Genomic DNA, 226,914 nt, shown 5'->3' with positions numbered 1-226,914 from the left:
GAATTTCCTAAAAGAAGAACTTAGTTTCTCAGCAGCAACTGTGTAATAAAAGCACATTTTATTGTGCTATTTATTGTAATTGTAATCTATCCTAATAAGGTTTTTGTATAGATTTATAAACAGCATTAATCAAAGGATAGATGTGACAATAATATGTATTTTTTCTATCGAGAAATCTTACAAATGCACAAAAATCATAAGTCTCTCCATACTTTCTGGCTCGTCTCTGAGCTCCTTTCCTTATACGGAAGACAAAAGCTTTAAAAAATGACTTGCACATATAGTCTCATTTCTAAATGAGGCTAACAACTTCCAAACAGGAACTAACAGCTGGGCAGTCCACTTTTTAACAAGCAATTTTAAAGTGGGAATAAAAATGTTGCTGATTATTTTCTGGGATACATTTTATGTGCTGGTGAGATTTTCAGGCAGCAAGACGCCGTGTGTGGGTTTGAATCAAAATAAACTACAGCGCCGACATTCATGGTAATGAAGGAACATGTCACCCTGTGCAGAAGTGTGGCTTCGTGGTGTATTTTAATGGCTTGTGTACTGAGAAGGAGGTCTGTTGGCACAGAGGGACAAGCTACATCAGGCTTTACCTACCCAGATAACACTTGTTAGTTTGATCGACTTCATTTTTATCTTTTTGTGAGATGTGCTGATTTATTTTTTTTTTATTTATTTTTTTGTTAATGCTCAAAGTACAAATTTTTCCTAATAGGCATTTGAGATTCACTGCAGTCAGAAAGCTATATGCACATTTTGTCCATTTTTCTTCAGCGTAGGCAGGAAGGTCCATTAGACCCAAAGAGTTCTGGTTACAGCATTTAAATATTTAGAGTATGCATCGAGTGCCATAAGCAATGGTCTGTACTGATCACACAACTGTGCAACATTTAGTTTTTATAGCTCAGTATTTGCTGTTGCATTCCTAAATGTTCCTTCCAACTGTTTTGTAACTTTTACACCCTCAGCCCCACACCAGCAGAAGTGTTTGCTTCAAAAACTAATACAGACAGCAGTCTTTTTCTTTCTGCTACACTGTGTCAGTGTCTACAGGCACAGAAATCAGACTGCTAGTGCTATGACAAGTCAGCGCAATACCACACCAACCGCATTACACAGAGCCCGGGAACAACTTCACATCCTGTCAAACAGTGTTAGCTCAACTCAAAAGCAAGATTAAGGCAGAGACTGGTGTGTTTGCTTGATGGCCACAAAATCTTCCTTTCTCTGTGAGGTCACTGCAAGGCCATTGTATGTTATGTATCACCATCTTTCTTTGTGGATTCATGAACACTTATTATTCTGCAAGACCTCTTTCATCAAACAAAATCTTCTCATTCTCATGTATAATAACTAAATAGCAGCAGTGTCTTCAGATGCTTGTTAAGAAAGAAGGTGTAAATGTTTGTCTGCCACGAGATGGAGTGGGTGGAGGAGGACTCGACATTGAACAAGTCTAATCTTTTATTTAGGAAAGAACAAAGCCCCAAAATGCCAGACAGACTAAAATCGCACAAACACAACAAAATGTAGACAGTAACACATGGGGAAGATACTTACTTCAGGGAGGGCAGACAAGCAATCTGACAAGACCAATGAAAGAGAGGAGGGGGATGAAAAGGTTTAGACAAGTGAAAACAATCAGGACAGTCACAAGGTGGCAAGTCAGACATAATGCATGAAGGAAAACCAGACTTCAAAGTAGGAAATTATCAAAAGGGTAATGCAATCAAAAAACACACTTAACAAGAAGGCCAAAGGCATGCTGACAACAAATGCTTAACCACAGGACAATGAGAGGGGGGAACACTGAAGGAGCTAAACACAAATAACAAACTCAGGTAGGAAGTGATAAAAATACATTAAGCAATGTAAAAAAAAGTACCCCAAACTACATACAAACTAAGTAAGAACCAGAACTGAGGTACTATGATTAAACTACGGGTCATCATGCTGCTGTAAGGCTGGAACCCATCCCAGTTACCACTAAATGTTAAACAGTTACTCAAGTACAACAAGAAGTGATGCTAAAGATTATTGGGTGTAATTAAAACTTAAAGGTATATATACTCATATAGCAACAACCCACTGCAGTACACTACCAAACACAGTCATGTGCTTATCCAAGTAAATGAGACTCTAAAGACAGCACTATGGAAACTAAATGTATATTTATGCTGATTATTTTTGCATTAAGTATTTTTTACAAGTTAACCCTGTAATACCATGTGTATCATATTTGATACACAGGTTTTTGAGACCTGTACATGATCAGTGTAATCCTTTTTTTCTGGAAAAACCTGATGTTTAGAGTTAGACACATGCAGTGCTACCCTGAGCAGTGAATTACACAAAAATGCCAGATATAGTGAAAATGATACAAATTTAAACTGATTTATGAAAATTTAATTTCTGTTTTTTTAATTTAAGATCCAATAAAATGTCAAGTTTCAGCTTCAAAAATATATAAAACTTTTTGGCTTTTATTTCATGGTTCAGGCTTTACAGAGGTAACAGTATGACTTATTCTGATGGTCATGATACTCTGTATAATTATTTTTATTGTTTTATGCACATCTATTTTCTTTTAATTTAGTTTACTTCCATCATTTTAATAACACCATGTGACAGAAAGTTGAGTTATTTTGTTTTCCTGCAAAATATCTAAAAATTTTTGTGATGTGGCTGTTAAAAGAAATTATTTTTTAGAAGTACAACAGCTGACACAGAAATTATTGGCCAGTAATGAAAGTTGTTTATGTCAAAAATAAAACTCTAAATATCCAAGTCTACCTTAAAAGAGATTCCTGTTGATCGCGTCTTGATAATAAAAAAAAAACTCTGATATTTCAGGCCCTTCCCATGACACTGAATAAGAGTACCTAAGGGGTCATAATCTTCTGAAGCTGCACACAGTTGTTGCCAGAATCATCCTCGGTGTTTAATATTAATCATATTCAACAGTCAACATAACAAACCTGGCCTTGATTTTGCATTTAGAAGTGAAAGAAGAAGCTGCCAGGTGGTTAGGTTGAAGTTTTTCCACATATGAAGCTTCTCCATACGCTCGATAGGATCTGATTCAGAAACTTACTATAGAAACAGTTAACTTCAGGTCATTTGTTTCAAAAGGAAGAATAACAACAAAAACAGAAACAAAGAAAATGTAACTATAAGAGAAACATTTAACAGAATGAGTTGTATGTGTTGTACCAGTATTGTTATATTTAGGGACTAATTTTTGAACTACCAGTTTTCGATCCATTCATAGAAATCTGTAGCTCCTCTGATTCAGGCTGCAGGGTTATGGTAGATAAAACAAACTGAGAACCATTGAATCACTATCAGATTTTCAGCTGTTGAAGCTGTAAGGCAGGTTGGGTATTTTTCGGATAGCGTGGCGCATACCCCACATAACATTTCCCTTTGTGTTGTTAATATGCTCCGGATGAGCTCTGAGAAATCACTGCAGATGCAGGTAAATTTTAGGCCAAAGTACAATAGCTGTGATCCCTGATGACAGACTGAAACTGCAGACAAGACTTTAGTATTTCCCAGAGCAGATTTGAGTAGCAGGACACAGAGATAAAGAGACAAACAGGCAGCAGCTCAGCTCTGCCGCACGAGTGCCGAGCAGACGATCTCGGGCCTGGTCACGTTACCTCAGCCTGTCTCTCAGTCGCTCAGCCGAGTCCTCACCCTGTCACTCCGCTCTGCTGAGATCTATCTCTGTCTGATTCTATGCGGGAAGACATCTGTCAACATGTGTAATGCACTCCAAGAACAAAACTAAAGCCTGTTCCACGTGGGAGTTAGCTATCAGTGCCAATACATGTCAGCCTGCATGAAGAAAGCGGGTGGGTAGTGGGAATAATCTAGTCATTTAGAGTTCATTCAGAGAAAAGAGATCATAAACATAAGTGATCTGAAAAGGAAAAGTAAACCACCATCAGCAGTGTTGTTAACCACAACATGCACTGTGTGGATCATGAATATTCAGCAATTTGATGAAAGGGTCATCCAACAAAAGAAGGTAAGTGATTGAGGGATGGTCTGATCTCCTCAGCTGCCTGATATCTCAGCGCTTTTTTTAGCAGTTCTATATTTAGTCCCAGGAAAGCAAAATAAATGCCAATACAGCTAATCAATATTTATATGACAAAACATGCAATGCATTCATCTGTTGTGCACTGCCTTCCTACTATGCAAACAAAGAGGGGAAAGAGAAAACCTTGGCTGATAAACAGAAAACTGTCTTCTTTCAGGCAGGAGGAGCAGAAAAAAGGCCATTTTGAATCACAAAGAGTACAAAAAAGTCTCATGTTCTTATTTACTTGTTAGGGGAGGTTCAACTCGTGAGTCCCCTCAGGGCAGTTCCTTGCTGTCTAAGTAAAACCTTCAGTTTTTTAATTTATGAATTTATTTAGTGGAGTCAATGGACGGGTTCAAGGATGCAAGTGTGAAAATGGTACTGCTAACAAGGCTGTTTTTTTTCCTTTCTTTTCATTAAGCACTCTGAATTTTCTTTCTTCAAGAGTACGTAACCTTTGCTGGACGACATTGCTTGATGTATTTTTAAATCTATTCATCCTTATTACTATGTCCTTTTTTCATGCTCTGAATACCTGTCATATTATTTTCCTCAGCTATTAACAACAGCTGCTCTTCTTTAATTTGGCTTTCTATGGCTTTCTCTGCCCCCCCCCCCCCCCCCCCCCCCCCCCCCCACACACACACACACACACACAAAAATGAATTTGGAAAGCTATGCATGCCACAGTTAGTCGTCTCTTAAGTATATTTTTCAAAAACACTGAACGGTAGCTTTGCTTTATATGAGATTTTGTCCTGCACACTAACTCAAAAGTAGTAGTCCACATTAAATTTGCGAGAAACAGGTCATATCACTAAAATATATAGCAGACTCTTAACTCCATATGTCTCCATATGCCCTGAACCTCTCAATGAAAGCAGCAGAAAGCTTTCACTGATAGCTAATAAACATCTATTGCTCGCCCTTTTTTGGCCTCAGACTCAGGCATTGAGTTTTAGTGCTCGCTGCCACACTGTGATTTTGATAAATGACTTTATTACTTGTTTGGCTGTTGAAGGAAGACATTTCTCTGCTGCCCAGTACATTAGTTCTTTGCCCTTACAGAACGGCTTCACCCAAGGCAGACAGTATATTATACTGAGTGGTTTCACGCTGGAGAAGAAACACCTTCTCTATTTTTCTAAGCCCAACTTGTCCCACAGTGATGCCTCACTTCTTTATATAGTGCATTGTCACCTGGATTACTGAGGTATACTATTTTGGGAATGAGTACCCAGCCACCTTCTGGCTGCAAGATGGCTTGATGGGTAAGGACACTGTCCAGACAAGGTCACAGGTAGTGTGTTTATGACAGCTGGTATCCATCCTACTCAATATATGCAAGATCTCTCACACGGACAATCTGGGGAATTCGTTATTCTGTGCATGAAGCTTCTCTGTATCAGAGGTTAGCGATTTGATAGACAAGGGGTTTGATGTGCTGTCTGTACTCTCATTGAGTCTGGCTAGGAATCATTTCTCATCTCTCCCCTTTCTGTCTGCTTTAAACTGCATATTAGAAAGCCAAAATTACCTCCCAGATTAACACAACAAAACTCATGTTCTGTTTACACCCTCAATATAAAGTCCCTGAAGGATGATTTTCTTTCTCTTTTTTTTTCCAAAATTGTTTTGTGTTGCCTTACATGAACTTTTGGGTCCCCTTGCAATACTTTGTTCAGTCACTGATCCATAGAAACAATTCTTTCATTAATCCAGTCCATCCTTCCTACAGGAAGGACACATTATGAGACACATTACACATTTACCGCTCATTCCTCCTCTCAAAAGGCAAATTTTCCAACACAGCTGCAGCTGCTCTGCCTGGCTGTGCTGGCTGACGTTGTGGCTGTGGACAGGGTTATTGCTTGGAATTGAACTGATGGTTGAACTGATGCCGCTATGGATGTCTGTGGCACATGTACCGCGACAGCCCTTACTGCTCCTACTATCACTTAACAAGAGAGCTTTGTTAAGCTACACTGGATTTAGACCCTGTGGTGCTTCTGTTATCTCAGACATGACAGATGTGTTATACCACTACACCACAGGAATCCACATAGCTTCACTTATATGCTGAGCCAGCTCAATTATCACTGCACGGTCACAGCCTCCACATGTAGTTGATGCTACAGCCATTTAAAATTAACATGACACAGCCACACTTATGACAACCAGTGTAAGTTATAATTGCAGGCTGTCTCAATCAAGCTAGATAAACTAACTCAGTTAACTTTGCTAGTTGACATAGGATAATGTGATAAGAAATACTTGTGGTGTGATCAACTAAACTAGTACTGCAACATGTGTTAAGAAGATAAGGCTTTTAGCCGTATCTCAGGAAAATTAAATCTTTTTTTTTTTATCAAACAACTGTGTCCACATCTTTCAAAATGTATTCACTTTTAAATTTAATTCCTCCGAGAGGCAGCGTGTTCCTGTAGCTCCTAATGCGCCAGTTTATGAATAGTTAAAGTTGTCACATTGTTTTTATGATATTTTTTAACTATTTTTATCATGGTCCTTGAGCTACATGATGCCCGATTTTCCCTGAGGGAATGATTGAAGCATGTATCTATTCATCTATTTACATGGTTTATATATATATATATATATATATATATTGTTTGTTTGTTTGTTTGGTTTGATCCCACAATTTGATGAGATTATGGCTAAATTTCCCACCCTAAAGACGATCTATGGTCCTTACAGTCTCCATGGACCTCTTATTAGAGAGCTTTGTTTTGTACATAACCATGTATTTGAGTCTTTTCACTAGGCTGTTGTTTTACTTGAAGGGACTAACTCTTTTTTTTTTTTCTTTTTTTTTAAAGGCAAAAACTGACAGCATAAAAAAACAAATATAATGCAAGGGTGCATTGATTTCTATGATCCTGTATTTCTATAATAGGCTGGTGTTTTGAGATAAATGCTAATTTCATCAAGGCAAAATAGAGACAATGGCAATACTAACATGCTGAATGCAGGCTAATGAGGAGCTGATCAGTGGCAGGGAAGAAAAAAAAACTAAGGCTATGTTTTTCTGGGTTTCTTAGAACTGTTTGTGATGTATTAACAGAGACATGGGGGAAAGCTCTGTTAAAAATTGTGGCAAAGACAGAAGGGTGATAACTGGATTAAAAACTATAGAATTAAAAAGACCACCCAACTGGTCAGAGCAGATAGCTGTCCCTCCCCTAGCCTATGTCTGCCAGAGGTTTCTTCCTTTTAAAAAGAAGTTTTTCCTTCCCACTTTCGCAAAGTGCTTCCTCATAGGGTGACGTTTGATTGTTGAGGCTTTCTCCAGAATACTGTAGGGTGTTTACCGTACACTATAATATACCTTAAGGGGACTGTTGTTGTGATTTGGCGGAATATGAATAAACCTGAATTTCATTTCATTTATTTTAATTGTCACCTTTATGGTTAAGACATCCTCCAACAGAGGTTTTTCATTTCAGCTAGGTCAGTAGACTCCATGCTTCAGGGAGAGAGGCTGGTTTCTTGTGTCTCTTCTGTGTATTTTCATAAATATGTACAAAAAATTAATCAAAACAGGCGCATGAAAAATTCAAAGTGTATGAAACAAAAATCATCTCACACAGTAGAAGTACTTCATGTGCTCAGAACAATTAAATGTGGCTTTGAAGAAAATGGTCACTCTACAGTTAATTTGTCATTACTTTTGCAGTTATTTGGACATAAACTAAATTAGTAGGGAACTAATTCCTTCAGTAATAAGAATATTGAAGCAGAAATGCTCCGGTAGCCTACTGAAATAGGCCTGTTTCTATTTGGACCCCTGGAGGACCAACCCGCCGACCATGCCTTCCTCCACAATCATGCTACTACTCATAGATGTTTTCACTATATAAAACTGCTCTTGCGGCTCAAAAATTAGATATTGAATATTTTTTCCCTCTCCACTTTTGGCTCATTACAGAGAAAACACTTTAACTTGCCTCTTGGGAGCATATTCTCCTCCTGATAATACCTTCAGAGCCCCAGGTAGAGCCCTGCCTGCACATAAGCAGAGCTGGAATCAGAGACAGGGCCTGTCAGTGATGACTCAGACAGTCCCTCAAGCCCAACACAATTTGGCGCACAGGACAGCCACCACTGCTCTACCTCAGCATATTCATGCAATGTGTGCCCAGAATATTAAAGTCCTGTATGTTCAACTGCAGTTTTATCTCAGGCCACACACCATATCTGTCATGCACCCCACAAGTAAAATTAAAGAGACAATTAGATAATAAGAAAGCAAGGGAAATCTCTGGTAATATAAGAGAGACAAGTCCTGGAAAAATCACAACAGCAAGAGGCGGCGGCGCAAGCTGGGGAAGTGCTACAAGTTTATGACACCACCTATGTGCCGCTGTATGGGTGCAGGGTTTAAAAGGTTGATCTGTATGAATAATTCAACTAAACTATGGTTGTTCCTAATGTGAGTCATGTTCTGTATGCTGAGACTTCAGTCAATTTAATTTGCATTCCAAAGAGGATTATTTTTCCCCTGCTGTCTCGATTCCTTAATGGACGGTTTCTAAACTTGTTGACCCATCTGCCACTGCAGGTATAAAGCTCGCACTCCTGAAGTGTTTGTGTGTCCTTGGAATGGCTTATGACCAAAAGTGCACTTTATCCAAGATTCAGAAGGAAGAATGTGTTAAACACGAAAGGCATGGAAATGTGAATAAATGCAAATTTACATCTTAAAGCAGCTGGACACATTCACAGACATGTCAGCATATATAGGGGTGTGTTTTTTTCTGTCTCTCAGTTAATATCTGAGCATTATAAACCATAACCATTATAAATCATAATGTGTATAATGCATCACCATGGCACATTAAAAAAAACGACTAATATCTCTTGTTTTGCTGCAAATATTATTAAAATCTTTGCAATTACTGAACTTCAAGTTTAAAAAAATCATAGCATATAGATCTGTGTAGTACATACATGCTGCAGCCCCATATCAGTAGACTTCTCGGCATCAGATTATTGCTAATCTGAGGGTTCCTATGAGTAACACTTAAATATTTATAATGTTTTTGTTCATTCAAAATGTATGTAGTACTTTACTATAGGAAACTTTTTGGGATATTTCTGATGACATCGAATCTAAGTATGAACATGCATTTACATTAAAAATACACGAGGAATCAGTCTTCATTTCAACTTGTCAAGGGTTTGAATGTACGACCTTCTACAAGTACCATAAGATGATTTTGATTTGGGGGTTTGCAATAATTTCTCTGTTTGCATTCTGCAGTATTATTGCATTGAAAATGAATCATAGAAATAATAAATAAATATTTTTAAATTTTTTATAAACAAAATAAACAATTTAATTCTCACAGGAATTTTAAGTCAGTCAGTTTGCACTCAGTGCAATGAGCACAACTGATGCTTTCTGTTTGAACAATAGAAAGATCTCTAGAAACCTCTGTTGCGCCATCTACTGGCTTCATAATGTATCGAGCATTAAGTCTAAATCAGCTGCAAGTTTTCATGAGTCATTTATTCAGATCTTGCAGTCCTTCATAAATAGCTTGTTATTTTCTCACCTTAGGTGGGGAAAATGGAGACACACTGTCATGCATTTTTCTGAGGGACAGCTTCAATTATTTTTAATAAGTCTCTCCCTGTGGTTTCAAGTCCCCTGTGATGGTTAAAATGAAATTCATAATGTCCCTCTTATAATAATGTTTGAGCTTTGAATGAAAACAGTTTCTCTCGTTATAAACCACGTGAGCAATTTCTTTTAATTCGCTGTTGAATGTCAGGCCATGTTTTGGCATTAGAGAATATTCTATAATATAGAGCGTTTTCCTATTCATGCCCAATGTCATTTTCGTATGGAGGGCCAGGAGTGAAAAAATGTATTAATTAAATACGCCATTAAATAATGTATTAAATGCCTCATTAATTAATTAAAATGGAATTAATTAATTTAATAAATATTTCAGTAATTAATTAAATGCCCATTCATTTCATTTACAACATTTAATACATTTTTTTTTTTTTTTTTTTTTACAATTTTATTTAATTAATTATATAATTAATGTGTTAATGACACACAGTGGATCACGACCTGCTGATCTCTCGATTACAGCATTGTGTGGGCATTTCTGGCTTGGCACTCCTGTGGATAAAATCATATCTCTCAAACAGGAGCTTCTGTGTTAAGTTGGGCTCGTCATCATCCTCTCTGGCCCCTCTGTCATGGGGTGTACCACAGGGATCTATTCTTGGGCCATTACTGTTTTCATTGTATCTCGTGCCACTGGGTGCGATCTTTCGTAAACACAAAGTTTCATTTCATCTATATGCTGATGATTGCCAGCTTTATTTTCCTTTCAGTCATTCTGATAGCTCCCCAATTAGACTGCTGCTTGATTGCCTTCGTGATGTTAAGTCATGGATGGCTCAAAACTTTTTAAATTTTAATGAATGTAAAACGGAAGCAATTCTGTTTGGCCCGAATCGTTCCTCTGATATCCCTGATGTTGACCTTGCTGCTCTGACCCCTCACCTGAAGAGTTCGATTACCAATCTTGGGTTAAAAATTGACTCTGCACTTACCTTTGATGGCCACGTGAATGGGGTGGTGAAATCGTCATTCTATCAACTCAGGCGTCTGTCGAAGGTTAAACCTTTTCTTTCAAGGCGTGACTTGGAGACTGTTATCCACGCTTTTATAACCTCACGCTTGGATTATTGCGACTCCCTTTTAATAGGAGTTGGACTGGCCACTCTGAAACGCCTGCAACTAGTACAGAATGCTGCAGTACGGTTTTTATCTGGTAAAAGGAAATTTGAGCACATTACTCCGGTCCTGGCCTCCCTGCACTGGCTTCCAGTTGAATTTAGGATTCATTTTAAAGTTCTTTTATTGGTTTTTAAATCTTTAAATGGTCTGGCACCTGCATATATGTCTGATTTGCTGAAGCCCTATGTCCCCACTCGTTCGCTCCGGTCAGCTGAGCAGCTGTTGCTCTCAGTCCCCAAATCAAGGCTGAAACTGAGAGGAGACCGAGCGTTCTCTATTGTGGCTCCTAAGCTTTGGAATAATCTTCCTCTTCACATTAGGCAATCGACATCAGTGCTGGTTTTTAAATCCAGATTGAAAACGCATTTTTATTCACTGGCTTTTGACTCAGTGGTTGACTGACTTGTATTTACTTATATTTTATTGTTTTCGCTATGTTTATTATTTTATCGTATTTATTATTCTTATGGTTATCTATTATGTTTCTATTGTTCAGCACTTTGGTCAGCCTTGTGTGTTTTTAAAGTGCTATGTAAATAAACGATGATGATGATGATGACGATGATTTAATTAACTATTTAATGACATATTTATTTTATTCATTTTGACAACTCTGATCCTGTGGCTGTATCCTTGAATTAATTTTACCAGTTACTGTCCAAAGTAAGTCAAGGTAAGCCGATCCTAGATAATCAATTGGTCTGTTGTGTGGACTTGGAGCAGTCAGGTATCCCAGAATGCATTTCGCAGTTTTCAGCGATGTCGCTGGCTTTGCTATCAGTCAGCTGTACCGAGCTCACAGCTTCGGTGTTCCAGGTTAACTGGTTTTTACATTAACCGGTTAGATTTGTTAACATTTTCCACTCCGTGTTCCAGATGTTGAATCTGCAGATTCTATTTTTCTGTCAGTGTGTCATCATGCAGTTTAACAAGATTAAAGACCTCCGCAAGAAAAGGTCTCCATCCTCTCCAGCTCCTACAAATGCATACACGCATCAATATTATCTTCATTTAACAATGAAATTATTTTAATTGGCCCGGTCTCGTGTCTCTGTGTTTCTGTAATATAAATAACGTACGGGAACATACGGGATTTAAAAGGAGAGCGATGGACACTTAGAAAACTACAGAGCACTTTATAGGCAAACCCACTATATCAGCATCTGGTCAACGGCACACAGCTTTAAAACCTAGAACAGAGCAAATCAGTTTGGCTCAGATTAAAGTTAAGTTTCATAACTGCATAGTTTTACAGAAGTTTAATGTCTCACTGGAGCACATCTTAGAGTGAACCATTTGTTCGTATGTGTTGAATTATTTTTTTCAACTGTGAATTTTGAATTAAAACTAATATCATAAATCTTTATACAAGGAGTAAAGCGGTGGGGGGGGTGTTGTTTTTTTCGGTCATGTTGATGTTTCGGTCATGTTCCGTTTACCTGTCAACTGCTTGTTAGGAAAAACTATGAAACACAAGTCTTTATCTGTCTCTCACATCATTGTAGAGGAATTTTGGCCCACTCTGCCTCACATTCCTTAAGTTCCTGAGGTTTGCAGGCATTTGTTTCCCTTAAAGATCCTCTTAAGATCCAATCACAGCATTTCAATCGAGTTGAAAGTGCAGCACTTTGATTCTTCTCTTTATCAGCCATTAGGTTTTAGATTTGCTTGTGTTTGGGAACTGCTGCATGATCCAGTTTCAGCCAAGCTTTAGTTTTATCACATTTAATTTGGTATACAGAGGAGTTGATGGTCAACTAATTGACAGGTGCCTAGATCCAGAGGCTGCAAACAACCCCAAATCATCCCCGCTCCACCACCGTGCTTGTGCAGATATGTTGTGTTTGGTTTTCAGCAAAGATTGCACTTTGTATTATAATCAAAAGTCTTCACATTGGTCTCATCTGTTCAAAGGACATTGTTCCAGCAGTCTTGCAGTTTGTTTAGTTGCAGCTTTGCAAATTTCATCTGTGCTGCCAGGTTTAGAGAGCAGAGACTTTCTCCAGGCAACCGTTACAAACAAACCATTCTTGTTCAGTCTTTTTCTAATAGTGATAATAATAGTTTCTAATAGACTCTGAGATGTAGCTCTTGGGTTTTCTCGTTTTTCTGAACATTGCACCGTGACCTTGGGGTGCATTTGTTACAACGTTCCCTCCTGAGAAGATAGTGGTATTGTGTTAACACAAATCTGAACACTCTAGAATAGCAAACTGCTAAAACTTCTGCTTAAATAGAGGTGGTAACACTTGCTAATCAGTTAATCAAGGTTATTTAATTATCAGCACCCGGCTGCTATTTACCCCCTTGATTCCTATGGAAGCAGCAAGAGTCTACTTAGTTTTCCACAGAACTAGATTGCTGTTCTGGCTCGAGTTATTTTTGACCTGACAGTAGATCTATGAGCATGAGTCAGTTCAATGTACTTTGGGGCAGAGTTTGGGACGTATTGACACAATAAGGACACATCTGTTTTTGTTCATGTACAGCATAATTAAAACTGCCGCTCATTCGAGTTAAAAAGAGGTTTCACTCAAAGGAACTTTGAAGCATGTACAGTCACTTTGAGGTGTCACTCCAGAGGAGTTGATTGATGTTCAAGGTTGAATTTTTTTCATTAATGTGTGAAAAGAAAATATGAATTTGAAATTATTTGATCAAATTAGATTTCAAATGATAAATGAGCACTGTTGCCGCACAGCAACAAGGTTCTGAGTTCAATTCCACCATCAGGCCAGTGTCTTTCTGTGTGGAGTTTGCATGTTCTCCCTGTTTGCGTGGGTTCTCCCCGGGTACTCCGGCTTCCTCCCACAGTCCAAAGACATGCAGTCAGTGGGGATTAGGTTAATTGATCAATCTAAATTGCCCATAGGTGTGAATGTTAGTGCGAATAGTTGTCTGTCTCTGCGTGTTAGCCCTGCGACAGACTGGCGACCTGTCCAGGGTGTATCCCGCCTCTCGCCCTATGACAGCTGGGATAGGCTCCAGCACCCCCTCCCCTCCTCCAGCACTGACCCTGAAAAGGAATAGCAGAAGTGAATGGATGGATGGATGGATGGATGGATGGATGGATGGATGGGATGGATGGATGGATGGAAAATATATTATATATTATCAAAATTATTTGAAATTAGTTTTAGTAAAAAATTGAAGTTTACTGAAATTTGGAGTAATAAGCAATATCATCTCCCTCCCTGATCCACTCAGCAGCTGTTCTGGAGTTCTCCTAACAGAAAAGTAAAGCCATCCACTATGTAATTCAAAATTATTCATTTTTTTGTCAACACCAACATTTTCAGTAATAAGTAATAATACCTCACCTTATAATTTGAAAAAAAAAATGGCTCTGTTAATAGTGAGTTTCCTGCCATCCTAAAGGCATGACACAGTTTAGGAATAAGTAGTCCTGCAATTACCCCTCAGTCTCAGAAATGCACACTGCCCCTATGTCGTTATAAATCGGTTAAATGTAGGGGGTAAGCTTCATCAACTTTTATGTCTGTTTTTGTGTTAATAACTTTTTTATATATTTCCTCGTTCCTAATTAGGAATAATCATACTGAATACTTATAACATAAATTAATGTGCCCGATAAAGTTTGTATTATACATATTTCTATTAAGATGAACCAACCAAAGTCCAAACAACACCAAGAGATCAGTGAAAGACACCTTAAAGAGAAACAAACTGGTGCAGCGATGAATAACTTCACGCCAGCTCAGACTGGAACAGGACCATTTTTTCTGGACTGCAAAGCCAGCCTTTTCTCACTTTATTGGCACACTGGGCTTAATTAACTTTGGACTGGAGTGTTTACTGTGAGACAACTGGTTTCATTTTGCTTTTGATGAATGATTGATGCCCCTCGGGGGTGAAGAAGCACATGATTACAGGCACAGAAAGAACTTTAAAGCTTCCTTGACTATTATAACAAATGATAAAATAAACATGGTGAAACACACATCTTCGCAAGCGATGGGATTTGGTATAATCAGTGTGTGTCACTACGAATGCCTGCAACAACAGATCTGCTAAATGTCACTTGGTGATTACATTTACATACAGTACAGTTGAATAAACAATCCATTTGCAAACTGGCTGCTAAATAATCCCAAGTTAAGATCAACTTTCTTTCAGCTGCATCTATATCAATATATATATTCAACATTATTATTTCCTACTTTTTATTTTGCTATTTGTAATGTGAGAAACTATGTATCTTCTCATGTTTTTAAATAGTCAAAGAAAGGAAACATCATTCATTACACAAACTGCTCATAAACATGTTAAACCTTGCAATCTAATCACCAGGGTTTCTTCCTCCCTGTGACCATTTTTTAAACTTCAAGCCAAATATGTATTAAAAAAAACACAACAGCAATTCAAAATTTTCCTGACAGTCTGGATGTGCAAGTCTAATCGCAAGTCAGCAAAAAAGAACTGGTTTCCACTTTCAGCTGGTTAAACATAGATCTAAACTTTCTTTAGATTAAAGGTCCTTAAAGGAAAACCTGTGAGTTCTGGGAAAACACTTATTTTTCATTATATTTTTTTCTTATCAGAACTGATTTTGTCATCATACCAGGAAAGATTAGAACTGCCCTTATCTTGTACAATGGGAAGCACATATTAATCTGAGCACAAAGGGGCGTTAGCTGTACAGTCTTGCTCTGCAGTCATTTACTGGTACATGGAGGAAGTGACTCATCTGGCTAAGCAAGTGAGACAATATCAAACACACAGTCCACAGTCTTCTAACGTCACACTCCAGACCTTCGCGTCCATTAGCTAATAAACTGGTCAAGAAATACTCAGCAGACAGAGTGAGAGTTTCTTTGTTAATACACTGCCAGAAAAAAAGGTTTTTATGTAAAAATGCTGTTATGAAGAGATGAACAGAGAGAGAAGAAGTTTTTATTTTGTGCCAGTATGCTTCAGGGGAAGTCTAGTGACTGCTGAAACAATAGGATTCTTCTTTTAGAATAGCCACTTTAAATTTTAGGGATACATTTGATGAGTGTTTTAACTTTGGCATGCTCAGCAAACTGAAAATCACTGAAATTCACTGGAAATCCTCTCAAAACTATTCATATCTTTGGCAACTTCATACAAATACTTTATATCCAGTAACTGCGGCGATATTAGGCTACTTTCAGCTGCTCTCTTGCCACAGCAGGTACCTTTGTTATGTTTGATTTTGGCAGAGTTTTAGGCTGGATCTCCTTTGTGACACAAAGGCAAGAATTCTGGCTGGAATTGAACCAGTAATCTTTCACCTGCTAAGTAAATATGTTAACCACTACATCACTGCAGTCACAAACTGTTGAAATATTACTTGTTATAAATCCCACAACAGAGCACCACAAGGAGCATGTGTCAAATCACTAAATATAAATGTTTTAATCGTAACAGATTTAAACTTCTCTGGCTAGTTGCACTTGGGTATCAATATGGCTGATTGGAAAGTGTCAGAACACACATCTGTGAATGTCTTTGCTCTGTCTTTTTCCCATCACCCCCAACCAGTCGCAGCAGATGGCTGCCTCTCCCTGAGCCTGGTTCTGCCAGAGGTTTCTTGCTGTTAAAAGGGAGTTTTTCCTTCCGACTGCTCATAGGGGGTCATCTGATTGTTGGGGTTTTCTCTGTTTTCTCTGTATTACTGTAGAGTCTTTACCTTACAATATAAAATGCCTTGAGGCAACTGTTGTTTTGATTTGGCACTATATATAAAATTTTATTAATCTTTTTCCTGCGACATTTTGAGTAAAAAGACTGAAAACTAAGCAACTTCTGAATCAATGCCCTTTGGCTGACTGTGTGCTTGGAAAGGAGAGCCCTAGATTTAAGTTTCACTAAGAGAGTAAGTGTAGTTCCATGAGTAAAGTGACAATACATCTAGTCTTCATGTACATCTCTTTCCTTATACATGCCAATCTCCACCTACTCAGAATAACAAAAAAACATATCGAGTGAATACAAGGCAAACATCATCTTGTAAATATGGCTGGAAAATGTGAGATGTTCACTGAAAACGTGTAATTAAGCAGTCAAAAGAGTGAAGTGAAAAATCTAACATGTCAAATGTATGACCCAGTACAATATCAAAAAAGGTTAGTTTTGATAATATAATATTAATATTTGTATCCACTTTAAACCACTGAATGAATTAAAATATAAAATCAAAAGGCAAAATAAAAATACAAATCAATCTCATATTTAGGTCCGTTAACCCAATTTTATTGCAGTCTGAAATGTCAGCACATTATTTCATAATTTTAAACGAAGATTGAAAAGATTGGGAAAAGGCAGATGAAATAATATGTAAATACAAAACTAGCAGATAAAGCAGAGCCAAATGTATTTGATAGCAAAGGTTTATTTACTTACTGTACCTCATGATGATTACTTAATGAGACAAAAAGTTCGACCGCTTGCGTAATTCTTTTAGTTTGTGCTCGTTTTGAAGAGTTTCTACTCTGTGACAGAAAGTAGTCCCTAACACGAAAAAAGTGAGTGGTGTGGCCTGACACGATTGTTAAAGAGTGGTCAGATTTTGTCCCTGTATGTCTCCCCACGTTGAAAAGAAAGACCAAAAACAAACCTGTTTAGTGGGTGAAACAGAATTGCGAAACGCAACATGTGACCGTCGGCAGGGCGTGGGTGATGACGTCAGAGCCATCCTATTCAAATAGCAGCGTTCACATGACGTACCTATACAGCCATCGCTCTTTCCTTTGCCGTAGCAAGTAGTTAACAGAGCCAAGCCGTCGTGTTCTTGGGGGCGACATTATATAACCCTTATAGTTTAAAAACTATTTTTGAGCTCTCGTTTCTTTCTTGACTTTATTTTTTTATCTCTTGGTTGACAAGAAAACAATTAAGCTGACGTTCCTTTTGTAAAGGTAAGATCTTGCGGTTGGTTTTTTTTTTTTGGCCTGGCTAAGGTTAGCCGGTCTCCTAGAAAGTTCGTTTTAGTTGGTGATGGTGGATAAGAATTTGGGGCGGCGGCAAAATATCAAGTTAGATGTGTCTTGTTTGGCGTTAATTCGCCATCGAATAAGTTGTGAGGTATGGGGGTTTGGGCCAGACTGAAGGCTTTGAGTTGTTTACAGCTTGTTAGCTCATAGCTTACCGGCGGCCTACAGAACAAAACCAAAATGTCGGTGCGTGGACATCCGGTTTCTAAACAAAGGCCCCATCAATCCCACTATTAGGATTTTCCATCTTGACTACGGTGAAGAATTTTCTAATTATTTGAAAAATGTATAAGTTCGTGACAGTTTGGTTGACATATTAAACATGAGTTTTGGTTAAACAAAAGACTTTTTACCAGCGTGCTGGGTTTTTTGGTAGCGGTGGCATCTTAAACATTCGTGGGAAATGCTAGGAAACGGATAACTAAACGTGTACTGACAAATGATATACATAAATTTTTTTTGTCCGCTGTCGGTTGAGTTAAAATGATTGAATCGGGTCACAAATACAGATTTGTCCTACTTTCACACAGCGTTTCCTGTGACGGTGCCAATTGTTATTAGGATTAAGTTTATTCTAGCTGATTTATAAATGTCCATGCAATATTCTAGTTTCAAAAGGTAATTTGAATAAACATAGATAATGGGAAACCGGGCGTCGACTTCTCAGTAGGTTGTTGTGCTAGCAAGTCTTCCAATTACGCAACGCTAGCATGCTCTGCTTCCACATTACTGGTAAGGGGACACGTGTTAGCGTTGATGTGCCTTCGCAAGTTCCCTGAAACTTACTAAACGGAAACTAAAAGCGAAAGAGTACGTTGGGTATTGTCTTGTGTTTGCAAGGTGTCTTCATAACAGTCAGATGTGCTACTGTGGCCTTGTTTGTTTGACACACGTTAGGTCTTGGCTAATATGCTGCTGTGTCTTGACTTCCAGGTAGCTCTTTGCCCCCCCCACTCCCAGGACTCAATTCTTTTCAGATATTCTTTGTCAAGCCGCCAAAGTGGAGAGTGTCGTCGCACCAGGAGGTCCTTCTCGTTTCAGGTATTCAACATTACTCCACCATGTCTGGCTCCATTTACACCCAAGCACCTCTCACATAGTTCCCATAATGTTAAGTTAAAAAACATTTTTCTTCTTTTTGTATCACAGTGTAGGGGGAGGAGGTGGGGGTGCACCTCAGCACTATCCCAAAACTGTCGGCAACAGGTGATTGTTTTTTTTAACTCTATTATATATGTAACACATTAGTCATCACATCATCCACATACAGATGTTTACAAGAATCACAATTAGTGTCTCACCTGTTATACTCAAAACTGAAGTTTAATAAATGAACGTGTGTTGAATCATCAGTCTGGCATCTTGCCCTTGACAAATGCTCCCAATTTCTATATTTTTGTTATTTTATTTTTTTCAAAAGTGAACTGAAACGGGGAAAAAAACACACACACAAAGTTGACAATTTCTAAACAAATGCTCATTTGGAATGTGCACTGATAGTGAAAATGAACTGATAACGCAAATTATCAAACTGCCAACTGCTGTAACCTACTAGTGATCAACTTCAAAAACACATAAACCTGAGTAAAGTAGGACTGTCTGGTTAGACTTCATGTTTTGGGTCTTTTATTGTGTAACGACATAAGTAAAATGTAAGTAGTATATTTGGCAGAATTAAGCCCTTGTAATCTAACTACAAAACTGGGTGCTCCAGGGTGGTTGTTCCGCTGTGGTTTATTGGTACTGTGCTGAACTTTGCAGTCCTTTGTCTGCACTTTGTAGCTGTCCTATCACATGGTGAAATTGTCAAAAATCTGAGATAACTGGATGTCTAGGTTTTCTTTTGCTTTTTTGTAGATAAGACAATCTGAATAAACACGATTTGTTTGCAAGAAACAATCATAGCAGCTGGTGGTGGTGACTGTGGCTCAGTTGAACCCAGCCTGATTCAGTGTGTTGTTTGCCTCTTGGAGTGTGGGGGGTGGGGAGCAGAACTGGCAGGGAGAAGACCAGTTGAGGCTGGTTTAAACTACTTGTAGAAATAGATCATTGTTTACAAGAAACTCCAGTAGCTTCCCTCTAACGTTACTAAAACAGTTGAACAGTGTAGTTTTCACTGCCGTATTCATGTTTAAACAAATTGCAGTCTGTTTAGTGAAGCTGAAAAGAAAATGGCTAAAAATGTAAGGATATGAATCAGTACTTTGGTAGGACAGTAGCTTCCTTTTGTTTAGATTAGACATTATTGAAAGTCTTTATCTTGAATTTTCAAAGCCTTCTGTCACAGCAGTTTTACGAGTTGGTTTAGTGTTGCCAGTGTGAACGTTATGACACTGGCAACACTGAACCAGCAGCATGTGAACTGAAGTGGTCCGACTTGTACCATAACTTGTTCTATAATAAGTCACGCAAAAGTAGGAGCACAATATTTGTCATTCCTGGCTAAAAGTGAGACTCTTAACCATGTTGTCCATGTAACCAAAGAGTTATGATTAACCAAAAAAAATCTACATTTCATTGTAACATTTAAAACTTGAGACTAAAAACAGCAGCTTGTGTGGTGTCGTATGCTGAAAATGTGACTACGGCCTCTGAAACAACTTTTCAAGCATGCTGCATTAAGGCCTTTGTAACTCAGTCATCTGTGAATCCGGGCTAAATATCAACAAGACGAGACCCTTTCCCTGATAACCTTGGCTGTCTGTGTTGATTATAGCGAGTTCCTGGGGAAAACCCCAGGTTCTAGCGTTCAGAGATGGGTACCTTCTCGAAGCACTAGACGAGATGCCAGCTCCTCCAACGAGAAAGGGCAAAATGATGCAATCTTCAGAAAAGTGAGAGGGTATGTTTCCCTTTAAACTGATTTGTACTTATTTTACATAAACTGTGACTTGTATTGTTTAAATGTCATTTTAATATGGATGCTGAAGGCTGCTGTTTGCTGTATTATCACTTAAGAAGTTTAATACAACTGTTTCTTTCCTCTTCAGCATACTTAATAAGCTGACTCCTGAGAAGTTTGACAAACTATGCCTGGAGCTCCTCAATGTGGGTGTAGATTCAAAACTTGTCTTAAAAGGAATCATCTTGTTGGTGAGTATTCTCCTAACTGCTATTCTCCTATTCATAGAATATTTTAAAATGGGATCTTAATGCGTTTTTGTTTCTCAAGATTGTTGACAAAGCCCTCGAAGAGCCCAAGTATAGCCAGTTGTACGCTCAACTATGTCTACGCTTGGCAGAGGATGCACCAAACTTTGAAGCCCCAACAGGAGAAAGTCAGGCAACACAAAAGCAGAATAGTGTAAGTTTTAAGCATTGAAATTTACCCTGTACTCCTGTGAGTGTCTTCTGTCTGGATTTTGAACGACTTCTGTCTTACAGACCTTCCGAAGGCTTCTGATTTCTAAGCTTCAAGATGAGTTTGAGAATCGTGCCAGGAATGTTGACCGTGAGTAACTTGCATTTGTACCTGTGGACTGTTACAAAACGGGAATTTGGTCTTGGGTTTTTTGAGAGCTGTTATTTAAACTTTTTTTTTTTTTTTTTCTTCTTCTTCTTCAATCCACTGTAGACTTCGACAAACATGACAGCCCACTCACCTCTGAGGAGGAGGAACAGCGTGCAATTGCAAAGATCAAGATGCTGGGCAACATCAAATTCATCGGTGAACTGGGCAAACTCAACCTTATCCATGAATCTATTCTCCACAAGTGCATTAAAACAGTAAGTTCTAATAAAGCGCAAGTACATGGGGTGGTTTTTATCAAAAATCCTGTATTCATTCCTGTGGTGTAAGAAATTAACAGTTGTGTTGAATTATTTTGTTCATTAAGCTGTTGGAGAAGAAGAAGAGAGTCCCACTTAAGGATATGGGTGAGGATTTGGAATGCCTCTGTCAGATAATGAAAACAGTTGGTCCTAAACTTGATCATGAAAAGGCAAAGGTGAGTGTGTGGAAATTAAACTGAAAAAGATGAGTCTTGTCTTGAAGTCCTTGCTTGTTCGATAACAAAAAAATTTTTTTTTTTTTTTCTCGCTTAGTCTTTGATGGACCAGTACTTTGCTCGCATGCAGTCCTTAACCAACAACAAGGAACTGCCTGCACGGATTCGCTTCCTGCTACAGAACACAGTGGAGCTGCGAAACAACAACTGGGTGCCTCGGAAAGCTTATGTTGACAATGGACCAAAGACTATTACCCAAGTTCGTCAGGACGCAGCAAAGGTTAGTTTACCATATCCTTTCAGTTTATCACAGGCTGATAAGGATTGATCCGATTTGCTAAATGACTAACGTAGCCCAGAATCTGTGGATCCTGACTTCTTCTGTGCTTTGTAGGATTTGGGCGTTTTCATTCCACCTTCAACTGATTCAATAAGGAATGACTTCTTCATGGACAGTTCCTCCTTCCTTCCAGGAAAGATCAAGTATGATAGGGAGACTCTTGGTGGGCTGGCCGACATGTTCGGACAAATGCCTGGTATGTGGAGTCACACTGAAATCTCTGCACGAGTTACACTTCAAAGAAAGCCGTCTCTAAAGGCTCTGTCTTATTTTGTGTAGGAAGTGGTATCGGTACAGGCCCAGGGGTAATTCAGGACCACTATTCCCCAACCATGGGTCGCCACCGCGGCAGCGCTCCAGGGGTAATTCAGGACCACTACTCTCCAACCATGGGTCGTCACCGTAGCAGCCCACTCTTTAATGGCCACAGTGGAAACAGCAATGGTTCACACCAGCCATTTGAAAATGAAAGCAAGCCGTTCATAAAACCGAACCAGGTACATTATAGTTCAGCTCTTTTTGTTTTAATCTGAGATGGTCATTGCAATACTCATTCTGTTTTTAAACTTTTCAAAGGGGAGGAATTCACCAGTTTTCAACCATAAACAGAATCACTCAGTCCAGATGCAGTCCAAGGATATGGCTCCAAGGTTCAGCAAGAAGGGGAAAGTCAATGCAGATGAGGTACAGCTGCTTACATTGATGGTTTGTTGGTGTCATTGTTGCAGCAGGATTATGTGACAATAAATTTTGGTCAACCTGATGTATTAATACTCTGTCATTCTAGATCAGTCTGAGGCCAGCACAGTCCTTCATTATGAATAAAAACCAAGTGCCAAAGCTGCCACCACAGACAATGATGCCTTCTCCAGTTGGACAGGTAACAGACAATAGACTTAAAACATGTGAGCAGAGCTGATGGGGCAGTTTTAGGAAATGCATGCTAAGTTTTCTTTTTATGGCCCCACAGCTTGGCCTTAAAGCCAATCCTCCTCCAATTCAGGAAAAACCTGCAAAGTCTAACAAAAAGGCTCCTCCCACAAAGGAAGAGTTGTGCAAAATGACGGTAAGTTTACACAAAGCTTTACCGATGACTTCCTAAGTAATGTGCTATATGCGGGGCCTTCAGAGCCTGATTTTTATTTATAAATTTTTTTTCCTCCCCTTCCCCCTCTCATCTTTAAAGGAGACACTACTCACAGACTACCTGAACAACAAAAATGTTAACGATGCAGTGAGTGCTGTGAAAGAGATGAAGGCCCCCAAACACTTGTTGTCAGAGATGCTGAACAAGATCATAGTTTACTCACTCGATCGTTCAGATGAAGATAAGGAACATGCAAGCACTCTGATTCACACCCTTTGCACAGAGGGCCTCGTCACTGGTGACAACATATTGCAGGCAAGTGTCATTAAAGGTCTTTAAATTGACGCTGTAATCAAATGAAGTGGCGCTACACCATATTAACCTTGTGCCTGCCACACATTTTCATACAGGCCTTCCTGCGTGTTCTGGACCAGTGTCCCAAGATTGAGGAAGAAATCCCACTGGTGAAGTCGTACCTGGCTCAGTTTGCTGCGCGAGCGATCATTGCTGATCTGGTCAGCATTGCAGACTTGGCCCATCAGCTGGAGAATGGCGCACATTTCCCACTCTTCCTGCTCTGTCTGCAGCAGCTGGTGAAACTGAAAGATCGTGAGTGGCTGACTGACCTGTTCCAGCAGAGCAAGGTCAACATGCAGAAGATGCTGCCAGGTAGGTCAAAGGACACTTTCCACACTGGTTTTAAACCCAGTGTCATTTGGTTGTCTTTCCTTTTTAGGAGGAAGAATTGGTGTAAGTTGTGTGGGTTGTTGTTGTTTTGTTCCCTTCCCCATTATTGACTAATAATTTTGCTCCCATAGAAATTGACCAGAACAAGGACCGGATGCTGGAGATTCTGGAGGGCAAAGGCCTCAGCTTTTTGTTCCCACTGATGAAGCTGGAGAAGGAGCTGCTGAAGCAGATCAAAGTGGATCCTTCACCACAGTCGATCTATAAGTGGATCAAAGACAACATCTCTCCAAAACTTCACACCGACAGAGGCTTTGTCAACATCCTCATGACCAGGTACAGCAGTGGACAGTGTTTATAGTGACTCAGTCTGCATTGATGAAGCAAGCACATGCCATCAGCCAATGGTTTTTGTGGTTTTCGGTCAAGTGTGTTGATGGTCTTCTGGTCTTCCAGTTTCTTGCAGTACATTGCTTACGAGATCAACCCTGACGATGATGAAGAGCAGCATGCAGCGCCCAGTAAGGACCAGCTGGAGGAAGAGAAGCAGCTCCTGCTCTCTTTCAAGCCAGTGTTGCAAAAGTTTCTTCACGATCACATTGAGCTGCAAGTCAGTGCGCTGTATGCCCTGCAGGTGCACTGCAATGCCAAGAGGTTCCCTAAAGGTGTGTGCACACTTCTGCAGTTACAGTAAAACTTAGCAACCAGCTTTATTTAAGAAGGTTAACTTATTTTCTTGTTTCCAATTAGGCATGCTGCTGCGCTACTTTGTGAACTTTTATGACATGGAAATAATTGAAGAGGAAGCCTTCCTTTCATGGAAAGAAGATCTCACTCAAGAGTATCCAGGGAAAGGAAAAGCATTATTTCAGGTAATGTGCAGCCATTGAATTATGGCTTTGTGTGGACTGGCTCACAATGTCACCATTGTCCCTACTTGTAAATGAAACACTTCAGTGGATGTATTGTTGTTCTGGTGCAGGTGAATCAGTGGCTGACCTGGCTGGAGACTGCAGAGGAGGAGGAGTCGGAGGATGAAGAGTACTGAGGAATAGGCAAAAGCCATGTGTTATCAGATGCAGACTTGTTTTGGGGTTTTTGGTTTGTTTTTTTTCCTCCTTATTTAGCCATCTTTTTTGTTTTGGGTTTTTTCCTCCTGTCTTTCACGCTCTTCTTGTAACCACTGTTACAGTTCATTTCACGATGAGATTGTTCTGCCAGCATCACAAATCTTATTTATGCTCTTATTTTCTATACTGTTCTCTTTGATGTCCTACAGCAGATGTTTTATACACTTCAATCAACTTGGGTTTAAGAGTAGACAGTATTTAGCAGGAAAATGCACCAGCACCCAGAACTTGACCCATTTTTGTCACCTTTTTACATCTGGTAGGAGTCACCAAGTGCTGTCACAATTATTTAAAAACTGTTTACAAGAGGGAGCTCGCATTGCAAAGAGGCTTTCTCCTTTTTTAATCTACATTTGCTAATCAGTTTTTAAATGCACTTTGCTTAAACATCATGAGTCGTTGCAATAGTAAAAATTTAACTTCCCTTGATTTGTTAAATGTGATCATGACTTGCAGTTGTCTGCCATGATTATAATGGGACTAGTGCTTAGAAATCGACCATTTCTTAACCTGGGTGAGGCCTGTTTTACTTGCACAGTGTGATTTCAGTTACCGCCTTGTAGTTTAATGAATCGAGAGGGGTTTTTTTTTTTTTTTTTTTTTTTTAAAATGTATGAAACAAGTTGTGCTGTCAGGAATGAATCTGTGGCCTTTTTGTTTTCTTTTTTAATTTATAAGGATATACCTCTGTTTCTCGGACTATACTTGAATGTCTCGGGTTTTGACATTGAGACAGCCAAAGCTTGGTTTCCTTTGCTACGGTTGTTTGTCACTTGTGGAAATTTTGTCCATCTGCCATATTTGTCAAGTTCTTAAACGGTCTTTTTATCTTCATGAAATTACCAAGAATGTACTGTTTGTGTACTCTTCTTCTGGAGTGTTGTAACATTGTGTGCTAGAAGTCGAGTGTACAACTACAGATCAACCTTGAATAAAGTTTAACAGTTGACGGCTTTGTCCTGCTGTGTCCTTTTTCCACCTCCCCCACCCAAAGTCATAAGACTTGAAAGATGGTACGTCCTCCTAAAAAGCTATGACTTCTCAGGTTTAGTCCACAAAGCACGTGGATCACAAGAACATAATTATGGAACTATGACACTATGAAATGATACACTACATAAAATTGCAATATAAAGTTGAAATTGAGGTGCCCCTCTTATGCTGCCGTTTTTCTCTGTAGAGGATGTGAGAGCCACAGCAGGTAATGATTCCCTGTGTTATTCAGTGGTGCATTTGGGTACTCTTACTGAACGTGTACCTTTGACTGACCAGCACATCGTGGAGTAGGTGGGAGGCAGTATCCTTAATTTAGAAACAGCCACCTTCAGTTTATTAAAATTATAGCATAGATTGATTAAGTTGCTGAAAACATTCCTCAGATTCTGATCCATGTTGACATGATAGCATCACACAGATGCTGCATATCTGATATGAATCTCCTGCCACATCTCAAACGTGGCCCATTGGTCTGAGATCTGGTGATTGTTGAGGCCGTTTGAATAAAGTGAATTCATTGTCATGCTTAAAATGATTTGAGGTTTGTGATATGACACATTATCCTGCTAGAAGCAGCTATCGGTATGTGGATACAATGTGGTCCTACAGGAATGGACATGGTCAGCTACCATACTCAGGCTGTGGTGTTTAAAGAGCGTTTAGTTGGTACTAAGGGGCCCAAAGTGTGCTAAGAAACTATCCCACACCCTCAGAAGCCTTAACCATTGATACAAGACGGGATGTATCCATGCTTTTATGTTTACACCAAATTCTGACCCCATCATGTAGCAATGTAGCTGAAATGGAGACTAATCACACCAGGTAATATTTTTCCAACCTTTTATTGTGTAATTTTGGTGAGCTTGTGGGAGTGGCATCCACTGTTGTCTTGTACTGCTGTAGCCATTAAGACATGACATGTTGTGCTTTCAGTAATGACTTTGTTTTCTTTGCTTGTAACAGGTACCTGGAATCACAGCTGCCTTCCTAGTGCCTCAAAGCAACCTGACCTCAGATATCAACAAAGCACAGAACCATCACTCATTGCATGTGTCCTCTTTTGAGGGGGGACATTCTCTTTAAACCCTCGAGATGGTTGAGTGAGAAAATCCCTGCAGTTTCTGAAATACTGACACCAACAACCATGCTACATTAAAAGTCACTTAAATCACTTTTGTTCTCCATTTTCATGCTCAATTTGAACTTCGGTGGGTTGTCTTGACTACATCTACGAGCCTAAATGCGCTGAGCTTCCTGCCACGTGATTGGCTGATTGGATAGTTGTGTTGAGTTGAACAGCTGTACCTAACAAAGCAGATGGTGCTTATTGTAGGTTGAATTGTTATGACTTTTATGTACTTGCTACATGTTTGTCTATATTTTTTGTGATTTGTCTTCATGTACACAAGTAAAAACAATGTTAAATCGAGAGTTTCTCTCAGCATTTTATCAACACCACCTTACCAAAAATGTAAAACATAAAGTATACCTGTACTAGCATGACAAATTATGACTGTGCAGGAAATAGAGATAAAAAGATGTGGTATGAACCCATTGTTAGTATGAATGAATAGTAGTCTTATTATTAACCAGGCATAGCAGTCAACAATTACAGTGATGTGTCGACCTGATTTAACTCAGCAGGTGTTTGATCACATCACGATGCCCCTGCTGTCGAGCATGAGTATAGTACGCTCCACTGTGGTTTACAGACCCTGCACACATTACCAGTACTTTTCAAAGGCAAATAAACATCTGTACAAAATAAGCAGGAAGTTTTTGGGCAGTTTTTTATTTCACTTTTTTTCTTTACACAGTTTAGCAAATTTTAACAAAACATCGAGAAAAGAAATTCCCAGTAAGACGTGACCAAAAACGCTATGCGCAAAAAGAGATGCTCTTCTAAACTAAATTAGAAATGATCATACGGACAGAAATTCTGCTTTTATTTCAAACACAAATGCAGATGTTTAAGAGTTTTCTCGGCGTTACATGAGTCTGGGTGATGTGAAGAGTTAATCACTGTCATCATCTTCGTTGTTGGAGGCCTCCTGCTCGGAGCCATTGTCGGAGCGGCGTGGGGAGCCCTCGTTGTCCGATCCCGCTTCCGATCCTCGGTCTGATGCCGCGGCGGGTGATCCGGCCCTCGATTCGTCGTCTGATCCCGACCGACTCCTCTTGCTCTCATTGTCCGACTGTTCAGAGTCGGACTGCCTCTGCACCCTTCTCTTCTTCACTGGACGGTCACTGCCAGATTCGTCGTCGTCAGAGCCGGCGGAGCGCCGAGGGCTGCCTGCCTCACTACCGGAGCGGTTACGGCCGCCGTCGGAGTCGCTGTCAGATGCAATGCGCTTCCTGTGGCCGACTTCATCGTCAGATCCCGAACCACTGTCTCTTTGATGTCTGGATGGGAGAAAGAGCGCCATGACGTTTGTGTCAAATAATGTTTTCAAGTCTTCTTAATACTGTAAAAACCTCACATTAAGCTTTTACCTGTCTTCTGCTATTTTCAGTCCATCCTCATCTGAGGAGGACTCAGAAGACGAGATGATAGCCTTAGATTTGATCTTTCCTTTAAGAGACGGTGGCAGACGCTCAGGCTGAGCCTGAAATGAGAAAGATGTTACAATTATAAGAGAAACTGGAGCTGAAAACTGATTTTGTAAATTCTGAAAACTAATTGAGACAGAGAAAAACAGCAAATAAAGACTAAAGTGGACCTTCTCAATCTTCTTGCGTCCTTCTTTGGGTTTGCGCTGCTTCTTGGATCGTGACGTTCCTTCCTCATCGCTGTCATCTTCTCCTCCTTTAGCAGGTCTGCAACACAAAATTGAATCCCAGAATCTGAATGTTGTGCTCTGCGATCAGACTAAACAACGTTTGGCATTCACTGCAGAACACTTACCTCCTCTTCTTCTTCTTCCTCTCTCCCTTCTCATCCTCCTCCTGTTCGCTGCTACTGGCCTTTCTCTTCTTCTTCTTCTTCAATGGCAGGTCCTCGTCAGACTCGTCATTAACAAAATCGTCCATGTCGCCTCCTTTCTTACGCTTGGAGAGAAAAACAAAAGAAACAGTATTATCCACAGTGCATTAAGTGCAGTTTAGAGCTCGCTGCTGAGTTTAGCAGTATTAACACTCACACGTCCTCCTCCACCACCGCTGCCCTTCTTCTTTTCTTTGGGCATTTCCTTTGATCCCTCTGCAAAGGTCAGCAGGTTCTTGGTCTTTTCCACATACAAAGCTCTCTGCTCCAAAAGCTTCTTCTGCTCCTCCACCTCTCTGTTCCTCCTTTCCTCCTAAAGAAAGTTAGTTATTGAGACACCCCAACAGATGACTGATTAGTTTATACAAAAAAATGAATCACAGTCAGACATTATGGGCAAAATAAAATGCATCATGGTGATTACTTAAAAAAAAATGGTACCTGTTCCTTTAACAGCTGTTGGCGCAGCAGGTCTCTCTCCTGCTCTTGTTTGGCTCGAAGCTCCTTCTCCTCCTCGTCCTGCTTTCTGGCTCTAGCTACATGGTACTGAGCCTGACTCAGCAAGTCAGAGCACTGCCTGCATTCCCAAAACACACCAATATTCCAAATTAGGTTACAAAAGACACCAAACACAGCACCAAAAGAAAAAAGCTCTTTAAATTAAGTTAAAGACTGATAGAAGTACTGCCAAATTATCACACTCCATTTCAAACTGGTCTTTCTACTCTTGGCTCTGTATGATGTCAGTGGGAACCAGATCCACACCACAACCCCACAAACCTGCTGTTTTATGAGGGGCAGCCAATCAGAAGACTGGAGGTCAGAAAGAAGCTAAAACAATCTGTGGATGAACTAAAAGGCTGCACAGACCCAGGATCAGTATAAACTAAATAAGGAATATTTTGAACTGTGAAACAACTCAGACTGACCTGGCCTCGGAAGCAGCGAGAGCGAGGTCAAACCTCATCTTGTCTCCAGCCTTGCTGAGGTAGCTGAAGTACCTGTGAGGGAGATGACACTGCAGGATTAGTAAAGGACAGCCAGAGGAAGAGGCAGGGAGGTGGGAACATAAATCAAATCATTACCTGTGAGCCAGTTCCAGCTCTTTGACAGCACTGAGCACAGCCTTCAAGTTGCTCTTCTCATCTTTAAGCACAAGGGTGGCCAGTCTCTGAAGCACCAGGGCCACATTAAACATCAGCACTGTGTCATTGGGTGCCACGTGACGGGCCTTGATGTAGGAACACCAGAAAGACAGAGTTACACTTCCCCCCACACTGCAGAATGAAGCATAAGCCTCTGATTTCATTTTACCTTCAGAAGCATCTGTTTGCACTCTTGCAGTTTGCCACATTTGAAGAGCGCACGTGCGAGGTAAAGCAGCACCTCTGTGTTCTGATATTTGTAAAACTTCTTCAGGCAGTTCTCGTACTGTCGGGCAGAGAAAAAAAAGACTTAACTGAAATGGAAAAGGTAAAGGAGAAAAATAACATAGGAAAGACAAAAACTGTAACAGTTTAACACAAGCGAGGAGTTTACCATCTGCACGGCGCTGATGTACTGCTTCTGCTCCACGTAGATGTGAGCCAGATTTAGCCACACGTCACTGATTTCGGCTGTGGCCTCCCTCACCTGCGCAAAAACATCTCGCGCCTCTCTGAAGTAGCCCTTGTGGGCAAGGACGGCACCTAGACATAAAAATATATGCATATACTTAATGTAAAACACACAGAGCAGAACAGATAAAAAAAGATAAGAGAGACTGAAGAGTTGCTGACCGATGCCATTGGCGGCGTAGAGGTTCTTGGCATCATTTCGCAGGACTTGCTTGTAGATTGCCAGGGCTCGATCTTGGTGTCTCTTTTCCTACCGAGACATTTATCACCAGCGAGCACACATTTTACTCAAGTCCCTGCACATAGCTGAAGTTTGTAACAACTATGCTAATCAGCTGCCTGTGTTTATTTAGCAATAGCATTCAGTGAACTGCTCTGCTGTTTTACAAGTGTTCTTTAAGCTCTCTCACACAGTTAAATATTCAATCGGTGTCCCGACAGCAGATTTACCTTTTCACGGTCTCTGGTGGGCTGGTGCAGCGTCTGTAACCACACGTTACCCAGAGCCAGCATGGAGTAGGTGTCGTTCTGCGTGGACGGCTGCTTGAGAATACGTTCAAACTTCTTTTGACCTGGACCCCACTCCTGTTTGGCCAAGTGAAGATTTCCTATCAGGGACCAGGCATCCGGGTGATCCTGCAGAACAGATATCACTTAATGGAAAAAAAAAAAAAAAAAAAAAAGAGAGTTTTTGCAGCAGACTTTGTCTATCGATGACATATAACACCAGGCTGTACCTGATTAATCTGAAGAGCTTCTTTGAACCAGTCGGAGGCTTCATAGAAGTTTCCTTTGTCCCGAGCCATCGCTCCAAGACGCAAATAACCTGCAGGCCAAAATAAACAATCACAGAGTGGAAACTTGTTTTTTTTTCTTTTTGTAGGCTCATGTTTTATCGACGCATGCTTACAATCCACATAGTTGGGATGTTCTCTGAGGATGTTTTTGTAGAGTTTCTCGGCTTCGTGGAATTCACACATAGCCTCGTACAGACGGGCCAGATTGTAGGAGGTGGTGACAGAAATGGCATTGTAGTAATGCTCGTCATGCTCTCCTTCGGCTTTGGCTCGCTCCAGAGAAGCTAGAAAATATTTCTGGTGGGAACAAGACATGACCCCGTCTCGAATTAGCGCTACTATTTATACAGAGTTAAGTACACTCGATGATCAGTAAATACCACAGACATCCAGAAATATTCTGCAGTTCCACATTAACTGAATAAATTCCCAACTAAATGAAGCTATACTTGGTTCAGGAGCTCTCAGGTTAAACTGCATTTACGGTATATTATTAGCTACCTTGGCTTCCCCTAGGTTGCCCAGTCTGAAGTGCAGAGCCCCCAGGTTGTTGAGAATCTCGGGGGGAACGTCAGCCTGCACCTTCTCCTGCAGGATGCGTGTAGCTGTGCCGTAAGCGGATAGCGCTCCTTGGATGTCTGTCTGCTCCAGAATCTGTGCCAGCTCAATCCACGCCTCCACATCATCTGGGTACTGCTCTGTTACTTTCTTCAAGTGCCCCTATGAAACAAAAACAGTGGAATATATCCAGGAACCATTAAACATATTTATCAAAATATGTCTGGCACAATTTTCCAAGCTATGGGGTAAGTGACATGAGAATACACACTTTTGCAATGTCTCTTTTTTCCTGATCGTCAGACGTTGCATAGAGAGACCCAAGGATTTTCATAGTCTCATAGTTGTTGGGGTAAGCCTTTAAAACCTTTTCAAAGCACTGCGCTGCATTTTCTTTGTCTCTTCGATACACATACATCTGCCCCAGGCCGAAGAACGGCAGCACAAAGGTGGACGAGGCAAACTGAGTGGCTTGGTAATAATACTGAAACGCTTGGTCGTAGTCCTCCTGTGGAAGAAGGAAGGACAGATATGAATGGCGACCTCAGTAAACAATAACAAACTTGCACATGGCTGGTTGGGATCGTACCTGCACGTGAAATGAGCGAGCTAACTGATAGCAGCTCTCAGCCTGCATGGCCTCAACTTCTGTGTTGTGGAAAGCGTGCAGAGCGAGATGCTGCACTTTACTGTAGTCCTGAGAGGAAGCAGAAAGCACATAGGCACGAAGAACAGTTAATAACAGCGAAATGCTAGAACTTATATTTTCACCGCATTTCAACAACACAGCCGTGATTACCTTTTTGAAGAAGAAGTGGTTGGCGAGGTGGTTGAGTACCATGGGGTTGCTGGGGTCGATGGTGTAGGCCCGCGAAAGAAGCTGCACTCCGTTCTTGATGGAGTCTGCCTCTTTGTTGTTGAGCTCTAAAACAGCCAAACCAACGAGCGCTCCCACACACTTTGAGTTAAGCTCCAGGGCTCGACCGAAAGCCAAACGAGCCTTCTCCAGTTTGTTGAGCTTGACGAAACAGTGGCCCATCCCCAGCCTCACCTCAGCTACACAAAAACAAGACAAAAAACAAGTTGGGAACATTGATTTTATAACCAATATGAGTGAAGGGCAAATATATTATCTGTGGTCCTGTGTTTTTAAAATCAAGGATCTTCTGTTCATAAATTGTATTTATGTTTAAGTTAACAATGAAGTGGCTCATCACCTACATATCTTTGCCACATAAAACATGAACATACTGTCTCTTGTTGCTGCTGCAACAATAATATTTTCATCATAATATTGATGATGATAATAACAACAATAATAAATGAAATACAGGCATGCGGGGAGTGTTTAAAGACATTACATGTTATTGGTTTACCTGGGCAGCCGGGGTTTGTACGCAGAGCCTTTTTGTAGTACGCCAGCGCTCCTCTGTAATCCTTTTTATTGAAGGAGATGCAAGCCTTACCTGTTTAACAACAACATTGTTATTACTTCAGTCAATCAATGTAGTCCATTTCAATCCTACACTGTTTCATGTTCACGTTACCAAGCAAAGCAGGGATGTTATTGGTGGACTGGTTGAGGACAAAGTGGAACTGAGCATCAGCCTGGTCCATCTTGTCTCCTTCCAGCAGGCAGAAACAGGCTCTTCCCAACAAATGGTTCTGATTGAGACAACAGCAGGTTCGATTTACTCAAAATGCAAGAAAAATAAGCTCATTTATCACCTGCTATGATAGACTTTTTTTCCTACCTGATCATACATGATGATCTTGTCTGCCATAGTATACAGGAGCGTAGCCTGTGTGATGAGCTCCTTCTTGGCATCTTTGTTTTTCTCTTTACGTGCTTGCTGGACATAGTAAGCTGCCAGTGTGTCCAGACAGGTCATCTGGTCTTTTTCGTGGTCTCTGTAGTCGAGGTTTCCATCAATACGTGCTGCCTCTAAAAGCTTTACAAAGTCCTCTGTTTTGCCCTGTTTGTAGTACTCCAACTTAAGAAGAAATAGAAAGAAAACTGTCACACTCGATTGGAATTTCACATTGTTTGTTTCATCAAATTAACATCTAGACACACATCAGTTAGTGCAGTACTTAATCTCAATCTAACAACTACCTGATCGACAAGAAATGTACTGTTTATTTTAAGGTCACTTATTGAAATTTTCTGGTTCTCAAATGTGCGATTTTGCTTCTCTGTCGCATCTACATTTCTATTTTGGGCTGAGAAAATAAAATACTGTGAGCTGTCACATTGATGTTTGGGATAAACTGAAAAGAGAGCCTAATTATTATTTGCAGAACAAAAACCACAAAGTCTAAGGCTGATGTATCGACTCACCGCCAGAGCAATCCAAATGTGCAGCTGCGTGTGCTCCTGCTTCAAGATACTGATGACCTCATCTCCTTCAGGAAGTTGGTCGAAGTCGAGCTCGATGACCTGGAAAACACAAATATGTATGTTATTACAGTAAGTACCTCAGCATGCATGGTGTTGCCAGTGGAAAGACATATCTATGCAGATTATATGTGCATTATATTATTTTATTGTAATAGTAGTGCAAATCCTGACACATGTATCACTTCAGAGTGTTATGAATTAGAAACTGGAAACTTTGTTACGTGCTGCAAGAAAACCATCTGCATGTTAATGTGGCAAAGACGGCATGAATAGGCCGAGAACTCCAGCGACCCCCATTTCCATCCATGGGGTCTGTGTGGAGACGATGGGGGAATACAAATACCTCGGTGTTTACACTGATTAAAAACACAGAAGTCCTCTACAAGGAGAATCAAATTTGTCTTTACTGTCTAATGAGCAATGTCTGAGGAACTTTAATACTTACGGGATGATGCTCCCGATCTTTTACGAGTCTGTGGTGGCCAGTGTCATCCTCTATGCACAGAACCCAGAGACTGATAACCATGCCTCCCTGTGGCCATCAGACTTTATAACTCTGTACTGTACATAGTGTTGCTTTAACTTTGGAATATTTGATTTTAATTTTACATTAAGTGTGTACTTATATTTTTACTTTAAAAAATGGTTTCCATCTTCTCTCTTGCATATTTTCTATTTTAATAAAATGTATTTAACAAAACAAACATTTTGCATTTAATTCTTCAGCGACAGTTTGTTAGGTAGATTTCACCTGACCTATACAGTTTAATAGAAAACTCAGCTGCTGCGAATGCTTACAAGGTTCAATAAATTTGTTGGTTATACTGATCAATGCTTGTTTCACCAATTTTAAAAACAATTCAATGTAAAAGTCTTCATAAGGGACTATTCCTGGCATATGTTTCTAATATTTTGTCCACTCCTAACGCAGCCTAAACACTAATGCAACCGACTGCCTGCAACTAAAACACATCTGTCACAAATTCGGTGATGTGTTGAAATACCACAACGCATATTAGGCTCTTAAATTAAGTAGAAAACACCTCAGTAGAATTTAATGTTTACTGCATCACTGAGAGCGGCGACGACAAAACATCGCGATAAGTAAGCTTTGCACAGGCGCCTGAACGCATATTTAAGGAGTTGAACAGCTGACAAGCATCAAAATTTCACTATGTTTAAACTCCAGATTGCAAACAAATACACCACGTTTTCGTTACAATGCCACTGTGTAAGCAGACACATAATATCAGCTCAGGCTAGCCGCAGTTAGCTTAAACGGCTAACAGCACAGCTAGATCCTCTTAGTGAAAACAGGTTCACGGAAGGATTTACCTCATCTGTGTCCCGTAAAGGGATCTCGATAGAGCCTCGAGACATCTTGAAAGAATAACCAAAACCACTCGAAGTTAGATTTATCTAAAAAAAAATTGTAAAAATAAAAATAAAAATACAATTTCTTCCACCCGTTGTCTGCTGGTAGCTACTTCATGCTTCCGAAACACACGGATGGCGCAACTGAAATTATGTCCGGGCAGAAACCATAAACACTATAACTCAATGACTGTAGAAAACAATACAGTTATTGCTATAACTCAAAGAGAAACTGCCACAAAAAAGACGGGACATCGTATCAGCTTGCTTACAAACTGAATTTAGTTAACAATGGGAGAGCCATCACTTACAATACAATAAAACAATAGCGTTTTATTGGGAATAATCTGCAACACACACACACTGACACTGGAAGGTAGTGGGATTTTACTTCCTACATTTGCTGAATTCAAACGGGAGACTGTGCATTTGATGTGTTAAACGTGTGACTTCCAATTTAAATTTACGGTGTGCATCATTGTCACAAACCTCTCCAGAGCTGCATTTTGGCAAGCAGTGGGAGGAGGGTGTGGATGAGGGTGAAGGGAGGGAGGCTGAGGGGATGTCAGCTGGTTTTGATGTGAGTACTGAAAACCAAAGAAGCACCTTGAAGACTTCACAGTATTTCAGTATTAAAGAGTAGAAGACAAACAATAAGGTGATGCTTCTTACTGAAAAATTTTCTTTGCAGAAAACCTGTCCGGACTGAAAAGTAAGATTTTTTTCTGACTTGTTTCTGTTTAAAAATAAATGTTTAAAGGCTATGTGAGATAAGACCAAAAACATATGTGTCTTCCAGTCTGACTGTAAACCATATGAATTGTCTTCCCTGCAGGAATCTTCAGAGGTGGAAATTTGGTTCATGTGAAAGTTCTTTAACACAACTGTACTGTCTGAAAACCTGCATTTTTTTTAACTCATTTTTATGAAGACTGGTTACATTTAGTTTCTAAAAATAATCTATGTTCCAATTTGCATCAAGGATAATACTTAATTCCAATTTATGTTCAATTTTATGATATTAGTCTGTTAGTTTTAGCCTCCAGACACAATGCACAGAGTTTAAAATGCATTTGTTTATTTAAATTTCAGGTCATGCAGGGACATGACTGTCCAGCATAGTTGCTCTCTGTGGCTTCAGGAGAAACAAATACAATGTCTGACGGCAATAATGGTGAGTGTTTCAATTTATCCAGTATTAGTATCAAACAAGTATACAGCATATTCATTTCGTTTTCTAACATTTGGCTCTTTACATGTAAAGTGTGGGAGACATCTGGCTGTGGGATGAACGATGTGTTTGAGGACAGCAAAGATACAAGCGGATTCTCTGAACATGAACTCCTTGACATCGTGTATGATACGTGTAATAGCAGCAAGTCAGGTATACAGATGGACCGAATTTCATTTAGACAAAAAAACGGTGCAGTAATGGTGTGACGTCTTTTTCATTTCCTCCTTTTCCCCTCTTGCCTTCAGGAGAAGTGTTAGCCTCCACCATTTTCGAGTACCTGCACACCATGACTGCTCAGAGCCCAGGGCAGGACAGACTGGCTGCCCTGCAACGGCTGCTCGACCCTGACTGTCAGGACCCACATGTGAGCAGAGAGACGTTTCACTCCACCATGAGGGCGTGGATCACCCAGTGCAGCGAGGACAGGTGAGACTGAAACTGTACACAAGGGACCTGCAACCTTTACATAACATCTATAAACTTCATATCTAATTAAATATTTTGTTACTATAGATTAAAGTTCCTAACAATATATTTTTATTTTGACTTTTTTTAAAGTTAGCTCCACTTTAAATAATTACTTTTGCATGTAGTCATTTAAAGCAAGAGGAAGAATAATTTAAATATGAAGGGATGAAGTGAAGATGGTCTGCTACAATGTCCATCACATTTTATCTTTTTTACAAACATAGCAGGGCATGTCCAGTTAAATGTATTGCCTACTTTTCTATCAATTAAACATTTTATTAATCAGCTGTGATATCACTCAGTTTTCCTGTGTTACAGTACTGATGAGGACAGCAGCCATGTACCTCGGCCAAACACATCTGAAGAGCCTGTAAATGCAAATGGTATGTTTCCAGGTTTTATTCTGTTTTGAGACTCAGTTTATTAAATATGAAACAATTCATTACTCCTCATTTCCTTTCAGGGCTGGGTTTGTCATTTTGTCAAAGCGAAGAGACGTCATCAGAAGGCCAGCGGTGTTTCTGGTTGGATATTTTTTTCTAGTTTAACCATTGTTTATGTTTACCTCCCTAACCAGTTTGATTTTACACATTAGTAACCATTTCTTTGGCTTCAGCGATGGAAAAGACCTGTCAGGTACAGTGGCTGAACTGAAGCATGCCAACCGCAAACTGAGTGAGCAGAACAGTAGTCTGCTGAGGACTGTTGCTCAATGTGAAGACACGAACCTGCAGCTCACTCTGGAGATCACTGAGCTGCGAGCAAAGCTCATCAGGTGAAGGATAAACTCATTTCTTCCACAGTTAACTGCAGTCCTAGCATGTAAGATTACACTACTGTAATAACTTCCAGCAAAAGCAGATTGTTTTATTATTCAAGTAAACTATATCATATCATGTATGTGCACTTCTAAAGTGACAAACTGTGATCGGTAACAATGTAATAAACGTCTAATGACTAAAAACGAGCAGAAATACCAATAGCAGTCATTATAGACTGCACATATTTGATATAGGTGCACTCTGGTTTGGACAACACATATATTTTATTCTCTGTACTGTTTTTCTTCAGGGTGAAATGATTGTACAGCATGCATCTTTAATTTCTTTAGACTTTCTCGAATCCATACAGGGGCAAAATAATATATACAGGCTCTAAATACATGTACATACACCGCCATTAATATTTGGTTAAGCGTCCCTTAGCAAGTTTCACCTCAAATGACTCTTTTAATAAGCATCAACAAGCTTCTGGCAGGATATTTGACTATTCTTCTTGGCAGAATGGGCAGAGTTAATTTAAATTGGTGGAAGGGATGAAGTGAAGGTGACTTGCCAGACTCTTTTGGTAGCCGTCAACAAGCTTCTGATAAAATTCTGGATGGAGATTTGACTTCTTCTTGGCAGAACTGCTGGAGTTAATTTAAAATGACTGATTTCATTTTGGAGTGTAGTCATAAATTTTCAATAGGTTTGAGGTCATCGCTTTCGGAAGACCAGAAGCTTAATGTTAGCCTGTTTTATCCATTCCAAAAGCAGTATTGATGTCTGTTTGGGATCACTGTCCTGTTTGAACACCGAACTCTGTCCAAGTTTCAACCTTGTAGCTGTTGATTTGAGGTGAAGTTGAAGAGTTTATAGGTAGTCCTCCTTCTTCATCATTTAATCCACTTTCCACTATCAGCACCACTGGCAGCAAAACAGCCCCAGAGCATGACGCTACCACCACCATGCAAGATAGTTGCTGCAGTGCTGTGAAGTTTGAAAGCCTCACCTTTCCTCCAAACATACCTTTTTTATTGTGACCAAATAGTGCAATATTTGTCTCATTTGACCATAAAACTTTTCCAAAGACATTTGGCTTGTCCATGTGAGCAGCTGCAAATTTTAGTTGTGCTTGAAGGTGTTGATTCTGAAGCAGGGCCTTGTTTCTTGGTCGACACCCTCTCAGTCCATGCTGATTAAAATTAGGTTTACTGTGGACAGTGATGCTTGTGTTCCCGCTATTTCCAGTTCACTGCAGGCTTGAGTCTTGATGGTCCCTGGGTTGTTCCTGAACATCCCAACCAATTTCCTCTCATCTGAGGGTGACAGTTTGGGTCTTCTTCCAGACCTCGGCAAAGTGGTTGAATTGTTAAGAAATAGCTCCAAGAAATTTTCACCAAGTTATTTGGATTTTAACCATTGTTCTGAGTATTGGTCAGCCCAATGAGTGCTGTAAAACAAACCCTTTTTATGCTGATAAAGAGAAACTACCAGTTGTAGTCAATCGTGATCACTAATGAGACGTCGTGTGGATTTGAGAAAATTCAAAATAAAATTTAAAAAAATTCAAAATCCAATTCTTTTTTCTTAAAAATTTAAAGCCATAAGAAATGTATGCTGCACAATCATTCCACCCACCACACATATATAACAAGCCCATTTCTTAAAAAATACAGAATAAACATCAGTTACTTACTCCAAATGGCACAAATAGGCCTTTCAAACTTTTACTTAAGGAATCGTCTCATAGACATACATTTATTAGTTTATTAATTATTTGGTCTGTTCTTGTCAGTATCTTTTTTCATGTAGTCGGTCATGTAATTACCTTGTAATTTGTTTGTCTTGGTTTGTTTGTCGTGTGCAGTGCTCAGAGGTCAGCAGTGAGAGTTAGATCTCTGACAGAAGAACTGGAGGAGACACGTCAAGCATTTAAAGAGGCCCGGGAGAAAGCCAGTCGGACCCAGAATAGCTGCTCCAAACTGGTATGTCAAACTCTCAGCAGTCCCACAGTGAAACTTTCTGCTGCGTTTGGCTTATTTTATATGGCAACTATTTACATTTAAGTCTTTTTTTTTTTTTTGGTCTTCAGAGCAATGAGGTTGAATGTCTTCAGAGTGATATTCAAAGGCTTGAAGACAAGGTAATGTACATCTTAAAAATATGCCCAATGTGTGCGCTTTCTGTTATAAAAATAAAACTGATGTTTACATAAACAAACATTTCTCATCTTCACACAGAATGAAAAACTAATCTTTGAGAAAACATGCTCTGAAGAAAGCCTCAACAAACTGAGGAAGGTCAACGCTGAATTGAGGGTAAGAAGAGATGAGTGTAATTGTCTCTACACTGTAATGAGTTTGTGTTGTTAGTAAAAGCCTGTATGTTCACAGGCTGGACTTGAGGAAACTCTGATTATGTTGACACTGAGAGACAGAGAAATATCAAAGGTAAGTACATTTTTTTTCCTAACGATGAAAGTTGAAATTGTCACATTTTAAAATTTTTATTTTAACTGTCTAGAAAGACATTCTTATGGAAAAGATGAAGAATACTCATGTGGAGAATCACAGAATGATAGAGGTATGTTTGATAGAGCTTAGAGTTGAAGGGAGAATATTCGATACTGTAAATGCCATGACATCATATTGAATGCTAATCAGATGTTACTAAAATCTTTTTCCTCTATTCCGGTGTTGTAGGGTCTGCAATCCGAGCTGATGAGATTACACGAACATTCAAACCAAGTTCTTCTGAGGTATTTTTAATTAATTGCTTATAAATGTAACATGGTGCTGACTGTTGATTTTTCTTCTCAAAAGGGCTCCTTTTGAGATTTCTATGATTCTGATAATTATAGGAGAATTAAGTTGAGCACAATACTATGCTATTCAACTGAGTGGCAAACTGTGTTATGATTTGCACTGTAGCTTTTAAAAGGGAGGATGAAAATCAGAGCAACAGCTCTGTTGCTCTCTAACGCGAGTAACATCCATGTCTGGAAATAAAAGATGGATATAGCCAGCATAGCTATCACTATGGTAGTTATCACTATGGCATCGCTATCACTATGAACCATCAATTTTGGCGTTACTGCATCCACAGACACAAGTAGCTTCTAACTGTGCAAACATGCTAATAAAAATATTAGAATTTCACTCCCTAAAACTGGGGAGCGAGTGCAGACCTCCTGGACAGGCTGTTAGTAAAATTAGCTGCACATGAAATCTATTTGTTAGATAACTGCATTAATAACGCTCCTAAAAGCACCAAACCCCACATCAGTTAGCCCACCGGTAAGTTGGTGTGCTAGCATAAATAATGCAGAACTTTAATCCTTAATAGAATCAACCAATTGAGTGAGTGACTTTATTTTGATGGGCACAAGATGCGACCAATCACATGCAAAGACAGACTGGGCTCATACCATTATGTGAAAGAAGGAAAGGGGGCAGACGTTCCGATGACAGGAAGTGTAATGGTACAGGCCAGGTACAGGGGGAGCCGGTGTTGTGCCAAAAACTGATCGTCTTCCAAAAAGTGATTTGCAATGTTTTTATGTGTGCTTTATATCTAATGTCTTTACTTATATTAGTAAATAGACTGTAGTGAACAGGATTTATTAAGAGGTTATATATAAAATAAAGAAACGACTTGTTTTTGAAGTATCTTTATGATGTAATCGTACCCATATTACCATTGGTTCTGGCCTTTTTGGTCACTTTAAGTAAGTTTATAGAACTGTGATGGGGGGGGTTTTTCTACAATTTCTGCTGCCCTCTTGGTTAGATCTCTCTTGGAAAAACAAATTTTTAACGTCAATGACACTTTTTACCCCAATAAATAAAGGATATATAAAAGTCACTTTGCCAAAAACTGATTGCAGCAGCTGCTTTGTGATAGGAATGTTCTTTCTGGCTCTAAATTACTAGATATTCTCCATAAGAGAAGCTTTGACTGATTTCTGACAGATTTTAGGTCAACAAGCCATAACAGCTTAAATTCCCGCAATCATTTTTTGGCAAAGACCGGAAATCACTTTTTGGCACAACACTGTATTTAACTGCTAGCCTGTCAGGAAAAAGTGAAGAAACAAGTGAAAACATAAAATGAGCAGCATCTGGCTAGATTTCAAGTATATTGGAAAGTGCAGAGCTGAGGGCAGAATTTATAAAATTAGGAACTGGCCTTAAGTGATACCAGTTTTTATTTTCAGACATTTTCCATTGTGGAGGACAAAAGGTTTCTAACTTGTCTGGGCCTTAAACCTCATGTGTGTTCTCCCTAGTAGTGGTAATTGCACAAAAATAAGGTTTTTGAAAATACTGAATAAAAAATTGCTACCACAAAGCCATGGCTCAGAGTGTCTAAATGAGTCTCACAGGCCTGAATGTGCGATTGAAGTCATTTCTAATTCTTAACTTGTTTGATCTGCTGCTCATCAAAAACAAGAACAAGCATAAATTAAGGACTTTTAACTTTACTTTTATTACTTTTACATCTTTATTGATAACCTACTTTCAATACTACACAAAGTAATTAATCAATAAACAATTAAATGACAATTTCATTGTTTGTTTGTTTTTTACTTTTTACTATAGAAATTTCTTTCTTTTTTTTTTTATAACTACAGTTTAACAGTCTGGGCAATGAGCTACCAGAATTTTTTATGTAATTCTATAAAGTCCAAAGAGTCGTGCTGACAGATTTCTTTCTTTGTCACAGCAGTTTTTTCTTTATCATGTAGAAACAGTTAAATATGGGACTTCTTTAAACTGACAGAAAGGGGAGATTTGATGCTTCGGCCCACTTAGGGCCAAAGTGGGCTGCATATGGCTCGCATGTAAAATGAGTTTGACACCCTTGCTCTAAGCACATGCCACTTTCTATGTGAGAGAGCCATATGTCTATGGAAACTGACTCACTTTTGCAGTTTTGTGCAACTGCAGTTTTTGGCATTTATGCATTGGCTTACTTTTTCGGTCAGTGTGAATGTGAATGGTTGTTTGTCTCTGTGGGATGGATGTCTCAATGGATGACTATTTTTATAGGTTTTCTGTTAAAGGATTCTCAGGTAGGGTCAAGTAAACAAACAAAGTGCATTTCTTGTGTAACTTAATGTAAATTTAATGTACCCATTTAACATTCATTAGGAAGCTAATGAATCGAAAAAATTATAATTTATAAAATATCTTAACAAAACACATGGTTTATTCTGACAGGTATGAAAGACATTGTATCAGCCCTCAGGGACTTTACAGTCGTGAGCCTCCAAACCATCGCTCTCTGCAGAGCGAGATGAAGGACATGCAGCAGGTCAGTAATGCTTGCTACCTGCAGATCTTTTAACAGAACATTTCATGTAGTTGATGCTTCCTTCATTTGCAGGAACATCACAGAGCTTTGGATGATATAAGTCTCCTATCACACACGCACAGCGATGATATTCAAAGCATTATCCAAAGGATCACGAATGCAGAAATAGCTCACCTTCTTCACAATAAATATCTCGAGAGGGTGAGGATGGTGTTCATTATAGCATGCAGTAATGTACATATTGAGAAATCTCACTGGTCTTCTCTCACAAACAGGACTGTGCTCCTGTGGAAATGCAGGAGAGGCCTTTTCCTCAACAGCAACAGGCAAGAATCAAGCAGCAGCTTCTCAATGTGTATGTGATTTTTTTTTAACCTCCCTTTCTCCTCTTATGGTAACAGATTGGTTTTGGTTGATGTTAGTCTTTGTTCTGAGAAGCTAAGCTAATAAAAAGAGTGTCTGGTTTTTACAGTGTATTTATGGGCATCTCCATTACATAACCATACCAGTTACCATCTTCCGTGTGCAAGACCGTATCAGGGATAAGTGCACTTTTAGTACCCCTTGGTAACTACAGACATTACAGCGATGTTTATAAAGCTGTGGTGGTGGTTTCAGGCTGCAGGAGCTCGAATTGTACAAGTATGTGTGGGAGGATAAAGGGGAGAAGGTGGAGGATCAGCAGAGAGCCTGGGATAGGGAACAAAAGGAAAGTCAGAGTGGGAGCCAGATTCCCATCAAGGAGGCCAAGAAGGTGGCTGTGGCAAAGTGGTGGAAAGCCCTCAGCGTAGAGGGGGCTAAGGTCCGAAGTAAAGACATTAAGTCAATTCAGGAGGTCTCTGAGATGCAAGCAAAGCTCAGGGAAGCAGAGCAGAAGATCACTGATATGAGGGAGCATGTCTGCCATCTGCAAGCATCACTAAGATCTGCACAGGAGCACACCGAGCAAAAAAACACCAATAGAGTTCTTCATACTGACAAAGGAAGCAATACAGAGAGAAAAGAAGAAGACAGAACTGCGGAGAAAGAGGCGAGAGATCAGAAGGATGCTTCAGTGGTCACAGATCCTGTTAGTATCACAGACGGAGCAGCTTCAGAGCAGGACACCACAGACAGGCTTCTGGCAACCCTGAGGAGGATGGAGGCGATGGTCAACAATGCCTTGGAGACTGCCCAGCTGGTGAGGAAGAGCGAGCAGAGGGTGAGCCAGGTGAGAGTGAGGATGGAAGGGATCACTCACAGGGTGGAGGAGGCTCTGGGGAGAGCTGCAAACACTGATGAGGAGCTAAACATGCTGGAGGCCAGGATCACAGAAAACGCTCCAACTCAGGTTTGTCTGTGTTAGAAACACGTCTCTGCTTTACATAAGATCAAAGTTAATTGTATCTTTATTTAAACCTTTCATACATGAATTATGACAACCTCAATCAGGATTTCTTTCTTAGGTATTTTTATTCATCTTTAGGTATTAAGAAACTTCATTTTTTAAAACATTTACTTTACAAAGAGTTTTTTACATGTCCACTTAATCAGTCCACTGGCCAACCAGTGGGTGGCAGAGTATGGAGTGACACATCAGTGTCCAATGTAGTGGTTTATGTGCAAGTATACCATCAACACTGACACAAACACAAAAAAACAGCTGAATAGCTGTCCACTGTAGTGACCACTATGCATGAAAGGGTTAAATAAAAATAAAACCACGTGGAAGAATTCCCACCAGCATGTTATAAAATATTTATTTCAATCTAATGTATTATTTCTATGGAAAAATCGACATTTTATTGGTCAGTAGAATTTTATTCTTGTTGCTATTTTTGCCTGCGCTGTGATTGACTGTTGGAAGCGAGTGATTCCAAACAACTTCCAAAAATGAGCAATGCTCATTTATTTGCATTTTGTGTGGTAATGCAGTAGCACAATCAGCAGGATCACATAAACATTCTCACAGGATTTAGCAAAGTGTTCCACAAATTTTTCATGTGTACAGCCTTAAAGTCCATCACCTATTTTACTTGTAATCCAGTGGAAACAGTAGCAATCCGTTGTTTTTGTCTGTATTTTCCTGAAGTCTCCAGATCTAAATTTGCCAAATGATCATGGAGCAGATGCCACACGGTTAACGGCTGAACCCGAGGAAGCATGCGGAACAGAGCGTTCTCCTCCTGCACCTCCATTAAACCCAGAAGTCAGTGAGCCTCCACAGAGGTCCATGAATGGTATGCATATCAGAGATCCATCTTCTGTGTTAATGTGGTTCTGTTAGATGCACATTAATTAAAGCAACTTCCTTTTATAATGGTAATCCCTGAGGATGTCTGGAAATAAACTGTGCACACAGCAGCTGGTACAGTGAGGGGGAAGCGGAGAGCTCTGGTGGGAGTGTATGATATCTATCAAAATGGGGCATGGGGAAAAGCAGGGGACGTAGACTAATGCTTTATGTAAACACACTGAAGTTCAAGTACTTTTTTATACAAACATATTTTTAGAGACTTAACGTCACTCTTACACGTTTCAGATAATCAAAAAATAATATAATATAATAATATAACCAAAGTAAATACAAAATGCAGTTTGTAAATGATGTTTTCATTTATTAAAGGAAAAGGAGCAATCCAAACTTATCTTGCCCTGTGTGAAAAAGTAACTGCCCCCAGTTTAAATCATGAATTAACTGCAATAAACTGCATTTTTTGGAAATCTGAGTTCAATGTCACCAACCCCACCAAAGGTTGATTACTTCCAGACCTCCTGAATCAAGAAATCACAATAGAAACCAAAGTAAAGCAGGTTAAAGGATCTCAAAAAGCAACACATCATTCAGTGATCTAAAGAAACAACTGAGAAACAAAGTCAATGACATCTATCAGTCTGGAAAGGGTTACAAAGTCATTTCTAAGGCTTTGAATCACAGTGAGAGCCATTATCCACAAATAGAGAAAACCTGGAACAGTGGAGAACAGTGGAGTGGCTGACCTACCAAAATTACTCCAAGAGCGCATCAGCGACTCATCCAGGAGGTCACAAAAGAACCAAGAGCAACATCTAAAGAACTGCAGTCCTCACTTGCAAAAGAAAGAGACTGGGCAAAAATGGCATCAATGGGAGAATTTTTAAAGTGAAAACTTTGGACTGATGAGAAAAAAAGAGGCCCGTCACATCTGGCTTACATCATAACAACAGGCAAACACGGTGGTGGTAGTGTGATGGTCTCGGGCTGCTTTGCTGCTTCAGCACCTGGACGAGTATCTCAGTCCATCAGCTCAAAGAGCAGGACAATGATCCCAAACACACCAGTAAGTCCATTTCTTAAAGGGTTTGTATTAGTCTCGTCAAACTCTGAACTTAAATCTGATTGAGATGATTTTGCACGACCTTAAAAAAACGTTCATACTCAAAAACCCTCAAATGTGACTGTATTAAAACTATTCTGCAAAGAAGAGAGGGCCAAAATTCACCCCCAGCATTTCTCATGATCACTTATCGAAGGGTGGCACATACAATTATTAGGTTTAGGAGTAAGTTTGGATCGCTTTTTCCCTTATGAAATAAAATCACAATTTGACAACTGCATTTTACATCATCTTAGGTTATCTTTGACTAATATTAAAATTTGTTTGATGAACTGAAACATTTAAGTGTGAGAAATATGCAAAAAAAAAAGAAGAAGAAATCAGTTACATACATCTGTTCACTAATGTGTACACTAATGACTTTCTTCATGTATTATTGCGGTAGGTACTTTGGCCAAAGCAAAGGTCACTTGTGTCCCATCTTGTCAAGAAAGGTCATGGCAAATATTTCCACTTTCTGCTTTCTCAAAAACAAGCCAGTCTTACATGTAACTGTTTATTTGTGATACATAGTTTGGAGCTTGTAGAAACTCCTGTGAACCAGTGGGTGGATTTATATTTTAATTCGATGTTAAACGAACTTACAGTATTTGCCTCAGTGTGCAATTGTTTATTTAACACCCCCCACCCCCATCTAAAGTTTATATTCCAGTGCACTTATGGTTGTTTTTGCTTAGCAAATGAAGCTGCATCCACATGGGCAAAGGCTGCTTCAGAATAAACAGCAAACACTTTATCTTACATGGTTATAAAGGTTATTCTGCAGAGTTTGACGTCTGTTGATTTGAATAGTGTGTAATAGTAGACTGTCACTATGAGGACGTCTCTTTTCTCTCCACATTCATACATACACACATATAAAACTTCAATACAACTACAGATAATATCCCATATAATCTCTCTCTCTATATATAACCTATATAATCCCTTTTACACCTTTTTGCTAGTTAAAACTGTTCTGTAATGTTGTCCTGAGGGATTATGGATGGTAGTTTTGACAAGCAAAACTTAACACAAACGTAGCTAAGAGAACAACTGAACACTCAGCTTCTTGCAGTGTGTTTTAAGCGAGACAAATGCTGCACAACTGAGAAGTAGATCTAACTGAGAAGCTGACAGGACTGCAGTCTGCACTCATTCATGTGTTTTAATGAGTTACAAAATGCAGGAGGCCAAAGCTTACACGAGAAACTGGGACTGTGGTGGAAGGTCGCTCCAATAAGCTGAACTCACTTCTGCTCAGTTTATCTCTTTATTGGCTTATTGGTGTGTTACCTTCGCGCAACATTAGTGTTTACTAATGTCATAAATTAAGTGAAAAATAGTTACATTTTTTGGCGGCTTCAGCAAGATCAGACTTTTGCAACCAAATTAGCCTTACTAGCCATTAGAAAGAATGCAAGTTTCAACTTTATACACAACAACTTCCCATTTAAGTCAACTGCTTCGATCTTTTTATACAGTCTGTGGAAAGCTATGCCATATTTATCGTCTTATTTCGGTCAACATGCAGGAATTATTTCAGTGTATAAAAACCATCTTATGTTAAACTAGACAATACACTTGTATGTGTAAGACTAAAATCAGTGAAATTCATCCTACTGAGGAATAATCATAGCACTCCATCAGCTAGGGGTTTTATTGTGGACTATATTGGTGAACCTGCTGAGCAACTCTCTATCATTCATATCCAAAGTACTCTGCTGCTAGCGTGACTGCTGATTATAAACTACCAAACAGCATGATTAAGAATAATAAATATTCAGGTTTTAAATGTCTGAGTGCTGCAGTGCCTGTGGTTGTGGCTGTAAAACAATTTTATACACTTTTCAGTCTTCCTAGAACTAATAAAGCATTGATCTGGGATACTAAATGAACACTAGGCATACCAGTGTAAGACTGTGGATGAAAACCTACTTTTAAGTTATATGTCTCTGTTTAAAACAAAGCACAGTCAGGTTACTTAAAGCTTAAAGATCCCCTGAAGCCTGAATGTAAATAATTTAGAAAAGCAGTGGGTCTCTGTGCTCTGCGTGGTATGTGGTGGCTGTAAACGGTGCGCTCCTTCGCGGGGCAATCTTTAAGTGAGAGAAAGGTGGCAATAACAGCTGGAAGCTGGAATGTGAATTCATTTGTGGGCAGGTTGAACTCTTCTTCCACTAATAGAAAGAATTTGATCTGGCAAGGAAAAAAAAAGTCCACTTTTTTTTTCTCCCTCATGGACTTGTGAAAGGATTTATAAGGTAAATACTAGCTGTGAATGACTGCATGCATTACGCAGAATGTTTCAGAGTCTGATTTGCACTTTTTCATAAGCTACAATTCAACAGCTGGAACATAAACCCAGTTGAGAGTGTTTCTAGTACTGTATCCCCCTTTGTGTTTTCTCATGCATGAATAATACTTGTTCTTGTGCAGCTCTTTCATTACCTCTAAAGTGACACTTTGATTTTGAGCTCTGAGGGTGCTTCTGTCTGAAAGTTGCTGATATTAAACCCTTTGCTTGGTATCAGGAGCCCCTAAAGCAGCAGACAAGAGCTTTCAACCAGCGGCTCAAACACCTCATGCACTTAAGACGGTTGCCAGGTTATTGTTGCCCCTAGTTATCGAGGTGGTTTGTGGGGAACATACTTCCTGAAACGGGAGTTACAGTAGTTCTGTCAGCCTGATGAATATCATGCTGCTGGCAGCAGCCTCACAGAGCAGAAAACTCAATTTATTTCTTCCCTATTTGTTTTCTGTTTCTGTTTCTGTCTCTTTCACTCTCTCTCTCTGCATGTTTCACTTAGTCTTTTCTTTTTTTAACTCTCTCCTGACATTTGCATTGCACATGCTTTCCTGTTAAATGCAAATCAATCTGTTTTCTCTGTCTGTGCTCTGGTTCTCACAGGTGGCACAGGAGGAAGCAGCTACAGCACGGTAAGTAAGCCTTCCCTCTGTTCCATTACTGTAAAATGCACTATTGTTTTATATTTGAGAGGCACAACTGAAGGTTAGGTGTGATTGTTATGTCTTTTATGGTTTTTGAAGTGACTTGTGAGAAATGTGTATTTATGTTAGGCTGCCAGTGTAAGATAAAGTGTGACTGCTTCGTTTGACTTTAGGCCACGATTAAAAGTATCTAAATGTGATTTGTGCTAATGTTTTAGTAGCAGTTTTAAGATTGTTGCACTTCATATGATTGTTTCATTGTATATTACTTCTAGCCCCTGCTTTAAGGGGGAAATAATAATATTTTTTTACCCTTTAACTAAACTCTAGTTGCCCTAAAAATAAGTAACAGCGTGCTTTTATCTCCTAATGGAACATGTGGAAGCAGGACACAAACATTTAATGAACTTGAAAAACCCTGTGCTATAAAGGTATGGTATCATGTTATGATGCATTGTGCATCTAATCTAATATCCCATTTAGGTCTAAGTTGAACCATTAAAACATACAAATATATTTTTATAAAATATTTGTGTCTGCCATCTAGATGTTTGCAGTCAGAGTAGCGAGAGCAGTGTTTAAGCAAAGATTTATCAAGTTTGGTCCACTCGTCTAGGAGGAGATAAGGAACATACAAACATGCAAAAATAGATACATATGCTAGGATTATGACTGCCTTTATTTTCTATTAAAGTGAACACTTATCTGCTTAAAGTTACATATGTATGTAATGAGTAGGGCAGCTCTGGCAGATGATAGGAAATTATACAAATGGGTGGCTTTAAATAGGCCCAAATGACTAGACGGCACATACAGATGTTGGAAAAATGTATTTTTCACAGGACTCTATGCAGACCTGCAAAAATTTAAGTGTTGCTTCCAGAGGGTTTAAGCAGGTAAGTCACAGCCAGGTGCTGATAATCAAATGACCTTGACTAATCGATCATCAGCAAGTGTGAGCATCTCTGGAAAAGTGGAGGCTTTGGCAGTTTGCTGGTCTTGAGCATTCAGGTGTGTGTTAACAAAATGCTGCGATCTTCCAGTTAGTGGAGGTTCCAGTAAATTTACCCCAAGAGAGTGGCTGAAAAAGAAAAGGTGTTGCAACCTGATGGAAATGCTGTGGCAAGGTCTCAGCAGAGCTGTGCATAATGCAAAATGCCCATAAACCTCAATGAACTGAAGCAACACTTCAAGATAAGTGAGCCATATTTCCTCCCCATACGATATGATACACTGTTAAAGTCGTACATACTTCAAGTCATTGCTGCTAGAGGTATTTCTACAAGCTACTGAATCCTGGGGTGTACTTATTTTTTCATACAACTCCATGGAGTCACATGAGTATGCATTAGTAAGTACTAAACTAATTACCACTCAGCAGAATTTATCAGGGTTGGTTTGAGCGGATAAAATTATAATCACAGAACTGCCTCCAAGTTATTTTGTGACCCTTTGAAACAGAGAATCTCTCCCCCACCCCAGGAGCAACCCTTATAGTAGTTAATTGTTTAGTCCCCCAATTACCTGCTAAAAGGGTAAAATAGGAATTAATTTGTCTGCAACAATAATCTGATAATTTATTTTAATTTATTTGTAGACTCTAGTATCATCATCATCATCATCATTGCCTGCTTAATAAAACAGCAGAATGTTATTGGCAAAATAGCATTAAGATAATCATCGCAGTAGTCGTATCAAATAAGGAAACAGCTGACTTTTTATCACAAGTTCCTCCTTTCAACAACAGTTTCCTTCACACATGATTACTTAAGACTTAAGCCCATGTTAAATAAAAATTTTATGCTGTAATTTGCTGTAAAAGTCAGCTGTACTCATACAAACAATCTGACTGCTGTCCTCCTTTTTTATCCCATCAAAACTCAAGATGATTTCAGGACTTTTAAGACAAAGTAGCATGAATAACAGAAGCTTTGGAAGGGCAGTTTACCAAACATTAATGGACCTCAAGAGCTTGGAAGTGGATGCATGGATTCCTCCTAGCCAGCAGAGTAAACAAAGCTCAGGCAGGCACAATCGATCCATCAGTTTCTCACATACACGCAAACGTACCACAGCATGCAAAAAAGTGTCCCACACATCTGACAAAGTAAAAAGTGAAAAAATAACACACATACACACAAACTCTGAAGCAACAATAACATCATTTTGTATCTTTCTTCAGGTTTAAGTTAAGTTGAGGGATGATAAGAGAACAGCGGTCTGACACACACACAAACACACACATAGAGACACACACTGCACAGCAGCTCACAGAGCCCTTCTCCTTAAATGGTCAAAGCTCCCAGGAGTGAAAGAGAGGCTGCTGCTGAAAAAAGACAGGGAACAGAGGGGACGGGAGAAGGAAGGAGAAGCCCTGAGGGTAGAGGAGTTTTCTGAAGGAAAGGCTGAGGGTGACGCTTTGACTGTGGGAAGTCGGTCTGACTTGGAGAGATCAGCCGCGGTGTGTGTGTGTGTTTCTCTCTACAGCACTACAGCACCCGACTCAGGTAAGGTGCATGCTCTCTGTGGACAGGTTTAGATGATCGGCTGCAAGGAGCTATGAGGTCACAGTGGATTATGCACAGTGGTGGACGCATGCAGTTTCAGTTTAGTTATGGTCTCTGCAGCTTTAACAAACATGTGCATGAATATTTGTGGGTAAATGATATTCTAGATAACTGTTGGTATGAGTTTGCATAAAGTGCTTTTTTTGTCTGCAAGTGAAACTCTGTCTCATGTTTCCTTCGCCTTCATATGTGACCATGCATCTTTTGAAGCCTGTGGATTTAGTCTGCTCCCTCATTTAAATGAATGTATCGCCGTCAATCCATTTTTTCTTTCTTACACTTCCTCTGACTTGTTATCTCAGATTGCGACTGCGTGGTAACCACTTCCTCTGTTGGCCCTGTGCTCTATGCTTCACACAACCAAATTTTAAACAAATCTGGCTAGAGGGAATGGGCTTATGTAAGAGGAGGAGGGGAGCAGGATGCCGGTCCTTATTTCTCCCTCCACAGAAAAAGTGACCACTAAAGTACGCTGCAATATGAAGCTTCCTCATCAAATCAACAAGTACTTTAAGTCTTTAAGGCGTTATCACCACTCAGGCCCATATGTTCTGACCCCCTTTTCAGGAAATAATCAGAGTGATTCAGTTACTATGCAATATTTATCTCAGTCTCACGGTCTGCTGAAGAAACACCACACCATTTAACCTCCTGCAGAGTAGGTTGACTTTGTTTGGGCTTCTTCTTAGAATTTATCTTGGTCCCTGGCTCTTGGACCCGGGGTTTTGAGTTTCTAGGGTGCTTGGGATTTTCTGGTTTTGAATTTCTGATAATCTTGTATTTTGGTTTTATATATTTTATATTTTAAAACATCTTTTGTAATCCCTTTCTGTTTCCCCAGCCAGTTATGTCTCCATGTTTGTTTATATCCTGTTCCTGTTTCAAGTTCACATGTCGTACTCCTGGTCTGAGTGCTTGCTATTTCCTGTTTTATTTTGATAGTCCCTTGTCCCCTGTGTGGTGTGTTTAGTTTTGCTTCCCCTTGTCTGATTAGTTGGATTCTGTTCGCCTGAGTCTTGTTTTCCTCAGCTTTCTTGCTCCCTAATTACCTGGTGTGTATTTATGTCCACAGTTTCCTTCTGCTCTTCGTCATGTTCTCCCTCGTGTGTTCTCAGTAAGATTCCTTGCCGTGTCTTATTTGTTCCTGAGCAACTATAGTTTGTATTTTTATTTCCATTTGGGTCCTACTTTGCCTGCCTCACAGCGAACCTTAAAAGAATTCTTTCATTGTGCAAAACATGATCATTGATTCCTTTATTGTTCAAATTCTTTGTCTAAATGTTTCTGTCCATAATTAGAAACAAATCAGGTTATGGCTGAATAAAAAATCTTTGCACAAAATTAAATAGTTTCATGAGTTTAGTAAGTTCAAGAGCAGTTAGTTAGAAATAACCAGTAGCTCATTTGTGAGTAACTCAGAAGGACCTTAAACTAGTTTCTTTTCTTCTAAATTTATAAATAGCACGTGAAGACTTAAAACAGTTAATTACAGAATTAGAAAAAAAAAGAGATAAAAACGTCCTGGCTCTCCTTAAGAACAAAGCAACCAGCATCTCTTTAACTCTTTTCTACCAACGTGAAATATCGTTTTAAAGTATAAAAACATCTGTTTTAAATGCTTCCGTCGCATATGACAGTGTCCCTGCATTCAGGAAATGTCCTTGCTGCTCGCAGGGAGGAGTTAAACAACCCATTTCCTCCCCAGTGACTCACAGCCTTTCTGTCCCCATATGTTCCCAAGAACTTGTCATCTTTGTGATGACACTGAGCAGCACTCAGCATATTTTGGCCTTGAATTCTCAGAGGATTCGTCCATCACACGGCCACTTGCCATACCTCTGAAATAACCATTCATTCATCACACCTTCCTCTTTCCTGCACGTATTATTCAAAGCTGCTGCACGTGATTTGAAAGCGTAGGCAGTAAGAGGGCTCACATCTGTGCTGATTGGACGTATGTAAATGTCTCTTTTTCTGGTGAAATCAAACAAATGCGTGCATTACATTAGCACACACAGAAGTTGTGTAGATCATGAGTATACCGTGCTCCTCTGCAGAGTGGTTTAAAAATACAGTACATGTGATTTGCATAAATTTGTTACTGAAAAGGGAAGCGCTGTGTGTTCAAACAATGGTTCAAACAAGCTGCACGCATTAAGTCAGGTTGGCTTGTAGCTTAGGGAGCCAGGTAACTGCTGCAGTGTCCACGGTAAACATCAGCTCAAACAAATAAATAATTATTTTTCCAGTGTGAACATCAACACAGCAGCACATGTGGTGATATTGTGGTTTTGTTACATTTTTGGTTCAACTCAATAAGACGGCACTTTGAACGCTGTAAAATTAATCCATGGTGGTTTTTAAAAATAATTTATTGAGAATTGATTAATAGTTTAATTGTTTTCACATGTACCACTATGATACATACAGAATCACACAGCCTTGTTTTCTTCTCTTTGGTTAATAAAATATTCTACATGTTACACATTTGCATGAGCAGCATCATAAGTTTTGATTACACAGCCTTTACAGCTTCAGCATTGATGATTATACTAATCTTTGCACTCATTTTAGTTCATGTTAGCTGATCGTTCCCTGCTTTGTCTTATCTTGGGGCCAAGATTATTTAGATTTTTATATAATTGGCAAATTTGAGGCATTTTTCTCATTTTCGTTCTCCTCAAAACTAAATCCTACTTCAGTTTGTTTGCAGTTGACTTTTTCCTCTTAATGCTGCCCATATGTTGTTATATCTCTGTATATTTGTCACACTTACATGTTTCAGATCTTCAAACAAATTTTAATATTAGACAAAGCTATCAGCACGGTGGTGAAATGGTTAGGTCTGCTGCCTGGGTTCTCTCTTGGTACTCTGGCTTTCTCCCACAGTCCAAAACCATGCATGAGCTTAGATTAATTGTTGATGACTGTAAATATGAAAGGTTGACTGTATCTATGTGTTGACCCTGCACCAGACTGGCTACCTGTGGCAGCTGTGATAGGCTCCAGCTGTCTGATCTAGATAAGCAGAAGAGATGCATCGACAAAGATAATCCGAGTAAATATGAAATGCAGTTTGTAAATGACGATTGAAGGGGAAAAAAATATTACCCAAAACTAACTGGCCCTGTGTGAAAAAAGTAAATGCCCCTAGTCAAATCCAAGCTTGGCAGCAAGAATTGCAATCAAGTGCTTGCAATAGCTGCCAGTGAGTCTTTTACATCGCTGTGGAGGGGGTTTGGCCCAACCTTTTTGCAGAATTGTTTTAATTCAGCCGCATCAGAGAGTTTTTTAGCCTTAATGGCCTCGACGTGACTAGGTCACTCCAAAACCAGAGGTGGACTACTAACAAGTTTAACTTTTGTCTCAACACTTTATGAATATTTTCCCAAAAGTCTTGGGAATCATCAAGATTTTTTTTTTACAAATGTCAGTTGAGCTTTTCTGTTCTTTTTGCTCAGCAGTGATTTTTTCCAAATCTCTTTCTTATTGTTGAACCATTAACTCTGACTTTAACTGAGGCAAGTGAGCCCTGCAGATCTTTAGATGTTCTTCTGGATTTTTTGTGACCTTCTGGATGAGTTGTCAATGTGCTCTTGGAGTAATTTGGGTTGGCCGGCCACTCCTTGAAGGGTTCACGACTATTCAGGTTTTCTCCATTTGTGAATAATGGCTCTCAGTGTGGTTCACTGGAGTCCCAAAGCCTTAAAAATGGCTTTGTCATACTTTTCAAATAGATAGACTTTGTTTCTCGGCTGATTTTTAGATCATGGTATGATGTGGTGTTTCTTGAGATCTTTTACCCTATTTTACTTTGTCAGATAGGTTCTAGTTAAGTGATTTCTTGGTCTGGCAGTAATTAGGCCTGGGTGGGGCTAGTGAAACTGAACTTGGCTTAGTCTTTTTTAAAAATTGCAACTGCAAGTAACATGGGTTACTTTTGTCTAATATTAATTTTTTTGATGATCTGAAACATGTAAATGTGACAAATATGCAAAATTTGGGAAGAGGAAGAAGGCAAATACTTTTTCACAGCACTGTACAATTTTAGTCAGGAAAGCTTTAATTAATTGACTTTGATTGCCTTCATGTGAATGACACACGAGTCTCTTCCTCTCAGTAATCTTCCATCCACCATCCACTAAATCATTTTTTCATAATTTATCTACAAGTCCTTCTGTTTGTTTTGCGCTGCCCCTCGGGAGCTCGTTGCCTCATTCAGCCTGTGAGAGCAAATTAAACTGACTGTAGCAGCGTTTTATAACAACAAAGCGCATCCCAGTCACTGTTTGTGGTCAAAACAGTAACCGCCTGCTGAAAGTCACAGTGTGGGAAGAAAAGCACATGAAACATTGCAGGCTCACTCGTGAGCAGTGCTTGTTTGTGATTTCAGTCACTTGTGCTGTAAAACAGAGATGCTGCGTTTAACTGCTGCATGTTGTTTCTTTTGAATTTAGACAGCGTATTATTAAGATCATGAATCAGACAAAGAAGGATTCCTTTTTTTTTTAAGTGGTTCATGGTGTAGTGGTTTACACATTTGTCGAACAAGCAAAAGCTCTCCTGTTCAATCCTGGAAGCAGACAGGAATGCCTTTGGTGTTGCTTTAAGACAAGCATCTGGTATAAAAATCTACCAAATCGAAAATGCAGAGCTACCCACTGTGGTGACTCTGTGTGAATAAGGAAGCATTCCTTGAAGTCTTGTTGCACTACAGACGACTCCTGTTAAAACTCCCAATATGAACTCCTGGCATGTTTCATGTTATTTCATTCTCTGATGCTTCCTGACGCTGTGACTGGAAATCATCCTGTTCACATGAAAGTTTAAAACTCATACATTCGACATGAGTCATGGTGATTTCATTTCTGATGCATATGTGCAGTATGCTGGGAAATCTCACTAATGTGTATGGAGCTATTTGGGGAGTTGTTTGTGCAGTGCAATGTTTTTCTTAGTTCTGGTTTATCCTTTTTTTAGCTGTGGTTAGGCAGAAAGAGCATTCTCCTGAAAAGTAGCTAAAGTACTAGTTTAATAACTGCTGCTGATCGGAAGGAGCTCTCCTCAGCATGCCTCTAATCATGCTTAAAATGCATGTATTTGGTTTTCTGTGTGTTTATAGCTCCAGGAAGAAGAGCGAGACTTGCTGCAGACATCTCCTCTCGAACAAAGTGACTGTAACTTCAAGGAGTCCGGTGACGCCTCGCCTGCTGCTGAGACCCCTTTTGTTTTCCCGCACACCCGCTCTCGCCCTTCTCTGTGCCCGGCCATGCCCACACTGCCTGAGGAAGAGGAGGACTCTCCAGAGGAGATGGACAGTTCCCCGAGCTCTCCCAGCACAGTAAGTGCAGCCGCTGTCCCTGTTTGATATTCTTTTTTTAGGTAAAACATCTGACTTCATACTTCATTTGGCCCTGAAAGGAATTTTTTATCAATGTTGAGTTTTCCCTCAGAAAGAAGTTCCTCTTTCACTTCACTGAAGAAGTCACTGATTCATTCCTTTTCAAGTGAGAGCAAAGTGTTATTTTCCTTAACTAAGCCTCTTCTGTCACAAATGTTCCCTCCTGTTGTCAGACCAAGGCAGCGCTTCGCAAAGAATGACAGAAGTTAACAAACTGAAATTTTGGCAATTGATTTGGTACATACTTTACTCTTTTTGCACTCATGTTTTAGTTATTTCCCACTAAATGTTTGGAAATGAATTTCATTCTGGTGACTGATGAATGCTTTACGATTCTTTGAAAGTCACTCCGGTTGTCATAATAACTTTCCCTGAGCCAAGGTAAAGTAAGGTGTTTGAAAAAGGGTAAAAGCTGCTTTTAAGTTTGCACAGCAGGATTTTTTTTTAACTCTCTGACAAATACCTTGACTCTATAAAATATCTGCTTTATGTCCTTTGTGACAAATTTGAGCCCTTTGGTTAGATAGGAAAAAGCAATTTACCAACTTTTAAAAGAAAATGTGTGGCAAAGTTTATAAATGCAGGTCTTTTGCTCCTTATCGTAAAAAAAAAAAAGTATTGTAAAAACTTGCATAGATGCATATGTCACTATTTTGTACAACTTAAATGACTGTAGTTTCCTTATAGTGGAAATGTAGCTGTCCAGAGATGCCTGTAGCCCGCTGTGAGGTCACATAGATTAAGACATCAGTCATTTTTATATCTAAAATTACTTATGAAGATAAATACAACAGGATAAAAAAACGTCCCTGCTTAAGAGCTTCTTCAGTGAGACAAGTCCATGCTTAACTCATGTTTACCGGAGTTGGACTGGGCTCTCAGGTTTGGAGCCATGGTTTGAGTTCCCGTTCAATGACCACATCCTCTGTCTGTTTAATGTCACATGTGACAGACAGATACAGAGAAGATTGACTCCCATACCCCACCCCCGGCAGCTAAACATCACTACTTTAAACGATATTGTGTTTAAAACACCAGAGTTTACACCAGCTTGCATTTTTCTGTGACGTCAGCAGCATTTCCTGTCAAGATCCCCATGATTGGTTACGTTTTGGGGGGTTTTGTTCTTAATTAATCTGTCTGAGTTCTTAGTTTTTTTTCTGTATTCATAGAGATTAGCACTGTTGGCTGACAGGAAGAATATCCTGGGTCTTTCTCTGTGGAGTTTGCATGTTCTCCCCATGTCTGCGTGGGTTCTCTCTAGGTACTCCGGCTTCCTCCCAAATTCAAAGACATGCACTTAGTGGTGTTAGGTAAACTGGCCTTAGCTGTGAATGTGAGTGTGAATAGTTGTCTGTCTCTCTGTATTAGCCCTGTGATAGGCTGGTGGTGACGGTAATGGTAATAATCTGAAGTTTTATCTGTGTGCCATTTGAGCGATCTCATTGAAATAATTGAAGATTAGAAATGCTTTCAAAGACTTTAAGGACAGATCTTAATGGGGCAGACTCCGAGTTTGAGTCATTAATCATCCCAGAGATAATAAAGAGTTAAACAGGCTAAACCTCAGAGAACAGTGCCCTTTACCTCATAAACACACAAGATAGATAAGAAATCTCTGAAGAAAGTAATGAAACTGTGTAATACAATCTTCAGTGCATAAGCCAACACTATAAAAGTATCCACCCTTATAGGAACAGAGCCACGGTGAATCAGCAGCCTGTTGCAGCAGAAAGACTCCTTTTTCAAGAATCTATTGCAAAGATAAGCTTTAAGAGGACCTCTCAAAGAATAAGGGTTTCATGTCAGTCTCTGTTTATTTGCGTACTTACTTTTAGCAGCCTTTTGAAGCTATTCCACAATAGTGTTCATCATAACCTACTAGAGGCGACAGACCTCTTTGCGCTTAAGTGGGAATAGACTCTCTGGAAGTCAATATTCTCCTTTTAGAGCCAGATTTAAACTGGTTTGTTGAAATTTGGCTCTTTTTTTGTTTTTTGGGGAATATGTAGTATGAGGTTTAAGTTAATGTTCAAAATCTACCTTTAACCCTTTTATTGTGTAAGTTCAAGATTCATTTAAAAAGATCTGCTCCTTATTAAGGTTGTGTTTAATCTAATATCACAAACTGGCTGCTGTATTAAGTGATGCACACTTAAGTTTTGTTGTGTTGCACAGTTAGTACCAGGTGAAAGTCGAGCTGTTGTCATGACTGCACCCACCATCGTCTACCCAAAGCAGGCTAAGGTTGTCCATCAGGATGGACGTCCGCTGGAACAGGCCAGGTAATCGTCCAGTAGCTTTCTCAATTTTAATTTGAAACAGAGACAGCATTTCCAGATCATCACTGTTTTCTCTCTCAGACCACACAGTCCCAGAGCTCGCGTGGTCAGAAGCTCCCCCGGGGTGCCCATCACCACAATTGGTGGGTAAATCACACACACACAACTGTAGTTTTTACTGTGTTATGATGTAATAGTTATTATTTGATGTAGCGCAGCACCATATAAAAATTTTCCACTTTATTTTTAAGTGTTTTTCCATAACTAAACCGTTCTTAGGTAAACATTTTTAACACTGTGTCAAATCGCGACTTCTCACAGTGACTTTTTATATATAAAACATATTCAAATCAGTTTTGTTGAAAGACCTATCCAGCGATGTATAAAGATAAATTAATGTTCTCACGGTGCGTGTTTACACAAGAATTTTTATGACATTAAGACTAAGTTTGGTCATCTGCATCCTGAGACTCACACATGCTCGAAATGCTTTTGGCGCTTTGATTACTTTTGATGTTTAGCTTGTTGCCCGTTTCCGAGAAGAGGAGACAATAAAATCATCCCCAAGTTGGCGAGCACTCATCAGCTGATTTACTGGCTTATATCCATCTGTGAATTGTTCATTGCTTTGAGATTTTAGACCAATGAATCCCACATAAATACACTTGAGACACAGCTGCACCGATACAACAGAGCATACACTTTTGATCTGATATATTTTGAAGCCTAATTTTGTGTTGTTGTTTTTTTTTACAGTATACTATCTGTTTATATTTTGGTACCAGGAACAAGCAGAAATTTTACGGGTCTGTGTGCATTTGTGTGTCACATGTGTCGTCCTTCATATTGTCTTTCTCAGACAGCACAGGTAATGTGATTGACCTGGTGAAAGATCCGCTCCCGGAGATGCAGCTCTCTGAGGAGGATCGACAGAAGAACCTGGAGCTGCTTGAAGAGGCCAAGAAGGTCAGCGATCGCTTCCTGACACGCCGAGGCCGACGATCCACCAGCAGCCTCACCGATTCGCCCACAGGTAGCGCACACGCACAAATATATAAATACACAAACTAAAACACTGCACATAGATTTGTGAGAGTGAAGCTGGTGTCTGAGTGTTTCATTTAAATGGAAGATATTTATAGCTTTGATTCTTATTTCACAACCCCCCTACCTCAGGTCTTTCACCAACTCCAACGCCATCATCCTCACCGTGTTCATCGAGAAGCAGCTCACTTACTGTGGCCCCTCAGACCGGTGTGTGCTTTCTGTCTCATGTCTGGGCTCTTTGGATTTATTAACAATAAACTACACTCCTTATTTTTAACCTTTTTCCTAATTTGGCGTCATTTTTTCACTCCGTGAGTTGGTGAAGATGATTTGTAAGTTGTTTTCTGCTCTTTCAGCAGCAGGACCCTCAGAGACAATCCAGGTAAAGAAACTGATCTCACTGTTAAACAGCTTTCAAGTATGACGTGTTTGCCACATTTGGAGTTTTTATTGTGTTTTTTATATGGTCCTCTAATTAGTTTGCTTCATATGAAGTGGAACATTGTCTCTGGAAAAAAAAACAGCGCAAAGAAATAAACATCCAGTTTGGGGAAATTTTAATCAGTTTAGTAAATATTAATACAAGAAAGTTGTTATTATCTCTTGTAGTATCAGGAGGTGTTTCCAGGGAGGGAGCAGCCTGATGCAACCAGTCAGAACCAGGAGGTACGAGCAACAGGCTTACTGCATTTTGTTTATTTACACACCAAAACTCAAATGTCAAATGTGGGGAGGAAAAACACGATTGTGATCATTCAAAAGGCCAAAATTTTCCCTGTAACCTTTGTTAAGATTTATTATGTTATTGTCAGGTACATGTTATAAGTTGTCTGTTACCTTTAACCAAAAACCAGCATGAATTTCCCATCAACCTCAGCTGTGCAGTCATGTGAAAAAGAAACACTTCACAGGACTCTATGCAGTCCTGTGAAGTGGCTTGTAGAGCCGCCTCTAGCAGCAATACCTTGAAATCATTGTATTCTGTGCAACTTTATCAGTCTGTCACAGCGTTGTGGAGGAATTTTGGCCCGCTCTGCATCACATTGCTTCAAGTTTGTTTGGTAATGATGAGTTTTAAGTAACTTTGAACTCAAGGTCACAGTCAGAGGCCACATCTTCGAAAATCTCTTTGAATGCAATAACTCAAAAAGGGAGTCAGCTAGAATTTTAACATTTGTGCCATATGTGTTTTCACTAAGAGGCGGAGGGATTGCACCGACAGCCTCCAGGGTTTTTTTTTAGGTTCTCGAAGTGTTGCACGGCCTAACCTCTGCACTGGGACGTCCACTCCTGGAAAAGCTGCGGCATTGCGTTAATAATAAACTAATAACAAACTAATGAACTGACAAAGCTTCTGCTTTTATAGAGGTGCTCACACTTGCTGATGATCAGTTATTTAAGTGTATTTAATAGTAGCACATGGCTGCTGCTTAAAACTGAGGGTATACTCAGTTTTTCACAGGGCCGTATACTCTGAATCTCAGCTTCTAACTATTAGTTTGTCCTCACAAGCATGCTGCAGTGCTACTCTAGCTTCTCTTATGAAGCACCAATATGTCCAAGTGGAGTGTTATCCAGCCGCTTTAATGCCTGATGAAATGTACATACAGTAATTCTCTCATATCTTGCCAACTTTAGGGAAAGCTGTTGGTGGACTGGAAGTTAGCTGACAAAAGGAAAGTGTCCTCGGGGACTCTCACACCTCGTTTTGCTGTTCAGAAGAACGGTGAACCCAAAAGTCCTACAGTTGTCAACAAATCAGATGAGTCAAGTCGAAGTCCAAACCAGACTCCAGCCACAGGGGTCGCCAAGCCTGTGCCCAGACCTTCTACTCAACAGGCACCGTGTACAGCAGAGATTAAGACTATTGGGGCCTTTCCACCACTAATGAGAGCTGTTTCCTGGGATGCTGTAGGCAGCCTTAACTCTAGAAATGGAGCCCCGGTTTTTCCTCCCACAGCTGAGGACAGTTTGTCAGACAAGCCCAAGGATGCTGGCTTAAAGACGTCAGGGTACAAGGATTTCCCCACCCCACCGGTGGGTGCACAGAAGCTGTCTAAACTCAGAGAGGTAAAGCACCAATTCAGCAAGTCTTACTGTTATCATTTCCTCTTTTTATGTGCCAGCTGTCCATTTGGTAGAATGTTGTAACATTTATATAAAAATGCCTTAATGTTTCATGTGTGTGTGTGTATGTATGTGTGCACAGGAGCACAAGCTAATGCGAAACCAAAGCATTGTGGGATCAAAGTTACCAGAGCTGAGCGAAGCTGCTGAACAGGAAAAAGGTGACGCTCCTTGTTTGCCCTCTTGCCCTGTGTAAGACAGAAAGTACTTTCAGAAGCACGTTCAGCAATGACACTGAGGGTGTGCACTTCCTGAAATCTGATTCGCTTCAGAAAATGACGACTTTTTCTTTTCATTTTTTTTTTACCTCTGTTCCACCCCTGACAGTACTGTAGCAGAAACGAAACTTGTGTTCTCTTTTTTTATCAGCAGATGGCATTATTGTTAAAGCTTGTACACCACAGAGCACCTGATGAAAACAGGAAATAACCCTTATGTTCTTTAAAAAGTCCAATCACTAAGATTTTGTTTGGAATTTACTCCGGTGAGAACTGGTTTGATTGATATATTTATATGGGACCAGTAGTAGTAACAACACTCTCCTACCTGCTCTTCCTCTACGTTTCAGCATTTGGTTTATGTCAGCTTGCACAAAAGATATCAAATTACCTTAAACTTAAATTATTCTCCAGAAATAATTTTGAGCTCTAATTTGTGTAGCATTGTGTCTGCAGATCCGCCGTCATCACCGAACACACCTACCAGTGACACAAAGGAAAGATCCGACGCCATGCCCAACATTTCAGACTTGATGCTGAGAAAACTCAAACTTCATCGGGGTCTGCCTGGCTGGTGTGTAACAACCTGCTGCTGTAGTTAACATTTAATTCTTAACCCTCACCATCTATCTCACCGTTACTGTTATTGAAGTGTATATTTCTTTTCTGAGTAATGCTTCCATTCTCTGATTTCATTCCAGTGCTCCTCCACTCAGCGAAAAAGAAGTTGAGGTTGGTACCTGATCTCTGATGTTTTAGTGAAAAATGACCACACGCAGAAAATGGTTTTGTTTTATGAATTTATATTCTCACCAAGAACTAGATAAGAGGATGGATAATGGGGTTTAGTCTGTAAATTAAAAGGGAGCAACACTGACACACTGGCCCTTATTCTGTTTATGCATGTGTACACTACATTAGGTACACCTAATTCAACCGTTCATTGATGAAAATATCTAATCATGCACTCAGTGCATTGATCAGGGACGTAGACATGCTCAAGATGACTTGCTGAAGTTCAAGCTGTGCATCAGAATAAGGAGGAAATGTGATTTAAGTGACTTTGAATGTAACATGGTTGTCAGTGCCAGATGGGCTGGTCTGAGTATTTCAGAAACTGCTGATCTGCTGGGTTTTTCCAAACAATCGTCTGTTCAAAGAAAATTTCCAGTGAGTGGCAGTTCTCTGGGTGAAAATGCTTTGTTGATATCAGAGGTCAGAGGAGAATGGCCAGACTGCTTTTGAGCTGATAGGAAGGCAAGAGTAACTCAAACAACCACCCATTACAAATATCTCTGAATGCACAATGCATCAAACCTTGAAACAGATGGACTACAGTAGCAGAATACCACACTGGGTGCCGCTCCTATCAGCTAAGAACAGGAAACTGAGCACCTTTGGGCTGAAATTGAGCAGGAGACCTACATCATAATATGCAGCTGGAAAATCTGCAGTGACAGTGACATACTGATATATCTGTGAAAATCTAATTTTACCTAATAATACCAGTCGATAGGATGTAACATAAAGTAATATTTATTGCAAATTTGGGAAATAATTTTGTTACAGCAGTTAGTTTGATAACTAATCTTAGTCTAAAGACTGGAAAAGAGCTAAATGATGGTAACAAAATCCACCTAACAGCACCTCTGAAGCTCATTCACATATTTTCTGTGCACAAAGTCAGTTTACACAAATAAATGAGCAAATATGTTTCTATAGATGCTAAAGACACTTTATCTTATGTGACATTTGAAAGCCTGAAGGGAGCGGAGACTCAATCAATTTAAAAATGTAATTTACTTCTTTAAACAAAGAAAAGAAAAACGAAACATAAACTTTAGCAGATTCCAAATGTTCCTTTTCAAATAAGACATATTTGCTTTAACATCCTGACTTGCACCTTTTAAATTATCCACAGTGATTAGCTACACATGAGTCAGAATACAGCAAATCATAAAAGTGACTGCCAGCAGTAAAGTGTTTGCTTTGAACAGTGACTTGTGTTCAAACACTGGAAGCAGATGGATTGTTCCACTCGGGTTTGAGCCTTTTCACGTGCAGCTCAAGTGTTTGTAATAACCTGTTGTGTTCCCAAAGCAGATGATTAGAATCATAAAAACTTTATGATTCCCTGCAGGGATATTCTTGGGTAAAAGTTGCTCGTGGAAGTTGTAAAATTATACAAGAGATGCAAAACAATTACATGGTCGTCAGAGGTTGCCTGCCTGGCTTTGGTGGTGTTCTGTCAACAGGAAAGTGTTTTTCTGTTCCTGATCAGTCCAAAGAGACTCTGTGTGATTTCCTGTGGAGAAAATCCAGGCATCTGTGACGCTGTGAGCCTCGGACTATAGCCTCTCGCGCTGCTCCCTCTGGGATTTGTCTGGATCAGGACAGTCAGAGGTCATAGATTTCCTCTCAGGCGTGTATGTTGGAAAAACCTCTGCAGATTAGCTTTGATCAACATAACAAAACATCGAGAGGTCAAATGCCACTCTCACAGTTTGTTCCCCATGCTCATTTCAGGGACGCTTGATTCTCACTGCACCGACTCCCGTCTATGACTATTTACACTGAGTTCACGTGTTGCGATCACAGGCAGCTCACCTGCATTTTAATATGTTTCTTAATCTGAGTGTTAAACTGCATTAGCTTTCTTTCTACAGAATGCATTCGTCCAGCTGTCACTGGCGTTTCGTAATGACAACTACACTCTGGAGACGCGACTCAAGCAGGCAGAGAGGGAGAGGAACCTGACTGAGGACGACACGGAAAAAGAATTAGAAGACTTCAAAGGAGCGCTAAAGGTTGGTCCTCGAAAGCTGGGGCTGATGTAAGATAGACGATAACTTACAACAAAAGGAGATTTCCCCCTGGCTCTTTAGTGCTCATTCATTTATTGAATGTTTCCTGGACGTGTCCCACAGTAAATATTTTTCTTGCCTAAGTCAATTCAGGTGCAATAAAGGATGCACACTTTCTCTTCCTGAGATTTGCAACAACATGTTGTGTTTCTTGCAGATGACTGCGCCAATGTGGCAGAACCTGGAGCAGCGCGAAGCCTATCAGCGCCTAAAAGAGACGGTAGCAGTGCTGCACAGGCTTGCCACACGGCTCTCCAGCAGAGCAGAGATAGTCGGCGCGGTTCGCCAGGTGCAGTTACACACAGAGAAATGAGAATTCTATACATTTTAGTGAAAAATGCTGCGAAAATACACAAAATAGCTTATTGTTTAAACAACTGGTACTCCAGGAATGCCTGTTTGGCAGCGTTTTTTAAATTACACTGAAGGATTTTTATCTGATGTCATGGCTGACCTCAGGCCAGCCAAGGAAAACATCAGGAAAAGAGCAAAGGTCTTAAGCTATTTTAAACCCCAAATCAATCAGATGAATCATTGCTTTTGTGTACAGCTACCAATCTATTAATAGCAGTCGAATTATAATAGAAAAATAAATGAAAGGTTCACATAGCATCTGTGAATGGTTTCCAGGCTTCCTCTTGTTCATTCATGATGAGTGTGGATATTTTTAGAGGAATACTTGTTTTATGTTTTCCCATAATATCAGATAAATAATCTGAGTAAGGATCTGTGTTTTCAGTTTATTTATAGTGTCATTAATTCACCTTTAAAAACATTTAACTTCACTTAAAATATCAGCAAGATGATGGGATAAGTCAAAGATATGTTGGACAAATCCATAAATACACAGGTTATTGTGGTATTGGTTTGGACACCCGTTGAATGATTTCCTCTCTATGTACAGTTTTTTAGTGGAAGCTCTTGTTTTTGTGCTCACACACGCTGTAACTTAAGCCCGCTTAGACTGGTTTTATTGTCTAACAGGAGAAGCGTATGAACAAGGCCACAGAGGTTATGATGCAGTATGTGGAAAATCTTAAGAGGACATATGAGAAGGACCATGCAGAGCTCATGGAGTTTAAGAAGCTGGCAAACCAGAACTCGAATCGTTACGGAGTGTCTGTAGACCCTGGAGGTAAGATTACACTTGTGTTCCCTTTTCAGCACCACTGCTGGCTTCATCTTCACTCATATATTCTGCTGGGAAATTCCCACAGCGTGGAGTGTACTAATGCTGCATTACTGAGCAGGTTTACGGTAGATTTGGGAGAAACATCAGCATTTAAATGGTTACTGTGCTTTATTAATGCTGGTTCTTTGTCTCTATTTATAAAGACGATGGAGTTCCACGTCCATCTAGATCAATGTCCCTCACCATTGGAAAGGTAAGCAATGAATTTTTTGTTTTGTTTTTTGCTTCACATTGTTGCAAAGGTTTTGGATGTGCAACTGCCAGTCAGACAAAACAAGCAATTCAAAGATTCAACCACTTGGCTGATTGTCATGGTTATTTATGGCTGTAGCTGTTTAAAAATATAAAAGTAAATCTGTACAGGTTGGTAGTTATCAACAGTGTCCACAGATCCAAAATTCCATTTAAGCGAGTTTCACAATATGGGGGCCACAACCTCAAAAGCACAATCGCCTTTTGCCTTTTGTCATTAACTTCTTCTGAAGCATCACCAACAGGATCAGCTGAGCTCAGAGAGCTAGTAGTTACATATGGTTACATACAGAAGTTCACTATTATAGGGAGGCATATGATCATGAAGAGCTCTAAAAGTGATCTGAAGAATCTTAAATTGAACCCTAAACAACAATAAATAAATAAAATAAAGAGACTAGACTAGAATAATGGTCTTAACCTCCTCGCCCCTATAAATTATGTCCCCATCGCCGCCTCTAGGGACCATGATTCCTATTCACTGACCCATCCAAAGGGTCAGAGATAAATCCGTCCGCCAAAGTGGGTGGCAAGCATGACCATACTGTCATGCTGCAAGCACACCTAAAAATGTCCCATCCTCCCCCGTTTTTACTGTTTTTTTCTGTTTCATTTTTCTTAACAAAAAATAAAAGTTATAGTGACTCTGTAGTTGTAAAACGCAGTGCTGCATGTTTTGTCTTCTTTTCACCCGATCAGGTGCCTCGACGCAGGGTGAGCGTAGCGGTGGTGCCAAAGTTTAATCTCCTTAACATCCCGGGTCAGACCCCGGCCACAGCTGGCCAAGGCTCCAACGCAGGACCCACAACTGGTGCTGCTCTTCCTGTCCTGGTAGGTCTTCCTGTCCTGATGAGAAATGATGGGAAATGATGTATTAAGCATTTGGTACAATGACACCCACGCTCACAGATAAACTGCTGAGTTAAAGTTTCTCAGTGGGTGGGCAACATATTCATCTCTTTTAAAATAAAATACTTCCGCTCAAGTATTTCTGCAAATATAGCTGGCATTTTTACAGACACAAGCAGTTTTTAAAAGGAAAAAGCACTTTTTTAAAACTTTTTTTAATGTGTCATATGTGACAGATGGCTTGATACAAACAAATGTTTTTCTCTTTGATTCTTAGATTGGTCCTCAGTAGCACGTTGAAATAAAAATGTGGAGTTTCTGAATGAGTTCCTGCTAAAATAGTTCATCTTTATAAGAAAAATATTAGCACCGAATATCTGACATATAGAAGTTTACTTCTTTAGACGTTTACTTTACTTTAGCAGGGTCACTCGAGGTGTTTGACCATCGACATGAGTGGAAACTGGTACAATAAATGCAATGAAAACTAAAGATGAGAGTCCATAAAGTATCAGACTGTCTCATATTAAAGCAATGATTACTGATCAAAAAGAGGACCCTGGGTGCGAAGTGGAGTTTGCATCTTCCTGCCTGCATGGGTTCTCTCCAGGTACTCTGCTTATCCAATACAAGGTCACACGGGGTGCTGGACACTATGCAATGTATCATTGGACATCTCTGGCTAGTGAGTTCAAAATTAGTTTCTGAACAAGTAGATCTTGATCATATCTATGTCATCAATGAGTTCTCCAGGTTCCCCAGAAGTGAACGTAGCTAGAAAAACCTTAATTTCCTTTGGGAAATTCAAGGAAAGGCTAGATCTGTCCTGGCTTAGCAGTCAGTCAAATCTGGTTTCTCACAAAGTAAATCTTGATTCCATAAACAAGTCATGACATTCTTCTGGCAGAGTGAAGGGAACCTGGCTGGACACTTGAATCCCCTCAAGGGACAATCACTAAAAACAATGTCAGCTCAAGAAATTCGAGGCAGTCCTCACAACACAGTTTTAGTCAGATTTGTTTTGCTGTCCTTGGTTAAAACTGTTGTATCACTCTGTCATTTTTCATTTTTTGAGAAAAGTTATAATTCACATCTGTTGGGTGGGTACAATATTTCAAAATACACAGACCATGGCACAAAAACAAGGGTTATGTAACTGTAGCAAAAAACCTTCTGAAATGTGAAATTAGTATTTCTCCAAGAGGAACTGAAAAATCAAAAATAGAAAGTTTAAAAAGGCCCTAAATATAAAAGCATATGTTCATCCAGAGAAGTAAAGCCAATTGTAGCAAATACTGTTTTCTTGTTAAGATTTAGATTTGGGTTACGATTTTCTTTTAAAACTTTTCTCCTCAGTGTGAAGCAAATGACGTGAAAGGCACCACCTCCACAGAGGCTGCACCACCAGGAACAGAATGGTATGTTTCTTGTATTAATATTGTTTCACTTGCACGCACACATACATGGCTGCATGTAAGTCACATGCCACTGCTTAATTTTCAAGGTCATTCCAAGTTCCTCTCAACCCTGAACTTCTAATCGTTTTTATCAAAAGCGCTCAGATGGGACTTCAGCTTGTTTTTGTGACCTTCAGGATGTTTTTTACAGTGCAGAAACAATTCCAGTGAGGTAAAAATAAACCTGAGAGGATTAAAAAAAAGCTACAGTTGAGGGATATGCTATTACGGGATTTGCTATCCACTAATCTAAACATTTATGAAAGAGTTTGACGAAGTCCAGGCACAAGGCTCCAATCATACTGTAGTTATAAAGTCAGCCTGAGTAGAGCTCTCTCAGTGTCTGGGCTAGATGTTCTTTAAGGACAATAGCAATAACAAATGTGCAAAGTGCAATCACAGTTTTTCGTTTGCACTCATCTTGTGATGGTGGTGTCGGGAATGCACATCCCACTCGGCCAGCACTGCGTCTCATCCATTATACGACCGGCCCGCCGTTTTGTGATGGAACCTGACTGTGCAGTGTTTGTTACGTCTGCTGTGATCGTCACGGTGTCCAAGGCTAATTGTTCTTTCCTATCTGAAACAATGCAGTGGAAAGAGTGTGTCGGAGCAGGAAAATGAGCCAGCCAAGCCTTCAGTAAACCTGGAGGAGCTCCGAGCCGAGATCAAGGCAAAGATCGAAGAGGAGGCCTACCAAAAAGGGTGAGGCCTTCTCTTCTGCTTTTTAATGTAGATAAACGGACAGTGTGATGACACAGTTGTTTATCAGAAATCATTTCAGTTGTGTGTCCCAAATTCACTTGTAAATGTGAATATTTCAAACGCAGCTACCAAGATGGACTGAAGCAAGGCAAGGTGCTTCAGGAAGAGAAATGTGACGATGAAAGTGCTGCGGACAAATTGCTGGAAACAAAAAATAAGGATGAAGAGAGCGGAGAGAGGCTTAAGAACAGCAGGTAAAATCACTCTGTCATGTTAGAAAAAGAAATATAAATTGTGTATTTATGCTCATCTGTGATAGTATTGATACAAGCACAACAAATTACCAATTTCCAGGTTAAAATTAAATGCCTCACTTTACCCTCCAAGCAGTATTTATGAAAAATGCAACTTCTTATGTCTTTTTATACCCGTGTTTGATTGAAACATGTTTGTGCTCTTTTTGTGAATAATTCATGATCAGTGGAAGATTAATCTCTCTATTACACACAAAATGTTACATTTTATTCAAAAATACATATTAAAAATTATAACAACACCACAAACACATTTTTAAAATCACAAAGAGTGAGTTTATATCTACAGTACTCTGCAAAAGTCTTTAGCCACGCCTCATTTCTCTCATGAGTTGCTGTGGGGATGCTAGACTTTATTACAGACCCACATGCAAGACGCTGAGACAGATTAACATAAGGTGAGCTTTTAATGCTGACAGCTACCGAGGTTTAAAAAGTCTCCAGGAAACTGCAGGAGTATTAAGACGAGGAAAGCAAACATTCAGGGAACAATAGAAAGCACAGGGAAAGACCGGCGCTAGGTAAGATGCCTGCTAAGGACAACTCAACGAAAGTTAAGGGGAAATGGAGACAATAACTACAAGAAGTAATGAGGGAAGTGGAAACAGCTGGGAAACACAGCTGGAACTAATTAGAAATGACGCAACAAGGGAAGTAGAATTACACACAAAGCACAAGAGACGAAAGACCACCAAGATAAAACAGGAAAACACCTAACATAGAGACAGAGACCTAACAATAAGACGCAGCGAACACAAGGGGCCAGGATAACTGAAACAATGAACTGAGTACAAACAATGTCCATGTACAGAACCTAGCTTACTAAACTAAAACTAAAAAGGCATAAAAATAAGGAAACCAACCCAGAAAGTGCTGAAAGTATAAAACTTAAAAACAGAAAAGATTAATAAGTCCAAGCACAAAACATGCAAAGACCTGGGAATGTGACATATTTTGCTATAAAAGTGGGAAATAGGTGCAGTGATTTATGGAAGCATATGTGAAAATAGAGCATAAAAGTAAACATAAACAGTACATGGATCAACTCAGGTCCTGTGTCAGGTCTTTGTTGATGTGCCTGTTATGTGTTGGCTTTTTTATGCTTGAATGATTCATTTGTCAAAACAAGAAAAAGAAAGACTGAAAATGAGTGAAAAAGCTTATTATCTTTGCAGGAGGATGGAGGAAGTCCTGGCTGTTGTAAGCGAGTTCTGTCCAAAGGTATCCATGAGTCGGCGGCTTCTATGGCTCACTCTGACGCTGTTTGTGGCTGTGTGTGTGGTGTTCAGTATTTATTCATTCTTCAGTGACTATTACAACCGACACGAGGACACATAAGGGAAGAGGAACTCTGTGTGAGACACTGACGGAGATCTTTGGACTGGGTGTAAGAGCGCAACGAAAGAACCCGCTAAACAGAATAACAGAGACCTCATACATCACGTCTCTCCCAGTTTACCATATCATCAGACACACTTGAATCAAATGACCCCGATACTCAAGGGTCAGAGACATTTTGGGAGGCTTTATGGCTCGCGAGGCCTTCTTCATGGTCAGCAGAGATAAGTTATAATTTTGCTTGAAATGGAAAGTTGAAAGGATGTTTGCTGCAGCAAAAGAAGAGATGATTCTGTTTAGGGACCAATTATATTGTGTGCTGAAATAGATATTTAATTAAATTAGATCTTGTAATTATACATTCTGGTTCTGGTACTTTGAATGCTGAATATGGCACTTTTTCATTAAATGCCACAGTAGAAACATTGTATATTTATCTACACAATAGAATCTCTCAGGTTTGATAGATAATGAAGTCCCTGAGAGACTTTTAATACATATTTAAAAAAATGTTTTTATCTGTTGTTTTTTCTATAAAGAATGTTTCAGATGTAAGCACATTCCACAGCAGTTCTTCAAGTGCAATACTCAGCTCATGGTTCTCATCTGTGCCATGTTTGATTGTTACTTCAGAGCACTGAGAGTTTTTTTTCTTGTATGCGAGCACTGTTTAGACGTCATGATTCTTTTTTTTTTTTGTCTTTGCACATGTGTGCCCGCCTGTGCTGTCTGTTCTCTGTTCATTTTATGGTCTGCCACCTCTCCTTTAAATAAAAAGTGCCTGAAATATATTCTCTAGTCATTTCAGTAGCAACAAATATGCGTTGCTATAAAAACTAAGTACAGCCAATGATTCAGTAGCTTGTAAAACCACCTTTAGCAGCAATAACTTGAAGTGTCAGAATTTTGGCCCATTCTTCTTTACAGTGTTGATCCATTTATTCGAGTTTTGTGGCATTTATTCCTGCACAGATTTTTTAAGGTCGCATCACATTGATTTGAGGTCTGAACTGAGGTCTGCTGTATTTGATTTTCACCAAACACTAAACATGGAGCTGTGCATTAAGATCAAATATCTCCACTCTGTTCCAGAAATATCTGATATCCCCATATTGGTGTTGTTCCTGGATCATCATAATCAATGCTGGTCCAGGTTCAACATTGCAATTAACCAATCACATTGTTATGATATAGTTTTGCAATGCAGAAGAAAACCTGCCAATGTCCACAAAATTTTAAAAAAGGGGACAGTTAGGGTCAGGGTTATGGTTAGGGGTTAGAATGTAATTGTCGAGAAGGTTAAGGGGCTATAGTTATGCTACAGGGTCCGTGTTAGGTGTGTGGTGTGATGGTGTGTATCCACACTGCAAAACTAGACCATGCTTTGTTCAGATGCAACCGTGCAAACAGAGGCCATGCTGCACAGGAATACACAGGCAACACAGAGTCCTGCGAAAATTATCCCATCAAGTACTGCAAAGACTTTTACTTGCACAAACAAGATTTTTTTTTTTTTTAATCTCCTTTCTTTACGGGTTTCATATATATGGAGTTTTGAGAAAAGGAGTTTATTATTCACTATATATAAAATAGCCCTCTCAAGTCTGTGTGGCAACAATTCAGACTGAGCCGGCAGAGTCGAGAGGCAGCGGCAAGTGGCTGGACTGTAATTAATTTACGTCTTGACTGTTTATCTGGCATAAAAAATAACACTTAAAAAAATTACAAGAATGAAACAAACACTGTCAGTTGAAATGTGCCATTATCTGAGTGAACATAAACAACTTCTGGCTGTAGTGTCCTAACTGGTGACTCAGTCAGGATACTTTTGCTGGAAAAAGGTCTAAATTCTTTCACCAAGACCTGTTGGGAAATTCCATTGTGTTCCCATCTGAAAGTCTTATAGCTTAATTTAGTTTAATTCTATAACGACTTTAAGGATATGCAAATCCCACTCTCAGAGAGGTAATATGTACGATGAGCATTCTTGCTCTAATCCAGATTGTCACCTCACTGTCACCTCACATCTGTCAAAAACCCTGCTGCAACTTTGTCAGCAGGCTCTGCGTCATTTCCTGCCATCGGGACTTGTGGAGAAATGTTTTTGTGGAAATGGGAGGCCGCGTGCCAAAGGCTCATCTGAGGAGACCAAAGATAATAAGCGCACACACACGACTGAGAATTTCCCAGAGAGAGGAAATCATCAGGACAGAAGAAAATCTCTTCTCGAGTGTATTACATCATGGTTTTCAGAAACTTTCACAACTCTACTGCAAATCCCACCTTTTGTACTTTCACTTTATTTATAATTTTAATATATTGTTTGGACAGAATCTTTATTTTCATCATACAAAAAGTACAACAAAACTGTACGCAATCCCATTCAGTGCAAAGAGAGTAATCAAACTATTTTATTAAACTTTCTTTTTCGATGTAATTAGATTCAAAAGAGAATTCTAATAAGTAAATGTGAGTGTTTATATAAAAACATTTGTGCCTGTAAAAATACTGGTTGCAGTTGAACCTGAAAACATAACTTATTTATCCAAGTTTATCAACATTTGACATTAAAAATGCTGGATGGGAAAATGTGTGCACTGCTTTTTCCCTTTCTATTGAATTTCTGCCGATTAGTGTTTTTGATGTATTACTTAACTTCTCGTCTCCTGAGCCCTGCTCCCAGAACATAGGATGGCTCTTGATCGGACCCATGCGCACTACTTCCTTCTTCCTTTTCCGTTATTCTCTGGCAGTGACAGTCCCCACACATCCCAGTGAGCATGATCACCTCTATTTAACCGTGACTTTTGGCTCAGAGACACATAAACCTTGCAGCAGCAGTGATACCCGGCATTCATCTGTCTTTACTCTGACCAGTTATGAACATCATCTGGCTTCGCCTCCCAGCAGCGCTGCTCGTTACTTCAGCCTTGTCTGTTCAAATGACTGACATAAGTAACCTCAGAGGTAAGTTATTCCACATATTTTCTAATATGTACAAATATATATATATATATATAAATTATTGTACTACCATATATAGTAAATATAAATATGCTTTTCCCAGTTTTCCCAGGATTCAATCAAAGTATTGCAGGAGTAATGCTGGTCACCTCTTTAAATGAGCTCAACCAGCCTGGGTATGCTTTCAATGTCAGTGAAGCTCGCAGGCTCTGCTGGTCCCTTGGACTGAACATTGCTTCAAAAGCACAAGTACAGAAAGCTCTTTCTAGAGGTTTAGAAACATGCAGGTGAGACCAAAGTTTTAAAAAAAATTAAAAAAAAACACCTCGGTATCATCTCAGAGGATTAACGAACAGCACCTAATGTAATATTTTGTTCAGGTTTGGATGGATTGATGAACACTTTGCAGTCATTCCCCGCATCCACCCAATTCCCAGCTGTGGCAAGAATAAGAGCGGCTTGGTGCCATGGCGAGCCAGCGTAAAACAAAAGTTTGATGTGTTTTGCTTCAACGAGACAGGTGAGAAACTTTGCACCTGCATTTTACTCATGAAGAGACAAAAGATATTTAAAAAGTGATTGTGCATGCTGATCACTGCTTTCTGTTTTTCAAAGAATAAAAAAGGTCTGCTGTATAGTCGATATAAATAAGAATACATTAGTATTAATGAATACTCTTAACACAAACTTTGATGCTTTATGGTATTTGCATTGGATTTTAATTTGTATTCAGCAGCATTTTAGTATATTCCACATAACTAGGATGGAAAAAAAAAAAAACCATTGGACAGCATTTTTTATCCAAGGTTTTTCCAAATACATACAATACACTCATAACACTTTCCAAAATATAATCATCATTTCCACAGGAGGAAGTACAAAAGAAAAAAAAAAAACAAAAACAGGCAAATAATCAGAATTGTTTGAAAATCGTCTAATCTTTGCACAGATGCAGCGATACAACAGATGGATGAAGTAACTGACAGTCCTTTGAGGACCACACATGACGTGGGTCACACACACCACACCACAACACCACCATCCACATCTTCCTCCTCGACTCCTGAAACCCTCGACAGTGAGATAGAACCAGCCCGCTTTGCCAGCAGCTCGCAAAGCTTTACTGCAGGTATGGGACTCATAATCTGAACTCTGTCACAGTCAGCTAACAGCACAAGACTAATAGACAGGTAAAGGCCTCATCATCAACAGTGTGTATGTTTCATATTTTAGGAAAAATTGTGCTCATCTTCTGCTCCTGTGCGCTTCTTCTGCTTATAACAATCATCCTGGCATACCTCAAATTGTGAGTGCTTTTTCTTTATAATACATAGAACACAATGATGAGGTTTCTCTTGGTGCATATTGTTACATCTTTTCCCTCTCCATCTGTTAACAAAAAACAGAAGACGTTGCTCTCAGAAGTCAGACATGAAAGAGCAGAAAGAGTACATCCAGACAGAAGAGTGGATCTGTGTGACGACCCCTACAGAAACCAAGAAAGCTGCTGAGGAAGATGAGAGGATAGAAGTGGGTGACGACGCACAATAAATGTTATTCTGATGAGAAACTGTGATGCTCGATTTGTGTTAAATTAAGAGACAGAATGGCTGTAACATGATTTCTTTTTGTATGTGTTCACGATTTTCATTCATCTATGCTGTTAAATGGTGCATTTTAGCTACTGGAGGGCAATGTTTGTAATAAAATAATTTTAAATACTCATATGGGTTTGGTGTTCTACACAACAAAAACACTCATAATAACAGCTTTTCTGCAGGTTCACCCACATCTTAAATCCACATTATTCCAATCTTTACTCTTCAGTATCTTTCAAGCTTTTTTAAAAGTCACTGAAGCTTGTTTTAAGCAAACTGTTTATGTTTGTTCTCTCATTGGTAACTCTTCTAATGTCTGATACGGGGTGTGAAAAGTTTCTGTGAGATCTTGTGGGCTTCCACAGCTTTGACTTGAGCATCATCCCCTTACATCTCAATTTTAGAAAACCCATCTGCTATTAATTTGCAATTAGTTAAGTATTGCTCTTTTAGTTTCAGTTTTATTGAAGTTTTTATTCCATCACAGCCAGTCAGAAGCACTTTTTACAAAAAAAAAATAAAGGTAAACGTAGATATCTTAGAGTGCAACATGCTTCGATTCTGTCAAATGTGAGGTCCTCTTTACTCGCTGTGGGAATTCATAGATTCAGCCTTCACTGCATCAACAATGAAGCTGAGTTCATTGCACAGCGTTTCGTGTCTGTAGGCCATCCGGACCTGAGCGACGTTGGTCTTACGGATATCGTTTCCTTCGGGTCCATCTTTCAGATAGTTCTCTCCCAGGAAGTGCATCTTATCCTTGCAAAATTAATCACAACAATAGGTGGAAGAAAGGATGGTTAGATCTTGTGTGAGTTGACCAATGCCTGCTAAGACAGAATTTATGTTGTCTTTTTTCAAATGAAGGATGTGACCACACCTGGTGAGAAAACCCACTCTGCAGCACACTGTTCCTGGCTATTTCACACACATCACAGGTGCTGAACTTCCACAGCTGAGCTGCTATGGCGTACTCCTCCATCAGTGGTTCCTCAGAGGATACACAAATAGCAGATAAGCTTTATTCAGACTACAGAAATGAATCGAAATAACAAATACTGTATTAATTAGGCAAACAATGATTCTGAATAACTGAATGACGGCCCGAAAACACAGTTTCCTGTAAAATTTTTTTACCTTGGTGTAGTGGAACAGCATGGGATCATCTGTGGACAGGGACACACACAGACCTTTGTGCAGGAAGTCTTTCAGCGGGCTTTTGGAGTATTCCAGGAACAGGCCATTGTTGCTGAGTGGAGACATTGCAATTGGTACCTGGGCTAGGTAGTACAGGTACTGCAGCACTGGGCTCTGTAGGAAGTTTGACAGAGGTGTTGCTCGTGAATGTAAAAGTTGGAAAAACACACAAATGTACACACTGTAATTGTGTGTTTTATCTTAATGCTGAGTGAGTTGGTGTATCCGTACTATAGTGGTGACCTTTGGGATATTCTATAAGCAATGCTTTGTGAAATTCAAAATGTGAAATCTTCTTCCTGGTTTACTGGTTTATAACTCGGGACAGTCGTGAGTACCTTCCTGAGGTTGAGTCCATGTGAGATGTTGTCAGCAGTGAGAAAGGCAGAGACCAGATGAGTGAGTGATCCAGCTTCTCCACAGTGGGGACGGAACTGGAAGGTGTTTAGTCCACACTCTCTATACAGGACGCAGAAGGGTATAATAAGCAACTATGTCATCACATAACAGCATTTAATCATCTTCATCACACCGAGTGCCGATCAGCTGTAACTATATATTGAAATGCTCTCCCAGCAGCTTTAAGCATCAAGTAGTTCAGAACTGGCTTTCCTGTAATTTGTTAGTCACTCTTCCCCTGACAGTTATACAAAGTGACAGAGTAAACTGTCTTTTGAGGGCTGGACACACACTGCTAGGTCAGGGTCTAACACAGGGGTGGGCAATCTCAGTCCACGAGGGCCGGTGTCCCTGCAGGTTTTAGATCTCACCTTGGGTCAACACACCTGAATCACATGATTAGTTCGTTACCAGGCCTCTGGAGAACTTCAGGATATGTTGAGGAGCTAATTTAGCCATTTAAATCAGCTGTGTTGGTTCGAGGACACATCTAAAACCTGCAGGGACACCGGCCCTCGTGGACTGAGATTGCCCACCCCTGGTCTAACATGTCCTACATTCATTTCTATTCTTCCCTCATATATGCGTTTATGAAAGAAAAAAGGATGTATTCTTATTGTCACACAAAGGAGTTGTCAGTTATTTGACAGGGCAGATACCTCTTATGCCCTTTGTGCGTTTCCAAAATTAGAATATTAAAAAATGAAGAAGTTTTTTTTTTTATGGTCCTCAATTCTGGTACAACCTTTCTGAACATCTGAGATAAAACATTTAAATTGGGGTTCAAAACATGTCTGCAACCTCATCTTAACCTTAATTTCTTGTGTGTGTTTCGCCATCTGAAGATTAATCATTACAGGGTAGAGTAATACAGCTTTATATCATGATATGCACATATAGTTGACATGTTTTTAACTGTCTTTGCATTTTTCCTCTGATTCTGTACAGGACTCTGAATTACCTTGGGTTTCATAAAGTTATATTCAGTCAGCCATTTAGCAGATATCAAGTAAATTCAATCTGCCTGCTTCTGATGCTTCACCGTGTCCGGGAAATGATACTTACTTTCTGAGGTTGTTGAGGACTATGATGTTTGCGTACATGTGGAAGATGTAGTAGCTGTATGGAGGGTTTTCAACTGAAGTCCACTGTTCTGGTTTTGGGCTCCTGAAGGACAACATGTGATCGCTGTGTTTGGACTCATCGTCCACGCTGTCAAAGCCAGACACCTGCATCCACAAAAACAGTCATTCTCTGCTGGGATTTTTTAATGAAGCCCAGCAGGTATTAATATTAAATGGTTATTAGTCATTTGTTTCCACAAACGTTACCAATTATTTTTATATTGTGCAATACATGGACAGACGTACTGGGGCACCTGCAGGTTACACCCACAGGAGCTTATACACCTGTGGCAATGAGACTAAAAACACCTGTATTTCAATATTAAGCAGTGGAACACAATACCTTTGCCCATACAGTGTATTTCTGAACAGTTTTACATTTTATGAAGCCAGTTTATATTATAAAGACATGTTTTCATATTGTTGCAGATATTCTTCATTATATTTTCATTGTTTATCTGTTTAAGACACTAAAAGACTAACCCTAATGGGTGCATCTGCTCACCACTACAGTATAGTCTGCTACATCACCCAACTATTATTATACTGCACGTAAATACATTTTTTTTGTGCAAAACGGATCCTCATAATATTTGCTGAGATCTGTTTTGGTATAAAAAATCTTACATATTTGAGGAAAACGTGAAGTTCTTTGTGCTTCTGTGGGTTAACTGTGGCCTCAAACAAAGGAAGGAATATGTTCTCCAGCATCTTGGCAAAATTGGGTATCAGCTTCTTTAGCTTGAAAATATCACTGCAACATAAAAGTATATTTTAGATTTCACAAAATGCATTTAAATTAAAAGCCTGGATTTTTAGGATGGAGCACTTACTATATTCTGGGCACTTGAATCATCCACCTCATGTTTGGAGAGTATAATTTGTGGTCAATAAACCACTTGGACAGACTGTACCACTCATCAGGAGACCTTCCGTAGATGGACAGGCGTGGCTCTACATGCTGATACTTGCTCTCCTCCAGGCCACGGGCCACTTCCTAAAAAAAAAAAAAAAAAAAAAAAAATGGTGAGAGGAAGAGTGCATCAAGTTTTCTTTGCATCACTCCATCTTGAAATTGATGACATGCTACACATGATGAGAGCACCTTTATGATGCAAGCAAAATACTCTCCATTAACAACATTGTCGGTTTTCAGGAAGATTTCACGAAGCTCACTGGCTCCCACTGGGTTATACTTCGCATTGAACTTATCAAAGCGGTGGAAGGTTTGTCTCCCCTGTAAATGTAATAAATCATAAAGTGTGATTCAGAATCCCAGAATGATGCAAGCAACAGAAAGACAAAATCTGAAATTCTTAAATGTATTGTGTTAATGGAATATTTGAATTCAGAAGAATAGACAATATTTCTTACAGCATGTACATCGAGAGAGTCCACAGTAAGGTCATAGGGGTCCTTGTTGAGGTGCTGGAAAACTTTTTTGAGTGTCATTCTTTGTCCATCCTTTTCTAAAACTACACGTTCTGCATCAGTCTGATACGTCTTCTGGATGAAGGTGAGCAGATGTTTCTGAGACATGCATGCAGCTGCATGAATGTGCGTGTCCACCTGCAAGAAAGAAACAGTATGTTCACTCTGCATGCACTAATATCCTATATTTAACCCCTCCCAGCCGGGCATGCTCAGAAGCTATTCAGGTCCAGCAATCCAAGAAGCAACTAAAACAGATGTCTGAACCACCTCAACTAGCTTTTCCTTTCCAGAGGGATCTTGGAGTGGAGGTAATGCTCTGTTGTGACAAAAGGAGCAGCAGCACTGAAAATGTGCTTCACTTTGTGCCAAAGATGCAGAACCAGCTCTTACTTTGGTTAAACAAGGATTGGATGGCCCTGGAACACCATACCTTCACTCCCCTTAAAGATATGCCCAATTGACCCGGTGGTAAGTCTCTCCAAGTCCATAAAAGACTGGCTGGTCAAGATCCCATGATCCCCCTGATTTCAAAGTCAGCATTGCTCCTTCTAAATCCAGTGTTCAACAATCCTCCCCTCCAGGACCCTGGAATACACTTTCCTGAGGCTTCAGGCTCTGCCTCCTCTACAGACGACACTGCGGTCACATTCAGAAGTTCTTCAAAGTGCTTTTTGCCAACCAATTAAATGATAACAGCTTTTGTGTTATTAAACGCTGGACGCTTTAAACAAGTGCAGGTTAATCTGGGTAGTTTGCAGAGCATGCTTTGGTATCTACACTCACTTTAAAGTTCAGTCAGAGGTAATGGTTGCCTCACTTCCCAGAGATGGAATACTAACCTTTCTAACATTGTAGAAATCTCTGTGAGGCACACGTTTTAATTCCTTGAGCTCAGCCATCTCATTGAGCATCTCATGGAGGTTGAATTTTGAACTCAAGAAATTTAGTCTCCTATGACAGTAGGTTTTCCTGAAAATTAAAAGTGACACTCAGTTCATTCTCTAAAAAGTGCAGAATGGATGATAACCGGTTTTTCAACCAGCATGTCCGCATAATTGTTTTGGAAACTTACGTGGGTCCATCTGCAGTCATGGCAAGCACATGACTCAGCTCTACAGCAAAGGTCTCCAAGTCTGGGTAAGGAAGGTCATGAGGCTGGTTTTGTTTGAGAGCCTCTTCATTATCATACACATAAACTATCCCATCCTTCATCTTCAGTTTATAGTTTAGATCCTTGGGGATGTTGTCCATGCAGTAAGGATCCTCCCCAGCTTCTGGACATGGGCACATGTCTGGTGGTCGCAAAAGTTTTTCCATTACTTTCATATAAATTAGAACAAAGCATGTTTTTAAATGTTGTTATACATACAGCCCAGCTTCGTAAATCATACCTGGAAGGACCTCATCTTCTTCGCTCCAGGTCGTGTTCTGAGCACTTCGTAGGAACTTGCTCGTCGTTCTGCAGAATCTGTGATAGGCTAGCTTTGAGTATTTCTCTCGAAGAAGCAGAGCTTTAAACAGATTTTTGGCAGCCTGATCATAGTCGTCCAGTGTGATCTGAGAGGAGGCGCATTAAACATGAATTCAAGTCTGATCCAAACCATGTGGTAATAGTGAAGGCTACACTGGATCAAGCGGAGGGACACTGTGCTGGCTGCTAGACTTTGAAGCAACAATGCTTTGACTGGCATCTAAATTCATCTTTTATACTTCCAAATGTAGACACTTTTGTACTTTTAAGATTTTGAATGAATTCCTTCAGAGGGTGGCAGGAAGACATGCAGTTTGTCTCTACTTCCAATAGTTCAATTTTTTTGATACTGTACACTTAAATCATGCTACATTCAATTTGAAAATATTGTCGTTTCACATTTGTCTGACAGTTTTTCTAACTAGTTTATATTCAAGTTCAAAATATGACATATGGGATGTATTTTTATAACTACGGTGCACACCAGTTGGCACGTTCAGCGAGAGTACTTACACCAGCACAGTAATCTCCACTAATAGTAACCCTCTGATAATCAGGGCAGTTTTCTTGCACAGATGAGCTGGTGGAGCTGGGGGACATGAATGGTGTCACTAGGCGTGCCCAGTCTGCATTTGCTGGGACTTGTAGGGACAGCGACTTGGAACGAATCATCCTCAGGCTGTTCCTCCTGAAAAGTCAGCAAATTGATTAGCATTTGGTGTAAAGCTCACTTAAATGAATGAGTCTTTACCCAAAATCATGGTAAGATGACTCATTAAAAGGGGCTATTATGCTAATTTTTCACTTCACATTTATATCATTAGACTCCACAGAGCTGCTTTGCATTATTCACAGTTTAAACTTGGCATTTGCGCACAATCTGTTTTAGTTCATCCCCCTTTACCCCCACCTTCCAATTGAGGCAACTTTATTGAAAACAAAAGATTTAAATAACAGGTGGGTGTGGCTTCAGCGCTCACAGTCAGAGCTGTGTGCCTAAGGATACTATATTACATCATACAGAACCAAGACCACTAAAGAAAAAAAATCAAAAGGAAAAAAAACTGAAAACTTTAGGTTTTGGCTCACATATATTTAACTCCACATAAATAATAAGCAAAACTGAAAATATACATCTTATATAGGGATTTTTGTTTTGTGTTTTATATTAGGATAATTTTGCTTGCATGAACAGACTGATCTGCGGTTCAGAGTCCAAGCAGGACTTACCTCTTAAGAGTCTCCTCTGACTGCTGCTCTGCCAGCTCCTTAAGCAGTTCATGGTCTTTGGCTTGCTGGAGGCCAATTGGGCAGTCCTCAGGCATCGTGAACATCGACAAGGCATTTTTGGTTTCTTCTTCTTTTAATGCCGATGCATATACTTTCTCTGCAAGCAGCTGCGTCTCCTCCTCCACCTCACTCAGATTCACCTTTAGAAATTGACGAGGCATGTCTGCAAGAGGCCAGAAGCCACAGTAAAATGGCCGGCGTCTGAAGTCTCTGACTGTAGAGTGCAAAGGAGGTCTGCCGTACTTGTCAGGACGTTAAATGCTCTGATACTGTGTGGTGTTTTGTAAACAGGGAGATCTACCTGTGCACGTGTTTGGGGACAGGGCATTCATTATTGCAGGTCCTTCCTCGCAGCAGCTGGTAGACTTTATAACTATCGCTGCTCCCAACAAACGCAATAAGTTGTTTATATTATAGTTACATTATAGTTGTTTATATCTTTGCTGTTATTTGCACAGTTTTTCCTTTTTCTGTTTTTAATATTTTTTTTAATTTTTAATAACTTACTAACTGTACTGTATTTTTTGCTGCGTGCTCCATCTGCCTGTCACTTTGCTGCTGGAACACCCAAATTTCCCCAATAAGGGACAATAAAGGATATTTCTATTCTATTCTGCTTTATTATCCAACTATTGCACAGCATCACCACCTGGAGAGTTCTCAGTGAACCGTTTGTTAAAATGTTAAAAGCTAAAGTTGATGTCATGCACGATGTTTTAAACACCTCTTATATAAAGGCATGCAGTCAGTGTAATGCAGTACTATTTAATATCATTATTAACTGCAGTAACATTAATATTAAATCATCAAATTTTCACAACATTTTCTGCTCAACCACCTGTAATTTGCCTAAAAATATTATGGTTTAAAATTTGGACATATATAATGATTGCGGTGCAATTATAGCTTCATTCATCAAGTGCTTTTCTAGATATGCATGTATTTATTTATTTATGAATTAATATAAGTTATTTTATGAATAAATGTTGTGCGAAAATGCTCGCTCCATTGTTGTGCTTTAATGCCTCTTAGTATATTTTAAGCTTAAGCTGAATTATCACACTCCTCCAGGATAACGTGCATCCCTACAAAGTGGGTCTTCAAATTGAAAAATATGCACATGTGTAAAAACACTTTCTCAGTTATATTTAGAATAACATCTGGAAACTCATGAATTTTCTTCAATTCAGATTAGATTATGTACTGAGACTTTTTGCGGTACAACTTCCTCTCAAAGTTGAATGAAAATTACATTTTCTTCACTTTTGTAACCAAGAATTTCAAATTAAAGAGCTCTTTGTCTTGTATTTTTGAGAAATACTATTGTTTATATTAGGAACTTACATAAGCTATTTACAGAAATTAACACAAGTTATTTTTTGCAATGTGAAGTTTTTTTTTAATTAGTGTGCACTCAAATATGGCACTTTAGTACACACACACACACAAACACACACACAAACACGCGCACACAAACACGCGCACACACACAAACACGCGCACACACACAAACACGCGCACACACACAAACACGCGCGCGCACACACACACACGCGCACACACACACACACACACACACACACGTACGCGCGCGTGCACACACTTTCATTGGAGTGGTGAAACAACAACAGAGAAAGATTGTGTGGTACATTGTAATCTGAGACTGATTCTGTTCTGCCAGGGTGTTTCCAGGAAGCTCATCAATCAGGACACACAGTATCCTGAATGCATCACCATCACCGTGGGCCTTTATGGCACTACAACAACGCTATGGAAAGAAAGACTCAAAGCCACTTGGCTGATGGGTTCATGAATCATTAAACTTCCTCTCTTGCCACACACACCTAAATAATTTAGATGAAACCAATGCTTTTGTTTCATCAAAAAAAAAAAAAAAAAAGTTCAGTGCTTCACAATGAAGGGCAGTGAGGGTTAAACTGGGATTCCTCATTTCTGAGTGGTTTTTTTTTTTTTTCAGGGCTACCTGTAAGCAAAAACTACTAAAGGCAACATATTTGTGTATAAAAAGGAATAAAGAAAAAACTCATAAGTGTTAAAGACAAGACTAAGTATATGCATTATTTGGCAGACTTTGCACAAATTATAGCAGGACCTGGTCTGTGCTTGCAATATAGCCTAATGCACAGTGTGCTAAACTGCCCTCGCCCATATATCAGAGTTAAATAGAGGAATGACCTACCACTAAAAGAACAGAGTGGATTCATAGGCATGGACTAGTCTTTGTGATAATTATATTAAAATGAATCAAGTTAAATGAACATGAAATAAAATATACATAAAGATGAATGCTTTTATAGACAGCAGGTGCTGAAACAGCCATGAATGCTGCCTTCAAACCACACCACGAACAACGTTAGCAGCAAAGTTCAACCTAAACCTGACCTCAACCCTGCCTCAAGCTGGCCTACATCCTTTTTAATAGCATCTGCATGTCCATCTCTTTACACGACATTACATTCTGATAGGAGATCAAATTCAATCTGACCAGTTCTGCACTCTTACCTGGCCGTTCACCTGTGCACGCCATTTGCACCGCCTGACTGACAAAAGAGAGGGCGGGTCTGCGAGGTGGCTTTTGGGGAAAATCTGTGCCAGGGTTTACCGGGTTAACGAGGTAAGTCGAGCTTAAACTCGGAGTAAAGGGGGCTATCTAGGTCACCGCGGGAGCTCATGCTGAACACACAGACTGGTCCATAGTTTCGGTTTAAAATCGTCTGTCAGTATGCTCCAACTGCGACAGTTTTTTGTTTTGTTTTTTTGCTTGTTTGTTTGTTTCTTGTGTTGTTTTGGGCTCAGTAGCTTTCATTTCACTGGGATTTACACATTCAGAGTCAAAAATGCGTGAATGTCTTTCATGTTTGTTCCTAGTCTGTTTCACGCTGCTGTCATTTCAGATATAAGAACACGGATTAAAAATGGATCCGTCTATTTGCAGGCCAATTCTATCATTTGCATTATAACATGTCTGCCAAAAAAAAAAAATGACTGGCGATGTTTGAATGCGTTTTGCCCCCATATACTTTTTCATGTTGATGAATAGAATTTAGTCGCCATGATTTAAGAAGGGGTTTTATATAAAGTAAAGAAAATTTGTCAAGTATCCTGGTAACTCTGCGTTATTGTACCAACTCTGCGTCTTACATTATAATCAATCCGGTCCTTTTCTGCACATATCTTTATTGAGCTGTCATATTATTATTTTTTTCTGATGTCATCTTCGGTAGATCTCTCTTGAAAAATACATTTTTATTCCCAATAAGACTTAATCTGGATAAATAAAAAATATATATTTTGCGTTGTCAAATACTGATTGCGGCTTCTACCCTTTGACAAAAATGTCCTCAGAATGACTTGTTATCATTCACGAGAGATATGTTTGCCAGATTGTAGGTCAATAAGTCAAGAATCACTTTTCTTTTTTTGACTCACAGCCATTTCTTATTTTTCTCAGAGTGAAAACTGAATATTTATAGCAGAAATAACTTAAACAGTTAATATGGTAAGAGGAGTCTTTTATACTAAAGTGTACTTAATAAAGACAAAATGAATGGTCTAATATGTAGTAATGATATTTAGAGTGTGGTGACTGATGAATGGGGCATCCAATCAGAAATAAATCTACTGCTGAAACCTGGACATGTTAACCTGCACGAAACCCTGAAAATCATTTTTACAACATCCTGCTCTAAAGCACAAGGCTGGCCTGCTTACTATTTGGCTATTATGTTTACTCTAGCACGCCAAATATCCATTATATTAAGTACATTTAATCCTAACCTTTGGTTGATGTTGTATAATACCAACATCTACTCATTGTTTAACAAAATTTGAACTGTTTGCTTTTATTTAACAAGAGATGTAGGCTTTTTTTCTTTTTAAAAAAATATTTCAACCACTTTCAGCTGGATTTTTGGATTCTTCCCTTTTTAACTTTTACTTACTATTTTAATCAATTTGGATTCCTTTCAGGTTTCTGTTTCTCTTTCTTATGATTTCCTTAAGTTAACTTTCTTATTCAAAACTGCTGTGGTCCTATACACTGACACCCATATGGAGCTGCTGAAGCCTACAGCACTCTGTTCTGGTAAAAGCTGTATGATCCAATCATGATCACGCAATCACGGCTGTGGCGAGAATTAAAAAATGACGTGTGGATTTGGATAATTGTTACATCTATGCTTACTATAGATAGTGAGAGCTGCTATGATGTGGTTTGGACACAGTGGCATTAACAAAAGGACCGCAGGTGGAAGTTGGAAGTGGAAGACTCAGATGATGCTAAGATGGTAAGATGTTTTTCAGTGGGAGGGACAGCTCAGGTCAAGCAGTCTGGAGACAGTTCGAGACAAGATTGAGGATGTAGTGAAGAAGGACATGCAGAGGGTTGGTGTGACAGATGATCTGCTGTGGTGACCCATAAACAGAGCAGCCAGAAGAAGATAAAGAAGAAGCAGAAGCCTACACCATAGCAATTTCACAACCACTTAACCTGTTGCGCTTACCTTCAGTGTCGCTCATAGCCTTATCTGAACATGTTGTCATCTCAAGTTGGATTCTAAAGAAGGTATGCGCAGATTCAGTGATACCTTAAGAGATGCTGTCTGCAGTTTAGGAGTCTACCGTTGTATTCAACTAGAGTTTGGGTTCTCTTTCTATTTAAAGGAGCCTGTGGCATCATGTTGGCAGTGCTACTAGTACTGAGAATGTGTTAAAACTGGCCATCAACAAAGGGAGGGACTCAGTCAAAGTTAGACGTAGCACTATTCTGCTTTCTGTCCATTGGGAACACATGCTCTCTGATACAAACACACAGCTGTGTGTCACCTACTGTACGGTGTGCACACACGGAAATGGCGAGAGGAAAAGAGACTCCTGCTTGCATAACCATCAGAGTCCTTTTTAGTCATTAATTCACACTCTTATGGATGTGCTGGAAAAACTGGACCCCTCCGGATATTTGATATTTTCATAAGTCAATATCCTCTGTCACTACTCAGAAGATATTAAAACAATAGATACGCTGATCTTTTTGGCAGTACATTAAAATAATGCTCGTATTATGCAATTCTGATGCTGTTGCACACGTGTTTATTGAATAACAGCAATTGAAAACAGGTGTGGCACAATTTCTGAGCACCAGAAAAGCTTTGTCCTCAGGTAGACAGAGACTTTAACCTCTAATGTTATGAAAGTATTTGAAAAGATCATAACTCAAAGGTTATGTAAAGAGGTTGAGCCATTTTTGGTTAAGTATCAGTTTGCTTATATCTACAATAACATGTGTTGTTTCTAAAAGATCTGGAGAGCCCTGCTGACTGTGCGACTGTTTTTTTGTTTGCCACAGCAAATGAAATTCAACCCAGTTTTATTTGACACAATGTGTCGTGTCACCTTTTCTTTTTTATACATAAATGGCTGTGTGTGTTCCAAAGCTCAAAATGCTGAAACATTTTCTGATGACGCTGTGATTTTTTGTGTTTACACTCATAAAGCAGCACTGATAGAGTACTTACTTGGAACATACACGAGGAAAGCGTTTATTAAAGAATCTCTGGTGGTGTCTGCACCAATCCTTTTTTTCAACATATTTATATTTTTTCCTCTGAGTTAGTGTTGATAAACTCTGGTAGGAGGTACATGACCCTTTGTATATTTACAACCACTATCAATATTCTATCAATTCATTTGTTTTTCTGTCAGTTAAACCCATAAATGAACAGCTCATGACAGAATGACAGATACGTTTGTTGAGAAGATTTTTGAGGTTAAGTGGGTCTTTTCTTAATTATTTATTTATTCTAACATCAGCGTGCCCTTGTCTCGATTTGTGTTGATGTCATTTGATAAAGCAGTTACCTGATCCAGGGTTATTTTCTCTTATGGGAGGCTTATGTAGTCAGCCTGATCCCCTGGATGAACTGTGAGTTCAAAGCAAAGATGATGAGGAGTCTATATTATATACTCCACCACTGCATATTTAAATTTTTAATGGAGGCTTCACTGATTCATTGTTTTATCTTTAAAGTAGATTGATGTTTGTTTCCTCATTTACATTCATAAAACAAATTGTATTTATAATTTTAAGATATTTAGTAAATTACTATGAATATGCCTGCAGCTAACTTCCACTGTACCGCTGCACTGCGATCAATCTGTCGCTTAAATTACGAATGTTTGCAGTCTATCTGTGACTCCTCAGTGCAGGAAAACATTTTGTTCTGGATCAGAAGAACCTTTCAGATCGTGTGTCTGGAACCACTGGATCAGATGTCTTGAGAGTGGTGTTGGTCTGCAGACAGCATTATTAGACGCTAATGTGAAGAGTATTGTAATGGTTCTCGCACTGGACTGTGCTATTGTGGCTCTGTGCACCCTCGTATTTGTGAGTCTGATTTAAAAGCACTGTAATGTGGAAACATGTATCATCTCCCACTACTTGTGTAAGTCCCCTAGGAGGTTTCAGGAGGCCATTAACTGAGTACTCGCACACCTATCTCAGATTCAGCTCGCTATATTCTGCTGTCTTTATCGTTCCTTTTTTAAAAAATGTTTCTCAGACACCTCACTGCTGTGGCTGGCTGAGTCCCCAAATTGGTTCTTTGTCAACATCATATCTGACAGGGAGGTCAACGACACAAGAGAAAGCCATTTAGCACATTGCAGAGAGATAATCATGAGCGAGGGGTGGGGGGGAAAGAAAAGGACTCACTCTTCCCTAAGCCGGGATTTGAGTGCTGTTTTAAAAGAGGTGTGTCTTCTCTTCTCATCTTTCTCAGTGGCCAGGTCTGGAAAACAGTACAGATAAAAAACAAAGCACTCAACTGCCAATATCAAGCAGCTCTTCTTCCAGCAATTCTATAACACTTGTCAGATAGACTTTTCTGTAAGTCTGTGTTCTTTTTATGCACCAGTGGTTTAGATATGGATGCACAGAAACTTGTTACGAGTTACAAATGATCGCATACAGTTTAACAAATCTGTATAGAACTATATGACGGGGAAAAAATGGATACAAATGTGAAGACAGCAGAAAAATTAAAGTGATTTTTGCCTTTATAATGGTGGCCATCTCAGCTACTAGACTAGTATGTCAAATAAGTCCACTCACCTCTTCAGGCTCTGCTGTGTCTGAAGTGTGTTGAAACTGTGCTCAAGGTCTCTCAGAAACATCTAAGTCATACTGTCCTCTTGCTGTTGAGAAAGTATTTGATTTCTCATCCACCAGCCAGCAGCACACATCCCTCCATCCTTAACTCTTTCATGGCCAAATCTTAGCGCGAGGATATGAGCTAAAACCGAATCCTGAAGTCTGCCATTAATGGACCTTCCACTACTTTATGAGGCAGCTTTATTTTAGTAGTAATTGCATTCAAAGCAGATCAGTATATGAATTCCTAGGTTTTTTCCCTAATGTCTTGCTCCTTTTTTAGAGGCAGATATGTCCTCTTGTGGTTGATTTGTTGCACTGCAGGATATTTTGCTGAGAAGTGGCATGACACACACATCAAACCAGCAGTTCTCAAACTTTTCATAGCATGTCTAACTTCAAGAAGCTAGGAAAAAGGTGTCTACAGTCCAAAATTCACACTTTTCTCCAATCACTGATGAAAAGTGTGACCTACACCACAATTGAGAGCCACTGCATTAGATAAACACGTGGACCTACAAAGAAGGTAATGGTTTTCACTAAAGGGGGTAGTTTTTAAAGCCTGAAATTGTGCATTGACTTCATTTTCTATCATTTCATTTTCTTAATAAATTTACATAGCATCCATCCAAAGATCATCCAAAGAAAGACTCTTCTGTTTGTTATCATGTACGAATTGTGGCCTCAGGTTCTTGTGTTTACCTGACAGTAGTGGCAAACGGTGTCCTTTTCTGCTGCTATATCCCATCTGCTCCAAGGTTTGACATGTTATCTGTTCAGAGCTGCTCTTCTGCTTACCTTCTTTGTATTGAGTGGTTGTTTGAGTTATTGCTTCTATGACCTTTACCTCCTAAAACTCAAACTCTTTCATGGCGTGCATTTTTAATTTCTCTTTGCTATTGTGACTTTATAGTGTTCGACAAAACACTATAAAGTCACAATTGAGTAAAGACGTGCAAAACTCTGAACACAGCAGCATATTTCCTGAATACAAAATCAAAATTAGAAACCACAATTGTGCCCCTTTGAGCAATATGGCTCATTTGAAAGCGATTTGAAAGAGCCAAACTTAGTATTGTGGTCCGACTACCCAAAATGTGATGTCCCCATATGTGGATGCCAGGTCCTAGGAGGTTAAAGTCTCGCTGTGCATCTCTTTTTCAGAACGTTCTCTGTAAATGGTTGTGTGGGAAAATCCCAGAAGATCACCAACAATCATGTTAGGTTTAAAGTCACTTTAATCACCTTTCTTCCTCATTCTGATGTTCATTTTGAACTTCAGCAAGTTTTCGTGACCATGTCTACAAAAATGCATTGAGTTGCTGCTATTTGACAGGCTGTTTAGATATTTGCATTAAGAAACAGTTGAATTGGTGTATTTAATAAAGTGGACAGTGGCTGTAAGTGAATACTGCACAACTCCTCACATCACCTCATAAGAGGACTCAGATTTACTGGTGTAACCACAAACGGGTCCAGTCCCAGATTTAGACTGATAGTGGTGGAGATTATGAGGATAATCCTCTCAGCTCAGGTTGTCAAGGTACTTTTAGAGTCGGCTTCAGAGGCCTGGCTCTTAGTCTTGAGCCTGTATCATTTTGATTGACATTATTATTATCAGATTGAGTGTTCGCCTGTCCCCTCTCCTCTCAGCCGTGCCTCAAACAGTGAAAGTATGTGGATCTCATTGTTGCCATAATTCTTTTCTGCATTTTCTGCATTGGTGAGTGGATCTTAGCTGACAACAAGCAGGACCTAAAATAATTCTCATGATAGCTCTTTGAGTTTAATAGCAACACCTGGAGTTTAGTCTGCAGTAAGCTGTGAAATGTGTGTAAGGTTTTTTACCACCTGATCTAGACTCATCAGTTTGCTGATGCCATCACCATGCCACAGTCAGACTGGTGACGCCAGTGACAAAACGTCTCTGGCGTCACCAGCTGATTGGCTTACTGAAGGAGTGACACCGTTACATGGTTAGAATTCTATTCTTAGAGTGATTTTGCAGTGATGAGAAACACTTTACAGTTTTACTTCCTGCAGGTTTTTCCTTTTGTCTTGGAATTTAATTCCCAGACAAAGTGTATGTAAATTAATATTTAAGAAATCCATCATTTGATTTACCACTAGATGGCATATTTGCTTTGCTTCAGTTTTATTGCACTATGTGTGGCTCTTTTGCTATTCTGTAATTTGTGGTTCAGGTTTTGTCTTTAGTTACTTTTCTATATTACTTATGAAATGTATCAATTGGCTATACTTCAAAAATAGAAAACAAATCTAAATCGTTCAAAATGAAAACTTTTTACAACAAAAACTATATTTTAAAAAAAAACCCTGAATGCTCACAATCGGGATAGGCAGAACTTAAATTTGTAATCTAATAATATAAAAAAGGAAGGGTCTCACCCAACACTGTTAATTAATATTTTAATTTAGCTGACTAACCTAAGTTAATAATACCAATTTAAATTATGCCATAATATTGCAGTTATGGCCATCGAATATCTCTAGATGGCAATAGAACGACACATAATACAGCGGTGATCCTCACTTTGTTTCTACCTGCACTTTGAACAGCTGTAATATGGATTTCCACTAAATTAAAAGCAGGAACCTTATCATTCAAAATACAGAGAAAGAGTAGCAATAATCTTTGACCTGATATGAAAGACCCATCTTTTATTCCCTCTGTGTTTTAAATGAGTGTTAAAAAGTGCATATTTCATTGTTGTGAATACTTCTGAATATATTAAATGGTTTATGAGGGGTGAAAATGGGACATCTGAATGATTTAAATCCGGTTCGGTTGTTTTTGTGCTGGAACGGGAAGGTTTTGATCGGTGCTGTGTGTGAGTAGCTATCGGGATGATATGGAAGGAATGTTAAACCGGAACCCCCCGCATCAGCCGACTTGTGTCCCAAACATCTTCCATTGAACACAGATGTAGCCAAAGCCTCAGCCTCCTCCAGTGGCTTCAGGGCTGCTCTGTGGTGTCGAGAGAGCCAGCAAATGGGAGCTGAACCTAGTAGGAATGTGCCTGGCAACCTGTCTGCCCTTTTTGAGTGGGATCATAAATAGGGGGATGCGGCAAGAGAAGGGAGGGGGGCTCTAATGAGAACGTTTAAACACTTAACAGAGTCCAGGTGCTCTTTGTTTTGCTGTAACAGTGTGCCCTCAGACAGAGTGCCACTTTGAATTCACACAAGCCAGAAGCACAAAGAAAGGAGAGCCAAACAAGGTTTCGATTTTGTATGCAAAATGTTTATTGAATGACATTATTGCTGCGACACAAATAAAATAGAACACATTTACAAATATATAATATACCTCTAAAACAGATATCCTATTACCACAGTTTGCAAGAGTAATGACAAATAGCTACAATGCCCATATATATTTCTTCCTGTACAAAAATAGCTCTATCTGTATAAGTACTTTACTGTAACTTCTATGTAATATTTAAATAAAGTAATTCATATATACACATACCTGCAATAAAAACAAATATAGATTGCACTTGTGTTTTTTTACAAACAACAACATTTCAAGTATATTTCAGTCCATTAAGGACTGGCACATATATCACATAATCTAAGGCATTTTTCCCTTATACAGTGTCCAAAACTTGATATAAACTGATAGCTTTAGAGCTGTGGAGCCTATCTTCGTGTTTGGCATTGTGATGAAGATGTCTTTTCCTGATGATTCATTTGACTTTAAGTCCAAATGGAAAAGTGCAGACAAGTACTGACAGTTTCATGGAACACAATGGCACAAATCCTTAAAGGATAGCACTTATCAAAGTCTTGGCCTTGAGGAATAAATGTGTTAAGTCCCAGAATATTAGTCCTCCCCCTTGATCGAGAGGATGAGTCCACTTTGCCAGGTATTAGCACTCTTCCCTTTCCTCTGCCATGCAGAGAGCAGCACCTGTAGTTTGCTCCATGCTGTGCCATCCAGTGTCTATAAGCAGCTGCAGTTTTTTTTTTTTTTCTTTGAAAGTTGTACATTGCTGAGCTCATTGCAAGGCTCGAGCTTTGGACAAACTCAGTTGCAGCCAGTTTTGCTCTGATTCACTGACTCGGTCCTCCAGCCTGGAACAAATGTGCTGGAGAATACTTGGCTGTAGTCTGAGGCACTTCAAGAATTTTAAAACAGAGCAGGCAGGACACTACTCCTTTGCTTTTGTTCCCAACTCCCGTTGCAAAGTGGTGCTCATGTCCGTCTGAGGAGGGCCTCAAGCTTGTGAACTTGTGAGTCAGTCGTGCTCCACACGGGCCTCAGCCTGCCCTGCTCTTGCCTTAGTGAGACTCTGTGTGATGGAAGGGAGCGACGCCTCCGGCCATATCCGTGTGGGCTAATCTTGTGGGGAGGTGCATTCCCGACCCTCAACTTGCCGATCTGGTGCAGACGATGTGCCAGGTCGTGCACTGTGCAGGTACCCAGGGCACAGCCTGAAGACCGCTTGGTTCGGACGTGGATGTCAGTGCTGGAGAACAAAGGGAGAAGACATGAGTCTATACTGTTTAATCCTGAACTGTTAATAGCTGACTTTGGATTTCTTGAATTTATATTTACTTTGTAAGAAAACTGTCAGAATTGCATGATCTTACCTGGAATGTGGCAACAACGTATCCCTGATGTCTTCTGGTCTGACAAGGTGCTCAGCCTCTGCTCTCTTCTCTACTGATATGGTGTCAACATCTCGCCTCAGTCTGCTTCCTAGCCATATGCTTAGCCTGTAAGAGGAAGGGAAAAAATGCCATTAGTCCAAGGTAGATAATTCAAATGCTGAGTGTCACACCCTAAATCAGGTTCAAATGAAAATCATTCCTCAGTTAACTCACCTCTTTTTCAATTCAGGATTCACTTCAAGTTCCACACAGTGTGCTACTGTTGCCAGCAAACAGCAGTAGATGAAGGACTGGAAGATCAATTTCATTTTGGCTCCTGTTTGGAGAAGGAAAAAAAAAAGAAAAATCAATAGTTAGTCACTCGTACATTTTTATTAATATTTAGCTATACAATTTTCCTGCTCTCCTTCTATCCATGCTAGACTCCTTCATACTGTAATAAGTGTGCTTGCTTACACAAGAGTCCAAAAGCCAAGTTATTTGCACATATCATTCATTTATTTAGAAAGTTAAGCTAAGGTCAGATCTTGCTGGGCTAAGTAAACCTACAACCATGCTTTGGGCCCCTGGCCAGTACTGTGAAGGACACAGTCTCCCAATAAGCGGGCAAAAATAGTTCACAAACAAATGTAATTCAATTCAGTCACCCGATTAAATAGAACAAAACAGCAAAATTATGTGCAATAATATGATAAACAGCACATGATATACTGCCCCTGTTGGATGCTTTGCACCTTGAAGGCAACTCCTTAACAGACGCACACATTAAGAGCTGAACTGCTTATATAACCAGACAGATAACCTGTTCTTGTCTCTACACTTGTGCCCTGACCTCAAAAAAGCAAGGATAAAGCCATCAGCTAGTGGCATAACAAATCACAGCAATGTCTATTTTAAAGGCAAGTGCACATACCTTAGTCTCTGTTCTTTAGTTGAATGAGAAAGCTCTTCTTCTAGAATCAGCTGGGAAAGAGTACTCCACAGGTTTCTTGAGATTGCTTCTAGTTCTGTAAGGCAGCTGTGTCACTCTGCTAATAGCTCCTCCACACAAGACGGGAGCCTTTATGCAAAAGTTGTAGGAGGGGCTAATTGACTCACTCATTCTCTCATCTCCCCCCCCACCCCCACCCCATCCAGTACACTACTGCTGCGCTGTTGTTCTTGTACTACAGCAGTTAAAACTTCAGGAATGCATTTGAAAAAGCATTAAACATGAAGCATTAAAGGAAATTTAAGAGTTGCTGTCATTGTGTTCTTCTTTCATGCTTTCAGCGAGTCACAGCACTAGATTTTTTTATTTCTTTTTCTTTTTCTTTTTACACCTCAGCATGACTCTTAAAAATAAAATAATGTTTGTTTTTTTAATTTAAGTGTGTGTATAAGCAAATGGGTAGTCATTATTTATGTAAGTCAAACAGTGCACTCACTGTGCCAGTAAGAGTACAACATGTTCACGTCAGACGGCTGCTTTCTATAGTGGGTGTTAATCACAGAAAGAAAAGACCTTTTCCTTTGTGGCTGTAATATTTGAACTATAGTTGTAATATTTGGACTTTAAGGTCACACGGCTATAGTTTTTGTTAATGCTCTTTTCAGTCCATCTGGCTAATTGTTTGAAGTGAAATTTAAGGAATGCTTCATCGGACTCGTTTTCAGGGCACTCCCTGATGTGGTGAACTTCCATGTCTGCTTGAAAATGTACTGGATGATGAATTTGAGACGTTGAAAGAGACACTGAACTGAATAAGTGATTAAATAATACACGTATTCCCAACTATAAACAGAATGTGCTCTATGTTTTTGTTTGTACGAGGCAAATATTTGACTATGGGCTCACCACAAATTTATTTGGATAAATGTGAAATGGAATTTTACAGTTAACTAGAAATAAAGTTACAAAAGAACTGTCATGTATGAACAATATTACCTCAGGCTTTCTTAGAACAGTCCGGAGATTTCTTTATAGTGTGTCATCTCACCTCACTTTTCACCTTAGGAATGCAAAGAGAATAAGTTTTGAGTTCATACAGGTGATACCAACATGTCTCATCAGTTTGAACTTTATTATATTTCTATCTTTTTCATTATAACTCAAAATTTGCATGTTGCTTTTACATGAACACACGGGAAGATGTTTTAGATTTCCACAGCGTGGAAAATCAAAACTGTCTGTGGGATTCGTGAGACAGATGCTTATTACGAGCCCCTTAGGGAGGACGAAAATAAATAAATAAATCACATAAAATTGCATAAAAAAATAACCAGCTGGGGAGGCTAAAACTTTGTTTATCTCATCTCACTGAGCCACGGCTAGTGAAGATCTAATGTGTCTGTATTTGAGATGAGCACAAAGAGGTAATATGCACCCAAGAATGACCCTGTGTGTGAAATGCTGTAAATACCGACTTGTTCTCTTTTTTTCAGAAAAGAAATTCCAGTACAGAAATTTCCACAAGGCACTGGATATGGTGTAAATTAACATTGCAGAGAAGGTCCAAGTATTTCTTTCAGTTTTGATACTTGTTTCACTTTCAATTACGGGGAAGAAAAGCTCAAATTGAATTAAAGACGATGTAACGCTTCAAATTCCCCTGTAGCGCACCAGCATCCTGTAATTCGTATCTCATTATAATTAAAAACTTTCTTGAGTTTATTTATATCTCAGACCTCATTCCTTGGTGTCATATTTCAAACTAAAAAAAAAAAACAACATAAATGACAAACACATGTGTTGTAAAGCAGAATGTTTTGCAAGCACTTTGCAATGATAATTGCCTCCAGCGGACAAATAATTCCCCTACCAGAGTTTACAACAAGAGATGGTGCAATCATGACAACAAAACTCCTCTGGTGCTTTTTGGCTCCTTATATAGCAATCTTTTGAAAGTCCATTCTGATGTTGTCCTGGTAAGATGACCCGACAGTTTTTGTACAACCTTATACTTTAATGCATGAGTAGGTCTGTGTGTCAGAAAAGCCGAGCAACAGTCGTCATGTTTGGGAGAAGAGGGGGAAAAAAAAGAGGCTGTCAGCCCCAAAAGCACAAATTACAAAGATAAGTCATAATTATTACCTTGAAATATCCATTGTGTTGTGTGGGGTCTTTTTACTTAATGATCATTCTTGTGCTGTGATAAACGCTATATAAAAAAGGGGTGTTAATGTGTTCTGCCACAGGTTCAACTCTTTGACTACCTGTGTCTTTTTTCTAGCAGATGAACAGCACGAGGGAAAAAAAAGAAGAAGAGAGAGGAAATTGCTTGCTGTGTTCCTGCTATTGTTGACCGCAAAGGTGGTGGTGGTGGATGCGTGACTCTCTCACTCACATATTACTCATCGACACGTGCTACTCGGCTTGTCCTTTTCTCTTTTTTTTTTTCATGGATACTAAATATTTTGCACAAACTCGATATTTGACATCTTTTTTAAACAAAAACAAATACAAAAAATTAATGTTACATTAAATTTGTAAGTCTATGGAATAGTCCTTGCATGGGGATTTTTAATTTTTGCATTTGGTGTTGGAGTTTGTAGCATAAAAAGTAAAAATAAATCAGAACATTGTCGGTTTAAGCTTCAGACAGAGCTGACTAGTGGCAAATGTGCACTTAAGGTTAAGGGGTTGTACACAGTCCACTGGTTAAGAGATGTTACATCACAATCACCATTCTAAAAAAAGAGCATAGCATGGATAATAAAACAGCATGTTGTGATATAGTAACATGGAAACTTCTACTGACTAAAAATCTGATGCAAATATTTTACATTACTCAGTGAAAGTGAAAGTGTGTTTCTTTTTTTTAATCATTAGTATTTTAGAGCAGTACTACTGTATATATCTTCTCTCTTCTGTTTGCCATTTATTTTATTCCTGATGTCTTTACTATTTTTTTCCTGCACAGTTGGCGTGGAGCACTCATAATTTCGTTGTACATGTGCAATGACACTAAAGGGCTATTCTATTCTATTTACAGAGTCTCTAGCAAATCCAAGAGTGGCCAAGATAAAATTTCCTATTATAAGTGTTTGGTTTCTTTTCTGTTATACTGTAAATTACTTACAAGTGCCCTGAGATGACTTATGCTGTGATTTGAGGCCGTTCAAATAAAAATAAATGTCCTAAACTTCACACAGTTAAAGTAAAATATAGTATTCTTTTGGTTTTGGTGGCTGTAGGTTTGGCTACCCTCGATATATAAAAAGAAACAGTGCTTTAGGGCCAAAACGAGTCTCTACTGGAGCACAGAGCTGTATTTGTAAACTCGAGAGGGCCCACGCCCATGGATGTATCCCGCTCCTGCACGCAAGCGCAGTGACACTCCTTCTGTCAAACATGGCTGTGCTTTGGAAGAAGGAAAAATGCTGAATTGTGTTGGTAAATCTCGGGAAAAGCGGCAGACATGGCTAGATTGGCTGACTATTTCATTGTCGTGGGATACGATCAGGAGAAAGCCGGTAAGTTTGGCTCTCAGATTGAGCTGGCGGAGCTGAGGTTTGTGTCCAGGCCGTCAGTCAGTGTGTGTGTGATGATGTTGATGCTAGATAGCATTGCGCTAGCTTAGCCACACGGCTACAAGGCGAGACTGGGAGATACTTTTTCTCCCTTTTTGGTTTTTACTCCCTCCTCCTCAACCGGCCACCCGCTCAATATGATCAAGCGGGCGTGTGTTTACACAGAAAGCACACGCGTGATGTTAAGTCACCAGTGGATGTTTACACACGAGGAGTTGGGATATTTGACTTGGATCAGCTGAAACTTCTCGTGGATTCAAAAAAAAAAAAAAAAATCTGTCACATCCTGCCCTGTTGATCGTGATCCTGTTATCAGGTCTAAGGGGCCATTCAGCCATATAAAACCAAAATCTAGCTCCTCCTTTATCATATTTGTGTGCTTACTCAAGCCAGGTCAGGATTGCTATTGGTAGCCGGTTTGCTTCTATGTTGTGGATTTTTTTTTTTTTTTTTTTTTGGTGGGTTCAAATTGGGTAGGGAGGGGAAGGGGCTTGGTGTTGCACCTCGGCTGTCCTGCATGCTCTGCTTCCGGTCTGTATTTATCCGCTGTAGCCACACTTGTCAGCGAGTTGTTGTGTTGTATGTATTTATTTATTTATTTATTTGCTGGAAGAATGCTGAAGTGGTTCATGATGGGCGGAACATTATACAGCTGCAACAAAAGGGCAGTGCCTGCTCTGGGCCAGTGTCCTTTTCCCTCCTCTTCCCTCTCCACTGTTGTGGGACAGGAAGCTCCTCATGCTTCCACTTACAAGCCGTGCCTCAGGTCCAGCCTCACATTCTTTTCATCCAAGACAGGAAACAGCTTTGCACACATTTCCAAGCATTCATAGATAAATACATGAAAACATCTTGGCATTGCACGCATTGTTCGTGCTGTGCACAGGGCATGAATGGTACTTTGCAGTTTATCACTTCTCATGATGCACTGTTTTTTTTAAAAGTATCCTGTGAGAATGATGCATAATGAGCTGCCTGGAGAAAGTTTAAAAAACTGATCTAATCTGCATTGAGGGTAGAAAAGAAAGTTTCCCGGACACTTTTTCAATGGCATCCGTTCAGTGCCATGTGCTTCAGAAGGGGGCTGGAGCAGCTGAATCCCCTCAGTCACCATCGCTTGCTATGCATAATAGGTAAACAGTGCTTTTCATCAGCTCTGTGCACCCCAGCGCCAACTGACAAATGAATATTTTGTGCTCCGGGGACAAAATGTTCCTGGCGTCACCCGAAGAGTCTGAATGGATTCACATTCAGATGGTCTCGCCACAAGAAGACGCAGGGGCCACGAGTTAAGTCTTTTCTTTGCCTGCCTGCTGATGATGAAGAAGTCAGCTGCAGGGAGAGAGAGAGCTGTAAAAATCCACTAGCACAAGTTGTGGCTGATTATGTCTTATCTCTGTGGAAGCCTCTCTGGGGAACAAAAATATTCCCGAAGTCTTGACTGAACTGTATTCCTATCGGGTGATGATTTGGACACCAGTCCTGCAGGAACGCCCCTGTCTGTAAGCGGTAGAACTTGAAAATTGCACTGCCTTCTAGATTTGTTAGGAAAATAAACAGATAACTTCTCCACAGCGATGACTTGAGTGAGAAGAGTGTTCTTGTTGAAGGCGTGCTAGTCACGGTAATGTGCAGCAGCTCGTCTAGACGGCAGATTTTTCCTGGCCACCTCGCTCATTAATTCAAACCAGGGATCCCTACGTGGGTCCTCATTAACCCTCCTGTGCTGTGCTGGCATTTGCTCCACTGCCCTGACCCACTTCTCATTGTTAGATTACTACGAATGGATCTGCTGGAAATAACACTGAGCCCACAATCTGTTAAGTTTTAGGCTGGCTCACAGTTTGTAGTAAAATCAGACTCCAGCTTGTAAAATAATGAATTGCTGTTGGTTATTATTGTAATAATATGACATTAATGCTTTTAAAGTCAGGTAAATATTTAAATTAGTGGCAGTGGAGCTTTTCTCATGCAAGCTCATGCATGCAAGTAGGTAAGGCTCAAGTTGCAATACTGTACACTGCATTTAGCCCGAAAATGTTTACAGTATGTCAACACGTGTGCTGTGGTTTGTTACTAAGGTCTGTTTTTTGTTTTTCTTTGGAATCGCATGACCCAGTTTCAGTAACTTGCTTAAATTGCTCTTTTATTTCTTTTCTGTGTCCCCTGAGTGTCAACATAAATCCAGCCAGACCATTTGGGATATTTTCATTACGAGGCAGACGACCCAATTCATGAAATATATTTAAAATCACGCTTATTGTGTGATTGGTCCACCAGACTGAAGTGATTTAAAACAAGCAATAAAACACTGAAGTTTGGCACCTTCTAAATCCAGAGTTTGTTGCTGTTGGTTGAACCTATAGCTGGCACACGCTTTTGTCATTTAAGTACCTCTGACATATAAAAAATTATGTGCAGTCGTCAGTCTGATAGCAAGGAATATAACCGGCAGATTCCTCTTTTAGAAATTGGACCTGAGTCTGTGTCCCTGGGGGCCAGTGTCATGAGCCATAAACCCTGGAATTATTTTCACGAATGAGTTGGAATGTGAATGCGCCGTGTTTGAAGGATGCAGCCTGTATCGAACCCGCAGTGTATCCTGGCTTTTTCCTTTTGCATTAAGGCGCTGTTTCCCTTTACTGGCAAAGGTTTATATACGGTTTGGCGTGCGGTTCCCCATAAATTGCAGTTTGCCAAGTGAAAAAGAGGCATCTGCCCAGCTGCTTTTCTGAAACAATTTATTGGTGGGATATCATCACTTTTTATTGAATCAAACTGCTTTTGGAATGTGTTTCACAGACACAGAGCCCAAACTCTACGGTCTGGATTTTCGAGTTTGGATGTGGGGCAACGGCTTATGTAACAAGCACAGTCCAGGAAAAAAACAAAACAAAGAAAAAAGACCTTCCATAAGAGCAAAATACTTCCATCTGATGATGTCTTTTAAATATAAGATAATGATATTGGTACCCAGATAGATGCAAGTCTGCAGCTTTAGATGTGTGACTATCAGGCATACTAGTAATATGAATCCACACATCCATCTGTTTTTGGACACTTTTCCTTGTCTGAGTCGTGGGGACAGCGGTCCAAGCAGAGCAGAGCTTTTCCAGCTAATCTGTGGAGATTAGCTGCCCAGCATTCCCAAGCTAGCCGAATTGTGACTTGGGTCCGTTCTTGGGCCTCCTCCCGCTAAGGTATCCAAGAAGCATCCTAGATGCCCCGACCTCCTCAACTGGCTCTTTTTGAGGAGTAGTGGCTCTCCAAAACATCCAAAAAAGATCTTCACCTGATCACTGGTAATACCCAGACACCCTTCACAGGAAGCGTATTTCTGCTTTTTGTATCCATACTCTTCAGATCACTTGCAGCTCATTTCCATCGATGAGTTTAGAAATGTACATAAACAATTCCCATTCTCTAATTCTCATCCCTGCTGCTTTGCACTCAGCAAACCTCCTCTCCTCAAGCTGGAGGTCACTGCTCAGTGAAGCCACAAGGACCACGTCATCTGCAAAATGCAAAGATTTGATTCTGAGGCCACACACTGGAAACCTTCTGCCACTGCCTGGAAATCTCTGTGCCAGAGTCCGTCCACTAAGATTTAAGAGTAACAACTATTGGCATAGTTAAGGAGTAGGGGCAAGTATAAAAAGATTGAGTCTATAAGTTGGAAAAGCTTCAGGTTCCAGAGTATTTCCCCTCTTGGATTTTCCCTTTTAATGATGACCACCACATTACTGCACACAGAAGCTGGGTCTCTGATTACGGTGGGATCACGGTCAGCAGAAACACATTAAGGCTGGTTCCAAGATACAGACTAGATAAGAGCATTCCTGACAAAACAGACGCAAAGGTTTTCACTTTTAATTTCAAGTGGTTTTACAGGAATTGTTGTGTTTGTATAGTAATGTCATGAGTGGGTGTGTTGCGAAAGTTTTGTATGTTCTGCTCTATTATGTTTACCTACATGTCTGATTAGGCAATCAGTGATGGCATGGATTCAGCCGGTTGCTGGGTTGATGAGATTCCCCGTGATGTCCCAAATGGGAATGATGCTCAGCTAGTTGTAAGAGTAAAATGTTGTTAGATGTAGACGCCAAATGTATGTCTTACAGATCTCTATCAAGGATAAATTGTTGCTCCCAGCTTTATTAATAGTGCAATATAGAAGCTGTGACCTGGCAAATGGGAGAGTATTGGGGTTTGGTTTATTTCTAACAAACATAACTTCCAGTTATGCAAGAAATGCGAAGCTGCCAACTAGAAGATTTGATCTAAATTGTGACTATAAACTTACTTAAGAATATTTGGAAAAACACTGTAAGTTGTCTTCATATCAGTGGCATGGAAATTTTGGAAAAATAGTTAGATGGAAGTTTATGTTTTTAATAGGTCAACCAGCTATAATTCCATGCCAGTTTTTTTTCTGTCCAAAACTTCCATGAATTGACTTTTTGTTGCAACCTTTAACAAGTGTGTTTGTGCTGCCTTTTGAACCCACTTTCAAGGGAAGCACATTGGCCTTTCTTTCAAAATGATGTCACTTTGACTGTTAAGAGTTTCAACCTTTTGTCCCCTTTTTTGCTCAGTTATTCGATCAGGTTGGAAATGCTTTATAAACAGCATATATTGCTGCTTCTCAGGTTTATCTTAATGGCCGTCTTCCTAAACTTTCGCTTAACTTTGTCATTAGACCATTTCTTGTTTTGCTTGTGTTGATCGGCACCACGTAGGGTTGTAGTTTCATTTACAGAATCACATCCTTTTTCAAGTTCGAGCACTATTTGACACACAGTCATACATCCGTCGCTTTGTGGTTCCTTCTTGTCTTCTGTTTATGCCTGCGTAGTTAAGGTGCTTGTTAGAGACTGCATGAAATATAGAACTTTTCCTGGAGCTTTTTCTATTTGGAACAAAAACTTTCTTACTAGGAATTTGATAATAAAACAAGTTAGGTTTGGAAAAAATGACACAGGCAGTTTGTTCAGTGGGGCTGACTGACATGGGCTGTTCAGTTTATTATTAAGTGCATATTATCACAAAAAACCAATGCTTTTACATTTATATTACTGTGCCAATGTCTTGAGCTATCCTTTGTTTCTTTTTGATAAGAAAAACGGGAAATAGGTGCAATAGGTGAGCGTTCTTTTTTTTTTTGCTGTTTTTTGCCTGAACATACATGGAAAAAGGGTTGAGGTCTGGGCTCTGGGGAGACTGATGCCATTCCACTGTCTGTTATTCATGTATGCTTTTAATGCAGTGGCGATGTTGTTTGGGATTATTTTCATGCTAAAAAATGAAGCCATTGCCAATCAGATGCTTCCAGATGGAATAGTATGCTGGTTCGAAATCTTGATGGCATTTTTCTGTATTCATAATTCCATCAATTCTGACAAGACCCCCCAGATCAATGGCTGAAATTCAGATTACAGAGCCTCCACTGTGTTTTACAGAAGGCTGTAGGCGCTCTCTGTTGTACCTCTCTCCTGACCTTCTCTGTGCAATTTGATGATCTTATAGAGTGACAAATGCAAATTTGGATTAAGAATGTCAAATTTGTCACTCCATGAGAGCTGTTGCCACTGATTTTCAGCCCAGTTCTGGTGTAATTACATACCTCAGCCCTTTTTCCCTTTTTCCCTTTGTTATGAATGGCTTCCACTGAGATGATTTGTGTGTGAGGAACATTAGATGGGTCAACTAAAGGGCCAGATCTGGGGTATAAAGGTGGTGATACTAAATATGAACCGTTATGATTACTGCACCTTTTTCTCATTTTCCTTGCAGAATATAAAGAAATGACAGATGCCTTAAAGCTTTTGCACAGTACTGAGAATTCATTTATGACAGTAACTGTGCACAGGAAGTACTGAACTGAGCAATGGGTGCATAACAGTTTGGGATGAAGACACATTGGGCCTTTGATACAAAATTAGTCGTAATATTAACATAGATTTATCTGAAAGGCATTTATTTCTGTGTAGGTGATGTTAAATTAGTAAGTGCTAGCTGTGACTGCATAATTGTAACGTCACTGACATTCCACTGACATTCAGGGAACTTAATTTCATGATGTATGTGGATTATAAAGTGCTACCATGTGTCGTTTTTCTTTGTAAATCAATAATTATCTAAGTTATGTGGTCTGTTTTGTTGTTAGTGGTAACAAACATGTTGAAAATGGTGGCTGGCTCTGTGTTTCTGGAATAGTCTTTTTCCTTTGTTTTTGTTTGTTTTTTAACAAAATTTGCTGAAAGTTTGAGGTTTGTGAATAATAAATTTCAAAATGGGCTTGCAGTGACTTTCTCCATTTTTCTTCTAGTTTAGTGACAAGATAATAATGGTTACAAAGGTCAGTAGAATATAAATCGTCTCACCATCAATCCGCACTTCACAGTTCTTTATTTTTGTAATCTATTTTAATGAGGGGAACACAAAACAGCCAGTTGTTGACACGATTTATAGAGATTGAAGTGTTTATTTTTATTTTTATTTTTAGCACGGTGGCACGGTGGTTAGCACTGTTGCCGCACAGCAAGAAGGTCCTGAGTTCAATTCCACCATCAGGCCGGGGTCTTTCTGTGTGGAGTTTGCATGTTCTCCCCGTGTTTGCGTGGGTTCCCTCCGGGTACTCCGGCTTCCTCCCACCGTCCAAAGACATGCAGTTTGAGGGGATAGGTTAATTGGATAATCCAAATTGTCACTAGGTGTGAATGTGTGAGTGAATGTGAGCGTGAATGGTTGTCTGTCCCTGTGTGTTGGCCCTGCGACAGACTGGCGACCTGTCCAGGGTGTACCCTGCCTCTCGCCCTATGACAGCTGGGATAGGCTCCAGCGCCCCCCGTGACCCTGGAAAGGATAAGCGGAAGCGAATGGATGGATGGATGGATGGAAAAGTTAATTACAGGTTACACCTTTTAATATCTTTTTTTAATATCTGCTGTTCCAGTGTATAATTGGGTACTTATACACTTATGCATATACATGTATATTCAACATATACATTCAAATGCATATGCTGAATATTTGTTTCAACATATACATTTGTGACACCTCTCCTGTAATCCTGAAATCCTTTTAGGTCCCTATGTAAATAAGGTCTCCTGCACCCTGATTACCAGTCCTTGCATTTTTCATCACCAAGAGAGACTGTCTGTTAACAAAGTTTTGACTTTATGGCTCTTGCACTGAGTAAGATGGCAGATGTGGAATTGACTCACTTCTGCTTTTACTCTTGGATTCGCTGCCTCCATTGATTGTTTTCTTTTGGGCTCCACATTTGGCAGCGCCTCGTTTGGAATTAAACTTTGTGGTGGAAAGAACCCTGACCACAATGGGGGAGTTCCTTCCTCTTTGTTGAAGTTTAAAACTGATATGTAGGGAAACTCCACTGGCTACTGTTACCCCAGTCACAGTTGAAAGGTGTTAAACAATTAGAGCATTGTTATTTTTTTTTTGGTTATGCAAATTACAGTAAAGTTCATGGCAGGAACCATTTTCGCCATGACATTTTAAGGATAAATATAATGAGACAGATGAAGTGGGTTGGTAGGATACAGCTGGTTCAACACAAAATACTGTAAAGCATTGCGATGGATACGGTATTGATCCTAAATAAACTCAGTGTGGATGTATTGCCATTGTTATAAACAAACTAGTCTCAAGAATTATATCAACAGATGTAACCAAAGGCTGTAAAAGAAATTGCAACTAATTGTTTGATGAAAGTTGGAAAAGGGAGTAATTCTTTGGATGGAACTGCTTGCCACCACATGCACCGACTGAATCATGAGTAAGACATCAATATAAGAGAGCAGCACAGCTTTTAGTTTTCATGAGCTGAGTGAAAGTGGAACTGGTGAGAATTTGACTGATTAGTATATTTAAATGTTTTTGTAGTTTGTAGAAACCCACTGGGGACCACTTGTCTGTGGAATATCGAAACTGGTTTAATTTATTCTTTGAGATGGAAAACAAGGCTGTCAAGCTGTGAGCAGAGAGGAGGCGGCCGAAACTGTACTCCACGTTTGAGGAAGTTGCTGCCATATGAAAAAGTTTTCAAAGGTCTCTATGAAGTCCTGTAAGAAACTCAAGTGCTCCTTTAGCACTTTCTCTGTATTACTTTATCAAGCTCTCTCTCACTGAAATGGTCTATGCCCAACTCTCTTAAGGTGCTAACACAGCATTTCAGCCAGGTTGAGGTCTCGTTTTTGACTGGACCATTGAAACACCTTTATCCTTTTATTTTCAGCCATTCTTTGATGCTGTGTTTGGGATCATTGTCCTGCTACATGACCTAGTTTGGGCCATGGTGTCACACAGGTGGTCTCACGTGACTCTAGAGTACTTTGGTATACAGAAGTGTTTGTGGTTGACTCAGGACCTATGGCTCCACCACTGTGCTTGACAGTTGGTACGAACTGTTTGTGCTGACATGCTGTGTTTGGTTTAAACCAGACATGGTGCTGTGCATTATGGCCAGGCATATCTGCTTTGGTCTCGTCAGTCCAGGACATTGTTCCAAAAGTCTTGCGGTTTGTTCAGGTGCAACTTTGCAAACTTAAGCTCTGTTGTTCTTTTTTAGAGCGAAGAAGGTCTCTCTAATCTCCGTAATTATTCGGTCTGTTTCTAATTGTACTGCCATGAACTTAAACATTTAACATGCTAACTGAGGTCTGTGGTGTCTGTAGCTCTTGGGTTAGCACTGCACGGTCTGATCTTGGGATGAATTTACTGGGACTCCTGGGAACATTGTGGTATTGTGTTAACACACAACTGAATGCTCCACACCTGCAAACTGCCAAAACTTCTGCTTTTATAGTCACACTTGCTAATGACCAGTTAATTAAGTGCATTTGATTAGCAGCACTTGGCCGCTACGTAAGTTTTTCACAGGAATTCACAGATTCTGGTGAAAACTTTCTTTTGCACTGACTGTAATTGTCTAAAGCTCCTCTCCTGGCTTTTGACCTGGGCATGACCTAAAGGGAGTTTATCTTTTTGCATGTTTGTAATAAGCTTCCTGAATTAGCTGTTGACTTCAGCTAATTATGATATCAACAGTTGTCTAATCTGTGGTACCCTTTCACCATGCAAATAAAACCACAGCTCACTTCTTTGCCTATCTTGAACACAGGACATCCAGAAGAAGTTAGTTTCCTGATCGTGGTCAACTTTGAGGTCAAACTGGGCTTCCTTTAGCTACAGCGATGATGTTACAGGAAAAATTTGGCCTTTTACAGAATTTGCATGCAAATGTTTTCATACAGGAGACCTCTATAGTAGCTGAGGATTTGAAAACATGTTTATCATCAGGTTAACTGTGACTGAGCATCGTCGACTGTGGTTCTATTCAGACAATGGGAGCTGCTCCCCACACTGTGACTGTTTGAATAAAGAAGATTGCTACCATAGCCATATTTTCCTCACATCTGGAGACTATATTTTCAACTTAAACTCTTATGGATGGAGCAAATCCAGTAGAATATTTCTGCTCAAACTATGATTATATATTTACTGTAATAGTTTAAAGTAAATCATGTTTTTAGGTTTATGCATAGAATTTCTCCTAATATTCGGGTAGTGATAGTAAAGTGACAGAAAGTGAATTAGCCATACCTGTGAAGCCGTTCCAGAATGGTCCACCTGTGTAAGTGCCTGGGCCAAAATGAGGTTAGACGGTGACGTGCATGTTACGTAAACTGGCAGAGTCCACTGGTGGCCTTTCCATACATGGTAAAATGAGCATCTGGCTGTATTTTATCAACAGTAACAGCAGGAAGATAAATCAGAAAGATAAATTGAGTTTTTTTTTCTTTTTAAGAGGAGAAACATCTGCTCTAATCAAGAAAGACTAACAACTTTTTTTTTTTCACTTGTTGTTGGGACTGTGCTAAATCACGCAACTGAGTAATAAATTATTAGGTTCATTCGATCTAAGTCACATTTCTGTGTGTGTGTGTGTGTGTCTGCAGAGAAAGACGGCATTAAATTCTCCAGTATTGCTACAGAATTTAATAATCCCTGTAAAAATGATTTAGTGAACTGTGAGAATAATTTGTCCAGTGGTTTCTTTAGCACTTTATTAATAAGTCATTGTGATGGTAAAATATATATATATTTTTATATTGTCTACTTTGGGAAATAGAACAGTTAAAGCATTCTTTCGTCAGTCCTGTCACAGTTTTCTGTTAAGTAAAATTGCCCATAGATTACTATATTTTCATCAATACCTGATGTAGAGTCAGATTCGGGCCAATATCAAATCCAAAATATTGCATTTGTCGAGCTGCCCACAAAGCGATGGGGATTGCCACGTGTTGCAGCACTTCTGTGCCACCTATTAGACTCCTCTGAGAAAGCGACTCGAATATTTTGCCCTTTGTTTGCATTTCATAAGAGTGCACGCAAATGTGCAAATGTGTCGGACGCTCACCTCTGTCCAGCTGCAGATTAGAGCGCGTTCTCAGCTGAACAAAACCGATGTGCTGACTTGGGATGATCGTTAAAGTTTCAACTGTATAACCTGTCTTAGTGCTACTGCTTATCAGTCCAGTGCTTTTAAAGTTTTAATAGTGATTTGCATTGCAACTATTTACTGTATAGGTAGTTTTAAGCAACGTTTTAAACAATGGTCATATTTTATATCACATATTATCGTGCATGAGCTTCAGGCTGCTTACATAACACTCCGGGTCATTGACAGGGGAACTTCAAACTAGGCAGTCGAAAAGTGATCATTTCGCCATCTGAGTGTGATGAATGTTTCCTAAATATTTCCACAGATTTCTCGAGTTTCTGCATTTACAAACAAAATACCTGTTGCAATTGTGTCAGTGACCACTGACAGCACTGACTCTAGCAAATCTAGAGTTTAGTTTAAAGGCGAGATTATACTTTCGGTGTCTGCTAGTATCCACTTTGGTCCCGGTGGCAAAACATTTGCCTGTTTCAGATGTGCTTGCCTGTCGTGTGACTGCGTGGGCTCGTCCGGAGAGAATATATATTCCAATGCACCAACTGAGCATGCTCCCCCAGGCGGTGGACTTACAGGAGACTTCAAAGAAGTATAAAAGGAATGACTACTCAGCCATTGAGTCTCCAGCCATTTGTGTCCACAGTGGACTATAATCAAGGCCTAAGAAGTGCTTAAACGGCCAATTAGATTCAACCAAATGATGATCTTTTTTCACGCTTGTCAAGCAAATCACTGGGCTTTTTCAAATTAGCTACAAACTACAAAGAAAGCAGTCGGTTTAAAGCTAAACATGAAGGATTTTAGGAAGACAACAAAGAGGAACAGCCACGTTTTTCCCCCTTTCTCCTGGACATTTGGAATATTTTTGTGTTTTTTATAAGCTGTTACAGTTTGCCACAAACCCTTGATAAGAATTTGCTGGCGTCGAAGTGTCAGTTTACGAGATCATTGCTTTTTATGTTTTTTCTGGAATGTACAAATCTCCTTATTAAACACTTATTAAAGGCTGTTTCACCAATATTTAGTGTTCCTAGTAAGTTAGTCCCCGAAGACATTTAAAAATGATTATTTGGATGTATCGTTTATTTCACGTTTTGTTTTTTCTGTTTGGTTTTTTTTCAGCCCTCTTGTTGAGCCATACCACACGCAGGTTGTGCTTTGAGCTGGAAATGCGCCATACTTTTAAACATACACACGCGTGCCGTGGGCTTGGGCAGGTTTAGTTCATGCCCAAAAAACTGTAAAATAAATAAATAAATAAAGACGCGTTGATTTTGGACTTCATCCCCCCTCGTGTCGTGCTAGCGGATGTTCAAATTAGCATGTTCGCATTCAGGCCTGGGTTCTATTATCCTCTCCAGTGGGGTTCTTTATAGTTATCAGGGGGGCCGTATTTGAAAGCACGGCTTGTTTTAATACGAGAGTGCAGCCTCGTGGAATGCGAGGAATTCTGTCATTTATTTTCATCTGCGGTTGAAAATTAGAACCTGGAGCACTCGAAGCATGTGATTTCAATTAGAGGAGCTGTAAAAACCTGAAGACATGTAACGGTCAGGCGGACTGGTGTTCTACCAGCACAAGCCATGCTATATCTGCACATGCTTTCCGTGTCCCTGCAGACACTGGCAATAGTGTAAACAACATCAGGCTTCTCTTTGTTTTTAGCCTCTAAATGGAAAACATCAATGCTTTCTAAGTTAATGACGCAAATTATTTTTGTCACTTAACTCTCTGACTTGGTATCAGTGGTACACAGCTTTCCTTGCATGCACAGTGTTTTTAAGGAACTTCGCAGGTAGGTCCTAGGGTTTTTGCCAGTGAACTTCAGGGCCAATGATGACCAGAGTGATAGCCTCTATAACTTGCCAGTCAAGGCAATAGTTTGTATTTCACACCTTTGCAGTGTTTTTGAATGAATGCATGTGGGAATTTGATACATTCAGCATTTCAAAATGAGAAAAAGCAGACCGAGGGAGTTTCTGTCTGTTTGATTGATTTTTTAAAAAAATGAATGCTTAAATGAGTTCATGCACAGGCTAGCTATTTCCTGCAATGCTCTATCATATTCTGGTATTAATCTGAGAGTGTATGTGTGAGGGGAGAGCGTGTTGCAGAGCAGATGAGACGCAGACTAAGTTATTGATCGCTGTGTGTGAATGAGGCTCTTCAGCTCACAGAGCACATTTTACTTTCTCTTAATGCATTAAGTAGGAAATAAACATGTCTATGGCTGTCTGTCTGTCTCTCTCTCTCCCTCTCTCGTGCAGCCATCAGTAGCTGGTAGATAGATAGCAGGATGTTACCTGAGTGTGAGGTTAAATCCATCCCCTAAGTGGTTCCAGTCAACTCAAACTGTACCATTGACTTAGGCAGTCTCACTGTCGTCTGCCTCCTTTTGTACATAGCTTAAGTGATGTTAGATTAAGGCTTACCCCCCACCGTCTGCGTTGCAGGTCTCCTTCAACTTGTTGTGGCTGAAGATAATTTTTACGACTCTCCCTGCATGTTTCTGAATTAATCTAAACATGTCAAGTGCCTAAAACCTTTGCGCAATACTCTGCATACTATTCCGAATCCAGGCCATCAGTCCCATTACGGCCAAAGTGCTTCGGCATGATTAATTAGTTGCTGTCCTTTGCAGCGGTCTACATTTCATAGCGTTGCTGACAGCAGGCTTGAGACGCTTGGTGCATGAATGCTGCAGCTGTAGGATCTCATGTCATTCTGATAATGTATTGCAGTTGGGGTTTTTTTTCCTGTTTGTTCAAGCAATTCTGCTTCCCTTGGCATATGACCTATTGCCAAACTGTGACACAGGGGCTTCATAAGCAGTCTGTTGAATAGCTTGCTGAGTCACAGCATTTGACTGTGTTGATTTAGGACTGCTGAAGTGCACTGAGTCGGTCTTACACTATCACTGGTGGCTTATGTTGATTGTTTTTTGGGGGGGAACTGGAAAACCTTGATAAGAAATGGAAATTGTTGCACATCAAAATGTATTTCTGTTATTTCCAGAGTTCACCCCCTGGCAGGTAGTGATGCAAATTGACTCTGATGGGACCAACATTATTAAAGAAATAAATAAATAAAACAATTTTAAAAAACGAACATCACGTTGTATTCAGAAAGACTTGAAGTAAGTGATAAAGACCATAAACTCGTCAGAAAAGTGTACACTGAGCTCACAGACATAATTTCTCATGTCCAGAAGCTTTGCCCATCTTTCACTTACAGTCTCTGATATCTGACTTTTGAACTCCAAATGATGGCCGATTGGTTAATCTGTGCCGAGTATGCAGGAAAGTTACAGATTCTGGTGGTGCAACAAGGTCAGTTGACACTCAGCAAGTCATAAAACTGGCAGGATTCAAGGCTAGCATGCTATAGCTGACGGACAGCAGCTGGTGCATTGAAACGTTCCAAGTGGAGCTTGTCCCAGGAGCGCAAGTATGGAGACATAAATAGATCTCTGACAGTAATTGTCTCTGAAAGGGCGTGAGTGCATTTCACGAGGAGTATGCATAGTGTTACACCCATATTTGATAGGCTGTCGTAAGCTGCTAGCCTAGCTGCAGCACAGGTACACATACAAGCACATACTTTCGAAGAACCTCCCTGTTTATTCCAGTGACAGGTGCTGCTTATGGTTTGGCGCTCTCCCTAACAGCACTGACAGAATGTACTTACCATACCACGCTGTGCAGTGTCCTCACACATCCTAAGATGGAATATCTTCGAATCCATCCAGCAATGTCCTTGTGTGGCTTCTTGAGGTTTTTGTTTTTTTTCTTTTTTACTGTCTGAAATTAAAGTTGCAGGTTATAAATTATGTTTAAAAGGCACGTTGCTTGGTTTTGATTTCCCTAACCATTGTAACTGTTTCATATGATTTTAGTGCTAGCCAATACTTACATCATGCCTTTGATTGTGGCATGTGGGAAATTTTTTTTTTAAATTTTCCATGTAGTAAATTAAAAAATATTTTTGAAGTGTGTTTTAATTATCGAGATTCTACAAAAAATGTTCAGCACCATATGTGACAGCAAAAACAAAATTTAGCCTCGATGTTTTTTTATTGATTGCATAAACAAAAAAACCCCTGTAGGGTTATTTATACAGTTTAGTTAAAAGCATTCCAAAAAACGAGACACATGTATTCAATTTCTGTCTGTTTCTTTCGTACTCTCCTGATAAAAGACCATTTTCTCTTGGCTGATGAATAGAAAGGGTGTCCTAACTGTCAGAGAGTGACTAAGAGTTTAAAATAACGTGAGGATGAAGTCATGGGGTCAGGCAATACATGGTGACAAAGTGCATGTTGTGAAACAGACCCCCCAAATGCTGTTTTTGGCATGTTAAGTGGGGGGAATTTTTCCCTAATTAGATAAAAGCTGCTTTTTTTTATTAGCCTTCAACATTGCTAAACAAGAATGCTGCAGTCATATATCAAGTCCTAAATACATATTGTTTTTGCATAAGTGAATTATTGCATCTAATTTTGGTTTTGGGGTTTTGCAAGACCCGGCCATATGGGGTCCAGGGGGAAATCTGTGAGTTATTTCAGCGGTAAAGCTTTAGATGGTCAACCTCACTAATGGGAAGTTGACTACAGCTGCTATAGATCGGTATCCAGCTCTCTGTCACCACTATGTACTCTAAGTGTGGATGGCATTGATTGGTACATTACATTGTACTGCATATGTATGTATGCTTTACTGCCAACATAAATAATTTCTTTAGGGAAATAACAAAAGTGAAGGGCAGGGTTTATTTCAGTGGCAACATATTTCAGATCATTCAGTAATTTGATGTATTCACTTCACAGTAATATGCATTTAAGATTAATTATGGACTTTAGCTTGGAGCAGTGGGTTTTTGTAATATGAATTTAAGTGGAGACGGTCCTCACTAGGGATGGGTATCGTTTAGGTTTTATCCGATACCGGTGCCAAACCTGTACTTTTGAAACGGTGCCGGTGCTTAAAGAATGGAGAACACAAAATTGGTCCAAAAACCTCTCATGTTCAGCTGTTTTTTTTGTAAAAAAGATAACAATGTTAGCCTTTTCTGCAGCTATAGGGCATATATGGTCTCACTCTTGGCTGGAAGCAGTGCTTAAACAATGGAAAAAACACAAACTTTGTCCAAAAACCTCTCATGTTTAACTGTTTTCCACTTTTTCTTTGGTCACTTTAGCGTTTTTGGCCAGGGTGAAGGGAGTATCTGCCATCAAACAAGAAGACAGCCGCATGTAACTACGACGGTGTTTGCTAGTTCACCTTACATGCATTAATGTAATAACGTGGTTAGCCTACTCAATGTTAATTACACACGAACAACATGAAGCTACTCACGCAGAGAAGAACGGCTGCTGCTGCCATCATCATCCCTCATCATTTCTGCTACGCTGACAGGGCTAGGGGCCAGGACTCTCCTCTTCGGGTTTTTGGGGGATGTTGCTAACTCCGGGTCCGATAACAGGCACCACACCCGCAGTAGATGTGCACGGTGTGAGGTCTCGCAGCAAGCTATCAAACACGGCGCATTTCTCGGCTTTAAAAAAAAAATGCTATGCGTCGTCAGGTGTTTCATCAGCTTTCATCACACTTGTTGCAGGCTGCTGAGTTTGCATCTTTTGCTGTGAAGTACAGCCAGATTTTTGACCGCTTCACCTTGGGCATTTTTAATCTGTAGCTCTGCTCTAAAAGAACTTATGTACCTGGCCCCGCCTACTATCCTCGGAAACGTAAAATGATTGGCTAGAATTGGCTCAGGAAAAAAAAAGCACCGAAATGTGCGCTGCTTTTCGGTCTGGTTACTACCGTTTATGTCAGATGGCACCGGACACCGGTACCCATCCCTAATCCTCACTGTACATCTTAAGTGACAAAATTACCACCTAGGGTTTGGATGCTTTTAGTCTCCATAAAAGCATGTTGAAGTTTACTGATAAATAACTTAAAATATTCTCACACACACCATAAGCTTAGTGTTGTCTTAGCGTATGGACAAGCAAGTACTATCACTGAAAGCGGCCTTCTGAGTCCTGTGATCTGCTTTGTGTTAATGTTGTAATTTTCATGTCTCTCTCACACACACGTTCCTCCTTAAACATCTTGCCTTACTCAGTCTCACCAGGACCTTTTTCTATCCAAAACGAGTTTTTCACCAAATTTGCGAGAATGCAGAGTTATCGAATTGGTTTTGGTGATAATACTGCAGTGATGCTGGAAGATCATTCACAAAAAGATAGGTGGTATTCATTAACTATGATTCGATTCTTTTAGCACACTGTACTCTTTCGACTCAATTTATTTGAAGCGTATCTTCAGTTAAAGCGGATAAATTGAAGGAACCGAGGAGATGATTTTATTTTTCCGTGGGGTTAAATATGTTTATTTAATAAGGTAGTTTTTTTTTTTTAACTAGTATCCAGAAATAAACTAAAAGAATTTACTGGTACTGTTATGATTTTACAGAAAACATGTATAGCCACATTTGCTGACTTGTCTCAAAAAAAAGGAAATACTGAAAAACAGACAACAGTTCCAGTTCCTGGAGGGGTTGATTTGATCAAACTCAGTAGTTCATGTTTTGTTTGGCATGAATTGCTCCCCAGTTCTCTGATGCATTTATCCTCATCCTTTCAACCTATTTGACTTTCACGCATAATATATCAAATTTCTTTTAACAAATGTAGTTTCTTTTTTTTTTCAGTACGATCTTTTTTTCAGTTCCCTTTTACAAGTAAAAATGGGGGAAAAAATTCTTATTAATTCTCAGCACTTTCTCACTTCCTGGTTGTTGTGAAAACACTTTTAAATGACTTTTCTTAGAAATTATCAGATGATTTTGGGGGTTTTTTTCCCAGATAAAGGAGAAACAAAGTAATGAACGTTTTACACGTTACATACTTTATTGCTGACTTTCATTTGTTATTTGTTGAAAGAGAAATCTTTAAATTGAGGTATTGTTATATTACATATCAACATGTTGCTGAATTGGTTGACTTACATACATACATATACATTAATGACTTTTTTCTGTTCAGGTAAAATATTCCAGCCATGCTACATTAGTAGATTATTTATCTGTCATTGATTGTATATCGGTAACACAGATTACAGCACTGTCTGACACTGAAACAGTTAACACTTCTCTTTAGATGAAATAAAGGTTTTGTCGTAATTTTCTATTGCTCTTTAGTTGTATGTGTGCGTGTGTGTCTGCAAAAAACAAACACTTTGTACAATCTATTTTCATTAAGAAACGTTGATAATTAAAAACTATTGATAAAATTAGTGCTTTCAGCTTAATTGTGTCTGGATTTCTTTCATAAATATGTTACTTTTGTTGTAGGAAAGTTCTCTTTGGAAAAAAATGGGTCAGTTGCTTCTGTTAAAACACAATGTAGACTACTGTGTGGTTATACTTGCTGATTACACGGTTACATTCAGAAGCATCCATCCCTTAACAAAAAAATGGTTAGCTGTAAAGTTGGTTCGTTGTTCTTTAAAGGTTTTTTTCTGCCCTGTGTGTTGGCGTTGTTGATCCACTTTGGTATTGACATTAAAGCACGGGTGTGCCTTCTGGATGCCGTACAGTGCTTGAGTTTTGGACATTAATTTTACACTGTGAATATTAAACTAAACCTTGCCCTGTTTAATCTATGTTAATGCGCTAAAAGTGTTCTGTAATGACTGACCAGTCTTTGTCTTTGCTTTTACCTGCAGGTTCAGGAGAGGGATGTGGAAAGATAATTCAGCGATTTCCCAAAAAGGACTGGGAGGGAACAGCTTTTCCTCAGGGGGTGGAAATGGCAAGTCATGATACCTACTTCTGCACTCACAACAACTCAAAATGGGCTCAAGGGTTCTAAAAGTTGCCATTCAGCCTTAATTCTTTGCAGCATAGATTCAACAAGGGGGTGGAAACATGGCTCAGAAATTCTATCATCATTGATACAAGGCAGGATGGATTCATGTTTTCATGTACCACTGCACCAAATGCTAACCCTACCGTCTTAATGTCACAGCAGAAATATCGACTCACCAAACCAGACAAGATTTTCCCATTTTTTAAAATTGTCCTATTGTGCTGAGCCCTTTGAAATCGTAGCCTCAGTTCCCTGTTCTTCCGCTACTACGAGCCATCTGGTTCAGTGTGGTTTGATGTGTTGTACATTCAGAGCTTCTCTTCTGCATACTTTGGTTGTAACAAGTGTTTGAGTTACTGTTGCCATGCTGTCAGCATAAAAGCAGTCTGGCGATTCTCCTCTGACCTCTCACAACAAAAAGGCATTTTCACCGCAGTACTTTAGATAAACTGAGCTTTTATGAGTAATGAGGGGGAAAAATTTAGAAATTTGACCCTTCCTTTGGCCTATTTTACCACTACCTCTACACGTCTCATTAAGAGAACTGTGATATTTCACCTTTAGTGTACACTTGTTTTGTTTGATAGAGTTAATTCTGATTGAATGGCATGTAAATATTTCCATCTTTATTGTGACTAACGATTGTGCTGTTTGAAGTGCTGACCCCACTTAGTGTTTAACGGTGGACCTTGTTGAATAACACTGCATGCTTCCTGATTCAATGTTAGGAAATGTGTTCTGTGTAAAGCGCTGGATCATAAGAAACATTTGTCACAGGGAAAAAAAGAAATCTGAAGTATTTTCAGCATCAGATGACAGATTACACCCCAGGGAATTTTCTCTTGCCCTTTGGAGCTTGTGTATCAGATATTGGCATTTCCTGTTTCAGCTAAATTGTTTACTCCAGTTTGTTTAAACCCTTTTCGCGGTCGTTAATTGGGTAGCCCCTTTCGTCTCCTTTTCACATTTTGCCCACCCTGCTATCTGGTCTCCATTTCTGATTCTCTCTCCAGCTTCCTGTTAAGTCATGTTAAGAGAATAGATACAAGCTTGTTCCCCTCCTTTTTTTCCTTTTTCTTTTGCAGGGTGACTAAGGGGTCTGTGACTGGGGGTCTGTTTTCCTTATACGGACAATGAAATGGATGAACAAATATTTGCTTCTCAGCACTGGGAAAACTGTCAATCTCTGGGGTAACATTAGCAGTTAACAGTATCTTACTGCACAGGACACGAGCGCCTGCGTTATATCTGTTTTGTTCATTTATATTAGCTACTGCAGATAAGCTTTTAATGACTAAGCTAAATAGTTCAGGCAGTCAGCAGGGAGGGAAAACAGCAAAAGGACTTTGCATCCAAACGCAGTACTTGCACATGATGCTGTCCAGCTCATCTGTACATTGTTTCTTTTTTCTTTTCTTTTTTTCCCTTCACCGAGGCAGCGCCTCAGTGCTTGAATTGAATGTAACAACCAGACGGTTGCACAGCTTTGTTGCCAGATTTCTTCTTTTTCTGCAAAACAATATTAAGTTTTAGGTCATGCATAATATGGTTGATCCATGTGTTTTAAAATAATATCAATAATAAAATAGTTGGTACTTTGAGAATAAAGCTATGCCGCCCACTTTGAGACTTCTTTGTTTTTGGACATCAGTCAAATGAAAAGTAGCCTCCTTTGATAATCAATAAAATATATAGCCTCAAGACTTTAAATAATAGTGAAACTTTCAAAAATTGACCAGTTTCAGTTCAATTTTGACTAAAGTTCAGCTGCAGGTCAAGCATTTTTTTGTGAGTCAAAGGCACACTGCGCCACAGGTTTCAGGCCCCTGCTTTAAAAGGGAAAGATCACTGAAAATCAATATTCTATGTTCTGACTCATCTCCTGTATCTTGTCATGAAAGTCGTCATTGCCAGGACGAACCCATCAATGGGGCCAGAGAGGTCACTGCATGGTTTTACAATAATTGACTCATGCTACGATCACATGCAAAACTCAGGTTTTATCTTTTTATTGCATTTTGGTAGGGTGTAACGTTTGGAGCACACCTGCTCTTCATCAGACCAACTTCTTCCTGATTGTCCTCTGATGGAGAGCAGGTGGACGCCAAACGTTACACCCTACCAAATGCAATAAATATATAAAACTGCTCTGCTCTTGTCAGTGTGTTTCATACATATTTCAGCCCGTCACCTGCCTCACTTTTTGGTGTGGATCTGCATGTATTTTTCCTATTTTGTGACTCATGCTACGGCCTTTCGCTGCCACCAGATCTCAGCCCTCTTGAACACTTTTGGAAGATTTTGGACCACATCTGTTATGCAGCTTTCTCCACCCCATCGCCATCATCAAAACACCAAATTAAGTGAATATTTCGTGGAAGAATGGTATTCAGCCATCCGGAAGGGTTTCAGGGAGATACTCTATGCCAAGATGCATTAAAACTGCTCTGTCAGGGTTGGTCACTCGACACCTTGCTAAGACACTCTTTTGTTTTTTGTTTTGTTTTTTTTTCCTTAAAATTGTGGCCCTTCTGTAACTTGACCGCACACATGTTGCATAATGTGGGTCAGATATCTATGCCAAGATAAACTTAGTTTATGCAAACATTTGGCATTCCACAGAAAGTCATGTTTAGATGAGGTAATTTTTTCACTATGATGGAGTCTTTTATGAACTGGAATGTATAATTTATTCTTTTCATATAATATTTGAAGATTTAAAAGTTTAACATTACAGTTCTGTCTCCGTCTTTTAGATGATTTACGAATTAAGGTTTTTGATTAAACGATCACTGATTAAACGATGGCTGAAAGGTATTATGGCTGCAGCTGAAATCTTTGGGATCTCTGTCACGGTTAAAGAGACGCTATTATTCCAAGACTTTTGTTTACGCAGCAGTATTTATAAGGCAGATGAGGACAAGTGAGGCTGTTATTCCGCCACAAATGGACATATTGTGAGTGGGCGGTTTGAATGGCATGCAGGCGTCTTCCTGTGTAACTAACTGAGTCTTGCTGGTGGCCGACAGGAATGTCTCATTGGGAGTCATTATTTAGATACGAGCAACCGTGTGTCATGCAAAAAAGCACAATGTTCCTCAAAGCCGACAAACGGCATCGGTGACTGGCGTAGCTCAAGTAAATGAAATGAAGAGAATGTGTCTAGACTGGCGAGTTGGGTTTTTTTTTTCTTGAGTTCAAACCCTAGTTTACTGTAAGTGCGTCTGAGAAAAAGAAACCAAGGTGGCTCTGTTTTCTCTGCATCATCCCTCAAGTATCCTGTCACAGATTCATCGAGTTTAAATATAGCAACACTGAAACGCATTTAGCTGAATCTATTTAGTGGTTCCAGATGTCATCGAGGACCCGCATAGCATTCTTTTTGTGCTTGTGTGGGTGTGTGAATTTTTATCTTTCCGGAGTGATCCCCACCAATGCTTCTTCATTATGTGTCAGCCTGGACTCAAATTAAGACATACTGCAATCCCCAGTTTGCAAAGAAAGCATAGGGATGATGTTTCTCACTAAAGGCACTGAAAAAGGACGGGTGGGTTTTTTCTCTTTTTTTGCAAAAATCACATTTTGTACCTCGAAGATATGACAGTATTTGCAAGTTTAGTATGGACTGTTGAATAACATGTTGAATAGGATTCATATGTTCAAGTCTTTCAAATCTTCTTGATTAGAAACAAACAGAAAAAGCACCCTGAGGGGTAAGCAAGGACAGGAAAGAGGGGGTTGTTCCAGAAATTAACTTTCCTACTATGTTGTGTGTGACAAACTTTGGTCAAGGGCCAAATGACTGAAATTCCAACTTTGAAGCTTTAATGAAGATACACCATAGTGTTTAACAGACCCACTCAGCAATTTGCATTTTGGCCCTGTTTTGAGCTGGTATGTAAACCATTATTATTTGCAGATTTTCTCCACTCCATGAAAAAGAAAATTGCTTTTTACAAACACTAAGGAGCACATCAGTGGATGAAGCTGAGCACGAAAAGCATTTTGCGGTCGCAACAGGCCCCCAGCAGACTAAATAACCACAGATGAGGAATGCACCAAGAAAAAGCGTTTACAACTTGCGCTCGGAAAAATGTGTTTCTAATCTTTGCAGGCAAGTGATGATGATAGGAACCAGCCCAAGAACTCATCTGGTATGGATGAGCCAGGTCTGTAGATGGAGGTCAGTGCACCTAGTACATTTCCATCACCTCGCCTTTCAGAATCCGGGCACATCCTCATGCTATACTGTAAATTAGCTAACTTTGAAGGTAGTGCAACTTTAGGACCCTGTAGGAGTTTCTCAATCAAAAAAAAAAGTTTTATTTATTTATTTGTTACCAAATTTCAGCAATAATAATTACTATCTGGGTCATTAGCAAATAAACAGAAGTAACTATTTTTCCTTAAAGGGTGATTTTTTTTTTTTTTTTTTCCCCAATATGTTGGTAGAAACAAATTCATGTTTGGTTTTCGTTAACTTTTCTGTGAAGGACTTCACTGAGTCGTCATGTGACAGGAGCTAGCTAAGCAGAAGGTTGTAAATATGACTGACACAGCGATGCAAAGGTTAACCTGAATCCAATGATTATGCAGAGGGCTAAATGTGGCTCCCCATGTGATTATTGATTTTTCGTTTATTCTGTTCAAAATGAATGTGGTGAGCTATAATAAGTCTAAGGCTGCTTATTTTCATATTTCTAGAGCAATTTACTTGCACGCAGCTAGCCCATCAGCATATTCAGTTATCCAATTGGTCCTCTTGTGGTTTTAGACATGCATTTAGAGATGCTGGCTTATTTAAGCCAAACAGGGAAAAGACCTATTCATTGGCAATTAAAAAAAAAAGCCTGGTCTTACAGTAATAGGTAGGGAAATGTGTTACCAATTGACTTTATGTTTAATAGTTGCAGCCCTTGCTGGTCAGTGCCAGAAATACTTAGTTTAACGAAATATTTATTCATTCATAAACTAAAGTAGTTACCTGTTATGTTCAAGATGTTAAAGCATTACCGAGCACTAGTCCTGCTGGGCAGCAGTACGGTCAGAGTATTACTTTGGCGAAAATGAAGACCGTCTGCTATTATTTTTGAACTACTGAGTTTACTTGTCTAATTGCAAGCACCCTTTAAATCTCAGTGCATGTTAAGGGCCATAAGCTGCTCATAGTTGTTGACACCATGTTGGTATCAAATTAAGTTTTTTTTTTATTCTTCCTCTGTTGTTCGCCTCTCAAAAAGCCTTCTGCTTCCGACAGGCACTCTTTCCTTTCTTGTTTTATGGGCTCTATTAATAGTACTTGTAAAGTCTACACTGTCAGACAACCACATGGAGTTAAAGCTGTTTGATCTGATCTATCTATTTGTGAACAACAAACACAAAAGCTTGTCCAAGCTTGCTTTTGCTGGTTAAAGTGCAAAGTGCTGGTTAAAGTTGTAATTTATGCCTGCAAATTTCACCTTAAAAACCTTGATGTCTTCTACCTGCGCCAGTTTATGATGAAAAGGTTTCTCTCTGTTGTTGTTGTTTGTTGTACAAATGGTACATAAAAGAAATCAAGTCTGTTAAAACCGATTCTAATGATCCCATTCAGACAGCCTTTATTTCTCTTTTCAACGGGTACGAATACAGGCTGCTCACTGTAATTGAAATATCAATCATGAGTTATTAATTATGCACGTTTAAAAAAAAATCGTTATGTCATTACTGGCTGCAAAAAAAAAAATCTGTTACTAAGTAAGATGACGTTCATGTCAAGAAAAAAATTCAAGATTCTAGTGATTAAAAAGATCTTGATGACAGACATAAAAAGAGAGAGGACATTTATTATTTTGCTTCTAACGACACAGACGTTCTGGTAATTGGTTTCAAAGTGTTCTTGAGCAACAGGTTTCCAGGCTTATGAAGGTCAGTCAAGCATAAAAAAGGCACGTAACTCATTGCATAAACCAGTGTTGTGTCTACACATAACAGGCAGCTTAGCAAAGAACCAGTTCTATCCCTGCTAGTAATAAAGTGTAACAACACATCGTTTATTCCCATGTATTTTATTTAATCTATAAAAAATGCCAAAGATAACACAATGAGTGTCTGCAGCTATCTATAAAACACGGTGGAGGCTCTGTCATGGTTTGCAACTGCATTCCAGCCAGTGCTGCTGGGGAGTTTTGCTCTAGTTAGCTGTGAGAGCAGCACATGTGGACATTGACCAATCAGCTGAAAAGAAGAAAAATCTGGTCAAAATTCGTACTTGCAAGTTGAAACTCGCACACAAGTGAGGTATCTTGAGCACAAAATTTTACATAGTTTTTTCCTTTGTATCTGTAAACAGACCTACAAAAACAATTGTAACTTATGCAATTATTTTTTACAAACTCAAATCTTTTTTACACAAACAGAAACTCTCATCTGTGGATGCACAAACATAACATTTTGAGATATTTTGGTTTACAAGGTTACAAAACTCAGTTCACAGCTACGCAGTCTGATTTACAAGTACAAAATATTTATGATCACAATTTGAGCCCTAATCTTGTCAAAACTGATGGACTTGCAAAATTGCAGGGTAGATAGAATTGCATTAAAGTAATGTAAGATTTGGATCCACCATGTGATACCATGACGAAAGGGTCTGATTAGCAACTGCTTTATTTTTTTAGCATAGCAATTATCCCAAACACACTGCTAATGCAAGCTGCAACTGACTTTTTAAAATTGTCAGTCATGGATTGGCCTCCCCTGAGCCTATATTTCAACATGACTAAAGCAGTGTGAGATCATCTTGATAAAATGGAACAAAAGGCAGCTAACATCCAAAGAAGAGTTTTGAATGTCCTTCAAGACACTCATAGAACTATTCCTGCAGACTACTTTGAAAAATCCCAAAAAAAGCTTACTTAAAGGAATTCAAGCTGTGTCATAGATTAAAGGTAGTCATGGCAAATATTGACTTTCAGGCTCCTTAGAATTGTACAAATGATGTTTTTGTTTTTTTATTTCCATTTATGCTCTCGGATGTTTGAATGAATCACTTGCATTTTCCTAGCAGTATATAAAGAAGTCAGGGGTGGCTCAAGACCTTTGCACAGTCCTGCACGTACAAATCATTATGTTTTGTGTACACGGCAAAATCCAATCAAAGAGAATACAAAATCAAGACCAATCTAGTGGGAAGGGTTGCTGCCATTAAAAAAACGTACGGAGTGATTACCTCATTTCAGTTACGCATTTTTTTAGGCTGATGAGACTGGTCTCTTACAAAAGGACAGTCCTACCATCCACAGTGTATGAGAGGTCACGTAATAGTTTGACAAGCTTGTATTCTATCACATGCTATGGCCTCCAAAGTGACCAGATTACCACCTGATTTTGGATTTTGGAGTACTGCAGCATCAAAACACCAATATCTTTCAGAAGAATCCCTTCAACAGAGTTTCACAGGATAACTGTCAAGGTGCACTGGTTTAGTGAGTAGCAATGAGTAGGGACCTGTCACTTTATTTACACACTTTATCTTTTTTGTTTTTTGGGGGGGGGTTTTATCCTCCCATTTTTGGCTGATCTCTGACTTGACCACCTGGTATTAGTTTGGTTGAATAAAATTATTTAGAGGCCCATAAAAAATTTCTTATATAATACTTTAACTCAAGTGACATTATCGTCCCCTGAGAGTGACATACACAATACACTGTGCAATAGAAATGGATAGGTCTTTGTGTTTATGCTCGACTTGGCTTTCCATCTGTTTATGTGTGTTGGGTGAGGTGAAGTATCTTAACAACTATGCCCTAGAGGTCAAACACATTCCTAAGCACCACAAAGTTCAGTGTTGAACATGAGGGTGAGTCTATTACATGTAGCCTGCAGACAATGTTCTGTCAACAGACTCATTCCTGCTGTCTCCTCTGTAATTCCCGGTAGGAAAACAAAGCATCTCCTCAGAAGATGTAGCCTCAAATCAGTGTCCTTTGATCATGTGCTAGGCACAGGGTTCACCACATTGCACTCAGTTTGGGGCTCTGCATTTTATGCAAAAGGTCGAAGTGACGTTTTAGTGATATATAATTCAGTGCTGCAATAATTAGTCAGTTAGTGAGAAATGATTGTCGGCAGATGGAACAATTGCTTATTCCTTAAAATAATTTATTAAATAATAAAAATATTTGCGTGTCCCAGCCCTGGTATGTGCTTCAATGTGCATTTTTATTGTTTTTAGGTTTCTGACTGATTGGAAATAATTATCGTGACCTCAGGGGGCATTTTTTTTTTCTTCCCATTTTCCACAATTTAATTTTGGCTTTAATTGCATCGTACTAATACTTTCCACAGCAATAATTTCCTTAAATTGGTAAATGAAAGACATGTACACAAATGGCGCCTACAGTGTCGCAATCAGTCAAACCAGCATGAAAGTGCCTGAAGATGTAGCATTACAATAAATATTCAGACGACATTATGGTCTCACACTAGCCTGAGTCATCTCTGCTATGCATTTTCGTGGTTCTTAAAACTAAAATTAGATGTTTTCTTGATTGACACGAGGGTCAGTCTGTCACGCTGAGGTGAAGTGTTAGTCTTCCTCATCTCTCCACAACTCTACGTCTCTGCTGTTTGCCCAAAGTTGAATTTTCTCATCCCACTGACCCAATATAGTGGTCAGTGGTAAACCTAAATTCATTCTTCAAAACAGTCCTTGAAAACAATGTTGACAGGATATGCAGTATATGCAGCACATCGGGGCTAAAAGTAACTATGATATAAATGACTTTGTCAGGCGGTTTGTTGGGATGTGGAGTTATTGCAGCAAATACAGTTTTAACCTTTTAACCTTTTTTCCCCTTTACAAGCCTGTGGTTTGGTTAGCATTTGTCCCAACGACACATTATTTTGTTACTTAGTAGTTTTATGTAGGTTAGTGATACTAATACCATACCTCTGAAAATACTTAATTCCATAGGCATTTTAAGCAGTATATGTACCAAGGATGGTTGTCAAAAAAAAGATACTTTGTTAGTAACTGATACTAAAAATTCACGGATCGGATTAGATACTCCTTTACTCATTTGTAACAATATTGAAACCAAAAGCCTCTAGCTAACACTCAGCCCCTCCCCTCACTAGCAGCTGAACACATAAACAGTAGCACAACAAACTTGGCAAAGCATCTTACAGACCAACACCCCAGTCTTTATGAGGAATTTTACGAAGTCAAGCCCAGTTATCATAAACTTCCCTGTCCAGTACATACTTTAACATTAGCTGTTTAGCTATGTGTAATTAGCTGATAGCCATCTAAGGCATCCGTTAAGTAAGGTGGCATGCACTGTAGCAGCTAGTGATGTGGGTGCTGCGGAGCAAAGATTATCAGTTGGTCAGTTCTGACCATCTGCAGTGTTAATCACAAGACATAGTGTTATATTAACTGGATACCTCAATTATTTTTGTTAAAGGGTGTTATGCTTCTGAAAGTCCAAGATTGAAATCAAGAAAGGTTTACTAGCAACAAAACTAAATCGGTGACAGCCTACCTTAAAAACTCCAACTGACTTTTCCCTTTTTTGTCTCTCTAGCTACACCTGTGATTTCCAAGCATCTCAGAAATCAGTTTGTCTATCCAAGCTGTGGTTTTGCATTGGATATGCTTCGATACTGAGACAAGGTCTAACTTCCAACACTGAGTTCTAAAAAGTATAATTGCTATTTTATGAACTTCTTGTGCTTTTGGAAATTCCTTGTTTCAGTTTACAAGTTGTAGGAATTGTAGTGCATATGGTGCTCTCTGAGGCATTGCAATTAGTGTCCTGCATCCAAGCAACACTAAATCACATGTGCTCCTACAGTAGGCTAATCCAAGGCTAGCTGATAACAGAGAGACACTAGGATAAATTGGAGAAGGGTTACTGTACTCTGTGTTCTGTTGCTGAAAAGGCTGTATTTTTTTTTTCCTGTGGCATATACAGTAAATGCAAACACACAGAGTACCTGCATCAAATGCAGAAAAGTACATGTACTGTAGCAGCTTATGATCTTACAACAGAGATTTTTGGGATTTTTTTTGTTTCTCTGCTTGTTGTTGTTCAAACATGAAACTTCAGGGCCCATCTTCCTTTAAAGGAATGTGACCTGACTTGACCAGACTCACATGTGTCATGTCTCTTGTCTAGAACTTTAACTTGTTGAACTCTTGCTTTTCCTCCAAATCCCTGCTGTAATGAGGAACAAGGCTTCACTTCCAGAAAAGATGCTCAAGTTATTAGAAAAATGTGAACTGCAAGTTTCATGTGTGGATAGTTTATGTCCACTGGGCCAGAGTACAAATGGTGAAATTTAAAATATGGTTTTAATTAGAGATATTCTCAGGAAGACGAAGTCTTGGACCTGACTGCAGCAAGACCCCCTTAAGTAAAAATGTTCCTTGAAATCATAGTGAAACTCAAATTTAGTCCACTGCACAAAAAAAAAAAAAAAAAAAAATTTCTCTGCCGATCCAGTAGAGTTGTTACGATATCTGCCACTGTTTCTTTTTAGTTGCTGGTAGACTTTTCTCCACTTCAATTTGGGACTTTAAAAGAAGTGTAAAATATTTTAGACACTCTCCTGGTGAAAGTACACTGCTACAACATCACCCAACACACAAACAAACAGGCTCTTTAAGTCTTATGTTTAAGGTTAAAATGTTCACTGTAAGTATTTGTTTTCTTGTCATCTTGCTCTTGTCCTGCAAAGGACAAGAAGAAGAAAAAAAACTCAATGGAAGTGTTTTTCAACTGGCAGAATCATGTAGATGTGCTTTACAGTGACTAAACAATAGCAACCACCTTCGTAGATTAAATCTGGAATTGATTTTCAAAGCAAACTCCTCCCATACTCGTTGTTTTCTTTTGACTGTTATTTGTGGCTGAAATATATAAGACTAATATTAACTGTATTGCCAGTTCTACTCACCTCATAGAGCTTGGCAATATGGCTAAGAAAAATCTGACCTTGATATAATATGATATGATAAAGAGACTCAATATTTATTTGTAAGACAACAACCCCCATTTTTGTGCATGAATAAAAAGAATTTAACAAAAGGAGTACAGTATAAGAGCTGTGCTGTGCTCAGCCATGATAACAGTGGTATGCTGGGTGAACTTTACTCCCTCTGAGAAGCAGCAGTTTCGACCCTTATGGGAAGTAGGTGACTCCTTTACCAGCGCTAAGCTGCAGTTGTAGTGCAGCATATTAAGGTTCAGAGATCTGCCACAAAGTGTCTCGATAGAAACTGTTTGAGAAAAGTTATCAAAAAATTGCATGCCTTTTTTTTTTCTGCCTCAGAGAGGCAATAAAGACCCAGATTGTCCAGTGTTATATTGCATAGCCTCTCCACCCATCTAGGAGCCAAGATAAAAGTAAAGACACTTCACAGGAAAGGTAACACGAGTGCACACACAGCGATTAGAAAGAGAGCCCTAGAATGTTTTTTACTGATAAAATATAGTCAATTAAAAACACAAAAACATGATAACTTGTTTAGCATTGTTCAAGAATATTCAATATTCCAACTATGGTAATGTAGTATATAAAATAAAAATGATCTACTAAATAGCAACTAATATAGCGATATCTATGTCATATACATACGTCCATCTCTACAGGTTAGGCAATATAATAAGCACAAATGAAAGAAGCCTACTCCGCTTTACTGTCTTAAAAATCTCTTTTAATGCATCAAGTGTCTTAAAGTTTAAGATTTTAGCAAAGCATGACTGAAGCTTTTTGTCTCATATCTAACCAGAACACCAAAGCTGTTTTGTTAAACCTCCTAGCATCTGGGCTTAGGTCAAGTTCAGTTCACTTGAGAGAAGACTCACCCTTTCAGCTATGTGGGGTCATTTATCTAACCTCTCTGTTGGTTGGATAAGCAAAACATGACAAAGCTTTACTGCATTGTTCATAATCAGCAGGCCTCGTTAGTCCGATTTAGGCTTATTGCCAAATAACTGACTTATGAAAGAATGAAACCTAATTAAATCAACTTATGGATTGGCTCATGTGTGACATGTCGCGCTGCACGTCAGTCTTCTGATGTTTGTAAAACTATGAGAGAGAAACTAAACAGTGCATTCCAAATAGCAGGAAGCCCTTCCAGCTAGCGGGAGAATGGGACCATGTGTACATCAGGAAGATCCACAGATGAGTAATCAATGGTTTATGTGCCAGTGAAGCTAAACACATCAGGAAACAAAGCTGGAGTTGTCAAGCAGGCAGGACTTTCCATGATATGAGCTAACCAGGAAATGGGAATACACAGGATGAAATCGAGCCACGGTACACAGGAGAGCACACATACTTTTAGATAAAATACAGGCAGAGCTTTTTGACTTGTCCACTTAACAGAAATGTTATTTCCTAATCGTCTTCAAGTTTGAGAATAACATGGAAAGCCTCCTTCCGAGCAAACAATAGATGAAAGTGATGATGGTTAATAACAATCTCACGTGCCACTGGGACCTAAGCAAAAACAATAGCAGTGAAATGGTGCCAGTTTTGGGATACCACGTCTATCCTGAACCTTTCTTACCACCCACATGCTTGCTCCAAACATTTCCCTACGTGGTTACATGTGAATGAAAGTTGCTAGTAAATATGTGAATGACTACTTGATGATGACTACACCAGTGGCTGGTGACATTGCTTATAACCGTAGAGTCCCTTACTTCCCCTCACTTGTGAATTCTACTTATGTGCCTTAAATATTTATCTTTGAAATATCTCTCTATCACTCTCAGGGGTGCAGGTGTACAGACCCAGCTTCTGAAATCAGTCTCAGCGTTGTGCTTTTCAAACATGATTTTCCAGCAAAATATTCCTATAATAATCTGAACTCCCTGTGCTGAACTTGAACACATTTGAAATTTCAGGTGAAAAAATACTGAAAATAACGTGGAAAAGCCTCATTCCAGTCACAGAATAATATGTTGCATGAATTCTTTTTTTTTTTTTTTTTTTGTAGCCTAGGAAGACTTTGGGGCTCTTTCCATAGCTCTGCTAGGTGGTTGATAAACTCTGGTAGTCTCTGTGGGTCTAAAGAGCAGCATGTCCTGTAGGGAACGTGGTTGAATGGTCACACCCACAGTTTATACAGCATCTTCACTATAAAACCAAACTTGCGGTCAGCTGGAAACGACGGTTTCCAGCTGATTTTGTTCTGGTATAAAGGAGGATAAATATTACCATTAACCCGCAACCCACCATCTCATATGGTGCCTGTATCATCACTATCCATAAAACCTCATACAGGATATGGACAGTGCATGTTTGGTAACCCTACAACCGTGCTTTCACGTTTCAGCCCCAGAGGTTGCCGGTTGCTTGGGTAGAAAAGGAGATCTGAAGTACGTCACAGATATCATCTCTTGTTGTTTTTTGAGAACAACACAGATTCTGTAGCAAGTTTATTTCTTAATAATAATCGTAATAATAATAATAATGATGGTAATAATGCAGTACACTGAGTCTTGGGTCTTCTGTGCCAGGCCAGTAATAAAATGTTTTGAGGGTGAAAAAAAGACTTGGATAGTTAAATGTTAATTTTTTTTTAAAGGTTTTGTATGAGTTGGACAGTTTGTTTTTTTTTCTTGCATAATCTTCTCAATAGGACACCTTGCAGTAACAGATTATTTTCTAAAACAATAACCCTTATCATGTTTTTGTCACAGTTAAACTTTTGTGAAGCTTTTGTTGGCATGTGTGCTCTTGTGTTACTCACAGGGAAGTTAATTAGATACCTCTGTGTTACACATGCACACTTAAACACACTGACATGTACTTCGCAGTTTTGCATTTACTCCACGCACTGCATTAGTGTAGAGTTAGGAGAGGAACAAAACATGTTGTGGTTGGAGGACAGCAGAAGTGAGAGCAGAACCTATGGTGAGTACTGATATTTAGCCAGGGCCCCTACAAGGCAGTGGAGGAAGCACCTGTTACAAAGCTATTATCTTTCTGAGCTGGACGGCCATTGTACTGATCGACAACATCAGGATAAAGCTGTTTACCCTGCTCTTTCATGCATCGCTCCATGTGCTCAGAAATGTGTTTTGATGTTTCGTGTTTACTTTTTACAGATAACCGTAACAACCATGTTTACCTACCCTTGGGTTAAAAAAAAAGGGCCTGTAGTAATTTGGTGCTTTAAAACCTAAAAATAAGGCCCATTACAATTATTCAGTCCATCTGTTTTTATATGCATATACAGGCTCACGTGTCTCTACACAGCACCAGCAAAATAAAAAGTTCAGGAGAGGAAATCACAACGGCGAACGGAAATATCCTCCTCCTGATTAATGTAGCCCTCCCCCACATGCTCATTATGCACATAGAGACAATGATTACAATTAATATTTATGTGATATTAGTAGTGATTTATTTAATGCCTTAATGGGACATCAAACTAAACTTTTGCCTTGATTTGCATAGTGTTTGCAGTCACACTGACAGCAAAATCCTTAAAATCATCCACCCCCTAATTTTAAGCTTTTGTTTCCCACTTTCTAATTTTAGTCTCCTCGGTGTTCCTGTCATAAAGGATACTGTGGTAAACGAAGCTAACCCAGCATACATCTGACCTGTGGACACGGGAGGTGTTCAAGATGATTTTTATATGCAGTGCTGCAAAATTAGGATGGATCCTGGACTGTCTCAGTTGTGCAGATGAAGTGCTCCAAGGTCAGATGCACATCTGCAGGCAGTCTAGCTTTGAATGCCAGATGTGAGTGTGAACCAGATCCCGGGGAGGTATCGGGGTTCTTGGTAGAGTAAATATAATCAGAGTCCCGCTATCTGTTATGAGAGGCACAAGCAGATTTCAAAACGGACAACAAAGCCGTATTTATAAGTGTGTCACTGTCTTTAAAGAGGATGATTTAGGGAGAGGATGATCTTATGTAATAAGTATGACAGTTATTTGGAGCAAATTGTGGCTCACTGAATCCTAATGAAGTCTAATCCTTTGTTCCACAAATATTTACTATATGTCAAGCATACCTCTGTAAATATTGAAAGGAACAACTAGTTCTGCTAAAAGCTTTGCCTTTTCATTGCCACGTTCTTTAATACAAGGATGAGTACCCAAGCAGGGAACTCATCCTTGTATTTTTCCCCACGGCTGTCACAAATATAGGAACCTGACAGGTTGTTTCGGTCTGTTGTTGTCTGTTTGTCACCCGGCTGTCATTACGTTATGTTAAAGTCGGGCGATATCAAGAACTGTCTGTAACTTTTGTACGTTTCTCTGGCAGCCAGCTCGAGTTTTTGCGTTTTACGTGTTGAAAGTCATAGTCAGCTTTCTCAAGTGCAGCATTAATATGTGCTGTACTCATCTACCAATACGTCACTTCTCATTTATTTACTTTGTGAAATCCCAAGCTGTAATTTTTGTTTAATACAAGACACCTCGTTTGAATTGTGAAATCCTGTAGTGTTTAGAAGACTTTGACATCAGTTTAATCTTGTTTAAGAAGTTCAGTATGCTGACAAGTGATTAACATGTTCATACATGACTTATCAAGTCTAGTTGTTTCTTTTTCTTTTTGTATACAAAGTGCCAGGACTTTACACGGTTGATTTTTACTGCTCTTTTTGTCCATTTTGACATATTCCATCATCACAATGGGAGAATTTATTAGATTATGATTGTTTTCATACTACTCAGGTGGTTTTAATATCATTTTTCCCGCTTGATACTACGATTAAACAGTATGGGGAAAATCCATGGACTTTCCTTGGATTCCGACAGGGAATTTTTCTACTCTTGAGTACATTTTTATGGCAGATTCCTCACTGAACTGTGATTCAACCTATTTATTCTTGGAAGATATGGAGTCTATTAACCTACTTTTGACCGAATTGGCACCGGATAGTCAATCTAAACTTTGGGATCCCACATGCCAAACCGTGAACATCCCATATTAACTCAAGGTGACGCTGAAGTAGTAAGGTTTGTGTACAGGATGAGCTGACAGTGGGTTGATTTATAAATAGGAATGTTTAATTCTCTAAAGGGACGTTTAGTTTTTTTCCTCTCTCTGCATTTCTATTTTCAAGCTGCTTGTGGTGAGCTGCCTGCATGGTTTTCATTTATGCAGTGTTTTTGAAGTAAAGTATTTGCCCTCAAGCAAAGCTGTCCTTTGCAAGCTTGTGGTGGGACTGTGCGTGGCAATTTAAAAAAAAACAAACAAAAAAAACTCTTTACATTTTCGCTTGAAATACATGTTGTAGCGGGGTCCTTTTCCAGTGTTACATTTCCTACACATGTGGCATTTATGAAGCGCGAAATTCTGTGTATATTACTGCGTTAGTGTTTGCCATATTTGCTATATGACTCTTACTTCACTGCCTGACTTGACATTTTTTTTCTTTTTTTTGACTTGCTGTGCTCGATCATGGTTGTCTAAAAATAATCTATCTTTAAAATGAATCATATCTCCCTTGTATTACATAACAGGTCACTAAAGTAAACCAGACTTTCAAACTAACAGAGCTGAGGAGATCAGATGTCACCTCAGAGGCTTTTGTGTTGCATCTGTGCTGCAGTAAAGTGAATTAAGTCACCGTAACCATGGAGAAGTGTTTGGGAGTTATGGTGTGGGAGGTTTTTTTTTTTCTTCTTTTGTTTGTTTTTTTGTTGACTGTTTCATTTCCTGTCATCATCTTGGTGTCCTTGAGTGAAGGAGATGAGGTGTGTGTGGAGTGGACGTAAGCTTGTTTGTTCGCTCACAGGCATCTCTGGTTGTTTTGTCCGTTGCTCATCCTGCAGACCCGATAAAGATGGAATCCTGGCTAGGCAGCACGCCGCTGACCTTCTCACCCCCCCGGCCAGCCTCTGACACCTTGCACTTCACTTTCCGTCATTGTGTTGTCTTTCTGGCATGCTTCCACAAGAATGGGGAAAGAGCAAGGTAGAGGGAAGAGGATGATGGAAGCACGTGGTGTAGGGCACATCTGCTGCTAGGTTTTCCTGGCAGCATTGTCTTGGAATTCTTTAAAAGTTGAAGTTGTTGTTTTTTTGTGTGTGTTTTCTTTCAGTAACACCTGCTTTAGGATGTGAGAACAGTTATTTTGGGGAATGCAAATGTTAGTGTGTGTGAACTCAGCTTCTGTGTTTTGTGTATGTGTTGTCATTTTAAAAACCGCCCATATTCCTGCATTTTCGCTGTCTCTCCCTCTGTCTCATACACAAAAAGTCGCCTATGTAATTAGAGGATTGTAGAGGAAAATATTTTCCTTTTTCTCTCATCCACTTTGGGTCATTCTTGTTGATGATCAGATTAGAAGAGACAGCTCGGTCTATACACATTTTATTGCTGCGGAGAGAAAACATGCGAGAACTTTTGGATGTAGTAACCTAACCAGAGTATGAAATAATTCTCTCTCGTGGAGGATTTGCGGGACAGAGTTCATTTGTGGTAACGGGAACTCTTTCAAGGTTTTATGACCCTTCAGAGTCTGTTTGTATTTCTCCTAGTACAGGACTCTGAAATGTTGTGGTCGTAATGAAAACACTTAAACCCCACTTTCCAGTCATGTTTCAATTGTGTCATATTGGAGGAAAACAAAGCTGACTTAAAGGGGCGATATCGTTGTCTCTGACTCTTTTTTCCTTAGTCATCGTTAGTAATGGCGGCTGCCCCTGTTTAAGCTGGCTGCACCAGCCTAAGCAAGCTTTAATCCCTTGTCATAATATAAGAATGTTGCCGTGTCTTGTTCAGGCAATGCAGCTGTGTTCCTTTTTTTTCTCTCTCTCTCTCTTTTAAATGGGTGCTGTGACGATGCTTAGCAGGTCAGACAGCATATCTAATATCACTGACTGAGGTGGTGAATTGTGGTGTTGGGAGTCAGTCATGCTGGGCTGTAGCACATGATGCGACGTGGTGGGTTTAGCTGAAGGGCTGCAGTCTGCTCGCCTCTGACATCAGCAGAGCAAGTGTGTCCCAGAGATCCTTTGTCATTTGACTGAGATCTAATTTTGGACCAGGAGATGTCCTTTCTCTTAGCTGTATAAAGGCTAAACTGTTAGCACGTGCTGCTCTGTAATTGATTCCCGTGTCATGCTATAGGTCAGTGTGTAGCCTATGTCTGATCCTGTCAGTCAGTGCTTTCACCTTTTGTTACCTTCTGCTTGGTCTCTGTAATCTGTCTGTCCTATATAGCAGTTACTGTTTCTGTTTGAAGAATGTAGCATAGAAGGAAACAAATGCAGTTTTGAAGGCAGACCTAAACTTCTACATAAAAGTTCAGTTTATGGTTAGCTTCTGGATCTGAAAAGTGAATCCAGCAAGGACGTCTGCACTTAAGCCGCACTTCATTTTTCATTCACTTTGGTGTAAAGAGGAATAACTTAAGAAAAGTGTTACTATCGGTATATCCACACTTAATTACAAATCACATAGGATTTCTTCGCATTAATGTTTACATGCAGTTGATTTAAAATGATAATATTTGTAAAAAGCATTGCAGACCTTCAGAGATGCCCTTGCTTTCTGCAGAGAGACCATCATTATACTCATCTTACTTGAAATAGTTTTAATCAAGCAAACAACAGTCACCATATGTGAACACCTTAGTGTAGGATCCATACTCAGTTGTTGCACAGGCCTGAACTTTGCAACGTCATAAGCATTTATTGTTTAAAACCTTGGTAATCAGACACATTTTTATAAAAATGCAACTGCGTAGGATACGTGGAATCACTTTCTTTGTAAAGTCTGAATTGGATCCAGCTACATCTAAGATACACAGTCATGTTTTATGTAGACAGTGATAAGTTGCATGTAAATGGATGTCTGTCTGGAAGCATTGGTCCCTGAATACCATGAAGTTTACTAAACACCAAACTCAGTCAAGTGTCTTTGAACCTGTGCCAGCCCTGAAGTGTCTCTGCAGACCTACAGGAGAGAAACCCCTGACTTAATAAACACTTATTTAACATTATGGAAGGCAATTCATCATTTTACCATCATCTTTTCATCTACTGCCTGCATGTCACCGTGTCATAGTCCCCATCTCACACATATGTTCACCAGTACGGAAACACACATGGAGAAATGCAACACACACACAGACGCACACAGGATGTTATTATCTCCTGTGATCTTCTGAGCTATGTGGTCCCAAATGTGTTTGTCTCTTTTTTGACAACAATGAATGGCATAGTTGGAATACTTTAGGACAGGAGCACAGTTATCCGCACTTGTCCTTGGATCCTGTCTGGTCCGAGCATTCATGCACACACACGCACACGCACGCGCACACACACACTCCTCCCCACAATGCAGGTTTAACAGATTTCCTGTGGGCTATTGTATCTGCTAGAAGATGGCATCCTGGTCTGAACCTCCAGGTTGAACAGGCCCCTTGTCCCCCTCCCATCTCTCTCTTTCCTCCCTTCCTCTCTTAATCTCTGTTTTCCAGCTCTCCTCTTTAATTCCCTTTTCTCCTTTTTTCTTTTTTTTTTTGAGTCGACCTCTTATCATTTGCTGCCCAAGAGACACTACCTCGTGTACAGAGCCAGCTATCTACCCATCTGTTCATCTGTTTTTGCCCTCAGCTGCCCCTCCTTAACCCAGTCTCCTCTCTTCCTCCATGTGTCCGGTGATCCCCTGCGTAACCCCTGAGGAGCAGTCTAAACACCATTTTCAAAACCAGAGCCAGTTGGGCCTCCTGCAAAAACAAGAGAGGGATCAGACACAAACACTCAACTCTCTGACCAAATGCCTGCCTGCCTCTCATACTTTGGCCCTCTGTTTTCTCATGTGCCACGTGGCTTATTTATTCCTTTTTCTTTTTTTTTTGGGAAGATAAACTATTCAAAGTTTATCTATAAGAACAAATAATTCATCTATTTCTCCAAACAGTGGGTGGGTTTATTTTCGGCTTGAAGAATTGCAAGTGTTTATGTGAAGGCAACATCAACAGCAATTTATGTCTCTAACTATAAAGTCAATAGATTGATAAACCGGTTTTGTCTAACCAAACAACGTATCGGGAGAAGCTTGTTTTTTTTCCACACTTTGCAGATGTTTTGTGTCAGGATTGGAGATGACTCACGCTGTTGTTGCTCTGGGACCTAAAACCTGTTTAAGATGCTTCTTATTATTGTAATGGTCTCTCTCTGAGTTTCTGTGCCCACAGTTTTCTAAAAATGGCTCAGTGTTGTCACGCATAGAAAATTATTGATTTGTATGATACTTAAATCGTCAGTAAACAGGAATGTTTGGAAGTCTAAATAATAAGTCATTCCAGGAAGATTTTGGGAGAACAGGACTCTCTCATGGAATATCCAAACCTCTGTGCAAACTTTTACCCTGGACCGTCTGAATCAATAAAACGGTGTAACAGAGAGGTCCGCCTTTCAAATGTGTTATGTTTTCTTAAATGATGATTCATACAAAAATCTGAATAAGAAATTAGGACAGTAGGATAAATAAATATTTGTTGTTATTCTCAGTTTTAGCTTTGATTTAATGTATAAAGTTGCCTCATTCCTGTTTTTTGTTTTGGAGTTTTTTTCCCCTGTAAGCCTTGTGTGCGACGTTTCCTCTTATGCTCGAGCCTTTAATTATAACGGGCACCATCGCTGATGATTTTCAAAGAAAATAAATTCTGAACATGCCACTTCCTGCTCTGTGGCATGCATAGGAGATAAAATTGCAACCCCAGAGCAGGACATCCTGTCTTTGCTCTCTATGGGGGCATTGGGATTAAGCTAGAACCTACTGCAGTATTTCACAGTAATTTGAAGGTTTGATTGGTTTACCAGCAAAAAGTCTCAGTGGGCGTCAAAACCACTGAATTTATTAAAAAAAATCAAAAGTAACCAAATGTTACTGTAAGTGTGATGTGATTCTGTGGATTCCTATGTGACGTCTGACGTTGCTGTTTTTTGTCTTTTCAGTTCTGCCAGCCTGGAGGCTGGAGGCTGTCCAGAGATCGGAAAGCACCCACCTTCTTCACCGTTGTGCTGACAGATATCGATTCAGACCGACACTACTGCTCCTGCCTGACTTTCTACGAGGCCGAGGTCAACCTGCAGGTACTCCACAGTCTCTACCTTTTACCAAAACGTGGACTACATGAACTCATCTGCAGTCTCATTTCAGCTTAGAGAGTTTCTCCTTTATTCCCTGCTCAGTCTGTCAGCTCACCGTTTACAGGTCCACACAAACATGTCATGTGTAGAGTGGAGTGGACAAGAAACCGTTGGTGACAGTATTTAATTTTACTATAATTGCAGCAGAAGCTTCCAAACAAGCATTGTGTGCCACTGAGTAAAAGAGAAAGCATAATGTACTGTTGGAGTTTTTCAGACTTGTAAACTCACTCGATCATTTTATGTTTATCTTAAAAACCTTTGTGAACAGCCAAATAAAAGCTGTTGATGTACCTTGAGTGAAATACTTTCCAGCTGCTCTGTCTTTGCTTTTTGCTAGTTTTTAGCTTCCTCAATGCTACATTAGCTCCCCTGTTAGCAATCAGTGCAGTGTTAGTGATGTGTTGGCTGTAACCAACATCATCTCATCATCAGTGATCGCATTGATATTTGATCAAAACATCAGATCGGTGCATCACCTCTAACCCCTTGAGCTGCCGTGTGAGCCACAGTAATAATACAAATCTACAGTCACCTGTCCTCTTTAGTAGAAAGCAGTGCATGAGATCATCACCTTGTAAGGCCCTGATATCAAAATGTTGAAGTCGGTTTCCTGGATTGTCCTCCCAAAAATGAGGTCACTGTCATTCTTGTGTGCCTCTCATAACCATTAGACACCCTTAGGGATATGAAGCTTGGGCAATGTGACTTTCTGTTTTCATTTTAGGCTTATTGATTTGCTTTTTGTTTTTGTTTTTTTGCCGTCTTTGGCACTCTTTTTTAGTTCTCAGGAACGCTTGTCGCGTGGTTGATGTCTTCCAGAATGTCGGGCGTTATTAGAAAACAGCCTGTTTGCATCCATCCTAATAAATTGTGACTTGGCCGAGGAATTCTCTTATAAAAGACAGGATAGCCTCTGCTCCCCTTCGGCATGTGATTTACTCATGCATACAAGACTGCGTTTGATTGCAGATTAGTGGTCACGGCACCAATGTCCAAACCCCCATAAATTATTGATTACTACAGATTAGTTTCGTTGGGATCGTTTTCATACTTACCAGTGATCTTGTTAACTTCTCTCCCTGCCAGAGGCCCACACAATACCAAGATAATTGTTTCACTGTGTTGGCCTTTGTTGGAGGCCTTAAATGACTCTTTGTCACTCTGCCCACTGTGACCTCACATCCTTTCGCATGTGGAAGGCAGTCATCAATCACATTCCAGTTAGATCAGTTTAACATCTTTGAGGGAAATTTGAAATCGAGCCCCGTACGAGAAATGTGTCAACTTCAAAATAGCAACGAGTCACTTCGGTGGAATGCTCGCATTCAGCTCTGTTGTAGTGCATCCTTTTCTCATTAGCATTTGAACTTGTTGTGTGAATCACATCATAATTACATTTATATTAAAGCATGCCTCTGTTTGCATAATTGAGCGCATTTTTCCACTTTGACACATCAAAGTAAAGAAAATAACCTGACAATGGGCTGAAATCTCAATGCTCGCCTCTTGTTGGTGAAGTCTGTGAAAAGCATGTTAGGGTTTACAGATAAGTGGATCATCCTCATTATCCTCATAGTGAAGCTGGCTGTCACTTCCATCCTTTCAGTTCTTACACAATGGCTTTGTGAAGAGTAGAAGCGACAGAATTTCACTTTAACACGAGGATGACCTCTGGAAATTCTATTTCATGCACACATAGTTGAATTTTGATAATGCTCCACATATTTACCAGACATGATCGAGCCTACAGGGAGAACTCGTACTATGCTCAAAAAACACATTTTTGAACACTTTTTTTTAAATTTTTTGGCACCAGAGTGTAAACATATGTATAATCACACAGCAGGTGGGTTTCAAAATGTAAACTTTGTTGCCTGCATGTGCCACTTTTTATGTTTTCACTCAGTCAAAAATCCCACACCTGACGCAGGTGGTTGAGTGTAAAATATAGTCAATACAAACTGTTGAGAAATCTCATTTCTGTTTGTTTGTTTTTGTTTTTATATGTATTTTAATCAGTAATGCATGTGCAAGAGTCCCTGATGCCACGTGAAAACCTTCAATCCATTGAGTTATGGACATTGGACCTCTGGGGGTGTCTGGCACTGGGACATTGGCAGCAGATCATTTTGGGGGCCTTGAGAATCGGGTTGTTTTAGCTTTTTTTTTTTTTTCAGTTAAAATGGGTCAAGGCCTTGAACTCTTTGCTATGCTGCTGGTGATGGAGTGATTCTGAAGCAGATTTTGTAATGTTGTCAGCCACATTGTCCTGAAGGGGAGTCACGGAGTGCCTTTTTCCCATGGTGGGGGGCATGCTTGTTTTACAATAATATTTAGATGTCTCGTGTATGCCCAAGTGCCGTCCTTCTTGGAAAGAATCAAGGTTTCCAAGCAGAGCGTTGCACTGATTTTGATGTTGACACATACTGTATTAGTTTATAAAGTGAGAAGTTAATCTAATTAATTTTGAAGCTATCTTTAGGCTTTTAAAAAAGCATCAAAACTACAGTTTGTCTTACAGTTTAACTGATAAGCTTCACTCAAACAGATTAAACTAACTGAGATGTTTGTGTCTGATAGAGAGCCACTTGACCGAGATGCGTGTCTGCTTGGTGTAGATTACATACTGTAGCATAAAGACTGAACCTATAAACGTTTATTATCCACAACACGGCCTTAACTTTTATCTGTCTGGCTCATATTAATCATTAGATCAGGCTATATTTGGTCTCATCGAGACCATCGACGTACCTCAAACATTCCAGCGTTCACTTCAGAGCGCTGAAGATCTTCTTGAAACGTGAGGGTGTTTTAACAGTCTTAACTCTCTGAATTGACGTCCTTATCTGCTCAGCTAGATTTCAGAGAGCGTCCAGACAGGCGGCGCAGGAATGTATTTTGTTAAATAATTGAACCAAATCCTAAGAATGATGGAGAAATGTGACCACCCCCCCAAATTCTCAAATGGGATATTTTGATCCTGCACTCCTTGGTGCTGGAGATACCTAAGCTCTTGCGGCATGTTTTGACTGCCTGGAGAAATATACTAGACTGTGATAAAGGCTTTAGTTTGGAATGAGCGCCGAGAGATCGGCGTATCAGTGTTGTAATGCAGCTCGTGGATCTCAATAGAGACCAGATCGAAACTGTAAATTTTCTATCTTACACAACAGATACTAAGCGCTGTGCAGTTGTTAACTTGTTTGGTATTTTTGTCACTGATGTTTTGCATTTGCTGTGTTATGATGTTATCCTAGGAGAGAAGGAGTATTAACTTCCTAAAGTCATTTTTGACTCTTCTGTAAGCAAATCTCATTTAATCTTGGTCCCTTTGGAGAAATCTTTTATTAGCATCATCGTAATTTAAGAAATTAACAGAGTGGCTCTGCTGGCTGTACTAAAATGCAACATTGTGAAAGAGGATAATAATTGTCCAGCCTTTCATAAATGTTTTTTTTCCTGCTCACTGTAGACAAAGGAGGATTTTTAACATTTCTTTGGGCTGCATTCAATTCGGTTAAAGGCCGTTTTATTTATACAGTACCAAATCACAACAGTCACCTCAAGGTGCTTCTTATTATAAAGTAACGACTCCTTTTTTTATGTTTCAGGGAGCAAAGAACATTGAAGCTGATGGCGATGAAGATGAGGAGGCAGAAGAGGATGGCCTGATCCAGCCAGCTCAAGTGTTTGCACCAAAAAGTCTCATTCTCGTGTCCAGGCTGGATTATCCCGAAATATTCCGGGTAATAAGACACCGCATGATTAAATCTTGATTAAAAAATGTTTTTTCTGACTGTTCGGAAGAATTCTCAGAATTTTTGTCAAATCTGATTTTCATCTTGCAGATACTAATCTGCTTTGTTCTGTCTGTAAAATGGGTCAAGTTTGCTTAAGTGTAGGCGTGCAGGAGTCACAGGTGCACAAGAAACGTTGAGCCTTTCATTAAGGTCAGTTTGTGCTGGCGTAAGGCCAGTCATACCATCCATGGTAATAACCTCACTAGCAGACCTTACTTAGTGATACTGAGGATCTTTTGCTCTTGGCCCAAAAAGAGGAAATACAGACACTTATTAAGCACATTAATGGTTGCTTCTTTCCTTTTTTCTCCATGTCTTAGTTGTCTTCCACATGTTGTTCTTGCAGGGGTGCTTAGGGCTGATCTACACAGTCTACATCGATAGCCTGAGTTTCCCTTTGGAGGGACTGGTGGCCAACCTTTTTACGTTCTTGGTTCCTGTTGCTGGTGGATCTCAGGTAAGTCTGACCTAAGAGAGAACATGTCCACATATCACTATGTCTAGCTCTGCTGTTGGGTGGTTTTTCAAGGAGGGGGGCACAGGTCCAGGACTTTGTGCTAGTTGGTAGTTAATGTCAACCCTGCTCTGCTGTGAACCAGATTGTAAGTGGATGACTGAGGTTCAGTGATGCAGATTGATGTTTGCTTTGCAGCCAGTCACCACCATCATGTTCAGGGTTCAGGCGAAGTTCTAGTCTACTCATTCTGCCATGACACTAAGCAAAATAAACTCTTAGAGTGGAGCAAGAAAGAAAATCTCTTGAACTTTATCTGTAGCATTTTTGAGGACTGTACTGGACTGTCACTGCGTTAGGATCCCTCTTGATATCATAAAGTATTTTGGTGGCCAAATGTCAGAAGATAATGCTCCGGTAAGCTAGCATAAGATAATTTATTTAGACTGTTAAAAACACCCGGAACAAAAAACGCGGCCTGCTCATTCTGCCACAGTAGGTTTCTCGCTTTCTCATCTGATTTTGTTTTAAATGATGGATAATGTGCTGTTAGAAGGAAGAATTTGGCCCCTTCTGTTCTCTAGCAAGACGCCACAAAAAAAGCTCATGTCCTCAAGTCTGCCAGACCCAAGCAGCCTCATTTGTCAAAACAAATCAAACAAAACACAGTTGAACATACAGGTATGCCAGGAATTGTCTGAATAGTGTGAATCAGGATGTATTCTGAGAATAATTAAAGCACAGCTTTTAGATTAGAGTCTGTGTAGATCTGAACAACACGTACACACTTTGGAAATACGTTTTTTAATCTTTGCAGTGCACGAATCATTTGTTATATTGATGCAGCTGTGCACCATATCAGTTATGTTTTTGATTAGTGAGAAAAAGACTTATTCAGATGGTCCGTGCAGTGTATGCATTGAATAGAATGCATCTTCTTCATGCCCCACGGGCTCAGAGCAGTCGGTTATAAATCTGAATAGGTGACTGTCAGTCGTTGGACTTCTCGACCCTGTAGACGTGATGGTCGTTAAAATGTTCTATTGCTGTTGTCTGACTGTCACGCCCTTTTTTTCTGTTTACAGAAGCTATTTAGCCTGGGAGCAGGAGACCGTCAGCTCATCCAGACACCTCTGAACGACACGCTGCCCGTTACATCCAAGAGTATTGCTCTGCTCTTCCAGCAGTTGGGTGGGTCAAGGCACTGTGATAACTACTAACCAGCAATCATGAGTCACAACATGACTTATTTATGACTTCATCCTTGTATCTGAAATGAAATGACTAAATGTCTTGTCATGTATTTATTAACATTACCCTGCTGCAGTTTATCATGTACTGTAGACTCAATCACCATGTAGGTATTTCTAGTAGCTAATCTGACAGCAGTCGCATTTAAAAACATAAGTTTTAAAGCATTCAATGTCTCAGCTTATTTAGTAAAATGCCTTTATGCTTGACATATTTCACATTTATTCTTATCAGATTTTTAAACGCTCTGTGTAACTTTGCTAATCACCTAGTGGCAAACTCCACTACTGTAGGACTTTTGTGAGCCATTAAGAGCTCGGATTAGTTCTACATGAAATGCGACTCAAGCACGGCTGTGCGTTTTTCTCTGTGTCCCATCAATGTTTGTGTAATTTTGTCTGGGCAGAAGGAGCCAATAATGAAGATTTGATTAGGTTTTGTGGTTTCGGATTGCAGTGTTTGCACAATATGTTAATGGTCCAGACTTAAATGATTTGAACAGGCGATACGTGCTCTGGTAAAGAACCGACGTGCCTGATTCGCGATGACTCAATCATGGAGGAGTCCAGCCGTATTTAGGGAGTGTGTCTATTGTTTTTCTTAGCACTCAAAAAACCCCGCAAATTGGCAAAAGCCACGCTGTGAGCTTTCTGCATTATGTTTGCAGACTTTGGGGTTATTCCTAAACAGCGGGGCTTATTTCACTTTTTGCACATGTAAGCCGAGAGTGTGATTAAATATAATTCACCTGAAATCTGATTTGTAATGGAAAGTTGGCCCTCATTTGGTCTCTCTTGATTAGGAGAATGTGCTTCACATCAGAGTAGATTCTGTTTCCTGACTGTATTAACACCATCCTCGTTTTGTTTGGAAGCAGCAAACGGTTGGGGGGGGGGGTACTTACACCATACATGCAATTAGGGTCATGTCAGAGCCATGCATTTGTTGCCAATCTGGATACACAAAGCAAAATAATGTTGACATAATAACAAATCACGACCAGTCAGTCTTCATAAACCTGCTTCCTTTAATCAGGAGGGTACATTTGCAGTTCAGAGCAGCAAATAGCATACAGTACATGTGTGCTGGAAAGTTGAACTGCATGTGTTAGTTTCCTTCTAACGTTTAGAGTCACGTACGAATAGCGCAATGTTTACAGTTCGGTCACTCGGTTAATAATTATGAAAATGACAATGAATAGACAGATACTCTTCTGCATGCAAACCAATATCTGAACACTGCTAAATGTACCCAAGCGTTTACAGGAAATGCCATATTTATGATATTTGTATCATCATGACTTTCATGAAGAAAAGCCACTCTGACACGGTGCCTGGAATCTACACTAAACTAGGCTAAAGGCTAAAGCAATGAGATTGTAGCATTGCTTTTTATAGAGGCTAGCAGAAGGTAAAAATAGCTAGCCAAAAAACCCTCAAAGCCACAGTTTGTCACTTTTTATAGTTACTTACTGTAATACACAAACTGTCTGTTGGTTTGGCTGGGAACTCCTCGTAATGAGTACAAGTTGCCTGGCAACCACCTACCAATGGGCTAAAATGACCCATGCACCTGTAACACCCAATAAAAGCATCATATCGTTTTACTTTCACAACAGTGACGCTGAATTTATTTTATATCAAATACTGAATATACTCATTCTTGATATTTTCATCTTGTGATGTTCACAGTATGCTACATTGCATGACTGTAATTTAACTTACAAAGTCAGGTTTGCTCTATCAGAAGTTTAATGTTGGATAAATGAACAAATGTACTTCAGGCAATGGGGTTTTGAAACCACCTCAATTATTTCAGTCTGCATGTTTTGTTTTTTTTGTCTGCAGGTTTTTGACCATCTCATGTCTGTAAGCTATATATGTAGACACGGCATCGGTATTTTCTATTCAACTCTTGGCAAGAATATGAAATCATAATCTTTTTTTTTTTTTTTTTCCAATCTGTCCTGCTGCTGTCACAGGTTGTTATATAATAATCATTTTTTATTAAGGTGCAGGAAACTGAAAGTTACAGACATAGTTAGACAGTAAAGTTAATGATTCCTCTGACCTTAAAGCCTGATTTTCCTGCATGTTGATTGGAAAGTCGGTTGATGAGTTACACGTAAGCGCTTTGTTTCCACTTATTAGCTCGTCCTTACATCCATATAAGGACCAGCTACTAGCATGGGGACAGGCAGGTCGGGACATCGCTCTGTGCGCGCAGGTCATCGAGTCACCACAGAGGAATGTGTGTTAAACATGTTACACTGCACAGGAAGTACGGCCCCCCACCACCACCCCCCGGCCGGGAGCGAGATAAATCCGACCATCAACAGCCCGACTGTTGTTGTTTGTTGCCTTTGTCTGTTCTGTTGTTGCTGCCACTTCTTTTATTTAGGGCTCGGAAACGTGTCGCTGTTTCCATGAGATAAGCAAACACCTGAACACGAGGTGTGATTGTGAATCGGAAGCCTCGGTATTTCAGTAAAAAGTACGGACTGAAATACATCATTTGGTGCCTGTTATGACTTTTTAGTCACGCTTTTTCATTTTCAAAAGGAAGATTTTTTTCTTTTCTTTTTTTTTTTTTTGAGGTGCACGTTTCCTGTTTATTACCGAAGCGCTCCATTCAGGCAGCCAGACTCCAGACCCAGCGCCCCCAGCGGCGCGGATATGTCTGCCGGTGTTCCTCTTTCCTTATCACTCCGATGTGTGATGAATTGGTCTGTCAGTTGCTTGATAGGAAACAATAACAGGAACTATAAACTTAGAATTCTTCCTGATTGTCGCATCAGTTTTTGAAATATTATTTATACTGTATGAGAGTGTGTAATTTCCTTTGTTTTTCAGAGATGGCTTTTCACCTACCTTTATATTCAGTGTTTCAATAGAAACTGTCCTATTTGAATGCAGATTTTTTTTCAAAACTAGTGGACACAGTGCAGATTACACAGCGTCACTATAATTTTATTGCCAATTAATGCAGCTGCACTAAATAACAACAGTAGTAAAAATAATAATACAAGCTAAGAAATGTAAGCAAAAGTGATTTTACCCTTTCAGGTTAGTTCAAAGTATTTATATTTTTAAAAACATTGTATTTTCAATTATGCATTTATTTGAATATATAAATTTAGCTCAGTGTTCCCATCTGCATGCATTTGCTCTGTGTGTATAGTAAACAGAGAGTGCAGTGCCCACATACAAAGACAGACTGTGGTAGCTTCATTCAGACAGGAGGTGATAAAACAAAGAGGTAATACTAATCGAAGAACTGGCACAAGTCAGCCTGCATTACTGTAACACGCTTCTTCTTTTTTTTTTAATTGCACTTCCCAAAAAGTTTTTTTGGTAGCGTGCAATAAAATTTTTACAACTTCAGCAAGAGCAGAACCACATTGTGTTGTAGTGTTTTACAGAGCTGATGCTAAAGTATTTGTTCTTGCACACAAAGCCTTAAGTGGTCTTGGCTACACTGCTGTCAGTGTTTTGCTTTCTCCTTTCATGCCCTCTGAAGTCATTCTGTACTTTTCCATCACAGCCGGAGCAAATTTCAATGAGATGAAGTCCTGAACTTTCTATATTAACATTCTTCACGTTGTTCCGCCTAACAGGAACGAGCATACAGAATATTGTTTCCTTAGAATTTCACTGATCCATCTTGAAGCTTTTATGGTTATCAGAGAACTTCCAAGTGCACATTGTTTGCTGTAATCTGTTGTTGAAGTCTGAAAGGCCTTCACAAATCAATTTTAGATGAATGATCTGGAAAATGTGGACGTCACATTCCAGCAAATAACTCATTTATTTCATTCTCTGTTGGGGTTTGGTTTGTTTTTTGTCATTTCAGGAATCCAAAATGTTCTTAGCCTATTCTGTGCAGTTCTGACAGAACATAAGGTCTTATTCCACTCCACCAGCTACCAGCGGCTTGGAGAGGCATGCCGTGCCCTGGAAGCCCTCATGTTTCCTCTTAAATACAGGTGAGTATGTGTTTGATATGGCTGGATGAGACAGAATCTCATGTGACTTTCCATTGACTGCAGTTGTGACTTTCTTGGCTTGTGATCTGACTGATCATTAACTTTGTTAATTTTTCATTCATTTCTGTAAAAACAGTTTTCTGCACCACATTAGATCACCTTTTAAAGTCCCACGATTTAACCTTCTTTAACCTCTTTTTTTTTTTGTTTGTTTATTTGAAATGACTCAGATGTATGCGGTTACCATAACCTCCTTCCCTTTCTCCCATACATTTATTCATCACTCTCCCTTGTGAAACATATCTTGTAAGAAAGGGTATTTTAAGCTAATCCGGCCAAATGTGTTCAGGGGCTCTCAAACATAACACTAAACAACAAAACATGCGACTAAAGGAAGGAAGACGTCAGGAGGAAGGAGACAGTAAGCCTTTTTCACAGAAGACATCTTGAACCATCATTGTAGTAATATTAGTAACGACTACATCCACGTGATTTCCAGCCATGGCGTGCCACAGTGTCTTTATGTGAAAGCAAAGTACCAACATCAAGTCGATCTAATGTGGTGTAGTAGGATGCTAATTCATATAAATATTTATAAGTATGACATATATGCTCATCTGCCACTTTATTAAGTATACCTATTTAACTCACTGTTAGTGTAAATATCTAATCAGCCAATCAGCTGGCATACAACTACATGTATTTAGGTGTGTAGACTTGTTGAAATTCAAACTGAGCATCAGAATGGGGATGAAAGGTGATTTAAGTGACATGGCATCGTTGTTGGTGCTCTGTGGGATGGTCCGAGTATTTCAGAAACTACTGATCTGAGATTCTCCCACACAACCATCTCTAGGGTTTACAGAAAAAGAGGAAGTCTCCTGTGAGCGGCGGTTCTAAAAGAACAACGCATTGAGGGCTGAAGCAACATCCAGATGACTAATTTGGCACGAACAGCATTCATGACCACACTGTGCCCATCTTCTGATGACTGTTTCCAGCAGGATAACTGTCACTAGATCTCAGTCCAATTGAGCAACCTTGAGATGTGGTCATGCATGATCAGCCGGCAAATCTGCAGCAACTGCGTGATGCTGTCGTGTCAACATGGAGCAAAATCTCTGAGAAATGTTTTCAGCAACTTGCAGAATCTATGCGATGAAGAATTGAGGGGATCCCTTTCTTTGCTTGCAAGGTGTACCTAATAAAGTGTCTGCGAGTATATTTAGTTCCTATTAACAAACGAGCAATAAAAACACCGAAACGATGATGCTACTCTGCCATTCTTGCGTTGTGTGCCTGTATCCTTCATTGTTTGCTTGGTCTAAGTTTGCCAACAGCAACAAGAACGGCAAAAATCAGCAGCGGTTTATTTGTCTGTCTAAGCTGCTGGAAGTTTTCACAAACACAGTCAGACGTCTCAAAAAACCCTTTTGTTACTGGAAAATGTAAAACGGGACTCTCACAGAGGTGAACGGGCGTTTCAGATGACTGGTACACAATCGTGGTCTTGAGTAATTCTGTTATTCAGGTAGAATTAGAAGCTACTATGTGTTAACATGATATGAAACACTGTGTCCACACACAGCGTTCTACATTTAAATTATCTGGGGTTTAGTGCAATTTTGACACAGCCCAAGTTTCCTGTAGATGATGATGATCATTTAAAATTTCCAAAGCTTGTAAAATTTGCAAAACGTATAAATGTCCTCCGTGCTTTACTGCTTTCTTATCACTTGAAATAAGTTTAGTCATCCGAGCTCCATTTTCATCATCGCGTGCAATCAAACACATCCTCTTCCCTGCGGGGAAGTATATTTTAAGCTCTTAGTTGACCAATCGTTGCATAATTCTTCTTAATCTTTTTTCCGAGTAAATTTGTGCGTTTTCCTTGTGTCCGTGCATTCAGCTACCCCTACATCCCCATTCTACCTTCGCGACTGCTGGAAGTGTTGAGTTCACCCACGCCCTTCATCATCGGCGTGCACTCCATGTTTCAGAACGAAATCCAGGATCTGGTGAGTTGCAGATGTGTCACAGACATCCAGGAATTTGTCCTACCTTCATGCACAAGTTAAAGATTAGAAATTGTTAAAAGGTAACAATGAATCATTAACAGACACTTAACTTAAAGTCTTTAAAGGCTTATTTTGATATCCTCAAAGCAGGTCTTGCTTTAAGGACTTTTTCTTTCTACTGACCAGCCGAATTTACATTTTTATTTTTCCAGAAGTTTTTTTGCACACAGGGTTTTAAAAGATTTCCCTATATTTAGCTGGTTGCATTTGAATCTCATCAAACATGTCTACCACACAGCGCTTCCTCCAACAGCAGTAAAACCACCTGACCTGTCAGTGTTTTGTGTGTTTCGATCAGTTGGATGTTATCATTGCTGACCTGGATGGAGGAACAATAAAGATTCCTGAGTGTATCCACCTGTCCCTGCTACCTGAACCTTTGTTACACCAAACACAGTCTACCCTGTCCATGGTGAGCACAAACGCAAACTCACACATGCGCACAAAAACACCTAAAAACACATTATTTAAAGATGATGGCATCTAAAGTGAGCACCCCAAAAGTTCCTTTTCTTTGAACATTATATAATAGAGTAATAGAGTGGGTTATGTTCTGTATACGAAGTGTGCTCAGAAAGTTCCGTAATGCCGGCCAAAAAAAGCAAAAAACATACCTGACCTTTTCAAGGTCGTCTCCTTGCGACATTTAAATCTCTCCTTAGAAACCCTGCTTTGCAATTTAATTGTGGAACATACACGTGCACAAAGAACAAATGCTGACAAACTGAGCTAGCTTCCATCGCTGTTATTGAGCAGAGAATTGAGCTACAGCTCATGTCAGCCAGCTCGAAGACAGCTCATCAAGTCAGACGGGTATCCAGGTACATGCTCCTAGATTGACACCCTGAATTTATCCCTTAGGGTCACCGAGTTGTTCTGCTGTAATACTTGCCTTAAGCAAGGCAGGCAAATTGTACATTACAGCAGTGCCCTCAGTTTCCAAGGATAGCAAGAGAGACGTGACCTCCCTAGGTGGGCCCCACCTGTCTCCACTGTGATGTGACAAGGTCAGAGCCAGGAGTCAGACCTGGAACACCAGCAGGTGACTTGTTAGCATAGCTAGTAGGCTAAAAGAACATAGAAACTAGTAGTTACAGTGTTAGCACTTCAGTTCAGTTGACTTCTGCCATTTCTGGAGTAACACTTTACCTGTTGTTTTATAGACTGTTGTTGGTGATGTCACATTATTTAGAACAGAATGGGGATGACCTGTGGCTGGATGGGCCTCCTGTGTATTTTTGTTTAGGGCTCCAACAGACTGGAGAATCAGTACTGGCTGTAATATCCTGAGACAGCTGAGGAAGAACACTTGATCTGATGTGATGATCTGATCTGTACCACGTGTTTTTGTTTTTTGATTATTTTTTTTTTCTGACCACACTCTGGTGGTTTTAGCGCTGAGACTCTCTTCCTGAAAATAAAAAAGGGTTAAAGCCAACTTGATCCAGTTGCCATCAGAGACAGTCACGTGCAGGTAGTCAGAACAAGACTTTTATGGAGGGATCTGAACTTTGAGTGCAATGTGTGGTCACACGGCACAGGGAGACTTACTTGAAGGAATGATCAGGTAATGTTTTTGCTTTTTGCAGGAGGTGCTGCAGAGCTCTTTGATTGCACAAGAAGTCGTCTGTCATTTCATCCTTTACAAAGACAAACATATAACTACAAATATATGGAGAAATAATGCTAATTCTTATATTCTGTTTAATAAAATGTTTGCTTTCCTAATGAAATAATAAGGCACTTCTTGATTACCACATTACCTGGTCACTCACTGTGCACAAGCAGCGTTCCCTAAGTTAATGTTGGAATCATTTCAAGTTAATTTCCATGAATGCTTAGGATAAACAAAAACAAATGTATCGTCTGAATCTAAATCCATTTTCTTAGGTTTTACACCCGGATTTGGAGATAGCGGACAACGCGTTCCCCCCACCTCGCACCGCACCCTCCAACCTCAAGCTGTTGGTAAGTCAGCGGCGTTAACATTTGGCCTCATTTAAGTTCCTCAGTGTCTCAAGGAGTGATGTCCTCCTTCCCACACGAGGAGGACAGGCTGCCCAGAAAAGGTTTCTTATCACAGGGAGGTTAGCGTTGGAGTGGGGGTACTAACTGACGGTAACCCATAACCCAAGTAAAGAAAAAAAAAAGCATGTCTGTTGTATAATTACCTTATCAGACTGCATTTGTGGAATAGCTGTTTGATGAGTAATGTTTGTGTGTGTGTTCCAGGACAAGGAGGTGAGGGCCGTCTTTCTCAGGTTGTTTGCACAACTCTTTCAGGGCTACAGGTCCTGCCTGCAGCTCATCCGCATCCATTCTGAACCTGTGATCCACTTTCACAAGGTAATAAAACAACGTCATGAAATTCCCGGGTCTAAAATTAGCATTTTTGCCAATATATGACCTTTTGATTAAACTCGTTAAGCAATCCCTCCCTAGAAAACACGATGTTCCATCAATCTGCCCGCGGTGCTTTAGCCAGCAGTGTGGGCGGACTCGCACATAAAGACCTGACAGATGAACTTGTCAGAGGTGTCTAATGCGTGCGTTTGTGTGCGCATGTGTGAGTACGCGTGTTGTTTTAAACGTGTCACAGAATCTTCGTGACTCTTCCTTGATGGTATCCGTTTGTTTATCCAAGCTTCGGACACAGTCCCGTAACCTTGGGCAAATCCGGCAGTGAGCCATATGAAACGTATTAGGTTTACATTTTTGTTTTGCGCCGGGGTTTTTGTTTGTTCGTGTCTGTGGTGTCTCCGTGGTAACCCATCAGCAAATCACCCTCAAAGTACCCCACATGGATCGCATTATAAACTAAAGCTCTGCTTATTCGCCTGGAATCCTGGAGCGGGAGGTGGGGGGCTTGAGTGAACTGTGTTTTATCTCCTCTAGCCACAGGCACATATAATTATGCGTAAAGTAAATTAAATTCATTTGCATGTAGTCATTTCTAACTGGATTTATTTCCCTTTCTGTGCACACTGAAGAACTTGCCCACGTTGCAACAATATAAAAGTCCCCCTTGCAGAGATATTTTGTGATCATGTTCTAAAAATGGCTGCTTGTTGTGCAGTTTGTAGTAAATCCATATGAACAAGGTCTGTGATTGTGAATGCTCTAATCTGACATTATCCAGACTGCCTTCCTGGGCCAGCGAGGCCTCATTGAGAATGACTTCCTGACCAAGGTTTTGGATGGCATGGCCTTTGCCGGCTTTGTCTCAGAGAGGGGTCCACCTTACCGAGCCTGCGATCTGTTTGATGAGGTACTGTACCGTGACGCACCACCGAAACTTTAGAAAGGCTCGTACATAAACACCTTTTCAATCAACTGACCCAGTTCCTAGTTTACATTTTGTTTTCTTTGTTGTTGGTGTGCTTTGCAGTTGGTGGCCTTGGACTTTGACAGCTTTAAGGAAGAGGAGGTCAACCCCGCCAAGCTTCAGAAGCACATCAGGGAGCTCTCCGAGCAGCTTTATAGAAATGTAAGTCTTCGTGCAACAAACAACTGCTAAGTTTCCTCTGCTGTGTTGGTGTGCAGTGTAGGTCTGATGTACTCATTTTAGCCTGCTCTACATGTGCGCTGCTCCAAATCTGTCCCATTAATCCATGTTGTTTCCTGGTTATTGTACGTTAGGAGAACCCAAACCCCCACATGGCATTCCAGAAAGTGCCTCGGCCCTCCGAGGGATCCCACCTGCGCGTACACCAGATACCTTTCCCCGTGCTGGATGAAGAAAAGGTGGAGAAGCTTATGGAGGAGGGTACAGCAAAACACAGCAGCGCACCTCTTCCTACACGAACTGAGAAAAAGTGTGTAGTACCCGCTGGACCACCTGTTGGTATGACTCACTTTAAAACCTTATTATGCACAAAAAATACATTTCACAAAAGTGTTTGCATGTAAATTTTTAATTATAAAAAGTATTTCTCACTGCATAATCCATGCCTGCTGCAAAATGACCCAGCAATGATTTGTTTGTTTATTCCAGCATCCATCATGGGAAAGAGTTGCTCTGTGTTTAACAGCGCTCGCAGGCTGGAGGTCGTGAGGAACTGCATCTCATTCATCTTTTACAACAAGACTCTGGAGACCGAAAAGGTGATGCGCACTGTTTATTTTTCTACCTTTAAACAAGCTCATAAGGCACCCGTGCTTTGGGTAACACCACATCTTCAGGCCGTTGTGGAGCAGGTCTCTCCTTAGCTTTATAGTCCTATTATGTCCCAGCTGGCACACAGACACCTAGAAGCAGGAGTAAATAAGGCCTGTGATCAATCTTTCTCCACCCCTGTGCCAGACTAAGCTGCCAAGCAATAATTACAACCGGGATTGATCAATTCCTGTCTGATCTGTTTGTCCCTGCAAGTATTTACGCTGCACAGGAATCTTTCCTCAAAGTTATATTTCACACTACAGCCTCATCTGTAGGAGTTCATAGGTGAGCAGTCAGTCCAATATGACTCCAGTGTGTTTACAATGGGATGAGAGCCAGTTGTTTTATGTATCCTTATAGCTTCATACAGGAGTTATATAACCCGAGCCTGCATCTGCATGCATAGGGTAAAAATGCATAGCAGGAATTCTCTGAACACCCCGTGAACTTGTAAGTCTTCGCCGTACATACAGTGCTGTGCAAAAGTATTTATCCCCTTCCTGTTTTGTTTGTTTGTTTGTTTGTTTGTTTGTTTGTTTGTTTGTTTTTGGAGATGTGTTACATTTAAATGTTTCAGCTCATCAAACAAAAGTAAAAGTAATGGAAAAGTAATTACCCTCTAAACCCCCTAAACCTAATAATTGGTTGCGGCACCCTTGGCAGCAAGAACTGTAATCAAGCATTTGCAATAACTGGCAGTGAGTCTTTCACATCACTGTGGAGGAATTTTGATCCGCAGTTCTTTGCAGGTTTGTTTAAATTCAGCCACATTGGACAGTTTTGCAGCATGAAGGGCCTGTTTAAACTAAGTCCAGACTTTAACTAGGCCACTTCAAAGGTGGACTTGCTGCTGTGTTTCGGATCATTGTCCTGCTGCATAACCCAAGTGTGCTTGAGTTTTATTTTTTCACATAGGGCCAGATAGGTTTGCAATAAATGGCATTTTATATTTATTGATCTTTGCAAAAACATAATAAATCAGGAAGGAGCCAATAATTGTCATAGCACTGTAGGTGCTGTAGTGAATGGCACTTTTGACAAATACTTTATAAAATGAAGGTTTTCTGTCTTCAGTTTTTTTAACAGTTTTAAATCACTAATAGTTTTCTGTGTCTTGTGCTAATCAACTTCTCTTCACAGGTCTTTAACTTCTTTCTTCATTTTAACAGACGCTGCCGGCTGCACTGCGTGCGCTGAAGGGCAAGGCAGCCCGCCAATGTCTGACTGAGGAGCTCAGTCTCCATGTTCAGCAGAACCGCGCCATACTGGACCACCAACAGTTTGACTACATCATTCGTATGATGAACTGTGCCCTTCAGGTCAGTGACGTGACAGATAAACCTGCCAACACAAGTCACAGACTGTTACATCTGTACTGTAAACATGCACAGTAATATTCCATGCAGATAGGAAGGCGCAGTCAGCCTGGATCTGTTTTCCCGCTGCAATGTGGGGGTCACGTTCTACAATCAGTCAACTAATCGAGAAATTTAAATGCCTAAATTTTTGATAATCAATCAGCCGTTTAAGGTTCAGAAATGTTGTAAAGTCTTTATTTGTTCCAGATTTGGGTTTTGGTCTGTTGCTTTTAACAAAAAAGTCAATTTAAACATTATCTTGGATTACGAGCTTTTCTGTTATTCTAAGAAAATCAACGGTGAATAAGTAAATAATGAACGAACTACACAAACCTGATGGCTTAGAGACTATGTGGCCTTGCTTCAGAATGTATTAAGCAATGCATTTTACCAAAACTTAATATGAATGAAATGATTTTTTCCTCCTTACAATGCAAGTCTGTTTTAGAAATTGTACTGAGAGCCTCAGTGCTGTCGTCCAGAGTGCTTCCCCAAACTGTGAATGTCAAACTTACCGTGTTATTCCCACAAAAAATTGAGATTTATTTTAACAAAGCACTTTTTCTAAAGCTGATATACAGGAAAAATGTTTTTCAGATCCGTGTAAATATTTTAGTTCAGTATCACAAAGTAGACTTCATGAGTTTAAAAGATGAGCTGTAGAGAGTCAGACAGTAATGCTTAAGTTCTCATACAGGCTTAGGGACATGTTGGCGACCACTTAGTAAACCCTGGTCACAAGGGAAGAATGCATATTCCCCAATAGACTGCGATTGTTCGATGGATGTTGCTTGCAGTCGCTGTGAAATTGAATCGGTAAGACCCAGCGTGCAAGTTTGGAGACCAATAAGTGACCTTGCCTGCTGGTAACCTCCAGTCGCTATGGAAACATGTGTATTCCATCACTGGTTGGTGAGTGGTTGTTGATAGTTTTAGCGTGAAATTGGTCGTAAAGAAGTACACAGTGGTGCATCCAAGATGCCCTTGTGATTATTTTGTTTCTAGCAGGCTACAGTCGCTGGTTTTCTTGGAAGATGCCAAGTCATCTGCAAACACTCGCAAAACACTCCAAGCCATGGTGAAACCATAAAAAAAAAAAAAAATGCTATGCAAACCAGAAAAGGAGAAAGTTCACCTTCAAAGTAAAAGCTGTGATCAGGCACATCTACTTTGAAGCCATATAAAGTTTGCTTTTATTTGCAACAGTCTGGCCTTGTGTCATGAGACTCATGACCTATGAGTCCTAACAATACTTCTCATTGTTAATCGGATACTGTTTGAGTCTTCTTCGTGCCCTCCTGGTGGTTCAGCTATTTGTCAAAGTGAGTACGTAGTGTGGGTTTTTTTTTTTTTTTTTGCAGCTTATAAAAAGTCTGTAAAGCTTTACTCAAACAGAGCAGTTGGTCTTAATTGGTAGTTCCCCTTGTTTTATTAGTGTGAGCAAACCCATCTGAGGGATTTTAAAAATATAAGCAAAAGTCAAAAAGTACAGCATTTATAGAGTGACTTGAGATTCCAGTCATTCCCCCCCAAATAACAGAAAACCAATTAATCCCACCATCTGCTGCTCTAGGGACGTGCAAAACGTGCAAGTTGCTTCAGAGTTTTTAAAATGGAGTTTTGATGAATTTGGCCTTTCGAGAACGAAAAAAAGGGAAGAGAAAAGTAGTTCGTCCCTTTCGGTGTTTGATTGTCTTCATTTTCAGGATCAGAGACTTTATCGCTGGTGTGCATTTACCAAAGCTTTATAAAACCAAAATCTCGTTTGCACAGCCTCTTTAGTTAAATTCTATCTCAAGTATAAATCAAAGCTGCGTGCTTTCATGTTGTTACATGAAAGCTGGTGCGTCATTTGGTCTTCACCATCAGAACAAAACCTGCAAACCTGGGCTTAAAATGTTCTTTCACCCAAACTAATGAACCTGTTGAACAGGTATGTTCTAGGAATAGGTCATCTGTATCTTAAGTGCTGTCTACAATACAAACAAGTAAACCTACATCCATGTCGTGCTGATATTTACTATTTTCATTTGTTCTGCTCTTGTAAATTACATGTTAGACGTGAACATGTTGAAAAAGAATATAACAAAACATGTTTGCTGAAATGCTAGTAATCCAAAGTGACACATGAGAGAAAGTAATAATTTCACAAATAGAGATACAGACGTGGAGTACACTTTTGATGAATTGCAACAAAGTATGTAATCAGCCTTTCTCTAAAAATGTTATTTTTTAGTTTTTAAAGATTGTATTGTTTGTTTTTGGTCTTAAAGCCATGTTGGCTTTCAGCTCTCGGTCTTATGTTCGTCTGGCATTTGTCTCACGTGATCCAAATATGCATTTTAAGATGTGGGGCCAGTTAATACGTTTAACTTCTGCTCCGTCACCTTTGTTTCAATACCCAGCAAACAAGGACCCCATAAAGATGTTACAGAGTGCGCCGCGGCCGGCCGGATTGTGTCTGTGTGTGCGTGTTCAAAGGTCCTTCAGAGCTTCACAAAGCCAAAGTGACCTATTCTGCAAAAAATGTTCATGCTTCTTGCGTGATGACAGCCACATGCCGCCTCAGTATTTCTGGCGCGTGTGTTGATCTGACACGTTGATTTGCAGTGACATCATCATTAAGAAACCACTTACAACATTTATCGTTAAACTGTCAACTTCAGGCGGCTGTGTGACTTTTCTGTTTTCTGGTTACAATCAGAGTTTTCCTTTTGAAAGAGTTAGCAGGAAGTGCTGAGTAGTGCGTGCGCTGCAGAGTAGGTTAAAGGTTGAGGCGCTGGAATCAGATGAAACTGTACCTTGGAAGTATGTATTAACTAGCTTTTCTTTCTTTGGCTATCTCGTTAGACGCGCTAACAATCTGTGAGTGTCTGTAAGAAATTTACAGTTGTGCATTTTTTCCTGTTTAAACATCTGTTGTTGGCCTTATCTCTGCTGTGTTTCTCTGCTGTGAGTAATACCCCCCTTATTGAGGCATTTATGTTAATTGCTCATTTATATGAGTGTGCGTGCGCATGTGCGTGCGTGCGCTGGTCAATGCTCTAGCTTTTAGAAGTAAAAGTTGCGCAAACCATGTGGGGGAACAAGCCCTGCTGTGGATGTGTCCTGGCATTCCAACCATTTCCTGTCAGATAGGATTATTAGCCTTCTGTGCTCTGCTCTCTCATGGCCTGCAGCGTCATGATGGTGCTCACGGACACGCTCTGAATGGAGGTTTACTGTGAGAGGGTGTCAGAGTCTGAGGTCTATGGGAAGCGATCGCCTCGGCACAGAGTCCATGCGTCATTTATGATCCCGACTTCAACCGTGTGACATGGAAAAGTGTACAGTAATGCATATTAAGCGTGGATGTTGCTGGGGGGGGGGCTCCATCTAGCTGTCCTATATGGACTGCATGTTGCCACATCTGAGCTGATGAACCCTGATGTACCCTTTACCCTCACCCCTCCATCCACTCTAGCTTAATTTCTGCCTGCTGCACTTTAATCACTTTGAACATTTCCTTTAATAGTTATTAGTGATTACATTTGTACATTATTTAGCTCCTAAATTAGTCTCTTGCTGTGAGAAAATGCCCTCTTGTCTGCCTTAGTGGTCTTAATGGACTGCCTTACGTAACTCACTGGTCACTGGGAATCTGTACTTAGTATCATTCCCATGTTCGGATAAATGTTTCTCAAGGATGTGTACCAGTGTGGCCAGGTAAACATCAGTGCTAATCGGATATCGTGCTTTCACTATGGAATTTCTGTTTGTTGCTCATCCGGGTGACACAAATGTCAGCTATGTTGCTTATTTTTGCCTAATTCCTTTTCCTATTCGTAATTCCAGACGCAATTAACAGTAATAAGCTATGAGGCAGGCGCTCCTCTGTTTGCCCGCTGCCGTGAAAGTCCCATAAATGCATGCCGCAAGTGTCATCCCACAGCTTTCCTGGAAGGTGCTAACACAGGAAGTTAGTGTTTGCTCACATCCTACAGCGTTTTGTGTCACATGCTGACAGCCGCCTTGTGTTTGTCCAGTGCATACGTGTCTGAAACAGAATAGCGGTGTTAGTCATCCTCGCTGTTATAGCTCCAGCAGGCTAAAGAATGAGGGAAAAAGGTTAAACACACAGTAAATAATGGAAGGAAATGGAGGCTGCAGGGTGTCCGTGCAAACAGCAACAGCTTCTTCTCCCTCTTTTCTTGAAAACCCAAATAACGTGTTAAGGACGAGTTCCCCACCATGAACCATATGGACGCTGTGAGAATGACTGAGAGCTTAATGCAGTACCTTTTGTCAAGTGTTTGATGGACTACAAGCACTCATTCAGTCTAATCTGCTGGAGATTTCACTGCTATCTCTTCACTTTGTTACTCGACCTCAAAAGCTTTTGAGCTGTCACTTATCTTCTCTGTCTGCTCACAGGAGATTAAGGTGGACGTTTGTAGGTGATAAGTGTGGCTTAAGTGAAGCCGATTAAGTCTTCTTTATATGAAAGGTGATATGGTGAAGTAGCCAAACCCCTCCCCTTTCATCTCCAGCCATTCTTGGACCATTTTGTGAAAAAGGCCCCGGTCAACGCTAAATTTCTGTGTTTTTCCCCTAGGAGAGTACTCATTTGTAAAATATTCACACTCTTCTGCCTGTGCATTTCCACTTGTTGTTCTATTTTGTCTGGGGTCCATGAACTCCAGTGACCTGCAGCTTTGTCAAGGATGCTGGGTAAACAATGCTTTGGTGCCGCTCCAGTAAGCTGGAACATTTTACCACAGCCCAAATGACTGCAAAGGAAAAAAAAATACTAGCAACAACAAAACTAAAGCAGAAACCGTGTTGCTTTGTCGACGGGGGGGCTTTGGCTTTCATGTGTTTTGCATTTTCTCCCCTTTGTACATTCTTGCCTGTGCGCGTTTTTAGGAGTGGCGGTAAGAGGGCCCCCCATTACAGACCGCTATCAGAAAGTGGAGCATTCCTCCGCCTATCTCCCTCTCCAAAATGAAGCACTCTGATAGTATGTTGTTTTTGAAGAACACAGTCTCATTTTCACGTGACGTTGGTCCAAAACCAATAAATTAAATATGAAAACATTTGTCATACAGGTTTTTTTTTTTTTTTTTTTTTTTAATGACTCGGGGTTATCCGGTGCGGCACAAGGTCAGAATCAGTGCTGTTGTTTGTACATGGTCTTAAATCAAGTTTCCTCTGGCTGTTTTCATTTGCAGAGTTCAACGAATAAATCCCAACAAAGCTTACTGCACATAAGTACCAATTTCCTGTGGCTGAAGCACTTTTGAGTCCAACTCGGCTCTTTTTCTTTTCTTCCCCATTGTTTTCTATGGTCTGTGTAAGAAAAGTTTAGTTTGGGCCCCTAAGCACCTCCCACCTTCAGCCTCCCGTGTAGTGATTTTTGTCTTAATGCCATCCTTTAAAAGCGCTGTTAAGCACCGCCTCTCTGACCTGAAACAGTCTCAGATACAGAGACGCATTGGAATGGTGTGTAAATGTCAAAGAGGGAATATTTTCAACCAATCCCTTTTGAAATTAAAAAAACACCTATAAAAAAAGAAAATTGAATTTGCTTTCTGGCCCATCGTGGATGCTTGATTAATGGTTGCAGCGTTTTGTGGCCAAAATAACTGCACTTTACGCAACATCTTGTGAATTTTTTTTTTTTTTTTTTTTTGGGAATTAGCCTTGTATGGCAGTCTAGCTGAATCAATATCAATAAATTGAAGACTGGGACACACTGACAGTCGTGTCAAGGCAGGAATTATATAAGAAGATTGAAAGCATATGTCATAACGGTGCAAAAGAGCAGAGTGAGGGGATTTGGCTGGCCTGGTTTTGAGCTTTGCCCTGACATTTAACAGAACAGTGTCTTTATGTAACAGGACATTAGAAATGCTGAAGATGGATTCTTTGCCACCCAAAGTTCTCCCAAAGTCACATTTCTGCATTGCTAATTTGTAGCTGTTGATCAGCAGAGCCCTCAAAGACCACGTTTCTGCTGTTGTCATGCAATTTCAAATTGTGTTGACATCATAAAATATTTTCCCACAAAGTTATCAAACCTGATGATAGTATGGTTGAAAAGATGTTCTCTCCGAGTTTCGCACCATGCTTTGTTTCCTGCCCTGTTCTCACTTCTCTCTTACTTTTCACCCCGCAGGACTGCTCCACCTCTGAGGAGTTCACGGTGGCTGCTGCACTGCTGCCCCTGTCAACAGCATTTTACAGGGTAAGGAAATAATAATTCGATCAAAGCATAGAAGTGTGTGCCTTGAATGTAAATCTTTTGCTCCACCTGTTTTCTCAATGTCACCTATATCAGCACTATTAGAAAAAGACTGAAAAAGCTTCTTTATAGAACATACAACAGTCACCCCTATCAATTCAGCTGTTCCAATCACTTCCATGGCCGTACGTGTATAAAATCAAGCACCTAGGCATATCGAATGGGTCACACTCAGGAGCTCAACGAATTCTAGCGTGGTGATAGGATGCTAACTGTGCAATAATTTGTGAAATTTCCTCGCTAGTAAATTTTTAACTGTTACTATTCCCAATCGGATCCAAAAGTGGGAGTAATTGGTAACGACAGAAACTCAAAGCGGGGTCAGCGGCTGCTGAGGCACATAGTGCACAGAGGTCACCAACTTTCTGCGGAGTCAATCACTGCAGACCTCCAGACTTCATCCTGCCTTCAGAATAGCTCAAGAACAAAGTGTAGAGAGCTTTATGGTATGAGTTTCCATAGCTGAGCAGCTGCATTCAAGCCTCATATCACCAAGCACAATGCAAAGTGTTGGATGCAGTGGTGTAAAGCACCCCACCACTGGAATCTAGGGCAGTGAGACGTGATCTCTGGAGTGACGAATGAACAGTTTGGGGATGGCCCCTTCCTGTTTCAATATGACTTGGCACTAGTACACAAAGCAAGGTTCATAAATGGATGAGTCTTACCTCACAAGTGCACTTCTGGAAGAATTGTCAAAAATGACCATAAACACAGTCCTAAACCTTGTAGAAAGCCTTCCTAGAAGAGTTGAAGCTGGTAAAGCTGCCAAGCGAGGGCAAATATCATATTAAAGATCATAAGATTATATTAAGAATGGTATGTCACTTGAATTCATAAGCTTGTGAAGGCAGAAGAAAAAATACTGTTGGCAATATTGTGTAGCAGCGCGACTTAGGTTTACAAAAGTGCATCTGAAGAAACCGCAAGATCTCTGGAACAATGTGCTTTGGACAGATGAGACCAAAATGGAGAAAACCATCATATCAGCAGAAACACCTGACCACCTACCAACTGCTAAGCACGGTGGTGGAGGGGTGATGATTTGGGCTTGTTTTGCAGCCACGTTGCAAGCTATTGTTGCTAAAGGTGGTTGTACAATATAATCTATCAAGGAGTGTGCTTAGGTTTTCACATGACTGCATTGATACCTGTGAACTTAATTTTTCCCACAGCTGTATGCAAACACTCTCTTACCCCCTGTGGTTTCTAGCCATGCATATACTCTAGTTTATTCAGTGAAACTACTGTCTCTAAGCATTTAAAACAATCTTAGATGAATTATTGTTTTGAGCTTATCAGCGCATTGACAGATGGTACTGGACTGGACTCTTTCAAACCTGTCAGCCTAAACATGTTAAATATGTTGCTCCTAAATCTCATCAAACTGAACCTGCAAGCACTGACTCCTGTTGAACAGATCAGCTCCGGGGATTACGTTGAACTGGGCAGTTTCTGTCACTATTTTGGACCATCACTGTCTGTAATTCCACTGTGGAGGTCTTGTGAAGTTCTCTGTGTTTTGGTTTCTTGCTGGCTGTTGTGAATTGTAGATGGGCTTGTGTGCACAGCTGGTTTAAGGAACTGAACCATTTCCCTTGTCTTCGCCCTGCCCTAACTGCCACCGCAAGTGTGATAATGCATAAACAATGAAGTGCTGTAACGGGATTTGGACTAATAAAAATCAGCTTTGTCTTAGTTTTATTGCAGATATTTGGGTAGTGAGATGCATCCACAAGCTGGATACAGCGTCTGTTACATGCTTGTCCATGTCAGTAAACTTTTTTTTTTTCTTCCCATGACCCATACAGCACACCTCTCAATCATCAATTTTACTGGCAGCCCAAGAGTTTCAAGTGGTAGTTGACCTTAACTTAACATTGCCTTCACAATAGAGAAGTTTCTACACAGGGAATACCCAGAGAAAGAACTGCTTACTTGACTTTTCGACCCCTGCTAGAAGCACACAGTATTTTAAAGCCAGCGGTGGCCTTTGGTTTCCAAATCATCTAATCAACCACAACTATGTCCTTACAGCTTACTTGTTGCTATAGGAACAGACACAACTGTCCACACTGGCTTTTTGTTGGATACCAGTGTCGTACCCTGATGGGCTGGACTGGGACCTGGCCTGCTCTGTGCCACCACATGACTTATTCAGTTCACATGCCACAGGCTGGTGTAACTTTCTTTGATATTTGTTGTTTTTCTCGTTTCTCTTCAAACCCACCAGGGCTGAAACTTCATCATTTTCTCTCAGAGTCTCTCATGTAAAATTACTTATCGTTACAAAGTGGTTTCTGTCTCAACTATGTTAACTGATCATAAGTCACCGTTACCACACACTGCGGCGATTTCCTCCCTTTTCAGTTAGAAGATTAAAAATAATGCCTTTTGTGGCACAGACAGCTTGTTAGAAGTAAAGACATTTAGAGAAAGCCATTTTTCTTTGTTGTTTACAGATGATTGGAATTAATGACAGCATTGAGCTGTGTTTCGTCCAAAGGGGGAAAAGTAAAGTGAGGTCACGAAGGAATCTGCCAAAAATGTCTGTAATCTCTGGTTTAATAAAACAAGGATCATGCAGTGGAAATGTGAGAAAAACAAAGCGTGGTAATGGAGCATGGCAGCAGCTGTCATTTTGGGTGGGGACTGTGAGGCATGCATGATCTGATATCTCACAATTGATTTCCATACCCTGTTTCACATGTTTCTGTACATGTTTAATATTTTTATTCATTATTTCCACCTTAGTGTATGCAGCTAAGAAAAATCTTGTATCAAAAAGTATTTTGAGTGTGGATGCAGCACCTTAAGCAGGCTGCAGCAGCCTGCCATGTCATCAACATTTATATTATTCCTACATTTGTTACTGGAGCCTCCCATCAGACACACTGATCACATTTCCTTTATGTTCACAAGGGTAATCTTAATAGATTGCTAAACTGCACTCTTTTTGCTCAGAAGGACAATATCTGAACATCAGTCTGTGTCCACAGGTCAGTACCAAAGCTTTGTCCCTTTGAGATCAGATCTGTTTTACAAAGAACACCTTGTTCTACCTGCCTATTTACTCTTCAACTTCACATCTGCACTCAGCTGACACTTTGTTAGGTGGAACTTTAATTCTTTGTGACATACATTCAGTAAGGTGCTGGAAACAATAATCCGAGATTTTGGTTCATATTGACATGATAGCATCACACTACGCTGCAGATTTGTCGCCTCCACATCCGTGATGTGAATCTCTCGTTCCACCACGTCCCAAAGGTGCTCTATTGTTCTGAGGTGTGGTGACTATGGAGGCCATGTGAGTGCAGTCAACTCATTGTCATGTTTAAGAAACCAGTTTGAGGTGATTTGAGCTTTGTGACATAACGTGGTGTGTGTTATCTTGCTGGATGCAGCCATCAGAAGATGGGTACGCTGGACATGGTCAGCATGGATGGATGGATCCATGCTTGGTTGTTGTTTATGCCAAATTTTGAGCCTACCATCAGAATGTTGCTTCAGCTTTCAACGTGTTGTGCGTTCAAGAGATGCTCTTCTGTATACCTTTGTTGTAATGTGTTGTTATTGGAGTTCTTTGAATCTGACCTCATCAATAGGACATTTCTGCCCAGAGAATTACGGCTCACTGGAGGTTTTGTCTTTTTCGGACCGTTCTCTGTAAACACTAGAGATGGTTGTGTGGAAGAATCTCATTAAATCAGCAGTTTCTGAAAGACTTGGGGCAGCCTGTTTGGCACCAACAACCATGCCATGTTCAATGTCAGTTTAATCACCTTTCTTCCCCATTCTGATGCCCAGTTTGAACTTCAGCAGGTCGTCATGACTATATGTGCATGCCTAAATGCACTGAGTTGCTGCCAGGTGATTGGCTGATATTTACATTAACAGGCAGTTGAATAGGTGTACCTTACACGGTGGCCACTGAGCATAGATTAATATATAGTGTAGGGTTGGGCGATATGTAAAAATTTTCCAACTGACAATCGTCAGTCCAATAATCGACGATGGGCAATATATTTGCGCATGCGCAGACCTTTTGATGGGCGGAGCAATCATGCACGGACTGATTTGTGCGTTTACAACACAGAAGAAGTCCAAACATGGACGAACTAATTTTAAAAAAAACATTAGGGCTCTCAGCGTCAACGCTGTCATCACGATTAACGCCATTAAAATTTTTAACACAGTCAACCCATCTGGAGCGCAGAATGAACAAACTTTGGACAAACTGCCCAAAATGCGTTGATAGAGACATTTCAGGGATTTTGACTCAGTCTGCGCTCCAGATGGGTTAACTGTTAATCGCGTTAGTTGTGTTGACGGCGCGTTAACGCTGACAGCACTAAAAAAATATAAAGTCGCCAATTTGGGATCAAAGAGGTAAACTTAAGGATGTAACCAAAGTGGTGTGCCGCTTGTGCAGACGTATAGTTCGAGTAAAGTACTCAAACAGGACTAACTTGCATGAGCATGTACGTGTCCACCATCCGGCTGAGTATGCTAGGCTATCACCAGCTTCTGCAGGTCCATCAACAAGCATTTGGGCGCACTCTGAGGAGGGTGCATTTGCTCGCAGATGAAAGAGGGTGCTGTTAAAACAGCGCTATTATTTTTTTTTTCTGTTGACTGCTTCTATTAGCTCCATCATTATTAGCAAACCAACTCATGGGCAAATAAATGAATAAATTGTCCTTGTAAAAACGATAGTCGATATATTCATCACCCAACCCTAATATAGTGCCAATCCAAACTCAACCCTACACAATCTTGAAAGACATGATGTAGGAGTTTTGATAGATGCTCTTACTTTGCTTTCACATAAAGACACTGTGGCATGCCAAAGCTGTAAAGCATGTGGATGTAGTAATTAAACTGTTACTAATATTACTACAATGACTGCTCAAAATGTCTTCTGTGAAAAGGCTTACTGTCTCCTTCCTCCTGACGTTTTCCTTCCTTTAGTCACATGTTTTGTTGCTTAGTGTTATGTTTGCCCGAAGAGCCCCTGAACATATTTGGCCGGATTAGCTTAAAATACCTTTTCTGATGATAGCATCACACAGTTGCTGCAGGTTTCTCGGCTCCACATTCATGACGTGAATCTCCCGTTCCACCACATCCCAGGGGTGCTCTTTTGGATAGAGATCTGGTGACGGTGGAGGTTATTTGACTACAGTGAACTCATTGTTATGTTCAAGGAACCAGTTTGAAATAATTTGATCTTCGTGACATGGTGCATTTTCCTACTGGAAGCAGCCATCAGGAGGTGGACATGGTCAGCAACGATACTCAGGTAGCTTGAGGTAAACAATGCTCAGTTGGTACTAAGGCAGGCGTCGGCAGCCTTCAACATCAAAGGAAGCACAGGCGGTTGACGGAGAACAGATGTAATGGAAGAGAATAAATTAATACATATAATATATGTACTAATGGGGTTACGGTTAACCCTAATTATAACCCATGGCTCATCAGCCACAGGTTGCCAACCTCTGGATTAAGGAGACCAAAGTATGCCAAGAAAATATCCCCCACACCGTTACACCATGACAAAGGCCTGCACTGTTGATACAAAGCAGGATGGATGTTGTGTGTCATGTTGTTTACACCAAATTCTGACCCTATCATTCAGATGATGCAGCGAAAATCAAGACCAGATCTGGCTCTCTTGTCCAATTTTGGTGAGCCAGTTTATTGTTCATGCTCGCTGTGGACGTCTGCTGCTGTAGTCCATCTGCTTTGAGGTTCAACGCGTTGTGCATTGATGATTGATGATGCTCTTTTGCATACCTCAGTTATAACCAGTGATCATTTGAGTTACTGTTGCCTTTCTGTCAGGTCGAAGCAGTCTGACCTCTAGCATCAACAAGACATTTTCACAAAAAGACTGCCGCTCACTGCCGCTCTTTTTCAGACCATCCACTGTAAATGCTAGCGATGGTTGCATTGAATGTTTGAAAATCCAGGAGTCTGTGAAATACTCAGACTAGCCTGTCTGGGCAGGCTGTTGCTTCCAGCTATTTCTAGAAGGCTTTTGTCTTAGTTCATTACATAAGTGCACCATCAGAAAGCAGCAAAGTCTATCCATAAGCTTCTCCAACACAAAAATAAATCAAATGACATTGTAGTCTTCACTCCAGATAGGTGAGGTCTCACAGTTTAGTAATTCCTTGATCCGTTGACTGAATATTTTCAAAATTGTGTAAAGTTCCTGTTTTTCCAGAACCCATAGAACAACAAGAGTATGTCATTTATCTTGTCCTGAGTAATACTGCTTTAGTAAGCCTTCTGCAGGACTTTCCACAATTGTGTAATAAAGCTGTGATGAATGCTCACCTAAAAGGCACCTATTGTATAAATGAGAGGCTTTAGTCCCAATAAAACCACACATTTAGATGAATGACCCTCACTTGAACTGACGTAATCTCATAATCCTGCACGAGAACCACACTGGAGACGAAGTTTGATTTGTTGCAATAAAGTGTAACAGTCCAGTACCATTGTTGCATGAGAAAAGGTTTTCCAAGTTTTCAAATAATTTCCACTGTAACAGTCTTGAAAGAGTCTCCTAGGCAGGAATTTTTGCAATTTTGATATAAAAAGATTCAAAGATAAATTAGTTTCTATTTTTTGTTTTCATTTGAATCAGAGTCTAAGCACACTTTAATCAATGATGCACATTTCTCACTGTGGGAAAAAACTTTTCCTTTTGCACTACAAGCCAAAGTTTGGGTAAAAATTATCCTTCCTCTGTTCAGACAGTGCACTTTAAAGACTGTTAGTTCAAGGTTAGGAGTCAGACATTGGTCAAGTTCCTGTTTGATATTCTTGGCCAGACTTTGGCAGGCTCACAGTGTGTTCATGCTTACAGTGGCACTGTCCCCACGGCCCTCGAGTCTCCAGGTCGGGTAATGTGGGAAGCTTTCTCTCTCTCTCTGGCTCTCTCTCAGCTCATGTCCCAGAAGCTGCTGGATAGAGACCGTGTTTAGTCTTATGGCTGGCCATATAATTTACACTCAAACCCTATGCTATTGACCCAAATTCTCTATTAAGTTGTTTTGCTTTCCCCTCAGCTTATGCCTCCCCAGAATGTTTTGCTCACACTAAAACAGTGTAAATATTACAGACTGTCTAGTCTAAATCATGCATGTCATTTGGCCTGTGCAGGTAAATTTTATTTAAATGCCTCACAACTTTTGGACAGCGGCCCATTTGTTAAAGGTGAGGTCTTCTCTTATGCATTGTCTAGTGAGATGTGGGTTTATCAGGAGATGAACGGGTGTCATTGATGCATTGAAGTGTTATTCTGCCCTTTTACTGCCCCACCTGAGGCCTTTCTCCTGACATTTGAATGTGTCACCAGATTAAATGCCTCCGCGTGGGGGAAAATGCAGATTGAATGCAGCAGCCGTTTGAAAACCCAAACACAAGACTGGATGACTTGCACAACAAGAGCACTTGACTGTTAGCATTCTTTCATCCAGAGTTTATGCCTGGAGGCATTTGGCAGCTCGTTCTGTCAAACTGCTCTCCACTTTGTCCCCACAAGGAAGATGACGTACTCGGTGACCCCTGACTATCTCCGAAATGCCTCACCGTATCTGTGTTTTCATTTTTCTTTCGGAACATTTATGTTACTTGTACATTGTGTTTTTGCACAGTTGTGGACGCCACGATAGGCATGTTTATTAGTATGACTGTCGGCATGTGTTTCTCTGTTTGTTTGACTTGAATACGCTATTTGAAGGCAGGCTTTTAGACGCTTCACGACTTGAGTTGCTCTCCTCGCAATGCGCGCACTCGCGCAAGAATTGCAAAAGTCGGAGATGGATTGTGTTCAGGTCAAGCGTGCATTCTCACTCCAGGCTCCTCCAGAAATGATGATTGTTTTTACATCAACAGTTCAGGAATGCTATGAATTCTTCCAAAGCGCGTAAATAATGTTGCTGCCCCGAAGCTGGCGACGTATCAGATACAGCAGTCTGCATGCGAGTGCGTCCTCCCTTCAGCGACAACATTCACCATCTCAGAGATGCAGCGGACATGCATAACGCTGCATGGCTGAGGCAGTTATCAATCATATTATGAACCTCTGGATAAAATCAGAGTTCAAAGTGAGATTCTAAATCCTGATAGCATAATTCCTCTGACTTGTGCACGGCTTTTTCTCCTTTCTGTCTCCCCTTGTGTTTTTTTGTGTTGTTTTTTTCAGCTTGTTTTTACCCAGCCCTGCATTCCTCCTCTTCACTGATCACACAGCCAGATGGGGCTAATAGTGGTATACTCCCTCCTTCCCTTCATCTTTACTTCCTTCTATTCTTTCCTCCTCCCTTTCCTTTCCTTTCTTTTCTCCTTCCCTTTTCCCTTCCTCCTTGCACATCTGTCTGGTGCTTTTCAAATGAGTAAGAGCCAACCTGGGTCAAAATGACCTAAAAAACTCCTGATAAGTCAAGAAAGTACAGCCACTGACAAATCGCACACACTCGGACCCTCCTACACAAACTACACACTCCCTCGCTGCATCTCTTGCAAGACTGACAAAGGCTAGTACAGTACCATCTAGGGGGCTGCTATTCTGTTCCTATTTGTCAGTATTTATTTATAGCTGTGATCAATTTAGCTCCATCCCTCCACTCCTACTGAGTTTGAGCAGGTCTGTTAGCTTCAGTTTATCTTTGTCATTTTATCCAGTGCGCCTAAGGATTATTCCCATATTTATATTAAGGGAGTGCACTTGGTGCTTCTGCCGGTACGAGTCTTTAATCATTTCCTGTTCTGTGGAAACAGTTTATCTACACGAGTTCTCATAATGACATCCTAATGTTGTCTACAAGTATGTCTTCCGGCACCTTGCATTTAAGTGTCAGGTGAAATCTGTGTCTAGTACAAGTGGTTTAAATGGAAGGAGAGGTTACACTGTGTGTGTTAGTGCTGAGGCATCATTTAGGTACAGTTGATGGCAAAGCCCTGCAGGAGGAGCTGTTACAAATGGAAAATACTTTGTTTTTCTCATGAAAAAACTCAACATTATTTCTATAGTAGTATTCTGACCAATTCTGGACCCCCTTTTGCCTTCAGAACAGAGAGTTTGGTCCATATTAAACTGTTTGACAACATCAAACATTTGGTGAAGATTTGTCAACTGCACATCCATGACGTGAATCTCCTGTTCCACCCCAGTCCAAAGTCACTCTATTGGAGTACTGTGTCATGTTCAGGAAATTTGTTTGAGATCATTTGAACTTTGTGGCATCACAAGATGGTACGCTGTGGTCATAAAGGGATGGATAGGTGTGGCAAGAAAATATACCTGACAACATTACACCACATCATTGTTGGGTTTTTCTCTGTATGTATTATTGTAGGGTCTACCTTACAATATAAAGCGCCTTGAGGTGATTTGTTGTTGTGATTTGGCGCTGTATAAATAAAACTGAATTGAATTGAACTGAATAACATGCCCTGTACCAGCAGAAATTGATTCTCATCAGACATCAATCTTCTGTTTTGTTAGCCTCAGTTTCCCGTTCTTAGGTGATGGTGCGCTTGGTGTGGCTTCTGTTGCCCATCTGCTTCAAGATTTTGATGTGTTGTTCATTCAGAGATGCTTTTACCTTGGTTTTAACAGGTGAATTACTTGAAGTTAGTCTTGTGTTTCTGTCAGCTCGAGGCAGTCTGACCTCAAGCTGGCAGACTGACTCCAGAGATTTACAGCCAGACCATCCTCAGTAAACACTAGTGATAGTTGTGTGGGAAATTCTCAGTTCATCAGCAGTTCAGCAAAGTCATTTAATTCACCTTTGTGCACATTTCTGATCCTCCATGTGAACCTCAGCATGTCGTCTTGACCGTCGATACAGGCCTCAGTGTATTGGGTTTTATGCCATGTGATTGACTTATTTAGATATTTGAGTTAACAACAGTTGAACAGGTGGAATGTCGTGGTCAGTGAGTGTATATCTTGATATCATATCAGTTCTTGATTGCATGGTATATCCTGCCTCTTTAATCTGTGGGGCTGAAGGTACCTGTGGAGACACAAAGAAAGGCCCCAACCAGTGCAGGATCTGCACTACCACTGCAGAGCTAGGGTGTTCACTATATAACTGCAGTATTCATGGTTTGAGTCAATGTAAAATGATGCACCTAAAACATTAAATAAAGGGTAAAAAGCTAAAACAAAAACAGCTGACCTTTAGTAACCTACACTGTTATTTCACCTTCTTTTTCTAAATTGTGATCATTTGAATCTGTCTTGGCCTGTGTCATCAGCCAGCAGGATGTTATTGCTACTTATTTTAAACACCTTGAAAACTCATGAAAATCTGCTGCGCTCAGCAGAGTCATGTTTCCCGAAAATGCGGTTTCATTTGGGTAATCTAATATTAGGAGACGAGCGGAGGAGGGCTCGGCTTCAGTTGTGTGTCAACATGTCAGAGTCTGTCTTTCAAGAGGTGTAACCTACACATTTTTTTAAACAGTAAGACATACCTGCCAGCTCTTCTTCAATTACGTGTGTTACTAAGGCGGAAAACTACATTTGTCTGAATTGTGAAGAAAAACCGCTGACCTGTTAACACCCATAAACCGCTAACAAGACACAGCTCCAGAAGGACTTGTGTTATCAGTGCTATGTGCTTGCTGCTGCGGGCATTGGCTCCCAGCTCTCCTGTCTCCTGGCTTCTGGCCCATCTCACTGGGAATTAAACTGTTTTGGTTTCTATCTGTTATAATTACAGTAACCCCCACCTCCAAAGTTCTCATCCTTCAAAGGCAAACTATAAAGTGATAATAGAAACCACCGTGTTGTGTCCGGCTCAGAGGGGAGAGTTCAGAAGCTAATCTAATAAAAGCCTTCAGCCTTACATATGGTAGTCAGACTTCGCAGGGAGGTGGACGGTTGTGGGCGTTTGGTTTGTAGATGATAATTTAATGGCATGCCGTGCTTCCATTTGGATCGTGTTGTTCGTGGCGTGATTTATTTATTTTTTTTGTTTCCTCACCACTTTCAGTGTCATGTTGTTAGAGTACAGTATGCAGCAACATTCATGTGTTGTGCTGAGGACGGTACAGTATGTTCAGAATCTGTTTTGGTAAGCAACAGGTGATTCACTGCTTGGCCTACACTAGTGAAAAACAACAGCGCTGTTGTTGTCGTGTGCTGCTTCATCAGTAGGAGTTGTTATCTGTTTAAGAAGTTATAGCTCCAATAATGCATGCAGGATATTTTAGCTCAGGCTGGGGGAGTGTTTGTATTCATCTTCAGGAGAATAAAAAGAGAGACTTTTAGGCTGAGTCCAATGTGTTTTTTCATGGCTTGAAAAATGTGTTTATGCAGTAAAAAGTCTTGAACCACACAAAATGGGAATGATTTATTGAAACCTGTTTAAACTTTTACTACTTTTTTAAAAAAAAATGTTTATTCTTGAACACAGCCTGAACTCTTACGTACACTTTTTTGTAATTTCTTTAGTAGTAGCCTTCAGGAATACATCTCCAGATTTATTGAAAGACATTTAAAGCTCTTCTTTGGATGTTTGCTGCCTTTTTATTATTCCATTCTCTCTCTAAATAACCCCACACTGCTTCAATAATGTTGAGATCTCCATTCTGGGGAGGCCACACCATGACTGATGGTGTTCACTTGTGTTTTTTCTATCGAGGTTTGCTTTTACCCCGTTGTCTGTGTGTTTGGAATCATTGTTAGATTGAAAATTGAAGGTGTTCTTCAATTCTTCAGTCAGACACACTGTTCAAAATTCCATTGATTTTAACAAGATTCCCAGCACCACTGGTGGAAGTGCAGCTCAAACCATGACAGATCCTCCACTGTGTTTTACAGGTGGCTGTATGTTTTTGCTTTTGTCCTCCCCTTTTTCAGATTCCTAAAAGTTTTAAGGACACGCTTACACAGTCATGCTGAGAATATGCCAAGATTTTGTCTAACAGCTCTGAGGAATCGCCTCATTTTTTGTATGGTTATCATTGGCATTTTTTGTAGGTTCACCTAAACAAAAAAGGAACAAATTATGAGTTCATGTAACAGTCTACTAGTTACAACTTAAAATTGTTTTTTTGCTGTGTGTAGACACATGACTGGTTCCGTCCCTTGAGTTAGGCGCCTTGTCATATCTGAGTGATTCATAGGTCAGCGTTAAGTAGCCAAACAAACACAAAGCATTTCTCTGAAAGTGGTCAGGTACAAACACTAGACCGAAAAATATTGAAAAAGCATCCAGGGTCCAAAGAAAAGCTTTGATAGCTATTCAGAAAGCTGGAGAACTATTGCTCAAGAGCACTTTACGCACTTTACAAAGTCCAAGAAAGTCTGCCTCCGTTAGGGTTGATTCAAGACTTTTGCCGAGTACTGCAGATAATTTGCGTCCCCGCTTTGATTTCCATCAGAATTTAAAATGAAGTTGTGTTCCTTTGTTTGGCTGTGGAGCCACATGCTCCAGTGTGTTTGTCCTCACTGGGGGTGAAAAATGATTTGATTGACTTTGTCAGGTTTTTAGTTGATACATAAATTAGATTTTATGAAAACAGGAAATGAAGTTGCTGTTCTAACATAAATTTAATTGTAAACAATGAGACTGTCATTCGTTGTTTTTAAGCCCGACAGTCAAACATCTGGTGAGTGTCTTTTACTGTCGGAGCTGACATAAACTTTTTTTTTCTATCCTTTTTTTGTTTGTTTTAGGTTGTTTTTTTATGTTTTTACTCCATCAGTCAGTCATTTAATAACCCCCAAGATTTAAATTCACGAGGGCTCTTTTCTCTTTCTACACAAGATTGCGTGTCTACTGAAACGTGCAGTATCGGTCACAAATCCAGTGAAAAATCAGCCCCACGTAGACAACTAACCACAAACAGCCTGCTGTGTAATCCTTCTTCTTTTCTCTTTTTTTTGGCCACATTGTCCTCACTGTGTGATCTGCGTTTTGTCTTGTAGAAGTTGGCTCCGGGGGTGAACCAGTTTGCCTACACCTGCATACAGGACCATCCCATCTGGACCAACCAGCAGTTCTGGGAAGCCACTTTCTACAGCGAAGTGCAGAGCCAGATCCGAGCCCTTTATCTTAACGCCCCGGAGGGAAAGGGGGGCATCACCGCCACATTAAAGGTAAAACAGGGATAGGAGGGACTGAGGCACATTTTGTAATAATTTTAAGTCTGTTAAAATAAAAATCAGAGTGAGAAAATAATAATTTTATTATAATTTATTACTAATATCTAGTTTTTTCAAGCAAATATCAGAATATAAATTGCAATCTTGGTTTTAAGTAGCTCAACAAACCATGATATTTGGCTTCCTTAGCAAAGTTACATTCAAAGACAGTGTGAATATCAAAACAAGTTTTTGAACAGGCTGTTAAGATGTTTATGTCTACTTCTGCCTCCTTTAGGATGCCGGTGCCGTGCCTGCAGCGGACCGAGATGAAGAGCAGACAGCCATGGACCTAGCAGCAGAGCAGCTGCGTTTATGGCCCAGTCTGAGCAAAGACAAGCAGCAGGAGCTCGTGAAGAACGAGGAGAGCACCGTGTTCAGCCAGGCCATCCACTACGCGAGCCTCATGGTTTACCTGCTGGTGCCTTTGGACAGCAGCAAGAACAAGCTGCTGCGCAACACCCCTGCAACTGACTGGGAGAGCGGCAGTAACAGCATTGTGACAAACAGGTCAGGAGAGCGGTTTAACATCTTAAACGTTTTGGCTTGTTCTGTATTTGCAAGGTAGAGCGATTAGTCTTATCTGGAAGGAAACTTCCAGGTCGGGTTTCATGATTTGGGAGTATGTGTGCTTCTCTTAATAAGGTGATGATAAGCATGTGGGTGGATGTGGCGGAGCTCGCGGTCTACATGATACCTTCCTATTTAGCCAAATGGATCGCAGCTCCCCTTCTGTTTCCGGACCACATCCATCCTGTGGGCTCACATCGCTACTGCACGAAACAAGTGTGCGGCTCATTTACTTCTGCTGGAAACTTTAAAACCATCAGGTTGTCTTATAATGGAGCTACGCTGTACTCACCCAAACCAAACAAAATAAGAGTGGGAATGATTTCCTAGGTTCTGTACCAACTGTGGAGTCAATTAAACAGGGGAAGATCCCCTCTTTGAACATCTTCCCCTGAAAATCGAAGGGTATTCATGTAGAAGGTCAGGAAGATGTAGCTTTTTGTAGTTTTTTACATTTTGTTCCTAATTGCACAAGAACACAATGTTGCTATTTTATAACGTGTTTTGTTTCTATTTATAATAAGATGAGAGAAAAGCTGCAGCCAAGAATGTATTTATGTGGAAAAGTTCTTTCAATTTCTTTTGCTTTCACCCCAGACTTGTTTGCTTCCCACAGAGGACATTTGGATTTCATCACTTAGTATTTGTGCATCCAAAAGGAAGGTTGCATCAGTTTCTCATGTGAAACATTCTCCTTGGATAATAGAGTCTGAGCCAGTGATCCAGGCATCAGCACTCAGCTCATGCCAGGCTGCAAATCACTCTCACCTTCACTGCTCTTTAGCACAGTGCATGTTTAAATCCATGTCTGTCAGCACACAACTCTCACATCTAGGATCAGATCTCCTCCTGGGCATGGTGGCTTGACCTTTCTCATTTTCGTTGTGTCATCGTGTGTGTTTACAGCATTGCTGGCAGTGTGGCAGAGAGCTTTGATACTGAGAGTGGGTTTGAGGACTCGGAAAACAGCGACGTCGCCAACTCTGTGGTTCGGTTTGTGGCCCGCTTCATCGATAAGGTGTGCACAGAGAGCGGCGTGACACAGGAGCACATTAAGAGCCTGCACAGCATGATCCCAGGTACAGCACTAACTGTATTTATTCGCTCTCTGTCACCACCCTGATTCCCTCAGCTGTATTCAGAGTAAAACCTCGGATTTGTGTTTTCTCAACTCAGGCCAACAGCAACAGAGGCCTGTGAGCTCATTAAACTCCTGGCATGTCAAGTGGCTTTAAAACCTGTAAATACACATCCTGGTAGAAAGCACACACATACATGTGCATGTGTGTGTGTGTGTGTGTGTACACATGGTAACTGACCCCAGCTTCTGACCTACAGGCATTGTAGCTATGCAGATTGAGGCGCTGGAGGCGGTTCACCGCGAGAGCAGGAGGTTACCTCCCATTCAGAAGGTGAGTGCTGTTTTTCACTGAGCTGCGGGGACTATATGCTACATAGACCCAGCAGCTGTATATACAGTATTTATGCAGCTACATTCACATGAAAAAGTCTTCAAATGATTAAAACTAAACACACTCTTACTGCCTCCATAGGAATTAGGAGGGTAAACAGCAGCCAGGTGATGCTAATCGAATGCACTTGATGAATTGATCATCAGCAATTGATTCAGACAAAGCAATGCTCAGAGAAAGTGCAAAAGACCCAAGAGCTACATCTCACGCTGTACAGGCCTTACTTAGCACGTTCAAAGTTAATGACAGTACAGTTAGGGGGAAAAAACTGATCAAGTAGTTTCCAGGAGAAAGCCTAGAGTCATCTGTCTGATACCCAAACCTTGGATCAATTGGGACAGACCTGTTTTTAGATCCATTTCATTCTAATATAATGAGCTATAGAGAACTTGACCCATATTATTGCAAGTTACTACAAATGGATGAGGAGTCCAGTGGTAACACACTTAAAAATTCGCTTTCATAGTTTGTTAATTTAAGTTTTCATCACATACTTATCGTCTAACAACAGGTGCAAGCTGAAAGTTATATGCCAAAAGAACTCGTTGAACAGGCAAATATGAAAAAACAGATCACATCTGAGGCATCTGGTTCTATGTCATAGACTGTATTTAAAAGATGGGTATAGCCTTCCTTAAATCCTGCATTTTCACCACTGGCCAGCAGGGGGCGAATCCTTTGATTGCAAAATTAAATCTAATTGTACAAAAGTCTATAGACTGCTACTTGTTTAAGACCTCAGTAAACACTTTCCTGATGGCGTGTCTGCTTTCTTAGTGAGCTCCGCCCCGCCATGGTTAATAGCTGACATCACTATGGCTGTAGCTCAGGAGGTAGAGGAGGTCATCTACTGATCGGAAGGTTGGTGGTTTGATCCCTGGCTCCCCCGCTCTGCATGCCAAATATCTTTGGGCAAGATACTAACCCCAAGTTGCTTTCCGATGCATCCATCAGAGTATGAATGTGTGTGAATGTTAGCTAGAAAGTGCTTAAAAGCATAGAAGAAAGTTTATTGATAACTGAGAAAAAGAAATCTGGATTACTTGACATAATGCTTCCATCCATCCAGTCCATTGTCCTCCTCCGCTTATCTAAATCAGGGTTACAGAGAGGAGCAAGCTATAGCTCAAACAGGATGAAAGGTCTTCAATCTGTGCAGAGCTAACACAGACAACCACAGACTCATTTTAAACACTGTATTCTTCTGCACTGTTGACTTAATGAAGACTTTTACTCATGTCTCTTAGTTTAGTCCACGTGCTCAGTTTGGTCTGGTTTGCTGCAACTCTGCATCCAGCTAATGTCATCCAGCGTTTTCCAGATATCATCACACTTTCATATTTTACCACTTGGTCTTTTGGACCTCGTTCTACCACACGCCTGCCAGATAAATCACACAATTATACACGCATTAAAACATTATGCCAGTGCTGTTTAGGGAGCAACCTGGACACAGCGGTGAGCTGTCTGTCTGCTGCAGCTTTTGGTTAGCTACTCACATGTTTATGTGTTGGATAGGGCTTCCATCTTGGACTGCTAGCTGCAAGCATCATGCCAAAAAACGCTGAAAGTGTGTAAACAACACCGACTCTGGCTTTGTGACGAGTCTGAATAGTAGTAGTAATGGCAGCCATAACCCTAAAGAAGGAAAGCAGCGCATGCTTTTAAGGTGCAGCAACAATAAGCAGCCGAGATCGCAGCAGTAATGAGGTGCAGAGGGACTTTCTTCTTGGTCTCGCTGTTCATTCGAGGACAAGAAGCTATTATTATCTCCTGGCCGGAGCTTCGCTCCCACAGGTCAGCTGTGGCCTTAATGGGAAATGTTGTGAATGATCTAACGTCCCTCCTCGTGCACATTTGTGACAATGGAACAACTGAGTGTTTCTGCTGACTGTGGAGGCCAGAAGGAGCCGAAGCAGCGCAGGGTGCAGACCTGACTGCTGACTTATAGTAGATACTGCTTTAGTAGATACTTGGCAGCCAGTTAATTATCAAACAAATTGCTAAACAAAGACATGAGTCAGTCACACGCGTCTCTATGTGGTGATCAGCGCGTCATTAAAATGTTCTTGGAAAGCGAGTTTAAACCGAAACTAATTTCAGCCATTGCAGCTGAATCAGCATTCACACAAATATGAAAGGTATTTACTGTTAAAAGACGCCGCTTATACAAGTATGTGTTCCAATATAAAGACCTATGAATTTAATTCGACTGCCATTACTGCACCTTTTTTGTTGGTGTCGTTTTTTTATTTCAAAATGATTAAAGGAGGGAACAGAATGTACTGTGTATCAGCTGCTTTTTGAATTATGTGATTACAAAGGTCTGTTGTGATGCACTTTTTTTCACCTATAGAACATCAGTCAGTTTCCAGATGTTGACATGTTGAGGACATAAAGTGAAAACCAGTGCTTACTCAGTTCAATGAGCTGCAAAAAACAGAAACATTTTCACTTAAAAAGCAGATCATGAGTTTTTCAGGAGAGTAGAAATGGTAAATTGGCCTCTGCGGAGAGTAGGAATTTGTTTTTGTTGGATGTTTAATTTCTGAACGCCGTTTGATGACTAGTGTGTTTGCAAGATGTGTGGGGTGTTTTGTTTTTTTTTAATTCAATGATGACGTTTGTGCGTAGCTTCAGTTTGTCCAAGAAATTCATGCGGTGCTGTGATTTGACATTATGAAGACAAATTGATTTCCCGAGGCTTTTAAATCTGATTCAGTGACGCACATGTGCTTAATTTTGAGCACCTTATTGTCAATGAAAAATGTCTAAATTGGAGCTCGCATGTGTTTGTAGACAGGTACAGTGTGTGTGCGTCTGGCACTGCATGTGATGGGTTATTATGCTTTTACCTCTCAGCCTAAGATTCTGCGTCCAGCGCTGCTTCCTGGAGAAGAGTTTGTGTCGGAGGGGCTGCGGGTTCTTCTGGACCCCAATGGCAGGGAGGAGGCTACTGGGGGCCTCCTTGGGGGCCCGCACATCTTGCCAGCAGAGGGAGCTCTGTTTCTCACCACGTACCGCATCATCTTCAAAGGGATCCCACACGATCCACTGGGTGAGTACTGAACCACAAAAACAGTCTCAGTAAAATGGAAAAATACTCATATGTTTGTTTTTATTGGCTGATTTTCAGTGTTAAACTAAAAAAGCAAAAGTCTGTTTTGTCAGTAAGGGGCATCGGATACTGACCCAAATCCTGATGAGTTGAGATGCTGTTTAAAATGTAAGCAGAATGCAGTGATTTACAAATTTCTAAAACTTGTATTTTAATCACAACAGAACATAAAAAACATCAAATGTTTAAAAGACATAAAAAACATTTTTAAGGAAAATTTGCTTTTGATGACAGCAAAGTATTTAAAAAAATCACTGTGTAGCAGCATCCACTCTTCTTTCAACAACAGAGCATTGAGGCAACTGTTGTGGTGATTCATCGGTATATAAATAAAACTGAACTGAATCTAATTGAATCCATAAATGTCTGGGAACTGAGGGGAGCAGCTCCTGAACTCTTGGAAGAGGAATGTTGTCCCATTGTTGTCTGATAGAACATTCTAGCTGCTCAGCAGTCCTGGGTCTTCTTTGTCTTCTTTCATTTGATGATGCACCAAATGTTTTCACTTGGTGAAACGTCTGGACTGCAGGCAAGTCGGTTCAGCACACACGTCTTTTACCATGAAGCCATGTTTTTGTAATAGAAGCAGTTTAGTGTGCCCTGAAAAATATGTAATCTGGATCCGAGCATATGTTGCTCTAAAACCTGTATATACCTTTCAGCATGGATGGCACCTTTCCAGATGTGCAAGCTGCCATCGGCATTGATGCACCTGAGGGACTGAACATCATGGGTATCCAGTATTGGGGTTGTATGTATAATAATGGGATGCTGGTGTGTTTGTATGCAGTGGGGGAGCAGGCAGTGATCAGAGCTTTCCCAGTGTCCACTCTGACCAAAGAGAAGAAGATCAGCATCCAGAACCAGCTGCAGAACATGCAGGAAGGCCTGCAGCTCCGCTCTGCAACGTTTCAGGTAGACACTAAAGCACGCTTCTCTCAAATTAGCATGAATACACGATGTTCGATTGCTTGGTGGGAGAGGATGAAGCCTGAAGCTAAATATGTGTACTCAAATGTTATTTCACATTATTTTATGAACTGGATGTCATTCTTTACTCAATGAGCTGCAAAAGAGTCTAAAAAAAAAAGCAAATCACAAACTAAAAGAGTGGACAACTAATAACACTATAACATTCAAACATTCGGTGTGGCACATCATTATAATTTTCAGCCAAGCATGTGGTTTTACTCTTTGGATGTACTGTTGTAAAACATTTTATGGCTCATTCCTGTCTTTTTACTGCCAGGGATGATGGAAGTGAGTGCGGGTCACTTGAGCTGTGTGGCCATCTCTATAGTTTTTATTGTGCTGTTCTGTGCGTGTACGTGTCTGTGCAGAGACCATATGTGGGCAGTTTGGTACACAAGAGCAAATCCCTTAAATCTCTCTTAAATCAACTTGGTGAAGTGCGTCACGATGCCCCATCGTATAAAAAACACTGTGACATCATCCATTGATTGGTTTGTGCGGTCATGCATTTTTGGTCTTTTGGCATTTTGTTGTGTGTTGGAGCCAGAAGTAACCAGATATGTATGAGACCATGAGAAGTTAAATAATTCTCCGTAGCTTGGTTATCAAAGTGCAATTACAGTTAATTGGTGCTAAATAATATACAGTAATAAAATTTTACTCACCAAAACTAAAGCACAACTTCTGGGGTGGATTCTTAGTTCAAGTAAACACACAGCAGTCTGTATTATGTGTAAGATTATGTATTTAAAATGCCCCAAAGGCACAAACAGCACAAACATGGTCTGGAGGTTAAATGCACTGACTGAACTTAGGTCAGATTAGTCTCATTGTCACTCTTTCCTCATGAGTTTATGGTCTCAGTTGCTCGTTTTAGCTCTTTTTTAATACAACCTGATGTTCTTCTTGTAAATTGAGGTCCTTGTTGGAGTAAACATAGATGATAAAGCAGCATCCCTCCGTTTCTCAGCAGACCTATCCCTTACTGGTCGCATCAGGTTTAAAAAAAAAACGGACATCAGTTTTTGCTTCATTTTTCACCTTTGCAGTTTGCACTTGAAATGCTGCGTTCGAATCACTGCTTGTGTGATTAAGCAGTCGGTTTAACCAACTGTCTTTTGCAGCTGATTAAAGTGGCTTTTGATGAGGAGGTGAGCTCAGAGATGGTGGAGATCTTCAGGAAGCACCTGCAGAGAATCCGCTACCCACAGTCCATCTTCAGCTCCTTTGCATTTGCTGCAGGACAAACAGCACCTCAACTAATCCTTCCAAAGCAAAAAGAGAGAAACACTGGGTTCAGGTTTGTAATGCGTGCCAGATCACCGAGCGTTGTTTCCGTGCATGAATCATGCACCAGTATGACTCTCACACATGGTTATCTGAGATATTGTTATGAGTGGGTTTTGATGCCACAGTAAATCATTTCTGCTCTGTACTCCTCGCAGAACACTGTCAAAGACGATTGTCAAGGGAGCGAAGAGGGCTGGAAAGATCACCATGGGCCGAGGTAGCCAGCCCTCGCTGAAGAAGACTGACAGAGGCAGCAGAATGACCTGGCATGAAGATGATGATATTTCAAGTGAGAAGCGACATATTTTAATGTGGTAACTTTTGGACGTGGAAGAATGGGAAAGGGGGAAAAAACAAACTGAAGAAAATGCTGTTTGTGTTGTAGTATCAGACGATGGTGAGCCGCCACCCAGCAGCACTTTGAGAGCTTCGGAGAAGTCCACCATGGAGCAGCTTGTGGAGCAGTCGTGCTTCCGTGACTACCAGCGTCTGGGCATGGGCACCATCACCGCCAACTCGTCCCGCTCCAAGTCCGGCGAGCAGTTCAGGATCACGGCCGTAAACAGACTCTACTCGCTGTGCCGCAGGTACACCGCCTCTCGCCTAGAGGTTGTCTTATTTACCCTACGTGTGCTGATGTCACCGATTTCATAAGTAGGCAAGCCCGAGTATCTCAAAAGGCCTGTGGAGGGGGTGTTTGACTGAATTATTGTTCTTACCTGTATGCAAAAACGCAAAACTCTGCAGGAGGCTGTTTAATTGCGGTCATATTTGTGTGTTGCTTTGCAGCAGCTCACCGATGTTAGACAGAAGTTCACACTTTCTCTCTCTGTGACAGCTACCCGGGACTGCTGATTGTTCCTCAGGCTGTACAGGACAGCGGTTTACACAAAGTAGCCCGTTGCTTCAGACACAACCGCCTGCCTGTTGTGTGCTGGAAACACCCGCGAACCAAAGCCGTTCTACTCCGCTCAGGAGGCTTTCATGGCAAGAGCGTAGTGGGGCTGTTCAAGTCGCAGAACCCGTCCTCAGCAGGTGTGCTTACGTGCTGACAGGCACAGATGTTCTGTTTGTAAATGATTACAGGTTTTCTGATGAAGCAACTAGTGGAAAAAAAAAACTTTTAATGTTCATATAAATCTTCCATATAAAACTCTTATCACAAAGTCTGTTATTCAAACAGCTTTTATTATACAAGTCATTCACTTTTTTTCTCTTTTTAGCCCCTGCCTCATCCTCGGATTCATCCAGTAGTCTTGAACAGGAGAAGTACCTGCAGGCTATTCTGGACTCCATCCCGATCTACTTTAAAATGAATGGAAACAACACCCTGACCAACCGCTCCCTGATAGGCCTCTCGCCAGGTACACTTCAAGAAGATTGTAATGTTCACTGTATATTTTATGTCCCACAAACACCATAAAGGTTCATAATGATTCGTGTTGGCATCTGTTAAAATGCATCTCCTACTTTCTGTCCACTGTGCTGATGGTAGACCCAGAAAGAGTTCTGCCGTGGTTTGCATGTTTTATTTTTAATGTATTTTTTTTAGAAACAGCCCACATTTTCATCAGTTTTAGAACCAAAGAATAGTATATTGACCATTTCCATGGGAAGAAATTAGTGATAGATATAATCTGTGAACTCTATCTGAGAACTATCTTTACATTTTTTTGAGGTAGCTCCTTTCATCACCACGGACTCACCGCTTCCAACTTTTGTGCCGAACATTCCTGTGGTTTCACAATTTTAAGATTGGCAACAGCGATGATTTTTCAAACTTCTCTCAGTATTCTCAGTGATGTGAGAATCTGACTCCTTTTCCTGTTTCAGTCTTTGACTTAATGGAGACAAAATGCTTCTGTTCTTTTGATTTCTGAGCTTTAAATCTTCGGCGTAAGTCAAACACTGACGACGTCTGTCTCGTTTCATTTTCCCACAAAGACACACCCATGGTCTGTGCCGAGTGCCTGAAATGAGGACGTGTACAATAAATGGACGGCTGCCATCAGTGTTATCAGTGAACGTTAAAGGCTGTTGGTCAAACTGTAGGGCATGAGAAAGAGCACAACCTTTTACTCGGGCTGGGGCTGACCTCCACCATCAAGTCGTGTAAACCTCCAGTAAATCCAGCTTGCAAAAATTGGTTGTTACCTTACATCAGACAACTTTACAGTATGCCGCTTTATAGCACCGTTACACTGACCATAATTGTACTACAATTCTTTTTCTGGGGGGGGGTGCTGTGGGGGGAAAGGAACAAGTTCGTTTCAAAAGGGATAAGAGGCCACGCAGAGTTCACGTCTTCAGAAAAACTGCAGACTTGCACTCCCCGAAGTTATTTTAGTTTTCTGCGGCTCCGTGTTTTTTTCTCAGGTAGTCATTCTCTTCCTTTCTGTGTTTGCTCTGGTCAGCAGATATTTTTTTTACCAACTTATCTTTGTGTGTGTGTATGAGTGCAATGGGGGAGAGTGACTGTATGGGAGAGTTACAGTGTGTGATATTTATTGAAATTAAGAAGGAAATTTTGTACAATGAAAGGTTGTGTAAGAATCAAAGGACAGCCTGAGGTCACTGACCAGCCAATCCATCTCCTCTGACTTCACCTCCTTCTGCCTGTATCCTGAATAAACTCTATACACACACACACACACACACACACACACACACACACACACACACACACACACACAAAAGCACGAATCTTGTGCATGATTACGATTTAACTGAATTTTCTTGTGTTTAAATATCTCGGGTCACATTGACGGTTCTTAATGGGAAAACTGGGATTTAAGTCTGATCAAAAGTTGCTACAATGAGTGATCCTAAAATCAAATTTGGTTTAGTTTCTTAGATTTCACCCGTGTCTCGCTGTTTACTCCGTGTGTTTGTAATGGACACCTGTGTGCTGTGTGAATGTTTTCCAGGCAGTGAAAGGAGGATATCCAGGATGCCAAAGATGGCTCCTGTCCATTTAGACATCCCATTCTCAAACAGCTTTACTAGAGGAGGTGAGTGGTTTTCTCTGTTTCCTGCTTGGCACTTCATGTGCGTCCTTGCTGCCAGGTGAAATATGAAACACCAGAACTGTTACAATTACATAGTTATTTGAAGGAAAGTCAGCAAACAGGGGTTTGTGCTTTCTGCTTAGAGAGACACACCATACTTTAAGGAGTTGTGATTATAGCGTACATTATGAGTGTTGGGTAACCTCTGAAGCATTACTCCCCAGACTGAAAGTATCAAGCAGCTATTTGCTGGTTATCTTTGGGGCCATCTGTACCTTATAGCTATAAACATGCATCCAATTTCAACTTCAAGAAATATAATTATGTGAAATTTAAGGATTTATATCTCATAAGAGAAACTTGGGGCTACATTAAATGCATTAACTGTGACCTGTATTTCTTGCCACGTTAGCATTTGTAACTTATAAAATAAAACCTTAATGTACCGTTAAAGCTGACACATCGCGATGACTGCTCGAACTGGAATGTGATTTCTCGAAAACAAAGTGTCCGTGGTGTTAGTCAGATGAAGGTCAAATGTTTTAAGGCGTCGCTGAAACTGTGAGTCATCTTTTTTTTTTTTCTTCTTCTTTTTTTTTAAATGCCCTAAAAGGATGACACAGCACTTTTAAGTTTTTCTCGAACATGGCCGTTTCAATCAGGTTTTTTTTTCTTTGTAATTCCCAAAATTCCAGCAGTGTGTAGTAATAACTGCCATATTAGAGAGCAGGATTATAAGTGACACGTTTTTACTAAGACTGGCACATTAAGTTATATTTGTTCTTACTAGTGTTTAACTGGGTTTTACTTAACCCATCGCTATGTAATGTCTTCTCTTAAGATCCAGAGGATTTGCCATGCAAAACTGTGCCTTGAACTTAATGTGAATTTAATTACTGTTTTATTTACATGTGTTATCTGCAAAAGCCCCAAAAAACAAGCTTAAATACGAGCCTTTTGTCTTCACGCCATCATTTATAACCAAACCACAAACAATCTTATTCATGCATGCAACCATCATTCACTCGATCATTCGGAATCAAATTCTTTTTCTGAAGGCCGATCTTCATTTGCATGTTTTTGTCTGTAATCTGAAATCTTTAGTAGGGTAGGTGGTCATGTTGGTTCATTTGATGTTGACGTGATTTGTGTTCTCCATACCCCCTCGTCCCGTCTCCTCGACAAAACATCCACCCAGTGCTTGAGTACAGAGATAAACTGTTCACTCACTCAAACCAAAAGCCTGCAAGTAAGGAGAAAATCCCCAATCAAGGTATAGTGATATTGTTCCTTCTCTCCTCTGCCAGCACTCTTAACAGCACCTCTCGTCTTCTTTAACACTCCTAACCTACACAAATGCTCACTAACCGCACCGAGCGCCACAGTGCACTGCGCTGCAAACCCCTCACAAAGACCTTCTGGGACGCAGTGCTAATCTCACTGACTTTGTGGGCGCTCCTCTGCGAGCTGTGGTTTTTCACAAACCGAAGTGGTGGCTCTAATGTGGTCGTTTCCATTGTTAATGTGTTGGCTCAGCAGGACTAACTGTGGTCAGTCAGCGGCAAGTTAAGGCTGGGGGGGGTGAGCTGTTTGTTATGGCACAACAAATCGTGAATCACACAAAATGAGGCCCCCGCGATCCTGCAGTGTAATAAAGACAGCTCGAATATTCTGTAAGCCTGACACAAAGGGAGTAGGATTTAGTTGACGAGTAAAGATCTGAGATAAAAATTCTTAGATATCTTGCGTGTTTAGACAAGTGGTGTGTGAGCAACTAGTTATGTGTAGTTTTAATTGGGATAAGGTGCGCTTATATAGAAGAAATATGGAATTAATGATGGTTTTTATACTTTTCTCTCAAAAGTTTTCATGTAGAATATAACATTCATGCCAAATTTGAGCACAACATCATAAAGCAGGGGTGTCAAACATAAGGTCCGGGGATTAAAAATCCAATCCAGCCCATTCGATGGTTTTGAAAAATTACATTAAAATGAAATGACAGAAAAGACCCTGTCACTATCTGATACACAAATATCATTTAGTTTTTGTCACTGTTTTATAATTAAGAGGGCTTTCTGGGATCTACCAGACGTTTTTCTGTAATTTCGCACAATTACTTCTTAGTAAATAAATAAGCGCTCGTTTTCTACAGCAGCATTTCTTTATCACGCTTAGACACAGTGTTGAACTCGCAGTTCTTTTATCTCACATTAAGATACCTCAGGGATTAAATGTGTAGTTAAACTTCTTTACACTGAAAGGAAGGAGAATTTCACAGGTCCGACCCACTTTAGATCGAAGTATGTGGCCCACAATCTAAAGTGAGTTTGACATCCCTGCTTACAAACACCTGGAAATCCACTGCCAATGGCAGCAGTGGCCAATATTTTGGGGCTTCCTATTCTGTGCTCCTATTGGTATTTTCAAACATATAAAATAAACTAAATCTAATTAAAGCAAAATCATTTGGTCAGTGGAGCTCAGACTTTTCATGGCCCTTGCTTGCGTATGAAAATGCACAATCTGTTTACAGGGTTTACATCTGAACATCTGGGCTGTATTCATTCATTTTGTAATGTTTAGTAGTATTTACTCAGATGTAGGGGGCTGCTTTAGATTAGGGTATCTTTTTAAGATTTCCATCACCTTCTGTCTGCTGGTCAAATCTGTGCTCGTCGTTCTGGGCAACCAGAGTCAAAACGAGCTAGCCGCGTCGAGGACACGAGCAGTACTTTTTATTACGTTTCATCTTAAGCCTGGAAAAATAATCATTTAGAATTACTGTTCAAAGCTTATTTAACTGCAGCTTAATGAGGAGACTTTTTTAAGATGGGTAATCAAATAGAAATTAGCTTTTATTTTTCACTAATTTGATGAAAAAAGTTGCACATTTTATGTTATTTTTACCTGCCAAGCAGACTATCTGGAAACTATTACATTTCAGAAGTGACCACCCCAGCAGTGGTGATGACGTGGTTTGATTTCCTGTTTATCTCTCAATCATAAAAGGTCTAACTAACAGTCAGCAGGTATGTCAGTCAGGTGGGAACAGTTACATTGTTGATCTTATCTGAAGGAAAAGAAAATGGACAGCTTGTGTTCGATTTTCATTGTAAACTTTAATTGCGAAGCCTGTGGCTTTAAACGTGCTGAACCGAGGCGTCGCTGAAACTTCACCAATTTATGCTCTTGTATAATTGACCTGGCTGCAGCAGCTGACAGTTGTGGTTCGATAACCCCGCAAGTGCAAGTGAAAAAAGCCTGAAACTGATTATTGTGAAAAATCACATCCTTCTGGCAGTGATTCATGCTGCTTGGAAGGCGTTGCATGCTGGGTTTTCAGAGAAACATCATCTAGACTTGTTGACTTGCTAAAAATTCCAGCAACTTCTGCTTCTAATATCCCAGCACATCCGACTCTCAGAGCAGTCGCTTTGTTCATGGACTGAAGGAATGAAGGTGTTTACATAATCCCTGTTGTACTGCTGTGCATGTAAACGTAGCTCGCATGTCATGCGCTGTTCATCATTCGGTCTTAGTTTGTTTGACAGCATGTGTACATCTCTGGCACTCGAACTAGCCAGCTCATGCATGTGTGTGTGTGTGTGTGTGTGTGACTTCTGTTGGCGTGTGTGTTTGCAGGCATGTGGGCCAGCCTGCGCTCCAGCAGCAGACTCGGTCAGCATCCGCTGGCAGCCGACGTGGGTGCCAGACTAGCAGGGAAGGATCTGGCACCCCCTGCAGGGAGCCACAGTCTGCAGGCTCAACTCCTCAAACATCAAGCAGCCCTCTACATCTTCGGGGAAAAGTCACATCTAAGGGTGAGAATGCAAACAAAGCGGCCGGAGACTGAGAGGACATGTTTGCTATGAGTTGTTGTAGTATATCATTTTATATTTGCACTCAGTGGCCTCTCTCACCTGCACAACCTTCTGCACAGCCTTGTGCAACCCCCTTGCATCTGTTCTGCTATTAGTTTTATGAAACCTATAATGTTTCTTACACTGTCATATGTGTTAAATTATGTTTTATTGGTGGTGGTATAGTAGATGTGTAAATGGGTATAATGAAGTCCAGTAGAACGCCACTTTTAACAAAGACCCAGCAGTCAAAATATAGTTAAATTGAAACATTTCTGAGTCAACATAAATGAATGTTCTGATCTGATCAGTCACACTGAAGTCATCTGGAAGAGTCATGAACAGTTTCTCTCACTGAAAACGCTGCGTTCACATGAACAGATTAACTTTCCTTACCTGGATTATTGAGCGTGCATCAAGACTCGGGTTTCCTACCTCATGCTACCTGCTGTAAAATGGATTTGTAAAACATTGCCGTTTGTCTCGAGTTTTCAGGTCAGGTTGTTTTGCACAGGAATAGTTTGATGTATCAAAGGATAAATGTGGATTTAATTCATGTGGAATTATAAGGAGAAAGTCAAAAACTAGCTGATGATGAAACGGTTTGTGTTTAAACTCGCAGACACACTTAATCTTATACATTTATGCAGTTTTCCCTTTTTTTAATCCGAGTGTGCTGATTCAGTGAAATAGCACCTCTGCTGGGATGACTCAATCAGTTTACCAAAAGCCTACAATTACAAAGACTCACCTGTGCCAGTACAACTTGTAATACGAAGCCTCTGAGAGGTGTGTTATAGTTTTGGCGTCTGAAAGTCTGCTGGTGTTGTTTTTGGGTCCAAATGACGTAAATTTTGTCATCAGACGGTGAGCGCGAGGCTCCGTGCAGACTTCACAGATCTGTAGCAGGAATGACCTCTCGCCCGTGGAGTGTGCAGCTACCCGTATCCTTGTCTGCAATCTCTGCTTGGCTAGCTGTTCTTTCATCCATAAGACACAAGTAGAGTGACTTCTAATCTGCAGGAGAAGCCACTGACGTCAGCATTGCTCCCCCTCCTTTAACAGTTACAGCATGCAAGAGGTTAAAGGCAAGTCTATAAATGCAAGGCGAAGTCCACCACAGTGCAGGACAGTGCACGAGTGCGTCACAGAGTTCAGTTTGTTTCTCTATTTTTCATTCACGCATCAAGAAAAATATTTCACACACCGTTGAAGCATCCCGAGCCGTGTCGACTAAAAACATATTGCGCTTCTGCAGTTTGCACGATTCACAGTTTTATAATTCTTATCTGTTACACACTGGGCTGCGCTCAGCACCTCAGTTCATCCACGGTCTGAAATGAGCCGTTTTATTTCCTTTAACTTTGATACAAGAGCAGCGTTTTAGTGGCGTGCTGTATCTGTTTTTTGTACTTTGTTGCACACGCTGTTGTGTTTTTCTCTTAGTTGAAATTTACATTCCTCTGTCTGCAGGGCCTCAGAGTGGACTCCTCTCTGAACTGTGAGCTGGTGCCAGTGGACTTTGCAGACACACGGCAGGTGAAAGCTGCTTTTAAAAAACTGCTGAGGGCCTGCGCTCCCAGTGCCACCTCGTCTGACTCAGAGGACTCCTTCCTCAAAGCCTTGGAAGACTCCGAATGGATCCAGCAGGTGATGAAACACAGAAAACATACCATTTTTATGATCTACAAACAGACAGCATTCAGGTCTAGAAACCATCTGATCTAACTCAGGAGTCTGACTCTTAAAAGTGTGTGAGAATGACCCATCGGCCCACTCTTTCTCTTCATCCTGTGTATCAGATTCACATAATGGATAAATTATGTGAATCCTCTCTGAAGCCATTTTCCCAAGAGAAACAGATTTACAGCGATGCAGTGAGAGGAGACCCCTTATCTTGTTGTTTATCTGATTGACCCCCAGCGGCCTTAAATTGAACATATTCCACACGGTTGACAAATGCTATCTGTGAGAAACAAGAAGGCAGTCTACTGGCAGACCAAACATGGCAGTATATGCACAGAGAGGGTAAATGTTGGGTCTGTGTTTAGTATATTTGTTCACATGCACATATGTTGACCTCCCGCAGCTTCAGAAGATCCTGCAGCTGGCGCTGTTTCTGGTGGAGCTTATGGACAGTGGCTCATCTGTTCTGCTCAGCCTGGAGGACGGCTGGGACATTACCACACAAGTGAGAAAAATGCACCAACGCCATTCATAAAAAATACATAAAGAAAACGGGACAGATGTGAAGAAGGGCAAAATATCCAGAGGGAGGTTTAAAACGGTGCAAGATTTGTCCTTTAGGTATTTTCCCACAGATATCGATTTTCTGGATACAAGCTGGAGTTTAAAAAGTTGTTATTAAAGTTTAATTACTAACAGAAAATAGGTGACAGTTTGTTATGAGTAACTTTTAACATTTGTTTTCAAGTGTAGTGGTTTACATATTTGCCCAACCAGTGAAAGATCCCCATCGGGAAGGGCATCTGGGGTAAGAACTCTCATTATCAGTCCTCATCTGCACTAAAGTGGAGACAAAGTGTTCAGCGAGGATGAAAAGAAACACATAAAAATGCAAACTCATAGGTGTAAAAAGGATCCAGATGCAGCCACACAGTCATTCAACCGCTAAATACAGGGCGAGTATTTTGAATGCCATCAGCCCTTCTGCAATCACGGCAAACTAGAGATCATTCAGAAGTACTACTTATAATCTCAGTTCATATTCTGAATGGACTCATTCTAATTTAGCGTTTTTCTACTCCACCTGACTGCTCCACTCAAAGCACTTTACACAGCTGAGCTATTAATCAGTGTTTTTTGCAATATTACAGCAATATTGTCTCTTTGATTCTGATGAACAAAGTGTTTCAGAGCCTTTGAGTCTCCTTTTTTAAAAGAGGCTGAATGTGAGGGGGAGAGGGTACCTCTGAACTGTTTATGTATCTCCTGCTGTCGTTCTAGACTCACAAATTAAGACCGAAAGGAAAAAAACACGTTTTGTAACACTTAAATGTGATTTTTGGATATTGACCACATTTTTAAGGATTCCCCACGGCATCCGTTCAGACTGCACCTGCTTCTTCTGGCCGTTTCACTCAGTTTACTCACTGGTGGACCCGACTGTGTTGATAAAGTGAAAATGTTTGAAGTCTCGAGGCCTTATGTCATTGATTTGTGCTGATTTCATTCATGAAAACTCATAGTTTGTTTAGATCCTGATCAATTCTCGGTGTCCGTTCGCTTCTAAACTCTGCTTTTCTTCACATGTTTGCTCTCTGAGCTCATATTTTCCATGCTGACCTGCTAAAGTGCACGTATGGTGTTGCAAGTGTGTGTCCCTCAGATGTGTTTATGGGGTGTGTGCAGCCCTGAGCTGCTGTTTAAAAGTATAATTTGTGGATCCCTTATGCGGGGCACGTGTTCGGCCCAGAGCATCTTTCTCCACGGGCCACCGGCTCCAACTCACCAGGTCCAGATCAACCCACACAGGCAAATAGGCTCCATATGCTCTGGCTCTCCTGCCATGGACCATAGACACCCAGCAGGCAGGATGCAGAACCGTCCTCGCTGCCTTTCTGAATGCTTCTTTTTTTCTGTTTCTTCTTCCTGTCTTCTGCCATTCTGCCTGTATACGCCCTCCCCTCTCATTCCACACTGGCTTTTTGAATCCACTCTTCAGTCTGCTGCAAGGGGGCTCATTTCATTGCTGGGTTGCGGGGGGCTTTTTCTATCACTCAGGGCTGGATGTTCTTATAAACCCACGGGGAAACCATGAACTCTTCTTCCCGCTCATTCCACACGCGTCAGGGCTCATTAGCCGTGTTAGAGGAGACGCGGGCAGGGAAGTGGGCCAACCAGATTGCATGTGTAGACAAGCGATTCTAAACTGGTGTTTTGTGGAGTGAGCTCAAGTGTGCCTGAAGCTCCAGCATTATATCAATGTTATTGATAGCAGATGATCATTTTAACATTGCACTGTCAGATGAAGGGTCATTTTTAGATTGCGTTTAGCTTTTAAGGGGGGAATAGAAAGCAAATTCATGCCATCCAGATTTTTTTTTACAAACTAAAGTGTGTTAAATTGCAACCATCCATGACAAGTGGAAAAACAAAATATGCACAGATGTGGTGAAACAGCTGCCACTTTCCTTTAGTGATAAGATGTTTTCAACATCTTATTTATCAGAATGTAAGGGTTTTAAACTTATATATGATTAAAATATGAAATAAAAGTAGGTCTGCGTTGTAGGTTGGTTGGTACTGGCAAATCAGGCACCCTTCATGCCACCAGAACAACCCAAGATTAAAGGTGGGATCACCACTTAGACCTCCTTTATTAGTGTCTGTGCTGAGGCGCAGTGTCCTGCTAGAAGAGGCTGCAGTCATCAGGGAGGGTGTTGTAATGGGAGGTACCTGTTAAAGCAGCATACAAGTGAATGAGGGTTCGTGTTCTTCACCTCTCCTTTGTGGCTGATCAGTCCGTATGTTAGCAGATACAATAAACACAATAGAAATCTGAATTTTCATAGTTATACCTATTTTTTTTACCTTCTGATTATTCATGTCATAAATTCAACAAGGTACTGGTGATTTTGGTCCATATTGACATGATAGCATCACACACTTCCTGCAGATTTATCAGCTGCACATCCATCCCGCTGGCACGAAGGGGCCAAAGTGTACTAAGAAAATCTCCTCCACACCATTACACCGCCAGCCTGAAGGCAAGGCAGGATGGATCCGTGCTTTCATGTTTTTACTGCAAAATTCAGACCCAATCGAGACATCGCACCAGGTCATGTTTTTCCAGTCTGAACTGTAGCTTTAGTTTCCTGTTCTTATCTGAGAGGAGCAGCACCCGGTGTGGTCTTCTGCTGCTGTAGCCACTCCACTTCAAAGTGCGAGGTGTTGTATAAAGATGACCTTTTGCATGCCTTTGTTGTAACAGGCAGTTATTTGAGTTACTTTAGATTATCACACACTTCCACTTACTGAATATTTTTCTCCTTTTGGGAAAATTCTCTGTAAACTCTTTAGATGGTCGTTTGGAAAAGTCGCAGTAGATCAGCAGTTTCTGAAAAACTCAGATCAACGCGTCTAACGGTAACAACTATGCTGCTCTGAGTCATTTAAAATCCCCTTTCACCCCATTCTGATGCTGGATTTGAACTTGAGCAAGGCATCTTTACTGCATGCCTAAATGCACTGAGTTGCTGCCATGTGATTGGCTGACGACATATTTGCAGCTAAGCAGGTGCACCTAACAAAGTGTGTGAGATAAATTACATCGAGAGCACGATCAATTTTTCATACTTGCTAAATTCATCTCACAACACTGCCATAATATTTCATAAAATTAGTTTATTTCCTGATATTTCCAGAGGAGCAGCTCTGGCTCCGAGGATAGAGCAGGTTGTCCACTAATCCCAGAGTTATCTGTGATGTGAACAACATGCTCTTACACTGCAGGGTGTTTGTCTTCATATAAGGGTTTTTCCTTAGCCATCTCTTCCTTCTCACCTTCTCTCTTCCTCTCGGCAGGTCGTGTCCTTGGTGCAGCTGCTGAGCGATCCTTTCTACCGGACTCTTGAGGGTTTTCAGGTCCTTTTGGAGAAAGAATGGCTCTCTTTCGGCCACAAGTTCAGCCAGAGGAGCAACCTGAACCCCAGCAGCCAGGGTAGCGGCTTTACGCCCATCTTCCTCCAATTCCTGGACTGTGTGCACCAGGTGAGTCTCCCTTCTGCCATAGGTACCACAGGTACGCTGAACCCTGAAGCATCTCTGCCCCTGCTACGTGACTCTTCTCCACTTTTCCCCTCATGACTGGATGTCATTCATTGCTTGTTCCTGAGCTCATCACATTCCATAAAAAGTGTAAAGGTGCGCGAGGGGTGAAGGCGAAAGATTCAGCTGTCAATAATGATGCATTGTTTTAGTTTTGCACTTTCCAACACGGGACGTGTAATCACAACAACATATTGGACCGGGGGAGTGAGCAGCGAGGCTGCTGCACAGATGGTCCATGAGTACAGTGATCAGCATTGAGCTGTATGTACGTGTTTGCGTGTTTCAGCATTTCTTCACATTTTAGTGCGTGTTTACAGCCGCATGTGGAAGATTGCAGTTTTGGGGATTGAGAGTCTCTAGGAAGGCTTGGGTGTGCTTTAGGATTTGGGGGAAGTGGGCTGGGGGGGAAAGGGGGCTCAAGTTAAGAATGAAACACACACAGATGATTTCCGGAGAACCGGGTCTGTCCTGAAATACTAACTTTAGAGAGTGCAGTGGGGTTTTTTTGTGTCTCCTCGGGTCACACAGGCCCACTCCCATACACTTACATCAACACATAGTTTCTGCATTTGTCTTTTGAAACCGAAGGCTTGGCGGCTAAGACAGTTTGGCAGGAACCCGGGGTCTGGAGGGCTATAAACGAGGGGTGAAGCAGGGGATTCGGACAAGAGCTCAAAATAGAAGTGCCTCATCTCCAAAACAGCTGTTGTTTTTGCCAGCAGACCCAGGTGGCCTCAAATTTTCGACACCGTGATTGGCCACCTCGCACCGCTGGATGGGAACCGTGGAGCAGCAGTCATGCTGGCTCAGTCTGGATTGTGTCTGGCGGCGATGATATCACTGACCTTTGCCCTCACAGAGGCGGGAGAGGTTCTTTCCTGTTTCCGATTGGTCATTTATACACTGGATAGATGCGAAGTCGCTACACGGGGACACGATGCAGCTGTCGCCCACACGCTGACCTCCTTCTAACTGTCTTTATCCATCTTTTCATATCCTTGCAGATTTTGGAGCAGCATCCTCTGGAGTTTGAGTTTAATCAGTATTATCTGAAGTTCCTGGCTTATCATCACATCTCTAACCGCTTCAAGAACTTCCTGTTGGACTCTGACTACGAGCGCTTGGAACACGGTCAGTGTCCTTTAACCAGAGGGGATCTTTTATTTTCTTCTTCTCTAAAAATGCTTTATTACACAGAATTATAAACCTATGGTGGTTTCCTTAACAGTCACAACAATTTTATCGATTTGAAAAGATTGTTGGCCCCTCTTCATCAACACCACTTCCCTGGATAGCAAGATTCTGGCTTTTCTGTCACTGTAAATAAAGGAAACTAGATCTCCGATATGAATGCACATAGCTACCCAGGAAGCTGTTACATCAGTCAAAACAGTAATGGCTTCATATGCTCATCAGTATATCCTGTGTGTTTGTTTGTTTTTTGCAGGCTTGTTGTTTGAGGACAAGGGTGATAAGCAGGCCCGGAGAGGCATCTGTATCTGGGATTGCATCAACAGGATGCACCGGAGGAGTCCCATCTTCTTCAACTATCTGTACAGCCCCTCTGAGAATGAAGTGAGCGTTTCCTTCTACTTTCTGTCCTTCGCCTTAACCTATACATCATGCAGCTACGGCTGATGCGTGCAGCTGTGGATCCAGAGAAGGATATTTAGGAGCCAGAGCCTTCAGTATGAACATAACATGACTATGAGGACAGCAGTGTCACACACCTGCTCTCCTAAACTTCTGTTTGTGAAGGCCAACCAATCAGAAAAAGTGAAACTGGTCTTAAAAGAAGACGAGCACCGACTGTAGGCTCATTTTGAACTATGAATCATTTAAAGTATTCGAGGAGGGTCCAGTTAAGCTGGAAAACTTTAAAAATATTTGATTAGGCTACTTAAAAATGTTCTCATCTTACTTTACCATGTAAATCTGGGGTGTCAAACACAACATGTAAAGGAGGTCATACATTTTAGACTTTTATGGCCATTCATTGTACCACAAATAACTATTAGATAAACAATTAAATGACAGACAGTTCCTGCTTTTTTACTGTCTACTATAGAAATGTATGCTTGTTACAATTGGTTTACATCAGAAACAGAGATAATTACAGGACAGTGTATGCATGAGCTAACATAACTTTTTGTGTCAATTTGCACATTTATTTCTTACAATTTAAGCCCAAAGAGTCGTATTGACACGCTTTTCTTTAACATGTAAAAAAAAAATCTATTTGCTTGTTTGTATATAAAGATACTTCAATGGGTTAAATGCGTAGTTAAAGTGCTTTACACCAAGAGAAAGGTGAGTTTCACTGGTCTGACCAATTAAGATCAAAGTGGGCTGAATGTGAAGTAAAATGAGTTTGACATCCCTGATGTAAATGATCAGGATACTTCACCCACTGCAGGACAAAATACTGGTCAGTGATTCCTCTACCTCCATGTGGCATCACTCGAACACTGGTCAAGGCTTATTTGCCGTATTGGATTGGATCGCAGCCACCAGTTGCTAAGGAACTGTGTATTCTCCAACTGGTTGGCAACGGTTCCTGGAGCAGGTCATCCAAGGTTAATGGTTCAATCCCTGGCTGCTCCAGTTTGCATGCCAAAGTATTCTTGGGCAATGTACTGAACCCTGAGTTGCTCCCTATGCATTTATTGGAATGTGTGTAAATATTAGATAGAAGGTACTTGGATGTAGAAAAAAAGTGCTTGTATGAATGTGTGTGTGAATAAGATAAAGCATTGTTAGTGCTCATGTGCTGATAGAAAAGCTCTGTAGAAGAACCAGTCCATTTAACACTTTACCATTTACTTTGACAGCAAACGTAAGCAAATCACCCTCAAATCTCAGTTGCTTAGGTTGCTAACAGATTGCCACTATTGGCTGTAGTTTTTCATGTTTGTCTGCCAATAAACTACTAGCCGAGCAAGCGCGATGCAAACAAGAAATGGTACATGGAATGGGTTTTATATAGAACTTTATACAACTTGCCTCCTTTATTCAAGCACTTTTTAAGCCTAAGTGCTTTCTATCTAACAGTCACACTCCATTGAATGCATGTGAGATCAATTTGGGGTTCAGTATGGCCCCAGGAAACTTTTTAATGCAGACTGGAGCAGCAACCAGGGATCGAACCACCAACAACCTTCCAATTAGCAGATGACCTGCTCTACCTCCTGAGCCACAGCCGCCCCAAATGGAGAAGGTTTGCCTTCAAACTAAAAGTTGCTCCTCAGTGCTGCAGCCAACATGTTTTTACTTTGAAGTCAAATGGTCTCCATTCCTGGTTTGTGTCACAGTTTTCATAGTTTCAGGTCGGAGAGCAGCTGGGGTCAGTGTTTGTAGACAAGTCAGTCACTTCGTGCAAACTAAGATGGCAGCAGGGTGCAAGAAGCCAAACCAATCAAAAGGAGGTTTTTGCCAGCTGTTTGTGGAATACATGTTTTTCCCTAGTGACATTCGGTTGCTAAGGGGCTGCAGGGCTGCATGTCTGGTGCTTTAGAATCATTTTCCCAGCATTTTCTCAGCAACCAGATGCTTGTAGACCAGTCTGTAGTCGTGTGTGACTGGGGCCTTGTTCCCTTAATGGAATGATGGAAAATGTTGGAAAGCTACTGTCACATGTGAGCAAAACTTTAATCGGTAACTATGGTATTGTTGACCAAGAAGCAACTTTAGTTTATATTTTCTTCAGAGACTGATAGAAAAACAAAGTTCCTGTAAATGATGTGACACACTGAGAACTGGTTCAGATGTCCTCACCAAAGAAATCCTCGTCATCTGTAGGTCTGTGGTTACACCACATGCAAACATAAATATACAAAAATAAGATGAGGATTAGTGTTTCAAGGTTGAACGGCATTAATAATAAAATTCTGCCGTGTAGCTGACTGAAAACAAATGTTCCAGCCAAATCCTGAGTACTCACGGCAAATCATTCGCCTGTCCTATCTTGTAGCCTGTGCACTGAACAAACATGTTTACAATGATTTTTCACTTTTAAAGTGAAACGCTCAAACGTGCTATACTTGGATGTTTTGGCGTCTCCAAGCAGAATGATTTATTGTCAGAGTTTGAGGCTAAAACACTGAGTTCATTTCATCTGCGGATGCCATCACCATCGCTAGTTCAAGGTGCCAACGTGAAAGGATCATTTAAATATCACAAGTGCCTGAAGCCTGGACTGCAGTCAGGAGATACCAAGAACGCTTCATAGTCCAACATTTTCGCTGATGAAGGTTGATTTTCACAGCCTTCATAGTTTAGTTGTGTTCACTTTTCAGCTCATGGGTTATTGTTGTCAACCTGCCGGGTAGGCGGGCAGACGACATTGGCGACCCACATCAACACCCAAGTTTGTGAATGCAACACGAGAACGAACCGACATAAGAGTTTGAAATTCATACCATCGGTGTATCTGCTGGGAGGCTGAGGGACACCACTGGTGGTTGCACTATGTACCTCCATCCTGCTCTCATTAACAGTGACAGGTTAGAGTCTAGGTGTGGATGTCATGGTGATTTGTCATCTTCTCAATGAATAAAACTTTTTAAAGATACTCTGTTTATAGAGAAAAATTCATAGCATCTACACCTGGAATGGGGTGTGGTGAAAAGATGCTCCTCCTCCCAGAGGATTGGTGAGATAAAGTTCAGCAAAGAATTTGTTTCAGACATTTTTTAATATAAATCTTGGAAACTGACTTTTCAATAATCTTTAAAGAATAACCTAATATATGACCACGAATTTGGTTACAGTGGCCAACATGAGTTTGGAGTTGACACTTATTAACTACAGAGACTGAACAGTCAGATTATTTTGTTTGTCATTTGCTGATTTTGATCTCAAGTTGAGAGAAAGCACCAAGGAGACAGTCATTACACATTGTGTTGCCACAGTAGATTGTTGGACTTTCCAGGGTCAGCATAGTGCTGCGTATCCAGACTTCATACAAACTAAACTGAATAACAGAGCACACAAGTTCAGTTTTAGCAGCGCTATGTTGGCTTCGAGTATCCTACAGAGTTGATTTAAAAATCCTCCCACGTGTATATAAAATCCTAAATGGTCTTGAACCTTCTTTCATCTCTGAAACTCGGTCACTTCACATCCTGACTCATACTCTTAGATCCTGCACCGCTAACCTGTCAGATATCCAGCGCTCCTCATGGAAAAAAACTGGTAATGCAGCTTTCCCAGTTTATGCCCAAAAACTCTGGAACAGCCTCAAAGTATTAGGGAAGCAAACTCAACTGATAATTTCTAGAACCTCTTAAAAAACATGAAAGTCACCTAGAATTTTTGAATTCAGTTGCATCAGCTGGGAGGCTGAAGGGTAGCAGTGGTGGCTGTACTTACTGAGTGCTTTTTTTTTCTAGGCTTAAGCGCTTTTCTAACCGAACATTCACACACTCACAGTCCAATCAATGCATCTTGGTGTGCTTTGGCATGCTGGACTGGGATAAAACGACCAAATTCGTTCGATTAGTAGCCAACCCTATAGACGAACTATACAAATAAAACTGAATTAGATTAAATTTTCCTTAAAACCATGTGATGTCTGTTTCAGGTGATCCTGAAGCCTTCTATCAGCATCCTCAGCCTGAATAAATGGGACTTCTTCACAGAGGAGACCCTGTCGACTGGGCCGTGTTACGACTGGAGGACTATGGCTGTGAGGGTGGAGAGCTCGGAGGAGCTGCACACCATCTCCAACAGCAAGAGGAGGATTGTCTGGCCGTGTTACAGCAGCGTGAGCCGCGCCCAGCCGGACGCCATCACCAAGCTTCTCACTGTAAGAGACCCCAGCTTTTGTTTAAAATGTTTGTTTTGTTTGTCATTTTGTGGGTAGCTTTACTCGGCTTTTCTTTGTGCTGCAGGACATCGAGAGGTTAGAGAGCGAGCTTAACCAGGCCCCGGAAAAATGGCAGACAACTCTGGAAAGAGTCAGAATGAGCATTCAGGAGGACCTCAAGCAAGAGGGAAATGTGCGTGCTGGAGGAGTCTTTATGACAGGGCAGTCATATGCTTTGCATTTGTTTAACTGTCTAAATATTTCTTTTCTTTTTTGTTCTTGTGTAGCTCTGTAAGGATTCGCTGTCCATCTCAGGCCTCATTTCCACACCTAACCTGCAGGCCTTCCAGCGGCGCTCCATGCTGCACCTGCCAGACAGCGCTCTGGTGGAGGACCGCAGCACGGCCACAGCCAATGGGATCAACCGCCGCGCCGCAACACTTTACAACCAGTTCACCCCCAAGAGCGAGGAGAACAGGTGGGTCGTGAACTTCCTGATTTCCGGAACAAATTAGAAGTCCACATTTGTTTCGCTGACAAGCTGTTGCCGAGGGGCCAGTCCAGTTTTGGAAAATGACTCAGCGCTCTGGTACGCTGTGTGTCATGCTTTGTGAGAATTGTCTGTACTCTATTAAACTCTGGGTGTGTAATTTTACAATTACTGTGAGGTTAAAGTACAGTCTTTTGGCTCCAATATCTGGATGGTTTCCTGAGATGGACACACGGTCATTAAAATCTACTTTATGTTTAAAAAAATGAGTATATTTTCAGTGTAATACGTGCTCCTCCTGATTCAAATTCCAAATAATGTTCGGACAGGCTGAAGTTTTAACAGATGAAGCAAGTAAATCAGAAACCAGATATTACTTATCAGTGAGCATTTTCCATGTTTCATCACCTTCTCATTGCATCCAAATCACAAAACATGGCCTACATTATTCTGATGTCTCATAGCACTTCAACCTTTAATCCTCTGTGGACACAAAAAGCAAAGCAGGTTCTTGCTTTGCATTAAGCTGATTATCTAAACAACGGCACTTAAAATTGTGCCGTAGCTTCAAGAAAGCTCCAACGTACCCAGTGGAGCTGGTCGCAATCACTCCTAACGATCGAGTGATTCCACCCGACGTGCTTTAAGCGAAATTTGTGGTTCCACAAATTTGTCCGTCAGTGAGCACTTTCAGCAGGACAGAGGGTGGAGAGGGGTTTTCGTCCGCCCGAGATCCTGACTGCGCATCGCTGGAAGCTAGTGCCGAACACAGCAGAGTTCCCCGGGAACGGGAGAACCGCAAAAACAAAACAACGATCAAAAAACAACGCACAAAAAGCACAGTGGCTGCAGTGACACCAGTCATTGTTTTTAACACAGCCCTCCTACATGGTTGGCTGTTAGACCGACCACAACACAAGCAACGGTGGCCTACAGACTGTTTGTGCCTCCATCTGACATCAGAGCTCACTGCAGGCGGTCCCCGGAGTGGACCGGACAGAGGTCGCTCTCCGACTCCTCGAGCATAAAATCCTCTTTACTGTGCTTTGCTAATGGAAGCTGCATCAGGCGGACAGGAAGTCAGACACAAAAACAGTGAAAATCATAAATAAAACACTGAATTTTCACTGCAAGGCTTCAGGTATCATGTTCCCTGGTGCCCTGGCGACTGCCCTGAATGAACCGTATCCACAAACTACACATCACATAAATGTGGAGCCCACTGAAGTCAGCATATGGTTTCATTTATAAGTTCATGTGTAGTGGAAGATAGCAAATTCATGAACAGATGACAACGAGGATGAGGAGAAAGAGTGCCAACTTTTTAGTTACGGCTTTTTGTGAAGCAGCGTGTGCTACTTCTGTCGGAGATATGTACGGAGTTGGAGCCAGGAGTGGTGGCTAATGCAGACTTCATCCAAAATTTCATGAACTACCTCTGTCAGTTGCTCTCCTTGGGACTCTGATTTATAACCGCATGTGGAATCGGTTAAAATCACAATTAAAAAAATACCAGAGTTCTTGTGATTTCTGCTTTTAAGACTAATGTGAGGTTAAAAAAAAAAATCAAAGGTGATCCATAAACAGTGCTGGGATTGGTCTTGAATAGATGCGGGTTTGTGTGTCGACCAGCAACAAATAATAAGAAAACTTCCAGGGAAATGGAGCACAGGCTGACTCTAGTTTTACACTTCAGTTTGATGGTGGAGACAGAGGTGTCGACACATAACATCCAAACTTATAACTGTTATTTTTGTAGGTCTTATGAGGGCGTCCTGTATAAACGTGGAGCACTGCTGAAAGGTTGGAAGCCTCGCTGGTTCGTGTTGGACATTACAAAACACCAGGTGAGCAGGTTGCAATACCCTGCTGTAGTCTGAGTGACAGGTTGCAGGTTTAACGGTCTCGTCTTTGCAGATGAGGTACTACGACACCGGGGAGGACACGAACTGCAGAGGCCACATCGATCTAGCAGAGGTGGAGTCCGTGATGACGGCCGCGCCCACTATAGGAGCTCCCAAGCACATCAGTGAAAAGGCTTTCTTCGATGTGAGTTCACATTTCTTCACTGGTCTACATATTATATTTTATCTGGAAGTTGTTTTTATATTATACAATGGGGTTAATACGGTCTTGCATAGAGTGTTGCATTATGGGCGTCAGTATTTTCCCCAAATGTTTTATAGAAAAAAAACCTTAAAAACTTTTATACGTGACGTGAGTTCGCTGCCTGCACTGCAGCATGTCCTTATTGCTGTTTAGCAGAGCTCCAAGACACGTGACACCCGTGATGTCCGTGTTATCGTCACAGCTGTTAATTTATCACTTTTAATGAAAAATAGATCAGTAGATTAATCCATCTATTTTCTGCTGCCTGTCTGATTGGGCTCATGCGTTAGCAGTCTTAGCAGAGAAGGTAAAACCTCCCTCTCCTCGACCCCCTCCTCCAGCTCATCTCGGAGGACACCAAAGTGTTCCCAAGGCACCCAGCTGAGCGATGTAATCTCTCCAGTAGGTCCTGGGTCTGCCTGGGGGCCTCCTCCTGGTAGGACATACCTGAAACACCTTACCCAGGAGACATCCTAATTTGATGCTCGAACCACCTCAGGAGGTTGTTTTTGATGTCGAGGAGTAGAGGCTTTAGTCTGTTTCCCTCCTGAATGACTGAGCTCCTCCCCCTGTCACTAAGGGAGAGCTACGCCATCCATAATATTATTCTTTCGGTCGCTACTCAGAGATTGTGACCAGGTGAGCGTAGGAACGTACAGTGGGGGGAAATAGTTTTTTGATCCCATCGTGAATTTCAGGGAAGTTTGCTCACTTGTGAAGAAAGCTGGTCCATCCGTCCATTTTCTAGCCAGAAACATCCAAAAAAAAAACCACCTTACATAAAAGTTATGCATCGATTTGCATGTCATCAAGTGAAATAAGTCTTTGATCCCCTTCAATCCAGCAGGAATTCTGTAAACATGTTTAAAATGTGCGCTTAATTGGCATGAAAATTTGTGACATTGTTGCCCTTTTTGCTGCCATTTAACCTTTTGTCCTTCCACCCATTTCCCCTCTAGCTGAAGACCAGCAAGAGAGTCTACAACTTCTGTGCTTCAGATGCTCCCAGCGCTCAAGTGTGGATAGACAAGATCCAGAACTGCATCTCTGATGCGTGAAGTAAACATTACATCACCGACATCAGAGGCGGCGCCAGGCAGTCGAGAGCAGACGCGACAGCCGCTATATCCAACTTTTAGATGTCTTTAATTTGGGGGACCAAACAGTGAATTAAGTGCCTGGTAGTGGAGGATGGATACTCTCCATCCACTTATCTGCCTGTTACTTAGCAACCTGTCATCACTCCACAGGTGAGCTTCAGTTGGAATCGAGTGACCAAATTTGCCTGTGCTGTCAGCGCGCCCCACTCCCACCCCCCCTGACAGGGATAAAGTAAACATAAGCTGAGGTTTTAGGGGACTGCACTACCAAGGAAATGTTATCCTGTTCTAGATGTACATAGATCAAAGCAATATCACTGGCCAATCAAACTGTGGGTTCAGTTTTTGACTTAAAAATATTAAAAAAAAACATTAAAAAAAAAAAAGCTTGTAAAAGAATTTCTATCATATTTTACTACGAGGAAAATGTTATTGCTGCTTACATAAACGTATGAACCGCCAAAAACTCAGAGATTTTTAATGCACAACATTAAAAAGCAATTTTTTTGCACTTAGCGCTAACGTATGCACTCTTCATCAAATATAGACTTTCTGACAGATGCGGACAGCGAGGCTAAAGGCATTACTCGGCAATGTACATGTGACGTTTCCTCATGACAGATTAAATGGAAAGAATTTGCACAGTGAGCTCAAATGAGTTACCTGAGATTTTTTGTTTTGTTTTAATTTAAAAACGTGACGTTTCCTCTGTTTTGTCGAATGTTCATTGACTTCTGGTTTAACACTTTTGTCTTGTGTAATGTAAATTATTATTTTTATTAAAAGTGTAACTGTGTAAGTGTGGTGGCGTTACATTTTCCTGTAAATACCTACATGACATTTTGTTTTATATACTGTATGTACTGAACATAAGTATACTTTTTCTAACTTTAATTCTGATGTGACTGAGTCTTCTTTTTTTCTTTCAATGTGTTGTTACTGGTGCACAAAACCCCCCGAGTGGCCTGTTCTTTGTTTGTGGTGACATGTTTTTCTGAAAATGAAATGGACAATGTTGTTGTTGTTGTTCGGACAGGCGCTGTGTCTTTTAAGGGCTTTTTAAAGAATATATATCATGTAGGACGTGATGGTTTTCAGAGTTTATCGTCCCATCTGTCCTTTGTGCAGCCTTCACAGCTTCATTACAAAAGAAGAAAAACACAAACTATTCAGCCATATCAGCGGCGTTACTGTATCTTTGTACCATGTTTTGTGGTTGCTCTAATTTTTTTTTTTTTGAAAATAAATCAAACATACTTGAAACTACCTGTTCCTTTTGTGCTCATATATTTTTCTACCTAGTGGTGAAGTAACGGCAGGATTAAATGATGACCATTTCTAATTTTGAACTTTCTAATCTGAACATGTGCATCAGATTAGTGGGGCCTTAAAATGGCATTGGGCATTGAGTCTGTTGGGTCCCTGGGGAAAAATTCACAGATGGCCCCTGCAGCCAGTGTTTTATCACCAATATCTCTTAATATAATGATCACAGTCATATGTACAATCAGATAACTATATGCAGTAATTGACTTAGGGGTAGATTCATGGGTCACCTGCGCAACCTAGTGAGCTAAACCAGCACTCAGTGTGTTAGAAACTGACACCACCAGCAACAAGCGTCTTATAAAAGGACATTTTCTAAAAAGTGCATGTTTATCTGTGGAAGCAATGCCCGAGTCCAAGTGGACTCTACTGAAAACCTTCTGTGTGTTTTCAGCCTGCTGGCCACCAAGTTTCTCGATGAGCATCTCTTCTGTTGCCATCTTGGTTCTAAAAAAATCTCGTTGGGCAATGATATTGCAATTTTATCACAGACAAACCTCCATTTCGAAACACGGCATCTCCAAGATTGACAACACAGACTTGAGTTTTAATTCTATATGAACGAAATGATTGATTGAGCCAGTAAACTCGGCAGCAAAGTCTTCACAGAGGTCGAGACAGAGACCAGTTTTTCCGTAGACTTGTGTATCGCCATCTGGTGGCCTTCAGTTAAAATGCAGGTGTTTAGGCACTGTGCATTGGATTGGATGCCACAGTGGAGCAGTGGTTAGCGCTGTTGCCTGAGAGCAAGAGTTCGGGGTTTAAATCCAGCCTGGGGGTTATCCATGTGGTTTTGTGGTGTGGTTTTTCCTCCTACAGTCTGAGATGCATGAGATCAAATTAGCTGATGATTCCTCTCGCCCTATCACAGCTAAGCAGAAGACGATGGCTAGATAGTAAAAGTTATGGTGTTCAAGTGTCTCTTTCAGCATTATATTTAATAGTAATTATCCACTCCACTAACTGCTGTGTTGCTTTTGTTCTCCTCCTCTTTTTCCTTCTGTCTTTCTTCAGTCTCAGTGGGATAACTCGTCTTCATTTTCACAGAATGGCTTTCACTGTTGTCATTAGGTTTGTTTAAACAGAATCATTCACGCTACTTTCAGCTGGAGAGAATGCAGTCAGGTGGGGCCCCCTTAAGGGAGTCAGGTTTCTCCTATTTGTGCAATATGCAGACTTTGCACTTTGCCACTTCTGCACTAGTTTAAACTTTGTTAACCCCATGCCCCCTAGACTTCAAGCAGTTGCCTGCCTCGTCTGGATGGAAGTGGTGCCTCTGGGACTGGTGAAAAAATAATAAATAGAAACTCACCCTGAGTAATCCCACAGTCTTGCCAAAAATGAATGTATGAACTAGGCACCCACATTGGCTCAGGTACACTTGGCCTCGAGCTGAGACTGAACTCACACTGTCAGTAAGAGTTCACAATCAGCTGCAATTTCCAAGAGGAGCACTACTGACTCTCTGTAAGCTCATCTTATTAGTATTTTTGTTTTGTTTATTTGTTTTATTTTATTATTTGCATCATTATCTGAGTGGGTATTATGCTGAGGCGAAGAGGAGGTGGAGGCCAGGTTATTGAACCGCAGGAGAAGAAGGAGGAGTGGAAAATGCAAAGGGACGGGGAAAGACCCAGGAGACCCCAAAGTGTGCTGAAGACCCGGGGCCAAAATCTCGATGACAACTGTGTTTCGCAAGCAGAGGGAAGACTGAATGCTCATAGCCAAATGGGGGTATTCCTTTACCAATGCAATACCAATACCTTTTTTTTGAATTATGGATATGTTTGCACTGAATCAAGGTGACATTGTAGTAAATAGACAAACTCCAATCTGTGCATCAGGAGCAGCTAAGGCTTCAATTTCTTACCCAAAGATACTTTGATATGCAAGTTGGAGGAGTCAATCTCACATAGAAACCTCTGAGCCCTGACTGCTCCTAATTGTCAGCAGGGGCATTTTTGGTTTGGTTTGTCAGGGTTTTAGGACATCGAAGAGGAAAATAATGTTTTAAATCAAGTGATTTATGTGTAACCATGGAGTAAAGTGAGTCAGAGCCTTTTGATTTACTTCAGCCAGATTCTTTTCAACCCATGTTAAAAAAAAATAGTGTTTAAATTTGTTATTTTGTTCCAGTCTTCCGAAGCTTTCCTTTCCTCTTTTTCCTTTCCCTTCACTCACCAGCCAGTCGAAGCAGATGGCTGCCCCACCCTGAGTCTGGCTCTGCCGGTTTCTTATTCTTAAAAGGGAGTTCTTCCTTCCCAGTGTCGCCAAGTGCTGGCTCATAGGAGATCGTCTGGTTGTTAGAGCTCCCACTCTAATCATGTCAGGTCAGATATAAATCGCCTGCCATTTTTTTATGTCTCCTCACATTTACACCATCCATCTGTCATAAGTGTCCGAAAAACAATGACTCAGAGTTTACTTTATTGTGTAACTGGTTTGTATTCTCAGACAATGTTTACCAAAGGAATATTTTTGGGTTTGTATGTAGAAGCTAAGCAGCCAGCAGAGTAAGACTGGATTGTCTGCCATCTGCTAGCTAGTGATGATTTCTCTGTTAGCTGAAGCTCATATTTATCTGGATTACAGCTGAAAAAAAGAAAGGTCAAACTTTCCCCTCACAGGATTCCTGAGAGAAAGCATCCCCTCCCCGAAAAGAACATGGCAGCACAATTTAAGTTTGGTTTGCTGAGATGCAACTTTGCACAAGTCTTCTGGAACAATGTCCTTTGGATAGACGAGACCAAAATGGAGACGTCTGGCCGTCATGCACAGTGAATTGCACAGAGAACCAAATACAGCAGTACAAACACCTCATACAAATCTACAAGCATGATAATGGAGAGTGGAGGATTTGGGGCTTGTTTTACAGCCACAGGCCTTCGGCACCTGGCCGTCATTGAGTCGACTGAGAACTTCTCTTTATTTAAAGCATCCGGGAGTCAAATGTGAGGCCATCTGTCTGACTGCTACAGCTGGTCTGAACTGAGTTATGCAGCAGCAGCAAATCTACAACAGAATGGCTGAAAAAGAAAAGAACCAAGGTGCTGCAGTGGTCCAATCAAAGTCGAGGCCTCAACCTGACTGAAATCCTGTGGAGGGACCTTAAAAGAGCTGTGCATAAACAAATCAAGCCTCAATGAACTGAAGCAACATTATAAGGAAGAGTGGGGTGTCAGAGAGTCCTGTGAAAACTTTCCATGTAACTGTTAAAGTGGTTTGGTTAATAAAGGTTATCTTATCTTATCTTATCTTATCTTATCTTATCTTAACACATGGCAATCGAGTCCTAGCACGCGCAGTATGTTCCCTTCAGGATAAACAAAAATAGATTTGGTCATCTTCTGGCTTTTCATTTAGCACTCGGCATTTTAACTTCTTCTGTACTCTGGTTTTATGACTTATTATCTGTGATAAGGTGATTGCTAACACACCACAATCATATGATGAATTTCATAGGTTTGTAAACAGGTTTTCTAGAAGTACAGTGAGTACTGAATGCTGACCTTAGCAGTGAGTTCAAGGTAAAAAAACAAAGCTGCTCATCATTTGCTGTCGTGTCACACATAGGATAGAGTCATAGGATACAGGAAGAACTATTTGTAATTTCTGTCCTCATGTGAGCACCTCATCTTCAATAAAGGATTTCCTATCAATGAGCAGTAATCAGACACCCCTTCAACTGATGTTTTCTGCTCTGAGCCAGCAACAGGGCTTGGAGAGGATGATGATGATCTATCTCTCACTTGCCAACAATGAATATGGGACTGGGCAGGAGCCCCAGCTCAGGCGCTGTGGCGCCTGGTTGGCGGTGCAGAACAGGACTCCTGTGGTCCCTCGAAGGTTTGATTCAGAGAGGAAGCTGAGGTCAAAAGAAGAGCGGTGAGGCACTTTTTTGGAGGGAAGTGGTGAGTATTTGTCAAGCAATGCAATCTCCCAGCTGGCTTGTACTGGCAGCAGGTGCAGAGCTGCAGCAGGCCAACATCTGGACAGAGTCTATGACACATCATATTTAGCATTTTGCTTTGGGTAAGGGGATTAGGACCTCGGCCCGCTAATACTGGGACGCAGCGGAAGTTATCCAGCAAGATTGTGTGGAATGGCATGATTGGAATCATCTTCTCCAGAGATAAAAATGGGGGTTTTACTTCCTTAAGACCGGATTGCACCAAATTCATGCACATCAGTTGAATAAGTATTTTAGGATGAAAACTCCAAGCTGTTATATAACGATAGCATGAGGTGGTGTGCATTACTGCCTGTGCAAGCGATTTCTTTCTCGAAGTTTGAGACAAATTACTGATGAAAGCCTCTATTACCCCTACAAGCAGCAGTGTTTTAAATGCATTGCTGTGTAACAGTGATATTGTGTAACTTGGCTGCATGTGTCTTGAGTTCACTGTGATTAGTCTTGGTTGGCTGGAAGCGTGCTGCTTCCACATCAAAAGTGGTCTATAAATTAAACATTGCACGTATCTGTTGGTTTTGGATCGCGCTCTTCGTGTTTAGTCACAGCTGCAGTAAATGCTTCTTGTCCGATAAAACATCTCCAGAAATAAGCTGATTGGCTTTTCTGCAGGCCCCAAAAATACCCCAGTGACAGATGATCCTGATTTATTTTATTGCTCCTCCAAGGCTAATATCCATGTAGCCCTGTGGCTGCAATGAATGCCTGCTATGTAGCAATTTTTACATGAATGTCATGTCATGTAGGCAACTTGAGAGTTCATTCACCGCTGCTGGGGGTCCTTCCCGCTTCACAAACTTGCGGGCCTCTCTGCGGGCACCTGCTCCAAAATTCAGCAGAACACTTCCAAACGCTGATCTCACTTAGCTTGACACACATCATCGAGTCCCACCCTTGGAAATCAGGGTGATGTCAACTGCGGGCAGCACATGGGGGTCTAGATTATCCAGTGCATGAATCAACCGAGCTCCAGATGATCTTATCCAGACACCGCCCACTCATCCATGAATAGAAAAGCACAATAAACATTTGATTTGTATCATTAAGGGCTGGTGTTTGCTTTCGTGACTGTTTCTTTGGCCCATTTTGAGTGATTTATCTGAGGCCCTGATGTTTTTCACTTGCCTGTGTAAGTGACCCACAGTTTCTCTCTGCAGCTGAACCCTGAGCCCATTCGGCTATAGAAGCGCTCAGGGCTGAGGTCACTGTGGGAAGCCATCTAACCCAGAAAACAAGCATCTGCCAGACATTTTTTCACCAGCAGACAATCCCATAAAATGTTCCAGTTTCAAATCAGTCTCTATGAGGGCGTTTTGGACAGGAATCAGATGGATTGGTTATGGGCATTAGGGTGCTATTCGAACACATGAGCTTGAGGGTGAGACAGCTAGAGATAGCCTTTACTTGGAATGCAGAGGGCTTGTGCAATTTAGCTACGGAGATGAGAAACTCACAATTCTGAGAATAGTATTTGCAATAAAAAGCAGCACATTTTTCTCAGATTCTGAGATATAAATACCTCTTAAAAACAAATGTGGACACCAAATCTGTTTATCACACAGCAAACCCTGTTGATCGTATATCATCATGCAAGACACCCATAAAAGCAGAGTCTGTGTTGTGTTTAGTTGTGTTTAGTTTTTTTTCTACAATCCTACTTACATTATTAGCTCAGAGCCTTGACTGATCTGTTTCTGCACCTGATCTTATCAGTGACCTGCCAGTATAGAGAGATGTGCACGGTGCTGACTGTTAGACCAGTGTATGAATGCAGGTCGTTATCTCATCTCCTGAACTCAAAATGAACTCCCCGTTTCCTTTCAGAAGGACAAATGAAGGTGAGTTGCTTTTTTACTGGAAACTATAAACGTGCATTGTGCAGGCCAGAGACAAACAAGTGCCCGAAATGACAGTTTGATGCCGAAACAATGTTCCTGCAATGCTGTCTCTCTTTTCACTGAAACATGAGGATGAAGAAGACAAAGGTGAGTAGTACGTGTAGGAACAGTGGTTCTTTGTTGCACAAACTGATGTGTTTTGACACCGAGATCCAGACCTCACCGCTGCATGTCACGTGCATCAAGTGATTCATCTTCTTTAGTGGTTACTGGAACAATGAAGTCATGTTGTAAAGCACCTACAAGACCTGTTACACGATCAGACAGGTAACCAGGCCAAGCGCTGATCCAAAGCATTCTCTCTGATATTCATTTCGGCGTCTGCACCAGCCAAAGTGGAAGTTTCTGGAGTGATGCTGCGGCTGATAGTCGGCCCGCTGCGTGACACTCAATCTGCAGCTCAATCTGGCAAATCAGATCAATGCATCCAATCTGCATTGCTTTTCAAGAAGTCTGAATGAAGCTACCTAACTGAAAAGGGTAGGGATAAAAAAACAACACCAACAACAATAAATGGGTTCTGTTATTGTGTACTGTTTGTTTGTGTAGTCAGGCACTGGCTCCATGTGGTGTCAAAGAATCGCAGCTGAGTGAGAACGACATGCAATTAAACTAATGTCTTTGCTACCTTTGGCAGTAGTTTGCTCAGAGTCCAATTAAATTCATATTTGGGTAGTGACTCAGGTAGTTCAGTAACTTTATCTCTATTTTGAATCAGGGATGCCTGAAACTACAAACGGTTTTGGGCCGTATTATTTCACTTTTACTTTCCACGCCCTATTATTGTTTTCGTGCTGAAAGCTGTGAAGGCATGCCCAGGTGATGTGCTCACCAGGCTGCTCAGCATTCGTGGAAGAACTGGCAATGCTCCGGGCTCACTCACCAGTAAAGCCTCCCAATCCCACCCTGAAGAAGAATCACTATGGCAATACCTAATACAAATACATGATATAATATGACATATGCCCGATATACAAGTCCAGACTAACTAAATACAAAAGGAAAGCTGAAATTCCCGTGATTTCCTTTAAATGGAAGGTTTTTAGGGGGGTTGTCACAGTAAAATCGTTTTTTCTAAGTGGTCTCAACGACTAAATATCTCCTCCCTGAGTAGTTTTGCTGTTTCTCTAACAGCCAAAATAACATTTTTACAGTGACAGCAGGCTTATTCTTTACAAGCAACAACCATGAGGAGTTCAAGTTACACGGCTCCGCTTAAGCCTGAGCAGTCCCAGTTTAAAGCTCCCGTCCCTCCTCAGCGTATGACTGAGGATCGTGTTCATCTGCTGACACCTGCTGGATGTTGTTCAGTATGACTGCAATCAAGTAGAAAATGTAAAGCTTGTTGGGTTCTTTAGTTACTTTTCTACATTTATTTGTAGAAAGCCTCCTCTCAAACTGTGAAATGAGAACAGCCTTGTCCACAGTCGTGAAAAAAATGCTTTAATTTGTTGGTTATAACAGACACAATTAACTCATCTAGAGTTAATGACCTGGGACAATATAGCAAACATTTCTGCCCACATATCCTCCTAAATCTTAGTAAAAAAAACAAAACAAAACAAAAAACTCTTTTTCCTTCTATGTTAAAATAAGTCTTCTAACAAGTCAAAATATTAAAAAAAAAAAAAAAGCAAAGTACTAACATGAAATACAGCACATGAGATGAGAATAAAATCTAAATAAAATCTAAAACGGAAAACTCAACTGAATAAAATAAAAAGGTGGATGTTAACCTGTGATCAAATTATCTCAGCTCATCACCTCTTTTAATCACCTCTCAGGAGATGGTTGTTATTAAATTGGAGAATCTTTTTCCAAGGTAACAAATAAACGTCTGAGGCTTGGATTTGATTTTTGTTACAGAAGAAAATTACTCAAAGCTCTACATCTACAAGTCAACCAGAGAAGTAAACCAGTTTTTACATTTTCATGTGGTTTGGTGAGCTCATGTTATCAAGCGCCTTTAGACTTGTGACATTTCATTACAGTCAGAGGCTGTGAAAGAAATCACTGCCTGTTCACTACTTTACCTACTTTTTCTGTCTGCCATGTTTGAGTGTGTTCATTTAGTCTTTAATTGTAGACACTGGGATAAAAAGTAGAGTAGAAGAGTAACTTGTTTGCATCCTAAAAGCAAACCCACGATCATTGGACAATAAAATGAGGACGCATACCTTTGCGTGACAGGAGCTGACACAGAGGACTTAAAATTAAGATGATACATACGGGGAAAAAAGAAAAAACACCCTTTTACATATCGGGACATACTAAAATTAATATTCCTTAGGTCTTAAAATGAGGCAAATACAACCTCAGATGCACAACAGCACGTAAACCGTTACATCGTGTCATTATTCATTTAACAACCAGCAGCAGCCAGATGCTGAAAGTAAAATGCACTTGATTAACTGATGGGCAGCAAGTGTGAGCACCTCTATAAAAGCGGAGGCTTTCAGGCTTGCACTGCAACCAAGAGACCTGCACATCTTGCAGTTATTGAGCCGACTATGAACTCCTCTAAGCACATTTTAAGACTAGTTCCTGTTAAATAAATAATGACAAGATGTAATCTGTCGTGTGCTGTTGTTCATCCCAGGTTGTATTTATCTAATTTTATGACTTGGCAAAGACTACATTTTATTTTATTATGTGCAGATAAGTAAAAGTTTCGAATTTAAAAGCAGGATTCTTTCTTCAACTCTTAACTATTACACGAACTATGTAGTACAGTAATACTCACTGTGAGCCACATATAGGCCACTTTGATCTTGTAGTATGAAATAGCAATGGGAAAAGCTTTAAAACTTATGAAAACACAGTTAAAAGGTCCAAATCTATGCACTCTTTCATATTTTCCAAAGTTGTCCAGCAGCCTGAATTGGAGTCTTTGTCTTTGGGGCCTTATGTTTGAAACTCCTGCTGTACAGGATGCCAGTAATTTGCAAAATAAACAAGTTAAAGAGTGTGCACCTATTTTCAGTGTTGTAGAATATATTTAAAATGTCATCATTTGCAGTTAATGGTAGTAAATACAGTCAAATTAATCTGGATTTATCTGTGAAATGGGCCATTAGCATCAACATTTATGTCAAGTTGTGAGCATTTTATTATTTGTATTGTTTTTTAGGTATATGATTACCTGGCCTCCAAAAAAAGGCTATCACTGATAGTGTTTCTTATACAGAAACTAGCAAAGCAGTGAACAGTCGGGTGACTTCGGACACAAACACTGAATTATTCATGTATAAATCACTGAGTCTGAGCTCCCTGGTTCTTACGCTCCTGCCACAACTTCTTCTTCAGATCCAGCTCAGTGTCAGTGAACGATGCAGGACCCCAGTTAGTGATCCTCTGCGGTTCTTTGTGACCTAAAAGAGAGGGTCAAAAGAAAAGGGATGAAAAAATTATAGCGAGATGTACTCACAAACCGATCGCTGGTGTTCCTCTTTTTTTCTGCCGAGTAAGAGAAAACATTTGTGCCACGGGCGTCAAACTCATTTTATACAGCTTAGTGTGAGCTTAGCTCTGCTAGTCTGTTGCATAACCACTGAATGATTCCACATTCTGATAAAGGGCTTTCAGAAAATATTAATGAACCATCCATTTGCAAAACTGACAAAGAGCAACCTGAGATTATTTCAACAACATTTTTTAGTGTTTCGACATTCAGTCAGTCCACTGACACTACAAATAAATGCTTCTGTCATAAATCGAGGGCTCCTTGGCTAAGCCGCCTTACATCGGTGTGGTCTGGCATGCCGCGGGTAATTTCTTTATTACCAAGAGTGCCGTAAAACTGACAACGACTCAGACCTCTGGCTCGGACTAAATTAACAGTTCAGAGAACCGTTCTCATAACACGACCCATTCTTAATGTCTTGTCCTGCTGCAAAACACAGAGAAGAGTCCCCAGATTTTTCCATACTTCTCTACAATGTGAGAGCTCGCCAGTCATTCAGCAGGCTGGACTGAAGTCTTAGACGATGCTACCTCTGGCCGGTGGAAATGGAAATGAAATTTATAAACGAAAAGCCCTCCTACCTGGCTGGATAAGACGCACCAGCCCCTCGTGCTTGGCCACCTTGTCTTTCCAAGTCTTAGTCTTGTTAGCTGCTCGCTCAAGTTTCCTCGTCACTGCCTGTATGTGAGGTAGGAAAACAGAGGTGTTTTATATGATTAACTGTTTCTGTTCCCAAAACAACAGATTTTCAAGTGAATCTGTTTTTTGTTAGGAGACAGAGTTCGAGATGTGCATGTGCAGAGGAAGGATAGTGGATATATTGTATAAAGGATGTTGACAGTGGGGCTGCCAGGCAGGAGGAAAGGAGAAGGAGACCACAGGGAAGATTCATGGAGGTAGTGAAGGAGGGTTGATGTGACAGAAGAGGAAAAGAGTGATCAGATGGAGGCAGATGATCCTCTGCGGCGACCCCTAGGGGGACCCGCAAGAAGAAGAGGAGGAAGAAGAAGATAATCTTATCACAAGCTTTCCCATTTGGCCTTTACTGGGGGTCAAGATCATGCATGAACAAATACTGTAAGTAATGCATTATGTTTTTTAATCTTATTTTAAGGACGCTTGATCAGACAGTAAGGATATACGCAGTTCTGTGAGATACATGGCCTCTGTCTTCTGAAAGCTGACCTCATATTGCTTCACTGCTCCCTGCCGCTCCCTCTGCAGCCTCTCCAGCTGCTGCACGGCTGCTTGCAGGTCTCTCTCCTTGGCCAGCTGCTCGGCCATTAGCTCCTGCTTCTCTGCCTCGGTCTGAGACAGCGCCCTCTGCTGCTGCTGTTGGATCCGCTCCAGTTCTGCCCTCTTGGCTGCCTCCTTTTCCAGCAGGCTACACATGAACACACACCAAGCATTCCTAAGATATTGTTTTCACTTTTAACAGATGGATGGATGGAAAATCAAATAAAATGACCACGTAACCACAAAGTGACTGAGTTAAAAACTAGTAGCAGCCTTGGTAAGACTTCAGGTCTGTTAATTGGGTTCACACTGGCTCAAACAGGGAGCTGACATCACCAGATTTACTTCCTGTATGTATCCACATGCCGTGTAGCATGTGTGTGGGGGCGTGTTTTCGAGACCTGGCCTGCAGCTTCCGCATGGCCTCCTCATCCTGCTTGGCCTGCCTCTCATCCTCTAAGGCCTCCTCCAGCCGGTGGTACATATCCTCCAGCTCTCTGACGCGTTGCAGGTACTGCTCCAGTTCACTGGACTTCTGGGCCACCTGCTCCTCCATCTGCTGACGCACCTGAATGAGTCAAGACACAAACACACGCACAGTCATCCACATTTTTAATCAATGGGCTCTTTCACTCAGAGCAATTATCTACACGTCAACTGTTAGTATGCTCTACTGCAAAATAAATAGTCTTTTATTGCTCTACAAAGGCATTTGTCTGTCTTGTTTTTCAACTTGGGGGGATGATTAACTTGTTGGCTCATCTGACACTAAGACCAAAGATGACTCAGCATCATGCGATGGATAATTTGAGCTTTCTTTTAGCCTTTGTTTCCCTTAAAATACAGACGACTGATGATGACTTAATCAGACACTCAAAACAAAGAGACAGAAAGTCACCGTTTACCGGACACATTTCTTTTTCTTTTTTTTTACTTAGAAAAAAATATACATAAAACTGTGTCACCACGCAATCAGTTGTTGTGAGAGGCACACTAGTTACCATCTTCTCTCTCTCCATGTCCAGTCTGTAGCGATCCTGCAGATCTAACTGAGTCTGCTTCCTCCTCTGCTCCTCCAGCGCCGCTTTAGCCGCAGCCTCTTCCATTTTCTGCAAAACCCCCAAAAAAGAGGAAAGAGCTGCTTGACTGGAAGCCACATTAGCCTGCAGGGAAGTCCTTGACTGGTTTTACTTAAAGTTGAACTTCACACAAGTAATGCTAGCATCTATTTCTAGTGCAATTAGCAATAGGTATATTTTGCTAAGTAACACCAGGGTGTGTTTGGCAAAACAATTTAAAAAAAGAGCCATCTGGCAGAGTAAAAGCAGAAGTGAGAAAGCATAACTTTTCTAAAGGTCTAAAAGAATCATACACCCAGGCCTGCCGCTGGATGCAGGTGTCCATGACTGATATGTTCACAACAGTAGTTTGCATAGCGGTTTTGTTTCCCTTTTTCACTGTGAGTGTCACATTAAACTCTCTGTGTTCTTTTAAAAAAACAAAACAGAATACATGGAAATAAATAGGAAGTGGACAGCAACACTGATTTTCTCTGGAACTTAAGTTACACTGTAGCAGTGCTTCAACACATTTCATTCTCTCCAGGACCCCAGAAACAACCCCCCAAAAAGAATCTATGTAGCATAAAACAGGCATGAGTTATATTTTGTTAGGTTTATAAAGGCTTAAATCTTCTAGGCTCTGTTCATTGAAGAGCAAATGTTACTGTAACCCAGGCAGTCGTAATTCTTTCTCCCGCATGACAGGGTTTTTAGAGTTTTTAGTTGACTTAAGCACAGACCATTCTCATGGCTTCCAGCTCTCTCTGTTTGCTCTCATTGGCCGCCTGGAGTTGCCTCATCCTCTCTGCCAGGTCGTCTTCCTCCACCTGCTGCCTCTGCCGGAGCTCCCGGCGCCTGAGCCGGGCCTCGCGGTGAGGAGACAGCAGCCCCAGCCTCAGCTGCTGGATGCACGTTTGAATAGCTGCCACAAGACAGAGTCACCGGCTGAATTATTCCCACGACATTTAGTCATTATGGATTTAACGTTGAGTCAGACACTGACATTCAAAAATTCAGAGGCAACATTAAAGAAAATGAAGAGACAGTGATGATGAGACCTTTTTATGATGAGGAAGTTACAGAGGGGTGGAAAATGATGAGTCAGTACCTTGAGTCCACTCCTGCTTCTTCTTTTTATCTGACGCACTGATCTCAAAGCTTTTGTCAGCACACTTTATAATAAAAAGGCATTTCTTCCCTTCTTTATCTGGCAGCGACTGCAGGAGAAAGAAATATTAGTCGCTGCTATGAAATTTCATCTATAGCGGATGCTCATTATTTTAAAGTCTTTCGTTTAAGGAACTTGTAGGACATGCAGCTCAGCTGTTTACCTCCACACAGCAGCTCTGGTCCAGAATTATGTCTCCTTTCTTCTCCTCGAGATCCTCACACACATAGTACGACAGTGAGGTGGGTCTGAGGACGAACCAGCGCTCGGTCCAGTTCTTCCTGACGTGCCCCTTTTTCATCATGTATCCCTTCAAAACACAGTGTAGGAAAGAACATATGAATACAGTAGGTACACTGGAAAGGTTAAAAAATGTCTTGCAAAGTGCGAGGGTTAGTGTAGCCAGTAGAGTTTGCAAAGCCAGATATGAGGGTAAATTTGCATTGAGGAAGCTGCCATTTTTATCTCAGTGGCAGCAAAACCGCAAAAGCTCACGGTTCAGAGAGATTTTAGACGGGAAATCTGAAGCTGCAAATATGAGAAATACACAGTATAACAGATCAACATCCTCTCTGACCTCCTTGAGAACGTCCAGTATGAGCTCATTGAAGACCTCATTGATGCCCATGGCCAGGATCTGGCGGTTTAAGCCTTTGCAGAAGTAACCCATTCCCACCAGTTCGATCAGCTCCCAGGCAGACAGGAAGTTCTTCGAGTTCTGACGCTGCTTATATTCTGCAAAGCTCTCTTTACTCCAAACAGTCCCCATGGCTTCTGTGAGTTTTCGCAGGAAGTACTCAATCTAAGGAGATATGTAGAAGCTTTACTTGAAACTCAGAGTTTCGGTAGAGGGAATGGTTAAACATTTCAGACTACGGGATCCTCACCTCTTCCATGACGATGACTAGCGGGTATCTGTCCTCTGACAGAAAGTTGAAAATGCACCACACTTTGAAAGCGTCATTATCTGAGATGAGCAAATGTTTTGTGTGTATATTTTTCTTGTAACAAAGTGTCCAGCACATCCTGTTGAACTCCATTATGTCGAAATCCCCACATACCTGCGATTAAAAATGCAGAATTCAGTCAGATTCAAAGTCGGAAGCACAAAGGATCAAGGGTTTCGTGTTTACAAATGCTAAGCAGGAGACTGCTTAGAGCTTTCAAAACCTCGAGTCTGCAGGATGTGAGGTGCAAACGTGATGTAATTAAATGCCTCATTTTTATTCAAGTCAGAGCCTACGAGAGAAAAGCGAGAAAACAGAGAGAAACCCGAGCAGTTTCCTGGCTCGGTTTTATCAAACTTTTATAAAATGCACATGTTTGTCGTGCGTTTGCCGCTTGCTAAGCTACAGAGCAAAGACACAAGGATCCACTTGTGCCAAGAGTACGTGAGGATGAAGCTCATTTTATTCACAGATTTCATTAACATTCATTAAACCATTATTGCATTGATTAAAAACAAAACACATTGCTACTCTGTGTGCACTGAGCAAAACAGACCATGATTAGTCATCGTTTTCAGTGCCACAAAACCGTGTGTGAAGTGTGTGTTGGCAGGTTTTTACTATCTTTATTGTGTAACTGACTACTTTTTTTTGCGTTTTTAATTTTCGTCCTACAAAGCCTTTTGAGGATTGTTCCTGGCAAAGTGTGATATCCAGTGTAAATAAAAGCTTTGGCACTTCTTAGTGTCGACAACACGATGCATCAAAGGGCCTGTTTGCAGTTAGCTTTAAAATGCATGACGGGTGAGCAGTTCACAAACGCACAGCATCAAAGACAATGAGCAATGTTATGTGAATACTCAAACCACTTAAGAGGGTGGGGTGACACATTTGACCATATGTCCTTTTTCTAGACATGTCATGCTTTGAGATGTATGCACACGTACAGTAGCTTATTAAGGTTTTAATTTAAAATTCCAGCCCATTGCATGGAGGGCCTTCAAGCAGGTGTTACGTGAGCACTAACAAAATATGAATACAACTTATCAGCTGGACAGCTTGGAGTCACGGGTGTAAATGACGATGTGGACCAGATGTTCGCTGATAAGACACATTTTAAAGCGTAAACAAGGTCAAAAACTGCTGAATACTAAGAATTTGTCATCAAACAGGATGACACATTTGTCATCCGAGTCTTGTCTCAGAAGCAGCATTCTTGCACAAGATGTTACAGTGAGTGAGTCAGAAACCCGTCATGTTAAAGTGAACACTCCATATTACAGATATTTTATTTTGGTGCATTACTGTCTTGACTGGAGAAGACAGTAGGGAGAGAAAGTGAGGGCAAATGATGCACAGGAAAGTGATCTGGGGCAGGCTTAAACCCAGGAGTCTGCAGAAGCCTCACCTGCTTAAGCCAGGTTCACAGTCATTGTTATTCAGCGAGCACTGAGAAACTGTTAACATGTCATAGTGTTTAACTGACCAACTTCTAGTTTTCACATCTCTTAGAAGTCTCAAGTATCCATACTGAGAACAACATTTGAACCAAGGCTCTTTGCTCCCACCTTGTCAAGAATAAACCTGTTGAGGTAAGGCATGTAGCCCTGGTTGGAGAGAGGCCCTTCATCGTTATCTTTGAAATGCTCCTCAAGGGCCACGGGGTCATGTGGGATCTTCATCACTGTGCACAGATTATGAGACAGCACCTGAAAAACACAACAAGAAATTGACAATAAACAAAGGACCAGTTGCTGTCAGGCTTTCTTGGATATTTTTATGGCAGTCTTGAAAGGTCTTTGGACATTGGCTGGTTTTTCACTCCTTTTTCATTCAGTCCTTGTACGAGACCATTTTAAGAAGATTTTTTTGTTTGTTGTTGTTTGCTAAGCCACTTACTGGTGACACATGACTCATTCAAGCATAAGGAAGGCTCTAAACTCAGTGTGTTGTGAACCAGTGTTGTGTCTACACCTAACAGACAACTTAGCAAAGAACCCATTTTAAATTGTAGCTTTAGGCACTTTGTTAATAGCGACCTGTCAGTGCCAGACCCAAAAAACTATCTACAGCACATCAGTATCTGAAAGTCATGTCCTTAAGAGAAAAGAAAAACATCAGTCTAGTTGATTCTTCTACTGTTTCCTGAAGCCTCATCAGAAATGGTCTCAGTGGACGGGTGGATATCAAGAAGCCGTTCTTAATGAAGGGAAACTACTAAAAATCTGTGGTAACAGATCTTATCGAGCGATGAATCCAGATTTGAAATGTATGTTTCAAACCGTCATCAGTATGTATGGAGCAGGCAAGGGGAGAGAGGTACAACAGTGAGTGTCTACAGTCATCTGTAACACAGGGTGGAGGCTCTGTGATTGTGTGAGCTGCATTTATCAACATAGAAAAAAAGCACCATCAGATTTGAATCTGTTACATGCAATATCATCTGAAAAGCATCTGATTGGCACTGGATTAATTGTTAAGAATGACAATAATCTCAAACACAATGCTAGTGCAGTAAAAGCATACCAAGGTGGATATGCTTGGATAGGACAGACACAATGAAACACTATGAATCATGGATTGGCCTCCCCAAAGCCTACACCTCAACATTATTAAAGCAGTGTGGGATCATCCTGACAGAGAACAGAAACAACGAAGAGCTTTAATTGTCCTTCAAGAAGCCTGGAGAGCTATTCCTGAAGACTTCTTAAAATAAATGGCAATAAAGCTGCGTGAGAGAGTTCAAGTTCAATTTGACTTTTAAGCTTGTTTGAATTTTATAAAATGTTTTTGCTTCCTATTCCGCATTTCCACGTATCATTGCGATTCAATAAATCGCTGCACCTATTTCCTATTTTCATCTCATAGCATAGCAAATTATACAAAGATGAGGGCCAGCTTTTGGACAGTACATTACCTCAACATATGTCAAATTACACTTCCTCAAAATAACCCACACGAGGTTAAATTAAAGGTTAGGCTTGGGCTCACAGTTGTCATGTTTGCAGACATACATGCAAAACACTGCTGACCAAGCGTTAACTCCAGTTCTTGAAGATAAACGTTCACTCCTCAGAATAAAGCTTGTCCCTGGTGATTAGTGCGACTGCGTTAATGCACCAGGGTACAAAAGGTTTTATGGCTTTGTGTGAATAGTTCAACAAGCAGTGCGTATAAATACATCTCCATAAATAGGGACTTTTTCAGTTTTCCTGGCTGTGCTGCAGTGTCCATATGTTAGAGATGAAAAACCCTGCAGGAGCCTTGAAGTCAGACAGTGTCTTTGTCAGGCTGGGCACACAGACAGCAGAGCCACCAGGCAAACAAACTTAGGCCCAGGCTGTCATACCGTAAAACACCACCTCTTTCTACAGTGGAGCAGCCTGAAACTGGAGTTTCTTTGACGGTAAGAGACCTTGATTATATGTTTAAGCCCAAGTTTGTAACAATCCCTGCACTCAGCATAATTTGTGATGGAAAGGGAAACACGTATAAAATTGAGTGAAAGTACACACATTTACTTTCACTAAGTTTTAACTAAGTAAAACCAACTCAGCCGCGTTTATCACACATAAAGTCAGAAAAAACAGTGAATACGGGAAGTGCCATTTATTCAGCGGTTATGTTGCTGAGTAAAAATAACGGCAGAGTTTAGGCTCTGAACTGGAAGGAGAAGGGGGGGAAAATAACCGAAACGCACCTTTAACTGAGACTTGGAGACTTTTCCACGCTGATCCACGTCCAGGGCTGTGAATGCGTGCCATATGGATTTCAAAAGCTCCTCTCGCAGCCACATCTTGTCCCTCAGCAGCACCGCAGGAGGTGTCTGTGTGTGTGTCCGTCCGTCTCCCTCTCTGCGTATGTTTGCGTGTTTGAAACTATCCGCCTCTCAGAGAGAAGCGCTGCGCTAGAGGCGCAAAAAAGGGAGAAGTGTGATAGCGCCACATGTTGTTTAGTTTTTTTTATGTGTCCCCCTGCTAATGGAAGTTTGTTTAGTTGACCCGACTAATTAAAACCAAATAACACGTCAACAGTTTATTTAATCATGAATAAGTAACTTTAAAGTGAGCCTGCTATGCTCTACGTTGGTGGGTGTTTGAATTAAACATGGTCGTTCATGACTTCAAAAATCCCTGTGAGACAAAAAAATACTTCAGGCTGCTTTAAACACTTAGTTTTAGACATTCTTTTTCCAGTCTCGGCTCTCTGTGATGTCAAGAGCCGTTATCCCTGATATGGTGACGTCAGGGACACAGCTCCTAGTAACCTTGCTCCTCCCGCCTACTGTCCAAGCCTTCTGTTTAAGATCTGCAGCCAGACAGAACAGAGCTGGCTTATTTTTAACTAAAATTAAAATTAACCGATTTGGCCATTTTTTTTCTAATTGTTAATGATTTTTAGAGTGCCGCAGCCGCTGGATTGGGGCATACTGGAAAAGGTTTGAGAGCCTAGAGGAGAGCATAACACCTCCACTTCCTAGTTCTACATGTTATAACTGTGCTGCAGTTTGATTCCACATATACTTTTGATGGTATACAAAAGCAGGTTAAGTTATTGAACGTTCATACTGATGCTACGTGATTTTTTTTTAATCTCTTCGTTATGTTGTGTTATTCTAATTTGTGTTGAAAATGTGCTGGTGAGGATGGATGACTCCCCCTGCAGACCAAGTCTACTGTCAGCTGCTTATTCCCAGGGGGGTGAACACAGCAGGTAGCTCCATGCGTTTGATTTCTTAGGTTTTACACCAGATGCTCTTCCTGATACAACCTCAAACAGATTTCTGTCTCCTCCTGGGATTAGACAGGTGATCTTTCACTTATTGGGTAAGTGTAACCTGCTACACTAACTCAAATCTAGCTACAGTTACAGATAAAGTGACCTGAACCCAAAAGAGTACTTCAAATCCAGGCAACTTCGAGGGAAACGCTCATCAAGGACGTCTTCAGAGGTTACTCCAGTATTTTTTTTTCACATGGGGTGAACTGAACTATTCAAGGGTTAGGGGCCTCAATAAATAAGATCATTCTATCAGAAATAAATACAGAATTAAAAACTTGTTTTTGGGAAAACAAAACAAAACAAAACAAAACAAAAAATAAAAAAACAGGCATGATTTCCCTCCTCTAAGAGAGGGAATCTAAAATAAATTTGTAATGAATACTTGTTTTGGAAAGTGTTGAAAGAAGCATTTAGATACAAAGAAGCATAACCACCCAAATCAAAATCAAATAACATAACAAAATTTGTTACTTTATATTTACTTTTACAATTAGTTTGTTAATATGTAGTTACACCACTTTGATTTTTTGGCTTTAGTCCATAGTTAATATTTATACCTCATATTTATCTGGATCTCATTTTTTAATTATTGTAGTTGCATGCGCTCCTGTACGTATTACAAAACTGACAATAAAGTTGGCTTTGACTTTTGGGTAGCTTAAGCTAACAACCTAAACACTTGAAACAGTTACTGGAGTACAATACCGCCCTCCAGGATTTAGTGGAGAAAAGCAGAAATGAATCAAAATGTACTCAAGTAATTGTACTTAATACGCCTTAATACACCTCTGGTCCAAGTTGGTGCTGTTGGACTGCATCTGACGAACCTTATCAAATAACCCACTTTCTGATTTGCTTCATTGTACTGAAGGTATATGTCAGAGGTAAGATTTAGGAAAATCAGGTATTATAATAAAAACACAAAACTTCTTAAAGGAAGCTGATTCACAGTCCTGTAGACATACAGAATCTCAATAGAGACCGAGCTCAAGTAACATTTTTACCACATTAACAATTACTAAAGCTAAAAACATTGGCGTTTACATTTTTATTATATGTTTCCAAGGTCACAAAACCATTTCAGTTCATTTTTCCCCCAAACTATAGTTTTTATTTTTGTTTTAGTTAAGTAAAATGTTTTGGGGGGTTTTCACATTTGAGTTACCTAGGATAACCTTGTTT

The 226,914-nt window shown here is 40.5% G+C and overlaps 8 protein-coding genes and 1 long non-coding RNA gene across 11 annotated transcripts; 4 read left to right on the top strand and 5 right to left on the bottom strand.

Annotated features, from left to right (window-relative positions):
• Nucleotides 1-13,852: 13,852 nt before the first annotated feature.
• On the bottom strand, nt 13,853-17,780 carry LOC102080285 (uncharacterized). Its single transcript, XR_268976.2, has 3 exons — nt 17,273-17,780; nt 14,039-14,106; nt 13,853-13,896 (listed from the first exon to the last, which is right to left on the bottom strand). It is a non-coding gene; the product is annotated as an uncharacterized LOC102080285 (long non-coding RNA).
• Nucleotides 17,781-18,037: 257 nt separating this feature from the next.
• On the top strand, nt 18,038-25,997 carry eif4g2a (eukaryotic translation initiation factor 4, gamma 2a). The gene is made up of 21 exons (XM_019358449.2): nt 18,038-18,043; nt 18,795-18,898; nt 19,007-19,063; nt 20,574-20,699; nt 20,848-20,950; nt 21,030-21,161; nt 21,242-21,308; nt 21,432-21,583; nt 21,694-21,804; nt 21,902-22,084; nt 22,199-22,340; nt 22,424-22,641; nt 22,721-22,828; nt 22,932-23,024; nt 23,115-23,210; nt 23,331-23,546; nt 23,642-23,900; nt 24,050-24,254; nt 24,375-24,583; nt 24,669-24,790; nt 24,901-25,997. The coding sequence occupies exons 1-21, from the start codon at nt 18,038-18,040 to the stop codon at nt 24,964-24,966; spliced, it is 2,775 nt and encodes a 924-aa protein (XP_019213994.2). The 3' UTR covers nt 24,967-25,997.
• A 1,819-nt stretch (nt 25,998-27,816) lies between these two features.
• Nucleotides 27,817-35,927, bottom strand: ctr9 (CTR9 homolog, Paf1/RNA polymerase II complex component). Its single transcript, XM_003442281.5, has 23 exons — nt 35,735-35,927; nt 34,340-34,438; nt 33,753-33,992; nt 33,546-33,663; nt 33,375-33,464; nt 32,798-33,054; nt 32,588-32,695; nt 32,270-32,506; nt 31,942-32,160; nt 31,554-31,737; nt 31,381-31,469; nt 31,094-31,279; nt 30,806-30,893; nt 30,567-30,715; nt 30,342-30,458; nt 30,113-30,258; nt 29,957-30,028; nt 29,469-29,604; nt 29,185-29,340; nt 28,950-29,092; nt 28,765-28,861; nt 28,538-28,650; nt 27,817-28,447 (listed from the first exon to the last, which is right to left on the bottom strand). Exons 1-23 carry the CDS (start codon nt 35,777-35,779, stop codon nt 28,060-28,062), a joined length of 3,477 nt encoding a protein of 1,158 aa, XP_003442329.1. The 5' UTR covers nt 35,780-35,927; the 3' UTR covers nt 27,817-28,059.
• Nucleotides 35,928-36,468: 541 nt separating this feature from the next.
• Nucleotides 36,469-73,246, top strand: mrvi1 (murine retrovirus integration site 1 homolog). Its single transcript, XM_005467004.4, has 39 exons — nt 36,469-36,485; nt 36,866-36,947; nt 37,038-37,157; nt 37,253-37,433; nt 37,794-37,858; nt 37,939-37,999; nt 38,092-38,250; nt 40,107-40,224; nt 40,332-40,382; nt 40,480-40,557; nt 40,633-40,689; nt 40,763-40,822; nt 40,942-40,997; nt 43,462-43,555; nt 43,628-43,756; nt 43,831-43,910; nt 44,174-44,885; nt 45,627-45,774; nt 49,802-49,830; nt 57,532-57,750; nt 59,989-60,095; nt 60,174-60,235; nt 60,952-61,125; nt 61,269-61,346; nt 61,496-61,521; nt 61,749-61,805; nt 62,778-63,209; nt 63,349-63,427; nt 63,941-64,058; nt 64,186-64,216; nt 66,151-66,291; nt 66,506-66,637; nt 67,333-67,483; nt 67,684-67,733; nt 68,492-68,623; nt 69,998-70,059; nt 70,693-70,803; nt 70,929-71,057; nt 72,293-73,246. The coding sequence occupies exons 2-39, from the start codon at nt 36,929-36,931 to the stop codon at nt 72,453-72,455; spliced, it is 4,671 nt and encodes a 1,556-aa protein (XP_005467061.2). The 5' UTR covers nt 36,469-36,485; nt 36,866-36,928; the 3' UTR covers nt 72,456-73,246.
• Nucleotides 73,247-75,212: 1,966 nt separating this feature from the next.
• lyve1a (lymphatic vessel endothelial hyaluronic receptor 1a) lies at nt 75,213-77,142 on the top strand. The gene is made up of 6 exons (XM_003442282.5): nt 75,213-75,422; nt 75,523-75,706; nt 75,800-75,939; nt 76,369-76,548; nt 76,653-76,725; nt 76,826-77,142. Exons 1-6 carry the CDS (start codon nt 75,335-75,337, stop codon nt 76,968-76,970), a joined length of 810 nt encoding a protein of 269 aa, XP_003442330.1. The 5' UTR covers nt 75,213-75,334; the 3' UTR covers nt 76,971-77,142.
• Nucleotides 77,143-77,470: 328 nt separating this feature from the next.
• Nucleotides 77,471-86,571, bottom strand: ampd3a (adenosine monophosphate deaminase 3a). Its single transcript, XM_005467000.4, has 15 exons — nt 86,456-86,571; nt 83,873-84,095; nt 83,156-83,330; nt 82,563-82,728; nt 82,244-82,463; nt 82,011-82,140; nt 81,112-81,306; nt 80,843-80,974; nt 80,571-80,734; nt 80,365-80,491; nt 79,679-79,842; nt 78,553-78,673; nt 78,155-78,328; nt 77,898-78,008; nt 77,471-77,776 (listed from the first exon to the last, which is right to left on the bottom strand). The coding sequence occupies exons 1-15, from the start codon at nt 86,478-86,480 to the stop codon at nt 77,600-77,602; spliced, it is 2,304 nt and encodes a 767-aa protein (XP_005467057.1). The 5' UTR covers nt 86,481-86,571; the 3' UTR covers nt 77,471-77,599.
• sbf2 (SET binding factor 2) lies at nt 86,523-207,147 on the top strand. 3 transcript variants are annotated; one of them, XM_005467002.3, is made up of 42 exons: nt 86,523-86,567; nt 118,467-118,552; nt 139,548-139,685; nt 143,357-143,491; nt 143,892-144,002; nt 145,085-145,190; nt 149,103-149,235; nt 151,145-151,253; nt 151,612-151,725; nt 153,204-153,281; nt 153,546-153,659; nt 154,453-154,581; nt 154,702-154,800; nt 154,953-155,157; nt 155,308-155,417; nt 156,642-156,791; nt 162,988-163,056; nt 176,075-176,245; nt 176,529-176,800; nt 177,767-177,939; nt 178,199-178,272; nt 181,195-181,390; nt 182,241-182,365; nt 183,547-183,722; nt 183,868-184,001; nt 184,098-184,299; nt 184,551-184,747; nt 184,936-185,076; nt 186,640-186,723; nt 187,919-187,993; nt 190,366-190,544; nt 192,057-192,233; nt 192,673-192,774; nt 196,131-196,316; nt 197,381-197,507; nt 197,824-197,951; nt 201,958-202,182; nt 202,268-202,375; nt 202,470-202,660; nt 204,432-204,519; nt 204,590-204,721; nt 205,741-207,147. In XM_005467002.3, the coding sequence occupies exons 2-42, from the start codon at nt 118,550-118,552 to the stop codon at nt 205,837-205,839; spliced, it is 5,565 nt and encodes a 1,854-aa protein (XP_005467059.1). In that variant the 5' UTR covers nt 86,523-86,567; nt 118,467-118,549; the 3' UTR covers nt 205,840-207,147. The 3 variants fall into 3 exon arrangements, with proteins under 3 accessions (XP_005467059.1, XP_005467058.1, XP_003442425.2); XM_005467001.4 differs by lacking the exon at nt 86,523-86,567 and adding an exon at nt 100,033-100,193; XM_003442377.5 differs by lacking the exons at nt 86,523-86,567; nt 187,919-187,993 and adding an exon at nt 100,033-100,193.
• Nucleotides 94,344-96,808, bottom strand: adma (adrenomedullin a). The gene is made up of 4 exons (XM_003442283.5): nt 96,652-96,808; nt 95,952-96,054; nt 95,718-95,843; nt 94,344-95,593 (listed from the first exon to the last, which is right to left on the bottom strand). The coding sequence occupies exons 2-4, from the start codon at nt 96,044-96,046 to the stop codon at nt 95,320-95,322; spliced, it is 495 nt and encodes a 164-aa protein (XP_003442331.1). The 5' UTR covers nt 96,047-96,054; nt 96,652-96,808; the 3' UTR covers nt 94,344-95,319.
• Nucleotides 207,148-214,502: 7,355 nt separating the features above from the next.
• On the bottom strand, nt 214,503-224,843 carry swap70a (switching B cell complex subunit SWAP70a). Its single transcript, XM_003442284.5, has 12 exons — nt 224,651-224,843; nt 222,519-222,659; nt 220,891-221,064; nt 220,581-220,805; nt 220,167-220,313; nt 219,944-220,052; nt 219,576-219,757; nt 218,776-218,883; nt 218,176-218,342; nt 217,724-217,922; nt 217,120-217,216; nt 214,503-216,446 (listed from the first exon to the last, which is right to left on the bottom strand). The coding sequence occupies exons 1-12, from the start codon at nt 224,744-224,746 to the stop codon at nt 216,328-216,330; spliced, it is 1,764 nt and encodes a 587-aa protein (XP_003442332.1). The 5' UTR covers nt 224,747-224,843; the 3' UTR covers nt 214,503-216,327.
• Nucleotides 224,844-226,914: the final 2,071 nt, after the last annotated feature.

Source organism: Oreochromis niloticus, linkage group LG1, assembly GCF_001858045.2.
Source record: "Oreochromis niloticus isolate F11D_XX linkage group LG1, O_niloticus_UMD_NMBU, whole genome shotgun sequence".
NCBI classification, from domain to species: Eukaryota; Metazoa; Chordata; class Actinopteri; order Cichliformes; family Cichlidae; genus Oreochromis; species Oreochromis niloticus.
The sequence above is the reverse complement of the archived record's forward strand: the minus strand, read 5'-3'. Positions and strand labels throughout refer to the sequence as shown.

Coding starts and splice junctions, on each gene's coding strand:
- eif4g2a (XM_019358449.2), top strand. Junction 23,901..24,049: donor CATGCAGAAGATGCTGCCAG/GTAGGTCAAAGG, acceptor TTGCTCCCATAG/AAATTGACCAGAACAAGGAC. Junction 24,584..24,668: donor TGCCAAGAGGTTCCCTAAAG/GTGTGTGCACAC, acceptor GTTTCCAATTAG/GCATGCTGCTGCGCTACTTT.
- ctr9 (XM_003442281.5), bottom strand. CDS start 35,779: ATGTCTCGAGGCTCTATCGAGATCCCTTTACGGGACACAGATGAG. Junction 33,465..33,545: donor TAACATCCCTGCTTTGCTTG/GTAACGTGAACA, acceptor GTTGTTAAACAG/GTAAGGCTTGCATCTCCTTC. Junction 30,459..30,566: donor ACATCAGCGCCGTGCAGATG/GTAAACTCCTCG, acceptor TCTGCCCGACAG/TACGAGAACTGCCTGAAGAA.
- mrvi1 (XM_005467004.4), top strand. Junction 40,998..43,461: donor TCAAACCAAGTTCTTCTGAG/GTATTTTTAATT, acceptor TTATTCTGACAG/GTATGAAAGACATTGTATCA. Junction 45,775..49,801: donor TCCACAGAGGTCCATGAATG/GTATGCATATCA, acceptor TGGTTCTCACAG/GTGGCACAGGAGGAAGCAGC.
- lyve1a (XM_003442282.5), top strand. CDS start 75,335: ATGAACATCATCTGGCTTCGCCTCCCAGCAGCGCTGCTCGTTACTTCA. Junction 75,707..75,799: donor AGAGGTTTAGAAACATGCAG/GTGAGACCAAAG, acceptor TATTTTGTTCAG/GTTTGGATGGATTGATGAAC. Junction 76,549..76,652: donor CTCGCAAAGCTTTACTGCAG/GTATGGGACTCA, acceptor TTCATATTTTAG/GAAAAATTGTGCTCATCTTC.
- ampd3a (XM_005467000.4), bottom strand. CDS start 86,480: ATGGCGTGCACAGGTGAACGGCCAG. Junction 82,464..82,562: donor AGAAGATGAGGTCCTTCCAG/GTATGATTTACG, acceptor TGCGACCACCAG/ACATGTGCCCATGTCCAGAA. Junction 80,975..81,111: donor ACTCTCTCGATGTACATGCT/GTAAGAAATATT, acceptor TTACATTTACAG/GGGAGACAAACCTTCCACCG.
- adma (XM_003442283.5), bottom strand. CDS start 96,046: ATGAAATTGATCTTCCAGTCCTTCATCTACTGCTGTTTGCTGGCAACA. Junction 95,844..95,951: donor AATCCTGAATTGAAAAAGAG/GTGAGTTAACTG, acceptor TTCCTCTTACAG/GCTAAGCATATGGCTAGGAA. Junction 95,594..95,717: donor ACGTTGTTGCCACATTCCAG/GTAAGATCATGC, acceptor TTTGTTCTCCAG/CACTGACATCCACGTCCGAA.
- sbf2 (XM_005467001.4), top strand. CDS start 100,139: ATGGCTAGATTGGCTGACTATTTCATTGTCGTGGGATACGATCAGGAG. Junction 100,194..118,466: donor ATACGATCAGGAGAAAGCCG/GTAAGTTTGGCT, acceptor TTTTACCTGCAG/GTTCAGGAGAGGGATGTGGA. Junction 192,775..196,130: donor GCTGGGACATTACCACACAA/GTGAGAAAAATG, acceptor TCCTCTCGGCAG/GTCGTGTCCTTGGTGCAGCT.
- swap70a (XM_003442284.5), bottom strand. CDS start 224,746: ATGTGGCTGCGAGAGGAGCTTTTGAAATCCATATGGCACGCATTCACA. Junction 222,660..224,650: donor TCTCCAAGTCTCAGTTAAAG/GTGCGTTTCGGT, acceptor TGTGTTTTTCAG/GTGCTGTCTCATAATCTGTG. Junction 218,884..219,575: donor AGCTGGAAGCCATGAGAATG/GTCTGTGCTTAA, acceptor GGGGTTTTGCAG/AAAATGGAAGAGGCTGCGGC.